This window comes from Enoplosus armatus, chromosome 20 (genome assembly GCF_043641665.1).
Source record: "Enoplosus armatus isolate fEnoArm2 chromosome 20, fEnoArm2.hap1, whole genome shotgun sequence".
Classification (NCBI taxonomy): Eukaryota; Metazoa; Chordata; class Actinopteri; order Centrarchiformes; family Enoplosidae; genus Enoplosus; species Enoplosus armatus.
In genome coordinates this window covers 18,705,766-18,994,123 of record NC_092199.1, presented here as the reverse complement: position 1 = coordinate 18,994,123, position 288,358 = coordinate 18,705,766, and the positions used below count along the sequence as shown (strand labels likewise).

The 288,358-nt window shown below is 43.6% G+C and overlaps 6 protein-coding genes across 6 annotated transcripts; 1 reads left to right on the top strand and 5 right to left on the bottom strand.

The window, feature by feature from the left end:
* Window positions 1-20,647: 20,647 nt before the first annotated feature.
* Window positions 20,648-46,547, bottom strand: fmn2b (formin 2b). Its single transcript, XM_070926955.1, has 20 exons — window positions 44,878-46,547; window positions 42,691-42,941; window positions 37,546-37,727; window positions 34,990-35,140; window positions 33,925-33,936; window positions 33,498-33,550; window positions 31,972-33,011; window positions 31,539-31,683; window positions 31,004-31,091; window positions 30,463-30,524; window positions 29,371-29,462; window positions 29,150-29,279; window positions 26,894-27,040; window positions 26,228-26,287; window positions 25,887-26,007; window positions 25,219-25,311; window positions 24,500-24,551; window positions 22,132-22,281; window positions 21,852-21,933; window positions 20,648-21,464 (listed from the first exon to the last, which is right to left on the bottom strand). Exons 1-20 carry the CDS (start codon window positions 46,545-46,547, stop codon window positions 21,438-21,440), a joined length of 4,608 nt encoding a protein of 1,535 aa, XP_070783056.1. The 3' UTR covers window positions 20,648-21,437.
* A 6,929-nt stretch (window positions 46,548-53,476) lies between these two features.
* Window positions 53,477-59,558, bottom strand: chrm3b (cholinergic receptor, muscarinic 3b). Its single transcript, XM_070926744.1, has 5 exons — window positions 59,453-59,558; window positions 58,777-58,937; window positions 55,277-55,572; window positions 54,099-54,832; window positions 53,477-53,994 (listed from the first exon to the last, which is right to left on the bottom strand). The coding sequence occupies exons 1-5, from the start codon at window positions 59,556-59,558 to the stop codon at window positions 53,477-53,479; spliced, it is 1,815 nt and encodes a 604-aa protein (XP_070782845.1).
* A 19,919-nt stretch (window positions 59,559-79,477) lies between these two features.
* ryr2a (ryanodine receptor 2a (cardiac)) lies at window positions 79,478-216,371 on the bottom strand. Its single transcript, XM_070927513.1, has 116 exons — window positions 216,324-216,371; window positions 178,923-179,042; window positions 178,104-178,208; window positions 172,767-172,787; window positions 169,499-169,573; window positions 168,276-168,354; window positions 165,194-165,306; window positions 164,743-164,842; window positions 164,169-164,265; window positions 163,310-163,384; window positions 161,322-161,478; window positions 160,674-160,838; window positions 160,143-160,264; window positions 159,143-159,326; window positions 158,355-158,490; window positions 157,970-158,065; window positions 157,316-157,434; window positions 156,836-156,969; window positions 156,442-156,683; window positions 155,911-156,103; window positions 155,053-155,257; window positions 154,623-154,727; window positions 152,008-152,111; window positions 151,702-151,785; window positions 151,344-151,503; window positions 149,237-149,384; window positions 148,983-149,086; window positions 148,580-148,684; window positions 148,252-148,426; window positions 145,423-145,631; window positions 144,967-145,143; window positions 143,551-143,696; window positions 143,301-143,415; window positions 142,724-142,884; window positions 142,456-142,615; window positions 141,774-141,860; window positions 141,243-141,374; window positions 140,883-140,977; window positions 140,605-140,780; window positions 139,755-140,407; window positions 138,805-139,005; window positions 138,260-138,365; window positions 138,003-138,146; window positions 137,766-137,893; window positions 137,139-137,284; window positions 136,602-136,716; window positions 135,995-136,127; window positions 134,521-134,624; window positions 131,688-131,823; window positions 131,350-131,536; window positions 130,895-131,003; window positions 128,702-128,822; window positions 128,348-128,517; window positions 127,031-127,251; window positions 126,452-126,542; window positions 126,069-126,209; window positions 125,234-125,397; window positions 124,940-125,018; window positions 124,755-124,844; window positions 124,036-124,173; window positions 123,816-123,893; window positions 122,147-122,222; window positions 121,577-121,700; window positions 120,914-121,029; window positions 120,243-120,307; window positions 119,803-119,924; window positions 119,465-119,514; window positions 115,501-115,561; window positions 112,461-112,699; window positions 112,211-112,292; window positions 109,767-109,897; window positions 109,157-109,284; window positions 108,432-108,624; window positions 108,047-108,129; window positions 107,557-107,714; window positions 106,843-106,930; window positions 106,157-106,249; window positions 105,174-105,344; window positions 103,394-103,453; window positions 103,061-103,195; window positions 102,708-102,820; window positions 102,481-102,577; window positions 102,259-102,365; window positions 102,054-102,105; window positions 101,827-101,877; window positions 101,593-101,692; window positions 101,332-101,411; window positions 101,007-101,083; window positions 99,932-100,005; window positions 98,178-98,195; window positions 94,130-94,210; window positions 93,803-93,891; window positions 92,814-92,942; window positions 92,440-92,544; window positions 92,174-92,255; window positions 91,790-91,948; window positions 91,483-91,637; window positions 90,690-90,905; window positions 90,302-90,574; window positions 89,395-89,601; window positions 88,986-89,300; window positions 88,487-88,557; window positions 87,694-87,844; window positions 87,359-87,445; window positions 86,494-86,766; window positions 86,105-86,235; window positions 85,862-85,904; window positions 84,927-85,060; window positions 84,208-84,268; window positions 83,733-83,879; window positions 83,410-83,544; window positions 81,336-81,492; window positions 81,150-81,214; window positions 80,876-80,976; window positions 80,028-80,079; window positions 79,478-79,573 (listed from the first exon to the last, which is right to left on the bottom strand). Exons 1-116 carry the CDS (start codon window positions 216,369-216,371, stop codon window positions 79,478-79,480), a joined length of 14,943 nt encoding a protein of 4,980 aa, XP_070783614.1.
* A 4,233-nt stretch (window positions 216,372-220,604) lies between these two features.
* Window positions 220,605-247,348, bottom strand: mtr (5-methyltetrahydrofolate-homocysteine methyltransferase). The gene is made up of 33 exons (XM_070927147.1): window positions 247,306-247,348; window positions 245,146-245,357; window positions 244,854-244,943; window positions 244,427-244,496; window positions 244,212-244,304; window positions 243,473-243,579; window positions 242,610-242,669; window positions 242,247-242,341; window positions 241,886-241,986; window positions 240,983-241,044; window positions 239,508-239,575; window positions 239,325-239,404; window positions 238,835-238,947; window positions 238,598-238,738; window positions 237,592-237,777; window positions 237,308-237,487; window positions 236,342-236,458; window positions 235,873-236,013; window positions 235,709-235,798; window positions 234,625-234,777; window positions 232,658-232,765; window positions 231,502-231,602; window positions 230,275-230,342; window positions 229,689-229,809; window positions 229,457-229,538; window positions 228,166-228,264; window positions 226,422-226,497; window positions 226,176-226,331; window positions 225,580-225,779; window positions 225,164-225,364; window positions 224,867-225,059; window positions 221,841-221,953; window positions 220,605-220,701 (listed from the first exon to the last, which is right to left on the bottom strand). The coding sequence occupies exons 1-33, from the start codon at window positions 247,346-247,348 to the stop codon at window positions 220,612-220,614; spliced, it is 3,810 nt and encodes a 1,269-aa protein (XP_070783248.1). The 3' UTR covers window positions 220,605-220,611.
* Window positions 247,349-248,148: 800 nt separating this feature from the next.
* bms1 (BMS1 ribosome biogenesis factor) lies at window positions 248,149-262,249 on the bottom strand. The gene is made up of 23 exons (XM_070926976.1): window positions 262,224-262,249; window positions 260,897-261,156; window positions 260,548-260,738; window positions 260,259-260,338; window positions 259,874-260,062; window positions 259,595-259,737; window positions 258,233-258,354; window positions 257,928-258,121; window positions 257,662-257,804; window positions 256,585-257,126; window positions 255,536-255,637; window positions 255,260-255,408; window positions 255,065-255,146; window positions 254,726-254,805; window positions 253,434-253,637; window positions 253,124-253,312; window positions 251,756-251,936; window positions 251,148-251,206; window positions 250,726-250,848; window positions 250,173-250,320; window positions 249,797-249,972; window positions 248,820-248,981; window positions 248,149-248,536 (listed from the first exon to the last, which is right to left on the bottom strand). The coding sequence occupies exons 2-23, from the start codon at window positions 261,067-261,069 to the stop codon at window positions 248,309-248,311; spliced, it is 3,660 nt and encodes a 1,219-aa protein (XP_070783077.1). The 5' UTR covers window positions 261,070-261,156; window positions 262,224-262,249; the 3' UTR covers window positions 248,149-248,308.
* A 19,991-nt stretch (window positions 262,250-282,240) lies between these two features.
* adoa (2-aminoethanethiol (cysteamine) dioxygenase a) lies at window positions 282,241-285,497 on the top strand. The gene is made up of 2 exons (XM_070927317.1): window positions 282,241-282,641; window positions 283,970-285,497. The coding sequence occupies exons 1-2, from the start codon at window positions 282,306-282,308 to the stop codon at window positions 284,426-284,428; spliced, it is 795 nt and encodes a 264-aa protein (XP_070783418.1). The 5' UTR covers window positions 282,241-282,305; the 3' UTR covers window positions 284,429-285,497.
* The last annotated feature ends 2,861 nt before the right edge of the window (window positions 285,498-288,358 follow it).

Below are 288,358 nucleotides of genomic sequence, written 5' to 3'. Positions count from 1 at the left end.
ACTTAAATAGTCAATTAAGCTCTAACAGAACTATGAGACGCTAACTTGCCACTGGAATTGGGTTTGTTAATAATTTGGACTATTTCTGGACCTGAAAGGACCTGTTCAAGAGAGATAACCTTCAACCAAATCACAGAGGCACCAGACTGCTTACCGAAACATTGCCCTCCATCTGCAGTCCCTGTGATGTGCTGGGAGGATAGGTTGCCAGTAATACCCCCCACCCCAATGACCCACAGACTGTATCCCTATCCATCCCAAGTTGTTGAGGGTAGGCAATCTCATTTTATTACACTGTAAACTAGAGCCTGACCGATACTGTATTTTTGGGGCTGATGCCGATACCAATATTAGGGAGTCAAAAGATTCTGATATCGCTATATATCGGCCAATATTCTTTATATATACATTCTACTCTAAATAGCTTAATTTTCACTAATGATGAATTTAGCTATATTTAAACACCAAACAATTATGTAACATTACATTCAAATACCCCCCTTTAAGGCCCATCAACAGTATCTTGACAGCTTTAGGCTTTCATTTTATGTCATTATCCAATCTATTTACAGTATTCCTGTTAAATATTGGTTTCCGTCATTACTTTATATAAACATTATTTGACAGTAATTACAAGCAACTCTCCAATATATCTACAGCCTTTTCTCATTAATGTATGAGGTTTACTTTATACAAACATTATTTGATAGTAATTCAAAGCGACTATCCAATATACCTACAGACTTTTCCCATTAATATATGAGGCTTACTTTATACAAACATTATCTGACAGTAATTACAAGCAACTCTCCAATATATCTGCAGACGTTTCTCATTAACGTATGACGTTTACTTCATATAAACATCATTTGATTGTAAAGCAAGCGGTTAATTACTAAGTTCTGCATAACTCATAAACGTTCAAACAAGCTTATCATTTGGTTAATTATGATACTCTGTATATATGCAATTGAAAAGTTATTGACACATTTTCTTTCAAACTTATTTGGTCGTGGAGGTCCGGATTTGGTACTTAAGGCACTTGGGGCAGAGCTGTTTTGCTGGCTGTGTACGTACAGGCACAGAGGCAGCTCTGCGTAGGAGTGTGGGGCTGACCATGGAAACCTGAGGGTAACAAACAGCAGCTATTTGTTGAAAATTGTGCTTAGGCCACCGCAGAACTTTCAAGTATTTGTTCCCACGGTCGTATTGGTAACAAATGGCAAGGGGGAGGCTTCAAATCTTCAGGCTCAACAGGTTAAAATAGCGTTTACTTATTTAGTGACCTTTAGTGGCAAGACCACCAAACTTTTGTGTAAATGAGCATTTTAACTTGCACTAGCCCTTATTCTTTCAAGAGTGGGGTTCTGATTGCCTAGCAGAACACATCAAGACACTGTTGATATGCACTAGGATCTAGAGGAACATTTATTGAGAGCAGAACACAGTAGGTAACAGTATCATTGCGATATACAGCTAAAGCCCACCAATGGGATACACAATTGTGTAAATGTACACCATTTGACAACGTTGTCAAGCTTTTCATGTACAACTCCTCTACCAACAGATGTGTAAGATAGTTTGGCTCCATTATACATGTAACTAAAAACAAATATTAAAAAAATACAAAGAAAACTACGAAAATGAGCTCACAGCAAATCAAACTAACAGCATGTGTTAATAGCATCTTCTTCTTCTTCTTCTTCTTCTTCTTCTTCTTCTCTGATTTAATGGCAGTTCGCAAACCAATGTGAACAGGTGCATACTGCCACCTACTGTACCGGAGTGTGTAGTGTCAGGGTTTTGCATACTTCTTGTTACATCAAAGAAATTAAGCAGTAAGAAAAAATATCTATATCTTACTATCTAATCCTGTATCTTTAAGATAAATAAAGAGAGCCCGGAAACATTGCCTCATTTTCTCACCCCTCCCTAAAATCCCTACCAAATTCCATCCCCGTCCTAGCTGGTATATCTTATCCTGTAAGATGTACCTCTCTAAATCATATTTACTGCACCTCATAATAACACGCTCAACATCTTCAGGAACATTACAAACATCACACTTATCTGATTCGCACTCTGCCATTGAATAAAGAGTTGATTTTAAACCAGTATGTCCAAATCTTAGTCTTGAAAAAAAGAATCACTTCCTCTGCACTTGCCTTTGAAACCCTTCACCTTGATTGATTTCTGTATACTGTAACAGTGTCTCCCTTTGGTATCTGTGTCCCACTTCTTCTGCCACGAATCCCTCACTGCTTTTCTTATTAATGATTTGGCCTCACCTTTTCCAAAGGGAACTTTCATTGTTTTATCATCATTTCGTTTCAGAGCTTTCTTTGCAATATCTATATTTCTATATATCTATCTATATTTAGAGCTGCAGTAGAGTCTGAACAAATGATAACTCTCTCATGCCTTACCTCTTTTATCCATTGTAATCCTAAGATTATAGCCATTATTTCTGCTGTAAATCCTGATAATTTATCATTAATTCTTTTGCACAACATGTCCACTCCCTGGATCTTTAGATCCGTCCGTAAATATTGACATATAGTTATAATAGTTCTTCTTTACATATTCCAAATATCCAACGTTACCTGTATTCCTTTTGGTCCATTCCCTCTTCAGTTCCACAAGTCCACATTGAGCACTGGGAATATCCATGGCAGAACATTACCCCACACCTAAATAGGCCTATAATCTAGCCTATTTAAACCATATTCTTCTACCATTGTTCTAATATTCCATCCAAATCCTTTACCTTTCCGTTGTTGTGAGTATTACCAGCAATCACGCGGAACCTTTGTTGCAGGGTGTTCCTCTCCAGACCCCTTTAGCTTAACCCAGTATGCTAATGACAACTTTGACCGTATTAAATATAATGGTAACTCATCAGCTTCCACCAGTAGTGCATTAGTAGGAGTTGTTTTAATTGCTCTGTAAAAGCTCTGTACTGTATTCTTTCTCATTTTTCCAAAACACTCTTGGCTGCTGCTCCATATATATCATACATCCATAACCCATACGTGATCGTATGAAGGCCCTATAAATGTCCAGTAATGATTGTTTATCTGCTCCCCGTGCATAACCAGAAACTGATCTCATGAGATTCAATACTTTTTTACATTTTGTTTCAACCTGTTCAACATGATTTCTCCATATACATCTCTCATCAAACCGTAACCCTAATTATTTGAACCCTGTTACCCTTTCCATATTTTCCCCATGCAATTTAAGCTGCACATTATCTCGCCTTCTCTTCCTTTTAAAGAACATGTAACATGACTTTGCAGTTGACATCTTAAATCCCCAGTCATATGACCATCTTTCAACCTTCAACATAGCTCTCTAAATGCTATTAGTCACATCCCTCTTTTCCATATAGCCCCATCATTTGCAGGTGATGACCCAATATCTACCAACATTCATAAAAATATCATTTATCATAATGTTAAACAGAATAGGGCTTATAGCAGAAAACCATTTACAATATCAAAGTAATCTGAAACAGCATTTTTTTACATTCATCATTCCACCATGGGACCATTTTCTTTTTCCCATTCACCGTGCTCTTAGGAATACATGTTGACGCAGCACCAATAATCATGGAAGTCACTGCTGCTGCACAACTATCTGTATCACCCTCCATTGATATCCTTTCAGCGAACTCACTACAGCATACTCTGAATTGTTCCCGGTCCGCTTTAGGAGAGCACCATCTTTCTATTACATAACCATCCTGTACAAACATATCAAAATTCATGGAGCGTAATACTGGAAACTATATTGGTTAGTATCATTCCTTACATTCCATTCACATACATTACTCATATTTCCAGAAACTAGAGTAAAATCTAAACATGAAACTGAATTCCTTGTAACATCCACCCTGGTTCCTTCAGACAAGTAAGTGATCTCTCCTCCATTAGTTCTTCAACTACTTCTCCATTTCTATCCGTATGATCACTTCTCCATAGAGCATTGTGAGCATTAAAGTCTCCACTCCATATTTCCCTTCTACCCACACTTTCTGTGATCTCGTGGAATATTTGCATTGATAGCTTCTTGCAAGGATTATCAAAACGGACTCATTTGAAATCACCTCTGGGACTACACATTTCTATTACTATACATTCGTACCCGCTTGGAACTTTTATTCTTCTATATGCTAAAGTATCTTTCATGAATGTTACACATCCTCCGCCTTGTTGTCCTATTCTGTCACATCTAACAGAGTTATAGCCTGATAAGACAAAGTCCAAGCGTGGTCTTAACCATGTTTTTCTTGTACACAAATATAAGGGTGTAAACTCTTGACCATTAGCAATTAAACTCCTGGCATTCCATTGGAGGAGAAGAAAAACCCATGAGAACACTAATCACCTTGAGACAGTCCATCATAATTAGTAGGGTTCAGCATCTCATGAATCATCTCAGCCGTAACTTCTTTTATCCCCAGCATTTCAATGTTTCAATCTTTTTTTCCCCTTTTGCTGCATTGCCACATTCGCAGTGTTACAGGTGAAAGCAACAAAGCTGATTTGATCCACAATCAGTGTATCTTCATTAATCTCCTTTAAACATGCATTTGTTTCTGATTGTCTCTGACTTGGCGTTGGCCACAGAATCTCTGGCTCACTTTCCTTCACTTTTTAACTGCATCGGCATGAGATACCTGGTTTATTACTTTGTATTTCTGCACCTCTCTAGCTTGCCTTTGAACAGGACATCCTCCAAAAAGCAGCACTGTGTTCACCGCCACAGTTGCAACATCTGATCTTTGCTTTCCTCCACATTGACCTGCAGTGCAGATTTGAAACGTTGCAATGGTGCTGGGACAAACTCTCTGACGTCATAACTCAAGTATCCCATTTTTACTCTCTTGGGAATGACACTTTCAAACTCAAGAACTACTGACAGGCTATCAGTTTTCACACCCTTGCTTTGCGGTTGTAGTCTTGTAGCTTTCACCACCTTTTCTCCTTTCACTTCCTGAAGTATCCCACCTGTCGTCATTGCCAAAGGTACATCATAAATGACATCTCTAAGCTTTGTTGCATTCCCTGGAATGTGAGCGCTGGTCTTTTCTCCATTTAGTGTTTTTGCACTGAGAAACTTCTCTCTCTGCAGTTGATCTTCAGCAAAAATCAAAAGCCTCCTGTATTTTACCCATTTCTTTCTCAATTGCTTTCGTCAGTTTTAATGGGTGAAAATGCCCCCTTTCTTTTTTGAACGTGACCATCACTTTCCGTTCAGTTTGCTCATCCTCCTTCCTCACACTAGACTTTGAAGCCTTCACTTTTTTTTGTCATATCGCCCACCTCCAAACCAGCAGTTGAACCTCCAGAGCTGTTGCTCCGATCTTTCCTCTTTCTACTTTCGTCCTGCCATGACATAGTATCACTATCTCCATCCATGATAGCTACATTCACGATACAGTTGTTGCTAATCCGCCAAATCCTCCAGCACACCGGCCTCTTCCATAGCTTTGCTGGATAAATAAGATGTTCTCGCGGCGCTTTCTTCTTATTGCAGCATACTGGCTTCTCTCTTTTTGTAGTTTAGATGAATAGTCTTGGTCTAAGTAAATCCGACCTCCCTCGTACGTAATTGTCGTCTTGGTCCATGCGGGGTGGAGAACTTGTTGACAAGTGTCCCATGTTAAAAATGTAACGATGATTGATCATGGTGCTGTTTCACTTTGTGTGGATTTCCTCTGATGTGATCGATGTGCTGCGGCAATATCAAGTTGCTCTGATGGGATCTCCAGTTTCTCTGATAAGAGCGCCTTTAGGAAATTCACCATATCATCCCCCTCCGCCTCTTCCTTCATCTGGAGGATGCTCATATTGTTCTGTCTTGATTTGTTCTCCAGACAGTGGCGTGTGGTCCATTACGGGCTTTGGGGCGCCGCCCCTCCTATCAGGAGCGCAGTTCACAGCAACATCTCCCGTGTGTGCTCAAACCGGAAGTCAATGTAAGTCAGTGCTGGTGTAACTTATTGTGTAATTACTCGAAGTAAAGGTATCTATAAATCAGGGTAAATTCCCATGTGAAATCAAAAGGACATGGGTTGTTTTCCCTTTTTAAGAAAAACAGCAAATCAGATGTTGGAAATTACTGGCCAGTATCAATTTTAACAACCATGTAGGTTCTTGAACGTCTTATGTTTGAGCAGGTTGAGAAGTATTTAGTCAGTATTGGGAGGGACTAAAGTTAGCGAAGGAGTTCTCTATTATATTGAGACACGGCATTGAATTAAATGCAGATGGATTCACTTCCTTAAATTTAGCTACAGCACTATCAGATACACTTCTAGTGTAGGCCTACTTATCCTGTGATCTCTCATTGTGAAGCGTATTTTGCTGATCTCTCATCTCCTGTGTCTCAGATCTACCTGCATTCCCTCCGTCTGCTCCATTCAGCGTTTCCCTGGATCTCCCTCAAGCCTCCGCCACTACACCCCTCTGCACGCCAGCCTTTCTGCTCTCCTCAGTCGCCATTCGCTGCCTCCTTCTCCCATCACCGGACCTCCTCTCCCTCACCTGGATCCCGGACATCTGAACATCCCCTGCTCCTCATTCCTCAGACCTCCACCTCCCTCTCTGCCCTCACCTGTAAGATAAATAAACCACTTAACTCTGTCAACTGCCTCAGAGTCTGCTCTTGAGTCCAAGTCCTATAGTAACCCTAACAGTGCGAACTGGCCACCATGGACTCAGCAGACTCAGATCTAGCAACCCCACTCAGTGAAACGGTTTCAAATCAAGGACAATTACTAGAATACTACGCTGGGTGGAATGACTCGGCTCTCTACAATGTGTTCCTCCAGGGGTTGAGTGAACGAAAGATGAGCTCGCATCCAGAGATGAACCTCCCGACTTCGATTCACTCGTCTCCCTGGCCATAAAGATGGACAATGGGCTCCCACTTCCGCGTTCCTCCCCAGCGGCAGCATGTAGCTCTCCATCACCCATTGGTCAAACAGCAAGATAATCAACTGGAGTGATTTCTGTCATGCCAACTGTCTGCGCTCAGCTCTTCCCCCTGCCATTAATCCAGTCTCTCCACCCAGTCCACACCTTGCTGATTTAACTACAATTCCATGTGTATACCACAACCCTATCCCTGCCTCCTCACCACCCTTACGACTGTGCCATAGATCTGCTCCCTGGTGCTCCCTTGCCATCGAGCTGCCTCTACAACCTGTCCCGTCCAGAGAGAGAGGCTATGGAAAGATACATCAAGGACTCACTCGCTGCCGGCTTAATACGACCCTCCACTTCTCCCGTAGCCGCTGTTTTTTTCTTTGTATCAAAGAAGGATAACACCTTACGTCCCTGTATAGATTACCGCGGCTTAAATGCAATTACCATTAAGAACAAATATCCCTTTCAACACCCCCTTGGACACTTCGAATATCTAGTTACGCCCTTCGGCCTCTCTAACGCCCCTGCTGTCTTGCAGTCCCTGGTCAATGATGTACTGAGAGACTTTTTGAACGGCTTCGTTGTTTATTTGGATGAAATCCTGATCTTTTCGGAAAACGAAGAGGAACATGTCCTTCGTCAGGTGTTACAGAGGCTCCTGGAGAACCGCCTCTACATCAAGGCTGAGAAGTGCAAGTTCCACACGGACTCTGAGTTTCTTGGGCTACATTGTTGAAAGAGGACAGATCCGGGCAGACCCCTGCAAAATCCAAGGAGTAACAGATTGGCCACTCCCTACCAACCGCAAACAGCTCCAGAGATTCCTAGGGTTCGCCAACTTCTACAGGTGCTTCATTCGAGATTACAGCAAAGTAGCTGCTCCCCTCACCAGACTCACCCCCACCTCTTTGCCCTTCTCATGGTCCCCAGAAGCTCAAACTGCCTTGTTATGACCTGGCTCAAGATGGCCACAACAAAAGGAGAGGCACACAAAGTATGAAGATTAAAGCTTATTTTTATTCACTTAATCAAATTAAAGCCAAAAATAGTATGGGTTATGAAAATCAGTAGAGTCAGGGGTGTGTGCGTGATGCATGCGTGAATCACGTCTGTGCAAGTGTTGCGAATGCAAAACAAATCCTGAAGGGGAAAACTAAAACACCATAACCAAAACCGGGATGTGTGTTACCTGCGGAGGGAAGCAGAGAGAGTGATTACAAATCAGCCAGCTCTTTAGTAACCTGGGAACACTGGGGCCCACAGGTGCTCCTGATTACACACAGTAGCCACTCACATAACCAATAGAAATAGAATACTAGAGCCGCCTTCAAGATGACCTCAGGGGTCATCACCCCCCCCCCCCCCCCCCATAAAAAGGGTCCCAACGGGATCACCAAAAGATGACGTACTGGGCAACTTATACACAGAGTGAAAGCTGTCAACAATGTTTACTGACCAAGTCAAATGCTTACTGACAACCTGGCAAGTTCATATTTCAAACTGTCAAATGCAAATCTACATTTCCAAGACCAACTCAAATGGTCGTACACATTGCAGCTACCTCACCCCACCGGGGCACGAGAGAGAGCATCTGCGAGAATGTTATCTTTACCTTTTAATGTGTTTAATTCAGTCAACAAAGCTTGCTGAACCCACCGCGTCAACACAGTCCTCCATCCTCGGCAACGGATAAGAATCTGACTTGGTGACCTTAATCACCTTACGATAGTCATTACAACATCACAGAGACCCATCAGATTTATCGTCAAGCAAGCTTGGTGATGCCCAGCTGGAGGATGATGGCACTGCAATATGATTATCCAGCATGTATTTAACCTCAGACTCCAGTACTTTGCGTTTATCAGTTGCACAACGATAAAACTGCTGTTTGATTGGAGGAGTATCACCTACATCAATATCATACATCAATATCATATCACCTACATCTACTGATCCAAGATGGCGCCGCGGATGGCTGCCTCGGTCTGTTGGAGCGCATTGTTTTGCCTTGTTTTGTTTGTAAACAGTGTTTTTTGTTTTGGTTCACGGAGCTCTTTCACCAGAGAAGAGCTCATGAACATCAGGGGAACAACTCCAGTGGATTTGTTTCCCGAATTTCTTGCACCTTTAACTGTTTTATGGGACATTCTGGTCACCTTTGCAGCTCTACGTCGACGTAGAGGGAAACGTGCCGGTGCGCTCGTGCGTCTTCGCCGGCGAGGACAACGCACACCGCTACACGGAATATTTCTCTCTAACGTGCGCTCACTGGGGAATAAGATGGACGAACTCCAGCTGCTGATGAGGAGAAACAAGGACTTTTATTCATCTGCTGTTTTGTGCTTCACGGAGACATGGCTGGGGGAAAGAACTCCCGACGCGGCGCTGCAGCTGGATGGATTCCAGCTTCTCCGAGCGGACCGCGACGTGCACCTCTCCGGCAAAACAAAGGGTGGAGGTATTTGTTTCTACATCAACAGCAGCTGGTGTAACGACGTGACAGTGACGCGACGGCATTGCTCTCCTTCCCTGAAAACCTTTTTCATAAACTGTAAACCTTACTACTCCCCCCGTGAGTTCGCTTCATTCATTCTGGTCGGTGTTTACATTCCACCGGAGGCCAACGTGCAGGACGCACAGCGCGCACTCGCCGACCAGATACTGGAAACGGAGCAGACCAACCCGGACTCCTTAGTTATTGTCCTCGGTGACTTTAACAAAGGTAACCTCAGACATGAACTCCCAAAATACAAACAGTTTATTAAATGCCCCACCAGGGAGGGGAACACTCTGGATCACTGTTACACCACAGTCAGTAACGCTTTTCACGCCGTCACCCGCGCTGCACTGGGACACTCTGACCACGACATGGTCCACCTGATTCCCGCATACAGGCAGAAATTAAAACTTTCTAAGCCTGTTGTGAGAACTTCGAAGAAGTGGACCAGTGAAGCTGCAGAGGACCTGAAGGCGTGTTTGGACTGTACTGACTGGGATGTTTTCAGGACTGCTACCAACAGTCTGGATGAGTACACAGAGGCTGTGACGTCACATATCAGCTTCTGTGAGGACTGCTGCGTACCAACTCGGACCAGGGTGAGTTATAACAACGACAAACCCTGGTTCACAGCAAGACTGCGACAGCTGAGGTTGGAAAAGGAAGAGGCGTTTAAGAGTGGCAACAGAGCAGAGTTTAAGGAAGCCAAGTACAAGTTTAGCAAGGCGGTGAGGGAAGCTAAACGACTGTACTCAGAGAGACTACAAGACCAGTTCTCCTCCAACGACTCTGCTTCTGTGTGGAGGGGGCTCAGGCAGATCACCAACTACAAGCCAAGAGCCCCCAACTCTGCTAACGACCGATGCCTCGCCAACAGCCTCAACGACTTCTACTGTCGCTTTGAAAGACAATGGGACAGTCCTGACACCATCCCCCACACCATCACCCACCAGCTCCAGCCAAACAGCCCCAACCCCCTCATCACACCTGGGGCTGAACTCTCACACCTCCTACCACCACAGCTGCCCCCCACAGCGCCCCCCACTCCTCCAGCATCGACACCTCTGTCTGTCCTTGAAAGAGATGTGAACAGACTCTTCAAGAGACAAAACCCGCGTAAAGCTGCTGGACCAGACTCCATCTCCCTATCCTGCCTGAAGCGCTGCGCCGATCAGCTGTCTCCGGTGTTCACGGACATCTTCAACACCTCACTGGAGACATGCCACGTGCCAGCCTGCTTCAAGGCCTCCACCATCATCCCCGTCCCCAAAAAACCAGGGCCCACAGGATTAAATGACTACAGACCCGTCGCCCTGACCTCTGTGGTCATGAAATCATTTGAACGCCTGGTCCTGTCCCACCTCAAATCCATCACAGACTCTCTGCTGGACCCCCTGCAGTTCGCCTACAGAGCCAACAGGTCTGTAGACGACGCCGTCAACCTGGCTCTACACTTCATCCTCCAGCACCTGGACTCCGTAGGATCCTATGCCAGGATCCTGTTCGTGGACTTCAGCTCTGCCTTCAACACGATCGTCCCGGCTCTTCTTCAGGACAAGCTCTCCCAGCTCAACGTGCCTGACCCCACCTGCAGGTGGATCACAGATTTCCTGTCTGACAGGAAGCAGCACGTGAAGCTGGGGAAACACGTCTCAGATTCGCGGACGATCAGCACCGGCTCCCCTCAAGGCTGCGTTCTTTCTCCTCTACTCTTCTCCCTGTACACCAACAGCTGCACCTCCAGTCACCAGTCCGTCAAGCTCCTGAAGTTCGCGGACGACACCACCCTCATCGGACTCATCTCTGGAGAGGATGAGTCTGCCTACAGGTGGGAAATTGACCACCTGGTGACCTGGTGCAACAGCAACAACCTGGAGCTTAACGCTTCAAAGACAGTGGAGATGGTTGTTGACTTCAGGAAGAGCGCAGCCCCACCCGCCCCCATCACCCTGTGTGACTCTCCAGTGGACACTGTGGAGTCCTTCCGTTTCCTGGGCTCCATCATTAGCCAGGACCTCCGGTGGGAGCTGAACATCAGCTCCCTCATCAAGAAAGCCCAACAGAGGATGTACTTCCTGAGGCAGCTGAGGAAGTTTAACCTGCCACAAAAAATGCTGGTTCACTTCTACACTGCCATCATAGAGTCCATCCTCACCTCCTCCATCACCGTCTGGTACGCTGCTGCCTCCACCAAGGACAGATGCAGACTGCAGCGTATCATCCGCTCTGCAGAGAGGGTGGTCGGCAGCAACCTCCCATCTCTTCAGGACCTGTACTCCTCCAGGACCCTGAGGAGAGCAGGGAAGATCGCTGCCGACCCCTCCCACCCCGGACACCATCTGTTCGACCCCCTCCCCTCTGGCAGGAGGCTGCGGTCCATCAGGACCAAAACCTCCCGCCACAAAAACAGTTTCTTCCCCTCTGCAGTCAACCTGACAAACTCTCACTGACCCCCCCTCCAGAACACAAACACAAGTTATACGTTATATTAACGTACATCACCCCTGTCCCCACTGCGTTACATTAACGCACCCACCCCCTACTGGACACTTTATCTGGACACTTTACTTTATTCTGGTCACTGCACTGTTGTTATTTATCTTATCTTATTTTTATTTTTATTCTTATTTTAGCTTTTATATTCTACTTATTTGTTATCAAAACAATAGCACCTTCAGACCACAGCAAATTCCTTGTAATGTATGTTACTTGGCAATAAACAGTTTCTGATTCTGATTCTGATCATGCTCAATAAAGTTTGTTTGCGTTGGTGTATCTGAAAACAACTCTGGAAACTTGTTAACCAAGCCTATCAGCTCAGCTTTTTGAGACACAGGCAAATGGGCTAACAAGCTATCCAAATTGCGCAAAGCCTCAGAATTCTTCAGCCTACCACAAATAACTGGATCATCCGGCGCTAAAACATCCCCCTCACCATCTGGACCTGCATCTGGGACCCCAGGTACTGAAAGCACAGTATCAATCATTAATGTGAGACCAACATTAACTTTTGGAGCCCCGAAGTCACTTGTCTCACAGGTGTCTTGAATATAGTATGGCTTAAGCAAGTCCACATGACACAGTTGAGATGATTTTCTCCTATTAGGTGTGGCAATCAAGTAGTTCTGATCCGAAACCTGCTCCACAACAGTGTATGGACCTGCAAATTTCGCCTGAAACGGCTAACCTTCCAGTGCCATGAGAGCTAATACCTGATCCCCTGGAATAAACTGACGGTCTTCACTATGGTGGTCATACAGCCTTTTCACATTAGCCTGAGCACACTCCAAGTTGTTCCGTGCCACTTCCACAGCCACATACAAACGATGACAAAAACCATTCACATAATCCACTAAATTTTTAGGAGGCTCACTTGCAACCAAACCATCCTGTACAACAGCTAGAGGACCACACACTGTATGACCAAAAACTAAATCATTGGGACTAAAACCAGTGCTTTCCTCGATGACCTCTCAAGCTGCCAGCATTAACCAAGGCAGTCCGTCCTCCCAGTTCCTGCCCATTTCCACAACATAGGCACGCAACATAGTCTTCAATGTCTGGTGAAATTGCTCCAGAGAACCCCGACTCTGGATGGTATGCTGACGCACAGTTATGCTTCATTCCCAGCTGTCGCAAGACCTGTTTAAACATATGGGAAGTGAAGTTAGAACCTTGGTCACTCTGGATCACACGTGGAATGCCAAAAATGGAAATTAACTGAGTTAAAACCTTAACCACTGCCTTTACTGAAATGGAACGCAAAGGAAAAGCTGCCGGATATCTTGTCGTTTGGCACGTCAACAGACCTAGAGGGAGGCAACGGCCCCACACAAATCTATGATTAAATGCTCAAATGGTTGGCCAACAGCTGGAATAGGACAAAGAGGTGCAGGCCTAATAACACAATTAGGTTTACCAGTGAGCTGGCAAGTATGGCATACCTTATCGCCACATCGCACTTCAGCCGAGGCCAAAAGAAATAGCGCAGGGCGCGGTTGTAAGTTCTCTTTATCCCCAGATGCCCACAACTATTATGCGCTGTTTGCAACACCACCTCACGGAAATTGCTAGGTACCACCACCTGAAAAACTGCCTCCCCCACACAGTCTCCAACACAGGTCACCCACTTACGTTCCAACAGGCCCTCTTCAACAAGGTAGCCCTGGGCAACATCTTGAATCTCATCAGCAGACAAAACCTCATCCCACAGAGCAGACTTCTGACTTCATCCATTCCTTTCTAGAAACCGACTGAGGAAGCTCAGGCTGTTAGGAAAGCTAACTGGCTGGACCCCAAAATGCAAACACAAGAATACAGGCGGAGCAGGTTCTGAGACAATGATTTATTGTTAGATGGGGGAGAGAAAGTTCCGGGGGATTCGTAGTGCAGGCTGGATGCCGTGGAACTGAAGCAGGCATGAGCCAAAGAGAAGGCCGAGCTGAGAGGGGGTTCCGGGGGGGATCGTGGAGGTCGCTGGAAGCCGTGGTGGTTGGAGCAGGCAAGGGCCGGAGATGAGGAGGAGCAGGCAGGAGCAGATGAACCGGGGTCTGGGAGACGTAGAGAGAACAGGCACAGAGTACGAACAGGTTATATTGAGCACAAGGAGCCACACAAATTACCACGGTAAGGTAACGGACGATCTGGCGACGAGAGCTGAGCCGGTCTTTTATACTGGAGTGGTGTAGATGGCTTGATTGGATGATCTGAAGCAAGTGTGTGATTGGCGCAGGTGTGTGGACAGGTGAACTGGAGTAACCTCCTAGTTTCCACTCGGTAACTCTCCAAGACAGACGGGGAGACAAACACACGGGAGAGAGAGCTCAAGCTGTTCTCATCTATCGCCTTAAGTGTCAGCGGCTTAGAAACAACCACAGGGGATGGCACACTGGCCCACACAGCACTGCCAGCTAGGTCATTACCCAAAATCATCACCACTTTATCCAATGGTAATGCGGAGCGCACCCCAACAGACACCACTCCATGGACCAGTTCACAATGTTATGGCGTGGCACAGGAGGAGGTTTCTTTGAGGAGAATCAAAGAAATTAGCCCCCCCGTTATATTGGTCCCTTCACCATCGAACGCATCATCAACCCCTCAGCTGTGAAGTTTAAACTACCCTCCTCCATGAGGATTCATCCCACATTCCATGTTTCTCAACTCAAGCCAGTCTCCATCAGCCGTTCACCTCCCTCTCTGCCCTCACCTGTAAGATAAGTAAACCACTTAACTCTGTCAACTGCCTCTGAGTCTGCTCTTGAGTCCAAGCCCCAACAATATTATTACAGAGACCCAACTGTTTCCACCATGAGCAAGCCCTATGGCGACAGTGGCAAGGAAAAACATCCTTTTTGGAGGCAGAACCGGACACGAAGTTGGTCATCTGCTTTGACCGGTTAGACTGGAGAGAGATTCATTCCAATCAGGACCTGGCTCAAAATCCTAAATACAATAAATGCGATCATATTATACGGTATTGAAGTGTGGGGTCCACTAACCGGCCAAGACCTCCAAAAATGGGAAAACACCCACTGGAAGCCCTGCATGCAGAACTGTTCAAAAACATACTCAGTCCACAGACACACAGCCAATAATGCCTGCAGGGCAGAACTTGGACAATACCTTCTAATTATTAAAATCCAAGCTGCCCACGAGCACCAGGGCTTCAGGACAGACACTAAACAGTCTGGCCCAACCAAATCACCTCAAAACAAAAAGATTATATCACATACTGAAAGGAAACCACCAAATCACAAAGTAAACTAGAATTCTATTAGACACTGAACTGAGAGTACACGGCGGCAGAGTACCTGACCACCATGACCGACAGAAAACTGAGGAAGACTTTGATGGTGTACAGACTGAGTGGACACAGCCTGGCCATAGAAACAGGCAAATATGACTAATACTAGTAGTTGCAGCTGTAATGATAACTGAAGTATGACTAATAGCAATGACAGGTTTAATAATTACAGAACTACGACGAATAATAATGATACCGATGAGAGTCAAGCAGGCCCATGGCAGCAGCAGCCAGGCGTACCAGGACCACGATCCACAGGAACCTGCGAGATGAGAAAGCACAAAGAAACTCCGGGGAAGATATTAAGTTTGCAACATGCATTGGTGGGACATGAATGTGTAAAGGTGGAGAGGGAGAGGAGGAAAGCTCAGTGCATCATGGGAAGTCCCCCAGCAGTCTAGGTCTAGATGTATCATCGGGCTTGGCAGGAGTTGAGCCTCTTGGCCCACTGGATGTACTTGAGTTTCTTATGGTCGGTCCACACCAGAAAAGGCAGCTTGGTCCCCTCGAGCCAGTGGAGCCATTCGTCATGGGCCAGTTTGACCGCCAGGAGTTCCCGCTTGCCGATGTCGTAGTTTCTTTCTGCCTGGGATGGAGTTTCTGGTCGCCGGCCGACCGCCGAGAGAGGACTGCCCCCACCCCTACGTCGGAGGCGTCCACCTCCATCATGAACTGTCTCTCGGGGTGTGGTACTTGGAGGATGGGAGCCAACGTGAACCGGGCCTTAAGAGACAGGAAGGCCTCGTCAGCAGCGGAGGACCACCGCAACGGAACCGTGGAGGAGGTCAGGGCCGTGAGGGGAGTGGCCACAGTGCTATAACCTCGGATGAACTGACGGTAGAAATTGGCGAACCCCAGGAAACGCTGTAGCTGCTTGCGGGAGTCAGGAACAGGCCAGGCAGTGATAGCGGACAACTTGGCGGGGTCCATCTGTATGTTCCCTTGACCCATGATGTAGCCCAGGAAGGAAACGGATCTCACTTCTCGGGCATTGGTGAGGCCGAAGGGCTTCACCAGGTACTCGTAATGACCAGTAGGGGTGTTGACCGCCATCTTCCACTCATCACCTTCACGGATGCGGACCAAGTGGTAGGTGTTGCGCAGGTCGAACTTCGAGAAGACAGTGGCCCCCTCCAGGAGCTTGAAGGCAGACGAGATGAGTGGGAGGGGGTAGCGGTTCTTGATTGTGATGTCGTTGAGGCCGCGGTAATCGATGCAAGGCCGTAGGGATTTGTCCTTCTCCACAAAGAAGAAGCCAGTGCCAGCGGGTGATGATGAGGGACGGATGATGCCAGCAGCCAAGGAGTTGTTGATCCCTAGCTGCTGAGCTAGTCCTTCGTCCATGAGACTGACAATGACCCAGATTCAATGAAATGGCGAGGGTAAGGGAACCCTCGGCCAACAGCAGCCGGGCATGACACAGAGGGCGACGAGTGGAGGAATGATCAGAAGTGCGACTCACCAGTAATTCCCCCTCTACTGGTGAGTCCGGGCTTTTACTGGACACCGGGAGAAGAAATGGACGGCCTGGCCGCAGTAAATGTAGAGGTTGCCCTGGCGCTGGCGTTCACATTCCTCTGGTGTGTGTCTGGTGCAGCCCACCTGCATGGGTTCAGACATCGTGGAACCCCCAGCCTTGGGAGGGATGCGGGGTTGATTCGACGAGCGTCAGTCGAGCTGCCCCCGTCGCCTTGCCTGGATGCGACGATCAACCCGGGACGTCAGCTCGATCAGCCCGTCCAGCGAAGAGGGAAGGTCATAGGAAACCAGCTCATCCTTGATGCAATCACCCAGCCCCAGCAGGAAGGCGTCACACTGGGCGGCAGAGTTCCATTCACTCTGGCAGGCCTTGTTGCGAAAGTCAATGGCGTAGTCAGCGAAGTTCCGGTCCCCCTGCCTCAGACCCAGAAGCCCTCCGGCGGCATCTGGACCCACGGTGACCACTCCAAACACCTTCTGGAGCTCCGTGGCGAAGGCTGGAAACGAGGAGCAGGCAGGAGTTTGTCGCTCCCACTCAGCCGTTCCCCACAGACGGGCTCTGCCAGTCAAGTGGTTAATGGTGAACGCCACTTTAGCTTGTTCGTGGGCGAAGGTGTAGGGCTGCAGGGCAAACAGGATGGAACAGTTTGTGATGAAGGGATTGCAGCCCTCCAGATCTCCAGCGTAACGCTCTGGGGTTCCCACCCGGGAGCTGAGGCTGGCGGCGGCAGACCCAGGGGGGAAGCAGGGGCTGCCACCTGAGCGAGGACCATAGTTAGCTGCAGGACTTTGGTGGCAAGCATGGTTAGCGCCTGCTCCTGATTAGCGGCTGCTAACCGTATCTCGGCTGCTGTGGATGCTAGCATCGCCTTGTGCTGCTGCAGAACATTCTCAACCCTCTCGAGCCGGGACTGAGACGAGCCGGTGTGCGCTGGGTCCATCTCTGGCCAGATTGTACTGTAACGGGTAGGTATAGGGCCCAATTGCAGCACAGATACAGGCAGGTATGGTTGTTAATGACTTTTATTATCAGTGCATGCAGGAAAAATGCAGACAGGTACAACTGGAAACAGTGCAGGTCTTGCTTCTGGTTGTTAGCCCACAGAGGCTCTGCGGCGCGTCGTGAGCTCGGCTCAGGAGCCAACAGGCGCACGGTGGTGTGTGCGGCGATACTGTGAGAGTCTCTGATCCACTGAAAGCCACAGGAGAGAAGATGACTGAACTCACGCTGTGCAGAGAATCACCCATAGCCCAGGGGAGAGGCAGACAGAAACCAGGAACGGAGAGGCGAAGCTCGTGGTCGAGGACGGAAGGCTGAGATGAGGGCAGCGACGAGGCAGGATGGTCAGAGGCAGGCAGGGTCGAAACCGGGAGATCAGTCCGAAAAACGCTGGAAAGTCTTGCTTGAGGAAACAAAGAACAATCTGGCAACAGGTGAGTGGAGAGGAGCAGCCTAAATACCTGGCTGATTGCCTGATGACAAGCAGCTGCGGGTAGCTGAGAGGTGGGCGTGGCTGGCAATCAGGTGAAGCAGAGGAGAGGTGAGTGGAAATTTACTGAGGTGACAGAGGCGAGGAGAGAGGCAGACTGTGACACTTTAAACTGTCTCATATATTAGCAACGGATCAAATGACAGGGTGGTGTGAAAGGGATTATTTGCATTAATGAATTCACAGAAAATGATTAGCTGATGCTGCAGCTCTGTGGACCTTTTAGCCTTTTATAGATGATTGTTTGGTTTTATCACTCTCATCAACTTTGTTTACAGAAGACAGCAGTTTCAAAGTTTCAAAACTGTTTTAAAAAGTCCTGATAAACCCACAGTACACTCTGCACAGCACAAAACATTCTGGGGACACACTACAGTGTTTTACTGTCGGTTGCAAGAACAATTAGCTATTGCTTACATATACAGTGCTTAACAAATTTATTAGACCACCTGTCATAAAAATGAGAAAACACAAATATTTTAGAAATCTGTCAAAAACTTGTTTCAAACTAAAAATTGTATTGTTATTTATTAGGCAAATAACAAACTGGAACAACTAAATAGTCCTTATTCACATATATTAACCAAAAATCTTAATATTAACAGCTTGCATTCTCGCAACCACAAAACAATTGTTTCTGTTCAGGAATGCAAGTAAATAACTGTAATTTGGTGGCTTTTTTGTGAAACAGTAAATTTGAGAATTCATGGATAACAACAATAATTCTGTTTTAGCATTAAAGATATCATTTGGATTAAAGAGCTTGGCTTGCACATACTGGTGGATTAACCATTACAGAAACATCAAATATTTTGGTCATCAGCAATACTGTTCATTTAGGGCAGCGGGTGCAAACGGCCTTACACTGGGTGGTGGTCTAATACATTTGTTAAGCACTGTATGTAGCAGCAATATTACTGTCATTGACTTAAAGGAGTGTTTCTCATTCATCTCCCAGCCTGGACAGCGACCTTCCAGTTACGTCCATGACCTTGTCACAATGAAATATTGTATAAAACCACAATGCAGATTTCATTCTCTGCTCCCAGGTCATGTATACAAAAACATTTATTGCACATAAAACTATTCAAATGCAGTCAAGTTCCCATTGAGAGTATCATGCTGGCCAGCAGAAGAGGCTCAGAGAGAGAGAGATCAATGAAAGAAACACAAAAACAGGTTGTTGTTGTTTTTTTTTAACAATTTATTACTTTACATTGATAAAGTCTTTAGTTCTGCGACAAAATTCAATAGCGGTAATTTAATGCATTATACATCCTTCATCATATAGCTTTCAACGACAAAGATGTGTTCAACCAGGTTAAGCGAAAATTCACACACACACACACACACACACACACACACACACTTCCTACGGTATATCTGGTATGATATGGCATATCATTTAACATACATTAAAATTACACATGTAAGTTTACAGTGACACTCTTTTCCTGCCCATCAACACTGCTGTAAAAATGCATACTGAGTTTGATTTTCTACTGAGAGGCTAAATCTGATTGGACAGTCAGGGTGAGGCATCACAAACGGCCTTGTGGTAGTGTGTAAAAGTCCATGTAGAGAGAGCTACTAATATCGAGGTGAGACGATTATTTTTACGACGGCATTTAAAAGGCTGCATCCATGGCTGTTGTCTGGAATAACCCAGATTTCTGTCACTTTTCAACATAGCATTTTGTCAGTAATATTTGCACAGTATAACTAGAATGGAGTCTCCAACAGCGGTCACTCTTGTTCTCTCTAACGTCAGTGGCGGCTGAGATCTCAAGATTTCTGTTCAGGTAAGCTGGCCCGGCTCTGTGTATTTGCTGGGAATGCCCACACTCCCAGGCCAAGTTCCAACACAAGCTAAACAAACTAAAAAACCTGTTTTGAATTTTTGAATTTTGTTTCAATTAAAAACACATTTTTTTTGGAGAGTACCTAAATATTAGGACATAAATTGTCAACTTAATATGAGTCAGATTTGTGACCACTGAGTCGTGGCCATTTAAATGTATGCTGTGCCACCGACATTTGGTTGCAATTGTCCAATGCGTTCAAGGGTTATGACCATTTATGGTGAGTAATCCATGCCAACGAGAAATAGGCCAATAGCCAGTTTTAGAGTAACATTATAGCCTAAAACAAAAGCATATACATGTGGGGAGATTTACGAATGGATGAAAAGAGTGTGTGTGGAGGAAAACCTGTTAATTCATTTCGTTTTTTCCTTTCGGCTAAACAATCAAGTGACGAAATGACAGGATCCGAGTGCATGTTTGTGCTTGACCAGACCCATCGGTGTTACCGCAGATCCAACTGAGCCTTGTAGCCTCACATCCGCCTGACCTTTGTGCCGCTATGTTCACAGAAACGTACAGCGAGCGACGCTTTACTTACACGACGGTGGTAATCAACCCAGGGTTCCCTAATCTAGCCGTGAGCGTGTTCACATAAAAAGGGGGAACTGATGGCAGCATCTGACAGTCGCAAACATGGACACGTCTACTGGCAAACATTGGAAAACATCTGATCATTAATTCAGTATTACCATGTCTCTTTTTTTTTTACCATTAATGCTATCAGCCCATATTTGTTTGGCTGTGCAGTAAATAGATACACCAGTTCTTCTTCTTCTGTTGTATTTATGACTGATAGCTGCCCAAGGTATGTTTGCTACCCCCAGTGGTCAATGCATGTGTACTTTACAGAACTCTGGGACATGTATTTTTTTTTCACTTCAGAATCAAAACAAGCAGTCTTCATCGCGTCACATCTCACTGGGTATGTGGTCTGTTTATGGAGATTGCAGTCAGAGGGGAATAAGTTAACATTTTTATTGCTCCTTGAACACTGTAGGCTTATTGTCTTGAGTTTAGCGTTAATGTTATTTTATAAATGTAGGCGTATAGGCTGCACAGACATTATGTTGGTATTCCAGCTGATGCACACTGTATGCTGTCATACTGTATGTATGATTCCAGGTGCCCAGTGGCCGTAGAGACAACAACGTACGGCAACAGGCAGACGGAGCAGGCAAAACTGATCAAACTGGGGAAAAAAAATGAATAAATGAAACAAGATGTCCAGAGAAGGCTGAGCTGCACATACATGCATTCACATTTGTACTGTCCCTTCAGTTTTTCTCCTACGTGCTCATACTTTTTTGTCTATGACTCATTGCTGGTGCCCAAAGTCGGGAAAACAAGCATTCCAAGTCTGCTGAGTCAAATCTTCATGCCAAGCTTGGCTTTCTGTGGAAAGGACACATCGCAGAGGTTAAGTACATTGCGCCTGCCTATCATCTTACTGTAAGCAGTTCTAAGCCACACAAACAAAGAGCAGGGACTTGACAGAAAGTCGGTAGCACTCAAAACTCATGTTAATTTTTCAATCACACAACAGAAGTTAGCTTTAGGTTTGCGGCCTTCAATAGTGGCAGTTTAATGAGTGGTTTCCTTCCCTTTGGATTACCTATGCGTGGGAATTAATGTTTCACCTGCTTTTGCGCTTTCATAATTTTACGGCCACATTCTAAAAGCTGCTCTTTAAGTTTGTCAGGAGTGGTTATAATGCTGAGCCATACCGGAACTGAATTAGTGCTCGTTTAAGAGTAAAGGTCGTAAAGATGGACAACTTACGATGCCAGAGGCATGTTTGGGTTTGACGCTGTAGGAAGCCTTCTCCTTGGCCTGACGGAAACACTCCTCTGCTGCTTTTAACCTGCAGAACGCACAATGTTAATACAGTTAATATCAGTAAACCAACTCAATGAACCACTTTTACTAACTTAAGCAGCAAAGCTTAATGTCATGGTGGTGATCCATTTGGCTGGTCTTCATGTTTTAACGTAGCTTATTTAAAGTAGAAAGTAATATGTCTAAGATATTTACAGCAGTTGTCTAGAGCGGCATACGTTACCTCTCCTTGAGAATGGCTTTGTTCTCCTTCTTCCACTGGTCCTTGAAGTCAGAGGAGAACTCGTGCCAGATGCAGAAGACAGTGTTGGGTGAAACCTCCTTCTCTCCTGCCTTGGCCTTCACTGAAAAGAACACTGTGAGCTCCAGGAACCTGATTGGACACAACACACAAGTTGATCATGAGTACAGAAAAATTATGACACTGGAGCCAAAAAGCAGACATTTCGGTGATTGCACACTTTGAACAACTGTGATGACCAGAAGACCTACAGGCATGATGTTCATTGACCTATAGATTATGGGAAAACATGGGTGTAATGATGTCCCGACGACACCTGAAAGTACCTTTTGAGGCTAGAATTTGAGTTTACACTTGCAAGCATATTTACATGAGCCCAAATATTCTAATCTAGTGTCGGGGTGGAACTGAACGGGGCCAAGCAAGTAGCAACAACCACAGCTTATTGTGGTAGCTTGGGATACCTGTCAATCAAAACCAATATGGTTCAACTACTTTCTGCCAATAAAAGAAGTGAAATTAATTCACCCCTTACAGAAGTGTATATATACCAAGAAATGGATGTGAACAGCTGACGTGCTTAAGTCATGCGTTGTGGCAGGTCCAGACCTGCTCTATATGAAAAGTCTGTTTGTCAAGAAGTCCAGTATCCGTCTCACTGAGGAAAGATGTAGGGTGAAATAGGATGTGAGCTTCTCGGCCATGATGTGAGGTTGTATGGTATTAAAAGCTGAGGAGAAGTCGACCAATAGGAGGCCAGTTTTCCCTTGGCTGTAGAGGAGGTTAAGTAAGGTGAGTGTAGAACTCAGCCTTAATATGGTATGCACTCTGCCAGGTGAGCTCCCGGGGCGCCCCTTTTTTTTTTTGCCCTCCCTATTGGCCTAAACTTTAATGTTTTTCTGAAAGTACTATGAAGTGGATGGAGTCCTATTTGACAATGCAAAGGCAATGCACACGGATTGGAACAAAACTCTCCTCACAAACTGACTGCTCCTTAGGTGTGCCCCAGGGATCCATCCTGGGCCTCTTACTCTTTAGCTTGTAACTTAATGACCTTCCTACTGTATGCCCTGATGTAAGGACTCAAATGTATGCAGATGACACCATAATTTATGTGCATGCCAAGACGAAAGAGCAGATGGCACATACATTAACGGCAGCAATGTCTAGTATTTCTGATTTCTGAAAATGACCCTCAATCTTGCTCCTCCCCCACTGACAGAGTTTGCTTCACTATGCTTAGATAACATCAGGCAAACAAGAGCATCTTCTAGAGGCGACTGTGTAGTACAGCACAAGTCTATTGAATTTGGCCGGCCAGCTTTTTCCATGAGAGCTGAACACTTTTGGAACACAATATCCACTATCAGACAATGCTCCACCTCTAGTTTTAAAACACAATTGAAATCATGGCTGTAACACAGCCAATCATGTGACCATTAAACATAAAGTACCAAACATAGAGTATTCCATTTCATTTTTTTATGAGGTTCTGTTTTAAATGTAAAGTGTTTTATTCTCGGTACCCCCGTCTGAATTAAAACATCTGATGCCATAATTCTTCTTTGACTTTACCTGCCCAGGGACTGCTGATGAAATTTAGCTATCGAGATAACTGTGGGACAGTCAATGTCCATTGTCCCTGTTAAATAAATGAATTATAACAAAAAAACAGTACAGTGTCATGATCAGCTGATAAATGATCTCACTTATATAGCGCTTTTCAACCTTCACGGTTCTCAAAGCACTTTACAGCTAAGCCTGGGGAAAGCTCTAAGGGCGTTCGGGATGGTGCCATTACATAAATCCAATGTTTTGCTTCGCCGTGTGGGGCAGTCAACATACTGATGGAAGTTGAGAGACTTGTGCACTTATTAAAATCCCCCCAGGATGAAACGGGTTGCATCCAGAGAACATGATTGGAGACTGTGAACCATGTGACGGATACTGTCTTCTGATTCATCAACGGCCGCTCTAGGGTGGATATGGGCCACTGATATAAAAATCTGCGGGTGCTCCCTCCGTAGATAGAACACACGCAGTCAACAATGATACTTTTCAGGTCAAAGTACAAAGATACAATAACATTCTAAGCCTCTTGTTTTATCTTATATATATTGTGATTCTTCATTCACTCATATTCAATTTATTGTTTACATTTTACTGTAGGTGTGTGATATTTGCCCCTCTGACCATCAGAGGCCTTGTCCTATGGTGGAACACGTGGAATGTGTGGAACATATCTGTGAATGCAAATCCCTGATATATAGAAGCATGTGTGTGTGTGTCCACATCTGTCCTGAAGTATGTAGACAGTTGAAATAAAACAGACAATGGAGGTTGTTCTTACAGTTTGTGAGTGCTGCTGAGTTGAGCTTCCAGCGTCTCCAGTTCGCTTTTTGCTAAGAAAGGATGAAGAATACAAGAGGTCAATACAAAATGATGAAACATGAGAAAGTACTCGGGTTTGTTGTTAGCAACTGCCACCCAACTGTCCGTCCCATAGACTTCGCATTAATTTGAGGTCAAACACAGCTTTTGTAGAATCGACAATAACAATACATAAGTGCATTTAATCATGCGGATACAACCCCAAAGATTGTAAGAATCATACATCAACATCAAGGTTTTCTTTGCATATATTTCATTTAAAATTGACACTAAGCAAAACCCTTGATTATGTTCAATTCCAGCATTGTTTAATGTTGAATGCAAATGTTTTTAAAGTATGGCAACTACAGTGTGGCTAAAAGAGAGAGATGGTGGTTGTGGCACATATACTGTGGTTAAGATATGTTTGAGGTTACCCTGTTTTCCACCACTCATAGCGTAATGGAACAATGTTTTTACAAGTGGGCTCCCACTTGGTTTGTATCGTGCATGCACACGACAACATACGCTCACACGCGATACACATTCCTGCAGCTAGTTTTAAACTATTCCACTGATCAACAACGCACCAAAAAAAAAAACATAGCAATGCATCAACAAAGACAAGAAAGTAAGTAAATTGCTAGGTGCAGATTTGTCTAATATGAAAGCAATTCCCAGGGCTGTTCTGTCATTTACCTTGTGCCAGGAAGTCCTCCATCTTGTCTTTAAAAGGCTGAAGGTTATCCTCATCGGAAACCTTGCACACCTTTTCCACTTCTGACGTACACGCTGATAAAAACAATGGAGACAGAAATTACAATGAAGCCAAGAGCACATTTCCTGTGAAATACGAGTAAACAGATATTACAGCTATGTTTAATATGTTGTTTATTATGCCTTTATGCTGTACATAAACAAGCTTTTAGGCATTTTTTTGCCTTTTGTTAGACAGCAACAGCTTAAGTGAGCCAGGAAAAGTGGGAGAGAGAGAGGGCTGCTGCAGTAAGGACTCTACCAGGTGAGCTTGCAGAGGTCAAGGTCAAGGTGGTAGCAGCTGCGTCTTTGTATTGGAGATTAAGGTATTGCAATTTAACCAGTCCTCTTCTGTGTTTGGCTCATATCTCTGAGGCCAAACATTGCATCTTGCTGAAGGTAACATGTACTTGTCAGTGATGTACTAGAGGGGAAGAGGTATTTGACCTGGTCTTCTGAAAGTGACTCTGAATTAGATTATTTCCGCACTCAAAAGTAATCAAGGGTATTTGTTGAATTTACAGGAATTCTTGTGATTGCAAGAATCATAAAAGGTGTGTGTGTGTGTGTGTGTGTGTGTGTGTGTGTGTGTGTGTGTGTGTGTGTGTTACCTCTCAGGTCCTTCCTGAGTCGATTCAGGTCTTTCTGAAAGTCTTCAAACTTCATCTGTGAAGCCTGGAACAGGTCGTGAGGCTCAGGGAGAGGGTACACACATGTCTCTCTACCAGCATCCTGATGATGGACAGACACACACACACACACATATTAACATTATGACATAAACAATGAGGATATTTAATCATAAATGTACTGATACTGTTTTATGACCACACACACACACATCAGCAGTTTCTAATAGGATCTACATATGAGAGGAGGACTACAAACAGGGACAAAATAAGCAACGGACAAAGGTAAGAGTCTAAAAAGAGTTCCAGCGTGGGTGTATTACCTCATCGAAGTGTCTGAGGTAGTATGCAACGATGTAAGACAGAAGACTTTTCATGCTGTCCTGCATGTGGAGAAAGAGAAAAAGAGGTGAATTGAATAATAATCTTTTTGAAATGGCAAACCTCTACACGTACAGCATACGTTGACATATAAAAGTCAGCTGTAAGAACACCCTTACGATCATGAGCACTGTCTTATCCTACTGTTAGTAAAGTACAATGCTGAATTAGCAGATACTGAAACCCCCCCGAATAAGTCTGTTTTAACTGTATTTACTTTTTGTGTGCTCTACTTTATTGTACTCTTTTTATTTACTTTTACTGGATTGTGGTTTACCCTATTATTCAATATTATTTAATGTAATCATTTGACAGATCTGAGCTAAAAAAGAAAAACACATTCTATTAACACCTTTAAGCCGCATAAAGCACACAGTGGGGACGGATGACAATATTTTGTGTTGAATAAAATGAGTCCATAACACTGTGCAGAAATGGCTATATACTGGATGCATCCATGAATATGTGGTCAAGCAATACTGCAAACTACAAATAAGACAAAGGTTACATAGATATGTCATGTTAACGCGCCATTTTACAAATATAATCAGCACAAAGATCCGTGCAAGGCTGTAATCCTCCAGGCCCCGGGGTCCCTATTTACTCACGCTGCTCTTGACATCTTTGAGTTTGGGCAGGATATCGAGGGTGAAGCCATCAGCTTGGCCTCTGGTACGATTACCACCATTCATGAAGTTACCAAAGGCCAGAACCAGACCTAGAACCTGCTTTACTGTCTCGCTGTACTGCAACGCCTGCGGGGGAAATTGAGGCGTGTGTGTGTGTGTGACTCAGAAAACACAAAAACACACAGACTGACACAAAGTATTGACAAATATGCTACACATTTGAGAGATCATTTCCATAAGGAGCAGGCAAAGTGTCATTGGAAACATTCACACCAAATGGCGAGAAACTATTGTTCATTTAAACATATATATATATATATATATGTATATATACATTGAATATTTCACTGTTGTTAGCCTAGCTTACTAGACTGGAAGCAGAGGGAAACAGCTAGCGTGGCTATGTCCAGAGTTCAAAAATGCACCTAGCAAAACACACATTCATTTGCTGTATTGTTTGTTAAATGTGTGCACAAGCAGAAATAAAAAAAAGTTTGCCAGAGTCCCGTTGTCACACTGAGGTTGCCAGGTTCAAGCCTCAAACCAAAACCTGTGCCAACATGTTAATTAGTGAGTTATAGTTAGGTTTTGAACTTTAGACAGATACAAGCTAGCTGGAACTAGCTCTGTAATTATGCAAATATGTATTAACGCTCAGACCTCGTGTCTGTGTGTTAGGTGTGGATATAGAACGATCTTCTCACTCAACCAAATACATGTATTTCCCACAATGTCAACCCACATCTCTGAATTCTTTCGTTTTTAAAGACCTATTGTGCTCATTTCCAGCTCTATGTTTTCACTCTGCCACACCACTGGAGTAGCTACGCATGATTCACAGTTCAAAAAAAGTCCTTATTCATTTTACACTGGCCCTTCATGCTGCCCCTCAGTTCACCCTCTGTCTGAAACAAGCCTTTAATTATCCCGTTAATTATCGGCCAGCTCGAGCTTAGCTTGACAAATAGCGATACGGGGCACATTGGAAATATAGCGCTCATAACAGTCCGAAGCCCGCACTTTTGGCTCACAGGGATTACTTTCACATACATTTACCTCATTGTTTGGCAACTTTGGCAACGTTTAATATGAATGTCCGACATTGCGACGTTATTTAAAATAGAGGAAAAGCATAATAGGTCCTCTTTAAAGTGATTTCTTTTAAAGGTTTCTTCATGTTTCAGATTCTAAGTTAAAAGGTACTATATGGAACAATTTACATGTATTAGTCACTTTTTATCGCCAATGTGTGAACGGATTGTAACGTCATTTTAAAAAAAAACACTCCCTGACTTTCTCGGTTGCCTATAGCAACCTGTGGACTGACTTCTACGTAAGGGATGAATTTCCTGTGAAAAGACAGAGGGTTTTGGTAAGTTTTAGTTTGTTTCTGTCACGTTTGAATGAAGTGTGTTTTACAATGAGTGAACAAGGCTAATTAAGCTAGTCTTAGAGGAAGAGAGAAACTTGAATTCATGCAAGGTATGCGGTTGAAAGTAGGTGTAAGAATATTTCATTTGACATGTTGTGACTTTATCTTTTAGACTTTGGAACTTAGCAAATTCGCCGCTCACACATCTCCCAGCTAAAACCATCGGGGGGGGGGGGTTCACTGGCTCGCCACCCACACACCTGCTGGAATGTATCGGCAATAGTTGTTGGGCTGACTGTGGCGGGCTGGAAAAAGTTAACACATCCCCAACCCTCGTGTATAACTAACAATTGACAATGGTCCAAAATATAGAAACATAACAAATAGTAACGCTATTCTAAATATGATTGTAAATCAGTCTGGTGTATGTCACTTCACTGTTTTGGCCGATGCCCAGATTACTTGCTCACACCAACAGACTGTGGGCGTGAGCAACAGGACGCTGGTTGCCATTCACTTAGCAATAATAACAACTTTCTGAAAACTCCAAGAACCTTTAAAGTCATCCTTAATTGATCCTTCTCTGCATTTAACCCATCCTAAGTGTTAGGAGCAGTGGAGAGGTGTACAGTGCCCTCTCAGTGGCTTGAGTCCTAGCGTAATCAATTCTCTCTTCTCATCTTAGACCACCAACCAAGTCAAGTTAAGTGAATTTTATTTATATAGCCCAATATCACAAATCACACTTTGCCTGAGGGGGAAGTTTCTTTCTTATGACAGATGATTAGCCTTGTAATCCCAACAGCTCTGCCTGCACGATCTGCAGTGTTTTTATTTTCCTCAGCGTGGAGAGTTCGACTCACCTTGCATATCCTCTGCAATGTGTCCAGTTTCCTCATTATGGACGACATGCACTCAGAGAAGCTGGACTGGAAGAGGATGCAGAAGACTCTGCCAGAGAAGTTTGGGATCAGGGAGAGCTGGTGGAGAAACCTGCAACGCAAGAGAAAACACCGGCGTCTTTGGATTCACCATTGTGTCTGCTAATCAGTGTTTAAGCATCAGAGGTGTGCCACCAACTCACTGCTCAGGTTTGTCCAGAGGTTTGGCATTCTCCTTGTCTTTTGAGGACTTGATGTGCTTTTCAATCTTGTCCAGCTCCTCCTGTTGTGCCCTCTGAGGGAGAGACACAAGACACTGACTTCACCTGTGTCCACATTCATACAATTCATCAAAACGGTATGAAGTACACGCCGGGGATTTTCAAAGTCTGACACTGTGGGCCCTTCCTCAGACTGAACTGAGACTGCAAACCCACTGAATGCAGGGTTTGCTTGTGGTTCCTAGGGTCTCCAAAAGCAGATCGGGAGCCCAGAGCCTTCAGCTATCAAGCTCCTCTCCTGTGGAATCAGCTCCCAGTTTGGGTCCAGGAGGCAGACACACTATCTAAAGCTGTTATTGCTATTATTAGTCATATTTCAGTTATTATTACAGCTGTAACTACTGTTATTAGTCATATTTCCACTATTATTATAGTTGCTATGGCTATTACTGGTGCTGCTGTACGTCTCTGCCTGTCTATCTGTCGGTGTGTCTCTCTCTCTCTCTCTCTCCCTCCAACCCAACCGGTCAAAGCAGATGACCCCCCCCCCCCCCCCCCCCCACCTAGAGTCTGGTTCTGCTCGAGGTTTCTGCCTCTTAAGAGGAGGTTTTTCCTTGCCACTGTCTCCAAAGGTCTTGCTCATGGTGGGAACTGTTGGGTCTCTGTAATAACATTATTAAAGAGTCCGGTCTAGACCTGCTCTATTTGTAAAGTATCATGAATGAAATTGAATTGAACTGAATTGAATTAAGTATATACAAAGTCAGCACGGACAACAGAAGTAGTCAGTTAGTTACCACCAGCCTAAAGGAAAGGGCTGGTACAAAGTACCTCTGAAAACTGTAAAACAAACACTCAAATGTCCAGATGTCCTTTACAACAACAGTGTACACAACCACAGACCTGGAGTCAAAGCTGGATTACCAACAGGGCAAAACAGATCATTTGGGCATTGGGGCTAATGTGGTCCCAGTCCCAGACGGGCCCCCGAAGCCCCTCTGATTGATTCTGATTCTATTATAGTCAGAAAAGCAAGAAAAAAAAAACTGACTGTGGAGAGTGTGTGTTGCTCACATTTTCATACAGGGCCTGCAGGGTCTCCAGGTCGACTACCGTGTTGTCCAAGTTCAGGATGGCTTAGAGACAGAAAGAGGGAAAGGTCACAACAATGGTCACTCCATTCAGTAATAATGATCTTCTTTAATCATACACACTATGATGAAGGGAAATGGAAAGTGGGGGGGGGGGGAGGGGAGCTGCAGGAAAATGAAGAAGATGGAGATTTAGAGGGAGAAAGCAGGAAAACATGAAATAATGTACAAACAGAAAGAACACCGTATACAGAGAAAACAGACGGCTATGTGATGATTCATTACATAACCGGGGCAATTTCTTTCTCACTTAAAAAACAAAGGGAAGAAGGTATTTGACTATACTGACTCCATGCTAAAATGTTGTGATTACATGCAAAACTACATATCAGAAAAGGCATAAAACGATACACTGGAATGAGCTTTCTCGTCCTTTTATCCAAGTCATTTTCTCCTTTGGCAAGAAAATAACTGTGCGTGAATATCGAGCAATGACAAATAGCAGCTAACAGACGTGAACTCACCATGCTGGATGTCCTTCATGTCGAGGTGCAGGGAGGACATGAGGATTCCTACTGCCTGAGAACGCTTGTTGTTTAGAAGCTTTACAACCTACAATTTTTAAACACATATTAAAGTCCACATTATTGATCCATTGTATATGGAACAAATATACCCAAACATCTGCCAAAGGAATCATCCTCTGGGGACCATGAATATCCAAATTAAATTTAATGGCAATCTAAATAGTTGTTCATCATATGTTTTCAAATGTATAATTCTATACGTTGCACATGAAAACACTGCACAGTGCACAATGTCTTTGTATTTTGACATTCAGGATTATGGGCATTCTTTATACAGCATTATACTATATGTATGATATGGGTTTTATATATCATCATTAATAGAATTCAGTGATTGAGAGCCTTTGATCGACATTCCTAGAAAACATAGTAAACCGTATCAATTCAAATCCATGATTGGTTGCTGTTGTTGACCATAGAATTGTACAATGCTACCTGTGCGTGTATGTAAAGCACACTTAAACACACAGACCTGTTTGGCCTTGGACTTGGTGATTGTGTCAGAGAGCGGCTGCTTCTTCTCCTTCACGGCTGTTTTGGAGAACAACTCTACAAACTCCTCAAAGTTCACGTCAGGCTCCTCAATATTTTCCCACACCAACGAAGAAGAGACCTCCCTGAGGAACACAAAGGAGCACTTACAGATGGTTCCATTATAACCAGTCATGCATTCTTTTACTTCACTGATTTATACAAACATTTGTTCTTTCTGAATTTGTTCAGCGTTATTCGAGTTACACCACTCTGGAAAATCTTTAACTCTGTTCTTTAAAGACTGAACAAATCACACATTGTTTACATCGCTGCTCAACATTTCCTCCACTACGTAGAATAGATCATGTTTGGGCTCAAAATGCAAGTCAAACAGCATCTCCTTGAGGCTATTTGGGCTACATCATCTTTACTTTTTGGTGTGCAGCTGGATCCTGGTCCAGTAGAGGGGCTTCATGGGTCTGGGCGGCTCCACCACGGCCTTCCTGGGTGGTTTCTCCTGGGTCAGACCAAGAGCGTACAGCCCCAATGGCAGAGGAGGAGGCAGGGACCCCAAACCCCCTGGAAGAGCTGGGGGAACAGAGATGGATCCTGGTGGAGGAGGTGGAGGAGGAGGCCCACAGCCTGGAGGTGGTGGTGGAGGAGGTGGGCCTCCTACTCCTGGTAATGGAGGAGGAGGTGGAGCAATGCCACCAGGGAGAGGAGGAGGGAGTGGGGGTGGATTAAGGCCACCAGGGAGAGGAGGAGGTGGGGGTGGAGCAAGGCCACCAGGGAGAGGAGGAGGTGGGGGTGGAGCAAGGCCACCTGGAAATGGAGGTGGGGGGGGAGGTGGTGGTGGAGGTGGAGCAATGCCACCAGGAAATGGAGGAGGAGGTGGAGGTGGAGGTGGAGGAACTGCTGAACCAGGAGGTAATGGAGGTGGAGGCGGAGGAGCTGGCATTGAGCCTCCTGGTAATGGTGGAGGGGTAGGGGGTGCCACAGTCTGTCCTGGTAAAGGAGGAGGTACCGCTCCTGCTGGAAGGGGTGGTGGAGGTGGCTGCAGCTGGCATGAACACTTGAAGCCGTCCTGCCTGGGCGGAGGCTGCAGGAGGCCATTCACTCCACCCGGCTCACTACAAGGCACTTTGAACTTAAAGCTGTCGTCCATGGGCGAGGTCTGCACTGACTTGGCCTCCAGGCAGCCCAGAGTGGGAGCTGCTTCAGTCTGCAGGTGAGCGTCGCACAGGACCCTCAGCAGGCTCCCCTCTCCTCCACACTCCCTGTCTGCGGTGGAAGCGGCGGGTTTCACAATCTCCGTGTCCAGCAGAGGGGGCTGTCGCTCCAGCTCAGCAATCTTAGTCCTGAGGTCCTCTATGGTTTGCTCTAGCTGTTGGATGACGTTGACGTGTTTTTCCTTCAGTTTCGCTGAAGGAAGGATAAATTCCTCCTGCAAATAAGAGACAACGTGAGCTCTCTATATAGTAAAACATGTTGTATTAGTATCAGCAAATGAAGAATCACTTCCTTGTCACTGTCCTCTGATCCCACGGGACCAAACAAAGCCACTGAGAATGAATACGTAGGCTATAGAAACATATCTGTAATGAATCTGAAATGGGACTGCAACAATGGAACCACAATAGGGGGCTCTTTTTGCCTAAATTCAAGCCTGTCAGGATTCAACAGATACAGAATCCTACACGTGTGTGCATCGGCGTTTTGTTGCAAAAAAATGTTTTACTGCCAATCAAATCACAGCTGAAATATAGAATTGTGTAGAGATGCGATTACACTTTCGTACCAAGCTACGTCACAGCCGGGTGTGGTCACAAGTACGACAGCCAGTTGTGATGTTGGGTCATATTGTACGAGCTTTCGAACAACACTGCACAGAATGAACTGTCATGTCAAAATCCTTTCAGCATCAGGCTTTAAGAACAGACGATTAGAGGTGACTGACCTCTTGGCTCTCCCTCCGTTGTTGCCTCAACCCCAAGACGGCTGCGTGGTTTTCTGAACAAACGGACACAATACAGCAGGTCAGCACGATACAGCACAACAGACGCACTTTTCAGAAGGCTCCTGTAGGTAACTGTGAACGTGTGGATGAAGTCACATATTACACAGCTTGATCAAACTATGAACAGTATACACCTCAGTTAGCTCTGGCATCACTATGGGATTGATTGATGGCCATTTGACTGAGTACCAGTATCAGCCAGTACACCAAGGTCAGCAACAGCAAGATTTTCAGAGTGGTGTTATGCTACTGTTATGTTCCTGCAATGTTATGTATATTTGAAAACCCTCCATAAAGTGGACAGCGTAGTTGAATGCATGCTACACATGTTAGATACAAAAACACATATACAGAAATGATCACTCACCTTGATTGTCCTCTAAAAATACCAAAGCATGAAGGCGGAGAAAAGCCCATTCAGATGAAGATAGGAAAAATAGAAAAAAAAAGGGGGAAAAGAAACAAACACAAAGGTCAGCGTCCCTTCATAAAACTGAATGGAGATCAGTGAGTTTTAAACACTTTAAACACCCCTTTTTAGAGAGGCAACAATGTCAGAGTCGTAAAACAAGTTGTAAATCCCAGACACAGAGTAAAATACCAAAAATCTTACATGTGACATGAACTACATACATTTATGTTGTGGGAAATGTTTTCTATAGTATGTTCTATTATAGCTTTGAGTTTGAAAAGAGTACTGTATCTGCCATTTATTACAGGAAATATTCATAAAACAGTTTTGTGTGATTTATGACTTAACTAATGACTTATTCAAGGAATTCCAAGGGAGGGTGGAAAAACAGACTTTCTGAAATATGATTGCTGCAAAACCATGTGTTCCCGGAATGATTTCGTAACTGCTATGTTATTATATGTGCTGAATCACGATCGCATGGCCATAGTGATTTTGAGAGTAAGTGAATTTTGCAACTTAAATGAAATCCACTAGATCTATGACTCAGTTGTCTTAGTAATTTAAGCGTCAAATAATAAATCCCCTTTAGAGAAGTTGATGCCCTAGCGTTACCTTAGGGTCACTTTTTGTTTCGATAGTTAATTGTACATGTACTCTTCATTAATCCATTTACTCAGTTATTAGACATTTAGCTATAAATAAATGTCCTCATTTAACAGCAAGAAGGCGTCTGCGCGTTTTTCTTTGAAGCAAAAGACAGAAGTAAATGTATCAAAAAGAGAATTCCAATTCCTGCTGATAAGACGGCTCAATTTAATGATTAATTTGGTTTATTTGTACACTGTTGTTTGTCTCGAAATAGTTACAGCACATAACTTAATAACATGTTGATTAGTGAGCTTTGGAGGTGAAGAAAGGTACCAGGACACAACTTTTAAAGTCATAAATCTCAGCATAAACAAGAACTATAAATTGGAAAGACTATACGTACAGAGCATGTGTAAGTGTCGTCCTTACCTGCCTCTGCGGATTTGAGACCAGCCCTGTTGTCCCCTCCTGGCCTGGTTGGAGGCCAGGGGCCCTTGAGCTGCCCTGGTAGTTTTCCCTCAAGAGGATCCAGGGAGTGAGATGGCTGGTTAACTGCAGCCCATGTATACAGCTGGTCATGCTGGGGAAACAAAACTCTTTTAAAATTGTTTTACTTTTCATGCCAGTTGCAAATTGCAAATGGTAAATGGTCTTCATTTATATAGCGCTCTTCAACCTTAACAGTTCCCAAAGTTACAGATCAGAATCAGAATCAGAAACTATTTATTGCCAAGTAACAGACATTACAAGGAATTTGCCGTGGTCTGATGGTGCTACATTGTTTTTTAACATGTAACATATAATCTGACAGACAACAAGCATGTAAAGATATAAAAAGGTAAAAGAATAACATAAGATAAATAGCAAACAGTGCAGTGACCAAAATAAAGTGTCCAGATAAAGTGTCCAGTAGGAGGTGTGTGCGTTAATGTAACGCAGGGGGGGGCAGGGGCGGTGTAGGTTAATATAACGTATAACTTGTGTTTGTGTTGGGCGGGGGTCAGTGCAAGACTTTGGCCGTGTTCGTCAGGTTGACTGCAGAGGGGAAGAAACTGTTTTTGTGGCGGGAGGTTTTGGTCCTGATGGACCGCAGCCTCCTGCCAGAGGGGAGGGGGTCGAACAGATGGTGTCCGGGGTGGGAGGGGTCGGCAGCGATCTTCCCTGCTCTCCTCAGGGTCCTGGAGGAGTACAGGTCCTGAAGAGATGGGAGGTTGCAGCCGATCACCCTCTCTGCAGAGCGGATGATACGCTGCAGTCTGCACCTGTCCTTGGTGGAGGCAGCAGCGTACCAGACGGTGATGGAGGAGGTGAGGATGGACTCTATGATGGTGTAGAAGTGAACCAGCATTGTTTGTGGCAGGTTAAACTTCCTCAGCTGCCTCAGGAAGTACATCCTCTGTTGGGCTTTCTTGATGAGGTAGCTGATGTTCAGCTCCCACCGGAGGTCCTGGCTGATGATGGAGCCCAGGAAACGGAAGGACTCCACAGTGTCCACTGGAGAGTCACACAGGGTGACGGGGGCTAAAATCCACAACCATCTCCACTGTCTTTGAAGCGTTAAGCTCCAGGTTGTTGCTGTTGCACCAGGTCACCAGGTGGTCAATCTCCCACCTGTAGGCAGACTCATCCTCTCCAGAGATGAGTCCGATGAGGGTGGTGTCGTCCGCGAACTTCAGGAGCTTGACGGACTGGTGACTGGAGGTGCAGCTGTTGGTGTACAGGGAGAAGAGTAGAGGAGAAAGAACGCAGCCTTGAGGGGAGCCGGTGCTGATCGTCCGCGAGTCTGAGACGTGTTTCCCCAGCTTCACGTGCTGCTTCCTGTCAGACAGGAAATCTGTGATCCACCTGCAGGTGGGGTCAGGCACGTTGAGCTGGGAGAGCTTGTCCTGAAGAAGAGCCGGGACGATCGTGTTGAAGGCAGAGCTGAAGTCCACGAACAGGATCCTGACGTAGGATCCCGCGGAGTCCAGGTGCTGGAGGATGAAGTGTAGGGCCAAGTTGACGGCGGCGTCTACAGACCTGTTGGCTCTGTAGGCGAACTGCAGGGGGTCCAGCAGAGAGTCTGTGATGGACCAGGCGTTCAAATGATTTCATGACCACAGAGGTCAGGGCGACGGGTCTGTAGTCATTTAATCCTGTGGGCCCTGGTTTTTTGGGGACGGGGATGATGGTGGAGGCCTTGAAGCAGGCTGGCACGTGGCATGTCTCCAGTGAGGTGTTGAAGATGTCCGTGAACACCGGAGACAGCTGATCGGCGCAGCGCTTCAGGCAGGATGGGGAGATGGAGTCTGGTCCAGCAGCTTTCCGGGGGGTTTTGTCTCTTGAAGAGTTTGTTCACATCTCTTTCAAGGACAGACAGAGGTGTCGATGCTGGAGGAGGGGGGGGCGCTGTGGGGGGCAGCTGTGGTGGTAGGAGGTGTGAGAGTTCAGGTGTGAGAGTTCAGATCAGGTCACACTCACCCATTCACTCACACATTCACACACCGGTGGCGACCCAGCTGCCATGCGAGGTGCTGGTCTCATTGGGAGCAAGTTAGGGTTAGGGTTAGTTACCCCCACCCTGCTCTACCCTGCTCTACCTCCCGTGCGACAGTGCTAACCACTGTGCCACCATGCCACCACTGACTTACTCCAATCAACTCTGTAACCAAGATAGTAAAAAACAGGATTAGGGCCAGAGATGGTGCTGATGCTTTCGGTAGAATCAGAATTCATATCGACTTCCGGATGTTTCAAAATAATTATAAATGCACATTCATTTACACTTAATGTGCATTCAAAGTCTTACATGTATGGAAACAAAATGTGGACATTGATTTAAAAAATGGTTTGAAAATGTGTAATGCGCAAAAGGGTGGACAAAATTCACAACAAAACTTACAACGAATTCATTGTTCTCCATAAAGAACACATATAAAAACAATTCACAACAAACATAAGCTAACTACAAATTTGGAAAAAGGCGCACAAAGTGTGACTACATACATCAAACTTGGAGGGTGCTGTGGAGGTGATGTGGGCAGTGCTTCCTCCCAGCTGGTCTCTGAAGCAGTCAGTGAAAGGCAGCAGGAGACCCATAGCCAAGATCCTGGAACAGAGCCTTTCAGCATCCTCCGGCTCCTCCTGCTGCTGCTGCTGCAGGAACAGCTTCTCCAGAAGAGTTCGACCTGGACAGCCAGAGATTGAAAACAAGGCTTATGTGATTTGTGTATATGATAACCTGGAACCACAATTACTTAACGAATCGACTGCATTTGATAAAGCAATTTGCTGAAATCCCAGATGCTCTGGATGCATTTTTCTCCGTTCTTCAAGATTTACAATTTGTTGCTTTCCTGTTTGAATGCTGCAAAACTTAGTTCGTGTCAAGATTGAAAACCTTCCTTCATACTCCATCAGTGCCTACAGTGTCTGCCAGCTTTGTTTAGGATACATTGGAGTCAGGATGGGAAATATGGGGGGGGGGGCAGAGACCCCTTGATTGACACTTGAGACCTGAAAGCCTCAACGGCAAAATTGTGGGTCGCTCTGCTACGTTTCATTTGACTAATTTTGTACTTTTCATTTGGACAATGATAGCATACGACAACAAGTCACTGATCAGGATGGGGAGATGGTCAACTCACCACTTTGCAAACTCTGACCAAGACAGGTCTGATTACAGCTGCGGGGGGGCCCTCGAAGGGTGATCACCTTTTTTTTGCAGGCTACTTTTTTACTGACTGCACGCTGTTTTGTTATCAAGTATCACTGAGCTTCTGTTAAAATTTTAAGAGCTTTACTTTTAAAATGCTTTCTAACTCATACAGAATGTAAACATGAGCTGAAGGGCCAAACATCTCCCCTGTGCAGCATAGTAAAGCCCTTATTGTTGGCTAGCTAATATTAACAATGATGTTATCACTAGCATAGCCGCTAGCGCTAAATCTAGCCAGGTTAGCTGACAAATAACCACGAGATGGTTAACAGTTTATGTCCAATAATCGACAAACTTTTGCTTAACTCAATTCACCATCCCAACACCAATATAAACCAGTAGCTTTGATGGTATTGCTGTGGTACACAGTTAGCCAGACACCAGTTAACAGTAAAAAACAAGCTAACTCATAATACTGTACTCTGGCTTATTTCTTACCAGCAGTTGTAGCTGTTGCTTTATTCAATGTACTGTGTTGTAAAGACAATTGCATATCCTGCAAGAGTCAAACATGTTGGAGGGATCAAGTCTTATCACACAACTTCAAGTTTCTTAAAGTTTCAAGATCTTGAATGTGACTGCAAATAAATAAGGAAAAAAAACCTGTCCACCCTGAGAAGGACTTCTTTAAATGAGCTGTGATGTTGGTTGGTAAATGGACTTCACTTATATAGCGCACAGGTCAGGCCTCGATCACCCATTCACATGCACATTCACGCACACCGATGGCGACCGAGCTACCATGCAAAGGTGCCGGCTAGGGCTCAGTGTCGAACCCCAAACCTGCTCCACCACCCATGCGACAGTGCTAACCGATGCACCACCATGCTGCCCACCATTTCTGAAGTGAACTGAAAATGTCTCTTTCTCTCTCCCTCACCTTTCCTTTCACTCCTCGGTGCCATGGTATTCTTATACCCGCTTAATAAAGTGGTAGAGAAACACAGAAAAAAAGTCCCACCGAGTAGATACATTCTCGCAGCATTTGGAAATGCAGTATTAATAGGGGTATTTGATGGTGATTATGACTTTACACTCATTAAAAGACGTTAAAAGCAGACACCTTTGATGACATTTTCGCTTTGGGTAGAGGTTGCTGAATTGGATTTCTTATATTGAAACAACTGCCTAATGTATGTTTCCATTTTTTCTCACGTGTTAGGTGCGCTCCTGTCCAGCGTCTATCCTCTCCTCCTGTCTTTGTCTGTCCAATTCCTTGTGTCCACTATAACTTGATTATGTCTCCTCTGGCTCTCTTCCTGTCCCATCTACAGCTCTGCCTTTTATTTTGGACTTCCTACTTTTCTATCCCTCTAATTCAATCCCACTCTGATCAGATTTTTCCTCGCTGCTGTTGCCAAGTGCTTGCTCATGGTGGGAATTGTTGGGTCTCTGTAAAGAGCATGGTCCTCATTTAGACCTGTCATGAGATTCATTTTGTTATGATTTGGCGCTGAATAAAATTGAATTGAATATATTAAGATGGCTTAGGAAATTGAACTCAGGTTGCTGTCACTGAATTTCACATTCAAGTCATTTGTATTACATTTGCAGGACTTGACAGTGATGATGATCTTTAAAATGACAATAATTGTTGATGATTTGAAAATCGCCACAGCTGCAATTAGACTCTCTACTACTGACCTGGCTGGTGGAGGTTTTAAAATATAAACATCTGAGTAAACAAGGACAAAGTTGAGCGGATAAACACCAACTATGATCCCGACCACATAGACCAGCAAGACATCTCTGCGTCCATCTCAACATCAGATGAAACAGAGGAAAACGTGGATAGATTGAACATCGGCAGCAATCCCAGTCACAAGGACCTGTTCTGCCCAGCATCCTGCTAGCCAATGTACAGGCTAGCACTTTAGTACATACTAAACTGGACATCCTCCGTGGCCGCATCAGTTTCCAATGGGATATCAGGAACTGCAATGTCCTTTGTTTCACCAAAACTTACAGGACAGCGCCATTCAACCAGGTGACTGTTTTTCTGTATACAGATCTGACAGAAATTGGTGCGACAGTAGGAATATTATAATGCTATTCTGTTCCTGCTCTTCCGATATGGAGTTATTTCAATCAAATACAGTGCAAATCCGTGCTTTCTACCAAGGGAATTTACATCGGCCATTGTCACAGCGGTCTACATCCCACCACAGGCGAATATAGACGCTCCCCTGTCAGATCAGATTCAATCAGGCTAACCTTAAGAAGGTTATGTCTGACTTCATCAACACATTGACTGCATCACAAGGGGAGTAAACACTCTCGATCACTGCTACACTCCTTTCAAAAACGGCTACAGATTGGAATCCCTGCCCGCCACACCTATCACCCTTTGACGTCAGGAGGGCCTTCAAATGTGTGAACACCAAGAAAGCGGCAGTACCGGACAATATCAGTGGGCAGGTCCTCGAACTATGAGCTGACCAACTAGCGGCTAGTGTTCACAATAATATTCAACCTGTCCCTGGCTCAGTCTGTCATACCCACCTGCTTCAAGAAGTCCACCATCATTCCTGCGCCCAAGAAAACAAGACCAGCCTGCCTGAATGACTACCACCCAGTGGCACTTACCTCTGTAGTGATGAAATGCTTTGAACGGCTGGTCAAGGATTACATCTGCTCTTCACTACCCAGCACACTGGGTGGTGGTTCCAACCACTCAACGGAAGACGCCATAGCATACATCCTCCTCACCACCCTATCTCACCTAGACAAGAAAAGGAGCTATGTGAGATTGGTGTTCATTGACTACAGTTAAGTGTTTAACACCATAGTTCCCTCCAGACTTGTCACAAAGCTCAAGGACCTGGGATTAAACACCTCACTGTGCAGGTGGATCCTTGACTTCCTGACCGGCAGACCCCAGGTGGTGAGGGTGGGTGGACACACCTCTTCCACCCTTATCCTTAACACCGGAGCAGCCCAGAGTCGCATTTGAGCCCCCTGCTTTTACTCCCTGTACATACACAACTGTGTAGCTGACGACACAGCTACGGTGGACCTGATCACAGATAACAGTGAAAAGGCTTACCTGAAGAAAGACACGCTGGTGTCAGGACAACAACCTACTCCTGAATGTCAGCAAGATAAAGGAGCTGATAGTGGACTTTGAGAAGAGGCAAGTCTCACTGCCTGGTACAGAAACAGCACCGAACAGGACCACAAGGCTGGTTCGTTCAGCTGAACATACAATAGTCGGTGCTCTACCCTGCCTAAAGGATATTTACACCAGGCGCTGCAAGAATAAGGCTAGGAGAATCATTAAGGATCCCAAGGATCTCCTTGCTCCGGTCAAACAGAATGTACCAGATACACCAGCGAGCACCAAGAGGCTCGGGAAGAGCTTCTACCCTCAAGCCACGAGGATCCTAAATTAAGTCACTGCCTAAGACCCTCACCCCTCTCACCCAATGAAACACATATATCACTGTTCTTATTCTTTTTTTAAACTCTTTTTAGTACACAAATTGAAGGAAGTGGTGGGATTACAAATTCACTGTGATTGTACCTTACATAAACTTGATGATTGATTGATTGATTGATTGAATGTGACAGCAGTATGTTAGTGACCAAATGCACGTAAACTGGGGTTTGAGAGTGTTCAGACTATTGCTGGTCATGTGTTCTCCAAATTCCTAGATTGCCCCTCCTTCTGACCCCTCAAAAGACAATATATTTCAACCTAGCAGCCCTGTTTGAAAAGCCCAGAGTTGCATAAATTGTAATCGGTTACCATTCATAAATTCATGATGTGTATGAAACTGACCAAGCCGTTGACCATGCTGTAAATTCTGGTTCTTGAGACAAATGTACAAAAGACAAAGGATATTACTGTGAACTTAAAGAACAGCACAAGCAGACAAAGATCAATGAATAAAGGTTGAGCTCGTCTCCAAATAGAAATACCTTTATGCATTTATTGATGACAAACTACGTGACACAAATACTATAGTAGTGCTGTAGTGTAGTCTACAGTATGCCATCTATTTTTAGAGCATTGACTAGATGCTTTTAATGTGGAACACATAGGTCAAGCCTGCCGTGTATTGATCTTTTATTGAATCCATTTAAATGTTTTCACTGACCTGCAGGTATAGAAACCCTAAATGTTGCTGTAAGCACAAGATTCAGCGACAAGAGAATATACAACTGCTCCACAACTGTTGAGGTGCTGAGTCTCTCTAATTTGTATACATCCTGCCAGAGGCTACTAGTGCTTTGGATGACCAGTGCCATCCTCTGTGTGCTGACTTCAAAGCTGCTCTCCTAAAGATGTATAAATCAGCCTATTAAAAACATACAGTTTGTCCTCAGAGCCACTCATTCGTACTTGTTACATTTAATCTCTTGCTTTCTTCTCGCCCCCCAGGAAACGATGATCATCGACCGAATTGAAACTGAGACCGCTCGGTACTCACCGGTGAAGACGTCCTGAAAGCCGCAGGTAGAGACTTGTCCACAGGAGGATCTTCTGGTAGCACAGATGGGTTGGCTGCCTCCTCCTCTGTAGCCCACCAGGTATTCTCCTGAACCTCCGGAGCCTCCTCCATCCTCCTCTCTGCTCTTCAACCTCCTCTCAAGCTCCTCCGTCCAATCAGCAGAGCGACTAAGAGGCCCAGCGAGGCTTCGAGAGCGCTGCCTACGGGTTTGGTGACCCTCGGCCATCGTCCTGTCAACATTTACATTTCTAGTTCGTTTTACTTTGAAAGCAGATCACTCATACGATTAAATGACATAGGGCACATGACAGTGATAAAATAAAACAAAATGTTGTAGCCTATTCAGTATGAATCTTGTACTTTTAATGCAGACTATAACCCGAAACAGACTATAACGAAGCCTATACAATATAGAGCTTTAGTTACTACTGTAACTCCTGGTTCTATGAGCATAGGCGCAGCCCTCCGAGCTCTGGGCCTCACTGGTTCCTTAACTAGCTGAAGGAAACGCTGTTTTTGGGAGCCGATTGTCCGGTCTCAGTCCAATTTTTATACACAAGGTGAGGCCCCCACAACATGTGGGCATGGACTAAAGTTTTTTCAGTGCTCTACCATTCATATCTCTATAGACATTATGACGTTCTGGACCCTGAATACACCTGCTATATACTCTAATTAGTTCTTTGTTTCTTATTTATGATATTGATAATGAAACTATATTTCTTAGGTTGCACTTCCAAATATTTGTGTGGGGTTTTTTTGTGGGGGGGGGGGGGCATCATGAAGCAATTACACTTTAGGCCCTGAATGCATGTCACAATGATGTTTTGTCTTTGATTAATGGAAGCAAAAGGCTGTCTCAAAGTGGACAAGGAAGGAAAGTAGAAATCTTTAACATGATTGCATGCTTTGGAGGAACGCCTGCGGTATAGATAAATATAGTGTCACGCCTTTTTCAGACATGGAATACGGAACATTGCTGGCTTCACCCATCTGTTAGGATAGAGTGATTTGGCAAATGCATTCTTGATAGAGTTTTTAGATGTTACTTGAATACCTTGGTGTAGGCACTGTCAGTCTTTGAATTTCTTCACACTCTAAAGTGGTGTGCATGGTTTAAGAGTGATACTCAGTATCTGAAGACTTTGGATGGTTGTGGTTCTTTAAAACCACCAAAAACAAAGATACAAGAGCTAGTACTGGATTTAACAGTGTTTGTTCATAAACAATATTTTGTGGGGTTACAGGTGATGTTAGACAAAGCCCTAATCAGGACAACAATAAAGCATATGTTGCTTTTGCTTATTATGTATTACTATGGTACATTTCTGAGTGGCGTATGTTTTCTTATAGTACTGTGTAATACTAGCTCTATCAGTAAAAGAAGACTCCCATGACTTCTACAGGGATCAACAGGTGAGGATAATGACCTCTTTAGCTTTAGCCTCAGTCTTTTTTGCAGCATTACACAGCACCGAGTTAACATATCATGTTTGTAGTCATCAAAATAGTAGTTAATACCCCTTGTCAGGGTTCTGATTTTCAAATCTGCCACTGTTATTGTTGTGAAAATGGAAAGCTTAGTGAGGGATCAATTTCCGGTTCATTATTTCCACAGCTTTGGGCATTATTTCTGCCAGTTGTGATAACTCACTAACGGCTGAGATCTGGGAACATGGCAATATTGCTACATGTTTAGCAGTTTAGCCAGATTATCTAAACAACTTTATTAGCAGGTAAAACCCAAACCGCACTGAAATGTTGTTAATAATCCCTCATTGTGCAGGAAAACCTTGTGCGTACACAGTACAGTGGGTCAGCGTTTAACCAGGAAGTTGCTATGTGAATTGTGCAGGAAGTTTGGATTATAATTTTACCATTTTACCATTTTAGTCTCCCAGGTTTGACTAATCTGGGGGTTTGTTTACAACCTGCCTGATCATCAGACTCCTCGTATTCCTTGCCCTGTCTGACTACTTTTAGGCAAAGCACACATTCCCAGACCTCGTTTACCAATAGGAACGAAGCCCAAAACCACCTTGGCATCACCTGATGACAGTTAAAACCAAATCCAAATGTATGTTAAAAAGCAGACTGCATCATATGTGCGAAGGTAAAACAAGAGCAAAGATTTTAACATAATTAGCTAAATTAACACACAAGTACCTGTGGAGGTGATGGTGGGCTCTGCGTGGGGACAGGGGGCTGTGGGAGGGGGACAGGGCTGGGGAGTGTCCTGGGGAGCTGAGCTGTCTGGTGGTGGTCTTGATGTAGGAGGGGAAGATGGGAGGGTAGGGTTTCACCACAGGGCTAGAGGATGTGGAGGAGTGTGTGGACCTGAGGAGTCGTTTGGCCAATGTGGGGCTCTCCTGGGTAGGCAGTGGGTTGAAGCACATGCTGCTCCTCCTGCACTGCTGGTTGGAGGGGGAGGCACTGGTGCTGGGGGCAGCAGAGTGGTTGGATTCGGATCCAGCGCTCAGGCAGTCCTCAAGGGACTCTGCACTGGTGCCTGAGCCCAACTGACCCTCACCTTCTTCAAACACGGTCCCTGAGCTCAGCCCATTGGTGGGTTCGGGACTTTTGTTGTGGCTGTCCGCGGGTGGAGGACTGAGATCCACGTCCACTCTGGGCTCCCTCTCCTCCCCCTGCCGGGTTTCACCTCCTGCTTCCTCCTCCTCCCCTGGGGCTTTCCCAGCACTGTCAAACGTGAGATCAGGGAAGCTGTTACCACTGGTTGTTATGGCGACCGGGCTGACTGCTGCCCCCCCGGCAGTAGCCATGGCAATGGCTGTGAGAGGGGGCTGCTGCACCCAAGCATGCTGGTCTTTTGTGCCTGTGGCAACACAAAGAGAGGCTTCTCTCTCCCTGTCCCTCTGCTCCTTCCAATGGAGCTCCGGATGCTCCACCTCCTCCTCCTCTTTCTCCTCCCTCCTCTTGTCCACCTCTGTGTATAAGGGGAGGTGTAGCGTTGGCAGCTGGTCCATGTGCTTGACAGAGCCAGACAGAGTTACCGTCTCTAGGAATGACAGGGCATCAGACCCCAGTTCTAATTCTGGGGTCAGGTCAAGCACCTCAGGAGTTAATTTAACTACCCCGTTACTCTGCTTCCTCCTCCCCTCTCCTCCTCCCAGGCTCAGGTCCCTTACTCCCCCTCCCTGTGCTTCGACAACTGAGTTAACCCCCCCATGCTGCTGTTGGTGCTGGAGCCTAATAGCAAGCTGGATGTCTGCTAGCAAATCTTCGTGGTCAGCTGCTGAGTGGAAGCTGTAGATATCTGTGTCCGACCCCGAGCTCCCTCCCTTCTGCCCTCCTCCATCCTCTGTGGGAGATGTTGCCGCCGTCAAGGCTCTCTGCTGCACCTCCTGCCTCTGCTCGCCTCCATTTCCATCCTTTTTCCCCTGCTCCGGCTTCTTTTTCTTCTCGGGGAAAATCTCAGTGTCCGACTGTCCGAGCTCGTCCGCGGACATTTCAGGTGTTTTTGTGCTGTCCAGTTCGTCATGTTGAGACACTAAAACATCCTCCTTTGAGCCTGTTACTGATGAACATGCGTCTCCTTTCCCTTTTAGGTTTCCCTTTCTCTTCCGGATGGAGAAAACAGAGGACTTGGACTCAGATTTGTTTTTCTTCTTCCCTGGTCCTGTGCCATGCGACCCCCCTCCTCCTCCTCCTCCACCACCACTGCCTGCTCCTTTACCTCCATGCTTACCGTGGAGTTTCTTTCCTCCTTTTTTTGTCGCGTCCCCTCCTCCATCCCTCCATCCTTCATCCAGTGAAGGGTAGCTTCCATTACCCGATGCTGCTGCAGCTTTCTTTTGCTTAGCCTCCTGGTTACCCATGTTTGATGGAGAGCGTCCGATGGATTCCTCCCTCTCCTCTCAGGTCATGCTTGGGAGAGCCCCTCCTGCCTGGGGGAGCTTTTAGATGCTCAGCCTGAGGAAGGTAGAACCGTCTTGGCCTAATCTGTGGATGTATGTCTGATGGAGGAGGAGGAGCTGCTGCTGCTGCTGATGGTGGGGGTTTTTTTTAAAGCTCGGTTGTGCGACAGTCTTCCTCGTTGTTTTCCGGTGACGGGGCTGGCGTGGCTGTGATGTTGACGCTGATGCAAGGGAGGGATACAGCTCCCTCTTTCTCCTCCCCTTTCTCTCTCTCTGTCTTACCCTCCCCCTCCCCCTCCCCCTCGTCCTCCTCTCCATCTGCTGAAAGGAGTGACGCAGGCACTACATGCTCAGTGGAGCTCTGACAGGGATGCAGACTGGGAAAGATGGAGAGCAACTGGGATGGGAACAAAGCCAGGCCTGCTGGAAAAAGGGATAAAAAAGACCTGAGAGGAATAAAGATGCTGGAGCTGGAGGTGGGGATGGTAATGTGCACCCTCCTGCCTGCATTACCCATAGTGCTAAGTGCGGGCTATACCATAAAAACTATAAAATAAAGGTGAGTTAAGGGGTTTCAGTTATATAACGCTCGTTGTTCATATATTTTTCATCAACAGTCTCACCACAAGAGTCCCTGAGTAGCTGCTCTGGAGCTTTCTATCACATCGCCTGAGCTTCCTTAGCAGAGGGAGTTTGCCCAGCTGTCACGGAAATGTAAATGTTCAAACCTCTTTTCTTAACACTTTAGGGATTTCTTACCCATGTTGGCTGTGTTTAATGTTATGGTGGATCCGTTTGGACTGATTTTCAGCCAAATGGAATTTTAGTTAAAAGCTAAAGACGCCAGTTTTAGTTCAAAAACATATTGCAGTGCATGTAAACAGCGCTCACCTCCAACAAGCCTTTAACCTTCCCAGAATGGAAGTTGGGAAAAGCAACCAGCCTGGAACACCTATTCAGCCATGACTTGTTCATGACCGTTGACCTTATACAACAAAAATATTGCCTGGCTGACCATTGTCACTTTAAATACACACAACTGAAAGAAAAGAAAAGAAATGTCACACATTTCCATACCCCGTGGCCAAATTTCATATAAAGACAATTTTTTAAAGGTAGTTTGCCTTAATGGATAGTGACACTCCAATATCCATTTTAGTAGCACTAAAATATGCCAGTTTTACTTCAAAAACATATTATTGCAGGGCATGTAAACATATTCTACCGAGGATGTTTTCTCCTAATAACCCAGTTTTGTAGGCAAGTACTGAGTCTGAAAGGCTCGGCAGAGTTGAGGGTATGGATCCAATAGTCCTCTCTCTCTCTCTCTCTCTCTCTCTCTCCACTTTTAAGGGGGACATCTCACTTCAATAATGCAACAAAACCATAGTCCTGAACTATAATGATGTGTAACTGCGTAGTCCACAGTCCAAAGATTCAACATGAAGTCATTTATCAACATAAGCACCTCTTAAGTTGTGAGTACGTTCAACGCCTGTGTGGAATGGTCGAAGCTGAATAATAATTCAATACGACCCGCTTGAAAGTTTAACGACAGACCCCGGAGGACAATAGATTTTAAGAGCCTAGACTCAGACTTGTAAAAACAGGTTTGAATTTTTGATATGCCATCCGCCCTTTTTCCTGTCACTTCAGTGCTGGTTGATCATCAACCCGTTACAGCTGTGGCCGTACCCCAGTAGATTTCCCAGTGTTTCCTTGCGTTTTCCCTTCCTTGTGTTCCCAGTGCCCCTCTGTCTGTCTATGTTTCTGTCAAGTGCTTGCTCATGGTGGGAACTGTTGGGTCTCTGTAATAACATTATAAAGAGAGAGAATTTGTAAAGTGTCACGAGATGACTTTTGTTGTGATTTGGCGCTATATAAATAAAAATTGAATTGAATTGAATTGAATTTCCGTTCACATGCGTGTCTGTCAGCTGGCGCGGGCGTGATCCTCACTCTCCTGTGTTCAGGGTCATCTCCAGCCCTGTTCATCTGTGGCCAGCACCACCGCTCCACCGGCTCAGCTATACTCACGCCTCATCTCCACCACCTCCCCCCTGCACGCGCCGGATCCCCATTCCCAGCCACCTCCCTCCCGCCAGCCTCACCATCACAACAAACTCCATCACTTCTAAAAAGATTTCCTTGTCCGTGTCCTGCGCTTGGAGCTCCCCCGTGACCCTAACATAACCAAAGAAACTGATGTCAAAACTCCACCAAATTGCACAGAAATGGACTTAATACTGCTGTTAATCACATCAATGTCACTTTACCCTGTAATCTTGTTTTAAATTGCTCTGTATTCTTATCCTCTCTTTATTTGCAGTTATTCTGCTCTTGTGCTGCTACAACAACCACATTTCCCCTGTGGGGATCAATAAAGGCTTCAGTGACATCAGTGACACGCTAATCCAGAGTCTTTATGTCTTTAAAAATACTGTCAATCATTGGTAATTATTGGTGACGCTTATACATTTAATTTTATTGCTCTTCAACGTATACACATGTATGTGAACATCAATGCAAAAAAATTAAAGCTGTATACAGAGTTGAAAGTGCCCTGTGGAGTTTTCTTGCAAACAGACTAAAGTTCCCCACCATGTGTATCCTTAAGGTCTAAAAGGTCTTCTTCACTGCCATTGTTGGCGCATTGCAGCATGTCTTGGCACATCACCGCCACCTGTTGATCAGTGGAACAGTGCGACACATTTGGAAAACAGCTCCATAGTGCTAAACCTCCACAGGGGACTTTAACACATTAATACACAAGGTGCAAAGTATTAAGTCTTTTAAAACCATGTATATATTATCTCACAACAGCATGTAACTTTTAGAAATGTTTAAAATATAAAATGCATACAGCATAGTTTTTTTTTTCTTATTTAGTCCAATCGCTCACCCTGAACACAACTTTCCCGAAATAAATCATTTCTAATATGCTATATTAATGTTTAGTCAGCTGACCGTCATGATGTGCAATACACAATACCATATCCCTTTTGAAGACTACATCATAAGTCTAGCAGTGTTTAAGTAGTAAGCAGTACATTCACACAGGAAAATAACAAAATGTAGTCATAACAAGTCTATCATGCAGTCTTAATCTCAGCGTTTCTTAATGTGCCGTTTACGGACGACACAATACAGAAGGAAAATTACGAAACTAATAAGAGCTGGACATTTTTACTTACTAAGTTTTTCAAATTTGAAATTGGCAACAGTGAGTTCATGTTAAGTACATTATTTCTTTTATATTTTAACCAACAGAACAAGGTACTGTCAACTTTAGTCGTGCCCATGTAAGCCCCCTGCGGGTTAATACGCTAGAAGCTGAGGTTGGATGACGTTCTCCCCCTCCCTTGGCAACTCACAATGTCGTTTGGCGTGTTTTGTCCACAGTCCACAGCACTGCTGTTGCATTATTAAACTAGTCTCTAGCACGTCCACAAGAGGGATAGAGGGATAAGGGTCAGTGTCACACAGTGTTATATTTTTCAGTTAATAATACATTGCTGTTAGCAGCTTCATACAAACACTACAATACTGAATAATGATCATTCAATACTGACCGCCTAATTTGGTTATTCTATTTCAACTTTTAACTTTTTGAGGGACAACACATTGGAGGTCACAACAGGATACTGCAAGACAGTTTTTAATCTCTAAACTAAACTAGGGTGGAGATATTGAATAAGAATGTATTTAGTATTTTTATTACTTATATAGTTATAGACACTTGCCAGTTTGGTTGACCTAGCTGAAACTAATGCGGTCTAAAACCAAAACTAACGCACCCATTGGACAAATATTATAACACCTCTCAAATTAATACAATACCAAACCAATTCAACAGAAAATACACCAAAATGAACGTAAAGATGACAACTGACTGTATGTAATAGCATCCAGGTTATCATTCATAGCGAAGCTATTTAAACAGACAGCAAACTGGCTATCGATCCTTTAATAAGCATTATTCATTATATGTATACGACTATTTATTTTCACAGAATGAAGAAATGTAAGTACCCTACTTAAGATAATAAAAACAACACAAAAGGCACAATGAAAACCAAAACTCGCATACATACTCTAAACTGTTCTGGTAATATCAGCATTAAAAACAAACAAAAGCTGGGTGGCTTTTCTGGGCCCGCCCTAGACCTTTGGGGGCTCGACGCAAGGATTTGATTTGGGGGGTACCCCCTCATTGTAACATGTTTTTCTTTTTAAAATGTATTTAACAGGGACAATGGACAATGTCCCAGAGTCCCAGTAAATTTAATCAGCAGTCCCTGGGTTGGTTAAGCCACAGAAGAATTATGGCATATATGGTTATACTTCAGACGGTGGTACAGAGAATAAATTGCATCATACAAAACTAAAAACACATTCAAAACATTACATCATACAAATAAAAATGAAATGGAACACTCTATGTTTGGTACTATGCGGTTAATGGTCACATGACTGGTTGTGTTTCAGCCACCAATTGTGATTTAAAACTAGAGAAGGTGCAGTGCTGGGTATTGTGTTCCGAAAATGTGCAGCTCTAACGCAAAAAGTTGACCGGCCAAATTCAGCGGACTTGTGCTGTACTACACAGGTAGATGCTCTTTGTTTGCCTGATGTTATCTGAGCATAGTGAGGCAAACTCTGTCAGTGGGGGAGGCGCAAGATTGGGGGTAATTTTGTACATTAAGCAAGAGTTTGCAAGACGGACAAAATTATGAAAGGTCTACAAGTTGTACTTTGTAATTATATAACCCCATCAAAAGAAAAGTATTTCCATTTCCATTGTAAGTTTATCAGTCTACCATTGGATGGATGGATGGAATTAACGTTAGCTGGCTGGCTAGCAAGTTAATTTACTCATCATGATGGATGGCCACTGTTTAACGTAGCACAACTGCACAGTAGCAATTGGTCAGATGATGTCTGGGGATGAATGGCACTAGTCCACAAGGAAAACTCTCTACTTCACTGTACCACGCTTTGCATGGATTCAGCTGCCTGTCCGGTTTCCTCAGGTTGCTGACAAAATCAAAGAACCACCGTGTTGAGTAAAGCCTTGGTACTAAAAGGACAAGATCATCCACTTCCCCATCCACCCATCCACATACAAGCCAATGACGGTGGTCAGATGGGCAAGTTAATAATCTTGGCATTGTACAATATTTTAAGGCAATTATTTCGCAACATTTATTAGATACACCTAGGAAAAAATACAGAGGTCTGGACCTCCTACTTCCCAGTTTGTGTTGACTTTCGCTCTTGTCTTGTTCATTCATTTTGTTTAACTGCATCCAATACAACCATGAAAAAAGTTTCGTAGGGGACAGTGAATTACTTACTTAGCCGTACCAAATTTTAACCTGGAATCCAGAAGAATCTGCGAGCTCGTGTTTTATTTTGCAAGAGCAAATCAAATTACAACAGGTTTATCTATTATGGGGGCGGGTTGGAAGCGTTTTAATACGACGACTGTACAGAGGAGCACTGTTGAAGCAAAAACAATCAAGATGACTGCCGCTGATGTAGAACGCTCTGTTGAATCAAACCTCTCTGCTTAAAGTTTTTGTTGATAAGAAAGGTGCGTCAGCGCCACGTCACACATTTCATTTCTCTGATTGGCTGTAGGTCTATCCAATTGTGTCCAGAGGCATTTTGGTCTGCTCCCATTGAGAACACCTCTTGGAAATCGAAAATGAAAATGAGCGGCTCCAGACTAATTTGCATTTGCAAGATGGTCTGGTGATGTCAGGCTACCGAAATTGACTATTTCGCCCGTCTCTGAGCTTGTTGTTTTCTTACTACTTGTAGGCAAAAATGGTGCAAAATGTTGTCAGTTTTTGTTTAGGAAGTTAAGTTTTTATTTAGTTATTGTCACATGTTCATTAAAAAAATATTTTCTAGGGGGCAGCTCTGGTTGCTTTTATTTCGACAAATAATCCTACAAGGCTCTTACATCCTTCAAGAAGTTCCTAAACTACACTAAACTGTAACTGTATTATTCTATTATTAAAGCAGATTAAATAAATAATTAAATACATCTCTGCTTAGATTTGTATCTGAAATGGCTAAAGTCCTGCTTGTTGCTCCTCAATGCTGCATTTGTTCATTACACTCCACAATACAACATTTTAGAACCAAAAATGTTGCCGTTTGTCGAGCCTCAGTATTTGGGGTAAGAATATGAAGTCCGTCCTGAGGGTGGCCAGACTAAAAGCCACAGTCTCAAATTCAAAAGGTTTTATCTCCTTAGAACATTTTGCATTGACAACATTTTATGCCAAATATTCCTTTTTTTTTACTGCAATCGACAAATTTGCCCGAGGGTGGCACTTACAGTGTGCTCACGGAGGAGTCCAAAAAGGAAATGGTTCATCATCTGGGAGCAGGAATCTGCTTGGTAAATTCTATCTGAATCTTTCCATTAGATTTTGATAAATGCTGTGCACAAGTTTACATTGTTGCCTGAAAGCAAACTTCATGGGCTCACCAAAAACACTGTAATTCGTCGTCTAGGGACTATGAATATCCACAGCAAACGTGAAAATCTAGCAGTCAGTTTCTGAGCTATATTGTCATTGGCCAAAAAAATAAAATTAGCTGAAGGGGTCACCAAATTATTAGCAATTATGCTCTTGGACCATGAATAGTTGTTCCGTATATGGCCAGTAGCTGTCAGAATGTCATGGACATGGGCTTTTGGCCCCCTGCTAACTTGGCAAAACTTCCTGTAAAGCTAGAATTAGTTTTGGTTTGTAAAATTCAGCTCAGGATCCGTTCCCTGAAATTTGAGGTTTGTATGCTGCATTCCAACTCTGAATATAGATCAGGAAATGCATCCTTAAACACAGATCCATCCAATAATTGACTGTACTCTACATTGGGTCTTTTTTCTTGAAAGCCACAGCCTTTCTCTGATGAAAATGGGGCTTGTTCTTCTTTTGATTCCACTGGCACATCAAAATATCCCTGAAAGTTGTCCGGAAGGTCTTGTTGCACAGGGCATAGCACATGGGGTTGACTGTGCTGTTAACGTAACACAACCAGTAGCCCAGTGCCCAAAGAGTTCCTGGGATGCAGTCCTGACAGAAAGTGTTGACCAGTACCATGATGTTGTATGGTAACCATGTCGTAATGAAGGCAAACAGGATGGCACTGAGTGTCCTTGCTGCTTTCTTCTCATTTGCCTTTTTTTCATTTTTGCGCTTGTTGATCTCTGTCTTGGCCTTAGAGGCGAAGCGTTTGGCCATTGCCGCGTCTTTCATGGTGATGGCTGCAGGTGATTGGTCAGCAGTTGATGAGGCGACAGGGTTTGATTGTGACCCTTTCGGAATTTTGTTGGATGACAGCTGCTTATCCTTGTTTTTCTTCACCTTTCTAGATTTCTCATCATCTAGATAGATAGGTATACAGATAGATGGATTAAACATTATGTATATTTATATTATTTTTATATATATCACTCAAACAACACAATTTAGCATGGTTCTGTCCAACCTGTTGGAGGCCTTGATGGGTCTGCACCCTCAGCTTCCTCCTCTGAGCCTGACTGGTCCCCAGAGGCACCAACGTCATTGTTGTTAAAGCTGTCACTGCTGCTCTGCTCCGTCTCGCCAACTGTAGTTGTCGTGGTGTTGACGGACCTCCTGGATGCGTGGCGACCTGGCAGCAGCGATGAAACCCGGAAGCAGAGCATGCCACACCTCCCTCTGCTTCCCATTCCTCCTGGTATGCTGGCATTGTCCTCGTTGTTCTTCTCTGAAGCCAGCTGATTTAATTCATAGCTGCTGCAGCTTTTAGAGCTAATCTGGCGCAGCATGACTGACGAATCCTGGCTGTTAGTCGCACCTTCTCCACCAGCTCTTCCGCTACCGCTCCCTTGACTCTGAGCCTGGCTTGGGCTATTGCCCGACCCGGATCCCTTGAGACCTTGTATATCTTTAGCACGCTTCTCTGTCTCTTGATAGATCTTCCAAAACAGGAATGCCATGATAGTTACTGGCAAGTAGAAGGCAGCGATAGCAGTGCAGAATGTAATGATGGGCTCGGACAGAAACTGGATGTAGCACTCATTAGGCTGAACTGTCCGCTCACCCACAATATACTGCCAGAACAAGATGGCTGGGGCCCAGAGAATGAAAGAGATGGACCAGGCTAATCCAATCATGGTCATGGCCCGCTTGGTTGTGCGCTTGGCCCGGTAGGTCAAAGGTCTGGTCACAGAGAAATACCTAAGAGGACACGGAAAGAAAGTAGGCAACTGTATACTTAGAGAGTAACTGTAACCACATTGTCTTTCTTGATAGTACCACTAACAGACACCTGAGTCAGTAATCCTACACAAGGGATTTTAAATAAGTCCTGTTTCTGCTGTCGACATGATACCATCACGATACCAAATGGAAATATATGGTTCTTGCGATGTGGATACTACGTTCAATATTCGAATACATTCATCAGAAAATTGAACTCTACTAAGCAATCAGAATAACCCATTCTTACAAACAGATATCAGCATCCACAGGTGTCCTATTTTATAAAAAAAATAATAATAATAATAATTTTCATCACATAGGTTTCTCATGAGGGTAGTACCAACAAAATATGGTGGTGGCTAAGAGCTTCATTGTGGTTAAGTTTATCAACACAGAATATAATAAATCATGTTCTGCTACCTGTCAAAGCTGATGACAAGCAGGTTCATGACTGAGGCGTTACTGGCCACGTAGTCTATTGCGAGCCACAAGTCACAGACCACTGGCCCCAGAGCCCACTGGTCCATGATGATGTAGGTGGTGTACAGGTTCATTGACAGTGTGCCAATGGTCAGGTCAGCAAATGCCAGGCTAAGCAGGTAGTAGTTGTTTACGGTCTTCAGTGCCTTATTGATCTTGAACGACACCAACACGAGGATGTTGCCAACAACGGTGGCAAGAGAAAGTGATCCGGTGAGGAAGACAATTATGATGACCTGAAGATAAAGAGGTAAGAGAGGGTGGTTAAGTGCATTTACACCGTGCAAGATACTTCACTGATTTTGTTATAATGAAAATCTCAAAATGTAATCTTGGTTTACCGTTCAAACTCCGAGCAAACGATTGGAAGCTGGGAGGCTTTAAATGATCCTCAATAACAGAACAGTGTTTCTTGAAACTGAAAATGCTGTAGAGCAGCAAATGCCGTTAAATTGGGATATTGCCTCAGAAGCTTGGCCAAAACAAACTGAAATTATCTGGATTGCTGGATACCACTAGGATAAATTGGGAGAGATATGCTTTTGGGGATTTAGGTAAACTAACCCTATTATGCATAAGAAAATGGGTAGCAGGCCTCTACTAGCAATAAGTGCATTCTTTATGCTGACAAAGCCTCTAGTGAATGTCAGCATGCACAAGTGATTTTATCAAGTTTTTAAATATCCATCTGTGGAGTGACACATTTCAAAAAGATGTTTAGAGTCAGACGTGGGAACTTCTAACACAATTTCAGGAGTCATGATTTAATCCATGTCACAGCACGACTGCTGCTTTTACTTGCACTAAATTATAGTGTCGGTGCCCGTGGACAATTAGTAACATTCTAGCCAACTTTTAAAAGCATTTTAGATTTACATATACGTTACATTCAGTGATTTTATGACCACATGTCAAGAAGAACTCAAGCAGTTTCAAATCAAGTGCTGTTAAAGTCCCACAACAGCCTATTATGGGTCATCTTCTATTCATCATTTCTATAAATAATAAAAAGTAAGTCATTTCTGCCACTCACACTTAAAACGTGTATTTTATGCAGGTGATCAGAGACGTTGCAAGAAGAACTGGTGCTTAAATGTGCCTGACTTTCGTATTTCCCTACAACATAAAGAACGTTTTCATAGCCTGGTGATGTGATTGTCAGGAATTATAAGCCCAAGTCTCCTCATGTGCACATACAGTATATGCGGTCATATACCTACCTCTGAACCAGCTAAGCGCCTGAGAGAGAGACAGAGAGAAATGACAGCTGACAAGTTGACGCCTGCACCTCCCAGATTTGAGCCAGTGGGGGCGACAGCGACAGGCCAGCCCGTCATCCATCTCCGCCTCCTGAGCCTACTCAAAAGGGCTCCCAGTTTTTCCCCAGTCGCTTTGGTACATTTCTCGAATCATCCTTAACATTTGCAAAATAGTGAGTGCACTGCTCAAAACAATTTGTACAAACAGCAAAACCCCCCCGTAACTTTCTAAAAAAAAAAAAAATCCTTCCTTTATATGTCAGTGCCATCAGAATCACAAGTTCTTGTGTCACTGTTTACAAAGAAGACAGTCAAAATGCTTAGCCATGTTGTCAATATAACAATGCACTCTAGTATTAGTATTTTTATGTATGTAAACTATGGCTAAGGTTTTGATGACATGGATTGAAAACGCACAAGGCTGTATGGCTGTATATCAATGTTCAGCGAGAGCGGTCTGCCTGCCTCCAGTGCAGGTTCCGCACTCTCAAGTCAGCTCCACTGTCAGGACAGGAAATAGCAAATGTTTTTTTACGTACCCAAAGGACGTAACTTAGGGTACCCTCGGTTGTAGCTGACTGCAGTAAAATGTAAAATAACCCTAAGAGAAATCATAGATGAGAATGTTCCTCAATCGTTCAATCTTTCTTCAAGCTCCATGTTACGTGCTACGTAGACATAATAGGCAAAATATTACAATATATATATATATGTTACATTTAAGGAATTCATAGTTTTCACATTCAAACATAGACTAATTGATGAAATATAAATCAAGGACTAAATCGCTTCCAGCGGAAGTGTCTACATGATTTTATTTTGTATTTTTTTTGTATGCATTTCCTGACAGTGGAGCTGCACAAAGGAGCCCTGCAGGCAGACACTGTTGATTTCAACAGCACAAAGTACACTATATATATATATATATATATACACACACACTGTATATATGTATGCATATTCAATGTAAACAATTCAATTTATATAGTGCCAAATCACATATACATATAGAGCAGGTCTAGGCTGTACTCTTTATAATATTAACTACTGTGTGTGTATATGTATAAAGAATATTTACTCACTGTATACTGTAAAATGCGAGTGAAATACTAAGCATTACAGTGAATATACAGTATTACAGTGCAGTGCACATTGTTGTATACATACCTATACAATTGAGAATATGGTCCACAATTGTGGCCCTTATTTAATCGGAAACATGCCTATGTAGTGTGGAGGTTGAATAAGTAGTTTTGAGAATTTCCGTTCAGGTCTGAGAAATGTACCAAAGCGACTAAGAAAGTGTAATAGCTCAGTCTAATCAGCACTGCTGTGTTGGACAGCGCCGTCCGAGCAGGTCCACCACGAAAGGAGCGATGACGGTGTAGCCTATGCGCGATATTTACAGCACCCCCCTCCCAGAAAAATAGTTCCAACGTCCCTGCAGATGATAATCGTGCTCATCTCTTAATCTGGCCATTGCAAATCTACAGTCACCTCTTTTCTCTTATTAAACTTAAGCTTGTTTTAATTCAATTCAACCACAGTTGTGAAAGTACTTATATCGCATAGAAGGAATCAAGTCAATAATTAAGGTGAAATAGATGTTACCACAGTGATGTCGCAGGGGTAAAAGAGGGGGGCTGCATTTGATAACTGTAGACGCTAGGTGGCAGCAGAGTGCTGCAATCCCCAAAACACATTTTGTGCTGGGCATTTCTTTTTCCAAAATAACTTGTTTGTATTTTCTGGTATGTTAAAATGAGCAATTATTGTTACATCTGTTGTGTTATGGGTCAAAACTGGCTACTATTTCATTCAAACAGTGCGGGGGGGGGGGGGTGACTTTGTCCCTCTCAAACCTGCAGTAGGAGAGATTCAGCTCATCAGCCTGGTCTTTGTTTGCCTCAGCAGGTCTTCTGTAGTTTGTGATGACAGACTCACCCTGACTTTAATTCTACCCATAATAAAAGTTAATGGGGGGGGGGACTTTCTACTAAATCAATAAAGTTGTATATGGTTGTTGTTTAGACCTACATGTAACACATATTTTTAACTAGATGGTGAATCACAGACTAAATAAAATATAAAACATGGGAGTGACACACTTGAGTTTAATCGATTCAGCAACAGATGCGATGAGAAAAAAGTTAAAAGCAGAACTGTTTTGGTAAAAAATACCTGCCAGATAGTATGTCCTCCTAATGGGTCGAAGTCCTCTGACGGTAGCATTAATGTCCTGTTAATTGGGGAATCGGTGAAGTTTCCTCCTTGACTGACATTATGCTGCTTCCACCCGCCAACGCTGTCAGATAATATGACTAACTCCTGGTAAGAGCCCCCTGAAGATGTGGAGAAACGGGTCATTTCACCGATCAAATCACAGATTGGGTCTCATACATACTTGGTCGAAGGCTATATGAAATTTGGAGAGTCAGCAATTACTGTCCCTGAGAATCAAAGGGAATCTCCCGCAAGTCTACGATTCCTTATCAGCAGATTGGAAGACCTCTAGATCTGTGTTATCTCAGCAACCTTTGGTTGAAACCAATTTTCAAGTCGATTTTCGATTCTTTCCATTTCATTTTATACACCTCATTTTTGTTTTGACTGTATGCTCCATTTTGTTTCATTTATCTATTCTTGCCTATCTATTCGTTTTTCTCTTCACCCTGTCTTGTTGACGTTTTGAATACACTATATTGGATCGAAACTTTGGTTGACAGTGGGGGTCCTTTTATAAGCTACTTTGGCTTTCTCCCTTTCTTTGATTGAATGCTTTTGCAAAGATGATTTAAACGTCACAATGTCTGCATCGCTTAGCTGTTCTAAAGATACCAAGTGCTGTAGACAGTACCTAAGATGGCAGGCTCAACTATGATGGTGGTATCACGCTGGTCTCTCATACCAGGAAAACCGTTGGTGAGGAGGTTGATAGAATCAGAGCTGGGGGTCGGGTTCATGATGACTTATGGACCTCTGTGAGAAAACAGGAGAACGTAGACGAAGGATTAATGTTTTTAACAGTTTGTATGAGCTTGAAAGGTAAAAGACGGCAGAGACATGTTCAACAAGCACGTTGGAACGGTGCCTAAGAAAAGAGCGCGTCTTATCTCCGTGACACTTTCAAACTAAACAAACCTTAACACACACACACACATATATACCTAAATCCTATGATGTAAACACAGCAATGCCACAACTCACATTTATAGTAAGCAGGGTAATGAGGGGATGGGGAAACAGGTGTCAGGTGATCTAGGGGATGGCGGGGGGAGAACAGGTTTGCAGGGCAGGAGGAGCGGCAGGCTGTGGAATGAGAGCAGAGCTGGTGGCAAGGTGAAGAACAGTGGGAATGTTGCGAATCATACAGACACGGAGGGCCCGGGTTCAAAATGATTACGTTTACAAGCTTGAATCGTTGATAGGACGCAAGTGAGCGTTTCACTGAAAGAGTGTGAGATTGACGTGAAGATGATGAGCTGAGAAGACGCTGGTTCGCAGCTTCAACCAGACAACAGCAAAGGAGATAACGGATTTGTTACCATTGGAGCTCAGCAAATCCGTGCATTTTTTTCCAACCCGGGTGTCAAAACAGTCACACCTGTGCAACCAAATCATGTCTTAACCTTCCTACAGGCTGCATTCGGAACCACTTACTACACACTGCTGACCAACGCAGGGTGGTATGCAGTATTTACCACATACTGCTTTTCATAGTGATTTATTATTGTTACATTATGTTATATATATTATCATGTATTAGCAATACATGCAGCAATAACATCACTGAATGACCACGGACATACTATCAGTATCTAACAATATGATGATAAGAAGCAAAAGAAGAAGAGGACAAAGAAAAAGAAAGGTAATAATGGCAATAATAAGGACCCTGCCCCTCATCCGACATCAGTTGGGATCGGTTCCAGCCCACCTCAAACCTCTAATTGATAAGCGGCTATAGAAAGGAGGGATGGATGGATAATAAGGATCAGGAAAATGAGAAAGAGACGTGTTTAGTGATATAGTTAGTTGCTGATCACACATCACACATTTATTTGAACAGCGTTTGTTCAAATTTATTTCACCTTTTCTAAAAGCCTGTTCAAGATGGGAACGTTACGCGTTATTACGCCTAGCTGTCCGGAATGAGGGGGCATTGTGGGTTTTTTTTTAAAGATTATTTTGCCTTTTAATTGACAGAGATAGAGAGGAAAGGTGGGAGATAGAGAGAGAGAGAGAGAGAGAGAGAGAGAGAGAGAGAGAGAGGGCGACACGCTGCAAAGAGCCCCAGGCCGGAATCGAACCGAGGGCCGCTGCGGCTGGGACTCGGCCTTCGCACATGGGATGGGATGTTCTACCAAGTCTCAGCTACACTTGTACACAAGGTGAGACCGAGGTGGGGCCCCATGTAGTAGGTGGGCATAGGCTGAAAGTCTTCGATGCTGTGCGAGCCAGGGACGAACCCACTACCAATAGCCTTGTGGGATGAGGAGGAGACAGGATGTAGTCCACGGACGGACAGCAAGATTACAGATATATGCCTTCAGTAAAGTTATACTGTGCAAATAGCTGCACTACTAGTATGAACATACAGACATACAGTACACCGTCCTTTCAGCAAGAATTAATTGAGTTTAGTTAGTTTTGCTTTGTATTTAGTTGTAGTTGGTGTTTCACCCGTGGTTTGGCTGAGCCACTATTTATGTTCCCTTGTGTGTCATTGTGGCAGGTCAGTTTGTTCAGTTCAGTAGTTGACATCCTATTACATGTGACATGTGAAACACATCCCAGAGATAAAAGATATCAGCAAACAGCAGGAGCACAGTAACACAGTACCTCTGGCTTGATCATGCACTCCACCAAATACAAGTGGGCCATGTTCACGAGTTGGAAGTAGGCTCCTCGCCTTTGTTGCCGCACTAGTGCCAGCACCTCCCATTGGTTGGTTCAGGTGCCTAACCGGTGGGGGGTGGGGGGGGGTACTAATGGGGTACTGCCAACACATTGTGAAATTGGGAATTCTGAACTGGGATAAAATGGAGGCGAAAAGTCTGCACAGGTTATACCAACTCATGCTCACCAAGAAATAAATGACTGAGCATTATTAGCTGGACCTCATAACAGTGACAAACGGACAGAAGAGGGGTCAAGTATTACAGGAGGATAGTTACCATGTGGTTGTGCAGTAGAACTGCCAAAATACACAGAGTAGAGACATCAACTCAACACACCTCTGCTCGTCTTTTTCTGATATACTGCATCAGGGAAAATCCTCAAACGCAGGAATTTACGTCACTAAAGAGAGGTTTTAATAGCTTTTGAATTTATGCCAACATGTGTGTATTTGCTTTCACACCAAAAACAAACTGCACCACGAATGTTCCGAAACTTTTAGGACATTTCACATTTAGAGCATGGATTTTATATATATATATATATATATATATATATATATATATATATATACTGTATCAGTTCCAGCTTCAATCTTTATCGCTCAGATGTTTCCATCTGTTCTATTTCGGTTTTCTCTTCTAATTTCTTGTCACCAATCGCCTGTGGTCACTGCGCTATCAGCAACCAGTAGAGGGTTCCTCGTTGTATCCGTGGTGTGAGTCCCACTATCCACACTGGAGTCTCCTCAGTGTGTCTGACTAATGTTGTTGGCTTTTCATTTGTTACATATTCTGTTCAGTCACCAATGACGACATTTTTGTTGTTTGTTTGTGCAGTTAGTTTGGACGTGAACAACTACTGACAACTATATGTAGTGTATTTCCTGCACCAGTGCTTCATAGTGAGCTTCTATCCTTGCGTTTCCTTCCATGATGACCAAAACATGCTTAATGTTTTAGTTCCCAAAATCATCTCTGATTCCAAACTAAAACAAACAAAAAAACAACAACATTCCAACAGATTTCAATCCTCAGCTTCCATTGCATTGCTGATTCTGGCATAGATTAGCATAGCCTGTAAAGAATAGATGACATTACTAATACAGGCTGTACTAATTAAAGCCAGAACCATCACATCTCCTCAGAAAATGTCTTCAGTCCGTGCATTTAGCACTGATGCATGATGTTGGAGAAGAGGAAGGTTTTGATAGGTTTGAGAGTTTTAGCTGAAGGGATTCATTCCTACACTTACAGTGCTTAACAAATGTATTAGACCCCCCACCCAGTGTAAGGTGTTTGCCACCGCTGCCCTAAATGAACAGTATTGCTGATGACCAAAATATCTGATGTCTCTGTAATGGTTAATCCATCAGTATGTGCAAGCCAAGCTCTTTAATCAAAATGATATCTTTAATGCTAAAATAGAATTATTGTTGTTATCCATGAATTCTCAAATTTACTGTTTTACAAAAAAGCAGAAAAAAACAGTAAAGCACATTATTATTTTTTTGATTGAGATGCCAAATTGCAGTTATTTACTTGCATTCCTGAACAGAAACATTTGTTTTGTGGTTGCAAGAATGCAAGCTGTCATCAGGGCCAAAGGAGGTCATACAGAATATTAAGATTTTTGGTTAATATATGTGAATAAGGACTATTTAGTTGTTCCAGTTTGTTATTTGCCTAATCAATAACAATACAATTTTTAGTTTGAAACAAAGTTTTTGACAGATTTCTCAAATATTTGTGTTTTCTCATTTTTATGACAGGTGGTCTAACAAATTTGTTAAGCACTGTAAATAAAACACATTAAACAATATGGAACCCCAAAGTTCATGTTCAATATCAACACTTACTCGTCTTCCTTCGTAAAGTACCTGGCAACGGAAATGCTGCATTCGTGGCGTCTATGGTGTTGAAAGGTGCACTTAGGTAGGTGTGCTAAGCGCTGAAATAACTGCCCCCCCATCCTGATGTGCACGCCTGTGGTGCGTGCATAAGCGCATGCATGAACGTGCGGCACACTTAATGGTCCCAGTTTGGGGGTTTGAAACATACGGTCACCCTAAACTACACAGAAACTGAATCCCCTTTTTTAAAGCTTTTAAGCTTTAGCTTCACAAGGCTGCTCATGCTACCTACCTAGCTGGCTTAGTAAACCCAGCCGAGGTAATTAATTAATTAATGTTAACAGTGGCTCATATGCTGAGCAATAAACATAGTTCATAAACCTGTCCAGCTATCTTGGTAACATGTACATCCTTATCAACATCAAATTAAAAGGAGATGCTAGTATTTGGGTCTATGTTTATTTACAGTAGCAGTATATAGTTGATTCAGAATTACTCTGACATTGAATTTAATTCAGCTAACGGGAGCTAACTGGCTAAATCCAGTAGCAATATATACTATAAAATATTATTAAATAACATTTCATGATAATGAGTTGACTTTATAATTCTTACATTTACATGTTTTACACAATTTATCAATAAGACAATTTATTTCATATTTATTCATTTCATATAGAACACTTTGGGGTTCCATAAAACAATCAACCAAAAACATGAACCAAAAAAATGAAGCAAATACACATTTAACAAATCAGATCAATCCCATGCATATTTTACAATTCCACGTGCACAGTATGGAAGTAATTTCACCAAGAATAAAGTTTAGAGAAAAATGGCAAAAGAGCGAATGAATTTTCTTATTTGTGGAAAGACCGGAAAGGTGGTATAATTAGATATACAAGATAAGATAAGCTGCGTGGGTTGTTCCATGTAGCTTAAAATCAGAAAAACTTGGAATTGCACTTCAACAATGACAGTCGTGAGCCTCCACACAAACTCTGAGGAGAAACAATTGTCCTTCTAAGGGATTGTTCACATGTTTTGAGATCCCCTGCTCAAGCAACTTCAATGTAAGTGATGTGGGTCAAAATCCACTGCACTCATTCAACGCAAACATGCCTTGTAAAGTTCAGCCACAGCTGATACGAGGTTTCAGCAGTCTGTGTTAGACAAATGAAGTTGGTATCTTCAAAAGTTAGTCTTTTTTTAGTACAAACCTCCCTCTTGTTTTGCTATCCCTTCACTGCAGCTGAGTAAGAATGAAAAATAAAGTTGCTTTTGGAAGGCCAACATGGATTGGAGGAATAATTACAGCCACTAATAACTCTTTCAGTGTGCATATAGGCATGTTAGTTATGTTTTAAGACGGACTGAGATGTCTTCTTCAACATAAACATTATCTATCTCACCCTCTCTGTGTTTATATATACAGTATGTATTGTATATACGGTACTGTACAATCCCCCCCCCCCCGGGGATCAATAAAGTATTTCTGATTCTGATATAAAATATGTTCATTCGAGACGTACATGTGAAACATTTACTGGAACCCTAAGATTAATGAATTGTCAATATATATATATACACAATCACGTATATATATATATTTATTTTTTTTTTGTCATTTAGAGAAACTTAAAGGGATATTTAAGATGGAAATCAAGAGTTTAAAAGGTTCATGAATTCCATGGACTTCACTAATTAAGTTATAGTATGTTAAAATCCTGGGTTCTGACTGCCTGTGTCTGTATGTAGGTGTGACTATGTGTGCTCCTGCAGCACATATTATGTCTAAGAATTCAAGAAAGCAAAAGTCAAACGGTGAGTGACCGTAATGAAATGCACTTACCAGTCCAGTCTGGTTCCCAGTATCCAATATGATATCCTGCCGGGAAGCTCACTGTCCATGCAGCATGCTTCCTCTCTGTTGTGGCTCAGACTGCTCAGTTGGTGTTTGACTGGAACTTCCAGCTCCGCCTTTGACAACTGCTTTGCCTCTCTGAACCTCTCAGACTTGGGCTGTTGCATGACAGAGGCAATTGTAAGAGTTTTTTTTTTTTAATGAGGAGAGCACAAGGGGATGTGACAAGCCTGACTAGCCTGAGACAACGCAGATCATTTAAAAAAAAAAAACAGCCGTACAAATAGGCTCATTTACATGACCACATTGATAAAAAAAAAAAAATTAGCTGCAAACATGGACATGTACAGTAGCTGCCTGCTTCAGATGTTCTGCTTGTGAAAGGCTTGCAGTGGGTATCTGAGCTGAGATGGAGTTGTGACAAGGCCGTTAAACAGTCACATTAAACAGGTTTGATACGCTGATGCAAACGGGACTAATTAAATCGTTTTTGCAAGCATTGCCAGCATAATACTCTTGGTCCTTGTCAAAGGCAAGACAATATTTTTATACTATGGGACTAAGTTTAGCAGAATGGGTCCTAAATGGGAAAGTAAAACTAAGATGGCAACGTTATTTTAGTCAGCTAGCTAAAAGTTTATTACAGAGAATAAATTACTATGACAGGGCTTATCTTTATTTTTATATACTCTGTGGAAACTATTTTTAGCTCAGTGTTTCTTAACAGGGTGTCTTTTCATTGACTTTTCCAGTTTTGCTTTGTGTTTCTATCTTCTTTATCTCTTTTTCTGCCATGGTGTGAATTTTGATTCCCATTTCTCTTTCTGCTTTTGGATTTACGGACCAAGGTGTCCCTCTGGCCCATCAGCTGTCACCACCAGCTCAGCGTCCGTCCTTCTTCTCTCCCCACCACCCTCGCAATGACCGTCTCTCTGCTGCGTCCACTACTGCTCCCTTTGCATCACCAACCATCACCCCAGCAGCTGGTAAGTCATTATGTATGCATGTTATACTGTGCCAGATGAGTTCTTTTTCTGCTTGCGACAGTGCCGAGCGCAGTATCCCAGGGATGGACCGAGTGGACATTGTTGCAGTGCTTGTAATACATAATCCCATTCATTGTTAATTACATTACATTGATGAATTTGGTCATTTTTCTTAAACAAACATGCAAAATATATGAATATATAAAAGAATTCTTTGAGATATATATATATATATATATATATATATAGATGCTACTGATTGTTACTAATGTTTCTTACATTACTGTCAGCATTAAGCAACACAAACTACTAATATGTGGCTGTATGACATTCACAATAACCCACTCCTATTTTTATTACTTAAGTGATATTTGAAAGATTCAAAACATTAAGAGTTTGGGTAAAGGGAGACATGTTCTGGTCGGGGATTGAACGGGATCCACAGGTCCTCATGCCATACTCAAGTCATGCCATGTTTAGAGACATTTCTTAAACTAAAAAGGATGAAAACTGCTCCCCACTTGTCTTTAAGCTTACCTTGGCTCCTGGCTCTCTGGCCCTTGACCAACACCCTCTCTCCAGGCTTCTTTAGCAGAGCAATCACAATTATTCTTCTGGTGAGCCACTGTTTGCCCTCCTTATTCCAAGGCTTTTTGGTATGCCGCCTGTAGCCGTTGGTCACTGGTTCCACAGAGGGTGTCATATTTAGGAAGGTGACCATGTCTGCCAAACATGGGATAAAAAGGGGTGAAAGCAGTTGAATTATGCCAAGGTGGTCATTTAAAAAGGTTCTATTGAACCTGTCAGACACGTTTCCAGCTGGATGGTATGAGGTAGTTTGGCTCTTGACCGTTCCACAAAGATTGCACAGTTCTTTAAATCACTTGGACATTGAAACAGGCTCCCTGGTCTGAGTGAAGACGCAGGGGGGTGGCAAAAGGTCGGAACAAATGTCGCCAAAGTACCATAGCTGTGGTAATGGCCGTTGGATCAGGGGTTGGAATGGCCCAAGCAAACTTTGTAAAATGGTCTGAGATTACCAATATGTTCTGGAGGCCACCAATGGAGCAATCCGTCTTCAGATAGTCTATAGCATCAAGCTCAGGGGGCATAGATGTACGCACTGACACCAGGGGGGGGGGGCTCTGTTTTGCAGGCATCACGACTGGGCAAGGCAAAAATGAAACCACACGCACGACTCAAACAAAGTATAAATAAAGAGTCTTTATTGATAACAAAATAAGAAGCTTGACCAGGCAAGAGATCTCTACAAATAAATCAAAATCACTCCTAAGAAACAGAGGAAAAACGCTAATACAAAAATGTGAGAAAACAAAACAAGCTTAAACTAACAAAGTAAACAATAGAAAATAACTCCTGCAAGTGAACAAAATAACAAGAACACTGAACCAACTCACACAGGAATTAACAGGGAAACAAGACGCGGACTTACGGCTGGTAATCAGGGCATAGAGGACAAGACGGACTGGCACGAGACAAAGGGAGACGCAGACTATTTAAACAAGAGGTGAGTGAAACACAGGTGGAAACAATCAGGGTTGGGGATGACAATCTCAAAGGCGGGAAACACGAGGGCAGGAAGTCAAGTTGTCTGAACACAGTTACTACAAAATAAAACAGGAAATGACAAGACAACATGACCAAACGAGACAAAAACGGTAACTTAACGTAAACGACAAGACATGACAGCAGGGCTCCCTTGTTGAGGGCACACTGGGGACAGGCTTTATTCCAGGTCTCTACATCATGGGTCATTTTAGTCCAAAAGAATTGACAATGTCTTTTCTATGCCAAAATGGCCTGCTTGTTCATGGTAACACTCAGTTTGAGGGCACCACCAGTTGGCAAACCATGTGTTCTTCCTTGGATAACTGTATTTGTCGCCAAAGGACCCCGTCTTTCATGGTGAAGCGGTCCCAATGTCAGAGGAGCTCTAAAACTGGTAGCTGGTTCACGAAGCAAGCCTTGCTGCAGGAGTTGGACCATTTGTTGCACTGCTTTGTCTTCCTGATGTGTTTGTTGCCACTGAGTCAGAGTCCACCCAGGTAGCACAAGCCAAGTCACTCATGGTTGGATTGATGGCAGTTCACATGTACATAAGCGGTTGAACTGAAGCAGCAGGCAGCTGAAAGTTGGGGACCTCCAGTTCCTCCGGGTCCTCCTGGGGGTTTGCACGGCTGTTTGGGCTTCCTGGACAAAGCATCAGCGTTAGCATTGTGATGACCTGGCCTATACTGGATGGTGTAGTTGTAATTGGCCAGCCATGCTGCCCATCTCTGCTTGATACCTCCCAGTGTGGCTATCTGTAAGTGGGACAGTGGGTTATTATCTGTGAATACAGTCACTTTGGCACCAAGCAAGTATTCTTTATTAATTTTTCAGTCATGGCCCACTTTACTGCTGAAAAACTCGAACTTGAATGAGCTGTAATTGGACTCATTCTTTTCACTCGGATGAAGGCTTCGGCTAGCAAATGCGATTACTCGCCCCTTACCATCTTGATGTTGGCAGCTCCCAGGCCTTGATTGCTGGCATCGGTGTATAAGCAAAAAGGGAAAGAGAAGTCCGCAAAAGCCAGGATCGGGGCACTGGTAAGTTGGCTTTTCAGTGTATGTAGGGCTTGCTCACATTGGTCTGTCCATATCCCTAGGGTTGCTCTTTTGGAGCTACTACCAGTCAGCAGCTGGTTGAGGGGGAAGGCTTTCTGTGAAAAGTTCTTTATGAACCTTCAATAGTAGCCAATGAAGAAGCCTAGGAAAAAGTGCAGTTCAGTGACAGTTTTTGGTCTTTTCCACTCAAGTACAGCCTTGTTGTTCTCAGGGTCTGGGGTCACTCCCTCGGCACTGACAACGTGTTCCAGGTACTGGATTTGTTTTCTCAGAAGAGAACACTTTTGAGGTTGCAGCTTCAGGCCAAACTGTTGGAGCCTAGAGAAAACGAATTCCAGATGTTTAAGATGAGAGTCAAAGTCGAGCAAACTATCTCATCATCCAAGTAAGTGAGCAGTGCTTCAGCATTGACATCTCCCAGACAACTTTCCATGAGTCTCTGGAAGGTAGCTGGGGCATTAGTCAAACCAAAGGTCATACGATCAAACTCCATGGGTGTGGTGAAAGCAGTCTTTTTCCTGTCTTTAGGGTCCATTTCTACCTGCCAGTAACCTGCAGCCAGATCCATAGTGGAGAATCACTTGGCATTGGAAATGGAGGTGAGGCATTCATCTACCCGAGAGAGGGGATAGACATCCTTCCTTGTCACTGCATTCAGCTTCCTGTAATCTACACAGAAACGTAGTGAACCATCCTTTTTCGGACAAGCACAATGGTGAGGCCCCGGGACTGCTAATCTTGTGTACAATCCCAGAATCTAGCATGCCCTGTAGTACTGACCTCATTTCTTGAAAGAGTTTAGCAGGGCCTGTACTTTACACGAATGGGTGGGGCCTCTCCTTTGGGTATGGTATGCATAATCCTCAGGGTGGTATGCAAAGGCTGTTGGAGTGTCATTCAGTCCTTCCTTTGAGAGGTTGACTGCGACAGATACATCAACTGCTTCTGTTTGAGCACTGGAAACACAGGCAGAGTGGGCACCCACTTCCACAACATTTTGTTCTGCAAGAGTCACACTCAAGTCGGCAGCGGCCATTATGTCAATGGCGTCAGCTTGGTAGACTTCTCCCAACTTCTGCTAGTGGTAAAAGTATACAGGAGTCTGGCCACAGTTTTGTACCTGAACTGGAAACCTGCCTTTCTGCACCGTGACCACTGTGAAGGCTACTATGAGCTCCTGGTAGAATCCAAGCGGTTTCAGCACTGCCTGGTAGTCTTGGCCATTCAGTTCAACCCTAGTGCAGCCTTAGACGACCTGCTCACTCCTTGCAGAAATCAGGATGCGATTCTTGGTCATGAGGCAGGTACAAAACCCACTCTTCCATCTCGAGTAGAAAACACTTTCTCCCTTCTACACTGTTTGAGGACTCGGTACCAGGCTTGCTGACCTGTGGTGGAGGCAGAAAAATCACAGCGTAGCTGTTGATTGTATGGGGTTTCAGCACCTTGCTGGGGGTAGTAAGGTGAACGAGTAAAGGGCTCGTGTGAGGTTCTAAGATGGTTGTCTGGCTCTCTGGGGCAGGGCTGGTGTTGTCCTCCCCACACCACCTGAATCAGCTGCCAAGATAAGAGAAGTGAACTGCCCTTGAAACTCCGCCATCAACTCCTTCCACAGGTCATTCTTCATCTGTTGAATATCCAGGACCACAATGTTTGCCTGGTTGGGAGCAAAAGACTGTGCAGGAGGATAGAGCCGTGGAGAAACCCTAGGCTGGACTAGGGGGTTAGCTTGTTGGACAGCGTATGCCTGAGGAGGAATGTCTTCCTCTCCATAAACCTCTACATGGGTTTGAATTTCTTGTCAAGGTCCTGGTAGTTTCTCTGGCTTCCTGGGTGCAGTTAAAATACAGAGAGGGCAGAACCGAGGCAGGCAACCTATCTCCATACAACTCATCAAGTCAATTGAACTGTGTTACGCTGTTCTATGGGAAGAATCAATATTTCCGTCTTCGCCTCTCCCTCTAGGCCACTTACCACTAATTCAACCTGGTGGGTCACAGGAATGTACTGAACAGGAAACATCCTTCGTAGGGTGGCTTTCCATTCAGAAAGACTAATGGCAGAGTTCTTACCTTTAAACTTTCTGTTTCTTCAGAATCACAATCAGAAATAATTTATTGATCCCCGTGGGGAAATTGTACAGTACTGGTGCTCCCATTCAAGAGCAGAAAGTAGCATAAATTTAGAAATAAAAGTACGTACAAAATATAAAAATAAGAAATAGAAAATTAAAATATACACATTTACAATATGTGAAAAATAAAAGTAAAAAGTATGAACAACAGCAATGTATATATATATATATGTGTGTGTGTGTGTATATATATGTATTGCACTGTCATTTAAGAATAGGTAATATTGAGGTAGTATATGTAGAAGATTTCCAGTCTGTCCCCTACAATGTCCACACTGACCCCCTGGATGGAAACAGGGGTCATCGGCACCTTGGAGGATAGAAAAAGAATGAATGCTCATGATTCTACACAGAATGTCGGGGGGGGGGGGGGGGGGGGGACACAGGACACCTCTGGTGTCACACAGGGTGGCTTGGTGGTGCTGTGGCGCACGCTGTCGTATAGGAGGTAGAGCAGGTCGTCCTCTGGGATGGCGGTTTGATGAAAAGCGCGATGCAAGTGGTCCATTTACTATTTCCACTCTGCTGTGCTGGCTGCTCTCCTGCACCTACGTGTCTCTATGAGCACCTTTTCAGGCGCCTTTCAGACACACACCCCTTCACATGAATCTGATGGCATTCAACATGTCAGCCTCACGTCTGAATAAGCCCTGGAGTCACTTCTATGTGAAAGTCATGACTGCGATATTACTAGGTTGGGCCTAGTAACATTTCTGAGAGAGAGAGAGAGGAATGCACTTCATCTCTTATCTCTTATTAGCTCCAAGAAATTAAAATCATGCTTCACATACAGCATGTGAGCTCATGGCCCCGTTGGGACTGTCCCACCTTTCTTTGTTTTAGAAATAGATGAAGAGGATGACGTAATCAAAAACAGACTTGGAAAAGCCAATCGAAATCGAGGGTCTAGGGACAGAGGGTGTTGTATGCTGTAGATTCTATTGCCCCTCAAGGCAAATTGTGATTTGTGATACTGGGCTGTATAAATAAAATTGACTTAAACTGACTTGAATTTCAGGATGAGGAATAACTGGTTGGTCCCTCGTAGGCTTCTAATTGAAACAATTCAGCCTATCTACACAAGCCTTGTAACGGCTTTTCTATACATGTAAATGCGACCTGAAGCGTATTTTCACACTTCAAGTCTAATTTCTTACAATTTCTCCCGACAGTGATTGTGCGTTGAGCTCAGAGTGCTGCCAAACTGAGGGTTACCTACACACTGTACTGTGCCTTGAACGCATCCTACGTAGACACAGATGGAGGACAGAAGCTGCTGCTGTTGTTGCTGCTGCTGCTCTGCTGAGACGAAAGAGACGCTGCCGGCTTTTCTTCTCCTCAGTCAGTATTACTCTCAAATGTCAGTTTATTGTCTTCCAGTTCCCAAATACTTGTTGGACTCCACTATGTCTATATATAACTAAATGGCCCATGTGTTGCTTATTTTTTAGCTAAATTGTAGCAACAGACTAACACACAGTAGACCAAGTGAAAACGTACAATTCTGGGATCCATATGATCACATTGTCGATATTATCATTTGTAATGAAATAAAAATAGTATCACATTCGAAACGAATGCAAAATAGAAGTATCCTGACTGGTGGTCTCAGACTTTTGGACCACGCTGTAATCGTTCCATTTGCGGATTATTATCACGGATCACTGACTGCCGTGATGAATGAACTACAATGACAAACAACAGGTTACTACGCTAAAAGCCAAGAAAATAAACATGGAATCATGGAATTTGTTGGCTCAATGACAGACCTGTCCTGTGTTTACTGTGTGTTTCTATATTTGAAGTGTCCCTCAGGGTTGTTGGCAGTCTTTGCTCCAAAAAGCACTGTGCTTCACGGTTTCACCGTTTACTGATGTTGGATTCTAGAATGCTTTTAGGAGAGTATTAAGTGTAAATGAAAATAAATAAGAAATGGGGTTTTTTGGGTTTTTTTTTTACCTGAAAAACCAAGTTTATCAGTTCATCATTCACCCATTCACACCGATGGCGACCGAGCCGCCATGCAAGGTGCTGGCCTCCATCGGGAGCAACTTAGGGTTGAACGTCTTGACACTTCAACATGTAGTCGAACCCCCGACATGTTCTACCCTGCTCTACCTCCCATGTGACAGTGTACCTCCCATTCTGTGTATCATAGACGTATCATAGACACTTTAGACTAACCTAAAGTTTGCTGAAAATGGCTTTATTGTAGGCCCTCATGCGCTCTAATGTATAATCAGTTCGAACATTATATTGTATAACTATATTATCTCTAACACACAGCCTTGAGTTTATAAAGGAAAAGCATGCATTATGGCCCAGTGAGCACTGTTAAAACCCCTCTGTTCTTTTTATATTATTCACGTCCAGCCGGCCCATTAACAGTTACACAGACTTCATTTAGACTCGGTTTAGATTGACCCCTTTTTTTTTTCCCTCTTTTGTTGGAGGTATGGTTCATATAGAGATCCTTCTTTGCTCTATGATTCATGTATTATTTGTATATTCTATAAGCAGCTAACCTCACATGGAGAGCGTATATATAAAGAAGAAGAAAACAATATGACAGAAAGTCTAAATGATTTAGCTTCCAGCACAGACTCCATTCACCTCCGGCATAAAGTATATTAATATAGATATTGTAGTGAATTTGACAGATACAAATAACAGCATTAACGATTTACACCGAAAAATACACTGACTGTTAGAACAGATTTTCATTAGCATTTAACCACAGTTTACATTAGCCAAATGTTTCCACTAATAAAGAGTCAAGAGAGAAAATTGCTTGATTATTGCTTAGTTTCTCAAAATAAGTACAAGGAAAGCAGCAAATGGCTAATCTGCAGTGCTTGTGCTGCAAGTATTTCTAATTTTTTGTTTTTGTTTTCTAACATAGTACATTTCACAGTAGTGATTTTATCCATTTAATTTAATTCTCCACATTTTTAAACGTAACGCAATTCAAGACAACAACCCTGTAATAAATCCTAGCTTCATAAAGCTTTTATTGTTTGTTGAGACATTGTCAGAGATAACTGATCAAACCTTCATGTGTGTGCAATTCTGTCCATAGCCAATGTTCTATGTGAAAACGGACCACAAAACAGGAACAAAACTTCAGAATGTTGAATTAAGAATATTCTCTTCTTCACAAGTTAATTAATAAAGTTTTATTTCAAAAATCATGCAAATCCATTCATTACTCATAGACTCAGTCCCTCTTTACACATTTATCTCTCAGAAGTACCAATAGCCTACTCAAAAAGTCTACACGATGGACTACTGTGTGGCAAACTCAATATGCCTCTCTGTGGTACATATGGAAAATATTGATTTATTTTTCGTGTGAGCAAAATACCACTTAGTAATGGCATTATTCGGTCGGATGTGGTATTGCAATTTAAAAAAACAAACAAACAAAAAAACCTTAGAAATAGGCATGACATCATCATGGTATAATGAGTGCACTGCAATATACATAACACCCACAATGGCTGGTCGCGACTGTAACATCCAACCGTGTTATCATATTTACGGTCAGTGCTAAACGTAAACGGCTCATGCATCCTCACTCAACATTAAAGGTGCAATCAGTAAAAAGATGGCTCTTTAGCAGCCTCTAGTGGCAGCACGACCAAAACCACAACAATAGCGATAGCATCTTCTTCTCGAACCCTCGACGTCTTTTTAAACAAACTCTGTAACGGAATGTGACATGATGTCACACACAAATAAAATAGATAAAAAATAAACATATAAACACAGAGAAAATGCATAACCTTGAAATTGTCAACACATCTTTAAAACGTCGCTCTTTATAATGATATTAAATCATTTATTTGATCCCACTGGTTTATATTTCAAATGACCCTTACCAAATTCTTTTATAATAATTTCATGATTTCCACTTTTCATCACAAATTTCATAATTCCACTTTTCATCACACAGTCCCGAGTCAGTCAAGAAAATTGGGTCAGAGCCTGTTGTGTGATTGGCTGTGGCATTCGGTCTGAATGAGTAAACTGGCTCCGCCCCTGGATTAAATAACACTTCATGATAATTTGTTTTTAAAAAAAAAAAAAAACTGGATTATTTCACAGTTATATTATACATTTCGTCTATATTTAGTCATATGAATATTTATTTTTATAATGTCTTATTTCTTTGCTGTATATGAAACACTTACCAGCTTACTGGTCTTAGAAACATGATCCTAATTCCAAACCAAACCAAGGGCAGAGTTTATGTGACTGGCAACCCTGCGTGTATGTAGTGGTGGTTTTGTGCAAAGAGCCGATACAAAATGACTTACATACCGTGTATATTGCACCTTTAAGATTAAGTGGTAAACTAGTTTAACAGAACAACCTCAGCTTCATTTGTTCAGTAAATAAAATAAATAAATGTTTAATATAGGACAGTCAAGTTAAGCAAGCTTTTAATTGATTTGCCTTTGTTTGCACTCACCTCCCACACACACACACACACACACACACACACACACACTCTCTCTGAAGGGCTATTGCTTATGCTTAAAACCAAATGATACTTAAACAAACCTTTGACTCATAGTATATTAAAACAGAGATGGTTAAGTGAGAGAAAAGCAGGAACCACTTTTTTTTTTCTTTTTTTTTCTCCAAAGGGATACAGTTGTGGCAAATGTCTCGAAGAGTTACAATGAAGCCCACAACACTTAAATACATTACAGAAATCTTAATTCATCTTAAATAATCCTATTAAACAATTTATGGGTGACATATATTCAGTGTTTTTCGTTATACTTGTTCATTAAACCTGCATAATAAACATGCAATGGCATTTACTTTTTTTTTTTCCTTAGATAGTTCTTTTTGGAGAATGTCTATACAAAAAGAGTAACTCTTGTTTGCTGTATTGCATAAGATCCATCACCAAAAAAATAAATAAATCAATAAATAAATTGGATAAACAATCCTTATTTGAAAATGTCTGTTGAACATTTGCCAGCTCCGAGCATTCATTCAGTCAACACACACTTTCTATCACTGAGGAATGAACCGGTGGAAATTGAAAAAAAAAACACGATACTGCGATAATAATTATACTTTAAATGGATATTATCATTCTGCCCTTTGTTTGTGCATTCTGACCCAAATCCTGCTCCAGTCCAGACTCATGAACAAGTCATGAAATGTGCTCTGCTTTGCAATTATAGGGGTGTAACGATTGAAATACAAAATAGAAAGAAACGAGCATACAGTACGGTGTGCCCGCAGCAGCGTGTGCTGAAACAAAGCTAAGCTAACAAGAGGAATCCATCTTTGACGTTGGCGGTATGGCGGCAACACAAATGGTGAACACTGTTAAATGCCAGCAAAGTAGGCTAAACAAGTACAGCAACATACAATCAGTTGCCAGTTTATTAGGTCCACCTACCTAAAACCTTCTAAATACAACAACCCTGCAATAAATCCAGACAACGAGGGTGGATTAAACATTAGACCTCTGTAACACAACACTGTTCGGCGGCAGCACAAACTGCAACCTCCAAAACGACCATAAACTTAGAAAACCTTCACGAAGCGAGGGCTGTTGGATTAGCCTGTCTCAGTGTTAGCTAGGTGGACCCCATTGGCAACTGAGTGTATATAGAGTCACCCCGAATAATTGCTTTTGTTAAAAGGAAGAAGCCATCGGCGCTTGACGAGCGGCGCGACACTATACCGAGCGTGAGGAGGGCGGAGGTTCTTCCCTTGTTGCGACAAACGTCACTCGCGCCCGCTGTCGAACTCCCAATTCCTGCGACCTCGTTTGCTGCTGTAACTTCAAAACTGAAATCTGACTTCGCCAGAACTCTGCAGGACAACTTAAAAGATAAAAGTACATTCTTTTTTTTTTTTTTTTAAACGGTAACACCCCTGCGTTGCACTGCGCAAGCGAGTGCAAAATTATTTAAATCATTTGAAAATGTGGATATTTCTACTCAGCTCCGCACCAAAACTGCTTATGAACCAATGAGACATGCCGGTCATTTTATGTTTCCGATAACTCTCTCTGTGCTCTGTTCTCTGTTTCTACTTTACTGTCGCGCTCACGCATGGCATAATTCCTATCTCCCATAAACACCCAGCTCTCTGTGTTATCCTCAGTCTGTACATTTGACATTCCCTCTCCTCCTCCTCCTCCTCCTCCTCCTCCAGCTTGCATAGCTTACCCCTGGCATAGTAAGGCACTGTGTCCTCCCGTGTCCCTTCCCTCCGCTTCCACCCACACATCGATCATCGGTCTTCAGCCGGAACCTTGCTGTGCATTCCCACTTGCAGGAAACGTGACTGATGGCTCATGTCTGGCTTATTGTTTATCTCTGTCTGCAGCTATAAAATGTCAAATCGATACGTCATTTTTTTTTTTTTTGGTATTGCTTTTCATTAACAAATGTGCTGAGCAAGCCCTAATTAAGTAGCATTCATTGAGAAAAAAAAAAAGACTAAAGTCTAATGCCCCATTAGTGACTACTAGAGACTGGGATGTTTCTTACACACCAAATTACTGTTGGACGGAACTAACATGCTGGCGATTTAGCTATTCTTAAGAGCCTTGGCCAGCAGAGAGGCTAAAAGGTTTGTCTGAAGGGTGGCCTTAGGTCGTGTGGTCGGTGAAGTTCATAGGGAAATGATTAGTGCTCGTCCACATGGACCGGAGCGTTGGACAGACAGACAGACATCTCTATCCTAAGGCCATGCTGCTATCGGGGCAAAAGGTCAAAATAAAAGAGTTATCAAAGATGTCAACAATGGATTCAACCATTTTTGCGAGCACAGTTACGGGGACATGTATTTACTCCTGTAGGCTTTCAAAGGAAAAGATGTGGATAACCTGCAAGCTGATGGGAGGACCATGACTTGTTGACGTCCATACTTTGGCCGAGTTTCCAGGGTCACTCAGCTCCGCTGGAACAAAATGGACTGTTGGATCATGTCGCTAGCAATGTGAAGACTTAAGTTAAGGAGCCCTTCACACACAAGTGTTGGCATGGACAGGGGGGACACAATTTTTAACACCTGCAAACAACAATGGAATTCAACCCAGCGCAACGGGCCCTGTTTGCGAAGAGCAGACTCTGTGGCAGTCCTGGAGACTGTAGTTTGGTGGTGTGTCGGATTAGATTATTATGTTGAGTCACCTTATGTCTTCCCACTTTGCATGTACCTTCAACTAAAAACGCCTAAAAAAATTATCTTAAGAGTTTAATCGAACCAACGAAATCTGACATACAAGCTTCTCAAAAAGGTCCGATTTATTGCCGAGCTGTTGCGTTGGATTTAGGGATGGGCATCGTTAAGATTTGAACAGTACTACTACTCTGATCCGGTACCTTAACGGTACTCTTACCGGTTCTTTTCGTGATAAACGCGGTGGTTACTTTTAATGATCGACGTGTTTGTATCATTCAGTTAACTCTGGGTATGCTCTTGGCTGCCGGCATACACAGCCTACCTGAGGTAGGATCGGGCAAACGAGAGACCCCCCCCCCCCCCCCCCCCCCCCCCCCGTTTGCGATGCACTTTCACCGCATTGTTTCCAAAGAAGCCCTTGTGTGCAAAACGATTTGTTGCATTTGTGGCAGTCTGACTCACCGGACACATGACAGGCTCCGAGGGCGAGATCGACGAATGTTTTTTCGAGATGAAAGGTGCGAGATAACATTATGTAGCCTAAACAAATAGTATAATCTTAATTTCTCCAACACCGGCAGCAGAACTGTTAACGCCAGAGCTTATCGATACTACGGTCTTTAACAATTCAGTCCCGGGGGCCCCGTTCGATACCAGGTTTCCATACCCATCCCTAGTTGGATTACAGCGGGTTGTAGAGGTGTTTTTTTTTTTCGTGTGTGTGCGTCCACCCCCTATACCTACATGCAACGTGCATTATACACATGAAAAGTCATCCTACTAATCTCTGCTCTTTGTGTATTGATCATCGTCCTGAAAGTCTTTCAGGAGGAATTTTTACTTTATCTTCTTTCCGCTCTCCTCCTCTGTCCATCCGTCCTTCCTTTTTCCCCCCCTTGCTCCATTATTCCTTTGTATTTTTTGCTTGTCACTGTGAACGTAGAATAAGATGAGGCAAAGTCAGATCGTCTGAGCCAAAAAACCTTGACGTGCCACCAGTCACATATTGTACAGCATATAATCTGATATTTTCTATGTACAAAGTCTTAGAAGCATTCCAAACAAAGTGCGGTCTGGAAGTCGGGACAGAGCTGGCGAGTTGACTGTCTGAATGAGGAAGAGCTGGGACGAAGGCTTAGCGTGGGGGGCCTGTAGAGGAGGCTGGAGAGATGTGGTCCCCCCCCCCCCCCCCGGGCTGGAAAGTGGAGCCGAGTGTAGAACCCACCATTTGGTGGAATAGGGACTCCTTAGAGAGCAGTAAGAAGGTTTGAGGGATAAGCGGAGGGAAGATGGCTGTAGAGGGCCTTGAACAGGTTACAGTATGAAAGAAGAGTCTGTTGCTCCACGAAAAGATCAGTTGAGCTGATCCTCGTACTGTTTCCGGAAACAGTCGCCAGCGGGGAAAAACTCCCAGCAACGCTCCTGGTACATCTTCCATACGTAAGACTCCTTTAAGACAGACAGATGGGAGTTGGAGGTTGGAGGGTCTTTCGTGCCATGTGACATATTTAGAGTTGGCAACTTGAGGTTAGTAACAGCAGTGTAAGCTTCAAAACACTGAGCCGCTGGAGGCGTCTCAGTATGCTTCAAACGGACTACGTCTCAAGACCACGTCTGGGGGCCAAAGGTGTTTTCTACCTGTTCCGAACGGCCAAGCTCAACGGCAGGGCAAACGCCGGAATAAGTGATGAAGTCGTTGTTTGTTTCAGATGCCGTCAGAGGAAACCTAACAGGCACTTTGTTTGAAGCATACTGAGGCTTGAGCAACGTAAGCAGCCAGCAGCATGGATCAGAAATACTGGGGGGGGGGGGGGGTTTGAAGCTGAGCTGTACTAACAACATCACAGTTATGTACGTTCATTCATAGATAGATTTACTACAAAGGGAAATGAGCTGGTTTTACCTGGCCTGTGTGCTCTGTTTCATCTTTGTTGATGAGATACATCACAAAGAATCTGAAACACACACACACACACACACACACACTTATTAGACAAACATATCCACTGACATAATATCACACATACGTCCACATGCACAAACACCTACCAATTAGTGCCCAATGTTAAATCAAATCTAACCCCCCACAGAGCTCTGAGCTCTGAGGCTGGTGGGCTCTTCTGCCATAATTTGGGCAACATAAGAATATATAGATTTGGGGCAGATTATCACCATTAACACCGATCCTAATACTACATTTGATACTAAGCCCAAATGGTAATCCGAATGAAACTAAGCAAAACTAAACCTGAAACCACCCCTTTCGCTGATCTCTGTTCAGAGGCCATCTTTACCGCCTCGGACTAATTCTGAGATACAGCATTGTCCATCTTGTTGGATATAGACTGCGTTTGCACATTACCCATGCGCTGCGACATAAGCATCAGCACACCAAAAAGATAATAAAGCGGAGGGCGTGTAGCCGAGTGGCATTAGGGCCACACGGGGGTCAGCTCCCAGAGTACAAGGAACCTCAAAGGGCCACACCGGTAAATTTAAATGATCGCGTGCCACTGCTCAAAAAAACTCTCGGCAAAGACCAATGAGAGCCCAGCGCTTTGTTGTTTCTTCCAAATCAGGTGTCGTGCATGAGACGGACATAATATCTATAATAGTGATGGTGAAATACTTTTGAAGAGTCCTAATTGTCAAACACTGGTTGGAACTATGTTAAGAGTTAGAAGTACACACACACACACACACACACACACACACACACGCACACACACAAACACGCGCAAATATACTCACAGGTAGTTGGCTAGGTTGTGCTCCTGTAGTGTGTGCGTTTCAAAGCCGTGTGGCACTGTGTCAAAGTAGTCATTGCCTATTCCACAGATAAAACATTTGGTCTGGAAGAGAAACATGTCGTTAAGTGACCGTCATTACACAAAACGAGACCCCTCGTTGACCCCTACCGGGTGTTAAACTGCAACCTGCAACTGTAAATGTCCACATGGCAATGTGACAGGTAATGTGGAGAGTGTGTGTGTGTGTGTGTGTGCACATCTGTCTGCCCTTTCACCTCCATGTCTTCTTTCACTTGCTCCTGCTGGTCCCTCAGCTCTCCGAAAGCATCGATGATCAACCCTGGAAACCCCCAGAGCACAGATGATGATGTTGAGGTTAAACAGCCCATTCCAACACCCATGATCATGGCTTCTTCCCTTCTTTACTGCGTACGTGTGTGTGTGTGTGTGTGTTTACTCACCCTGGATGATGGCCAGGAGGATTACAATGACGAAGAAGAAGAAGGTAATGTCAAAGATGATGCGGTAGATCTCGTACTCGTCACCCGCTGGGTCCTCAATCTGGTCACCGATCCCTCCGCCCGCTCTGACGCCCACATACATGTGGAACATGTAGCACTGGGAGAGAGGGGCGGGAAACACAGGAATAAGTGGGGAGGAAAACAAGACATTTTATGTTCTGGATTTGAAATGGGGACCCAGTTGTTGTTATTGCAGCTGACACGGACTGAATTTACAGCAGCGTCACTGAAATATTGCAGTAATATGCGCAAACCTCTTTTGTTATTTTGCTTATTTGACTTAATTACAGATCAGGGGGACAAAAACAAATATGACCGTTTAAAGAACTCAGTGATAATTATGTAAAAAAAAAAGAACCAGTGCATAACAGTAGGGCTGATACGATGTGCAAAAGAAATCATGTTGCAATTATTTTGACAGATATTTTGCGATACGAGCCATGATTTTAGTGGGAATGGTAACAAAAACAAGTAACAAAGCACCAAAAACCACTTGAATGAGTCAGTGAATGGTAAATGATCTCAACGCAAAGAGGAACTGAGCAAAAGGAGAGAGAGGGAAGAAGATGGGAAAACTCCAGTGCAGAGAGAGGAAGACGGAGGCTAAGAGAGGACCAAGTGAACAGAAAAGGAGAGATTAGCTCAGATTCTCTCTCATCCAGCTGTCAGTGTTATTGTAAGGGATTTATTCACGTAAAAGGGAGGAGAGCAAAAGAGCAAAAAAACCTGCCCCCGGGGGCAGTGGCCCTTCAGCGGTCTATCCCTCCAGCCCACTAAGCCCCTGTCACCTTCCTGCAGACCAGGCAGAGCTGCCACCCGGCCCCTTAATAGGAAACAGAAGAGCTCTATGGAATGCTATGGGTGGCTGACTATAGGGGATTAGAGCATGTGTGTCCTGAAATTTCCGGGTGACAGAAGGCCCCCTCCCACCCCCGAGAAAACACACACCATAGAGCCCTTATATAGTATTTCTTTCAGATGGCTGGGCAGCAGGGAACAGCCTCATCACAGCTGCAGTTCACTGTGTCTTTACCTGTTTCCTCCTCCATCACTGACAAACCTACACTTGACTTACACGACACATGGGAACACCTCTGACCTGATTATATCATTATCAACTCGTGTGCAAATGTAAAGGCTTACGCCACGGGGGGGGGGGGGGTTAAAAAGCACAATAAACCTACTATGACTGTATTGTGGCCTGTATCATGATAGTGAGATTAGTGAGTTAGCAGCTAACCAGGACAAATCACAATCGCAGCTTATGCTGCACACTGTTGATAACCTGCTAACCTGTATCATGAAACTGGGTTCCTGTTTCCATTCCAGATCCCACCGTCCCGGATTACCAACGTCAGGCTTCATGACGAGGAGTGCCTTGAGTGGAACTTGCATAGTTCATGATAAACTCTCCAGTTTGGCAGCATAAAATTCTTTCTGAATGTCACGCACCCTGTTGCTATTCCTAAAAAGCTAACAGACGCCTACAAGAGAGAGAGACTGACCAAAGAGGAATCATCCAGCAGCTCAGCTGGACCGCAGACAGAGCCTGAGGGTGAACACTGTCGGACTAGAAGCTCTGACCCATGACTTTCTGTCCATAAATGGTGCTGGTTCCTCTTTACTGACAGGCTCCACTGGATGCTTCCTGCTTTCACCGAGACAGGCTTTACTGACATTATCAGCAAGAGCAGCAGTGAGCCACTGCCCAGAGCAAAAAGACTGAGCGGCAGCTACGAGGCAGCAAGTCCAACCATGGTCTTTACATTTAAGAACCATGCACATGGCGCCACAAGGTCACGTGCAGATTTTAGCTTCAGATGATTTCCTTGAAAAGTAATGGAAGTAGAAGCACTGCTGCATTTCTCCAGTTGCCAAATATCTTAAGTGTTGTGATCACTTTAAATATCTAGCGTTATTGTGTTGTGCTTTGTGAATAACTTTTATCTTTAGCCGCTGTACCTGAATGACGCAAAGAATAACGCGTCCTCAGCGATACACCTCTCACACTCACTGTCAACATGTCGTCACATTTCATGTCTGGCAGTTCTCCGTCTTCGCCCTTGTTGTAGAACTTCCTGAAGAAGTTGAAGGCCACCACTGTGTAGAGGTACACCACCACTGCCAACAGGCCGACCGTCAACACCAGCTGCGGGGAGAAAAGACAAGGCCGCTATGAGGCACAATAGAGGAGTCTGGATACAGAGAACACATGACCAACGCTGTCTATCTGTCTGGCATTATGTGTTGCTATGTATTAGCAGGTGTTTGAGCACAAGCGTGCAAGAAATATCCGTGTAGGTATTCATGTTGACAGTACTGTAGTATGTAGTTTACCTGCTTGCCATTGTGAGTGACTGAGGACAAAATGGTACGCAGTGTCTTGAAGCCCATGGCGATGTCAAGCAGATGGGCAGCAAAGAAGAAGTTGTTGTAGTGACCCAGGATGGACATGGTCATATACCAGGCCAAGTACAGGAAGGACTGCAGGCAAGGAGAAGAGGTGGTGACTGTTACAGATACGTCTGGACATCAATGCTTGTGGGTTTTCGAAATCATTTTGTTTCTTTTTCCAGGTTGTTCTTTGTGCAAGTGTAAAATGATGCGAGAAGCCACATCGGTAACAGCTGCAACCGTATTCAATAAGCCAGTGTCAGGAAACTAGAGTGAAGTTGGAAGAATATGGTGTGATGTAGTGATATAGCGTGGTTAACTTGAATCAAGGCAGGCTCATGTGTTGGTAGCAATACTTTTATTTTAACAACATTGTCTTGACATGGCTGGTGAATGATTTTTGCTTCTACATACTTACATTGTCTGTGAATACAACCCCCAGCTTCCAGATCTGGTACTTCACATCAATGGAGTTCAGCCTGACAACAGAAGGAGCAGAGGGGGGGGGGGGGGGTGTCACAGGAGAGGATCGTGTGCCATACCATAACGCCCTGAGTACAAGTGTCTGAGGCAGATGTTGCTTACAGGGGGGGGGGGGGGGAATAAAAGTCCTGCTAGTAAAACCTGATACCGTCAGCTCCCGTTCCAGGTGTGTACAGATCAAGCCTGTTGGGCATTAAAGGGGAAACAGGGTCTACCAGCTCTCAGGTTAGCGCTGGTATTCTGCCTTGTCATACTGTAACAGGCCGGTGCGCTGATTTGGAAAAAGAAAATCGAATATGTCCAGTGTGTCCAATTTTCATTCGTCTAGATGCAAACCAGGAATAGTTCATAGTTCATAGTTCTATTTTTTTTATTTTTTTATCGTATAAAAGCAATGGTTTTAAAATATACAGTAAACATGGGATGCCCTGTCCTGTTCAGCGTAAGACAACTCTGGCCAGGCCACCATGCAGTGGATGTGAATGCTGCAGCTGCACCTTGCTAAGGAAATCAGTCAAAGTTGCACATTTGAACACTCACCTTCCATGTTTTTTTATTGGCTAATTCATTAAAAAAAAAACAACAACAAGCCCTTAGTGTACAGGTGACTATTAATAAATATTTGTCTCCACACACTCAAGAGAGAATACTCACACAGCAGCCAGCGAGCTGTCTCTCCTGGGCTTTCTCTTTTTGTGGGCATCGCTGAAGTCCAGAGCAGCCTTGTCCATTCCCAGCAGCTCACTGATGCGGTCGTGGCCGTAGAACTCTCCATATTTATCCATCACCTGAGGTAAGGTGATAAGGAGGACATAAGGAGCTGCCCGGGTACAACCACCGTCTTCAACTCACAGCTGCCACTCGAGCCTCCAGGAGCTACAGACTCAGTTCACAGAGGTTTAGCCCGATTCATCTCCACGTTAACCCTCCCAAAAACACAGGAGAAATGTGGCTCTGGGTTGATACTGATGCTCGCTGCAATGTATTAAAAGTTTCCCCCGAACTGTCTGACGTATCAGGGCTACCTGGATCGCGACGACAGCACTTTTAAACCTGCCATCAGTCACTGAGAGTCAATTCAGATGTGGGGGTTAGCTGCAGAGTCATAATGGTCATAAATGGCCATATAACATGTATGCTGTGTATATAACACGTCTTCTGGGATGTAACTGTATGGACAGAAAGACAAAAGAGTAGGGAAGACACAGAAAGATGGAGCAAGTGAGACTGTGTGTGTGTGGGGGGGGGGGGGGTCTGTGAGAGAGAAAGCTAAATGTGGTACATAAATAAACTGTTAAGATAAACTGGATGTCACCATTATTTGTAATCTCTCACGATTCCTACCATGGTTTGATTTATTATCTATGTATTTACTGTTCATTTGTATGGGGCAAGCATGCGGCATTAAACCAATGCCACACACCACAGTACTTACAGCCTAAGCTAACTAAACTCCAACTACAGTTGACCTACTGCGGAAGTTCACAACGTCATCCATGCCCCTTCTCTTAGCTGAGGGTTAGTTCTCTCACTTAGTTAGTCAGGAACTCCTAGTGCCATTTCGGAGGACTCCTAGTTGGGACACCTACCTTCCTCTTCACAAACTTATCCCAGTAGTTGTTGGGGAAAGATCTGAAAATCAAAGAGGACAAAAGGCTCATGAGGCGTGTTGTTATAAAGACGTAGAAAGAATCCAGTCACCTCTGCTAAATATAGCAGTTTTTCCTCCCATGTTCTTCCCCTGGTTCTTGACACTTGTCTTTTTAATGGACGTCGTAGCACATGTAACACAAGCTGCAGCATACACACTCGCACACACAGAGTCTACTCACTGCGTGTTGATCACCAGTCTGTCCCACTGGCCCTTGATGTCATCCTCAGACGGCTGTTCTGTGATGTAAAGGCCATCGAATTCCAGCTTCCTGGCCACCTCCTTCTCACGCTTAAAGATCACCAGTGGCACCTACATCACACACACACACACACACACACACAATATAGGAGTGATATTTCATTTCAGAAAACTCAAATCCTTGGATTTAATATTTGAAAATATCTCAGAAAATGATTAAATGACAGACTGTTAGAACAAAGGATGATTTGTTAGGATGTAATACCAGACACAGATTGCTTTGTCGACGGGTATAAATGAGTGTTTCACTACAAACACTAACTAATTCACTTAATCATTTCAGCTATCTCTCAGCAGTCAGTGTCCTGCCTTGAGACAGTAGTATCCGATGATGCAGAAGAAGGAGATGACAGTATGCAGGACGGCCAGGATTCGCAACATGGGCTCCATGTATCCGCTGCTCTCCTCCAGGACAAAGCGGACTGTGACGGGTTTCAGGGGCTCCCCGGCCTCATCCGCCACCTCCTCCTTTGCCTCCAGTGCTTCCCCTCCGAGCGGATCCCACTGAACACCGCTGTCGGGTTGTTGGCTGCTGGTGTACACCACCTCCCTCTCCTCAACCACAGACGAGGAGGTCGAAACCTGGTAGAAACCGTGTATTAGTCCTTCAAATGTAGAAATCGAGCTAGGTCTGTGAGAATAAAACAACGTGACAGTAATCACGTAGCCACCCTGATGATGTAACTGAGAACAAATTCAGGGGCGGGATAATACAAGCGACACGTGGTAAATAATAAATAATAAAATACACTACCTTTGTAAAACTTGATGGAGACTGTTGTTACTTTTTTAAATATTTGTCTATATTTCTGGTGTGTTTAAGACAGCAAAGCATTCTTTTGCACAGTTAGAACTGTTATAACCCTTTTTGGCCACTTGGAGGTAGCAGGGCAAGCTGTAAACACACAACATTGACATAATATCATCTTATAACAATGATATATAACTTTTCTGACATACTTTAGATAGATTTTCAACGCAGAATACCTTTTAGCACGTACTTTATAGCATTGGGCTAATTTCCCTGTTTAACTAGCAAGCATTTCATCTTTTACCTTAACCTGTATCAACACACTTCTCTTTCTCCATGCGGTACAAGGAAAGAAGGTCTGAACGTTTCTATGTCTCACCAAAAGCACTCGTGACTAATAACCACATCCCTTGTATACGTTACCTTATAGAAAAGGAGGATGAAGTTGATCGCAAAGGCAACAAACAGAGCCAGCATCCTCATATTGTAGAAGTTCCTCGCAAAGTAGTTCTGCAGGGGGAGAACAGAATGTGTTCTGGATGTTACCGAGCGCTGAACTCTACTGCTTCAACACTGCGCTGTTCACATAATCACTCGCGGCATCACATGCAAAAAACATCTCCCTCGTTTTCAGTGACGGCTGCTAAGCTTTCATCGGCATCGCCTTAAATTAATATCAGCTCTCCTCCTCACTGTTACTGGCCAGACTGCATGTAGCCAGAGAGATTTGACAAAAGGGGACAGAAAGCTCCACGTACCAGCAGTTTCCTCTGGTAAGCTATGATCTTCTTCAAGAAGGCAGACTCCTGCAGATCTGGTTCGTCAGACTTTGAGGTGTGATGCCTTCTCACTTTGGGCTTCATCTTCTCGTTCTTCAGTTGTTTCTCTTGTTTCTCTACATGTCCCCCCCTGAAATCACAAAACCGTCCACACTTACACACAGCTAACGATACACAATACCGCTTCACTGTGGCTTCACCCATTTCACTGTGCTTTTAGATTCTGGGGGGGGGGGGGGGGGGTACTTAGTATGTCAAAACTCCCAAGCTGCCAATTTCTGTGACCAAGTAATGACTTTTAAAATAATGGTGTAGAAACAAAAGATAGATTGTAAATGTGTGTGTGCATTATATATGTCACTCCGTTTTCCCAAAAATATCTAAATAAATACACAAACAAGATAAATGGTTACAAATGTTGGTCTCGGTTGTAAAGAAGCACAGATGTATACCAATTTTGTCTGTGGGCTACCTACGAAACACATTCAATTCTGAACTCAAGGTCCACTTACTATCTTTTTTTCTCCGATTTTAGAAGTATGCAACTAGTAAATGTGGTTGAAAGCTCTGGATAAGGGCTAGTATTTGTCCTCTTCTTCCCCTCTAACAAACAATTCAATAAATAGTGTCGTCCGGTCGTGGCTGCGTTTGATAGCTGTGTCCCATCTGTGCTGGACATCTCAAGCTGTCCACACACGGTGTGTTTTGGCCTGCCACCATACATTACGGTGCCCGCTGGAGCAATCAGAATCCCATAAAAATGTGTACATACGCTGATGTTTTCTCAGGTTCACATTCTGTCTCTGCTGTCGCTTCCTTCTCCTCCGAGGAAGAGCTCCTCGACTGAAACGGGAAACACAATTAGACTGACAAGCCAAGGAGCAGCATTTCTACCGCTGCAACTACTGGACGGATCGCCATGACGTTTGGTGCACACGTTCATGTTCCCTTCAGGATGAATTGAGATAACACTCACCATCCTCTGATTTTTCCTCTAGCGCCATCATCAGCCTCAACTGCACTTTATATTTAGAGCTAATTAGCGTTAGCATGCTCACATTAGCATTCAGCTTAAAGCACCACTGTGACTCAGTACAGCCTCACAGACGTTTGGCAGTTTTTGAGAGACCTGTCCCAAATGACATGACGCTGAACATTTGGGATCACTGATGATAGATCCTTGATTTGTCAATGATGTAAAATAGACAGGATTAGAAAAAGACTGGAGAGAAATATTAAGAAAAGATTATCAAACAATAGCTTAGACTCACCTGGTGCCTCCGTCTGAGCTCAGGTGGGGGTGCCGCGGGTGGGGTCGGGGGTGTCGGGGAAGGAACTGGGGAATTGAGCAGTTCGGTCAGGCTGGCATTGGGGTTATGTGGGGTGATCTTATACTGGCCCCCCTCTCTTCTTAAGTCGAGGCCAAAAATGTCTGACAGCAGCTCGGTCTCGCTGGTGTTGACTGCCAGGTCAGCCAGGTCCTCCTTTGGGGAGCTGCGGTCAGAGGGTCTCTTCTCTCTGTCCTCCACTTCGCCCCTCACCTCGTCCTGGGTGGGGTCAGGCATGTTAGCCAGCAGCTCCGACACCTGGGGGTGGAGGCAGTTTATGCTGTTACTGTATTCACTTTGTTTTGACGACCTGCGGATACACTGCTCTGTTCTCCGAATGATGTATAGTAACCTTTATGGTCTTGGCCCCCTCCACCAGATTGCCTCCCATGAAGGTGTTGTAGAAGATTCGGCAAAATCCTCGGGCCACACTGAACGCCACGTGGAGGAGGCCCAGCAACACCGACCAGTAGAAGGACACCAGGGTGGTCACCATGTCCTTCACTGTCATGTTCTTCACCCTCTTCATCTGCTTCTTCAAACTCTTCATGGACAGCACCTGAAAAGGGAGTTTTCTCTCTTTTATGGGTGAAACTGCTTGCAACTGAGTAATAACAAGGACTGTCCAATGCCCAACATTTACACATTGTCATGTCTCCATAAACAAGACCTAACAGTTACAAGTCTACCACAAGATCACCCGCAGTGAACAACCAACACCTCCGTCTTCTCAGCGGACTAATTATCCGCTCAAAGTTCGGGAAAAGTGCTGCAAGTGTGCCACGTGAGGGTTGCCATTTTGTCTCTTGGCGGCGTATTTAATCAAATAAAATGACAAAACAAAGCACAACCTCGACGCTGCACAGTCTTACGACAGCATGTTCTTAGTTAGAATTTGTACCGTTGTCACATTCAGAAGCCTGTCTGTCTGTCTGCGATGGATTTCTGAAAAAAAAAGATATTATATCCTCGCATTTTTGATTTTTTTCGAAAAGTTAGTAGTGTGTACTTACTGCATTAGCTTTGTTTTTGTAGAGTGAGAGGAGAAGGTGAGATATCAGTTCTGAGCACTTTTGTGTCGCGTCTCTGACCAGACACTTAAGACACAGGCATGAGATTAGTATCAACCTTCTCATCTCACTCAACTAATTCCTTTAAAATGCCACAAAAACACAGAGACATCCTTGTTTTTTGATTGTTAGTTCGTCTGGTGCTGTATGTGTGTGTGTTTGTGTGTGTGTGTGTGTGTGCGCTCTCACCTTTATCAGCACCATGACGTTGTACTGCAACGCTAACAGGGCCATGCGGACAGTGGTAACAGAGAAGAAGCCAGACTCGGGGTTCTCCTCGTCGGGCTTCTCCCGCTCGCTCTCCTCCTTGACTGCCGAGCGCTCGCCGGCGTCAGACATCTGAGCCGCCAGCTGCATTTCAAAGATGGTGTCCTCGCAGAAATTCACAAACAGCTCCATCTTCTCCTTCTCCCCTCCTTCATTCACCACGTCAAAGATGAACTGACGCTTGGATTCTTTGACCTGGGCAGAAGGGAAACAGGTGAAAACAAGGAGCTGGAAGGAAATGTGGAAGGATTGTTGTCACTGTAACTAAATCAAGTGACACATTTTATTCTAATGGATTCATATGCTTTACCTGAGGCTTCTCCCACTGCGTTCGACTGGACTCACTGATCTCAAAGTAGACCCTCTCGATGCGCTTGGCGCTGCCCATGATCTCGATCCGGCCCAGGTAGGGCTGGAAGTAGTTGAGGACGCTCTCTGCCAGCTCCAGGAAGGTCTGCAGCCGGGTGTCATGAGGCATGTGCTCCGACAGGTTGGTCAGCAGAACCGCCACGTTGAAGCCAATGTCCTTTCGAATCAGAGTTCAGTTTAAAGCGGTTTCTTTTCATCTTTGGATAAAACGGTTTCCTTTTTCAGCATGTTCTCGACTATATAAGCTCACCACCACTCAACCTGGAATGATTTCTCAAAAAGTTCGGTCTTGGGTAAATGTGAGCTATTACACTGAAAGCCTGAATTTTAAAAAAGTGAAAGTGAAGAAGTACATCTGGCCAGTGACAGCCTAACCAAACATGATACAACACCCTACTGACCAATCAAAAGCTTTTCATTTACTTTAAATTACCTTCAGATGCATAATTGGTGCATTTTGGTTATGGTTTTCCAATTCTACTCTGATACTGATAAAAAAAACAACTAAAAAACCTAATTTATCCAGTCCAACAAATGGAAAGACAAAAGAAAAGGAAGACAGAAATAGAAATAACAAGAGGGCTCTCCTACTAAACCCCATATGAGATGTTGAAACAATTCCCTAAAATTAGATTTTAATAATAGATTTTAATCATTTCGAAGGGCTTACATTTGGACTTAACTTAAGGCCGTCTGTAGACGTTTTAAAGCTCTGTAAACATCAAGGCATTTACCTTGGCTGGCTCATGAAAGCGCTCAACAAATTCTTCATAGTCCAGGAGTTCATTCTCATCCGTCTCAGCGCAAGAGAGCAGGAACTCCGTCTCGGACTGGGTGTAGTGTTTGTGGCTCTCCATGGCCTTATGGAAATCCCTCTTGGAGATGACACCTGTGAGTTCATTCATAAATCTATAAATCATCAGCAGCTCTCTCCATGTCACTCTGGACATTTACATTGAAATGATTCTGATGCTTCCCCAATGACAAATACGATGAACAAATACATGTCTATAAATATATTAGTCTATATAATAGTCTAGCCTTTTCCGTCAGGGTCATACTCCTTGAAGGCGTCTGAGGAGGTCAGGTCTTTCAGTTTAAGGAACATGTCAAAGAACTTGAGGATCATCTCCACGTTGTTGGAAGACTCCACCAGCATGTCCACCATCTGCTTCCCAATGGTCCCATTCACCACATTACCTGCCAAAGAACACATTTACAATATGTATATGGTAAATGTATATATTACCCTTTATGAATATTTCCTTATCTTAATACATCTCAGTCTATTTTTTCTAAAGGCAGAGTCAATGTACAGTAGTGGGCCACTAACCTCTAAGACTGATTTAACAAATTCAATGAACAGTGCAAAATACCCCTGTGGCGACCTTGCTTTAATATTTAATACAGGTGTAGCAAATGTACCCTCCAGCATAGACAGCAGCATGACCACCATATCTTTCTGCAGATCCATCAGTTCCTTCAGTAACTCAATCTGACTGGAGTCCTGAGGTGAAGATAGAGAGAAAGAAAAACATGTTAAGAATGCCCCCCAAAGTCATCGACACTTCATTTAACCATTTCAGAAAGTTGATCATTTCTGTCTGAAGTGAATAACATTTGACGCTAATGTAAAGGAATTAGGGGCCACTTTCTTAGGCCCCTCGTTCCACACAGTGACTCTAACTCACCTGAGACAATTTCATCTGCATGTGAGCGAAGACGTGCAGGAAACCAACCACAGCGTCCCACAGTCGGCTATGGGCCAAACTCTGCTGGTTGCCAGTACACGGACCCTACAGAATCACCAGTCGAGATCGCAATCACGTCACGGCCAACAGCTACCTTTACTCAGCAGGCTTCCTACATTAAGCTGTGTGAGTATTTGCCACAGTTACAGCCTGCAGATATTGTATAATATCACTGTTCAATCTGAATAAAACAACAGCTCACTGCATTAATTACTGTTGACTAATTATGACAATTATAACACCTGCAATTTGGATTATTTAAGACCTTTTCATTCTGTGACTTCACTAGCGATGACTGCAGTGTCTCCTCGTACCTGGATGTACTCTGTGAGCGTGTTGAAAACCTGCTTGGCCACATTTATTGCCTTGGAGAAATTCCTCTGGCCCTGCTCGTCGATAACATCTTTTCCAGAATAATACCAGTAGAAATCGCTGATAGACTCCTGGGGGAGAGTGAGGGAGGAGTGCAGGAGAGAGCAGGGAAAGAGAAGAAAATAAGGGGCAAGAATGAGACAGATTAGCCACGAGTAAATACATCGAAGATACTGTTTTGAACATCATTAGTATTAGTATTAGTAGTAGTAGTAACAGTAGTAGTGTGCAATGCAATATAATCTGAAATAAGTATAAAAAAAACAACTTGCGTAAAGTAAAAGTAAAAAAAAAACAAACCTGCATTTTGTTTTCATAGTTTGGGCCATTTTCGCCTCAGTTATGAAAAGTTACAATAATGACTCACTCATTAAAAAGCAGGGACTTGCTTTAGCCCAAGGGACATCAGAGCACATTCAGCTGAACTATTATCTAAACATTCGCAAAATGTTCCTCGTAATCGTAAACATGCATTGCTTAACTGCAAGTGTGCAAAATTGGAAAAAAACAGCTGGTCCAACATAAACCAGAATGCGGCTCTGCAAGACAAACGCCCCCGCATGGTCTGTACAGTGATCTGCCACTGTGTCTTGTTGCACTGGGGCTTGCGCACAGGTACATGAATCCAACTGACTTTCTGGGAAGGTGTGTAAATATGGGATGCCTAGGACATTGTCACCAGGGTAGTAATTATAATGCTTTGTTACCAAAACTAGTAACATAAAAAAAACTGATTTTAAAAGAGAACCACTAGAAGACTTTGGTGTTAAGTTGCGTAGCTTAAGTTCGCGCTGAGTTGTCCTTCAGAGGCAATCACTGAAACAACTGAATGGGAGTCGTGTGCCTCTTAGTCAAGACTGTATGAGGGCCGTGTGACTACAGTGTGAATCCATCCCTTACGAAACAGCAGGAGTGAACAAAAGGAGCTAACCTGCACTCTGAGGAGGTAGTCAACAGTAGAGATAATGATGTTGACGGTCGTATTGTTCCCCGTTTGTGTCCTCAAGTAGTTCTGGAAGTCTGAAAACAGGATATCGCAAAAAAAGAAACCGCAATCACACACACACACTGGCAGTTAAACATGCGTCGTCAGCTCAACAATTGTAATAACTGCAGTGCGGTTTAGGGTGGAAGCCAGTGGTTAACACCTAAAAAACACTAGTATCGTTAGATCATTCGTACATTTACCCAAAATGTGGACGCTCGGCCACACCCCCGCGATGAATCAGTAAGTAACAGAGAACTTGCTCACACACACCTGAGTTGTGTCCTTCACAGAGCAGCTGCAGGAAGCGGAAAAGGTCACAGGTGAACTCGTCATCCTGCATGACCTTCTCACCTGGCCGGAGAGAAGAAAACACACACACACACACACACACACACACACACACACGCACACATACATGCACACACACACACGTACAAAGACAGACACACATGCACAAGCACATACATAGGTATGCACAGCGTACACACGAGACCACAGGCATGTGCGAACACACACGTGAATGAACACACACACACACACACACACACACACACACACACACACATTCATATAAACAGACACACATACACATAAAACAAAAAGTCAAAGAACAGAGGAGACAATAGCAGACGACATATAGGAAAGGGATATACGGACAAGAAGATGGAGAGTGAAGAAGTGTTAAAAAGACGTGGTGCTAATGTGAGGAAATCCTCAGTGTTTTCTTTCAGTCTGTGAAAGGTGTATATTCATAATACACCATTCTTACCTAACACACACACACACACACACACACACACACACACACACACACTCTTGGATGAGCAGTGGGCAGCCACAGCACTTGGTGGTGGACTGAAAGGGACTGGTTTTTAAACTGCAGCATTTTACAGTCAGGGCTGGATTTAGGCTCTTTTCTGTTTTCTTGGTTTGGTGTAAAGAAAACGTGTCGGCTGCTGCTTGCCATTGCAGGCTCTGCGCGGATTACAAATGCTATGAAGAAGTTGAAGGGCCGCTCTGACTGCGCTAAAATGCTGCTTCGAACCATGGAATGCGAAAGGAAAAGAGGGTCAGAGAAAGGAAGATGAGACACTAACACAGTAACGTCAACAGAAACGTGAACGGAATACATCCATACAATATGACAACAAACTGAACTGGGCTGAGGGAGGAAAATCTGTAGGTTTGAAACAAGACTGAAAGTGCAGGTTTCTTTTTCTTTAGCGAAAGTGCAACATTTTCTCATCTATGGATCAGTCCCGCCAGGATGTCAGAGCTTTTAACCCTGGCCCAAAACGTCTGAGTTTGGGCTGAATTTTGTTGATGTCCACTCGTGCAATGCAAAACAAAAATGGACAGCTGCCGAAGAATGTCAGACCTCAACTGTTATTATGCGTTGCTTTGTAGGAACAGGTTCAAAGTTAGCGACAATCAGAATACATAGTAACTGCTGGAATGACTAAAAATGACGCAAGCGTTTATTACGGTGGCACGGAACCACCACCCCCATCTTGTGGTCCACAGGCTCCGTCCCAGACCCCCACACAATGTCCAAGAGGTGTGTCAAATAAGAAAGCCCACCACTAACTAAAGCCATCTGTCGCTGAGCATTCCTGTAATTGTCAGCAGCTTCCCGGTTTTGAATTAGCATTGTACATGTAAAGCAAGCATGGGGTCATTCGCAAGACTCCATCAGATATTTGGGAGGATGGGAGAAAACTCCTAGCTCACATAAATAACGTGAGGATCGGTTGAATTGGTGTTCATCCGTGTGATGGCGGGTCTTACAGTAAATTCCTGGATGGGATGACATACGGAGTGGGTAAATCTTAAGATTCACTCTCTTTAACAACCTGTTCTACAGTGGCAACAAAAGTCACTATTGAATATTTTTGGGGGATATGATCATTTGTGTTAAATCACTGGATGTCACAACAACAACAACATATATGAAAATACTATTTAGTAATTGTGTAAAGGCACTTTCAGGCTTATTCCCAACACAATGATACACCAGATGAGGGGAACACATTTTTCACAGTTGAAATAAATTAGACCATATTAACGTTTCATTCACGATCTTTTAACAAATAAGTCTCCGTCTAAAGATTAGGATTATGAAAAAAGGGACAAGCTAAATATGTGGTGTACAGTAAATGCACATCAAATTTCCTCTAGTCCATCAAAAACTCTAAGGTTGTAACACACAGTATTAATGCATGACTACGACTACAACCAAATAATGAATTTAAAATACAGTGTACTGGGGTGAAAATAAGTCAAAACATAAAATCATATAAAAAAAAAAGCAAGTTATTCAAATTAAGTTTTTTCACATAAGCAAAACAGTAATGAAGGACAAGTACACTGACTACAGACCACAGCTCAGCCAATAAACAGAGAAAAGGGAGGGAGGAAGGAAGGAGAAAAGGATCAGAGGATCACCCCCCGCCTCTCAGAGCAGCATGGCCAGAATTAAAGCCACTCATTAAAGTCCAAAGTGCGGCGCTTACACAGAGAAAGAAGACAGATTGGCCAAACACGACGGATGAAAAGGCGAGGGATGAGAAATAAAAGGAGGGCTGCAACTACTGGCTCTTTCTGTTTGGATTGTTTTTTTGTTTGTTTTTTTCAGATTAAGTCTATATATTGAATACTAATAAAAACAGTTTTTTTTGTACTAATACTGGATGTCCTCATCTTTCTGTCTTTTCATCTGTCCAAAAGTAAGATCAGACGTACTATAATAACTATAACTAAAACTCACATTCATATTATTTTGCAATACGGTTCAACAGAGCCACAAAAACGGCACCCTCCAGTAATCAACGCCTCTCTGAAACCATTTCAACAAAATCTGAACACTGTAACCTTCATGAAGGGCCTGTTGAATTAGACTGCAGGTGTTAGCTCCAGCTAGGTGCGTCTACTGGCAAATGATGGCGACAACATTTTGACGAGACTATTAATCCTAGTGCAAAATTTGCTTATTTCACATAAACTATTTCTGCAGACAAGAGAGATAACTGATCTTAAGAGTTAAAGCTAAAACTGATTTTATAGCTAGCAGAACAAGCTGTACACGTACACTGGCATGGTATGACATCATACATTTATATGCAAATGCACATTCGAGCAGACACAGAGCAGCATTGGCATTCGTGTGGCGGGGGCGTTTGTCCTATATTTTTCTCTCTGGTTTGGTCTCCACCAACGCTTGCGAAAAATATCTGGCTATGTTCACCAGCTAGTCTCTAACTATGTATACTGTCTGCTGTTTGCTGACGGGCAGGTAGTGCACAGTGGCTTTATCAGAGCCGCCTGCTGCTGCTGCTGCTGCTGCTGGAAATGTTGACGACAACGCTAAGATGGAGCCAAAACAGTAGAATTGTGGACTGTAAAACCAAAACGATGAGCTGAAAGACACTAAAATGTTCTGTAGAGCTGATAGGAAGTGTAGGGTTAGTGAACTTTCATGTGGATTTGTCACTTTCACATTAGAAATATTCATTTGATCCATTTGTACTGCAAAAATATTGGTGCGTGCAGCTTTAAAGGAGGCTTAATCTACCAGTTTCTGTTTGGTATTTTTTGTATTCATTGCAGCCCTAAGAGAGTGAGTCAGAAAGAAAACAAAACAGAGATAGTGGCTGAGAAGACAGAGGGGATTGTACACTTCACGACAGATAACAACCAGCACAATAACCACCTCCATTACTGGGACAAAACAACCAGCTGACTACAGGTTGACTGAGAGGGTGGGGGTGTAGGATGAGGGTGGAGGAAGGTAAATAGTGATATTAGTAATATTTAGAATGTGCCAGATACTGTACAAATCCTGAGAGGGAGGCGTACATGGGTTCTGCTTTAGACGGCAGGTTGTAACACTACAGCTACACTTCTAGCCTGCTGCTTCTGCCTGATCACGTCTGGATTTTTAACATCTATATGGTATATACCAAAACAAGTTGTCATAATATCATCATGGCTTTGCTCATTGTGCAAGACACGTTTTTACGTAAAAAAAAATTCAGGAGGTGAACTAAGTCATAAAAAGGCAGACTCTAAAACCAAGCAGAGGGAACGAGTTGTAATTGGCCGAACAAAACAGAAAACGATTAGAATAGGTGAGAGTAAGGCAGAAAAGTGGCTACAAGCACGGAGCAGGTAAGGACGAGGTTTGAAGGTCTACACTCAGGACCTGGACAGAACTGATACACAAATAACCAACTGTGGTGAAAGAGAGAGAGAGAGAGAGAGCGAGAGAGAGAGAGAGAGACCAACCAACACACAAGAAAATGGCAGGAGGCATAATTACCACGCTCATGAGTGATGACTGAGGAAGGGAAGAAAGTGCGGTAAACCAAAATGAGAAAAGGAAAACAGGGGGAAGAAAGAAAGAGAGAAAGAAAGTAAGAAACAAAGAAAACGATTACATATAGGGAAAAGAGCTTTGAAAAATTCCGAATTCAGTTGTTTGGTCAGCATAGAACAAAAATAACGTGTCGGCAGAAAACCTGTTCAGCTCAGTGAAACTCAATAAGTTGTTGTTTAAAAAGGAAATTGGAAAAAAAAAACAATTTGGACCTGTTTTGTTAACAGTATATATAATAATAATAATAATAATAATAATTTAAAAAGCAGGTTTTACAGGTTTACTTTGTATTTACAAGATAATGATGAGGAAATTATGAGTAAAAACAACATTATCAGCTGCAGTGAGTGCCACGACTTTATGCTATAATAGGTGCAGGAGTGATTAATACAAAGTCAGTTTCAGTAATTACTGGTTTGGGAAGGGTGCACGTACAGGTATGGACAAAAATAACACCACCTGTTTTATGATATCATTCAATTCAGTATAAAACAGCATATTATTATAATATGTATTTACTTGATATTTAATCTGATCTAATTTGATCTACTAAGTCAAATTACCGTACTAATGACATAGTGACAGTAATTATCTATAACAGGGGTTTTCAAAGTGGAAAGTGGAACACAGTGTTGTCCGTAGCGACTACTAAGAACCAGAAATCAAATACTGATTTCAAAACTTCCAACTAGGTACAGAAGGGTCACAGAAACTGAACAATATAAAGACTGCCAATTCAACATTTCTAAGTCATCATTTCAAGTATACTTTTGTAAAAAAAAAAAAAAAAAAAAGAAAAACGTGTAAAATATTGAGTGAGGTGAAATGAAATGTCATATGATGGTATACTGTGACAAAATAAGTATTTTTGAACCAGAAATTACTTAAAAAACAAACTTGTAAATCCAAGGTAATCGCTGCACCTATTGTAACATGATAATAAGTTACGCACCTAAGTAATTACCTATTATTTTCCAGTTATTACTGTATTTTAAAATCTAGTGCTACGGAAGAGCAAAACAAAGAAAGGAGAATGCCCTCACCCTACATGAAGGTCACCGATTTGAATTTTGAAAAAGTATCAATGCGCAATCTAAAGGATGATCGTGAACTTTTGCAACAAGTGTATACACACAGAAGATGTACCAGGCAAATCATAAGCACAGACGCGTGTGCACTCGTAAATCATACTCGATAACGCATGTGAACGATAGGCAGTATTCAAATGAACCAAAACGCTCAACCAAAGTGATGACGGGATAAATGAGGCAAAGCAAGATAACGAATAATGAGTTGATGGGGATTAAAAAGAACCTTCATGTATCAAAAAAAAAACAAAAAAAAAACAAACAAGATGTGACACCAAAGAGTAAAACCTCTACTTAAGAGATCCCTTTCTACAAGCGTCAGCGCTGGAGACTACTCCAACACATGCTCATTCGAATGCTTTCAATCTTTTCATGGGAAACTTTGATACTCTGATATGGAGGCAAAAATGCAGTTTCAAGCAGTGCCCTCTGGATGTCATGATTTTGATTGTACCACCTTTAGATTAATTCAAGTGACGTTTTAAGAATTTCTATCTACACCTGGTGAAGAAAAGGCATTTTAATATCAACAGAAAAAGACATATTCATTGAACTTTTCTTTGCATTCAGAACTATCAATGAATGGGGTGTAAACACAGTGAAGCTTACCGGATCCTTCCTCTGTCACCATGCCCAGTCCTTCTGCTTTGTTCTGCCTCTCAAACGCATTTAGATCCAAAACACTGAAACAAAGACAAAATGTGTCTTGTGAACCTCAGTTATTTCTCTGCCCCCGTCACTGGCCTTCCTCCCTCTTGCAACCTTGGCCAGTGGCTAAGCGCTGTTCTAAGATTAAGATTAAGATTGAGATTAAGATAGACTTTTATTAATCCCACAGCGGGGGAAATTTGCAAGTCACAGCAGCAAAGACAGAAAGGTGCAGAAACACACAGCAGACAAGCACTGTGTCAATAATAATCAAAAGTATTTTTAAAAAAAAAGAAAAACAATATACAAATAATAAATACAGATATAAAAAATATGGGGGACAAAAATAAATGTATACACGGAAAATATAAAGTATGTGCAGTTAAACAGTCTTCTGCTAATTACTGTACGTAAACACCTGAATTGAAATTGGTGTTGGTATGTGTACATTAGAAAAAATGATCATACCGAGCTCAGGGACGAATCCAAAGATAAGGCTCAAGAATTGTCCCCTTTAAGGGACGTGGATGTTCTGTGCCTTTCTCCGCATTGTGCGAAACACACAGCATTCTAACAGCTTGATGGAACACCATCAACAAACAAAAGGCCGAAATTTGAGAAATGAAACTGCGCCTCCCCCCAGCTGTGAATGGATCTGTTATTAGTCTTTGTCTTACTTCTACTTGTGGATAACCGTGCTCTAAGTTTTGGAACAAAAGTTCCCATATTGCATTGGTGGAAAACAGCGAGTTACGCTGTGAGTAGCCTCCGCACGTTGGAGAAAAGTTTGGCTCAACCCGTTATCATTCTGGTAGAGAGGAAAAAAAACGTTCTGATTTCTAAGCTGATTTATGGACGTTTACTTGTGATATCCTTGAAAAGTGTTAAGTCACGCTGAATCTAGAAGTATGCGTATCATGACACTGTGCGTTTAAAAGCCTGTCCAAACCACAAACAGATAGAACCCATTACCCAGCTGTGGTATGAAGACACTGTCAGGAAATTTGTTGCAGCGGACGAGACTTGGTAGAGTTACCTGCATGACTGCATCAGACCAGCCAGACTCTGAAAAAACCCAACATCTTTCTTGTCTTTCAGATAATCCAACATTTTCTGTTAAAGAGACAGACAGAGAGAGAGAGAGAGAGAGAGAGGACAGTGAGTCAGCGAGACAGTGTCAACAGACGCAAAATAGTATGGGCGTCATAAAAGTAGATTCTATGGCAGAATTTGGATGGCATTCAAACGTACAGGTGTGCCTAATAAAGCCTTTCAAATACAACGCAAACAGCAACAGTATTAGAATCCTAATAAATCATGGCCATCTAAAATGAAACAGAAGCCACTGAACACTAAAATACCTGCTGTACAGTCGAGTTTCCTCCATTGAGAATAGCTATACCCAGCTTCAGGGTTGAGGCCACCATGGGACCCATCTCACCTGGTGAAAAGGAAAGCGCACACAGAGAAAAACCACTGGACGTTCGTCCTTCATCTACCACAGCGCAGGGTAATCCCAACGAAGACTCAACGCATGTTTACGTTCTCATGCAGAGAGGAATGTACTGGCGCTACAGCACAGTAGTTCTGGTGGGTATGAGGTGCAGTAAGTGAATACCTACCTTTGCTAGCGCTGATGGTTTGAAGCACCATCTCGGCAGCTCCGCGGTCATGCAGCCGAGCCTGCTGGTACAGAAGCTTCTGCTTCTCCATCTCCTTCTCCTGTTCGCGGGAAACACACAGCACATGGACAGGAAGCCGCACAGCAGTTTAATAGCCAGGACCATCACGGGGACGGACTGACAGACAGACGGACGGACGGACGGACGGACAGACAAGAGCGACTGACCACCTACTTCAAAACTCTTCACTTCCTCTCCATCCTCATCCTCTTCATCGTGGCAGCTCTGAGGGAGCGAAGAATGAATTACATGAGGGACAGCAGAGGGGTATGTTGCAAAAGGAACAATTAACATTGACATCATCATCATCATCATCATCATCCTGTTATGAGCTAACTAATAATATAATAACTTCTAAGCAATGGATAAAGGTTGTTGTACTGATATTCAGTAGCTGGTACCTTAGCCATGATGTCAGCATAGGCCATGTAGAGATTATCCTCATCCAGTTTGCTGTAACAGGAAGTGCACACATTAGAGCGGACAGATACGCGTGACATCTAGCAAGTCCGACAGATCCAGATTTTTTTTTTGACTACATGTATAAATGAGCAGTTGTCAAATTTGCTAGAACCCGGTATCTTACACAGATCCACGAGAACTCACCACTTCTCTGTGAGGGCTGTTCTGCTGAACAGCTGAATGAGCTGATGCAGTGGATCAATGTGTTTCACCCCCTCCTCTTCCTCAGATGGCTCCTGTTCACCTGGTTTCTGGGAAAATCACAGAGCAATAGCCTTTAGAACTACTTTTCCTCAAAAGTAGAAGAAAAAAAAAAAAAAAAAAAACGAACTCTACTTGTGTTACATTATATTGAAGTGAACTTACAGCGAGATCCTCTATGAGTTTGTCTTCAAAGTAATGTTCCTCTGCCTCGATCCAGGACTTCTCATAGCCCTGCAGGAACAAGTTCACAGCCCGGTGCCTAGTTTGGGAGAGATACGTTAGGAATCAAAACTTAAAATAATATCTTTTTATAGACTTATTTACAAGATACACCACATGTACGTACGTTTGTATGTGTGTGTGTGTGTGTGTGTACGTGCATAACTTACCTGGGCAAGTTATAGAGCGGTGCCATCCTGAAGCAAGCAACCACTGCTCTCTTCCTCTGTTTCGACAGCAGTTTGTGCCACACAGCCTTCTTACTGCGCTGAGGATGTTCAACCTGAAAACACACACACAAACTGAACCACTCAGTATGGAAGACTTTCAGTTGCTGATGCAGCTCCCTGCCTGGAGGCCACATTTGTAAGGGCCATTTGTAAAGAACAGACATTGCTTATTTGGGCAACTTTAGCACTGGACAACCACATCGGCGCTTCTAGCACATCAACCCAGATATGACCGTACCGCACTGCAGATATCACATGTGATAGTTCACATTGCCTGTACTCTATTCACACACCTGGTCTAGGTGGAAGAGGACATGAGCAATGTCCAGGACTCTCTCCACAGTCTTCTCTGGGTCGGAGGTATCCTCATAGTGATTCGGGAGGTCTCTGTACAGAGCCATCTGCCAGCGAATAGCTGGGTCCTCCAGCTGTAGAAAACACACACACACACACACACACATATATAGTCACAAACAAACAGAGGACATGCATTACAATGTGTGACACTCAGAATAGATTGTGAACCACATGTTTGACAGTCCGAAACAACAACCTTAATTTCTCTGTAGTTGAAATAGAAAGCATGATCCCAAATATACTTGTAGTATGTTACAAGCCATCCTCACCTTTCCTTGCAAATGGAGGTTGTTCCGAATGACCTCTCGAACTTCATCCTCTGTATCTTTCTGTTGACACAAGAAATGCACAGTGGAGACAAAGGTAACCATCACACGACAGGTCTTGAATGACATTTAAAACAATTGTAATGGTACCATAAACAAAAACTATGTATGCAGTAATTTGGCTGCCATTTCAATCATCACAAGGCGAAGGTATCTATAGCACAAATCACACATGAGGCAGTTTCAAAAGGAACTGGAACAAACTTGTGTGAACGTGTATTCAAATCTGGATTCAATACTGGTGTTAAACACACATCATTGCATGCGTCAGATTTGGGGCACACCGTAAACCTTCTGGTAATGTGAATCAAGCTTCAAGCAAGAAGTCTGGCCGTTTCATATTGTACAAGCAGGCCAGTAAAATATTTTGGAGCAAAGCCATTAAGAGATTTATACACAAGTAGCATAAGTGTGATTTCTATTCTGTTCTATACAAACTGGAAGTCCAGTCAAGTCTGGAGACCTGGTGAGATGTGTTCTACTGTCTTTGTCAGGAAGAGCCGCAGCACTCTGAACAAGCCGCAGCTTCGTTTTTTTTTTCCTGACAGCAGCTTGATGTAAACAGATTCCACGTTCAAGTATAGTTCAGGGTCTGTGACTGCTCCCGGACTCCTGACTTGATTTGAGGTTTTAAATGACAGAGAGGTAAGATGAGCAGCAATCTTTTGCCAATGCTGTGGCACTATTTTGTTTGCACTGCGCTCTGACGTGGCACTTTTTCAACATGTGTGTGTCCCTGCTGTCTTTAGATGTCTGCAGGGATTTAATGACCTGAAGGAGAAATGTTCCATACAGTGTGAGGAAGCTGTGGACAGCTGCTTCAGGGAGAACCAGTAAGTCATTTACAAAAATCCTTTTCAGAACCAGTTTGGCGAAGATCATTTAACGCTTCAAATTACAGCTGTCTCTCTTAAAACTCTCTACATTTTACCCTGAATCCCAAGCTGGCCTGACACACATGTTCTGCTCATGCCTTAAATTCTGATCCTCCTTTGTGAGATGATTTGGGATGGAGAGGTCCTACCTGGCGCAAGGATGGCTATTCTTGGTTCACGGCGGTAACACAACCTTTGAAACGAGCCACAACTTAATGTCATGGGCGCCTCTGGTACTTTAACAAATCGCATTACGCCTCTGCTGCAGAGCTGAGAGCGGAGAGTAAGTAGTCTTCAGTGTTTGACAAACATTAGCAAAATACATCAAGAACTGCACTGATAGCACAGACAGGGCACATCCTCATTAGATGGGCTACTTTGGAATACATCGGAAAAAACACCAGTGGCAGCAACTTGACGACTGCGCAGTAAGCATTAAAAAGTCCACTGAAAGCGCTGCATTTTCCATTTGCACCACACAGACATTTATGGGCTTAATCACTGAACACATGAATAAATTATCTTTATTTACATTGCGCTTCTTACAGAAGAGCCACCTCAAAGACGCATTGCAAACACACACACACTTAAACGAGCAATGTTGTCAAAGTAACAGGCCTCAGCCTCACGCAGTAAACTTCGCATCTTCTAACCAATCATGCGAACTAACGTCAGATGCCCTAAATCATGTTATTCAAATTCAAGTGGGAGACATTCGATATCGTCTAAGAAAGTGTATAAAATGATCAAGTCAAGATGTTTATATAGCCCCTTTTCATATGGGTGCCTCACACCATATCAGAAAATGGAGCAACTTTTCATAATCTACTAGATCGTTTTATTCCTACCTGGGTGAAGCGGTTCTTAGCAAGTGCAATGAGCTCTTGTTCTCCGGGGGCACAGATGTTGAGTCCAACAGGCAGCAGGCGCTTCAGAGTGGCAACGATAAGACTGGTCTGCATAGAGTATCGATCTCCCTTCCTCTTCATCTTCTTCCTCTCCTGGTCTGAAACTATTCCCTGAGGCAGGTCAAACATCGGAAGACGGGAAATGCACACAGGGGTCAATTACATTATGGTTCTTCCTCGTGTTTAAATGTGAATTGACACAGTAAACGTACAAAAGGCCATGCTCTGTCTCGGCCACGCACCCAGCCCTGAGTGCAGGGGGAGGGGGGGGGGCACACACCTTCTGCACTCAATTAGCTCTGATTGATTCAATTCAATTCAAATTTTATTTATGTAGCGCCAAATCACAACAAAAGTCATCTCGTGACATTTTACAAGTAGAGCAGGTCTAGACCGACTCTTTATGATGTTATTACAGAGACCCAACAGTTCCCACCATGAGCAAGACCTTTGGAGACAGTGGTGAGGAACAACTTCCTTTTAAGAGGCAGAAACCTCGAGCAGAACCAGACTCTAGGTGTGGGGGGGTCATCTGCTTTGACCAGTTGGGTTGGAGAGAACCGCTGGTCCTATAAACTGCAGTCCACGAGTGAATTTCCTGATTAGCATGCATGAAGAAGAAGTCTGTGTCTGCGTGCTGTCTGTTTGTCTGGACTGCAGGGACCTTTACTATTGATTAATATATATCTACATTTAAACATGATTAGCACATTAGCAATTACACATTAGCTTAATTAATTCCCTCATCAAATCATCTTGCTATTGCCTTCATTAAACCTCCACCCCCCTATACCCGCAAACCTCAGCCTCAGCGTCTCTGTCTGCATCCCCACCGGGCACCTGACCATGACCGCCAGCCTGAATCACATCCTGATCCTATCCAGTTACACATTCACCGGAGGTCCCCCGACGTGAGTCCATACCTTTGACATCTTACACTTGGTGTCGGTGATGAGGAAAGACATGTTGTTGATTTCATTCTGGACCACAAAATTCTGCTCTTCTCTCTTAAAGTTCTGCAGAGAGATGACAACATGACACCGTTCACCACTCCGGTCACACTGCTATGCTGTCTGATGCTGCATTGGTTTAAGACTCACGGGTTGAACACAAGGTGAGATTTGTAAATATGTTATGATGATTCAGTGTCAAGTTAAAAAGACCATGGCCATGCTATACACAAGTGTAACTTTTCGTATTTTCAATGAGTGGGGTTCAGAGCTGCTAGCATGGCTATATACTCTTAGTACTGTTAAAATATATTGGATACAATGGTTCAAATTGAGATTTGAGGTAATGTTTTCCTGCGACCAGGGACAACATATGATCTACAGTTCCACATTTGTCCAATAGGTCCATGGAGCTGCAGACTGGACTGGTGATTCTCAGTGGGATCAGCAGCACAACCAGTCCTTTGGAGGCAGCCACTTGATTCAGTAATAATGATCAAAAATACCAATAAGAACCTGATAAAAAAAAAATAACAATGTGCTCTGTTACACATACCATTAGATCTTCTCTAGTGCTCCCTTGTCTATCTCTCACTGTGACATTTTAAATCAGCAGCATGTTATTGGGTTTCTTTGCATCCTCCTGGTGATTTTCTTACATGAGACTTGGCCCAGAAGATGAAAACCTCGGCCACCATGCGAAACACCTCCTCAGCCTCTGGGTTGGACTCTTTCAGCCATCTGGCCCTGTCAGTGTATAAAGACAGTTTAGTGATACTGGCACTACTTAAAGGTTCCCTGTGGAGTTTTAGACCTCCCGTTTCGTTAATTCATGCTTGTGGGTAACGCAATACACGGTCTTACAGATCCTATCCTATCCGACTGTTGATCAGTAGGATAGAGTGACAACATAAGCAGCAATGCGGCAACAAAGGCAGGATAGAAGAAGAGCGCAAGCTAGTAAACATGGATGTAAACAAAGCTGGTTTTAGGAGATACGAAATGCACTTGACATGTTTGTTAGAGCTCTAGGATACACTCAATGTCTTTTGGTGAGTAATGCTGGGTGTGAACATAAATTTTGTTTGTTTAGAATAAAAATCTAGGGCACCCTTAAGCATAACAGAGCACCCCATGTAGCAGACAATGATTATTGGTGTCGATTCAGTCATTCCTTTCTCTATAATACAGCCAATATGCAGCTTAATGTATGTAATGTGTAATACAGAGTATCTGCAGGACAGGCATACAGGCTTGTATCGCATTATTTTAATTCATCACACTGAATGTGATGCAGTCCATTTTTTGTGGTTTCAGAAAAAAACGCTTAAGTGTTAGCAGAGAAGTGTTGTTATCCAATCAGAGCACTGTACCTGTTGTAGTCAACAAATCGTATGAGGAGAGGGTAGAAGGCATACAAGTCTCTGACCAGTATGGTGAACTGGTCCATGATGAGAAGCTCTGTCTCGGACATCTCACCCCTCCCCTCAGTCTTGCTGTGTTCCTCATCCATCAGCACAACCGCTGCTTTCTGCAGGACACAGTAAAAGATATCGTTCTCTTAAATTGAACACCAAATATAATGTGACCTCAGTGGTATCATAATCATACCTTTAACGCATCGTGACTGTTACAGGACATTATAATCCGGTGTGAAAGCTTATGGAAGCAACAGTTCTCTCAAGAGATAAAAAACTAAATTAGATCAATCTTGAAAAACCAGAGCGAGAAGCTGCAATTAGATAGGATTCGAACCAGTTATCGTGTTTTGTTGGCAGACGAAACAAAACAATTCAAATGTTAGGGTGAAGAAGTCCAAAGTCAAAGCGTATAATACATAATACAATGACGACAAAGACTCACTTTTTTGAGTTTCTCCATCAGGGGCAGGAAGTGGGTCTTCAGTAGCTGGGCTTTGGCTTTGCTGATGATTGGCTGAGAGAAGACTTGAAGCAGGGACAGAGATGGGGTTGAATGATTAAGCGTAGAACAGTGGGTTTTCATTGAGCTTCATTGTGAAGTTTGTTCGCGCATGTGTGTGTGTGCTCTGGAATTATTTTTAAAAACCATTTGACAAACATAGAAACATAGCTTTCTAATCCAATAGGCTCCCCTGGAAGCTTTACTGTTAGTTAAAATACTAAAGTCAAGTCATTAATATTATTGGTGAAGCACATTTCACGGTAGACATATGAGAAGACATAAGAGGGAACAGGTCTCAGCGGCAGAACTTTAACGACGTGTTTACCGGCTAGCCTCTTCATCCAGGCCCCCTCATCAATTCCCAGGTTGTTGTAGATTATCTTGAGAATGTTTCCCAGTAGGGTGTTCATGTGTTCAGAGGTAACAGAGGTGCAGCAGCTGTCAGCTTCATCTGGGTTGCTCTCTGGTCCATGTTCCCACCAGTGAGACATGTAGCTGCACAACATCGGCAAGACCACCTACAGAAAAAGGAAAATACGCACTTAAAACTAAACTAAACTATGATGAGATCACCCATTTCCCCCACCCTGACACACCAAGCTTTGTAGAGCTTCTCATTGACAGTGTGACAATGAACCCACACAGACATATATATAGATATATGAGCACTAATTGGGTTTAACATCTCTAATTCCCAATCAGCAACGTCTAGCTTTCCATTCACCGGAGGACTGGGTGCGCACAGTGTCACTCGGTAACACTACAAAGGGTTAGCTGAGTTTTATTAATCCCCATGGGGGAAGTGTTTTCTGCATTTAACCCATTTAACTATTTAGTAGCAGTGGGCAACCAACAGTGCAGCGCTGAAGGATCATCTCCAGTTCAGAAGCTTTGGTTAAGGGTCAATGGAAAGAGTATTTCTAATACCTAACATGGATGATTTTGGGGATGAGAAGAAGCCAGAACACCCTGAGGAAACACACACACACACACACACACACACATAGATATGGGTACAAGCGAAATATTGTTCTTAGCGATATATCCCACCTCCATGACATGGGGCATCTGAGTGTATCTCATGCCAGACTCTGCCAGCTCCATGATCTCCTCCAGAGACTTCTCTAAGTTTGGAATCAGAGGGCAAACCTCCCCAACCTGCCCTGGAAGACCTAGAGCTAAAAGAGGCGGAAAAGAGAAATGCAACTAAAACACCAAAGATAAATATAAACATGAATTCATGACATAATTTCTATATATTAATACTGTTAAGTTTGTATTCCGCCTGGAAAGTACTTTTTGTTCGTGTATTTCAACACCTGCTGAGTCATCAGCAATTTCTGCACACTCAGTGTTGTGTTTTTCCTTCATTAGAAAGTAAAGGGGGCTAACCCGTGTTTCTTTCATTGGTTCAGTTGTGGTGATGGCAAATGACCAGAGTGTCAAAACTAATAGAAACTGGTAGTCCTGTAAACTAAGCACTCTGTATGTCACTCCGTAAATCGAATCTCACAGTAACATACGAACTGCTGAGTTTTATACAGAGTAAACATAATTCTCAGTGGATACGATTACCACAGGGCTTGTATATCTTCATGTGTGTGAAATGCAAGCAAACAGAACAACTAAACACTGAAATGAAAAGCAAATTCATCAGTACCCGCTCTGTCTTTAGCTCCTTTGCTGCTGTAGATGGAGAAGCTGTTGAACTTGTTGATGTGAGGCTCCAGGAAAGCAACGGGGAAGGCTGCCGAGAAGGCAGCTAAACACTTTCCTAGTGCTGGACGCTGTCTGGAGAGAGGAGGAGAGGAGAGGAGAGGAGGGACAGGAGAGGTTTTGGTTTTCAGAGTTCCTTTATTGAACCATTGCAAGTAGATACTAGAACACAGAAACATGTTTCCCCGAGACCCTCAAACCACCTTGTTAAAAGCTCAACCAATGCCGGCAGCTGAGAACACTGACCAAATAAATCTGCCTCTCAATCCTCCCCCAGCTCTGCGCCTTGTATCTGTTTGTAGCTGTCTGCTTTTCGATGGACAGCTTATACAGGGACCAGCAGCTGCCTTTCGTGGGGAAAACTCTGGACCGAAAAACTCAGTCCACCTCGACTCCCTCATCCCTGCCAAAGAGTGCAGGTTCAGAACCTTAACGCAGATTTGGTAGGCTACCGTTTTCCCTGCAGCCTGAAACTTGTCCCGGTGGAGGGTTGTGAAAGAATTGATGTTGCTGTTCTCTCTCAGGGCTTCCAGAAATGTTGCCATTGCCTTCATCAGAGGGCCCAGTTTGGTGTAGCTAGCCTCTCTTGAGATTGGCTCGCGGGCTGGCAGACTGCAGTGTTCGAGTCTTTATGGAGGTTCCTCAAACAACCACATGCCCGGTGTCTCATTCTGTGGCACATGAGAACTTAAAAAGCCCAGTTGCCCAGTTCTCCTCAGCAACAGATGAGCTGTATCGACCAGATCGAGCCACAGTTGTACGGTGGTCTTTGTGCAGTTCTGAGTTTAAATGAGGCAATTTTGGACTGGGTGTTTATCAGTCCCTGCCCCCCTTCAGCCACAGGCAGGTAGAGAGCCGCTGCCCGGACCCAGTGCTTACCAGACCAGAAAAAGTCCAGGATGGCTCTCTGAACGTCCTCCATCAGGTCTCTTGGTGGCGTCAGAGCAACGAGTCTGTGCCAAAGAATCAAGGCAACCAAGTTATTGGCAACCAGAACTCTTCCCCTATATGCTGAGGTAGCAGCCATTTCTACATTTCCTGTCTTATCCCTCGCTGTACAATGCTTGGCCGATCAGCCCTGCCCCATCTCCACCATTCATTGAGAACCACTGTACAATAGACCAACCCAAGCCAGAAAACCATCGCAAATTCCAAAAGCCCTAAGAGTAGAAAACAAATAAGACTGATCCACCCTGTCAAAAGCTTACTCCTGGATCAAAAAGACAATACCAAAATTAACATGATAAGATCTACGCACATCAATAACATCTCGAATAAATAAAATGTTATCCATGAACATCCTGTCAGGAATGCAATAGGTTTGTATCTGTATGTTCATTTATTTCCAGGATGTCCTTAAGTCTGCTCTGGAAAGCACCTTATAGTCTGTACAAAGGAGAGCAAGGGGCGTCCAGTTCTTAAATAAGGCCAGGTCACCTTTCTTGGACAGCTCGCTAACAGGAGACAGGAAGAGATCCCGTTGTAAAACACTCCAACAAAACACCATGTACACCAGGTCCAAGGGTATTCCAGAACCGCTTATAAAAGTCAGTGGAGAGACCGTCAATCCCTGGTGCCTGTCCTGATGCCATTTGGTTGACAGCAACTGACAACTATTCCAGAGTCAGCTCACAGTCCAGAGCAGCTGAGCTGAGGAAGCCCTTACAGGAACTCCTCACGGCACTCCATGCTACAGTGTTCTGCCCTAAAAAGGTCAGCATAGAAGTCCATCACAGGGCTCCTCATCTAAACTCTGCCTCCTGGAAGCTCAAGGCAGGGCATCCGCTTCCTCTGTGCTACGATCTCTCCAGATTGAAAAAGAAAGAGCGTGGGGGATCCATATCCTTTAGCTGAAGGGAGTGAGACCTGACAAGAGCCCGAGTGTAGGTCCCCCAGCCGCCGCCTCGCCGTGAGCATTGGTGGGGTGAGCCGCCACCATCTGTTCATGCGGACACACAAAGCGCTTGTGTCCCACATCTCCGCATTTGCACAAAGACACCTCCAGTGTTTGCGCGAGTCCAGGAACGTAAACACCTGCCGCCTCAGAGACCGCACATGCTTCAGTTAGGGATCCTTGCAGCGCAAACTCACTGTTTCAAATCCACTGGCAAATTTACCCTTCTGTATAAATGGTGTTCCGCCGCACCTGCCTGCCTGTAAACTAAGTTCATCAATGGATCACTGAAGTCACTCCGCTGCCTCCTCTGTCAACCCCTCCCATACAACCGTGACACTAATGGCCATGCCATCCTGGCATGTGGACACCAGTGAGAAAATGTTCTCTGTAAATTCAAATGCTCTGCCAGTGCATGTAAACCTAGATACAGATGTGGAACTCGAACTGGTTTCCTGTACTTAAAGACACGTGTACTGTAGGGTTTACTGTACCTCTCTACATAGATGCTTTTGTTGGTTCCGAGAAAGTAGAGGCTGTTGAGGATTCTGTAGCAGGAGACCTGGACATCATCCACTGGAGAAGGGAGACAAACAAAAAAAGCAGTTTAAATGACCAACTATTACGTTTTGCAACAAAATGAAAAATTCTCCAAAATTCTTCTAGAAGGATTTCATTAGGATTAGGATTTCATCTTTGATGCTTCAATCAAACATAATACGAACACTACAGGACAGTACGCACATATGAGATCTTCTCCAAACATGTTCTGTCCGATGTGTTCAAACAGAGAGGAGAGGACGGGCAGCAGGGCGAAGGTAGTGTAGTTGATGATTTGGGTGACGCCCCGCGGCTGCTCTCTGCTGTGGGTGAACTGACCGAGCTTCAGATTCTCCTGCGTCTTTTCCAGATCTTCCGCTGCACTGTCGAAGTACGACCGCAGCGCTGCCTTCACCGACTCCAGCCCGGTCTTCATCACTGTCCTGATACACAGAGAGTTAGGTTTTACATTATCTTTACAAGAGATACTTCTTCCAACTGTATTTTAATACAAGAAAACACACACATTCTACTTTTTTGAATCACTGCTACTCAAAAGAATGCAAACAAATGATACATTCCGGATAATAAAGGAACACAAAGAGAGAAACAGGTAAACTACAGTGCATCACAGGCGACATGTCAGGTTAAGATGCATTCAAAGACTGAGCCCAAAGTCAAAACCAGAATGTCCACAGATGTTGTTTGCTAAAATGACTTATTTATATCTCTTCGATCCCTAAACAAGACACTTTAGTGGTTGATGTACAAAGCCATTTCAAGTCTGATTCATTTCAATGAATTTGAGTGCAAAAAATACAACTAACAGCTCCAATTTTATTCCTCCAGTTTGCCGGGAGACGAGTATGCCATGTACAGTAACTGTAGCAGTGGACCTCAAGTTGAGATTATTTTGTCAGATCAAGTCCGGTGATCTGACAAAACAAAAAACATGACCATTTGCACGAACCCATTTGTGAGAGCATCGTCGAAGTATTAAAATATATGGTTGAGTCGATTCAACTCTCTGCTGTAATGATAATGTAATTTAAAACTTTGAATTAACATGAAGATGAAGCCTTACTGACATGTTTCCTTTAGTTTTTTTGCTGTCATTTTTTCCAGCAATTATGCAGCAAGCAAAACAACACCGCTGACCACCACCTGTCTCACACTGTTGGTTGGATGAATTGCATCATGCAGAGCTGATATGGTTATCAGAATCAGAATCAGAATCAGAAATACTTTATTGATCCCCGGGGGGAAATTGTACAGTACCGGTGCTCCCATTCAAGAGTAGAAAGTAGCATAATTTAGAACTAAAAGTTTGTACAAAATATAAAAATAAGAAATACAAAATACAAAATATACACATTTACAGTATTTAAGTGAAATGAGGTGAAATGAAAAATGAAATGAAAATACAAAATATACACATTTACAGTATTTAAGTGAAATGAGGTAAAAATATATACAATAACAATGTATATGTATGTATGTGTTGCACTAAAGTGTGTGACTATATATGTATTGCACTTAAACATTTGAATAAATAGTGAGGTGGTGTATGAACAGGTGAGGTAGATACAGATACGGATTCCAGTCTCTTCCTGAGTGTCTGACATTCAGAGAGAGGAGTTAAACAGTCTGATGGCCACAGGCAGGAATGATTTCCTGTGTCGCTCAGTTGTGCATTTGGGAGCAATGAGTCTCCCACTGAAGGTGCTCTTGTGTCCGACCAGTACGTCATGGAGAGGATGTGAAACATTGTCCAAGATGCCCTGCAGCTTAGACAGCATCCTCCTCTCTGACACCACCGTCAGAGAGTCCAGCTGCACCCCCACAACGTCACTGGCCTTGTTGCCATGTTATCAAATGTTGTGCAGTTGAGTTCTTCTGTGTAGGTGTTCACCAGATTTGGTTGCCATTGCATAATGCAATCATGATACACAGCAGTTTTTGCAAAATAAGCTGTACCAAGTCAAGGCCTGTCTAGTCGAGTCAATCTGTGCTGCCCCATGAGACCAGGCTTTTCCAAGGAAAAACTCTTTAAAACACTTTTGGAGTACGAACCAGCAAAGACAGCTGACATCTCACCAAATCTATACCTAAAATTGACCATCTGTGACCTAGAACATAAACTTTACTTTCTCTGACCTCGGCTCTTAACGTAACCATCTGAAATGCAGTACTATTAAGACAAATTCCAGTGTAATACCTAAACATAAGCATTGTTTAGGTGAAAACATGGTGTCATCAGCCAGAGGCCTACATACAGCAACCAACCAACCAACCAACAAAAACACCGATGATAGAAAATAAAGATAAAAACAGCCTTCTGCTGCTTTTGACAGTCCATATTGTTCATCATATTTGTCCTTGTTGTATCTTTTGCCCGTCAGGTACGACTGAATCTTCTGTCAGCAGTAACAAAAAGTGGTCAATTTCAGTCATATCATTCGTTTTACTCAATGCAGCTGTCACCATCAGCCACGTAAAAGGCAAGCAAAGTTTCAGCCACATTCATCTCTCTCGCCCGGCAGATGGAACGGATAGTTAATCATTACAGATTTCTACACCACCCACATAACAGCTCATGCCTCGAGAGCGCTAACTGTGACTCAAAGTGTCTTTCCAGGATTCCAATCTACTTTGACTCACTGTGAGTGCTGTCAAACCGCTTATACTTGGTCTGTAGAGACACATTTCACATCTATGTAAAGCTAAGAGACTCTTCTACAGAATTCAGAAAGTCACTTATTCCCGTTTTTATAATGGGGTGAATGGATTGGAGGCAAAAAGTGTGGCATAGTGTGAACTAAAGAATGAACTGAAGGGCAACACACACTGGCCCCATCGGTAGTCAGGTTAACAGTAGTGGTACTGTGTCCAGGGTGAACCAATCAGCAGAGCAAACATGATAAAAGGCTGCTTTCCTGGAGCTAGGAAATGGGACAGTGGCGGATTTTGGTGTGGGTACTGCCACGAACCTATGATATGCATCTTGACAGAGTCATTGTGCGGGCTTTCAATAGGCTTGGGTGTTTCGATGCCAAGTTCTACGCTGTTGTGCAATTTATTTTCTTCCTTCTCTGGAAGAGCATTGTCAGTAATTCATCTTTAACACCGTGGGGCAACATGCATATTATGTGTTCTTCAACACCGGCTTGGACAAAGAGTTTTACCTTTCCTGGTGTAATGACAAGCGGCACACACATACATCACAGTTCACACATTTGCTTACCTGGCATCCAGGCTTTGTCCCAGTATCTGCAGACAGTTGACTATGGATGTGGCATTGTTACCTGGGAAGTAGACAGGATCATTTAATAAACAGAAAAACCCTATGTACATACTGGATAGGGTCTGAGGTTCCTATCTGTCAGGATGTGAAGAGTCAAGCACAGCAGTACACTACAGAGGCCTGTACTATGAAGCGAGTTCACTAAGCCTAACAACTGCATCATGCTAAGCGGTCACACAACGGTGGTTATCACCTCAGTAAGTCAACCCAGGGTTTCTTCCAATCTAGCCATGAGTGCGTTAAAAAAAGGGGGCGGTGTCTGCAGCATCTGACCAATCACAAACATGGACACGTCTGCTGGCAGAGAGCAAACTATAATTATTGGACAAATACGAAGAAGTTAAACACATCATCCAGGCTAAAAGCAAGACAGCTAGTTTGCCAAATGCAGGAAGGACAGCTGGACAAAAGAATCCCCACTGTGTGAACGCATAAGGCTTATAATATCACTGCCCCCATCATTAGGGCACGAGGAGAACTGACCGTAATTACATTTGTGTATTCCCTGAAATGAATGTGTTGCTTAGATGTCTATTCTTACGGCGTGTTTGACAATTTTAGCCTTATTCTGTCAGATACAACCCCCGGCGTTTCAAACGGACTTGGGAGCAAATACAAAATAAATATAAAAATAGAATTCAAAGCGGTAAGTAAGCTTACTTTCACATCTTAGCAGTACAAGGTTTTAGTGCTTCAATCAGTCTCTGTTATATTGGTATACAAAAGCACAATGTAATTAAATTTGCCGGTGTCTGAACAATCCGCCCCCTCCTTATAGACCCTCTCGCGATCCGCACCGAGCTCCACAAGTCCTTCTATGATTGTTGATGCCATTTTGCGAGAGAGTTGATTGGTCAGTAGGCGGCCCTTTTATACGAGTTGATCTGTTATCAGTTGCCTCGCTAACCCCAAATCCCGCTTCATATTACAGGCCTCTTGTTAAAATCAATAGGAGCTGTCTGTCTGGGGAAGACAAATCTGAAGAATCAAATCCGTCATGTATGTGCCTTCGTAAATAACACAGCAGAGCATCCCATTCAAAGAAAAGATGTTCCTTTAAAAACAAAAGTCATATTCACAAGTGGGTAGATATTACAAGCTTCTTAATTGCTTTTGGAACAGTGGAAAGCAACAATCCAGACAGCCTAACAAATATCAACAATAAACACCTTTTATTTTCCCAAATGTCTGTTTCCAATTGTACCAGACTTTAGTCCGTGGAGGTGGAACATCTTTTTACTTTGAGGAGTATGATGTGGTGCAATACACACCAAACAACACACACACACACACACCTACCTGCTGAGCAGAGGACGAGTACACACACACACACACACACGAACAATATCATGCACGCATGCACACACACACACACACACCCATGCACACACTGTTTAAGGATGCTGTAGCACATAGTTGTATATCAACTGACGCAAACCTCTGTAGGAGAAGTTATTCTATAATGTGTCTCAGATAGAAGAAGTTCAAAAACACGGCATTGAGTACATTCATTCCCTAGGGTCTGATGTTAATCTTTAAAAGAACCCTGTGGAGGTTTTGACCACTAGTAGTGCTATGGAGCAATGTCTATGAATGTGGGTCCCCATTTTGTTGCGATGCAACACACACTCTCGCCAATGGTTTCACACTATTCCACTGATCTGGAGATGGCTGTAACGCGCAAGAAACACCGCAATGTGCCAACAAAGACAGGGAAGGAAATGACTGCCAGCGAGTATAATATGGATTGAAACAATGCAGATTTCAAATTTTTAAGAAAAATTGGCAATGTTTTATGAGGGAGGAATTCAACATGTTTGCAAGTCAGGGATACACACATTTTGGTGAGTAACACTTCAAGTAACAGAAACTCTACTGGGTGCCTTTAACTAACTTCTTCCCTAACTCCAATGACAACAGAAACCACTTCATATCATTCACAGGACCTGAAGACCAGGGCTGAACCCATTCCTCCACATAAGGCGCATTAGGCTCAAGCATACATTTGGTCTTACTTACAGCTTTTTACTATCGCTTAAGCACAATTTAGAAAACACTGTGTCAAAACACAACACACAACATCACACACAAGTAACAGAACACCTCTGATATTTGGCAAAATGAAGCACTTCAGTCACCCAATTTTGTCACTGTATGGCACACACATGGTTCATACGATGTGATTCGATGTGAACAGAACACCTTCTATTCTTTCAATAGAATATAGTTCCTAAACACAGCGAAAACATTTGTGGAGATAAAAAAAAAAAGGAAGCATGAATTTAAAAAAAAAACACCCTAAGCATCATCTTTTGGCCTTGCTGGATCTGACCATAGCACTTGGTCCACATCACAAGCAACGTCCTCTCTCGCAAGACGGCGAGGGACGAACCTTCCTGAATGGTGAATCCACCCTTGCACAGACCCTGGTCACAGGCCTTCTCCATGTCTTTGAGTGAAGAGTATCCTGACATAGGGCTGGAGATTGTAAACCGCCATGCCGAAAAAAAAAACCTCCCCAATGGGGTTAAGGAAGGGAGAGTATGGTGGGAGGTATTGGAGTGAAAATTGTGGACCTAAGTTGGCATGGCGTGGAGAAGCCCATTCTGTGGGATTGCAGCCCACCACATTGGCCCGGGACATTCGAAACAGCTCTGTGGCCAAATGTTTCTCCCTCTTCTTCGTCTTGTTAAACCCTGCCTCATCTATGAATATAAATCCATTCACGAATACATACCCATGTGAAAAGGTTCTGAGTACAGTGCACAATACTGAACGTGACTTACCTCCACATATTCATGCAGCAGGTCTTTTACTCTCAGAATCTCTTTCAGATGGAACTCTGTAGAGTAGTAACCCTAACCCTCTGTATGCAATGTTTTTTTTTTAAGGATTCCAGTATTGATACAGATGGACATTATTGAAAGCTGTGTGGCCATTGAGGATGTTCGTTTGAATCTCTCTGAGATGCATCGCATTGTCGGTTATAACCACATTTACAATAGCTCTTGTTCCTCTGCGAATGCGGGCCCCTTCCTCCTTAACGTTCTTGACCCTCAATCCTATGCAGACCAATCAAAATGCATGTCAAATGTCTCATTGTCTATAATGTGGGTTATGGGTCTAAAAACATGCCCATGCTGTCTATCAGTTGGTTCACAGGTGGGGTATTTTGAAAAGCAGCAAAGTGACATCATGTTAGACTTCTCTGTCTAATGTAGAGAAGTGTGTTTAGTGTTTTGCAAAAAAAAAAAAGTGTGAGGCTGAGAATGGGCTTCTGGTTGCGCTTTTTGACATAATGTCTGCTGTCTGTAGATGATGGTTAATCAAATCCATTACACCAGCACACTGGGGCACATACATTCCCAGAGGAATAGAAAATTCAAAATAAAGATCTGTGCAAACAGCTCAGAATTCAGTAATCTCCAAATAAGAAGATGCTTGATAACTTGAAACTCTCGAAACTCTGATGTAACAAACCGGCTAGCTAGCTAATTACATGAACCTACAGCTTCTCCATTAGTTTGCGCGTGGCAAGCAAGCATAAACTTAAATGAGGGAAATTCTTTCAGGCATGAATACCGGAAATACGTTGTAATATTTATGATTACAGGTAAGAAGGATATAGAACATTTTCAACCCCCCCAAGACAACTCCAGAGCCTGAAAGATAACATTAAGCTCAACAGTGCTGGGAGGAACTGCAGAGTTGGGATCACAGAGATCACACGGAGCAGTCATGCCATCCATTGTTAATATAAGCATGGGCCATCAAGATCATCATGTCTAAACGTGTCAGCATCTCCGGCATAGTATGAAACCATTCACACTGACACTCACACTCACTCAAAACAGCAGCAGGGAAGGAGCGGAAGTGGAAGCATTAAGGCAATGAACGTCCTTACCAAATAACGATATCCTATGTCTGACAAGAACCCCCAGTTTGCAGAAAAGACTGAAAAGATTCAAGGAAAGGAGAGAGGAGAGAGGAGGAGGTGGAGGGAGAGAAGCAGGGAAAGAGATAAAAGAAAGACGTGAGACAAAATGAGAGACTCGGAGAAAGACAAAGACGCAGCCTGGTGTCCAGCTGTTGAGATACACATGTAGTCTATTAGAAATGGCAGTCTCCAATCTAAACAATAATACATGAGAGCGAGCGCTATACCCTGCAGTACTAGCATTGTTGGCTTTCTGTCTGTCTATTGTTTCTGTCTGTCTATTGTGCATCATTTGCCGCACTCACCTGGTCACCATCTCCTTCTCCTTGTTGGAGGCGTGGCCACCGCTGCTGATTGGATGGATGGCTGTGGACAGGAAGTACAGCCTGTGGTTTTTAAAGTACTGATCCACCAACGGCAAGACAACCTGAGGGTGAAATGGCATAGATACACAGTGTAATTCCATATGCCTGTATTTCAAATAGAAAAATATGGGTTTTATATACTTTTTGTTATTAATCAGTTTATAAGAAGTAATTGGAATTGGCAGTTTTGGTGAGATGATTTGGAATACTGCCGCAGACAAGCTTGATCATTCCTGCTGAACAACATCATTTTTGTATTGCACACTGACAGGTTCACCGGTTGCTTCAGGCCACACAGACTCACATTTCAATATGATGTTTAAATATCATACCCAAATACCCAACTGACTGATACATCAAATAAAAGGCTGAGTTCTGACCTTTCCAAAGAACTTAATCTGCTGTTCGTGAGGAATCTTCTCTCCTTTTGGTCTTGTTCCCAGATCTAAATGACGGGTAGAACACAATCAAAGACAATCAGGTCTGGATGGATTTACATGGTGAAATGCATGCGACATCTGCACATCACCTCAGGTGGCTGAGCTAGGAGCAAGATTTTTCCTTTTTTATTCCCTAAAACATTCATGCAGTTCAATTTGTGGTGCAAAAAGTCAGCCAATACCCCCTTAATCAACAAGAACCCACCGTGTTCTTCAGTTTAAACTACACCAAGGGATGTACATTACTACTCAAAGTGTTTTCATACCGGACTAGTACCTGGGTACACCATGTGATTTAGGTGATCAGCCATTCTGAGTACATGGTGTGTAGGTCTGCGCAGAAAAATAGGTGTGACACAATGTTTGACACATTGTGTGGTGTCTAAAAATGAATGTTATGTGTAGGCAAATTAAAACAACTGCATATCATTTTACACAGATGTAAATTGTGCTTACTGCTTGACCACTCTCCACTGATGTTAGTTTGGTAATCTAGCACCTTAACTCACTGCATCGGCCTTATGAACGGTTCAGTTGCACACAGAAGTTGCGCGGCATGCGCATTGCGTTACTTGTTTATTATTCACAGAACAACAAAAAAAAAGTCTCACCAAACTCCATCATGTGTTGGTGTGCCTGGTCCACATATGTGATGAGCTGCTGGAGGAAGGTGTAGGCAAATCGCTTCTCTATAGCTGGGGTGTCAAGCTCCTGCGACCTCACACCTCTGGAAACAACCCACCAAATCACCCACATTCAAATGAGACGGTAGATATCCATTTCACACATGTGCATCCAGTACAGAGATAGGTCTGGGACGTGTTCAGCTTAGTACAAAGACTGTCAAAGGTGAAAACGTGCTTTTCAACGACTGTAAAGCCGTCTTATTTGACTGTTGTGTCTTGTATATTTAACATATTTAGATACTTGGAACTATTTCCTGACTGACAACAGCTAAGCGCATTGAATGCACACAAAATCTTAAAAGTCCTAGTTGCTAGCTATCGTGGCTAGGCTAGGCTAGGCTAGGCTAGGCTAGGCGTTTCCCTCTTCTTACACTCTCTGTGGTATGTTAAGCTAAACACATCCCAAACCTTTGTGCCAGACACATAGAGATGAAATGTATTTGACTCTGTAAAAACAAAGCCAGTGGAGGTAAACACTGTTATGCATGTAGTGTAGGATGTCATCAGGCAAATCTTCAAATCAAACTCATACAAAATTCAAATGTTCATTACAGCAGCTCCAATCTGTGTGCGAAGTCCATGTCCTACCTGGACACGGTGTAACCATTGATCTGGAGGAACTTAAGGATGTCTTGTGCTTTTTCTCTGTCTTTGGATTTCTCTTTGGCAGTCAGCGTATCATAGGGAACTAGCAGAGGATGGTTTCCTCCACCTGGAGACCACGGCAACACAAGCAGGATGGAGAATGAAGACAATAGGATGACACAAAAGAGGACCCTTATTTGTTTAAGCAGCCCTTTCAATGATAAGCAAAGCTACAGGAAACTCAAAAAACGCGACGTTTTAGCTAACTGTCTTAGCCTTGGCCTTTCCATATTTTATATATTTTATATATCCACATTTCATTGCTTCCCTGATTCGTTTTATTTCAGGATATTTATATCCTATTTCAAATGCACAGTTTTGAACAGTTCTTAATTATTTCGTCACAGTTTTGAGAAAAAAATCAGAATGTGGAATTCAGACTATTATGTTTTTTGCTAAAAACCTGATTCATGCCTTTGTTTCATCAAATAATGGCAACAATGTACAGTTGGTGGTGGCGGGAAAGGAAAAGGTTTTAGGAAATACTGTGTCGATGTGTTGTGTTATATCTACCTTTGGCTTCCAGCTCCATTTTCTTTTTCCTGGCCCAGATGTTGTGGTAATTCTCTGCAAGCAGCTCTGCCATTGACTAGAGAGACAGTGTTAAACATATGTGACTCCGTTAAATGGAACACATTCACCCACCATATCTTCTAGTTTATATATATCATATATATACAGTGGAGTCCAAAAGTCTGAGACCACTAGTCAAGATACTTCTATTTTGCATTTGTTTCGAATGTAATTCTATTTTTTTCATTACAAATAATAACAGCTTAACAATTTGAGTGAAGATTAAATCCTTGAAAAATGTACAGGAATTTTAGAAAATCTTCCTATTCGGTATGTCCCTCTTTTCCTTTAATGAGAGCATGTACTCCAGCTGGCGTGGACTCCTCAAGGTTGTGCCAAAACCTGATGACCCACGTTATCCCAGCATGATTTGACAATGTTCCAAAGGGCTTCTTGTGATGTCACAGAAAGCTTGGCGTTCTGAATCTTCAAGTGCCCCCATCAATGGAGTTGAGGTCAGGTGACTGTGGAGGAAAGTCGATGACAATCAGGACTCCTTGGTCTTCTTTGGTCTTCAAGTAGTTCTTGCAAAGCTTTGAGGGGTGTTTGGGGTCATTAACCTGCTATAGTATGAATCCCTCTCCACAAAGATGCAAACCAGAGGGTATAGTCTCTGAAGAATGGAGTGGTACTTCTCCTTGGTCAGGGTGTAGTCGATTCGGTGCCCCAGACCTGAATATTCCCACCACCATGTTTCACTGCTGGTTTGATACATTTATGTACCCTTCTGTTACTGCCATAAATCTCAAACTTGGATTCATCAGTAAATAGGACTTTTCGTTATCCACAGTAAAATGCTGGTATTTCTTAGCCCACCCCAAGCGTTTGGCCTTGTTTCCCCCTGGTTTAGAAACTGCTACTTGTCCTCTGAGACCACTACAAGACAGCCTTCTTTTGACAGTACTTTTGCTGATTGGAGTCTGTCGTTCTTTATTTAGCAAATTCTGTATCTGTGATAGAGTATTGATCTTCTGATGGTGTGGTCACTTTTGGTCTGCCTGATCGTGCTTTGGATAAAACTGATCCTGTTTTAGAGTTCCATGCACTGCCCCCCCTTAGAAACCTTTAGTCTAGCCATGATTTGACACTGAGAAAGCCCCTCTTTGCTCAGAATAACAATTTGACTTCTGACGCGTTCACTTAGTTTGGATGCCATGTTTCCCACTACCACAATGCTACTTAGTAAGCAATGATCCCCTGGAAACCTAAGGCACAACCATATTTATAACAGATGGAAACTGGCTGCAAGCTGAGTTACTTGAACGAGCCTCCTATGAGTAGATCAAATCTGAACACGTTTCGATGGAAGGGATACAACTCAAGGAAATCTGCCTTTTTGTACAGAAGAGTTAAGTTGGTCAGTGTCACAAATTTGCTTAAATTTGATTGCTGACCCAAAGACAGTGCATCAAAATATTTCTTCGTCATTTTACACATCATAAATTCTTGTTTTTTTAAATGTTTCTGAATCCTCAAACTTTGTGATTATTTCCAGGTTCACGTGAAAATATCTGAGATTTTCAATGTGGTCTCAGACTTTTGGACCCCACTGTATATATATAGATATATTAGTTAATAGTTAAGCCCTTTTGTGTATACGGTCACCTACCTGCATGTCTCTAGACAGTGTAACATTGCTCATGTCAATGGGTCTGGGGCTGAAAGCCGAAGCTCCTTCAAAAGACAGCTGTGGAAGACAGGATAAACTGTACACTGATACCTTTCGATATGAATACCCTCTATAACAAAATGTAAAATTAATTTGCAGGCGTACATGTGTGTAGTACTTTGTGTGTGTGTGTGTGTGTGTGTGTGTGTGTGTGTGTTACCTGGCTGGCCTGTGATATCCTTCTGGACTTGCTGTGGATGCTGGCAGGGTCGCCCTCCCTGATCCTGTCTATGCTCCAGCCCCACGACAGCATGGTCTTCAGAGACTCTCTTACTGGCCAGTAATACGCCTCCTTATCCTGCGAGATTACAACCAAACTTCAGACAAAAAACTGACAGTGAGTCAGTACCTTAAAAAAATATTTCACAAACAAAACTGCAATAAACCACAGGACACTGTGACCTATCCAAATATAGGCGAGAGACGGTATTTCCTTCCCATTACTCCCTTATAAGGCCACCTGTTGATTAGTGGAATAGTGTGAAGCTATTCGCAAGAATGTGTATCGTGTCCACCTGCGTCGAAACGTCATGGTGCTATTAGGGGTAAAAAAAAAACTCCACAGGGAGCCTTTAAGTGAAACTACAACCATGGCAGACAACTGCTAAATCTGACCTCTCTAGTTTACCCTGACGCTGGGTATCCAGACTCATGTCAAGAATCCATGAGCTGACACTGGCCCAAAGGTGGCATTCCACAGAACCTATCCAAATCGTGCAGCCATGTATTTTGGTCAGATCTGGCTCACATTTGGCAATTCTGCATACTGAATGCACCAACACTCCTACCTACCTGGTTCACTTAAAACTCAAAATGAGATATTTTTTGGCAAAACAATGACATCATGAAGCCAGACTCAGACAGCTGCATGCAGACTACCTTCTCAGACAGGCCTTTGTATGGCTTCAGTAAAGGGTGGCTCTTAGAGATTTCACACATCTGTTCTCCATATGACCAGCCATTAGAAAACTGTAAAACACAGAGACATTTCAAAATTCCTACATTTTCTTGTATAATATAACCACTGGAGCTACCATTAAATCAGTGAAAGGACGCCTCCTTACCTTTTCTATACACCACTTCTCGTGGTTGTGCTCTGCATATCTGGATACAAAATAGTCCAGTTTCTCTGGGACAGTCACACTGATGAAGACAGACAAGAAAAAAAAAAACAACCCTTTCAAATATGTGGGGTCACCTGCTTTCAATCTGAACTGCAAGCCAAGCCAACAATCTTCTGAGCTTATTCTAATAACTGTAAATAATTGGATCTGCACCAAAGATAACTTCAACAAATAAGCATGAGAAAAATGTCTTGTCTTGTGGAGTAACAGAGAAGAAACACGTAAGCTGTATACTTGGCAGTGTCTGCAGGCTGTGGAGTGAAGTTTCCTTCGGAGTCCATGGATGACTGTTTCTCCATCATGGCCATGTAGTTGGACTCCATGTAGTCTGGAGGAAGAGCTCCGGCCACAGCACTGAGACACGGCAGCGCCAGCTTGAACAGCTCCTGGTCATACCGCTACATCATGAGAACACAGGCACAGCACGCTGCGTTATACGTCATTAGGCAGCACTGTAATGCTGCTACTGCAGGTTTAACACTCTCTGGGTCTCCTCGCACATTTAAACCTAATGACTTTGTCTCAAGACTTAGATATTTGTGTGATCATTGATTTATTATTTAAGTCATAACTAAATTAACAAGTAGGGGTGATGGGATGGTAATGTTCTCTTGGATGGCAACTGCTGAGCAGCACGTGGTACTACCCAGGCATGAAGTTACCTACACAATCACAGGTAGCACAACAAGCCTGGCTATAAACTTTGCCACTACTTTTTTTTTTATGCTATTGCATGTTCAGTTACAGTATGCAGCCAACAAACAATGCCTACTTATAATCTGATATCCCTGTCTCAGCAATTACAAAGTTTTGTGTTCCGTAATAATTTCATGATCATGGTATTCAGATGTTGAGTGTTTATCAGATCATTTGTCCTCTATAACATTTACATTTGAGGAGCTTGACCCTTACTGGGGACCAAAAGTCATGATGTCAGCCCTTCTTTCGTAAGTCTGTCTCTTGTGAGTCCCATAACTTTATGGAAGCGCAACCCAAAGTTGTGAGTACCCCTTCTACATTTACGCATCTTATCGTGCTTTACAGAAATAGACCTAAACTACAGCCTCACCTTGCGCGAAAGAGCATCAAATATTCCCCAGAACAGTTTCCTGGAGAGGTGTAGCTCTTCATCTGATGCAGCTCCAAAGTTGCCCCAGCCTCCAGCCAGACAGTAATACTTCCAACAACGCTCATAGTGATTGGTCAACAGCTGGGGAAAGTCAGGGAGACATTCATCAACCGTCTGCAAGATCAGCGGTCCATGATCCAACACATTCTCAGTGTTGTAGAAGGTAACTTCAATATTACCATGACACACCATCACAATTTCATGATATAGTGGACAATCTTGCTTGGCTGAGCTGAGGTACTCCAACAGTAGAAATGTGCACATTTGAAATGGGTAAAATGAATATTCTTTACTTTTGCCACTACTACTGATGTGTCTCTCACCTTCAGAGGCATCTTGGTGTGTTCATTGAGCAGAGGAACGTCAAACACCAGCCTCCTCAGCAGATGCTGCATCATTGAAGGCCTCAGCTTACTGCACATTGTAAACATGATGTAAATGAGTTGGTTATTTCAACTGCCACACTGAAGCTGTATTAAAAAGCAGAGCAGACAAATCAGATCTCAAGACAAAACGAGAAAAACAGCCAAATGACAAACAATACAATACAATAACAAGCACAAAGAGGAACTGCTTCAAAGATTAGGGAAATTAAATACATTCAATTGTAGTGATTAGCAGCAATAGCCAAGTTGACGCCAGAGCTGTGGGGAGTTAAGGTCACTTGAAATGAGAAGAGGAGGTGGTGACTTGTGGCTGAAGTTCATGGATAATCTGGAAAGTAAGTGAGTTCCAAACTGAAGCTTTAATAAGATGAGTTAACACTGATAGAGCCATAGCTATAAATCACACCAAATCAACACCACTTGTCAGAATCTTACATTGTCCCTACCAGGTGTTTTAACAATAATTTACACTGTGGGATTCTGTTTGGCTGCTGTCCATTTTAATTCCAGTCTTACCCGCAAACAGCCAGCAGACACTCCTCTATGGCGTCCCTCTGGGCCTTGGTGAGACAGCAGCCTTTGGACAGGCGGTAAACCGTGTGGAGCAGGGAGTCGATCAGCGAGGCGAACGGCTCCGTCCCCGCAAACAGCGGCGCACACTTAGTCAGGAGAGGCAACACGGCCGTACACAGATACCTGTTGAGGGCAAGTGCCATGTCTGTGGCACTGAGAGCAACCTGGCAGGCAGGGAAACACATTTGAGTGTGGGATTAAAGAGGAGCAAGGTAAAGTCTGTGGCTGAGAAAGACTGCAAGTCAAAAGTCCTGCTCCAAGAGAATGCCACCCTACCCTCCTCTGAGATATGCACTGAATGTGACGTAAAGTGAAATACAACACGACTTACATTAACTTAGGTTTAGAATCCAATACCCAATAGAATCTTCACCCAGCTAAAGATGTGTGAAGATTCTATTGGGTATTGGATTCTAAACCTAAGTTAATAATAACCTTATTTGGACACATAGTGAATCTTGTATGTCTAGTAAAGGGTTAAAGACTCCCTGACAGGAAGTAACCTTCAGATATGGGTGTTGTTGAACACTTGTACTGCTCCTCATTCTCCTGGATCAAGCTTCATTAAAGAGGTCTCTTGAACCTTCTTCAATCGGGAGTTAACCAGCTCCCAGATTTACGTCACGCTCAGCGATGCGTGAGTATTCTCAGTACATTTTCTGCTTTTTCTGGCAAATAAGAGATATATGGATATTTTGGCCTGCACGAGGTCAGGGAGTCACCTTGACCTAGTGCGTTCACCTTGAACGTTCCACAACCATGTCTACAAAGGTGCCTGATCATACTGTAGGTCTGCATAAATGTGTTCAAATGTCTTCAGAAGGCTGCATTCCAGCAAATGTGGTGTGTTGAATTCTCAGTACCATAATTGTGACAAATGAAGGGAGTGCTTGATAGACGTTTTCTGTTTAGGTCATTAGTTATTTAGTCACTTACAGCTACATTGACTGATTTATTATTTAAATAAAGGGTTAGGGTTAAAATAAAGTTGCAAATATGTTAGCAAACAATTGCAGCATTAGCATCCATATGGAGTACCGTTCCTGGCCACCAAATTAAAGTCAGTCCTTTTAACTCTGAGAAAAACAAACTGGAAAACCAAAACAATAAGCTGAAAGAAGCTAAATGCTCTGTAGAGCTGAGGGGAGCTGCAGTTGGTGATAATTGGGCTAATCACTATTTGCAACACCTTTCACATTACAACAACGAAGCAGACGTTTTTACACACACACACACACACACACACACACACACACTTACAGTGTCCAGAGAGGCGGCAGCTCTAAGGTCTGGTAAGAACCCCACCTCCAGCAGGTGTAGCAGGAAATTTTGATCCTCTATACCGTAGACTCGGTCTAGGAACAGGACCATGGCTGCTTTATGGTCCGGACAGAAACCAGCTGACATGTCTGGTTCCACCACCAACCCATCTATGCATGCGCAGGCAAACACATTAACACACACACATTAGAACCACGATTAAATTCAAGATATAACCATCAACCAAGTCACTGCCTTTTATTTGTGCTGGCACATTCCATACTGGACCTGTTTCAAATCAGGATTACTGTTTTATGCATGTCAGGTTGGGTGAGTACTGGAGGGTTTTCTTACCTTTAGCCAGGTTGGGCATGGAGAATGGAATGCTGATAACTCCCACCAGGTCTTCAATAGGAATCAGAGACCTCAGAATGGCTCTGATACGTATCGCTTCACCTTTACCAGCATGGATCAACTGACAGAAAATGGATTAGCTTATTGTGAGTATCAATCAATCAATCAATCTATCAAGTTTCTTTGTCACATAAGGTACAATCACAGTGAAATGTAGTAGTAGTCTTAGGCGGTGACTTCATGTAGGATCCCAGTGGCCTGAGGGTAGAAGGTCTTCTTGAGCCTCTCAGTGCTGACTTGGTGTATCAGGTACCTTCTTCCTGATCACAGCAGGGAGGAGGATTAGGAATTCCTCAGTATTTGAGGCAATACCTGGAATTTCCTCAAGCATCTGAGGTGAAACAGTCTGGCTTGCTTTTCTTACCACTGAGTCAGTAGGCAGAGCCCAGGTCAAGCCCTCTGTGACGTGGACACTAAGGTACTTGAAGCTGTCCATCCTCTCCCCACGATGACCCATTGATATTAAGGGGGCATTGTTCCTTCCCTGCTTCTTTCCAAACTCCACTATCAGCTCCTTAGTCAGGTCAGGTCCTCTACTTCCTTCAGATAAACCTTTTTTATTGTTACCTGTCATCAGGCCCACCACAGCTGTGTCGTCAGCCAACTTGATGATGATGGTGTTGGAGTTGAAAGTAGCTACACAGTTGTGTGAGTACAGCAGGAGTGCTCCAGTGTTAAGGATGAGGGTGGAAGAGGTGTGTCCACTCATCCTCACCACCTGGGGTCTGCCCGTCAGGAAGTCAAGGATCAACCGATAGGGTTGAATATCATTGTGAACAGCAAATAGTTTGAGGACCCGCCCACTGATACCATCTGGTCCTGCTGCTTTCCTGGTGTTCACCACAGACTTTATATAAAGATGGACGACATGACAGCTCCTAACCCTAAAAGTGAAGCCAAAAAGTCTCGATTGCCCCCTTGTGGCTGGCTGCAGTATAGGCCATAAGACTATATGTTAGTGGAAGGGACATGGGCCAAAACTAAAAAAGAACAAGTCAAATACATTTTTCCCAAAGATGGTTTCTGTCATTTTAGGTAGTTCCTATCACGCTGATGTTTGTTCCAAATGTTAATTTTTCTGATAAGTTTGGTTTTAATTCGTTATTTGATGCCCTCCTGATGTCATGCTCAGAAAGGACGATAAGGTGTGAAAGGTGCACCCACCCATCCATTAACCTCTGCTTCAGGTGTTTTTGCTTGTTGGCTGCCAATGGCGAGCGTGGCATCTCAGATGGTTCTGGTAGTTTTGGGTACACTTGCCTCTGTTGTTTTACAAATCAAATCCACAACAGACCCCGTGACGTCTACAGTGGGGTCCTGGAACGTGCTCCAGACCGCATCGTGTAGTGCCGACTGTAGGGCGGCCTCTGATTGGCCTGACCATTTCCTGATCTCTCACATCACTGGGGGGTGTGCGTTGTAGTTTGCTTACATACTTTGGCCTCAGCAAGATGGCCACATGGACGATCTTCCCGAACGTGGGCAGCGATTTTGTTCCGACAGAGCAGTTGTATTCGCCTGTGATGTCACAAGTTCACCTTGATAGAGACCATCCTTCATGATTTTCGCCCTGTGTTTACCTGCCTTTTAACTATTTCCGTCATTCCAGGTCCTGCCACTCCCTCCTGCCCTACAGTTACCTTTCTCCCGCCTATCCCTTCACCTCCCTATCGCCTATCTCCCCAACCCCCTTTTCCACACCTGGATTTCATTGCCATAGATCCACTTACCTTCTGCCAGATTGTCTAGTGTGTCATGCCTAGCTCTCCAGCAAATTCCTGCCCGTTTTACTCTGCCTGCCTGATCCCTTGCCTGATTCTAAGTTTCACGATTGCTTGCCTGCTCCTCTTTGGTTTTGCCTGCATTCTGGATTTGATTAAAGATTCTGGACATTCACCTTACTGCCTCTGAAGTCGTGCTTTTGGGTTCTTTGATGTCTGAGCTGTTACAGAGTGATGTAAATTCCCTTGGTAGAAAGTGCGTTTGATTGACAATATTCCCACTGTCACACCAATCTTTTTTCACGCCTCTTCCTCTCTTCTTCCTCTTTCTTCTTGAGAAAATGAAACATTGCGGGAACCAGTGGAGAGGCAACTGGTGTGTGTGTGTATACAATGTGTGTGTGTCACTCACATGCATCTCTGGAGCACAGCGGCCCAGCAGGTCAATGAGAGCAGCGTAGAAGGTCATGATGGCATTCCCCATGTGAATGGTATCATCTTCCTCTTCCTCCAGCATGTCACTGCTACACACACATACACACACACAATATTATGTCAGTGATGTTACTAAATAGTTCAGACCACTCTCATCTCAAACACATTCAATTTTAAAACACAGTTTTTTCCCTCACCAAACCTTTGCAGGTGACAACAGCCACGCACTAACAGAGTGAACTGACCCAGAAGTACTGTATCAATACACAGTAGAAGGTAGGTGGAACTCTCTACAATGTAGAGAGTTCCACCTACCTTCTACTTTTTTTTCTCTACATAACATGTAGAGTCTACATGTTATGTAGAGAAAAAAAAATCTCCTTATCTAAAACTATAAGAGCAACTTAATGAGACATGGCGATGTGATCTTACAGTGTCTTGCTGCTCTCAGAAGTAGGAGAGGGACCATCTCTGGAGAGATCCTGAGAGATCTTAATGGCTTCTTCCATCGCTGCCAACAACCCATCACCACCTTCCCCCCGAAGGGCAGGGCCAAAACATTCTGGTCTGCGAATCAGAAGCCTCACCACAACATTGGCATTCTCCTCCACACTTTCACCTGGCCACAGAAGAGTTGAAGTGTTTATGCCAAAAAACATACTACATTGACAAAGAGGTACGACAGTTGCTAGTTGAAAATTACAAATCTGACCGGCAAAATAGTCCACTCTGAGAAAATGAACTTGTGAAATCAAACTTTAAATTTTCACCGTTGCAGAAGACAGCAAAACGCAGGAAGTCGAGGTAGCGTTCACCCTCCACAGGGTTCCAGCCGATGTCAGGGTAGCCTTTACGCACCAACATCACACAGCTCTGCAGCCCACAGCCAGCCAGGTACTGCACCACCTGCAGGGGGTGACAAAGTGACAAGGAAAATGACTTATGACTATATCGCATATGAGTCACTGTATAATTTCATCTATGCACACATCGCACAAGTTTATCTGTGAAAAGCACAACTTAAATAAAAAAATGACAAAAAAACCCCTCCCGTTCTGCTGGTCGGTCGAGTAGACCACAATTCTCGGTCGAGTAGACCACAATTCTCGCCAACCTGTAATGTTTCAGAGCGCATCATAGCACAGAGACAGCACTGGTGAAAGTTAAACCTTAAATATCTTCTAATTGCATCAGACAAAGGACTTGTCTCTGTACTTGTTTTGTCAGATCTTAGTGCAGCATTGGACACCATTGACCATCATGTCCTATTACAGAGACTGGAACATTTAATTGGCATTAAAGAAACCGCACTAAGCTGGTTTAAGTCGTATCTATCAGATCGATCTCAGTTTGTACACGACAACGATGAATCCTCCATGTATGCCAAAGTCAGTCATGGAGTTCCACAAGGTTCTGTGCTTGGACCAATACTATTCACCTTATATACGCTTCCTTTAGGCGATATTATTAGAAAACACTCATTGCTATGCGGATGATACCCAGTTATATCTATCGATCAAGCCAAATGAAACTAATCAGTTAGCTAAACTTCAAGCATGTCTTAAGGACATAAAAACTTGGATGACCTGCAAATATCTGATGTTAAACTCAGACAAGACTGAAGTTATTGTGCTTGGCCCTGAACACCTCAGAAACACAGTATCTAAATTTATAGATGGCATTGCTCTGGCCTTCAGCGCCACCGTGAGGAATCTTGGAGTTGTCTTTGATCAGGACATGTCGCAAAAATCAGGAAGATCCTGTCTCAAACAGATGCAGAAAAACTAGTCCATGCATTTGTCACGTCTGTGCTGGATTATTGCAATTCCTTATTATCAGGCTGTCCCAATGAGTCCCTGAAGACTCTGCAGCTGATCCAGAATGCTGCGGCACGTGTACTGACAGGAACCAGGAAGAGAGATCATATTTCTCCTGTATTAGCTTCGCTGCACTGGCTCCCTGTAAAATCCAGAATAGAGTTTAAAATCCTTCTCCTCACCTACAAAGCTCTTACTGGTCCGGCACCATCATATTTTAAAGAGCTCATAGTACCCTGTTACCCCACTAGAGCACTGCGCTCCCAGAATGCAGGGTTGCTTCTGGTTCCTAGAGTCTCCAAAGGTCGGACAGGAGCCAGAGCCTTCAGCTATCAAGCTCCTCTCCTGTGGAATCGGCTCCCAGTTTGGGTCCGGGAGGCAGACACACTCTCTTCTTTTAAGAGTAGGCTTAAAACTTTGCTTTTTGATAACGCTTATAGTTAAGGGCTGGCTCAGGCCCTGCCTGGACCAGTCCCTAGTTATGCTACTATAGGCCTAGACTACTGGGGGACTTCCGATGATGCACTGAGCTTTCCTCCTCTCCATCTTTACACATTCATGTCCCCCCGATGCATGTTACTAACTTTATATCTTCCCCTGAGTTTCTTTGTGCTTTCTCGTCTCGCAGGTTCCTGTGGATCGTGGTCCTGGTACGCCTGGCTGCTGCTGCTGCCATGGGCCTGCTTGGGCTGCTGTTATTGCTATTATTAGTCATATTTCAATTACTATTAAAGCTGTAACTACTATTATTCATACTATTATGTCATATGTCCATTATTATTATAGTTACTATGGCTATTACTGGTGCTGCTATACATCTCTGCCTGTCTGTCTGTCTGTCTGTCTGTCTGTGTCAGTGTCTCTCTGTCTCTCTCTCTCCCAACAGGTCAAAGCAGATGACCGCCCACCTAGAGTCTGGTTCTTCAAAGTTTTTCTTTGCCACTGTCGCCGAAGTGCTCGCTCACGGTGGGAACTGTTGGGTCTCTGTACGGTGCAGACCTGCTCTATATGTAAAGTGTCTTTTGTTGTGATTTGACGATATATAACTAAAAATGAACAGAATTGAATTGAATTGATCATCATTTGACTGCATTGTATTGCCAGGTGTTTGCGTTCCAGTTGTCATCAATCACTGACACTATATCACATGAACAGGAAACAAATTAATGACGATTCTGATAATAAATGAATCATTTAAGAATGATTAGTAAAAAAAAAAAAAAAATATTGGTTGCTGCGCGCTTCCAGCTCAGAAATGTGCTTTTTTTCTCTGCTTCATATGGGCACTAATTTGTGTGGATGTGTCAAAACAATATCAACTAAATATTCATACATTGATTTATTATGAAGATAAGCTTACTGGTGTATATTCCAACAGATGCCAGTTTACGAGATACACCTTTAGGAGCAACATTACACTGAGATGTGTTTCTAATACGTAGTACATCCACAGTGATATCAATAATATGAATTGGTGTATACTGAATATCAGAAACACCTCTCAGTATAACACATGCTGCAGCAGCAGCAGCACAAACTGCATGCTCCAAAGTGACCATGCAATTGAATCAAATCCCCTCTAAAACAGTTTCAACAAAGAAAAAAATAACATTAGGAACTTCATGGAGGTCTAAGTTATTGCAGGACTGTTGTATAAGACTGCATTAGTTTCAGCTAAGTAACACCATGAGGACTAAGATGATGCACAATGCATCATCTGCATCTACACATATGTGTGTGTGTGTGTGTGTGTGTGTGTGTGTGTGTGAATGTCTGTCAACCTCACCTTCTCCAGGTCTGGCTCTCTTAAAGCCAGGGCCAATTCATTATTATCCATAACCGATGCTGCAGCCACATCCAGAGGAGTAGACCCTCGCATGGACGGAGACGCTGAGGAGAGGGGAAGAGGGGGCAGTAGAGGACAGGACAGGAGAAGGACAAGAGAGGAGAAGATATAATTAATAAGCATACGAGTAAGAGGATGGGCAGTCTATAAAACAACATACGCAGGGAGACAACAACTCACAGGGGTGAGCAGAGAATCTTCATTGTGTTTGTCACATGCTGTCCACCATCCATCTGCTAATGAAGTCCACGACCGTGTTCCAAACCGCTCTCTATTCACTATCTAGCACATTCTATTCACTGTCCGCCATTTTATTTGAGTGTTCAGGTTCCAATTTACCTAAATTCCACAATGGAATTAAAGATGCGAAAATGACTTGATGTATATTGTGCAACTCCACAGCTGTCAGTGATGACCACGTCCAAAACCTCAACCTACTGCTCACCGCTGAGTGTCTATTATGTAGGGGATCATAAATGAGTAAACAAGGGAGAGATTCCATACTCAGCCCGCGAGAATTATTTGTCTAAATGACTATTTCCCAAGATCACAAAAGAATTTTCACGCTAGACATTTGATCACTGTTTCAATGTGCCTCCTGCTCACACTCACACGGGTAGTGGACTCGCATGAATGTCCGATCCTTGATTGAACCACAGCACCAATATCGTCCACATGGTCTGAAATCGATGTTGTGGCTGTAGTAAGTACATGATGTACAGTGCTTAACAAATGTATTTAGACCCCCACCCAGTGTAAGGTGTTTGCCACCGCTGCCCTAAATGAACAGTATTGCTGATGACCAAAATATCTGATGTCTCTGTAATGGTTAATCCACCAGTATGTGCAAGCCAAGCTCTTTAATCAAAATGATATCTTTAATGCTAAAATAGAATTATTGTTGTTATCCATGAATTCTCAAATTGACTGTTTTACAAAAAAGCAGAAAAAAATAGTAAAGCACATTTATTATTTTTTGATTGAGATGCCAGATTACAGTTATTTACTTGCATTCCTGAACAGAAACATTTGTTTTGTGGTTGCAAAGAATGCAAGCTGTTATCAGGGCCAAAGGAGGTCATACAGAACATTAAGATTTCTGGTTAATATATGTGAATAAGGACTATTTAGTTGTTCCAGTTTGTTATTTGCCTAATAAATAACAATACAATTTTTAGTTTGAAACAAGTTTTTGACAGATTTCTAAAATATTTGTGTTTTCTCATTTTTATGACAGGTGGTCTAATAAATGTGTTAAGCACTGTATATACTATACTATATACAGTAAACTTAACTATGCCATTTCAAAGAAGGGGGACTTAACAGTGGAGAGGATAAAAAAAAAAAACAGAAGCAGCAGATACAGTATAAGTCACACACACACACACACACACACACACACACACTAACTCACCGAGGCCAACGCTGCTGTTCTCCAGCAGGTAGCTGAGGTGGTCGAACATGGCTTTCTGGTTCTGACGGCTGATTCGGCAGAAGTAGCAGAGAAATCGACAACAGTTGGCCACCATTTTAGGGAAGGTGATTTCCTGCAAAAACACAAAAATCATGCACCAATTGTCTTCTAGCTAAAAAAAAAAAAAATGCTATATTGTCCATGAGGTTTTATTATCACTGTATTTATTTAAATGTCTTTGCTCTCTTCAGGGTCAAATGCACAAGTCAAAAAAACATCATCGGTTATCAAAACCAGGATTATTTTCCGGAGCCTCTCATCAGTTATTAGAGAGAGCGAGAATCGTAGTTTCCCCTTGTTACACACTGAGACGTCTTTCACCATTTTACCAAGTATTGTGTGTTAATACTTTAATGAGTATCAGTTATCATATCACGAGCCTATGGTGAAAGGGTTACATACACAAGACCTAAGAGAGAGCCACATTGTTGATTTAAGCCGTTCCAGGACTCCAGGCAACCTGATCCAGCCTCAGTACTTAAGCCTATTTTCTGGCTCTAGTTTATATATATATATATATATATATATATATATATATACTTCATACCTTGGAGTCTCCTCCACTAAGAACGTTGACCATGACCTCCATGACAGTCTCGTGCATTCCCAGAGCTCTCATCAGGTTAGGATGTTGGTAGAACACCTTGTTGTTCATGATATCACTGCAGAGGAAGGTGGACAAGTGAAAAGGCACATTGCTGTAATCATCAGGGCTCTCATCAGGTTCATAAGCACTGACTATACAGTATTACCAGTCAAGTTGCAGTTTTCATCCATGTCAGTGCAGATTCAGATATTCATATATATTCATGTAGTGAAGACTTCATTTTTTGGCTAAATGGAAGCCATCACCATATTGATCATACTGCACGTTTCCAGTGAATACACATTGTTGAAGTGATTAATGAAGGATTATCGTAGATGTACTGGCTGAACAGGGACAGAGTGGAGCCGAACAAAACGTGCCGCTTTTGTTTTCTCCTGGCATTTTTAGACGCGAGGCCTCTCCGTGAGCGGCAGGTGAAACTCACTCCCTTTAGGATTTGCACTAATTACAAACCCTAAAGGGCGCTGGCGTTCTCACCCCAGCCCCCTGATCATCAGTTTCTCCTCCTCTCTTCCCATGCGGACGCTCAGCAGAGATCTGATCTGACCCAGAGCCGCCAACAGGTTGATGGTGTCCTCGATCGATACTGAGTTTATGGTGTAGGTCTTGGGAAGAGCCCGCACCTGGACAGACAGAAACAGGTGAATATCACATTTCCTACGATCGGAGACATTGTGACAAGTTGTACAGACAGCGGACTGAGCAGGACAGTCTGTTATCACTTACCATATGTTATCCATATTTCTGGAATATTATTCCTTCTGCATATTGTTCCTTTAAGTCTCTTGTTAGGGTTACACGTCACTTTGGAGGACATGTCTTTAATGATTTACTCTAATCTGTTTCTTTTCATTTCTGATGCAGTTCGCATATGAACGTCACCTTCTCGCATCAGCAGCAAGTTGTTGAGCAAACTCGTTACAGATATATCGAGGATTATGTGCAACTGTGTGTTTTCAATTCAATAACTTGTAGTTGTTGAAGGTTTTCAGCTGATGAAGCCACAGAAGAAGCAGGGCTGCTTTTACAGTACTAAGAAATGGCAGACACAAGACAACCAACAAAAGGGACGCTTAAAGGGGACACACGGAGACACCAACCAACCTGCCCTCCAATGCCATCATACTGGCGGTGCAGCAGGACAAACATGGCTCTGACCAGCTCTGGATCCTCGATAACTGACTCCTGAGCCCAGCGGACCATCGTATCGGAAATCAACTGCTGTAACGTACCTGCAGAGGCAGAGAGAGAGAGAGAGAGAGAGAGAGAGACACTGTGTCACTGTCAGAGAGCAACGACAACAAACTGCTGTCTGTGGATCAGCTGGTGCAGAGGACTTACTGGGTTTCCTGTCTTTTTTCTCCGTTGGCAGGTTGGCCATCTTCTTCTTCAGGTAAGCCACTTTCTCCACCAACGACATGAGTCGACCTCGGATGGTGAAGTCGCCGTCGGCGTCCATCCCTCTGTCCTCATCCAACTCTATACCTGAGAGGGCAGATGTCATTATTGATCCCTACTGATCTCCATGGGCAACCAGGATATTGTATTTCGCTGGAATGTTTGGTTGGCTGCATAGGTGAAGCTTATTGGTAGTTTACCGCAGTGTCTCATCAGGTCCTCGTGGAAGTCCAGCAGCTGTTCTCTGATGTACTCAGGACAGGGACACTCCTGCTTCTCATCCTTGAAGTTCAGCAGCATGTTGATCTGCAGAAACACGTGCGGGTGTGACTGTGATTCAAGTTCTGCTCATGAAACCTAAAACAGCCACTGGATTACGTCTCGGACATCCACCGCACATTTGGTCACATTTGGTTTTGAATGGGATGACTCCCGCATTGGAAAGATGCTATTTGACGTCACTTTCATACACTGAAGCCCATAAAATGGGAGAGAAGGGAGCTGGCCGGTGAATATCAGTACGGTGATACTTTTATTCAGAGTGTCTATTGTGTGTTGTTCTTCTCTGCTTATGTTCTACTTCACGATCTCCTGTACTCTTCTCTTTCTGTAGGGACTGGACGTGACCTAATTCAACATCCTCTAATACGCTTCATGTTATTCTCCGGTCCGCACGATACTGCCTACTCTTCTGTACTGTTCTGCCCTCCAGCCCAGCCTCTCTTTCCTTCAGTGGGGTTCCTACCTGTTCCTGCGGAGGAGATCTGAACTCTTTGGTCTTCTTGGCAGTGAGGGCTGCGGACATGTTGAGGGCCAACATCACCTCGTTGTAGCGAAAGCGCTGGTTGTCCTGGAGACATGCCACGAAGTCGTCGGAGAAGGCCACGACCGCCTCGATACGATGACGCACCTGGCAGTCACACAGGTACTGCAGCACATGGCACATCTACACACACACACACACACAAAGATGAGACACATACAGTCTCACACATAATGCAGATACATAGATACATAATAAAAAAGCTGTAATAAGTTTGTAGTATACAAAACATCCCTCTGTCATCAAACTTTGGCGTAACTGTCGTTGCACATTTAAAAACTTTTTCAAGGTTCACGGTGTTTGAGGTCTTGCCACCAGCTCTTAGAAATGCCATCAAATGTTGTTTCATTTCCTGGTTCTGATGTTCTGATCGTCATACCAAGTGTTCCACTGCTCGTCACCGGTCGTCTCTCTCTGTGCCATTAGGCTAATTAGTGTTAAGAGTTAACACTGACACGCTATCAGGACTATCACAGGAAAAACACTTCCAATGTGCTGACACCAACTGAGGAAATAAAAGGACATTTGGGTGCAGAATTTGATAAAAGCTCAGCAAGTTTTAAAAAAAGCTCAGAGTTTTTTGGGTTTTTTTGTGAAACGAGATAAAAGAACTGTTTCCAACGCATGTTGTATTTTTACAGCTGTTAGGGAGAATCGCGCCGAACAGCTGGTCTGCCGCAGATATGGTTCAACCTCTGAGATACAGAGCTTGTTTTGTCACGTTCATGAGGTGGCTGCAACGTTGTGGTATATGTGACGCGTGAAGTCGTGCTCCCCCGGTGTTTTGACTCTATGTCAGTGTTCCGCACAACTGCATACTATGTCGTGCATGTAAATACACCGCTAATCGGAGAGGGTTTACTGAGTGTCACCTGGAGTTTTACAGGCTCTGGTAGCTTCATCTGTAGCAGCCCTTCTTTAGGCATGTTCCTCCCTTCATCCTCTCCTCTTCCTTCAGCCTCCACCTCCTTCACCACATCCAGCTCCATGTGCGCGTCCTCCTGCCCCTCTCGTCTTTCAGAGAACACCGACGGTTCAATCAGCCTGAGGATGTTCTTCAGGTCTCCGTTTTGGAAGACTCCCATAATGAGCATGGTGTAGAACAGCTTGATGAGGGGGACGAAGAGAAACTCAGTGCTGCCTCCTACTGGATCGCGTACGTGCATGCTTCCCTCCCGCACCGCCTCTGTTAGCATCTCGATGGTTTTAATTTTCAGTATGTCCAAGGGGAATTCGGGGCTGTACTGGAAACAGTCTCCCGATCCGTTGATGCCGTTGTTACGATGCGACGGTCCGGCCCCGCAGACAAAACTTGGGGAGGAGAAGCGCATTCTTGGTCTCAGGGAAGTGCTGAGGCCGATGCCCGGCAGGCCATGCTTCTTCTTCTCATCTGGAAAGAGGGTGATGCTCTTGGTTTCGTTTGTCATGGGAACGATGTACTCATTGTTCATCATGAGGCGAGCCGTGGCGTAGCTGCTCAGGTGGATGTCTATGAGGAGGTCGTAGTAGCCCGCACGAAGCAAACCTGTGGGAGACAGACAGACGGATAGTTGTAAACATTCTACTGAAACATTAAGGCTTAAATGCACTATTTACATTCTTATTAATGAACTACATCCATTTCCTGGTAGCACTAATTACATGAATGTTTTCTTCCCCTGACATCTACTCCTTCCTTACGGATGCAGTTATTTTCATCCATATGCTGTGTGTGTGTGTTACCTGGCATGTACTTATTCTCTATAGCCTGCAGGAGCTGCGCCTCGTCCACGTGGGAGCAGAGGGCGTGTGCCACCCGGTTGTTTCCCAGAGCGCAGATTGCAGAGTACAGCCTGAGGGTATGGTAGTGAAACTTTAACAAGTCCCTCTGCTCTGACAGCTCCAGGATATCCACCGACCTGGACGCAACACACACACACACACAGATACTGCGTGAGAAATAAGAGAGAGGAGGAAAAGGTGTGTGTGTGTGTGTGTGTGTGTAGCTGTGGGTACTCCACCAGTTCTCCTCAGGTATGTGCAGAGACATGAAACGCAGAGGTTCGTTACACTGGACCAGCCAGCCGTGTCTGTCGTTCACTCTGGATGCTGACACCTGAAAATAAGAAGTAAGCTGAATTTAAGACAGCAGCTGTGTCCCAATTGTTCGTACACACTTATATATATATATATATATATTTCTTCTAAACTGTCAGCCATCACATCCCTTTGCTCTATACGTTGCACAATTAGTGATCTGAACATTGTCTACATTTCTGTCTTTTATATCCCAAATGCAGTCATCCAAAACAAAACAAAACAAAAAAAAGCCCCCAATAAAGCCAACAAATGCAGACCTACTACAAGGTAAGAGCTGTTACCTTGAGGAAGTGGTTGGGAACGCGGCTCCATAGTACAGGAGTGAGGAACTGCACATGCAGCCGGGGGGGACACTGAGGAACTGGGTTCTTCCTCTCGCTCTTAAACAGACCAGCTGACAGAGGCATCACGTTCTGACAGGAAACAGACACGTCGACAATGATACAAATTCATGCGTAAGACGTCATTTCATCCCAAACTGATGTGACAGGAGAGACTATAAACAGAGAATGCAAAGACACAGGGTCTCTGCTCTCATTCTCTTTATCAATCCCGCTGATTGCTAGCTCCCTCTCTTGGCCACTAAAGTGTCACTAAACAGACATCGAATGTTCCTCTTCAGGATTTGTGACAGGAGGATTTCAATAGCAAATCTTGCCAAACAAATCAAGTCATTTAATACGTGAACAAAAAGTGATTTATGTGTTTGTTTCTCCATAAAACATTCAAATCTCTCCACCTATGTACCGCTAGAAGGCTTTTATTATGAAGCAGCAACAGGAAACGCAGCTGTATGTGTGCGTCCTTCTCACCTTAATACGCCCCAGTTCGAACTGGACGACATTAGGGCTGGTGGCCTTGGCAAAGACTGCTGGGAACAGCTTAGTACTGGGCTCCACCTGTGGAGAGGAGAGAGCGCTTAGCTAGTTACTAAAGTCCAACTGGAAGCATAATTAGTCGTTGCTTTTTTGCAATCAGGTTTTAATGATTTTTGAACGTATCGTCGATGATGTTTTGTCGTTATTGACAGGAGGAAAAAACTTTTTCACATGTTCAGCAAGACAAGGTGCAGGGCGAGACTGATGACGTTTGTAGAAAAGAATATCAGGAAGAAAGCTGATGTGGGTCGTTCAAAGTCTGTGGCTCAGTTCATCATGAAACCAAAGGATTTAAAATACACATTTCTCAGAGAACACAGTCATATGATTTACAGAGCAGATACGTTCGCCACAGCACAAAAAAACATGCAGTTTCCTTTCAATTAGACATGTACTGGAGAATGTGGTTTTAATATAGCTGGTGCCAGGTTGTCTCAAAAAAAAAATGCATGAGAATAAAGAGAAAAAAACAAGGCAAGAACAAAGGAAGGCAAACTTCGGTGCAGGAAGTAAACTTACAGATGATAGGATGACAAAAATAGTCGGGGGGAGAAAAACCAAGATGGAAGCAGGAATTGAAGAGAGGGACCACTGTTGCACCATTTCAAACATTTACCTGGTAGTACGTGCTGAGTTCCTTGCCGTTGGCTGTGAAGGTCAGCAGTCCATTTGTTGTGTCAACCAGACAGCCGATCTCTAAGCCGTTGTTGTTCCTCCCCTGGCCAGGACTGCTGCTCTCTCCAGCCCACACCATGTAACAGTTACTGCGCTTGATGCTGCAGACCGCAGAGACACAACCATGTAACGGTTACTACGCTTTAATATAAAACACAAACATGTACACAAACACAAAGAAGATATGGTTTGGCTACAACTCGACTAACCTCTCGTGAACTTTGCCTTTCTCATCTCCCAGGGTAACAGTGACCGTTCGGACCTTGTGCAGCTCGAAGCCTGGGTCATGCTGGTGGAAGTCAGAGGTTACCCAGCCCACCCAAACACTGCTGGGCTCCTGGCCGGGGAAGATCCGAACTGAATAGTAGTGCTGCACAGAAGGAGTCAAGTTTAACTGCGTTGCCCTCGATCACAGTTACCTTGTCAAAAGGGCTTTACAACACCCGTATAGGAAATAATGGGATTGAGAACACTTGGGTGAACACTTCTGTCTGGTGCAGGGTATAAACATTATTTGCTGAGAACCAGAGACCTGAATGACAGTTGAGAACTACAAATAAATTCTAATGTCATATTTAACAAATGTAACCACTGAGCTATAACACTTTTCTAGGACATGTAGACCTGTCCCATGTGGTTATTCTAACGGTTTGTATTATATCATATATTCATTTCAGAACCATTTTGTGCATCTCTAGCCTTACTTGCTCTCTTGGGAGCTACTCGTGGCGTACATATTGCACGTAAGTGTTTTGTGGATTTTATTTTGTATGTGTGTTGTCTCACAGTAGAGGCTTGCATGAGGAATTCATATTCATCTCTGTCGTCGGCCATGACTTCTTCTGACAGACGAATAGGTGATGGACAGCTGTTGTCTGGCTTGTTTCTCTTCAACATGAACCTGGCAGATCAGATGGTTGGTTTTGGTTTGTAAAGTTTAAAAACAATTATCAAACACAATGACAAACTAGTAAAAATGACTTGCTGGATATGGATAACCTTTTTTAATATTGATGTGAGGAAATGGAGATTTTACCGTTGCTTGAGCTTGGAGGGCTTCTCCTGGTTATAATCTTTGTGGTTATTGAATTCATCTCTCTCAGGTCCATTGGGACCATTGTGACCATGAGAAGACTTCATCAGGACCTCAAAGTCTGACACAGTTTCAAAGTCCTCCAACTCCTGCAGAAACAGACAGTGAACACACCACACGGGGTGGATGACGCTGTCATCTACCTCCTCCACAGATCACAAAGTATCACCTCCACAGATCACAAAGTATCACCTGGAAAAGGCTGGGAGCACTGTGAGAATCATGTTCTTTGACTTCTCCAGTGCCTTTAACACCATACAGCCCACGCTTCTGAGGGGCAAGTTGGAGCGCAAAGGGGTGGACCAGCACCTCACAGTATGGACTCTGGACTACCTCAACAACCAACCACAGTACGTGAGGATACGGGACTGTGAGTCCGACATGGTTGTCTGCAGCACGGGGCCCCCGCAGGGAGCGGTCCTGGCTCCCTTCCTCTTCACCCTCTACACTGCAGACTTCACACACAACTCTGCTAACTGCCACCTGCAGAAGTTCTCTGATGACTCTGCTATTGTCTGCCTCGTCACAGATGGGGACGACAGGGAAGACAGAGAACTGACCCAGTACTTTGTGGACTGTTGCCGGCGGAACCGCCTCCACATCAACGCGGGGAAAACCAAAGAGAAGGTGGTGGACTTCTGCCGGTGCAAACACACCCCTCCCACACCAGTGAACATCCAGGGAATGGACATTGAGATGGTGAAATCTTACAAGTACCTGGGTGTTCACCTGATCAATAAACTGGACTGGACTGACAACACAACTGGACTGTACAAGAAGGGCCAGAGCAGGTTCTACCTGCTCAAGAGACTCAGGTCTTTTGGAGTGCAGGGGCCACTCCTGAAGACCTACTTTGACTCTGTGTTGGCATCAGCCATCTTTTATGGAGTGGCCTGCTGGGGCAGCAGCATCTCAGTGGCTGACAGGAAGAAACTGGACAGACTGATTAAGAAGGCCAGCTCTGTTCTGGGATGCCCCCCCTGGACTCGGTGGAAGTGGTGGGAGAAAGGCGGATGATGGCTAAGCTATCATCCCTAAGGGAGAACAGGTCCCACCCCATGCAGGACACTCTGGTAGCACTGAGCAGCTCCTTCAGTGACAGGCTGCCTCACCCGCGGTGTATGAAGGACAGGTACCGCAGGTCTTTCCTCCCGGTTGCTGTCAGGCTTTTACAATCAGCACTGCTCCCAGTAGACCATGCACACCGAAATGGACAATCCACTCTCATGCAATATTTCTGAATGTATAACAAATGGTGTACTATGTACATCTCCCTATGTGCAATACAGTATAATACCTTTACCAATCTTTCATATGTGTGTATACATGTGCATGTCAGTGTGTATGAGGTACTGTTACCCTCTTTGGTGAGAAGAGGCTGTCGTTAGATGGGGATCTTGAGAAGGATTCTGCACACTCTATGGGCATGCTCAGTCTGTAGAAGGTAATGTCAGTGTAACTGTTCTGTGAGCCAAATGACCTCTGAGTGACCCTTAGGCATGGACATGACTCCACCGTCCCATCTATCCTTGTCACCTGAAAAAGGAGGGGGAAAATCAAAAACCGTTAGTTCTGTCTGTACTGTCAACTTGGCATGTTATAATCAGCTCGGCGTACTTTTCAGTAGTTTATTTAACGGTTTTGTGGGGAAAAAAACATAGAAGACAAAAAATATTTATCTTGAAATGTGTCTGAAGGGAATACATTTTAGTCCAGATCGCAGCCCAGTGCCATTGAATGCTCTACCAGAAATCTACAGTAACGGCAGATTCTACCAGGTGGTCCTGAGTGTGTATTGCAGGTGACACCCCTCACCTCTATGTGTTGGTGGTTGGGGGGCACAGGCACAAACTGAGGCAGCCTCTTGCTGAGCCACATGGTGACATCCCGGTTCATGTTGACAGCGAATGGTTCGTAGCCTTCCTGCAGGCCGCAGATGGTGAAGTACTTCAGAGTGCTCACGTCTTTACCAAAGTTCATTCTCCCCACCTGACATACGCCCAGACTGCACACTGGGATAAAACCTGGAGACGGACAGACGAAATCAAATACTGACATGAAGCTCTTTGTGCATTACTTTCCTGTAACACTATGCATAGAGAAACCATTTAATGGACCATTTGTGCAACTCCATTCTGTGTCAAAGGGTTTACGAAATAACCAGGAGGGTCTTCAGCATAATGAGGATCCTTTGTATGATTTACTTTGTAGGCTTCTTGTTAAGCAAGGTTAGTGCAGTGAATGTGAATATGTGAGTATGTTGTTGTTGTTGCGTGATCAACATGGATGCTGATGAACATTTTGTATCTTTTATTGATAAAAGACTGAACATTCCGTGACAAGTGTTTGTCTACATGAAACATAAAACAGACCCTGCCAGACCTCCAATGGAAGTTAGCGTCCACGTGACAATAACTGCTAATACTCCCACATTCCAGGATATGGGTTCACTGACTTTGCCACGCAGAATTAAATGTACATTAATTAATATGCTATGTTTAACTAACCATTTTTGTTTTGTCAAGTTTTGTTGTAACATGCTGATATTTGATGCAGGGACAATAAAACCCTGACCTGACAAGAACTGGTTACACATATCCACTAATCCAGATGAGATAAAGATGGGATGTGTGGTCTATTTAACGAATGAAACAGGAAATGTGAAAATGTATTTACATAAATTAATTGATCCTACTAGCCTACTGGCTGACATATGTTAGTTATTCCACTCATTCACACATGAGTTCCACGAGGTTCTGTGCTTGGACCAATACTATTCACTTTGTATATGCTTCCTTTAGGCAATATTATTAGGAAATTCTCCATAAACTTTCATTGTTAAGCAGATGATACCCAATTATATCTATCGATCAAGCCAAATGAAATCAATCAGTTAGCTAAACTTCAAGCGTGCCTTAAGGACATTAAAAACCTGGATGACCCGCGATTATCTGATGTTAAACTCAGACATAACTTAATTTAATGTACCTGACTTCCACTGGACTACGGCCCCGGCGGGGTCAACAAAATCCCAGCTCCCCTATAGAGGGCTGGCTTCTAACTCTGGTTCCTAACTGGCTACGTAAAGCCTCGGACTTGCTTTCCGAATTCACATGCTCACACTCACGCACACACACTTTTAGTTAAGTTTATTTAGTTCGATTGTATATTGTTTGTTCCAAATTGATAGTTTAGTATACCTTATGAGACTTAGTTAATTGGCTATAATTTATCCCGACATGGGTGGTGGTGAATTTGATGTATGTTAAATTCTATTTAATTATTGTTATACTTTAAGACATAACTCCCCTACATACATTAGTTTGTGAGGATAAAAGGAACTGATGGAATGAATCAGATTGGAAGGCAGAATGGTTTGTCTATTTTTTCCGAATCGATATGACATCCGGGTGTTTTTGAGGTACTGCATATTCTGCTTTTGTTTGCATACTGCATACCACATGCTACATTTTGGCCAAATCACTGCTAGTACAGTTGGCAGATTCGAATACAGCCCAATACCACCACTGGAGTCGTTACTCTAAAGAAAATAATAGATGCAGCTGGGCCGAGTTCATTGAACGCACATTCTGCAGCCGATCTGCTGGGTCTAAGGTCAGTCCACTACATGGAGTGCATCTTGAAATAATTGTCTGGAAAACTGTCTACGGAGGAATTTGAACAGCTGAGGATTTACAGTGAGGGGGAGGAAACCGCGAATAGAGAGGCCCCTGTCCTGAACATTTGCTGGATGTAAAACATTAAAAGGTGTTATATACAGTTGTGTGGCAAGACTTTTGCACTAGGAGGGGCTATCCGCCATACTGTCAAGTAATCAAAAACTATGCTGAGAGTCTCTACCGCATTTTGGAGTGTCATATATGGGCACACTGCTTCTGTCCTCTCTTGTCTGTGTCAGTTTTACACACACACACACACACACACACTATTTACAACCACGAAAAGCAAGTAAGAGACCAAACTAAGTGATGCGTTCTGTCAATCGATCTCCCTCCGTTCCGTTCCGGTACTTCTTCAAGCTACTTGGGCAGTGTTGCCAGTTCGGTTAAAAAAAAACAAAAAAATGTAATTATTAGCCAGAAAATAATATGAATATACCTGAGAGAGAGGAAAAGCAGATTCAAGCCGAATCGCCGTGTGGGATCGAGGGTGCATTATGGAATCGTAAAGTATTTCACTTGTACTTCCCAATAACCTCTCAGCTTCTGAAAGGTGCATGAAGGTGACTTCATTGGTCACTGTTAAAGTGTCATTTACTTAGTGGTTTCCTGTGTTTACACAAGTTAATGCAGTTTGCCAAGATAATCATTGACTGCGTCATCGCGTCTAAAGTGGTTTTCATTTCATGCATTAATTGTCTGTTGTTGTATCCATGGCCTCATTCACACGTTTATTAATTGTTCATCACTGCATTCATTGCATTTATTCATTCACTTTGATGTGAAGTCGTTATAGTTGTGTGTGTGTGTGTGTAGTTAGTAGTTTAATAAACCTTTAATTAATGTAATTAGTGTCATCTCTCTTTGTATACCAATTTGTATTAAGGCCTATGCTACAGTATTTGGTGATGTCTTAATTAAGTGGAATTAACACTACATTGTTACACACAGCCCTAGCACTGACCTTCACAAACTTCAAAGTCCTTGAAGGCCAGCTCAGATCCAGAGTCATCCAGCAGCACTTCTCCATTGAGCGTGAACATCATGGTGTGTTCGTTCAGGTCCACCATGCAGCCCACCACGTCCCCCGTCTGCCAGGCACGCCCAAAGTGCTCGTTACCCTGGTGCCAGCGCTGGACCTAGGAAAAAAAAAAATGCTTTCCCATTTATGACTAATTTGGACAAAATGTAAAAAATGGTGAATATAACAAATGTATCGTTATATGTTTCATTGCAGTGCCAAGAAAATGAACAAATGGGAATGCGTAGAGCAAAGAAACAAATCCAGCCACCTTGAAGCCGTCAAAGACAAAGGCCTGGTCATCAGATCCAAGCTCCTGGTCTGGGAGGCATCCTGGCCTGGCCCAGCCCACCCTCATCTCTCCTGCGGTTAATACCTGGGGGGGGGAGAAGCAAGAACAGGTTAATATCCAGTTTAGGATCTGTGAAACAGTGACAGTAAAAGCTCAGTGTGATAACTTGGCAATAGCTGCACTCTGCAGTCTGTTGGAGTGTTTGGGGACATTTGACAAAAAAACAAGTACATTCTGCTCGGTGGCTGCAGATTAGGGTGGATCAAGAAACACATGTGCAATAGTAACAGCATTTAGTTAAAGTGTAGAAAAAAATTACAGATCGTGAGATTTCAATTTGTATCTACCAATGGCTGATATCGGTAAGCATGTCTCTTCTTACCTCCAGCTCAAAGTACCACTTCCCTGCATTAACGCAGTAGGTTTTCTCTGCTCTGAAAATGCGGAACCTCTCAGCAGACATGTTGCTGAGGTCAGATTGAGCTGCTGGGTGAGAAGGAGGCAGGGGGAGAGGGGAAGGTAAGCGATCTAATGAGCAATCTTACGGGTAGACTTTCATGGAACGCACGAAATATCAAGATATTCCGAAAAATGAAAAGTCATTGAACGACATACAATGAAGGGTAGGTATTATACCATGGTCCTGGTCAGAAGCTTCCAGGTTGTATCCATATCCCAGGAGTGTCCTGACAGCCTCTCTCAGACTGTCTTTGTTAGACTTCTTGGTTCTCTCATCCAGCAGAGTGTAGGGGACCAGACGAGGGTTTCTACGACTCTTTACATCCTGAGAAGAGGTAGAGACAACTGACTCAACAGGTATACATGTACTGGATTACTATGTAAAGATGGATTCTCATAGAGCATAAATACACAAAACGTGGTGCTTTTATTTTCTCCTGGCATTTTTTTAAAATGGGAAGCCTTTCTATGAGCTGTAGGTGAAACTCACTCACTCAATCACAGGATCACGATTAGCTTGACATGCTCCAATATGTTGTTTGCGGTCATGTGATTCCGATGATGCTTGAAATTCAGAATGAGGCAGGAAGTGAAAGGCAGAACGGACGAGATTGGAGGAAAGCCCGTACTGTGCTAGTTTTTGTTCACTCATTGTGTCGTCCCAGTCAACATGTGTCTGTGAGATCTGGAATCGCCCAATTTGTTCTTAAAATATGGCTAAAAACCTATTTTAAAAGGTCACAATGACCTTTGGCCTTTGAGTCAAAAGTGTCAGCTATTCAATGTCCGGCCAGCTGTCACAAAGTGTTTTTCCAGGACATTATGATGTCACAGTAAAGTTGACCTTCTACCTTTTGGGTAAAAAATGGAATCATTTCATCATAGTATCCCATCAAACATCAGTTCTTGAGTTATGGCCAAAAACGTGTTTGTCAAGGTCATTTTCAGAATCAGAATCAGAGTCAGAAAGGTCACAGTCACCTTGACTTTTGAGTCAAAAGTGTCACCAATCAATTGTCCAACTAACTGTGAAATATGGTCATCAGTTCTTGAGTTATGGCCAAAATATGTGTTTTGTCCAAGTGGATGTTTGTGCAAAATTTAAAGAAATTCCCTAGGAGACATACACAACACATATGAAAATCGGACTATTTTCCCCTTTAAAGCGGTACTAGACAGGGCTGTCCTTTGTCCCAACTCTTGTTTAATATGGCCATAGAACCCTTAACCATCGCAATGAGAAAAGAGGTAGACTTGATGGGTATAAACAGGGGTGGCCACATCATTGTACGCGGATTACCTTTTTCTTTACATCTCTGAACCCGACACATCTATCCTTAAATCCCCGGACGTTATATCTAAATTTGGGGAAATGTCAGGCTACACAATTCAACCTAACCTAACCCTAACCCCATCCAAAAGCACAATATTTCCAATTCTTGATCATGCAGATCAACAGTTAGACAGTTTCCGATTAAAGTAGCCAAAGACAGGTTCACATAAACAAGACTTAAACCAGTGGTCACTGATTCCTGTTTCCCTAACAGGTAGGATCAATTCCGTCAAGATGACCATTCTACCCAGACCTAGTTCCTGTTTCAAATTGTTCTCGGTTTGTTCTGAAATCTTTCTTGAAGAGATAGATAAATGCACCTCTTCCTTTATTTGGAACAGAAACATTCACCATTGTACACCATTATCTCTCGGCTAAAAAAAGACAACCCCATTGTGAATGGCAGACTGAGAATATGGTCCCAGTTTAGGTCACACCAATGTGTTTTGGCATTAACTTGATATAAGAGATCCCTAACCCTAAGAAGGAGAGCAGCTGCCCGTCCTCCTCTGCCCCCCACCACCACCACCACTTCACACAGACTGCCCTGCCCCCTCTTGCCTGCAGATGTCGCTGTTGGAGCATTTTAGAATCAGAATTTCAATAATGGGTTTTTGTTTTTCCAAAGAAGAAAAATTATTCTATAAATGATACTTTCATATCTCCCTCTTGCCTTTCAAAAATAGAGGAGGAACAACCTCCTCTGATCTACACACACACACACACACACACACACACACACATCCGCATACATACACATTCACACATGAATATAGATGTATAAATGTATTTCATTTTATTGTCATATTTCATTTCTATCTTTATTATTTCATTCACTTATATATTTGTCTGATGTGTCGTCCCCTCTCTGTCTGTCTGTCTGTTTCAACACATAAACAAACACACGCGCACACTGCCCAGTATTTAACAACATGTGTCACAGCGTCCTACCTGTTGGATGCCATAGGTCCAGCCCTGGCGGATGCGGTCTCTTGCCCAGACGTTGTGTGCGTTCTCAGCCAGTTTGTCCACCATGGCCTCCTGAGTGGAGGTCAGTCTGATGTGACTCAGGTCCAGAGGAGCAGGCTTATAACCACTGGACAACTCATAGCTGCACAGAGAAGAGTTGAATTACTGAATGTCTAAGAGCCTCTGACGCCCCTGGTCGTCTAAATATTATTTTTGATCCGTCCCATTAGTCCTCTCATGAAATGTCCCACTGTCTCCCCATCATTTTATCATTACATCCGTCCTTCTTGAGTTGTGGCATTACTCATCTCTTATTACACTGACGGTTAAGGTGACTTACGTTGGTGACAGTTTCATGCTCTTGACTTTCTCTACTGCATGTTCATCTGCTAGGCCAACGTGGCAACCCAAGGCCAGTAGAGTCCTGTAACACACACACACACACACACACGATCAAACACGTAACTTAGTAGTCAGGTGTTTGATACTGACAACAAACATGTTACCATTACCCACAGAAAGAAACTTAAGAGTTTGCTAATGTATAGTACGAACGCATCGTGTGTCATCTAGGGTTAATGGCGTCACAGATAAATATTTGATCTAGATGTCACATCTTATGCTGCTCACTGCACTGTTGCATTACTTGAGAGTCTCCAGAGACATCTGTAAGTTGTAGCTTCGCTCTTGTTCAGGAAGCTTGGAGAACTCGACCAGACAGGGGTGTTGCCGCTTGTTATCATCTCGCACCTGAAACACACAAAAGCAAGCAAAGGTTAGGACAGTAAGGGAGCCTGTTGCTTGGCACGCTTTGATCTCAAGACACTGAGAACCAAGGGAGACCTGGATGCATGTAGTCATATAACTGAAGTGGCATCCAGGTAACTCCAGTTAACTGGTCTGATATTATTATTGTGGACCATAAGACCATACTTGGAAAGTGGGTTGGGATTATCTGGCACAGATAATAATCCTCAATTGTTTCAGATCATATCTCGAAGGCCGAGGCCCTTGTTGTTGCCATTGGTGACCATTCATTTCCAGCAGGGTGGACTATTGTAACGGTCTTCCCAACACTGCTGCCAGAGTTCTAACAAGAACCAAGAGAACCGGGCACATTACTCCTGTTCTTAAAGCTCTACACTAGCTTCCTGTTACTAATAGAATAGATCTGCTTCTAGATCCGCTTCTGCTAGTTGATAAATCAATCAATAATCTCTGTCTGAAATACATTTCTGATCTCCTTGAAGAATATAAACCCAGCAGGGCTCTTGGATCTTCAGAAAGCAGTCAGTTGGTAGAACCTCGAGTCAGAATCAAATGTGCCCCAACCCTAGCCACTTCAGAAATCTAAATTCAAAACTCTACTGCACTTTTATTTCCTATGTTGCATTTGGGGTAACTTATAACCTATTACTGCACTGTACTGTAACTTCACTGTAACTGTGTAACTTATTTAATTGATTTTATTCTGTTTTTTTACAGCTTGGGTTTGGGCTGTATTTGAAACTGCCTACTACATACTACCGACAAATGCAGTATGCAGTACATACAGCATACTGCTTTTCATATCAGTATGCAGTATGAAACTGTCAAATCGACTTATTTTGCAGTACGCCAGGCCAGGCTTAGCCGGTTTCCGTTTTCGGAAAGCAGAAGTAATAATCATGCAGGTATCATGCCCCTGCCTTATGAAAGTCGGAAAAAACTTTGAAATGAGGCCTTGTAGATCTAATATGAGTGAAGATTCAGTAACTGGGTTGCAGACAGATGTCGGTGGACTGCTAAGGTGAAATAAGTGAAAGTTTACATAATGTTAATGGCAATCCACCGCCAGCACAGTATGCGAGGTAGACCAGTCCGATGCATACTGGAGTTTCTTTCTGAATCGGTACGTTTGCATACTGCATACTACATGCTACATTTTGGCCAAATCAGTATATACTGCTAATATGTTAGGTGGTTTCGAATACAGCCTTTGCCTGTATTTTGGACTTTGATTCTTGCCTGATCCTTGTTGGATTTGTTTCCCTGTTTGGACTGCCAACTGTTCTGTCTCACCGTCCAAGTCTTCGTCCCCCCTGGTTTCATTGATTAAATATTTAACTAATATTTCCTATTCCCTGTGTGCCTTGCTACAGTATGAACTGGCCAGTCATGGACCCAGCAGACACTATTTCTGAAGAACTGTATGAGCTGATGCATTGAAGGCTGTTGAAGGAAGGCCGCTAATAATGAGTATAGAGAGGCAGCTCTGTCTATGGCACGCAGGGAGGTTTCCTCAAAGCCTTGGCTGAGCAACTCGATACCTGAATGAGTCGCAGATTTTTTTCAACACTGCTGGGTCTCAGCGTGCCCTGCGCCACAGAGTCTCAGCTGCCCAGCATCCCGGTCTCCTAGCTGCCCAGCGCCACAGAAATGCCACCAGTCCTGCCTGGTCCCCAATCGACCAGGCGGCCTGGCTGACTCCTTTTCCTGGTCCCATCGCCAGCCCTGCCAACTCCTGTTCCTGTCGGCGGCTCGGCTGACTCCTGCTCCTGGTCCCCAGTTGGCGGCCCGGCCAACTCTTGCTCCTGCTCCTGGGTTTCAACCCCAGGTTCCCAGCTACCAGCTCAATCTCCGGCCTGCTATCCTCCAGCCAGCAAGCCCCCAGCCAGCTTCGCATCAGCCTGCTGACCTCCAGCCAGCTAGCCTCTAGCACGCTAGCAATCAGCCAGCTAGTCTACCACTTTCCTGTCCTGAGCCGGCTAGCCTGCTACCTGCCTGTCCTGAACTGGCTTTCCCGCTACCTGCCTGTCCTGAGCCGGTTTTTCCCTGATCCCCAGGAGCCTTTTATGGAACAACTGCGGAGTTATCCTGTCGTCCAATGGTCACCTTTTTATGGAACTCGCCTGGCAATTTTCACAACGTGGCCACAGGAGACATGGCCGTTATGGCTCCCAACGCTATTGCCAGCTTCAGCTGCCCAGCGCCCCAGAGACTCACTCAGCTGCCAAGCATCCCAGTCCCAGTCTCCAGCAGCACAGAAATGCCACCAGTCCTGCCCGGTCTCCACTTGGCACCCTTTAATATGTACAACTTTCTTTTTGTTTTTTTTACTTCTTTTGCCCGCACCACAAGGGGAAAAATGATTTATATCGGGTGCATATTCAAACATGAGACCAACATGTTAAATTGTCATTAGATTTAATGAAGAGCATAAAGGAGAGTCTGAAAGGGACTAATAGACAGTGTTTCATACGCAGTTTGTCTGACACTCACTGCACCGTAGGTCCAGCCCAGTTCTATCTTGTTCATCACCCACAGTTCATGGATGTTTTCTGCAAGCTTCTCCCTGATCCTCTCCAAGTGAGGTGGCAGCACAATCTACACAAACACACACACAGAAAAACACACAAGGTGTTCATTTATATCACTCAGGACATCACTGTTGCTTCAGTGGGGGAAAACACAGGACATTTTGAAACTGCTGGAATTAAATAAAAATGACCTTAAACAAACTTTGTTATTGTGAAAAGAAGCAGGATGAAGTAACACTTCATAGTAATGGAATCATTTAAAATGTATTGTATATGTATCTAATGTATTATTCATATTATTTATTTCATAATGATAACAATATTGAACACTTTGGGTCTTCATAAATGATCACTCCTCTAAGCTGGTAATAACCCCCGACAGTGGTCTGTACCTGGCTGGTGTCTACAGGCGTGGGGGTGAATGCTGCCTGGCTCAAGGTAACAGTGGGTCCCAGTAGGTCTTTGGCTGCAGTCTGGTCCTGACTGGGCTCCAGTTTTAGCTTCTCCCTGGGCAACACCGCCTCATAGCAAGGAGCATAACCCGGAGGCGGGAGGAACTTAAACTCCCCATGACGACCCCCGAGGAGGAAACGAAATCTGCAGCGTGACAGATGACAGGAAGAGCAGAGATGATGGTTTACAGGGTATGATTTCAACATGGGAAAAAAAAAAGTATTTACTTACATTCTCCAAATGTCAAAGGAAGCAGACTGTACCAACTTAATCAGTGACTGTAACTTCACTAACAAGTTGGTGACTTTGTTTTGTCAGTATGACTGGTAAGATTTTAGCTTCCTGGACAATTTCCCAGACAAGTGTAGTTATATAGGTAAAAATTACATTTAAATAGCCACAAATAAAACAAACCAAAAGCTGGACAACCTCACTAACCCTAACCAGATTTTGGTCGGAATCCAGCCTAATTCTAGCATTTATTCCATTGTATTTTTTACTGTTGCCTGTCCTATATTCAACTAGTTGTTCAATAGGCAAGAAACTAACATCCTGCGTATTTTTAGCAAGAAATAAGCTAATTCATTTTACATATGGTCAGTAAGTCAAAGAGGTTGTGGCTGATTATCATTACGCAGCGTAACATGTGCTACAAAACGTGAGAGAAATCTGGCCTTTTTTTTTTTTAGTCTCACGGTGTAGAAGGTGACTCTGAAGGTCATTTGATGTGTTTGACGGTCAGACGAAATATACTCAAGACTCCCCTGACATGACAGAAAACAACTGAATGCACTAACTTGACTCCAGCAGAGAAGCTGGCCACAGGGAAGAAGAGGCCGTCAGAGTTGAAGTTCTCGAACATGCCCTGGACCGGCTGGCCGTTGATCCTGAACGAGATGCTGGGCACACTGAGGTCCAGGCAGCAGCTCACCACGTCCTCCGCTCTCAGAAGATGCTGATTGGGTGAGCTGACGGTCCGCGCAATGCAGCCTGTGCAGTGAGGACAGAGTTTTAGTTTGGTTTGGAGTTTAACATCTGATTTTTTTTTTTTTTTTTTAATCTTCCGTCTGCAACTGCATCCGAGTTCATCCAGTTTCTTTGTGTAAATAATAACATCAAAGCATATGCAGTGAATGCTTTTCATGATATGTTGTCCTGTTATTTGGAAATGTGTGGAGAAGCTTGTCCTAATTTATTGGTACGCAAAAAGATGTACAAATATCATTTAGCTCGTCAGCACATAGAAGTCTAAGTAGCAGCCACATCTACAGTAGTTATACTACCATCATCTCTCTTGATACACACACACACACAGACCCACACCTCACCTGACCAGAGCTGGAGTCCATCAAAGCCGTAGGAGTAGAGGTCATCGCCCACCCCGTTGCCCCCCCACCCCTCTCCCCCACTGGGGTATGGCGCGTAGCCACTGGTGTTGGCCCAGCCCACCCTGAGGTGAGTGGCCTCTGCTGTGACGAAGGGCAGCGCCTGATCCACGATCAGCTCGTAGTACCACTTCCGGTACTGAGCGGAGCCGTCGCTGACTCCCAGGAAGATGTTGGGACGCATGCTGTTGGGCAGATGAAGCAGAGGACAGGCTGTCAGCGATGCACCTGACACGGGAAGTCTGAAAACGACTTCCTGGCGGGTTAGAATGACAGCATCTGTGCAGTTTTTTCGATGACGTGCACGCCACAGTAAAATGGGTGTGTTTGTGTTTACCTGCTTACGTGGTTGATCAGGCGGGTCTGCAGTAACAGATCTCTTCCTGGCAGCAGGTTGTCGCAGATCAGGTGCTGGTTGGAGCGCACCGCCACACCGTGACACACGCACAGCGAACACAACACATCTAGAACCTAGAACGGGTACGCGCATACCAGAAAATGTGTTAAGAGCTGTAAACATATCATTGTTACAGTATGATCACATATAAACCACCAGGGGCTTTGCTCAGTGAATGCCCTCCAGGGACGATGTAATCCACTTATAAATGTAAAGTAAAGCAAGGAGAAATGTGACTACATTTTGAATTCACTGCTTCTGGCAGACTTGTCCATCCGGCGCTGTGTCCTCAGCCAGCTCAGGTTCTGCCCACAGATTCCTGGGGCCCTTTTCATAACCGCACGCAAATATTCATGTGGATTATCGCGTGTGAAAGACACGTGTACACTATGCATGTCGACATAAAGCAAGTGCCTGTACCTTGTGGTTGCGTCCATGCTTGTCCAGCAGAGATATAATGGATTTGATGTGCCCCTCTTTGATTATGTTCAGCGCCTCAGGACTCTCCACTAGCACACAGTGAAGCACCTCCAGTATACCTAGAATATACAAAACATGTATAGTAAGAAAGACTACATATTTACAGAAAGCATTTAAAAACCAGGTGCCGTATTTACAAAAGAAGTTCCCAGCTGGTGGAGTTAGGAGAGACTCCACTGACACTAAGTCTATCAAATGCCAGTCTTATCAAATCGATCTGAATTAGTTCCTCACATTAGAATATTTCAGCAGCTCTGTGAAGAGCTGGGAGCTTTTAGTACCATTTTAGGAGGACCCCTAGTGGTAAGATAAGATACATAAACACCCAGATCCATGTCATTAAAATGCCGAGCATATCACGTATATACATATGCTATATACTATATACACATACAAATACACAAAATACAGTAGTGTAGTGTGGTGTCTGAAAACCAGATTCATTTATTGTGAAACGTTACGTTACAAACAGTAGAATAAATAGCCTCAAGGTTTCTTGTTGTGTCCCGAGAAAGCACAAATGATGAAATGAAAAACCCTCTGATTTCAACGTGATCACTTTATGATGACAGAGTGGTGATCAGTGTGACCTACCGGAGGAGGCCTCCAGTCTCTCCAGCCTGCTGATCAGCCAGTCCAACGAACCGGAAAACTGTGCACAGTTCTTCCTGTTTCCTCTGATCAGCGCAGCTGGGAGGTAGACGGGAAAAGGACACGACTTGAGAGGTGCTGCTGTGTTGTGCGATGACGGCAACAGCTTTTCTTACTATTTCCTGTCTCCGATAGCTACAGTGTTCATTCTAACCTAATCTGTCCACTGAGTACATTTTCATCCCTTTGAAAGACATGAATATCAATTGAATTTCATTTGAGGAGTTTCCACAAAGCCCTTTGTGAAATCGAGTGTAAGACAATGCAACTAGTTGTAATCATATACTTCTGTGTGCATGTGTGTGTGTGTGTGTGTGTGTGTGTGTACCCAGTAGCTGGTAGAGGGAGTTGAGGATGGAGCTCCAGGCCTCTCCTGCCTCCTTTCCTACTGCCTCAGCAAAATGAGCTGCACTGCTGTAGACATGAAGACGATCAATACACTCCAGCACCAGGCTGATCATCCCCTACAGACACAGAGGTTGTTGCTTTTTACTGGTTTATTCAGCTGCACAAGAGAGAGAGAGAGAGAGAGAGAGAGAGAGAGACTGCGCATAGCATGAGGTTTTAAGTGTTAATACTGTTGATAAAGAGGGTTCCGAATTGTGAACAGTGACTCTGTAGACAAAGGCTGTCCTACATGTTTCTGTAAACTGCAAACAGTCTCCATCCACGCTTTAGAATGGAACACTGACGAAGTGCAAGAGAACATCTCATGCATCCCGCAAATGCACATTGCACAGGAGTTTTAAAACTCGCGTGCACTCAAAATATGTCATTAAGTTGCAAAGGACTTCAAAATTAACAGCGAGACGTGAATTGATTTTTAAGAAATAACAATGGAAATCACAGATTAAATGAGAAAAAACTGCCTGTTATTTGGACTCTACGTGAAGGTGATCAACAAAACTGTGAAAGAGATGCCATGGGGCAACACAGACACAGACAGCTGATGTTACTTTTCCTTGAGGGACTCAATATGTTGTCAAAATCCTTTAATTTCATTATAAAAACAGACTTTGAAGAGGAAATTCAACTTCACACTCAAATACAAACACACTCACACGCACAGACAGACAGACAGACAGACAGACAGACAGACAGACAGACGTTCCCAACCTCTTCCTGAAAGAGGTTCTGTCGGTTCTTCAGAGCTCTCAGTCGGTTCTGCTTGTCTTCGTGTTCCAGGTGATCTCCGGGCGGTTGAAAGTAGCCAATCAGATCCTGCAGACTCAGACTGACCGAATCTATTGGTAGATCTAGAGTGGAGCTCTTGCCCTTTTTCCTCAGTGTGTCCAGGCCCCTGGAGCATATAGAGCAGAAGAAATCCCTCACTGTCTTTGCAAGCTGACTCACAGCGGTTTTGTTGTTATTATTTTGATTCAGAATGACGGCGCGTTCAGGCTGCTGGCTCTCACTGTGTTTAAGCTCGGTTTGTTGGCTTGAGCCGATTGTTTATGCACTCCTACCTGCTGCTGTGCGTTGGTCTGATGCAGTGATGTGATGATTCGCCATCCCAAACTAATGTGCGGGGCTTAATGTTTAAGTTCAAACAAGTGCCACAGTGCACGCTTAGTGTATTTTTCTTTGTATTTATTTTGCCACTGCGGCTGTCCAGATGTCTTCCTCACAAGGACTGACAGAGGCGCACTCTGTATGTACTAGAAAAGAGGGTAACAAACCTAAATTGCGTACATACTGTATTAAAAAATAATAATATTGTAGGATTTTATGGGAAGCAGAACTTAACCAAGTAGATTAAACGGGGAGGCTGCAGTATGTTTGCCGCACACACGGAGCGGCTGCTGATTGCTTTAAAACAACAAGGCGCATGGTGTAGAATCCTTTGTATCAAGCTCCTCTGCAGAGTCCTGCCCTGTGTTCACTGAAGGGAGACAGTTCTCAAGTTAAAGGGCATTTTGTCCACTTGGTGGGCTTCACTATGTGCCTCACTATTTGCTGCAATAAATCCCCGTCAATCACAAGACGTCGGCTTTAGCGTTTCAGATTGCTGCTGGAGTTTAACCCAACCGGATACCAATCTGTTAGTGTCTTATTGCCATACTATGGTATCTATTGCTTTCTGTGTGTGTGTGTGTGTGTGTGTGCGGTAATCCACCTTATGAAGAGGTTGAACAGAAAGACAGTACTGCGGATGACTCTGGCAGTGCGACTCTCCTCGTGTTGTGACCGAGACAGCGTCAGCCCGTCATCCATGTGACCCTCATGGTGCATGATGGCCTGAAATAAGGAGTAAGGATGTAAGGAGTAAAAACACCGACCTGGGATTGGTTTTATTTTTGCAACAGAACAAACTGAATAATCAACGTTGCTTTTTTTTTTTTCGGGGTCGCCTTTGGCGTGAATAAAATGGTGTATCACCAGGTTTGGGCTGGTTCACCATTAGCTCGGGTACGTCTTCCCCCCTTCACCTCCTGACATTAGCTCCATTCAGACGTTTTTGTGCCTTTGTCTTCCTCAAAACCCTCAAAGCTGACTTAGCGGCTCGCTGTTAGCATGGACACATGCACCTAAGGTTTACTCTGATGTTACGAAGCGGTCATAAACTCGTGGACTGTAGTTGTAAGAAAGGAGGCACGGGGGACAAAAAGTTGTAAAAGGTGCAGTATGGTTTAAAGCAGTAAGGTACCTTTCTCTGTACTCCACCCATGCGTGCACACTTAGCATCAACAGTCTGGTACGTGAGCCACAGGCAGGTGTCAACGTGTTGGATGTAACACACAGAGTCGCCATACTTAATGTCAGGAACACCCATCCCATCCACCTCCTTCTTCACACCAGGGTCCAACTTTTCCTGAAGGAAAGAGGAAGGTAAGACCAAAACTGAACACTGTAACTAACACCGATTAAATGTCACATGACAGGAATTTGCATTCATTCATTGACATACTGGCCAATGCGAGTTAGACAGCTGATAGAACCTGTGGTGAACACTGTGTGACGATATTAGGACAGTTAGCTATGTGTTAGCATTCGTTTGCCAGCACCGTATTTATGCGGGCACACAAACAGGTGCCTCAGTCTCTGGGGGGGTGACTGGGACTCTGCTGTCCTTGCCCCTCGGCTCCGGAGCATCTCCGGCTAGCCAAATCTGTAGCGTCATATCAGGCCATACCAGAGTCAGCATTCATTATGATTCCAGAAAGCCCCCTGATGTTAATACTGTAACGCCGTACAACCTTTTATGCAAAATGATGTTCGGTTGCACTTGACCTTATGAAGCCGAAACACATCCTAGCCTTCACAGACAGTGCTGTGGATGTTGTGGACTCTGTACCTTGGAGGACCTGAAGCAGAAGGCTGTGGACTTGACGTCAGCTTTCTCTTTGTCCATCAGCAGCAGAGATTTGTCTTCTATGAGACTCAGATACTTCCCTGTGGTCACATGTCTCAGTCTGAACGGCTGACCCCAGCGGATGTGACTCCCACTCCACCTGGACACAAACACATAAAGAGACATAAATACTAAAACACACACACACACAGATATGAACATATAACTACAAAAATCAAATGCAAAACATCATACAAAAAATGATACATTTTGTGTATTTACCTCGTCTTATAGAGGGGGCCCTATGCCAAAATGTAGTTTTGACACCATGTAATGCATTTGGGTGTCAAATTGCCACAAACTAGCAAACCTGGGACAGGGTAGTTTCACACGCACAATACACAGCTCACTTACTGTGTGGCCAGGGGGCCCCTAGCAGAATCTGGCTACGGCTCTTCAGAGTGTTTTAGAAAGCAGACGTAAGTTAGCGACTAAAATAACATCATGGAGCATTTAGAGCGAGTTTATGAGACCAAAAACAGAGCTAAAAACAGAAACACAACTCCATCCAAACGATAGCCACAACAATTGCATTTGCCGATAACGGGGCCGTTTCAATGTTGTGTTTGCAGCTTCTTCTACGGCCCCTAAGTGGCCAAAATATAATGAACGCACTGTAAAAGACGCTGGCGGAGGCTACATTAGAAGCTAATGTTCATTCACGCCAGCACACAGTCCTGTGCGGTCGAGTCGCACGTGTTCACGGCGCAGATACAGCAAAAGCAACAGCAACGAGACTTCAGCTTGTTTAAGATGTTTTTTTTTTCCAAGATATGGGTCAAAAAGAATCTACAGTGTGTGTGTGTGTGTGTGTGTGTGTGTGTGTGTCCCACCTTCCTTCTTTTTCATCTCAGTCAGTGGGCTCTCAGAATGGATGTTTTAATTACACACGGGTGTGCAATTGATATCACTCACACTGGCTGGATTCCATTTAGGTATGTCAGTTCCAAGGCCCTGGCATTGTCCATGTTTGGTAACTATCAAGGCCCACTGGGACACTTGAATGGAACAGACCCCAACCTTATTAGTAACAACATGCTTTTCCAGCTACAACAAGCCAAGCCAAGGAAACTGACATCTCGGCACATATTGAAAGATTAAATTGAAAGTTAGTCATTTAAAGCAAAATGTAACTTCTATTTAAATATTTATATATATATTAAATATGAGGATAACCATCAATGAGAAGGTTTCTTCAGAAAGTGGTTCCAATTAAAAGCTGTTGACAGTGTGTTCTGTGGATTGTCAAGAGTAATTGTTTATGGGAAAAGATGCGTTCATGTGATTTTTAACAAGCATTGCTTCAATGCTGTGAGCCCCGGCAACTCCTCATCTTCACTCACCTCTGCTGCATTGGGGTGGAGATGAATATCTGAAAACGAATCGGATTGCATCTGAATGGCTTTTTACCACTAGATTCAATTTCTGCAACATATGCTAATCAGTGAAATCCATTTCATTTTAACAGCCTGTCAAAAGCTGTTACGTCACATTTGTTTGACTATTTTCAATATCATTCTTCCGTCATTGAAACAAAAGAGCGTTATCACTCACAAATTTACACGTAACGGTTCAAATACGGCAACCATTCGGCCAATTTGGGCAACCAAGGAGCTGCTGCCTGGTTACCAACCTGGAAGCCATGTCTAAAACTTAGCGTCATGCCCTGATACTGCGCTGTTACTTAGCAACACACTGCGAGTAAAAAGTTGTAAATATTTTTTAACATGTACTACTCTGTTGCCCACAGTATAGTAAGTGCTACCAATCCATGCTAGGCTCTTTACACTATGAGGAATCCCCAAAAACAGACAGATATACTTCATATTATATCATATTTATGCGTGGTGATCTGACGGTGTGGAAGTGTGTGTCCGCTGATGTATATATGTGAATCTACTTGTGTGTGTGTGTGTGTGTGTTGCACTTACACGACCCGCAGTGTCTCCAGCCTCCACAGGGACCTGGCATGACTGGACACTGCTCCCCCCTCATAGTGCACCGTCCTGTGGGTAAAAATGAAACGATCGCGATCTTCAGACGAATTGTTTGCTCTCCAGTTGCTTTTGATGTTAGTTTAGATATGCTACTACCTGGATGACTCAGTGATAAACCTCAGCAGACAGTCAGGGGGAGAGCACTCCCATCAGCATTGTTTAACAACATGGCTGTCCCCTCTGGGAACATCTTAAAACTATAATTATTAATAGTCCTCCCTGTCTCAGTCACCGCAGAGCAACTCAGACTGCAATGGGAGTTTCTGCTTTTGTCTTCCTGCGGGCCATGAATACTGTACATGTACTGATCTAAACTGAAGGGTGAAGGAGAGCCAAATTTAAAAAACTTTTGATCGCACAGTCGACCTTGACGTTGAAAAATTGATTTGAATAATGACGCTAAAATGTTTTGTACGGCAACAAATACCTATATGTTTTACAGACACCACAAACACCTCCGCTGTGCTTGCAGCAGCTGATCATGTCACATGGGAAGTACCTAACTACCAGTTTCCAACTTGTAAATAGCGTTCACATCAATACCCATTACCCGTTTTAATACCTATACCTGACTTGCTGTCTCATAATACATATACGTTTCCCCTGGTTAATTCATTCTCTCATTTTATAACTCAGAACATTTAGGTCAGGTAAAAAAAAAACTCTTAAAAACTCAAAATCTCTACACAGAACCAGTGCAAGTAAAAACTACTTCATATAGAACCAGAAATATATCACCTAAATGATTTCCCATCTTGATCCCCATAAATCAATCCAGCTGCAACTGCATTACCTCCTCTGCTCGTCCCCGTGCTCCCCGGATGGAACAGTTAGACACTCGTCCATGTGACCGTGAAGGAGGCGCAGGACGTCTCCTCCTATCAGGTAACCTGCAGACAAGAAGGAGGAAATGACATTAGAGGGTCTAAGGACAGAGGGTGTTGTATACTGTACATATTATAAAGCCCCCTGAGGCAAATTTGTGATATTTGTATATGAATATAATTGACAGGCAGTATCCAGAGACAGCTGCAGTGTCCTAATTCCACACGACATATTCATGCTAAGCTGGTTTCACACTGGAAAAGTGACTAAATGAAGTATTAGTAATTAGTACAAAAACTCAAATGCTTGAATTTTTAGCTGCGCTGCACATCGGCGCACTATTGTCCCACAATGCATCACAATCGCAAAGGAAACCGAGGAGCTGCTGATTAGGATATAGTCCTTTCTGTTTACACGGTTGTTCACTGTGCCACAAAGTAAGTTCTAATTTCACTTGAAAACACTACTGGATCGACTGTTGGAAAAAAAGCACAATACCTTCACCGAGCAAGAAAGGGAGAGAACAGTGCGGACAGGTGTACCTTGTGCTACTTCACTGCCGGAACAGATGGGAGCCACACTCCACAGTGTCTGCTGGAAGGCTGCATCTACATGGAGACTGCCATTACCGTAGGACAGATGCTGCAGGACGAGAAACATAAGAGCCAAATAAAAATAATAAATTTAAAAAAACACCCCACACAGACCCAAATACACACCAACACTTAGGACGGTCCTCAATCTGAGTCCTGTATTTAGCAAGGCAGGCCTGGACTAGGCATTCAATCAGTACGGGGTCAGCAGAGCTTACGGCCGTCCATGGTTTTGCACTCTAAATCGGTGAGTGATCGAAAGACGGACAGAGACGGAGTCGCTATTTGTTCATGGTAAGACTTGCTGAGACGGAACAATACAAAGGAAAAGGGACGAGAGGAGTGAAAGAGGCAGCGAGGAGAAAATAACAAGGGGAAGAAAGACACGGCTGCGACTGACCAGATATCTTTCAGAGGAGACGCTGACCAGGATGAGGTCATCTCCCACTCTAACCTTCTCTCCCTCTGAACGCTGCTTTGATGCTGGATGGATGGTCCACCAGCACGCCTCGCCTACACACACACACACACACACACACACACACACACACACACACACACAGCAAACAATAGCTCAGAAAAATCAAGCAGAAATGTGTACATGACTCACAGACTCACATAGCGAGTCCTGTAATAGTACCTCAGCCTGTGTACCACTTTGCTAGCCTAGATTTGTCCTGCAGCTGTTCTGCTCGTACTGTAATTTGCATCATTTTCGTAAAAAAAAAAAAACAGGTCAAGAATGAGAACAGAGCAGGCTGCACTTTGCGGTGGTCATTGTTCTGACTTTGTTCTAAAAGTGAGAAGCAGCAGGTCCGGAGTCAGATCATATCTGCCAGACACAGACAGAGGACACCCTGACTGGTATCACAACACAGACGGCAGCAGTCTGTAGTGCAGAGACCCAGAGTGCTCTTTAATATAGTTGAAACAATCATTTATCCTTTGGTGTTCACGCCATTTAAGAACACAGGGGGAATTGTGTTGCTAATATCACCTTTACCTCTTGGTTTGTCTTATTTTCCCCTTCAAGAGCTTTATCATCTGACAGCACGCCATACTGTCTGACATCGTCATATACACTATATTGCCAAAAGTATTCACTCACCCATCCAAATAATTGAAATCAGGTGTTCCAATCACTTCCATGGCCACAGGTGTATAAAATCATGCACCAAGGCATGCAGACTGTTTCTACAAACATTTGTGAAAGAATGGGTCGCTCTCAGTAGCTCAGTGAATTCCAGTGTGGTACTGCGATAGGATGCCACCTGTGCAACAAGTCCAGTCGTGGAATTTCCTCACTCCTAAATATTCCACAGTCAACTGTCAGTGGTATTATAACAAAGTGGAAGCGATTGGGAACGACAGCAACTCAGCCACGAAGTGGTAGGCCACGAAAAATGACGGAAATGGGGTCAGCGGATGCTGAGGCGCATAGTGCGCAGAGGTCGCCAACTTTCTGCAGAGTCAATCGCTACAGACCTCCAAACTTCATGTGGCCTTCAGATTAGCTCAAGAACAGTGCGTAGAGAGCTTCATGGAATGGGTTTCCATGGCCGAGCAGCTGCATCCAAGCCATACATCACCAAGTGCAATGCAAAGCATCGGATGCAGTGGTGTAAAGCACGCCGCCACTGGACTCTAGAGCAGTGGAGACGCGTTCTCTGGAGTGACCATCTGGCGATGTGATGGACGAGTCTGGGTTTGGCGGTTGCCAGGAGAACGGTACTTGTCTGACTGCATTGTGCCAACTGTAAAGTTTGGTGGAGGGGGGATTATGGTGTGGGGTTGTTTTTCAGGAGCTGGGCTTGGCCCCTTAGTTCCAGTGAAAGGAACTCTGAATGCTTCAGCATACCAAGAGATTTTGGACAATTCCATGCTCCCAACTTTGTGGGAACAGTTTGGGGATGGCCCCTTCCTGTTCCAACATGGCTGTGCACCAGTGCACAAAGCAAGGTCCATAAAGACATGGACGAGAGAGTTTGGTGTGGATGAACTTGACTGGCCTGCAGAGTCCTGACCTCAACCCGATAGAACACCTTTGGGATGAATTAGAGCGGAGACTGAGAGCCAGGCCTTCTCGTCCAACATCAGTGTGTGACCTCACTAATGCGCTTCTGGAAGAATGGTCAAAAATCGCCTTAAACACACTCCTAAACCTTGTGGAAAGCCTTCCCAGAAGAGTTGAAGCTGTTATAGCTGCAAAGGGTGGACCGTCGTCATATTAAACCCTATGGATTAAGAATGGGATGTCACTTAAGTTCATATGCCAGTCAAGGCAGGTGAGCCAATACTTTTGGCAATATAGTGTATATTCTGCTTGTTCAGACTTTTTATTTTATTTTTATTTATTTCTATTTGAACATGAGAACACATACAGGACGTAATACAAAACACGTAGACGGTCAAGATAAAATCATAATGATACATTACACCTTAGCTATTGATAGAATTGACCCACATCAACACAAATAATACAATAATTAAGACCAAAAATAATAATAATAATAATAATAATACATAAATAAAATAGAATAAAATAAATAAATAAAATGAAATAAATAAAATTAGAATTAAATAAAGAAAAAATCAGAAAACATTATTTTATTGCAGTAACAGAGGCATTATAGGCATCTATCTCCTTAAAATTTTTTAAGGTATATGTAATTTTTTCCATTTTCTCGCATTTCTCTTGCAGCCGTTCCACTTGGTTTTTACGCATAGTTACTGTAGTCTGCAGGGGCCACCGTTTCACTGGCCACCCCCCCACGTCCTTAATGCTTCCACTTCAGACCGGGTGGCGGCTACTTTGTTTACAATTTCAGCACGCACTGCCTGCAGCTCACTTTTTTACGGCATCAAACGTCTCCGCTAACACACTTCTTAGCTCTTCTCTTATAACCAACGAGGTGTCCGCCCTCAAAGAGGCGGTGACATCCACTTTCATCGCGTCACTATCCACGTTCTTATCTTCCGGCCGTTCCGTCAAGGTAGCGGCTTGTATTAACGTTACCTGAGTCACGTCTGACCCCAGGCCCTTCAGACGTTTTATCGAAGCTATATAATGTTCTTTTCCTCAAAATGTAACCTGACATATTTAGTATCTTTGGAAAAAACGCTGGGATCTCCACAGGAATTTAAAGCTGCGTTGATCAACAAGCTAAACGTCACATGTGCTTTTGACATATTATGGCCTTGTAAAGCTGATGCTTTAGTAAACAGTTGCTTATTTACACACCAGCAGACACACTGAAGTCCAATGTTCATTCTCCTTTGACCTTATGTCTTATATGTAAAGGTTTGGGCTGGACAACCAAAACGTTAAAAGAAGTTCAAGTGACACATTACATGAAATAATTGTTAGGGCAGCTTTGAACACAGTTTGCCTTTCGCGGCAGACGGTTCTAATAATTGCAAGTTTTTTTTAATATCAACATAATTCAAATGATTTGATAATAAAAAATGTGTCTGACTCCTACCTGTGGTATCTTCCTGCAGTCCCACATCAAAAGCCAGTTTGTCTGTGGACGAGCGGGAGGTGGACAGACAGCACAGGTACTGCACAGAGAAACACAATTCATCCCGTCAATCCCACTGATAGGCTGGATCGTCTACCAGCTACAGCACACTGGTTCTGTATATCGCCCCATTTAATGAAGTCAGATGATTTTAATAATACGTGCGCAAATACTATCTGGAGAGCCCGAGTGTGATTTTTTTATACCCCCACCCCAGTAATGGCTGCAGCCCCAGTTACATATTCGTTTTCAGCTCACTCATGGCTTCTGCCATAAGCTACGACAGAAGACATTTTTTTTGTCCCTCACCCCTCCCTCTCATTTTGTTTTCATTCCTACACATGACAGTGTGTTATGATGATGTGTCTGTAAACAATCCAGTGAGGTATGCAGGAGTGGGTATGATGTATCAAAAAGGGAGGGGGGGGGGGGGGGGGGGGCTTCCTGTAAGAGTGTCATCAGTTCTGGTGTGTTATGGTCCTATTTGGCGTGCCTTCATGCAAGCTCATCAAATGGGCTTCAATTGTTATTGAATTTCATTATTATCAATAATGATTTCAATAATAATTCAATTATTTGAATTTCAATCATTCTGTCTGCTGACATAGAACATATTTTATGTATGGTGACCACATGTATTTAACAATATCACCGCACCAAGTTTTCTCCCAGTGCCCCCTCCCCCTACATTTAGTCAATGGTAAATGGCTACATTTACTGGTGACCTGTCCAGGATGTACCCTGCCTCTCCCCCAATGTCAGCTGGGATCGACTCCAGCCCGTGACCCTCTAACTGTTAGAGGGTCAGCTATATATATATATGTATATATATAAATGTATAGAGTAGTTCATCATCTAATAATTAATAATAATATGAAATCAAATCATTTGATTTTCATTATTTTCTCTTACAAGAATATTTACAGAATCACATGTAATGTAGTAATCGCTTAAATGCCATCTGTAACGGTGACTTAGTCCCTAACCCTGGAATATTATTCCTGTCTGAATGGGACCTTAAACTGTATATTTGACCGATTTCTGTTTTAGACAATATCTGACTGAATGTTCCTTTAATAATATTGGCAAGCCTGTACCTTTAGTATAGTTAAGAGTTGTTTTCTGTGTGTGTGTGTGTGTGTGTGTGTGTGTGTGTGTGTGTGTGTGTGTGTGTGTTCACTGACCATTCCACTGTAGGAGTGTCGCAGCAGGACAGCGTGTCCGTAAAGTAAGGTGCGATGACCGCCCCCCTGTGCCGTCTGACGGAGAGACATTGACAAGTGGGAGAGAGAAAAAAAAAAGAGCAGAGTTACAAAAGACAGAAGTCACTGAGAGAGAGAGAGAAACAAAACAGTGAGAAACAGAGATATCGATAAACAGTACAGACAGAAAGTCCCACAAAACGGACGCAGACAGGTATTCCATTTAAAAAGAATGCTTTGTCTATAAAGTTGTAGGAAAACGAACAAACAAGAATTGAAATAAAGTAAGCAAGCTCCGTATATCACTAATCATTTTTAAAGGTACTACTGTGTGGTTCCAAAGTTCAAATATCAATTATCACACGTTAACATCCCTCGCTGATAGTATAATTGCCGTCACCCGGGGCTGTCTAATGAAATAAGAATCCTAATCATGATTCGGGCCTCCACGGTATATAATTAAACTTGATCGGGTGCACTATTGACGCTTTGTGTTCAGAGCGGCTGCTGTGGTGCATTAAATCAAACACTCCCCAATCACAAGTAAACTGTCTGACCAATCAAAAAAACGGCTGATTTTTACGACAAATACTTGAACAAACCTGCTAAAGTAATAAAAAAAATAAATAAAAAAAATCTATTGATTTTGGTTTTAAACTGATTTCGTGTGGTTAGAGATTTGTATCCTGGACCTCTTATCAGTAGGATATACAAGAGACTTTACGGAGACAGGAAAAACAGGGAAACAAACTGCGTGTAGTGTAGCTGTTAACGTGTCATATGGACGGTGATACCGCCAGAAGAAAACATAGTTAGGATAGTCAAACTGTAATAAAGCAGCAGTGCTCCAAAGCATCTACAGATGTTTGTGCCAGTAGAGCATCAGAGGTTTCCACCTCATAAAGAAAGAAAGAAGTTGTTTTTGTAATTCCCCCACAGAGCAATAACTAAGGTCCATACGCCTTGATTAAATAGTGATTAATCACAGACCAGACCGAGTAGAATAAACCAGGTTGCCCATTCTCTAACCCCTCATACTTATTCGAGTGGTGTGAACAGAGCCACCGTGGCACTCGGGAACACAATATTGCTATAAAGTCTGGTCAGGCATTCAGAGCCAAGATGGCCACAGCGTAGGACGTTTAAAAGTGTGCAAGTTAAGACAACTTCACTGTTATCAACTCGACTGGTTAGCAGCTCAGAGAGTAGCTCAGGTGGGACTGCTGCACCTTAAACAATTGTTCGGATTGAAGACATTTTACAGTTTGTCCACTTGCGTGGGAAATAGTTCTTTCTCTTCATTTAGTTCTTGATCTTCTCTCCTCCTCTCTTCAGTTGAAATGGGGGGGGGGGGGGGGGGGGTCTCTCCAGTTTGTTGTGTTTTCATGGATCTGTACTGTTTGCTCTCCTATGCCGAGTCATGCGGTTGGACTTTGTTGATGAGAGAAGAGGTGGATCTGTTTGCCGGATGGCAGCATTCCCACTAGCTGCTACGGTTCTGTCTGCCACTCCAAAACAGAACTTTCCTTGGGAGAGCGGCTCGTTTTTTTTTTTTTTTTTTTGGCCACCCTCTATTGGAACCTTTCCTGCAGAGCAATCGCGTGTTGATATAATCCTCTGACTCTCAATGGGAACTGCCTTTGATTCTGGCCTCATGGCAGAACCATGACGCTGTGGATAATTGCAAAAGGAATAGTTCAACATTTTGGGAAGTACACTTATTTCACTTTTACAGAGTTAGGTGAGACGGTCGATGCCACTTTCATGTGTATGCACTAAACACGGCAGCCAATTGGCTTATCTTAGCATAAAGACCAGAGACAAGGGGCTGAGTGCAGTGACTTTCTGGAATCTTGTTTAATGCGCTTGTTTTGGTAGGCAGATTTTTTTTTTTTTTACCTTTGAACAGAGCCGGGCTAGCTAGCTTAGTGTTGTATTTTGCTGATGTGAGCATCGAATGCTCAAAAGGGTGGAATGTTGTGGGAAAATACAACACATCCCTTCTACACCCTGAAGAGTTTATAAGAGTGAAGCTGGGCCTTCCAGGTTCTGTTCCAGAAGTGAGAAAACCTCATTCAAAAAATCACATTGACATTCGTAACATCGCTAATAACTAAAAATGCAGCCTCGGAACACAACGTTACTCAACTTGTGCGGTTCACTCCATGTGTCTAGATGAGGATGGAACTGAAGAAAAGATTCATTTCTGTTTATTTAACAGGGGCGATGCACAATACATATGTTGTACCAGATATAGCTAGAGGCTAATTTTCATCTGTAGTATTGTGGTTCGCCTGTCTAATTAACATATCATAACTGATACACATTAAAGAATAAGGTTAGAGTTATTCTTCATTTTTCTCATTGTCAACAAATCTCGCGAAAAGTCTGATCCCTGGTCTGTCTCTCGATACTCTCTGACTGTCTGTGGCTCTCAGCTTCAAGCCCTTTGGTTCCTACTGACGACATAAATCTTTAAAAACTCATCACCCCACAAATACAAAAAGTTGCATTTTTTAAAAAAAAAAAGGCTCCATAATTTCCTAAAACATCCGGTCACTGCCATTTTTAATCAAACGTTACTCAAACAGGGGGGAAATAGTGCATTTGTTGGGGACTATTTTCAGCGGCGGATTAATTCACATTTGGTGGCTCTAGTGAGTATTTGGGGCAGCAGGACGGTGTGTGTGTGTGGGATTGAGTCAAAATAAATTACAGTGCGTGTGCTCATGGTAATGAAAGAACATGTCACCCAGTACAACAGTGTGGCTCACTGATGTGTTTTTAATAGTTGTTGGAGCCCCCCCCCCCCCCCCCCCGCCAGACAAAATCAAGACAACTGATGTAATTTAACCCAACGTAATTGAATCTGCCTAATGCCGACAATGTGATGCCTTTTTGTTATGGCTGCCAACAGTTTTATCATAGATTATAGTTTTTTGCAACCGACTAGAATAACAGAGACTTAATAAAGTGTGTTAGTGCGTGTGTGTGTGTGTGTGTGTGTAAGTAAATGCGCCTGCCTCCGTAACAGCTTGCATATCTTTCAGTACAATGGCTCCACTTCGATGAAGTCACATCTGAAAATCTCCATTCCCTTCAACAGGCTGACACTCAACAGATCACAAAGTGTGTACGGCAACTCTGCTAGCGCTCAATACTGTCGATGCTCATGACGGTGACTGTAATAACCAACATAAGGACGGTGACAACCATGACAAACACACACAGCGAGTGGATGCACACCTACCCATATTTCCACATTTACATGCTGTGTGGAAATGAGAGAGAGGAGGAAAACGTAAGTTGCCATAGTCATTTTACAGACAACACATAAAAACTCATGACAGCTTAGTGGTCTTGTACTTTTCCTCCATATGAAGATTCGCTTTGGTTGGGAAATGCACAGACTGCTAGGACAGCACAGAGCCGGAGTCAGGGCCTGGTTAGCCTAGCTTAGCATAAAGGCTTGAAGCAGGGGACAACAGCTGGCCTGGCTCTGTCCAAAGTCGGCTGTCCAACACCTACCAACACCCCTAAAGCTTACTAATGAATGTGTTTGTTTAATCTGTAACCCCTGCCGCTTGTCTTCACGCTAAGCTATGCTAACCACCCCCTGGCTCTGGCTCCACACCGAGTGCACAGATATGAGAGTGACATCCATCTCATCTAATCCAAAATGTCGAACTATTTCAACAACAAATAGCTATTTAACTATTAACTATTTAGCTTTGTGTGATGGAGCTAGCCAGGTGGACAGCTCCTGTCCACTCCTATCAAACTACCTCTCTCTTCCTTACAATATCACCTACGCTGGGAAGCAGGAGGGAAATCCTACAAAAATTCTGAACAGTATTTTGTTTTTGTCTTCAGTACTGTTAATGTTACTGTTAAGTTCAGTTAAACAAGCCGTACCAGTTACTTCAATTGAAACTTTTTTTTCAACTGAAATTCACCACGTTCATTGGTGCCACAAAGCGTAACCTCAAAATCCCAAAGCTGACTGAATTGACTGTACCGATTATGGATCCATCTACCGCCACAACCTCTTTACTTTAAATCTTTATTGCGACATATGAACACCACATAATGCCCTGCAATAGTACTGAGTGGTATGATCAGCATTATTTGCCCACAACAGTTGCATAGTCAGGGCAAGACAATGGTGACCATTACTATAAAAGGCCACATCTATGCAAGTGAACATTTAAGTGGAGTACCTTGAAGAGTATATCTTGTAGTATTGTGCCGACTTACTTGTTTACCTCGCGAGCATAAAAATGGAAGAGAAAATTGTTGCTGCTGTGATAACCTTAGAGACTTGTCCAGACCATGTCATGTCTTTGTTTTGTCTTGTTTGGACTTCCTTGGTTGAGATTTGAGATTCTACCTGTACCCAGTACAGTAGTAACTTGGCCATGCCAGCACGGCCCCTTGCATTGTGTTATTGTCAACCTGAATGGCACTATCAGTGTCAGGTCCGCGCATGGCAGTAGGAACTAATACCCCATTTCACTTCGGGCGTCTTGGGCGGATCAGATTATTAAAAAAAAAAAAAGTAAAGTGTAAATGCATACGATGAGATAAGACGCAATGAAAACGACACACTGAGATGCAATCTCCAGCCTCCTCTGGAGAAGGTTGAAAAGGTGTAAATGACTCCATCTGTCTGCAACTCATATGTAATCTTTACTCCTTCCAGTGTAACTGGGTTAGGGTTAGGGTTAGGGGAAGTAGCCTTTCGGTCCTCTTGTCCTTGTGACAATGGCAGATCGGTTGGCAGTGAAATTAAACTGAAAGTGTGTCATCGTGGCAAGAATGTGGTCCTGGAGACATGAAGCGTACTGGGAACCACTACAGTTTTGAGTATTTTGCCAGGTGCTTATATCAGGTGCTTATATGTCTGTCTGGACACATTTTGTCAACGCGATAGCATTATAACCACGCAACTTTTACAGGTGTGTAGTTGAGATCAAAATGAATGCAATGAGTTCGAAAATGGGTGTGGTCCGAGGGGGGTAAGAAGTAGGGAAGGGTCCATTGACATTGAAGGCGTATTGCTATAAATCACATCTGGATTTTATCCAGGTACGAGACACTTAAAAGTACAAGTATGAAAATCAAAAAAAAAAAGAAAAAATCTATCAAATTGCATCTGGGTCTTAAGTGTTGCACGTGGACACTTAAAATCACGAGTGCAAATGGGGCCGAAGACGCGCGTTAGACGAGGCTAATTAAGCCGATTCAAACACCCTAACACCTTGGGGTCCTTCATCTTCCTGTTGTTCATCTTCAGTCTTCACCAATGGCCGCCTGACCATGCACACCAAGGCGTCCAATAGAACATGATGATAATCAATACACGGGATGTGATACCCCATCCGCCAACGGTTGACATTTAAATGTAATTTAAGTTCTCACTGATCGAAAGCTGATTGAACTGAAATCAGCGGTTTGATACGATGTACAACGCTCCAGCTCAAACTGTGTGGTCCATGTCTATGATGTATGAAAAAGACGTAGCTGCTGAAGCTTCACCTCACACTTTTGGAATTTGCCTGGCTTACTAAGGAAACTACACACACACACACACACACACAGATTCCTTTAAAACACACATTCACCTGAACTTTCTCTCTGTATTTGTGTGTCATCTCTCTGACTGAATGTCTTCCTCACTACACACATTTTCCCTCACATTGTCTTCGGCACTGTCAGCCCTTTTGTGTAACAGACACACATATTGTTTGTTTGTGTGTGTGTGTGTGTGTGTGTGTGTGTGTGTGTGTGTGCCTGTGTCTCATGGCTCTGGCGTTGATGCTTGCTGACAAGTGAGAAAGGAGAAATTAATAACCCTCCCCTCACTTCATTAAAAAAACAAAAAAAACAAAACTGCAAGTCATGATGAAATTTAACATGACTCCCATCTCTATTGGACCCTCCTCCACCACAACGCTACATCTGCACTGCAGCGTTGTGTAGTTCTTCTTAAACGGCACATGGTTGAACAATTGCGACAACATTAATATTTTAACATTTCAACGAATGTTTTTTGTCAAATCAACAACACTGCGGCTGAAAGTCGAGGAAAATGACTTGATTCGACTTTTAGGACATCATGATCTAAATAAGGGATATTTAAGCGTTTACACTGGGGAGATGATGCATCTCAAATAAATATCTGTTGATTTACAGACCTGTCTTTCACAGCGAGCAACAGTCCTGCATCCTGTTGCTCGTGCCCACGCTCTGTAGGCGCAAGCAAGCATCCTGGGCATCAGCCAACAGCGAAGTGACACACACCAGACTGATTCACAGCGATTTACAATCATATTTAGAATAACGTTACTATCTGTAATGTTCCTAGATTCGATCTGGACCACACACAAACCAGCTTACTTCAAGTTACGTCGTCAGCTAACGTTAACGAAGCAACCAACGCCAGATCCATGCAGCGCAACAAAGTTACAGCTGGCTGGCTGACCTCAACGTTACCTTAGCTCAAGTTGCCCACCCCTGCCTGACATCGCTCTTGGCTAGTAGAAAGCGGTTGTTAATTGTACACTAGGGTTGGGCGATATGTTCAGTCTTTCAAGCCGGCCACAGTCTGCCCAACAACTGGCGATTGCTGATATATTCGTATGTGCAAGCTTTGTGAGTTTGCTGCGTTCCACAAGCTCTCTTAGCTTATTTCAGTCAAATAAATCTCACAAAATGTCAAACGAAATGCCCTTACACCCACTTTCCTTACTGAATTCAAGTTTATCCCTTTCACTGAATTTGCTTAATTGTCTTTCATTCAAACGCTTCAAAAAGAAACTGAAACTCGCCAATACCGTCTCGGTTTGTCTTTCTACTGTTCCAACAATCTGTTTTTCCAGATTCCACAGTGTTAGATGTGAAAATATGAAAAAGTATTCTCCTGGTTTCAAGATGAGTCCCCGACAAATATCTGTAAAACACTAAAATGTCCCGGTTTTGAACATGTCTTGGTTTTTACCCCAGTTAAAATAATAATTATAATATTATACTTGTTTTGACACGCAAGTACACCTATATGCGCATGTGTGCGTGCATGAACCTGAGGTACACCCGGTTTGGGGTTGGGAAAATGTGGTCATCCTAATATTGTTACATGCTGTACCTTCAAGGTGTTGATTGACTCGCGACGTGAACTCATGCACTGAGTGACAAGAGAACATTGCGTCTTAAAGAGTCTATAGCTAGCTAACATGAACTGACGTTTCTTTATTTGTGATGCAAAGCCAGCCTGTTTAACTTGGCCAGCTTGTGCTGCATCGAAAAACTGCCTGCAGGAAATGAAGGCTTGCTTTAGCCATGATTTCATAGCCTAGCTTTTTAGATGAGCTTGACCTATGGTGGCCAGATGTCCCGCTTTGTCCGGTTTGAAGCTGGGTGTCCCGAGTCCCGACACACTAAAATGTCCCGCTTTTTGCTACAATTAAAAGCATAATTACAATATCGTACTTTTACTCATTATTACCTAACCCAATATAAAAAACATCAACAATGCACCGTGAGTCTGAATTTAACACTGATTTGTCTGTATGTGTGTCAGTCAATCAATGTGTTGTCAAGGCTGTTGCTAGGCTATGAGTCACAGCGGCTCTTTCTGACAGAACCTGTCGGTAGGTCTCCTGCTTCCTTCTCAAAGCACCCAGCAACGAAAATGCTGCATTTATCGCCGTGTTAAAAGGTGTGCTCGGTAGGTGTGCTGAAATAATTGTCCCCCAACCTGATAAAGGTGCGTGTATAGCCATGCATGTATGTGTGTGTGTGTGTGTGTGTGTGTGTGTGCATGAATGTCCCCGGTTTGGGGGTTTTGAAAACACTGTCACCGTAGCTTGACCTCTGTGTGCACTGCAGCGCCCTCAGCGTGGATGTTTCCAATGCGGCTTCATTTGCAGCTCACGTTGCCTAATGCCACGCTAATTGCAACCTGCTACATCGTGTCTGGCTGACTGCCATGTAATATTCTCCACATGATGAAACAATTCTATTCAGGCAGTATTAGCACTGCAGACATGTTGTTTCCCTGACAAATGGCCACACTGATAAAAAAAAAAAAAACATATTTGAATACCACATTTTCTAAGTTCACAATATGTTTCATGTTACACAATGAACAAGCAATTAAACCCATTAGACCCATAAAAACAATTAAAGACAAAATGCAGTGGTTTCTGTAGTTACATGTTTGTTCCAGTTACATGTGATCATTCCAGATATGGCGATATAATGTAAAAATGCTGAGATATATGACGCTTTCTTCTTGTTTGGGAGGAGAGAACAGTTTGGAACCACAATGATGATACCGTGTAATGAACCACTGGACATAAGGAAGAACGGTGCTGACTTTAGCCAAGAATGAACAGATCATCAGTAAGCAGACTCACTCACCCTGTTTCTGTGTCGACCACCTCCTCCTCTGTGTGCGTTTCATCAGGCTGGTGCACCTGAAGGAAGCCCTGATCTAAGATCAACCTACTGCACATTCATTTATCTCCCCTTCCCTGGTGTGTACACGTGTGTGTGTGTGTGTGTGTGTGTGTGTCTTCACACTCACCCCCTCAGCCTTCTCCTCTGTGTTGGCCAGCATCTCCTGAAGGGCTCGTACCGACAGCGACTGCTCCAACACGAAAGTGCAGATGGACAGATCCGGAGGCACATTCTGAAACAACAGGAGCGCATCTGTGATGATTCGTCGACGCCGGCGTCACTTTTGCATGTTCAACACCTTCATACAGAGCGGAGTCAATTCTTTTGTAGCAACAATCTTGTTCAACAACATATTGTAGAGACCGCTACAACTTTACAGAAGTCTTGACAGCTCGTTTAAAGGCACAGTGTCTGAAGACGGGCTGTGTGCATTTCGCTGTGGACTGAGCGTTTTGATCCTTCATAGGACCTACTTTATAAGAATAAGAAGAGTAATAATAATAATGATAATAATAGTAATACCACAGGCTGTATACAGTAACTGCAAGCTAATGTTTGCTACCTCGCTAACCTCCATGGTCGGATCAGCAGCTGCCTCACGAAAGGCACAGCACACCCACCAACTAAACTAAATGTATGAGTTCATCCGCTCAGTCTGTCTAAGTTATTGTCTCAAACGGCTTGTTTCAGACAGGGGGGGGGGGACTGGGGGGCTGCAGAAAGGGCCAGGCGAAGATACATAAGGACTTTTCTTGAACTGTGAATCACGTAAAGGTACACTAGTGGAGTCCCAGAATAACAATACAGAGCTGAAATGATTGTTTACCAGTTGGTGCCGGATGAGGACAGTGATCAGCTGAGTTTTTCCCTTTAATTTGTCATCTATCATTCTAGCATTCTGTTGCTCACGTGGTATAAAGGAGTATATAAGAGCTTGTATCAGTACCTTGGAGTTGGAGATGGATTCAAGGAAGCAGAGTCTGTTTCCGAAGCCTTCAGCAGCCAGACAGAGTTTCTGTTGCTCCTTATGGATTGTGGCTGAGCACTGTAGGACCACCTCATCATCCTACACACACACACACACACACACAAAGATATAGTTACAAATCAAGACATTCATTGACCCGAGATTTTCCGGTTGCTTACTGTAGGCGGCGGCTAAAAACGGCTCGAGACCGGACAATTATAAACACACACTTTCCACACCCAGCCTGACACGGTTTATCCCAATGCGCCGCGGCACTCTATCTTATCACTGTGAAGAGGAGTTATAATGCATACACACATATAGAACACATACTCTTAATCATGTGTATGTATATATGCATGCTGTAAGTTAAGTAGAATGATAATAATAACAATACTTACGACTGAGTTAAACTGAGTTAATACTATTTTAACAATTTGGTGTATTTTGCTAGATTTAAAAAATTACAACACAAACTTGTCACTCTCTCACACACACACACACACACACAGGCCAAGTCTAATGCACACTGAGGCCAGTGTGTCCCGCGCTATCATGTGGCTATGATGAGCTTCCTATCAGTCAGTCAGACAGCAACAGCACGACAACCTGTCCTGCATCCGAGTGTTACAACCAATTAAAAATCTGTCGGCTCACATGTCACAGCGCCTAATCCCGCTGTAACTGAGATCTAATCAGCATACATCTGTTTGTCTGCCTAATGTCTGTCTACCCATACATGGGTATATGTAGTGAAACCCCCCCGGCAGAGACCACAGCAACAACAACAACAACAACATCATGTATGATATGGCTGACTACGATCAAGGGAATATTAGCACATGTACAAACATAAATGCTTTATTTTTTTTTTTATCACCTTTTCCACCATTTGAGGTTTGACTGCTCTTCAAATGACATCATCTCATTGCACCCTCTTTCTCCTGCGATGCTTTAATGGCACCTGACTGGAGAATTAGTGCCCTCAACTGTTTATTTTGAACCTCGAGACGCTGAACCCTAAGCCGCTCCCGATGGAGGCCAGCACCTCGCGCGGCAGCTCGGCCGCCATTAAGCGTGTGAATGTGACCTGATCTGTAAAGCGCTTTGGGAACCGTTAAGGTTGAAAAGGTTGCGTTTCCATCCACTGGGTTGAGGTAAATACACTACGAATGACTACCTGCACGCGAGGTTCCAATGTCAGGAAACAAAGAGCTTGGCTACTGGGCAGGTTCTTTTGTTTCCGCTCATATGAGACCATATTTACTGCTTTCCCGGAAGCAAGATAATAACAGGTCTCTTTGATTAATAGCAGAGAGAGTCTCCTGACGGGTGGAGCAGTGTGTTTGACAGCTCTGGGGAAAAGTTCTGCTTGGGGATCATGTACAGACCGTCCTCAGCTGCTTCATTTGAGTGTGTTTAAACCCAGTTTAGACTTGTTGTGCAATGTAATCAGACCAAACAGCCGATCTGTCATGTGATATTGTGGAAATTTTGTTGAATTTTGCTGCTTTTCTAATGAGATGGTTTGCAAAATGGAAATGTGGCTTTTGTGTTTGCCCGTTGCATATTAGCCTTTGACAGCTTCCTTACCACTTTTGAATTGACACTCCTTTGCCAATCATTTCGATGAGCGAGCGTTGAAATGAACACCATGGATTTAGGCCTCGCTGCAAAGCCAAACACAACCGAAATAGACAATGAAAATGGAGTGGAACGGAGTGGAAGCGTTAATCTCAATGACAATTAATAAAACTAAAACGTCATGATTGTGACAGCCCTGCTACGTAATACCCTGTGGATTACAAAACACAGGCCCATTATCTATAGAAACTATCGCAATTTAAATTGCAACCACAACACTGGTCCAAAAAAACACAATGGGATACTCTCCTTGAAACCTTTAGCACTGCGTTTCAGTCACTCCTCTCTCCCCCCCCCCCCCCCCCCCCCCCCCCCCCACTCTCACCAGAGGACAGCCTCGTTCGCCCACTCACCGCAGCGCTCCCACGCCATGCAGACACAACCAGTACGTGCATGTTTGAGGGCTATTCAACTATAACGACAGTTCCTGCTCGAAAAGGATGTGAGTGAAAAGCCCCACCTTAAACTTGCTTTCTTTAAGCAACACTAATAGTAACAGTCGCTGCAGTGGGTCCTGGGTGCCATTATATCCAAAAGGACATTCATTATGCAAATGTGTATTGCCAGTGCATTTCTATGTCTGTGTTTATTTTGACAGTCTCAATGTGGCTGAAGAACGGCCACAGAGTGGAGGGTCTCTCCCAGGGGGGGGACAATTCTGGTGAACTGTGTGCTGCAAGTGTTTCAGTCAGGCTGCAGCTTGATGATGTTGGTGAACAGCCAACAGTTAGCCAAGCTCCAAGCATGCCTTAAGGACATAAAGACCTGGGTGAAGGTATTGTTCTTGGCCCTGAACGCCTCAGAAACACAGTATCTAAGGATATTGTTACGCTAGATGGCATTGCCCTGGCCTCCAGCGCCACCGTGAGGAATCTCGGAGTCGTCTTTGATCAGGACATGTCCTTTAACAGACTTCAAGGACTGCCTTCTTTCACCTCTGTAATATTGCAAAAATCAGGAAGCTCCAGGCTGTCCCGATAAGTCCCTGAAGACTCTCCAGTTGATCCAGAATGCTGCAGCAGGTGTACTGACAGGAACCAGGAAAAGAGATCATATTTCTCCTGTATTAGCTTCTGGCTCCCTGTAAAATCCAGAATAGAGTTTAAAATCCTTCTCCTCACCTACAAAGCTCTTACTGGTCAGGTACCATCATATCTTAAAGAGCTCATAGTACCCTGTTACCCCACTAGAGAACTGCGCTCCCAGAATGCAGGGTTGCTTCTGGTTCCTGGAGTCTCCAAAAGCAGAACAGGAGCCAGAGCCTTCAGCTACCAAGCTCCTCTCCTGTGGAATCGGCTCCTAGTTTGGATCCTTAAAACTTTGCTTTTTGATAACGCTTATAGTTAAGGGCTGACTCAGGTCCTGCCTGGACCAGCCCCCCTAGTTATGCTGCTATAGGCCTTAGACTGCTGGGGGACTTCCCATGATGCACTGAGCTTTCCTCCTCTCTTCTAGTTTCCTCTCTGTAGTTTCTTTGTGCTTCCTCGTCTCGCAGGTTCCTGTGGATCGTGGTCCTGGTACGCCTGACTCTCATCACTACAGTTATTATTATTAGTCGTAGTTCTGTTACTATTAAAGCTGCTATTGCTATTATTAATCTCAGCTATTATTACAGCTGTAACTACTATTATCAGTCATATTTCCATTATTATTATAATTATAGCTGCTATCTCTCTCTCTCTCTCTCTAACCCAACCGGTCAATGCAGATGACCCGCCCCCCCCCCCACCTAGAGTCTGGTTCTGCTCGAGGTTTCTGCCTCTCAAAAGGAAGTTGTTCCTCACCACTGTCTCCAAAGGTCTTGCTCATGGTGGGAACTGTTGGGTCTCTGTAATAACATTATAAAGAGTCGGTCCAGACCTGCTCTGTTTGTAAAGTGTGAAGTGAAATAGCAGGGGAGGGCAGGCGGGCTTCTGGCTACTATGCCACACAAGTAGAATGCATTTCTGTACATACAGCTGAAAATAACTACATGTAATACAGTTCCAACTGGGGAACATTGTACTTGTCATAAGCTGCCTCTGGAATTCATCAGTCACTGTGGTTCTGCTTAATTATCGAGACGTGTGGGCTGAGGGAATACCATCTGTCACACACACACACACACACACACACACACACACACACGCACAGAGCCATGTAAGGTTTGTTAGAAACTGGCATAATGTCTTAATGACTCTTATAATGTCTGGCACATACAATCCCCCCTGCCCACACCCATATACATGCACACACAAGAAACTGGGATGTAGCTGAGATATCCTCTATGCTATCATTAACTTGAATAATGCCTTAGTGACATTTATAACGGCTGACACACACACACACACACACACACAGAAACTGTTCCCTACATGAAGAGGTCTGGTGTCTGTCAGCAGTAGTTTGCAATCCAGCCTTCTATGGAGAGAGAGAGAGAGAGAGAGAGAGAGAGAGAGAGAGAGCGAAAATGATAGAGACCCAGAGAATCAATGGAAAAGAGATGCAGGACACAGAAGAGACTGATAGAAAATCAAAACTGGTAGTAAGCGCACCTGTGATGTTGCCGATAATCCCTCATTGTACAGGAAAACCAAGACAACCACAGCAAATACCAACAGCTCCTCCACATTAAACAACAAAATGCACCCCATACGTGTCCATTGCCCGCCGGAGCGACACACGGAGTTTTCTGATCCGACGTCAACACGTCAACATTGCTGACTGCGCCTTCCAAAGCCACTACAACTCTCTCACGGTCGGAAAAGAAGTCTGTTTTAGGATGTGAAACGATCAGGGTTTGAGTTAATATTACTGCTTTGTTGATCGTGACGACAATAATACTTGACTGAGGTTATGGGATGATTGTGGTCGTGGTCAACAGACACCCACACTGACTGTCAGCGGGGAAATGAACTGCTGTTGCCTGATCCATCCATCCCCACCTGCTGCCTTCGTGTTGCACTATAGTCATGTCATCAGACAGCCATAATCACCACGGCTGCTCGAGGACTTTGTCACTCAAAACGTTTTCACCGGGAACAAATATGGTAGGTTTTTTTAAAAATGATGTCCTCCACTTATAGCAATTTTTGGAACCCCTAACGAAAACACTTGCTCTTAACTCCGAAACGAAAAAACAGGTAACTGCATTCACGTCTCTCATAGCCGGACGAATCATGCTATTACATTGGAACTCCGCAAAGAGTCCCTCTCCATCCCAGTGGCTTAAAGATGTTACGTTCTTTCTCTCTAACTTGAGAAAATAAAATATACTCTGAGAGGTTCAAGGGAGAATTTGTTTCATACACGGCAGCCCTATATAACCCATTTTAATGTGTTGCACCGCTCGCCCTCCAAGTAATCCCAGTATGTACCTGACCAGCTCTGTATGTTTGTTGTTTTTCCCCTATTTTTTTCCTGTTGATTCTGTATTTATTTTAGGTGTGTGACCTATAACATGCCGGGGTTAGTAATCTCTGATTTTGATTTAAAAATTTTTTTATCCATTTATTTAATTATCATTTTGCACTCTATTTTTGTACCTTAAATTGTACTGCAGTATTGCAGTTTTCCCTGTGATGTTGGGAAAACTGCAATATATACTGTGACTGCTGAGACACCCATGGCTGGAGCTACAAAAATACAAGCCACGTCGTAATAAACCACAGTTTACCTTAAGATTGGGAAACAATTGTGGCCATTATTAAAAGAAAACAATGTTGAATATTGATAGAAAGTGAGAGACCAACAGCAGTCTCGTCTTTCTCAGCTAATCCATTCAAGCAGTAATTAAGATGAAAAAGAAATGTAGAAATGATCCGTCTATTATGAATTTGACCTGTTTTGCGGTACAGTGTATTGGTTTCTGTATGTGTACAAACGTGCAGCGGCAAGCGTACATACATGTTATGTAATTAAAATGTGAGAACTACTGTGTTCCACTCTCGGCCAGCAGAGGGTACTGTTGGACCCTCAGCAGCCTCACTTCCCACACCTATGCTGCAGTCTAGAAAACTCTAATTAATATCCCGCAAAGAGTGTCATTGGAGGGCTTTTTAACATTGCAAAGGGAAGAATGGACTTCATTACAGCAACACATCAAAAAGAGAAGCAGATCAGAAAACTGGGAACGCCCAGAAATGACATTCAGCAAGTGGATGAATGGACAGAATATACTAAGACTTCTAAATAAAGTATAAAGTTTCAAAAAAACACAATGCATGGACTGTCTTGGGTCACACCATATATGGGATTTTATGAATATCAGTGTGTTAGCCATAGCGACAGAATGGCTTCCCTTGCTTGAGAAAAACACTCTTTTAAAGCTGCATCTGCCCTCCTCCTACACACACAGAAATAGACTGACATGAATTAGCATGTCTTTTATAGTCTACACAGTCATATACACACACACACACACACACACACACACACACACTAATGCGAGCACAAGCATAAAAACAACTTGAAAAAAAAAATCATAAATGTGCACACACACACACACTGAAAAAGCACATGAGTGCATGGTCAGTGCTCATCGGGACTACATTCAAGAGCAGCACAGAGTTGAATACACATCTTCTTACACAACAGCTTATTCAACAGTAGCAGTGGTAACATTAAATTTGACCTTCCTGAAACACAGTGCAGGATCGGAGGCAAGGGAGAGAGACAGAAACACACATAGAGAGAGAGAGAGAGAGTGCTGCCAAAGGGGTCTGTTTGTAATCCAAAGGTAGACAAGTAGGATCAGGGAAAGGCACTACAACAATGATTAATCCTCCTCTGACACAAGAGAGAGAAGAGAAAGAGATTTAAAGTGAGAGAACTAAATGTGAAAAAAAAAAACACTGCTAATATCTTATTCCCGTCCACTGAGACAAAGTGAAAATCTGGCTGAATGCAGGGGGAATTCTATAAATTGACACTGGAGGTAACAACGGGACAAAGGAGGGTGTATTTGATGATGAGGTCTCATCTGTCCACAAATCTCACAAAAAGACTGAAACCAACAGCGTGTTAGTCCGCCTCTCAATACTTTCTGACTACCTTACTCTCAGTCCCAAGCAGTTGGTTCCCGCTGAAGACATAAACCTTTAAAAACCACCTCACAAATATATAGTTTCATTTAAAAACAGCTGCTCACCGTAGTTTTGAATCAAACGTTGCTCAAATAGGAGGAAATAGTGCATTCATTGGGGACTATTTTCAGCGGCGGATTCATCCACGTTTGGTGGCTCTAGTGAGTATTTGGGGCAGCAGGACGGTGTGTATGTGGGATTCGAGTCGAAATAAACTACCGCGCGTGTGTGTGTGTGTTCGCGGTGATGAAGGAAGCAGCACCCAGTGCAACGGTGTGGCTCGGTGATGTATTTTTAATAGTTGTTGTTTTACAATGGAGCTCTATGGCACAGAGGAAGAAGACATATCAGCCTGTGATACACACGCACAGTACTTAGTTATTATATTATATATTCAGATATTCAGTTTTGGTCTTTTCATGGAATTTATTGAAAAGAAGAAAATGATAGAATATTACCAGACTAATCCCTTAAGTACACCGCTAGAGACAGGACGTGGTTAGCTTATCTCACTTCCAAGGCTTGCTAATTAACATTGTAACTTGTACCGACAGAAAAAAAACGCAAAAATTACAATTGGGCTTTTACCGGGAAGTACATGCGGGATACTGAGGAACTATTCCCTGGTGAACGGCAGCTGGGAGTAGTGGCTGTGTTCAATCTCCCAGAGTGTGACTGGATGGATAAGCTGTTGTTTGTGAAGAAACAGCTTCCAGAAAGCCAGGACGTGATTTCCCCAAGCAAGGCTAACCATGTGACAGCCTCATACTCGCCTCGCACAGACACGAGATTGATATCAATCCTCTCATCACTCTCAGACAGCAAGCAAATCAAATGTTGAACAATGTGTTTAAAGCTTTGTCCGAGCTGAAAACAGCTGCCTGCTGCTGCTGCTGCTGGAAAACCAAAACACTGCGCTGAAAGACGCTAAAATGCTCTGTAGAGCTGAGGGGAGCTGCAGAGTCGGGTGATAATTTAATTTTTTTGAGTTCCTCACTATGAGCGTCTCTTTTCACACCACACAGTCATGTCATCGATTGTTGATAGAAAAATATTGAGGAGAGCAGCTTTAATTTTGAATCTGACCCGATCGTTTTGAAAAAGTGATCCACGCAGACCATTTTGACGGTCGACGCATGCTAACTCTGGCCTCACATCAAAGCCATGCAGTGATACAAAATATGGTCTGAGTCACTCTAAAGCTCTTCACCAACATTTATATTAAGTGTGTGTGTGTGTGTGTCACAGTCACGTATTAAACCAGCCAAAAATCTAGCAGAATGATTTCAGCAGCTTCTGCTACATTGCTGTACTGTATTGCCAGATCAGCCTGCTGTGTGTCAGTATGTGCTGAGGTACTGTGTGTGTGTGTGTGTGAGTTGTATTCCAAGTATCCAGTGTTATAGAACGTCAGGGATTTGGAAGACACACACACACACACACACACACACACACACACACTGACAGTGGGCAGGTCAGCGGAGGAGGGTTTAAAAGCTTGGCACATAGAGAGAGAGAGTGAGTGTGGAGGAGGGGAAGCGTCAATGATGATGTAATCTGAGAAAAGCAGAGGGAAAAGGAAAACGGAGAGGGAAACACCTCGCTCTGACCAGCTACTGTTGCACTGTGTTATTTATTGTCATTTACGCAGTTTATTTACAATACTGTTTAATAAAAAATATGATGCATCTTATAGAGCGGTTCATCCATTTTTAATAGAGCATGGGCCAAGTTAGGGATGACGTTACGCGATTTCCACATCACTATTAATTATCACATTTATCCTCTGTAACAATATATTTTTTTAAATACACCTGTGCACAAGATGGGTACCATGCAAACAACAAAAGCCTTGTTAGGAAATGACGACGCTCTGTCCAATGAAGAGGGCTTTTAAGTTGACGGATGCAGGGAGTGTGTTGAGTTTGTATGAACAGCAGAATGCAGTAACAAATATTTCACAGGGCAAACGAGAGCAGATCAGAAAAGATCCTAAAATGTGACTAAATATACTTCATCAAAGAGGGAATTACAAATAAAGGCCTGTCTCTAATATAAGCCTGCTTCAAAGAAGCCTCTCTCTCTCTCTGCCGCACATAGATTGATTTTAATCAATTTGTTCAAAACCTGCCTACCTAACGTAACAAATTTAAGGTTCAAGGTTCATTTATTTATCATTATACAACGCAGGGTTGTACAAGGGAAGGCAAGCTTTAGTCCCTTCATGCTACACACGGAAAATAACAGAAAACTATTATTTATGGTGGAGTTGAGGAGTCTCACTGCCTGAGGAAAGCAGCTGCTCTGTAGACTACTCCGATATCACTGACGCTCAGTAGATGGGTACCGATGATGTTCATCCCATGCCACTCAGAATGCTTTCTATTGCTCCTCCGTCAAAGTTAACAAGAACTTGGTACGGGAATTTCGCAGCAAGTTTCCTTAAGAAATACTGTTGTTTCTGAGCTTTTTTCAGCAGCGTGGAGACGTGTGACGTCCGTGACAGGTTCCATGTGATGCTGATTCCCAGTGACTTAAAACTGTTCACCTGCTCCACCTCAGCTCCACTGACGTAGACAGAGGTGTGTCTCTTTGCCTCCTTTTTCACTGAAATTAACGATTGTCTGCTTTTAAGGAGTGGCTATGCAACAGGGAAACACAAAGCCATGTTTACACCCAAGCATTTTTTTTTTTGCAAATGATGTAATTATAAAAAATGGATGGAAGTGAAAAATCAACAAAACTTCCGCAATATCGCTAAAAAGGTTTTACACTCGCTTGAGGCGTTTCTTTCCTTCTGTCCATAAAGAGTTTATTCAACAAATAGTCGATGGAAACATGCAATAGATCAGCTGTTTGGTCTGATTACATTGCGCAAGAATTCTGAACAATTCTAAAATTCACACCGAAGTGAAGCAGCAGAGGACGGTCTGTACATGATCTCCAGCGTAACTTTCCCCAGCGATCATGTAATATCTGCAACAGGCCTAACTGTGACCTCAGCACTACTGTAGCGTTCCCTAAGCCAAACATAAGGGAAAAATGGAAACGTTTTATTCTGACCTGTCATCCACCATCGGTTTGCATCTCAGTGTTTTTGTGATCTCACACATGTCTACAGTCTGCCTGGGATGGTAAAAAAAAAAACTGTTCCTTCAGGGCAAAAACATTGTTAGGGTGCTTTCAAACCTAACCTGTTTGGTTGGGTTCAAACGAACTGCACATTTGCTTGTGTAGTTTGGTTAATTTGGGCTTGTGCGAACGCTGTCAATGGAACTCTGGGCCAAACACCAAAATCCACTTGGATGCAGACTGAGACCCTCTTTTCTCAAGCAGTCTCAACCAACCACAGGACTTTGTGACAGGGCATTAGGAACCTCTGCTCCCTCTGCTCTGTTCACTAAGCTGCTAAGCCCAAAGGCTCATCTGGTCCTCACTACTTGCAGTAACTGGGTTTGATCAACCTTTTTTCCACGGCCTGTTGACGTGACTAAAACCAGCGGCTGCCCATCTCCTTCGGCCAGGTGCTATTACTCAAAGACATTTAACGTATGTAACCCCGTCCCGCTGAAGAGAAAGCTTGCTCCTGTATCAATCCCCCTGAATCACTCTGAAGTCTACTTCAACTCCTCAAACGTACCAACTATACTCTACTATATATATATAATACACAGGCCCTCATATGTATTACATGTAGAATTCTAAAGATTCATGCCTTGCGGATGTTGTGCTCGTAACCAGAGGTCGCGTATGTCGCGGGCAAGGGCGGTGTGGTTTCTCAGCTACGTGAATGATGTTTCATTATGTTCGTGGCTATAGGAGGAAGCACGTGGAGAGACTGAGGAGAATGAGCCGCTTCTTGCAGAGCACTTTGTTTGTTTCACTCGTTCATTTGATTTCTTAATGTTCGTATTTATTCGTTTGGTTGAAGGTCTCTGGTAATAATGTTTTCCATTGTGGTCTGCGGCTAGTGCAGCTGTTTTGACAGTTAATTTTGCTAGTAATCTTTCGTTGCGGCATGTTAATGTGTTTTATTGTGTTACGCTCTCTGCCACAGTGAACGCCACAACAGAATAAAAACTGCTGAGATTGTACACAATCCCTTTTATCTTCATTTTAAGCATGTCCTCCAATACTCTATACTCGTATCAAATGCTCAGACGAGCATGGTGTCATAATACTTATCATTGTTATTTTCCTCCATTCCTCCATTTTGTGTTTATCAATGAGAACAATAGCCTCATTTTGCTGAGGACGAAAGCAGCAAAAGCTAGTGAGGGGACCATTTGAGTTCTGTCACACATACTATACATTTTAAATTCCGTGTGTTAGAGGCTGTGACAATCACAGCCAATCACATTCACTCATCCCCTTTGAACTCAGGGCTTGGGATGTAAAGAGTTTCATATATGAATACAGCAGCTCAAACATACCGCCAAGGGCAGTACACTCTGTATAAGTTGAATTCACTTTTCTAGACGAGGTCAAATGTGGATAGATATCCGGGACAAGAGCTAAACTAACCGAGCTTGGACCTAAGACCGCTCCGCTACTCAGCCTACTCAGGCTAATGTCCAGTCACAGGAAAATAAAATGGATGAAATAAGACTGAGAAACTGCTGTGCCCACATTTTTACAGGGACCTGGCTTGATCACAACATCCTGGATCAGGCCGTGGCAATCGACGGGCCGACCATGTTCTGCACCGACGGAACGCAAGACTCCGATAAGACGAGGGGAGGCGGACTGGACCGTATTTACATCAGTGATGCTTGGCGCTCAAATGTAGCCGAAGTGGATGTACAATGTTCCCCAGATGTCAAGTTTTTAATGTTAAGACGCAGAGACAATAAAATCATTCCCCAACCAGAAACCCTCAATGAATGGAGTGGGGGCCAGCCACTGTCGGTATCCACGACAGGTGTGAGAAGAACCCTGCTGAGTGAATACGAGTGAAGCTGCTGGGCCTGATCCCTGGCCATGTACTAGGAACATGTTCCAACCAGCTAGTTGATGTCATTACTGACATCTTTAACGTATCACTGTCACAGGAGATTGTTCCCACCTGCATCAAGACAGCCATCTTCGTCCCAGAACTAAAACTCCTGTGCCAAGTTCTTGTTAACTTTGACAGAGGAGCCGTAGAACGCGTCCTGACTGGAAACATTACATAAGTGGCAATGATGAACATCATTGGTACCCATCTACCGAGCGTCAGCGTCATCGGAGAGGCTGCGCATCGTGTTGGTCATCGCATCCACGCGTCTACCCGTATTGTAAATAAAATGTGGAGCTCCAGGCGACTTTGGTCAGACTCCTTAAAAAAAGACAATGACGCAACGTTTGTTTTCATTTTTTACCCAATACATTTATCTCAAACTTGAATTTTTCCCCGTGTGTCTATGGGTACCATCCCAAGTCTCTTGTTTGATATCTCCTCGCTCCTTGAACCGGAAGTCGTTCTGGTCTGCCGCCTTGCAGACCGCCACCCAAAAGCTCCTAACTCTGCTCTGAGGAGCGAGGATCGGGCAGGGATCTCTGAGGAGCCATGAGCGAGGATACACGAGAACAGCCTTCCTGTCACTTTAGATACTCGGCCCCTTCGTCTGACACAACTGAACAAGATGGCAGAGTAACACTACAACAAGTGCTGAGTGCCCCTCTTTGCAGTGCATCGCTGTAATTCAGTCGCGCTTACATTAAGGACTCCAAAGAACAACGATATTTAATGCGAGAACCCTAGACATGTTTCAGTTAAGTTTGTCATTGCCTTCAGAAATGCATCGCCATCCAACTACTGACCAACAGATCCTGAAGTCCAGGATTGGATTGGACCAGTTATTGATACACTGATGTGTGATGCGGTGCAGTGAATGAAATGATATCCTGCCTCGCCCCTGGTTGCAACAGCAATAACATTACAAAGCATTCACCTGGCTGCCACATAATGATAACGACAGGCGCTGGCCAATCCGGCAGATCCAGCTGTGCCTGGCATCATCAGAAACGGACTCCTTGCATCTCTCCGTGCATCCCTGGCGGGAGGGACGAAGGCGCAAAGTGAGGGAAAAGCGGATGCAATTAAGAGTGACTTGAGATGTACCCTGTGTGTGTGTGTGTGTGTGTTTGTCTGAGTGGAGACAGATGTGCTGGAGCCAGAGCAGAGTCCCACCAGCTGCATCCCATCCCATAATCAAGACTCGGCTCAGCCACATCTGCCTTGCCGAGTCGTAGTACCTGCTCAGTCAGTCCGCATTTCCAGCCTTCACTTGTGTATTTTGCTCAACGCAACCAGCCATGGGCCCAGCTCCCCCCTCTCCCCCCTCTCACCCCTTAAAACCCCACATTCTTTGAAACTGCAGTCCCCTCGCCGCTCTGTGTTCTGCGCATGGGTTCACTAGCCCAGCCCAAACACATCATTTCCAATGAAGTTGAATTGCTTTATATAATTCCCCCCCCCTCGTTACATCATCCAAACCAAATAATACTATTCTCTCAGTGTTGAGGAGGGTGCCATCATCAAAGCTGTCAGGCTAGATGATACATATATCTGAGTACGGACTTAAAAAGGCTAACACTTGTGATCTCTCTCATTTCAGCGTCACTTTCTGCCTCTCTAACCCAGCACTCACAGCTCCTCCAGCCAAAGGCCAGTGGGAGGAAGCATAAAGCTCTCACACAGAGGCACGATCGGCCCCTCACACCTGGAACCTCTGAAGCCATTTTTAGGTTTTTCGCAGATACATTTTTTTTTTTTTTTTTTTTTCACTTTCTTTTTCGGTCAGGGATTTTAAAAAGAAAACTCCACTCATACAGAATAATACAGAATTACATATACGGATACAGAAGATAGAACAATAGACTACGATCACACACACACACACACACACACAGCCCACACACCTCCCACTGCCGGAAACCTGAACCCTAGAGCTGAGATAGAGGAGAAGAGACTTCATACAGATGCTCATGTTTCAGCAGCTGTTAATCATTCTCCATATAGCCAGCGACTCTGCACACAGCCATCTACAGAAACAACACACGCAGGGTCGCGTTTCGTTAAATGCGTGCGTCGTACGCTGTACGCGTGTCCTTTCCCTTTGTTGATGCCTTTCATCGCCCGAGTCCAAAACAAGCCTAACACGTACTACGATCTCAGCAGCATTCCACATTTGACAGGTTGTGTCAATTTAGAGACAATCGGAAAGCCACAACCCTGCACTTGATTCTTTTTTTTTTTATGTAGTGCTCCTTTAGCAGCAGTAAATATTAACCTGTAACCCCGTGTGGGGAGCAGCATTACAATCTGTGAGCACGTGCATTCCCAGAGATTTAACCTGACCTTTCAGGAGGATGGATTAGATGGTAATGCCGGATCCACATAGAACACCAGAGGCCACAAACTGTGTGCCTTCCAGGTGTTTTTAAGTTTCAGTTGGTTGAGGAGAGAAGGCTGTTCTAGAGATGAATTGAAAGGGAAGCTGTTGGATTTATGTTCATTTATGTCATTTTATGTCAGATATCAGGTCAATAAGGTTGAACTTTTGCTGTTATAATAAGTGTACATGACGTGAGGCAATGCATATTGGAAAATTTAAACAAAATTGCAAAAATCGAATCTAAAACCTTGTATATCTAACACCAAATCTGGTAGGCAGACCATTCTATAGAATAATTCATAATCCAAATGAACTAATAAATATGTATCCACATGTTAATAGTTGATACAATGACACTGCAATCACTTTAATCAAAAGTTACAGTGTGTCATTTTCAGTCTGTTAGCTAGTGTTGGCATGATTAGTCAACTGGCGACAGTTTCGCTCATCAATATGTTATTCAAGCAAATACGTCAAACATTTGCTGGTTGCAACGTCTCATAAGTGAGAATGCATATCATCATGAACAAAATATCTTCGGAGTTTGGACTGATGGTTGGACAAACAAGCAACTTGGAGACACCACATTGGGCTCAGAACTTGTAATGGGCTTTTTTTTCTCCACCATTTTCAGATAAATACAATCCTTAACAGAGATTAGTCAATAATGAAAATGATCATTAGTAGCATCCCTATACAGTGCGGCAGGAATGAGTCCTAAAACCTGTAAATGAGTTAGCATTTTTACACTCGTAGTCAGTGGGTTTTTTTTGAATGGGTTTTTTGGTTGGATGCCTGAAATAAGGTCTGTGGTTAACACGAGCTTGAGAGATTTTCACGTTTTGTTCTAGGACATAAAATACGTCAGGAGACAGAGGTTTAACGTCTTCAAAGTCATCTACTCAGTAGTCCCGCCTTCACAGCCTCGTGTTTATACTCTATATCTGTCTATATATCTATATCTATATTCTCTTAAAAGTGAAGCTCAGCGGTGGTGACGTTGAAGTCACGTGACCATGGTGTAGTACATTTACAGCCTAACATTAGCTTTTTACTTCTGCTGATTCCATTTACGCCTCAAAAATCCTAAAAGTGGTGTTCACTAGTGAAGATTATCTTGCGGAACAAAACGTGTAAGAATCATAAACTTTTGTTTTGCCACAGAGTTTATTTTCTGCAATAATCCAAAATCCCATGGAGCAAATCCCACTGGCTTTTAGTGGAGGGAACCAGGGCAACGCTAACTTCAGGGTCCCTGCAGCACTCTATACATAGCATATATTTAAATGAATCCCTTTCAAATAACTCCCATCACCTTTGTCTAAAAAGTAAACGTTTGGATAGCACGCACCATGCCCGTTACATAACGTACCTTAGCTGACATCAAACTGTTGACGGCCGTTATTGTGAAAAATTGGAAACGGCCTATCACAGTAAGTCTATAAGTCAGTGTTTCATGGGGTCGTGGTCTTTGTGATGCTCTAAAAGACCAACACAGCCCTCTGCCTTCTAATAAAGACCTCAGATCATCATCATCGTCTGTGTCAACACATCGCTGTTCATCACGCCATCTCATCTACATCTATAAATCAGCTCACGGGGATGCATTCACACATGCTGCAGGTGGACACACGTAGTTAAACATCAAACCTACAAATGCACACAGTCAAAAGGAAAACGTATATAGTATACACACACACACACACACACACACACACACACATACAATTAGTCAGTTCTACCAGTCATTTTGCTATGATTGTACAGTGGCAGAGAGGGATTTTAAGCGGTTGTTTGTGATGCAATAAAACATTAATAATCACGAGGAGAGAAATTCACTGAGATCACACAGGCTGCTATCTGTGCCTAGACTCAAATCTGAAAATACACAGCAGCTTGTGTGCTGCTGTTGTATTGCTCATTTGCACTACAAAACTCCAGACACACAGCGTTGCCTTAGAAAAGACAAAGAAAGAATGTGAACCGTAACTATATATATATATATATATATATATATATATATATATATATATATATGTCGGTGTGCAGCAGAAAAATGACATTATTTATCCATTTAGTTTTACTTGACTGAAGACATTCTGCTATTCCTGATTTTTTAGAATTGATTGTAGTGCACAGACTATCATTGGAGGCACAGCAGTTGAAATGATCCCGTCATCATGTTTATACCTCACTGTATGTTATGTACTGGTCTTCTCTCCAAGGAGGTAGCTGCAATGATCGATATTTGTGTTTGTATTTAAGTGCATTTTCTGTGTGTACGTCTGTGTAGTACCGAAGCGTGGCGTTCGTCGGTTCAACTGTTTTTCATCATTTACGCACTGGAGCCACACTGAGCAATACTCCACTACGTTTAGCGACGGTTGTTACTGGCATCCCCCAATCGCTCTCAGATGACCTAATAGGACCAGAGAGCAGAGTCATATATATACGTCCAGGTATTCAGGATGCACCAATTTCATTTCAATTACGTGTTAGTTCTCATTTGTTCGAAGTTGATTTTTTTTTTTTTTTTTTTTGGAAAAAGTGACAGCCATAGTGACAAGTGTGGTCAGTGAGTGGGAGAGAGCAGTCAACCACATAGCAGCCAGTATCCACAGCATATGCGAAAATGGCATGGTTGTCCATCTTCTGGTCACTGGTGGATCTCACCATCAGGCCGCACTCGTGGGCCAGCTAAATGAGGCTTGCCCAGTCCTGTTTCTGTTGCCGCATCGACTATCTGAGTACTGCAGGCTAATATACAGCTATAGCCAGAACACATACACATTTTTTACTATATTAGAAACCAGAGCCAACATGATGAAAAAAAAATACAACTGCCCCAATACTTGTGACTGAACTGTACTAACACACAACTAATAACAATAACAACCAATGCAGTTTTTTTTTTATTAAGCAGATTAATTCAACATAATAATTAACTGTGGTGCAGTAATTCTGTTTGAGCATGTATCATCAGAGTGTGCATCACTGCAGGCTATTCAGAGCTTTTTAGATGGCCTCCTTATTTATGACCGAAGGTGGTGAACATAGATTTGTTTGAACAATAACTTTCTGCGTTATGCCATGCTAAATAAACAGGATTGAAGGTATTCAGAGAAGGAAAAAGAAAGCAGTCGCGTTGTTGCTGCAGTCAAACAGTACACAGGTTGATCCCGCCTACATTAGTTAACCCTTAGTTTACTGGTTGTATTTGAGACCTTTTTGACCGAATTGATTGTTATTGGGTGGAAAAAAAATATGATATATCTCCTGCGATTAATCGACTATTTGACTACTTTTTTTTCCTCCTACTACACAGACCTGCCATCCTCGAGCCGTCCAACAGATGCCCTCATTTCTCCACTATGACCTTACAGCCGCGCCTTACAGCACTTAAGTGATTGGCTGAACATGCACACGTATGACCATTTAAGAAATGCTGTCTATATCCGTATGGTTAGGTCATACAAATTCCCACGAGGCAGCTGAAAATTCAATAATAATAAATAAATGCAAATGGTTTTGACGCTAAATGGACCAGGAATTGTTAATCGCGTGAACTCAACCCACGGTTTCTGCCAGTGTACTGCATTTTGTTAATTTGTTTTGTTTGTTGAAAACACAGCATTCCATGACTGTACGCTGTCAGATTCTTTGTAAGACCCTTGTGGTGTTAGAAAAGTCAGTTATTCAACGAACATTTAAAGAAAAAAAATCAACAATATAGTGATTTTGTAATCTCTGTGTTATAGTGTACATACTTTTATACTTGCAACAACGAAAATCTATCTGTCCATCAGGAAACTCTGTGAATCAACTCAGTAACGTGAATGTATTCCGTCTTGTCACGCTGGCCGCCGTCGGTATCGGAGACTCTGTTCACTGGGAGGCTACTGAGCCAAGTTCCATTCCCCGCCGGACCCCGCAACCCCACCCCCGAGGACTGAAAACTTCCTCCTCCTGGTGGTCCAAAGCAACTGTGCTAGTGGTGAAAATAACAAACACTACCCCTGTGCTCTGAGCTCCCAGTCGGGGCTGAGTCAGCTAATATAACCGCTAGCTGCATAAGTAGCTGAGCTAGGTTAACTAGCTAACAGCAGCTATAGTTAGCGGTTACTTTAGCAACGTGGTGACATTTTTGGCCACATCAAAGTGGCTTCAACTAACCTTTACTAAATGTTGGGTACAAGAAAATAAGCTAGTAAAACACAAAACTGTGGCAGTTTAATGTTAACAATGCAAAACGTTTCTTTTGTTCAGCACAGCACTGGAACTTTTGTAACGTTTTTATGTTAAGTGAACACATTTAGGTTTCGTTTCTACTGAAAAATGTTCACTTCCACAAACAAAGATGTTGCACTCTGCCTTTTAAAATTTGATGTAGCTTTGACTAAATAATGTGGACAAGAAAATAAGTAGTCGTTGCTGGAGTATTTTGTCAGGACGGCAAAACATTTTTGTATTTAGCATAACGCTGGAACTCTCTGCTAAGTGCACAATGTATGTGTAAGTAATTAGGCTATATATATAGCACGCACCATGCCTGTATATATATATATATATATATATACAAAAATATATATCGGCTTGATACATTTGAGTAAAAAATGAACTCAAAAATCTAACCCTGTTGACTTAACATGAAAAAAAAAATGATGTCAAGCGCTCAAGGGATGAGTTTTTATGTCTTTTTGACAGCCCTGAACATTTGTGTGGACGTCATGGATAAATTGGGGTGTACAGTGTTACCCGACTTCCAAGCTAGCTAACTAGACATCATAGCATCTTATACTGTTTCTATAGGAGAGTATAGAGCAGTAGAATTTCTTCAATCCGTAGCCCATGTTTTGGTTCTGCCGCTCAATGTGACCTTTCCAGACTAGCCCGTGAATGATGATGATGATGATGATGATGATGATGATGAGCGGCAAATTTAATCATCGTAAATGAATCATTCAATTTGCACTCACAATCTGAATGTATTTAATATTTAATTTACCGATGACACAGTTAATCACGAAATCAGACACGGGGGCTGCCCCGCTAAATGCATTCTGGGAGTGACAGAGAGCTGAAAAAGCTGTAGTTTTGTACTTGTAAGTGTAGAGAAATTTCATACAACTCCCAAGGTGCATTTGGATGTAAGAAACATCCAAAAACTGAGCTTCAAATTCTGCTACACGCGCCAGTAACAACCACGTGAAGCTAAAGATTACACCTTGCAGAAAACTTAACTGAACTTAAGTGAGCTTTTGGATTCTGGGTGAATTTTGGATGAAGTCTGCAAATATTGCAGCGTCTGACCACAACAACAAAGCTCTGATTCTCCTCCACGGTCATGACAGGGTTCATATTTATGTAATTTCAAACCGATGACATCGGTCACATCATAAACCTTTACGGTTGTTTTCTGGGAGACCCTCGTGTTTCTATGTTGAGAAAGAGAAAGAGAAGCTTGAAACAGGAATCTAAAGTGGTAAAAGAAATACCTCTGGAACACGTGGCTCCTCTCACTTCACAAAGCTGCACGCTCACCCGGCGCATTGCATTTGCATTGGGATGTCATGCACACACACACAAAAAAAAGAAAATCATAATGTGAAAATTAGTCCTGTCATCTGTGTGTGTTGGAAGTGTCTCAGTGTGTGTGTCAGCTGGTGCGTCCCCACAAGCATGAAATGTGCTTGAATCAGGTCTTGATGATAAGTGGATCCCTACCACAGAGGCAATCTGGTCCTAAAAAACAAAATCAAAAATCAAAAAAGTGAAGAGCACTCATTCAAAGAAAAAACGCCAATGCTCTCTGAATGAAGGGCAAGAGCCCATTTGGTAAATCTGTCCAATTAGATGAAACCATCTGTTGTTGTATTGTGCTGGTAAGAAGGAAACATTGTGAGGGTGACGTTTTTGTCGAGGGAAATGTTCCAGGAGCGACCCACTAAGGGGGCAATAATACACACTTGTTGTTCGGAATTGGAATGATGGCAGCAGTCTTTCGCAGCAGACGCACAATCGGGGATAAAATGAGGTTGACTTGCAAAGTAGACTTCCATACAGGGTTAGTTGAACTGTGAGGCCACATCCCGTGGACAGGCGGGTGGGATTTACAGCCCCTTCCACTGTGTCGATGTGAACTGTCGTGATGTCAATATGCAAAAACCCAAGACGTACGTTTCTTGGCTCATGAATGTCAAATGCAAGCCTAGAGGAAATACACAGGAAGTGTAAATAAACCAGGGATTTCCCCAAATGGTGTCTGGCCTTACTCCAGTCCTCTATGGTCCAATCCTTCCGGTCTTTTGCAAATCTCAGCCTCTCCTCTGCTTTTCATAGGCGAATGATGCTTTTTTTTCTAGCTTTGCACAACAAGTTGGCGGTCATCCCGGTCACCGGTGAATCGTTTTAGCTTATGAACCGCCGTCTTTTTAAGTTTAAGGATGGGAGCAACCTGACACTCACTGTATCCTTCTGCCAGTAAAGCCAGAATTTTTCTTTTTTTTTTTTTTTTTTCTGGCATGGTCAAATGTTTTTTGATTCCAATTACTTTTGAGATAATACCAGCACTTTGTTTTGCCATCCATGCTGGTCCTATTGAAAGAGGATGGCGATGACCACAGCAGTGGTTTTTACACTATTTGGTTCAGGTGATCACCAGTATGTCACGAAGTAGAATGGGGTGCGCTTTTGTGGGAATTCAACAGACCACAGAATGGAATGGACAAATTTGGAGTGGTCCCAGATACAGGTTATGGAGTTAATTGTATTGTGTACATTTTAAACAGGATTTCATTATCAAAGTTACGCCCACCTGCCCACTCAACTCAGATTGTTGGGGGGGGGGGCACATCGGGCTCTCCCTCACCTGACGCTGAAGCCTGCGGGGCCCACATTTGGAATGCGGGGGCATACTTTATACTCTATATGCACCAAATTTGGCATAATCCAACCTTTTTGTTCCCATTAGATATTCTGCAAGCACAGTTAGATGGATCGGACAATTTGGAACCGGTTCTCGATTCCCATTCCTACGCATAAAAAAAAATCCACGGTTTTAGCCTTTAAAGAACGCTAGCTGAGAGTTTCTGTAGCTCAAAACGGATGCAGCAAACAGAAGCGGGACACAAGTTCGTCAAAGCTGAAAAGCTGCTACAGGTTAGGCTATGCAAGTGTGATTTAGTAGTAGTTGCTCACATTTCTCACTCAATCATCTTCATTATTGAGTTAACATCCTGAAATGAGAGAGAAATGTCATATCACACATTTACTAGGCGGGTGGGGGGTCTAACTAAAGAGGCTATTGGTTGCATTCTAGAAAACATTGTCTGAGGACTCCACAGCAGCAGCAGTTAGCACTGCAGAGGCCTGTCCTGCTGTTGTCTTTGAGCGCTATCATATGTGGGACACTTCACATGAAGTTAGACTTTCACAGAGTTTGCTGGTGTCTTTGAGAGGCCACAGCCTGCCTCTGGGACCGGAGCAAAATACAGCACTGCAGCAGCAACCTGTCAGTGTGTGTTGGTTCTATGCCATAGGTAGGTCTCCTAGAACTAGGCTGCCCATCTACAATATATAGCCAACCATCCATCCACACCACACATCAGCCATGATGTATGAGACACAGCACAGAGCCCATTATTCAGACTCCTTGCATGCTCTGCTCTGCTCTCTCCCTCTCTGACACACACACACACACACACACACACACACACACACTCACCTGCTCAACTCACAGTATGTAGGTTGCTGCGACAACAGCACAGGAAAAAAAAGAAAAACTTTATCCTACTTTTTCCCTGTTTTAGGAAGCAGGAAAAATACAATTAAAACTAAGACCAAATGAGCTGTCCAAAATTTGACACAAACCTAATGACATTAATTAAATAATACATTTTCCATTACATAATCAATGTTCATAGTGTAAAAATATGGGCCAACAATTTCTTATTTCCAGCTTTGACTTATGTAGCAGTGGATGGTTTTGAAATGAAATGCAATATATCAAAATGCAATATAATGCAACAAATAATATGCATGACAGAGATAAGAAAAATCCATATTATTTGTGGTTTGGATTATAGAATGCTGTTAAAAAATTAAAAAAAATAAAAAACACACAAATTGTTGGGCCTCAGAAATATAGTTGTGGCTAACAAGGTTCATTTATTTGTCATTCTACAACACAGGGTGCACAACGAAATTAAAGCTGTAGACGCCTTCACACCCACAGAACACGCTGTACAAATATTTAAAATTAGAATGGAATAAAAATAAAAACATTATATACAGGTCATTAGGATTCATTCTCTGGGAACCACGACTGCCCTTTAAACGTTTGAAGCAATCTATCCAGTTGTGGTCAAGATATTTCAGTCTAGACAAAAGTGGTGGACTGACTGACTGACGAATGACCAGCCAACACTACTATCCCTCAGGTGGGTGAAAGGTCATGGTCATTAAAATCTCATGGGTGAAGAATATATATATATATAACATATTATAACATTATAACATATTCAAAATGATTCTTATGGTCGAAGTCTTTGTTAGTAGAAAAAAGGACTCTTCCGGTGAAAATATGTACAGTCCGTGTTTTGCTCTCAGCCCTTCCTTCTGTGTCCTCAGAGCGGATTTCAAATTCTACACATCTACACAACTGCAAAATAGTTGCATGTGAACATCCTTCTTAAGAGACAGGAATGGAAGAGTCACTACAAACACAGAAAGTGGTTTGAGTTCATTGTTTAGTGACTGCATCATTTAGTGACTGCAGTGAGAGGGAAAAACAGTGCGACTTGGCAATCAGGTGTCATGGTTCTTCAGTCAGGGCTCAATTCCTCATCTGTCCCGTGCTTTCATCTCATTTCATTTGTCCTTCCTCCTCAGCTCCATTCCTTGCCTCCTCTCCCCTCCTTTCTTCCCATCTCTCTGCACTAGAACATTCCGCTATGATCAATCAGATTACATAAGAGCACTGCAGTGAGAAGCAGCGAGGAAGAGAAAAAACAGAGACTACAGAGAAGTGAGGGGTGCTCTGCCACCTCGCTTTCCCTCGTTTACACTACTACTGCCGTCTCTCTTTCTTTCCCTCACACACACACACACACACACACACAGGCGTGTTTCCATCACTTCAGAGGACATTTAATTGACTTACATTAATGTCCAGGAGACTTACCCTAACCATAATCCTTCGGACGTAGTCCATCTATCTTCTAACCTGACCTTAACCTTACCCTAACCTTAAACGACATCTTTGCCTGAAAATCTAATGATTTCCATTATGGGGACCCAAAAAAAGGAAGGTGAGTCCCTGCAATGTGACAGTTTAAACAGATTTGTGTCCCCGCAACGTGAGTAATACGCGCTCACGCACACACACACACACACACGCATAAACACCTGGTCCTCTCTGCAGTGAGGGTCAGACAAAGGTGGTTGCTCCACCTGTAAAACAGCGCATCTGGCAGCTTGCGGAAAGAGAAAAGCAAGATTAATTCTGCTCCAGAGTACAGAGGGGCTATAAAACATCCAAAGGGTTGATGGAGCTGTTGCCGAATACCAATTACTCAACAGTTACCGCACACGACTCAATATGTGCTAATATAGTGATAATGGGCTCGACTGCCTGCATGACCATGTTGTTTTTTTGTGTGCCTAAAAACTCAAGGCTTTGGTAAGGAAAGTGACTTCAGTTAGCACGAGTTTTACCACAGGTAAAGCGCTGTTCAGCCACTGAGGCTAACGACATGAATGTACACAGCACTTCAAGGTAGGAGCACACAGCAGACCTTCAGAGTCAGCATGGGAGAAAAGAGATGCGTGATCAGGACAATAGTTACCAGTTCCGTTGTGTGAGGAACACAGACAAAGAGGGCAATGCAAGAGAGGCAGAGAGATGACAATGAATTCAATGTGCGTAAGGATGGAACTAGCTGGGTTCAGTTTCAAGCAAAATATTTAGACTGTACACTTGATTAATGACCGTCAAGACAATCTTTAATGAGCAGATTTTTTTTTTTATTGACTTTCAGCAACCTTCTATACATGTCGAGATTGTTGGTGTTGACTTATTACCAAATATCTTCCAATGGATCCAGAAAACGTCGGTTTCATAAACCAGAAGCATCTGCCGTCTCGTTTGGTGGTAATTCGTTTGATGCAATCAAATAAATACATGAGTACATGAAATAAAAATAATAATAGTGAATGAAGATATGGTTCTACATGTCAGTGATCAGAGTGGAGCTTTAAAATGCAGTTTAACGCAATTGAAGACATACCGTTGATACTGACTTTAAGCCTAGCCTTATTTTACACAGTTCCAATTGCTGTTGTTGTTACAAATAACATAAAGTCTTTGCCTATTCAAATAAAGTGAGGCACTAGACAAGGATGCCCTCTTTCTCAATTTCAATTGGCTATTTGGCTCAGTGAAGAGAAAAGGTACAAACTCCCATGAGAGCAGGATAAACTCACAAACAGGCATTATATGCAGATGACTTGCTTTTAGGTTTCAGATCCAGTCCCTTCACTTTCAGATATATATATATTTTTTTTACATTGGCCAAAGATATTCCTCATTTAGTGTTCCACTTTAAAATTATCATTGAGGAATTTAAATATTTGCATTTTTAACAAATTGTGTTTTGTTTGTTTGTTTTTTTAATTCACCAAAAATGTAAAAAAAAAGTCACTTTGTCGAAAAATAAAACAATAGTGAAAATTGGTGCATTCTGTGTGTTGCTAAGAGGTGATTCACCTCAGTGTCCCAGCTTCAGATCCGTCTGCCACAGTGTTTTTTTGGTGCCACACAGGACATTTTCAAATCCCACATATAAGGGCTTTACATCACTGGATCATAAAATACTCAACCTGAATGGGGATAAAATAATTCAATCGTACAGCTCTTCAAGACTTTCCAAATGTTATCAGACTGAACTGATCAAACTCTGATAGTGAAATGGGTTGGGAAAGGGTTGCGACGCTCAGAACTATTTATCCACCGGTTTATACAGCCGCAACAGTAGCGATGGAGAAGGCCACGGCGGAGCCTATGACGTAAGCACGAGTTTAATTAACTTGGTCGAGATTGGCCAGTGACCCCCGTCAAAAGATCTCACGCGCACCGTGAATGACAGGAACACAAAGAGGGCCGGTTAAGAGACAGACAGGGTTGGACACCCAGTAAAAACTTTATGGATTTTTTGACGGCCCACTCGCCCACTGACGTGGTGGCCCACCGGGATTGTCCCGGTATGCCAGAAAACCAATGTATGTAGCTCTGATGGTAAAGCTCAGTTTAATAAACACACCCTCTGTTCATGTATTTTTTCTTTAATAATTGTTTAGCTTTTACCTATTATTGGGGTGGGGGGGGGGGGGGGGTTGTGTGACGTTTTAACAGTCACAGCTCTATAAAATGGGAAACCTTCATCCCTTGCTGAAATTTGGAATCATGCCTCATCCTCTGTCAGTTCATGCTTTGAACCAGTTAAAGGTCACCTTCAAAGCGCCTTTGTGTGTGTGTGCTGAGACACACACACACACACACACACACAAAAACACACACAGTCCTCCCTACCTGGGGCAGCACTGCTGTCTCTCGCCTTCTGACCCTTTCATCATCCATAATCCTGTTCTTTCTTTCTTTCTTTCTTTCTTTCTTGCCTTCTGCTTTATTTGCATGAAGATTCACAAACGCACCTGGACAAATTAACTTTACACCGCACATATCTCTGTGTGTGTTTCTAATATACAGTCACATTCCACAAATTGCTAAATCACACTGGTGAGCAGTAAAGTAGGCTGGATTCTGTCGGCTGCTGGAGCATTGCTAACTATTAGGTGGATATGTAACGCAACTGAACATATAAACGTAAAGGATAAATCTGTGTTCTAAGTGTATTTTTCTTCTCGTCAACAAATCCCATGAAAAGATCAAAACCAACAATGTGTGTCCGATCTGAATACCGAAGACTCTGAGTCCAAGCTCATTGGTTCCTACTGAAGATGCAAATCACACACACCTCACACGAAAACATTTCACAAAACACAACATTTCAGAACAGTTTGACCCTCAGGGCCACTGTAGCTCACTGTAGTTTTTATCAAACATTACTCAAACAGGAAGAAATACTGCATTTGTTGGGGACTATTTTCAGCGGTGGATGAATCCACATTTGGTGCTCTAGTGAATATTTCTGGCAGCAGTGGGATGGAGTCAAAATAAACTACAGTGTGTGTGTGTGTGTGTGTGTGTGTTTGCGGTAATGAAGGAACATGTCACCCAGTGCAGCAGTGTGGCTCACTGATGTGTTTTTAATAGTTGTTGTTTTACAATGGAGCTCTACGGCACAGAGGAAGAACAGAATACTCATTAGTCGATACATTCACTGACGGTTTGACACTGAACCTGGGACATTTGCTGGCAAAGAATAATAAAGAACATCTGGAAACACTTTACTCTTAAATGCTCTAAAGATACTACAACTCTGATTTCAGTCTTCTCCTTGGCAACAGCTCATGAGGCTCATGGGTAGTGTAGTATTTAGCGCCATTGCACATATCAAAACGGGGGAAAAGATGCGATTGGTCTGGAATGAAGGTGAGTGTTTCCCGTGCCATGCCACGGCCCGCCCTAATCTTTTGCATTCATTTTCCATTTCAAAACTGAAAAAGCAACTTGCATCGATTGTAAGAATTATGTCACAGTACCAGATGAACCACAAAACTGTTATATACAATTTGAGTTCTACTGTGCAACACAAAAGGCACACTCAGCTGTTCTGACTGCCGGCATGCGCACACAGTAATAACCGCAGACACGCGCGCTGGCTCTAAATCACAGCGCTGCATTGACCAATATGTTGTCCAACATTAATTATGAATCCACCAATCCGCCTCACCGCTCCTTTTTGAATTATTCAGCAGTGGCATACACTGTTTAATTGAGCCTGACCAGACCTTAAGAAGAGCAGTCAACCACTCTGGTGATTGACTGTCTGTGTGTGTGTGTGTGTGTGTGTGTGTGTGTGTGTGTGCGCGTGCATGCATGCATGGGGGATTAGCGGACGGAGAAAGAAAGCAACACAGCGAGTAAGAAGCCTCCCTTAATTTCCTGCTGGTGCAAACTCGGCTTCTTCCATTTTTTCCTGTTGTCTTGATAAAGTCAGCATAATGTACAACAGTCATATCATACTTCCCACTCTGCTCTCACTTTCTCATTTCACCTGTAGAAAACATCTACAGGAAGCTTTGAGTTTCACTGACGTTGTATCTGTTTAGGCTAACCTACAGCGGCTGGCTTAACTTGCCTGATATGCAGCATCATCTGAACGCCATGACTCGGCACAGTAGTCCAACCACCATCGCTGTATATCAGCGATGTCCCGCCAATAGCCACTAGACAGCGGCCGCTGACTTCAATATTGTGTGTTAAGAGTGCAGGCGGGTGCACGGGGTCACCGGGTGGGCACCCTCTCAATTAGAAAGAACCAGAGATTCTGCAGAGTTCTAAGAGCAGTCAGAGGCTGAGCTGAACACAAACACACAGGTAGCTAGCTAGCTGGCTTACAGTCTCTCTCTATCTCCCCCCCCCCCCCAAATATCACGGAAGCATGTGACACGCTCCGTCAATGGTGCTTATTGATGTCTCAATAAAGCCGATCGGAACATTAAAGGTAAAAGTCACCACTGTCTGAATGACACAAAGCCATCACTTTAACAGCAAAACCCGCCTGCAACGTTGGACGTCTTCCATGTCTGAAAAAGACTACAGCCTACTGCAGTGGACAGTGATTTGCCCAATTGATTGCTTCATTTACTGATCATGGTATGATCGACCATAGCCCGTCTGCCCCGATCACACGCGAGTGTTTGGTTGATGGATAGTCAGGGATGTGTGTGGGTCAAAGAGAGGACATAACATTTATGAAACTGGGAGGGAAGTCATTAAACTTTTATATTCAGAAAAAGGGCTCATCAGTTTCTTTGAGTGTGTGTGTGTGCTGACAGCTGATGGAGGACAATTGCTTTTTCCGCCGCGTCTTCTCCTAATGCTACACCCCCCTCGCTCCACCCTGCACCACACAGGGCAGCTTCAACACCATCGTCTATCAGACCTCCCCGAATATTGTTCGCCTGCCGTTTCGGTGGACACACCCACAGTTTCATTTTTGGTACTAAAACCTAAAATTGGAAGCCATAAAAGACCACAAACCACCCAAATGCCACGTCCAGGTAAGAAAGATAGTACAGGGGAAATCAGGATACAGCTTGTTGGCGCATGGAGAGCTGCCCCCCCCCCCCCGCTCCAAGCTGGACCGTTATACTGCGTAACCTTTGTCTCCGCTTCCTCACAGCAGTAGGCTTTATTCTGTTCCCTTCAGCCTTCATCCCCTCACGGAGAATGTCAGGTATTCTACTGTGCGGGGCCACTGGGGCGCATGTGGAGTTCTATGCGCTATTACGCATGGCGCAGTGGCTGCTGCATGGAACCCCTCATTGTTTCATCTGGTGAAGTGGGTGTGCGTTTTGTGCTCGTGGTACCGGACGAACTCAGTGAGGGTATATGTAGACTACATCCTGCTTCGCCCTTTGCCGCGCCCACACAACGAATTCTAATTTAACCCCTGGTAACAAGTGTAGGTGCATCTTACTATCTGAATAATGCGTCCGACTTTAGACCAGGTTTTTGTCGGTCAATGGCGCCATCACTCTCTGCCCCCTCAAGATAGCACTGCGCCAACAACGCGCCAGTCCACGCCTCATTTTAAGACCATGGGCGCACACATGGAAGTACATGTGCCACTTACACAACGTGGATGCTGGGCGTGAAAATGACAACTGCGCCAGTTGAAAACTAGCAATGACACACTTGCTTGAATATTGTAGACCTTGTTTTTTTTCATTTTTCACATGCAGTTCCACACTGCCGGTTAAAACGAGAAAGTGGCTGGTGAAAACATTGAGTGACTGGTAGATTTCACAGTCCAGCCATATACTCTATAAGTTTCGACCTAGTCTTGTTACCGCACTCCATCAACACACACTCTGTCTCATAGAGTGGTGCACTGATCAGCACCGATGCTAACAGTGTTTGTGTTGATACCAGCCAGAATATCTGCTAACCTTTCCTCAATATGTGCTGTTTTTATTTAGCTCCCCCTAATTCTTTAAACAATACTGTTTCCATACTTTCATTTATGCATCATAGTGTATAACGGGTAAGCAGTGTATGGTAATAAAAACTTGGTATGCTCCACAAGCCGGTCAGCATGTCCTTACATGGGGAACTGGGCTCCCTTGATGAATTTAGGACAGTGCTGAACTGGCAGAATGGGTACAGTAAGTTTTACACAAACACAAACAAGCTCTGCGCGGCTGCTTTGAACACACAGCCTGAACTCTGAGCCTCACTCGCACATATCTGTGCACAGCTCCGCGCCATCGTAATATCAGCAAATGTCACACTGACTGTGGCTACAGCCACCAGTGAAATTAGATTATTCACTGCTTTCAGCAGTAACCTGATTCCTGCCAGCTATGTTAACTAGAAACCTGGTTTCTTTCATCAGCTTTACGGAACAGCAAAATACTTAGGTTTCTTAGGTCAGTGCTTGTGGAAGACAAAGATCTAGGAACGGGGGAGAGTATCCCTGTGCGACAGGATGAAAGCAAAGATTGCCAGCTGTAGTTAGGAGACTGTCCAAGACCAAGAAAAAGATGTCATTAGTTCAAATGCCTAATATGACCCGCGTTTCCCCTGACAAGGACCTCTAGTATGGAGTCAGGACAGTGACGTTTGGCACTGAAAATAAGGTTTGGCATTAAAAACAAAAACCCAACTGAAAAAGGGAACAGTGACGATGAAACACTGGTATTTAAAAACGTTGCATTAGCACTGGAAAATACATTTCAGGCATTAAAAAGAAATGGAAGCTTTAAATAAATGAATGAAAGTAACACACGTTAATTTTTTTGACCATGCACTCTCTTTTTTTTTTTTTTGGCATTCTGACGTGTTTTTGATTTTTTTCTTCAGGTCACTTTTTTTTTTTTCCAGTGACAGTTTTATTTGTACGCTGACAATTTTATTTCAGTTTCAACTCTCTGTCACAGCTTTGGCATGGATGGGAGGGGGTTAGAGCGTGGGGGGATTGCAAGGAGAGCACGATTTACAGAGCATCACTCTTTTTGAACCTGACGTCCGCTCTGAAGCCTCCGGTATGACCATACACCTACAGCAATGGCTTCCAAGAGTTCACCTGGAACTCCCAAACTGCAAGTACGTTCAGTCCGTTTCTCTCTGGGCGTTGTTTTCTCACATAGAGCCAGGCTGGGTTAGAGTCAACTTTTAACTCACGTTGTGTTGGTTTGGCATAATGTTAGCTAATCAGGTTGTATGTGGAAAAAAAACAACAACAGAAAATGAACAAGAAAATGCAGTGCAGAATTGCAAAACTAGAGGGAAAGTGATTTTCTCCAGTGTGAAACGTCACACTCAGTATGCATCTGTCACAACTTCAAAAAAAGGATACACTTATGGGATTTATTAAACTCCCAAAATGTTGAACTTTAACACGGCAGACTGGTGTTCATTTCCCGCTTTCGTACTGACAGACAAAATACATGAAATTGTGAAATAATCTAATTATTAAATGTGATTTATTCCGCTTATTTAAGGTCATTTCCATTCAAGGTCCGCAGGGGCTGAGCGTTGGATGATCAAAAGATAGATCACAGGTGGAGTGTCCCTTTAATTGAGCTGTAGCGGCTCACCATTGGAATTCTCGGGCTCGGTCCATTTCCACAGTCTGCGTTTCTCTGTAACAGATACTAAACGAACACAAACACACAGCTGCTGCCATGCTGTTTGCTTTGTGCTGAGACATCAGCAGTCACCAGTAACCATGTATTGATCTGCATTCAAAGTGCACTTAGCAGGGAGTGCTGCAGGATTAGAGGAAGGAGGGGGGGTGGGGGGGGGGGGGGGGGGGTGGAGGAAGATGAAAGGTAGGGATGGAACAGGAGGAGAGGAGAGGAGAGGGAAACAAAAGGCCTGGATGCACATTTCTTTCTACAGGGCGATAGAGGCCGTAGAGCTAAGCATCATCGGCGGGAGCAAACGCTTGTTGACGGACAACTGCGTGTTTGTTGGCAAAGCGCCGATGAGAGTGGCGGTGTGGTGAGACGGCTGGGCCAATTAAAAATAACGAGCTTCACGGGATGTTCACGTGCCACATAAACCACCGATAACCAAGAATCTTTTACCGAATGCTTTAACAGTATTGATTCTGATTACTAAGACCCACCTGCACAAAACATTATTAAGCGTACAGCCGAATCCGAAGGGAAACGCCAAGATTTCTATTATATCTATGTGTCCTGTTCCTTCAAATTGGTTGATTTCGTCTGCACCGGTGTTTCATATCAAAAGCCTTGCAGCGCCTCTAGGGAGCATAATCCCTCGCTTTCCTAGAAGGCTTTTAGTTTGAAACACGCAGGAAGTGTTGAGTTTCATGATGGCACCTTCACAGTGATAGAAAAACAAACAACTGGAACAACTTGATAGCCAATCAATAAGACACTCGACACAATAGGACACACAATAAGACATATTACATCAGGAAAAGTCTGTCATGTTGCAGTATCCCCAGAGTGCAGTCACATGTGAGTGGCCATGTATGATATGATCAACAAGTGCATACTTCTTCTACTTCTAATTGGGACTGTAGAGGACTTTATGTGCAGTCACGCTGATACTGACAAACTTATCGCAAGCCATTTTCGAGCAGTTGGAGAGGACAGCTCTCTGCAATGGCAGAGCTGGCGACAGGTAGCCAGCATCAAAACAGCTCAATAACGCAAAAGCTACCGGTGCACAGGTCACTGGTACACAGACACACTATAAAATTGGCCTGTTTCAACTCCAAACTAACACAAACTAACAAACTAAATTGACAGTCCCGGTGCGTGTCCTGGTGGTACCTGCCCCGTCTACCCTTCCTCCACTTTCAGCCTCATTGCTTTTCTCCACAATTACTGCAGATGCCCTCAGAAGTCCCAGCCATTTGCATGTCGCCTAATCCTGCTGCTCCCCGCACACTGGTCCATTACATAAACAGAATTAGAGCCCGACTGATGCCGATATTAGGGAGGAAAAAAAAAAAAAAAGGGTCAGGGTTCTATTCTATATTCTATTCTAAATAGCTTAATCTTCACCAATGATGAATTTATATTTCATTTTCATATTCAGGTATATAAAATAACGTAACAAGTGAAGTCACTGGCAAAACGTCTGATGTCCCCTCTGCTAAAACTTCTCTTCTCTATCAAGCTAGCTATGAGGTTCATCTTACAGCTCCGTCATGAACCATTATTTCAGTGGATTGAAGTCCAATCAGAAACGCTTTTTTTTCTTGCTTATCAAAACAGCAATATTTCGCTGTTAAAGTATAACAGTCACAAACATGAACTCACGATTTGCTGCTGTCGAGTCAAGAGATGAACAGCGCCTCGGCTATAAACAATCAGGGGAAACTGTCAACGCATCCGGTGGAAAAACCAGACTTTACTATTTTGAAAGTGTTAGTTTGTCCACCAAAGGGCACCGACAAGTTTATTTTTCAACTGGAAAACATCCTACTCACTGTGAATCTTAGTCACAATTCTTAAAAAAAAACCAAATATAACGGTATGTGTGTATCAAGATTTGTTACACGATTATGTCATTATATCATCATCTGATTTTTAAACCCAAAAATAGCCTAGCGATACCAGTATCAGCCTAAAAATCCTGCATCGGGGGGTGGGCCATAACAGAAACCCGTTCCTTTATTCGCAAATCAAAATGTCTAAAGCCGAGCTGAGCTGCAACACTCCTTTTTGAGTCCACTTACTTTTTTTTTTACTTTTTAAATATTCTCATTGCACTCACTGGTCCCGTCCAAGAGACTCGGGAAACAGAGAATCCGGGCTAAACGCTGTAGTGGAGCAAGCATCTTTTCAAAGAAATCCTGGACAGTCCGAAAAAAAAACCTGCCCCGTCTTTTGTACCACTGTAGGACAAAAACACTCACAGTGCAGATCCCTTTTTGATGTTTAAATCACGGATTTCTGATGATCTAATCAGTTAATTAATCTGGTCTCTGTCCCCTCCCACCGCTACTATCCTACTGTCCACAGGAGCGTATTTGTCTGTATTTGTTTTGTTTTTTCTTCTGTTTTTGCGAAGACGATAATATTCACAGGATTTCAGTGTGCCTTAGATAATGGTTTTTCAGTCCGTGCACTGTATTGTAGTCTTTGTTGAATGAGTGTTGCTATGCTACTGCCTTTTGCTCTCGTCTCTGCCAATACCATTTGACTCTGATGAAGATGCAGTGCACGTCCAAATGTTAGTCACTTGCACCTAATGAAGTATAAAATGAAGCAGAGTCTCCGGGGGCCTTAATAATAAGTAATAATACATTTTATTCATAGAGGGCTTTACATGGCACTCAAAGGCACTTTACATAAGTTCAAATGGTCATAGAAAGTTAACACATTGAAAACATAAACACACATTAATCACACAGTGAAAGCAGTTCTGAAAAGGTGAGTTTTGATGAGTGATTTGAACTCGGGCAGTTCGGTGCAGTCTCGGATGTGTTGTGGGGAGAGAGTTCCAGAGGGAGGGGGGGGGGGGCAGCTATGGAGAAGGCTCTGTCGGCCCAGGTTCCGGTGCTTGAGTCCTGAGTGGAGGCAGAGGGAATGTGGTGGTGGTGGAGCAGATCGGTGAGGTTGGTGGGGGCCTGGTTGTGGAAGGCTTGATTGAATCTGATCCGTTGTCGCACAGGCCGCCAGTGGAGGTTCTGGAGGAACAGGGGTGATGTGGTCACTGGGATGGGGGGGGAGTGGGTGAGCAGGCGAGCAGCAGAGTTCTGCATATACTGGCGTTTATTTAGGATGATGAAAAGAATGAAAGAACGCTGTTGCAGTAGTCAATTCTGGATGTGATGAAGGATACTATTATAATACCGTTTAATGGAGGACAATTCACAATAAACGCACTTCAACAATATGTGAATTGTCAACTATTAACACTGCAATCTCTTGAGTCGGTTGTTTCCAGCTTTCGTCGACAACTAGCTATTGACAGTTTCTTCCCATGGATCTTCTGCCGGACAGCCTCCATATGCAGCTTGAACACACAGGTAAGCGGGTCTGACGGAGGCTTCTCTCACGTTCGGGCAACGTTCCTCCTTTTTCCCCCCAACGGATTTCCTGGAGAGTATTTGTTCTCCTGACTCATAGTAGATGTAGCTGTTGGTGTGGAATTCCTCAGTTTCTTGGATGACTTAGCCGTCTCAACATGATTGTGTGTGTGTGTGTGTGTGTGTGTGTGTGTGTGTGTGTAGGAGCTGAGCCCCGCCCTCGATGAAACACAAACACAGAGAGCAGAGGACAGAATAGTGAATGACACCAAAGCATAGCTCTGTGAATAAATGCTTAGCAGGGTAGGGAAAATTGCATCCACATTTTGGCAAATTCCACGATATTCCGTGTTTTACAGTCGATTCCATTTACATGATCAAATTCCACGATTCTGTCCCGCGTTTTTTTTTTCCGTATCGCAGAAATCACGGGCCGCTATTAGCTGGACGTCATCGACATAGCAGTGGAAGTGGAGGCTATGGGAAACAGCTGCTACTGTGGCTGCTACAGCTGGTGCGCTGCCAAAACGTCACGAGTAAAGCTTGTGCTCTAAAAGTTTTTTTTTTTTTCCAACAGGGCTGAAGTTCCGCTGGTCTGTGTGCATTATGAAATGACAACTGCACGTTTTGAGTGAAAAAAAAAAAAAATGTATTCGGATTGTATCTACCTGGACGGGCTGCCCAAGTAGAGCCTATGTATGGGAAACACTGTATTGTATATATGCAACTTTCAGTTATTTTCATTATCAATTAATCTGCTGGTTATTGTCTCGATTGATCATTTCTATAAAATGTCAGAAAATAGTGAGAAATGCCACTCGCTGTCACTACGCCCAAGTTGACATATTAAAATATTGTTTTGTGTGCAGCACATTTCTTGCATTAAAAAGCACTTTTCAGCACTGATGCATTTATGGCATTTATTATTTGTATGTTCATCCTTTTCTGTTGTCATTATTTTAGAAAATGACATAAAAATGTTATTTACAAAAACTTTATATAACCCCTGCTATTTTGTTTTCCATGCAATTGCATTCTCATCGAGTTAAAGGTTCGATCCCCAGCCCCAGCCCCCCCGTCAAGTCGAAGTGACCTTGAGCAAGACACTGAACCCTAAGTTGCTCCTGATGGAGGCCAGCACCTCGCATGGCAGCTCGGTCGCCATCGGTGTGTGAACGAGACCCGATCTGAAAAGCGATTCGGGAACCGTTAAGGTTGAAAAGCCCTATATAAGTGACGACCATTTACCATTTACGGCCCTGTCATAATTCAAATATTAAGGTCCCAAAACCAAGACTCCATGCTCACCATTCATCACAAATGTAACTCCTCCAGTCAGTATGTACAGAAATGAGGCTCGATGGCAGGCTATGCCAACGCAGCATCACATCACACTGCAAGCCACGGCTCACAGGCCACCACATGCTGAGATGGTGGCCGGTGGCCAGAAGCGCCCAACTCCACCTGCAGTCGGATCGCAGACTTCCTGTCCGACAGGAGACAGCACGTGAGGCTCCCACTGGTGAGGTAAGGTTGACACTGCGGAGTCCCTCCACTTCCTGGGCACCATCATCACCCAGGACCTCAAGCGGGAGCTGAACATCCAACTCCATCACCAAAAAGCCCAGCGGTGGATGTCCTGCGGCAGCTGAAGAAGTTCAACCTGCCACAGTCAATGATGGTGCACTTCTACACTGCAGTCACGGAGTCCATCCTCACCTCCTCCATCACCATCTGGTACGCTGCTGCCACTGCCAAGGGCAAGGGCAGACTGCAGCGTATCATTCGCTCCACAGAGAAGGTGACCGTCTGCAACCCGACATCTTATTGCGACCAACTAGGCAATAAACCGGATTCTCTCTGTTTAGCTCTGGTTTGGCCTCCACCAACTCCTGACAAAAGCAGATATCTCGCTCTTTAGCTGCTACATGCACCAACTGGTCAGTAACTTTTGCTATTTGGCACTGGACAGGTGGTGTTCAGTGGGTTTATCAGAGCTTTTTTTCCCACTAAAAACAGCTGCCTGCTGCTGCTGGACACCAGGTTGATGAGACGGAAACAAAACAGTAAAGTTGAACGGGTAAAACCACAACAACAAACAAAAAAAAAAAGATATTAAAAAGCTCTGTAGAGCTGAGGGGAGCCGCAGAGTTGCCGGTAAATCTCTACGAGTGACTCCTTACAGTTATTTGATCGATTACTAGTGTAAAAAAAAAAATTGGTGCATCTTTAAAATGCAGTTTGCCTCAATACGTTGGGCGAACAAAGTGGGCCCCCCCCCCCCCAAAAAAAAACATGGATTGGATGGATTTTCAAGAACCAAGTCACGGCATCTTAATAGCATTGCAGTAACCTTCCTTTCGCCGTCAAGACACGCAAACAGAGGCATCATGTCTCAGCCCTGGCTGCTGATCAGCCTCTCAGTTTCAAGTGACACATTGACTCACATACAATCTTTGTTGCACGTGCGGTGAATTCACCTGCGATTATTGACTGTGTGACTTCTCCTTTCCAATACAAGCTGCCTTGACTTCATTATGTGACCAACGTTAAAGGACCCCCCACACACACACACACACACACACACACACACAGAGAGAGAGTACAGTGGCGTTGCCTCTGTGTAGAAGCTAATTGAAGTGAAGTGAAGCAGATGCAGCAGGCTTCATGCTGCCAGTCTGCACCGCACTGCGCCCCGCTTCCACCCAACACACACACACACACACACACACACACACAGTCTGCATGCTGCCCAACTCCTCTTTATGAGACAACGACAGCCACGACACTGGCTCCCAAACAAACACCTTCCTCCATCGCTCCTCTTCCCCGCCTGCCATCATGTTGTCACATCTCTCCTCTCAGTCCTGTGTGTGTGTGTGTGTGTGTGTGTGTCAGCACGATGCGGACTCGCTGACCAATGACTAGTAGGCTTCCTAGAGGAGCTGTCATCCCTAATGCGGTAAACTCTCACACACACACACACACACACACGCGAAGAGCCGAACAGAAAGACGCAGTGACACCCAGCTCGGCGCCGACACTCCCGCTTCAGAACAAACGGCGGGGGGGGGGGAAAGAAAAACGACTTACAGTCCGCAGGAACTGGATCTCGTCCTCGCCCTCTCCTCCTTCAGCCATGGTTAGCTTTCACGGGGGAGATGCTCGAGCCGTAGCTGCGCGTGGAGTACAGGCTGGGGTGGGTGGGCGCGCGCGTGTGCGCGCGTGTGTGTGTGTGTGTGTGTGGGGCGACGCGTGCGTGTTTGAGACAGAAAAGGCCAGCGCACGGCCGAAGTCGTCTCTCATTGGCTGGGACGCGCGCTCACCAAAGGGGAGGAGCTGCACAGGTGTGAGCGCGTGCGTGCGTGTGTGAGCGCGAGCCGTGTCTCGGGCGGTTTGCTCCCTCTCTCGGTCGGCCTGCTATGGAAACATCGTTCCCGCCGTTACAGTTCACTTCGGCGACACCATTCAAACCAGCTCACCCGACTCTGGGTTGGTTTTTTTAAGATTAGTATTATACATTTAGGCTAATTGTTCAATATTTTTAGTTTTCTCTCATTTTTTTTTTGTTTTGTAAATATAATAATAATAATAATAATAACGGAGAGAAGAAACCGGACCAGCCCCTCTGAGCTGAGGCACTTCCTCAGTGCCAATCTCCCCTGAAAGAAATAACAAACAGTTAGCTAAGATGGTTAGTTCATAGAGACACCTAAAGCTGTTTTATTATTTTTACTTCACTTTACTTTTTCAGTACTTTCCTTTTATATATATATATATATATATACACATATACAGTATATTGTACTTATTGTTATTTTTAGGCTCAGCAAAGTTTTGAAGTCAGCTGCTGCTGTTTTTTTTTCTTTTGTTAATACTAAAATAAAGCCCTGCTGTTTTGTTAGGGGTGTGTGTTTAAATAAAAATTGAAAATGTCAATAGCTGTCCTTTGTTTTGAATTTCTATGCTTAAGTTTTTATAGGTGTTTCCATCTGCTTTGTGTAGCAGAGCGGTTCCACAAGCAGGTCAGTGCATTCATTGGGGGGGGTTTCAGAGAGTTACACAAGGGTCTGTAAATGCAATGAAAACAATTGGCCACAGCAGTTTATTGATATTAGAAAATGTAACTTTTACTTTTGAATACTTCAGTACAAAAAGGATGTATTGAATAATTTAAGTGATACACGCGTACACATGCAAATCGCAAGTCAAAACAGCGCTAAATTTGGCTGGATTATAAAAGGTATAAGTGGTAAAACGAAGAGCCGTTTGGGAGCCGAAAGAGCCGGCTCTTCTTGGTGAGCTGAGCCAAAACGATCCGGCTCACTAAAAAGAACCGGAATTCCCATCACTAATGGTCAGTAAGTACGCGCGGTAGTGTGATTATAGGGAGTAAAACATTCAGTATAGTGAAAATATATCATTATTTATTTCATCAAAAAAAACGCTGTAAACTACACTTCCCATAATGCAACCAATAGCAACAGACTCCTCCATACATTATTAGACATATTCAAAGAGTGCTACTTCCTGTGACCAGTAAACTTGACATTTTTGTGCCAAAACGGCGTATAGAGTATCCCTAAATTACATCACAATCTTTTTTTTTCCCCCTTTTACTTAGAGCGGAGGCGCAAACTCAAGAGAAAGACAGAAACAGAAAATAAGTTGAAATGATTTATTTTGAACAAAATAGCACTGTTCTGTTGATCCCGTTTTACAGTGTTTGCAAAGCCACCGTCATATACATATATATATATATATATATATATATATCCACAACTTCTTTTTTCTTTTTTTTTTTCAAATGTAAGAAAATCAAACGGATTAAGGAACTCTCAAAGTTTCACACAAACTGATGATCAGCCGGTGCAGCACATCAGGGCTTTTAAGACACATGTGAAATGCCACTTCAGCCAACATCTTACAGACACACCTCACTTCATTTTTCAGGATCATGGAATGAGTAGATGTGTTGTTTAGTACCCACGCAATACAACACTGATAATACATGGTAAAATGTAAAAAATAAAAAATAAAAATACATTGACGTTGATAGAGAACTAGTCGTACCTCGACTCCTCACCCTTTTCACTGTGAGTCAATTGAAATGCTGTTAACCCACAGATGTTGCAAAGGGATGACCCGGTTTACCACTTTAATCATTTGAAGATGACACTTTGTAACACTGCTTGGCTGATGGATGAATGAAAGAAACCCTGTCTTCGGTTACTGGTTCCCATGACAGCCATGGACCTCCAGCAAATAGCCGTTTGGTTTCTTATCAAGTCAGAAACGAGTTGCATTCAAGTGACAGCTCTAAACAATGATGCAGAAGTTTCTCCTGCATTTAAAAATTCCTCAAGGTTTCTTAACGCTTTGATTGTCTTTAGTTGTCATTCCTGCTGCTTTGTTCTTCACGGCAGGAGAACTGCACGGTGTAGAAAAAAAGAAATGTGGAATTGCAAACTTTCATCCATATTTTGACATTTGGAAGACAAGCATTTATAAAAACCTCACAGGCTGGACAACGGCTCCTACAATCCCCTCGGAAATGATAAAAGGAATGGATAATCGGCCCATTATCAGCTAACCAGCCATTAAAACGCTGGGGCCTTGGATTCAAATAATGAAAGAATCTCTTGTTGAAGTTCAACAGGATACTGTATCAAGGTGAGACGAGATAGACCTGTGGCAAAAGGCTGAATGAAGTGCACTTCAATGGTTTCTATAATGATATGATACAATTAGCAACAAAATGGCGCGATAACAAAAAGAAACATCTGTCGAAAATTAATAAACTGGTAATTGATCTTATTAACACATAATTTGTGTATTGTTGAGCCTCTGAATGACATAAATGTATTAACTTTAAATGACTGCACGAAAGGATTTTCAGCACGCTGAGAAGCAGAATTCTGCTGGCTACTGTCACATCTGACTACGGCCAGCATCGCTGATGAGGATTCACCCAACAGTGTTGAAGTTAAACCAAGAAAAAAACCCACAAAAAAAAAAACTTTCTCTTTAAAAAAGGCTTATAAAATGACGAATGCAAGCAATGTGCCACGGCAACAAACTAAAAACCCACAGAAAAGTGTTTTTTTTTTTGATACAGGGGCTCTAAAAATGACAGCTGACCAATAAGAACTCCTGTTACTGCTGTGCGGCTTGAACCACGTCATTGGGAGAGGGCATACTTGCTGCATCTATTTAACAGGAATCTTTTTTTTGGGGGGGCTTTTAAGTAATCTTAAAAAAAAACCCTGAAAATATGTTAACTATTACCTAGTACAGTCCAGCCTCCACGCAAATGTTGACAGTGCTAAGAACAATAAAATGATCATTTAAAAAGGATTTCTGAATGAACACAATCTGGATGCAGATGCCTGAACGTCCCCCTCCACGTACAAATATCAGTAAGGACATTTATAGACAGTGGATTTGTTTTTTGTAACATATGAAGCAAGTATTCATACCGCGAGCTGGAATCGGTCTGTGCCACCGGGTATAAAACGAATTGAAAACCGTCACATATTGAAAGTTGGCACTGATCGGACACTTCCTGATTTTAATCACAATCATTTGGGGGTTTTTTTAAATTTTTTTTTTATCTGAAGCAATTTTCTTCTAAAGCTGTTTGCATTAAAGGGAGAAGGTTGGGAAATGTGTTTATTCACTTTCTGTCCAAGAGCGAGATGGAAATCCATCTCATGACCCGCGTGTCAAGTGCAGAGCTGGAGTCAGGGCGTGGTTAGCCTAGGTCGGCGGGTGTGTTTTTTTTTTTTGAGTGTTCTTGAGCTATGAGCCAGGTGAGCGGTTCCCCCCCCCCCCCCCCCCCCCCCCCCTGCTTCCAGGCTTTAGCCTAAGCTAGGTCAATTACATCCCCCGACTCCAGCTCATTTGCTCGCAGACTGATTTTTCGCTCTCGGAAAGTAAGCGAATCAAACGTATTTTCCAAAATGTTGAAACTATCCCCCTTGCTTATAATCCGCGAATCACGGTATCACCGAAAGTCAGTGATCACCTTGGCGCAGATGTTGATTGACTTGAGGCCAGCCCGGGGACGAGCGCAAAAATAACAATGACCATGTGGTCTTCAACCGATTATTTCGCTGCATGTGCCTGGTAGAATCCCTTTAGTAAACAGGGGGCAATTTGTTTTTTCCATTCCACACAATGTATTTGTGTGCGCGCGTAGTGTTAACACTAGTGAGGTGGTCACAACTCACTGGCAGAAGAAGACTGGAAAAGGGAACAGTTTGTGACCCATCCCTGTGTGAGCCACAGTGGCACGGTTGGACTGTAAACCTGGGTTGGTCGTTGAGCCGTGCTCTGAGCCCCCTTGTGGTCCAGTTTGCCGCGGGGGGGCAGCCGCACTCTACGCCTCGCTGTCATAGCCCAGTACGGGGGCCAGCCATCTCTCCACCTCCTCCACACTCATCTCTTTCCTCCTGGAGTAGTCCTCCACCTGAAGACAAGAAAAGCTCAGCGTGATTTTGTGTGCCGTGCGTCCTGTGCGTTAAAACATTGGTTAGGACACGCGGCGAAATCCCAGTTTTGCGTTGTTTGTGAGATATACGAGTCTCTCTAAAGTGACCCCAAAGAGAACTCAGTGAACAGTTTAACAATTTGCTCGTGGATTCAGCATGGATTGTGTAAAAAAGAAGTGAGTTTGGCATTTTGGTTTTGTTTTTTGGAGCCAGAAGTGAACGTATTTTGGCGCGAGGCTGGGAGCTGAGAACCAGAGGACACTATGGGTGTATTCCTTGCCCCTTGTCCCCCACCTGTGATGCATGGTGAGACGCAGGGAAACCAAGCAAAGGAAGCGGAAACGGGTTTCGAACAGAGTGTCTTTTGGTACAGTCAGTCGCGCTCACCGCTCTGCTCAGCGCACTTTTCCGGCAGAAATACTGTTTTCAGTCACTCGTTTTTTTTCCTTCTTATCATTTCCTGCACAGATATTCAAAATTAAAAGAGTGGGGGTACACCCTGGAAGCAAGTGGACATAATTACACTGAAAATATTTGTGAATCACTATACAGACGTGATTGACACCCTTATCTTACTCTTTATCCTTTTTTTTTTATTTCTGCTTTTATTTGTGAATGTTATGATAGGATCATATTTTATGCATTTATTTTTTACAGTACACTTAAAATGACTGGTCAGTGCTCTTTTTTTTTTTTAAATCACACTTTAGCCAAACCTTTTCTCTGTCATATTTGGTTTAAATATACAGCATACATGCTGTACTTATAGCAACACACTTTCTGTTGTACTCTGTTCATTTATATGGTGAGATTATTATTCTACGTAATATTACAGGTACAATATTTGAATTGTTATATTGATACGTGTTTTACATGTTTTAATATTATCCTCCTGGCGTTTATTTTACTTTTGAAAATCAGTCTGTGAGTCCTGTCCAGAGCTTTCCAAGTGAAGAGGAAGAGCTCTGTTGTGTCACAGGCGGTGCTGTGTTGCTCGATGACGCTTAGTCTAGTATTTGGGAGTTCTGGCACTCATGGGACATCTCGTTAACATGAACGCTAACAACATTTTCTCAAGTTATGCATAGCAGTGCAAGATGTGGACGGTTAGCCGAACCTGCTCCTTGGTGATTTTTCCCACAGCGAAGTACGAGGCCTGAGGGTTGGAGAAGTAAAGTCCAGACACCGAGGCAGCCGGCGTCATGGCCAGGGACTCTGTCAGACCAATACCTACACACACACACACACACACACACACAGACAAAACAAACACGTTGTTATTTCACGTGCATACAGCCAAGAAAACAAACACATGCATGAAAACAGGCGCACACAAAATGCAGCAAAATGAGGTCAAAGCAGAAGGTCAGTGTTTCACTGGTTTTTTTACACTAAAATCAGGATAACCTTTGATTTTGATTAGCCTTGGCAGACCAAAAAAAAAAAAACTTTATTTCTAATACATATGAAAAACATCCGGATCCGGATGTGAGGGCCTGCCTCCTCATCAAAAATCCCCACATTGAGGTCTCCAGGGGCTTGGGGGTTAAGACGCCAACCACGAACCACAGCGTCTCTGGTTGGAATCTGGCTGGGGACCCGTCCGTGTCCCCTGTTTCGCGTCATATCTCCGCTGTCGCTAATAAAAGGCAGAAAACGCCCCAACGGACGTGTTTGATTTGAAAACCACAACATTTATCATCTAACCTGATTGATGTTGACCTTTGCAGGCAGGTTTTTAGAAGCTGTTCAGTATGCTACGGCCGACTAGCGGATTAGCCGTCTACCTACTGCAAACATTAGACATTAGCGGTGCACTTGTCCCTGGAGGATCTCTGTTTGGGAGCTCGCCCAACGAGACAACGTGCACCATAAGTCGTGTCCTTGTAAGGTAACATCAGCTAGAAGGCCCAGCGTGGGTTGTCCGTTCAGTCCTTTTGTTGTCTGTTAGTCATTGTCATTGTAGGCTTTATGCATATACAGATACAATCATTATAAAATATGCATTTCTCCCTTTTGCTGTAGCAGAAGAAGACGCTAAAGCTGTGTTAATAGATGGTTTTTTTTCCAGGTGGGGGCGCAGGACAAGCCGTAAAAACACAACGTGAGCATACCATCGCCTTCTCGTACTTGTCGTCTTGTTGCCTATTTACATTTTCAGCAGGAGCATAGGCATTCATTTGGAGTTGATGGCGGAAGGGGAGGAGAATTCCAACTGAAACAGTCAGCCAATGGCAGACCTGTATCCAGTGTCCTGGTCTGTATAACCAATATTCCCACTCCTTTTTTTTTTTTTTTGTCTCACAGAAAAGAGCTGCCTGCTGCAGGTGGAACGCAGGTTGATGAGAGTTGATGTTAAAAAAAATGACCTGAAAGACACAAAAAAAAAAAAAAAAAAAAAAGGATCTGTAGATCTGAAGGGGGGAGGGCAGCGGTGCAGCGGGGTGACAATTCTCGCCGGGTCTGGAAGTCGTCAGTACTGCGACGTGGCAACAGCACTGAATCTAATGCTCTTCATTTGAGACGGTAAAGATGAGGTTCGGCAGCAGCTTGGGGAAAGCTAAACAGACAGCTTGACTGAGAGGCAGGGAGCTACCATGGCAAGCTGCCGTACAGAATCCTGTGCGACCCCACCTTCAGATGGAGGCAAGGTGTTTGTCACCATAAGGCTCGCCCTCCTTGCCAACAGACAGCTTTACATTTCTAACATCCAGAGCTCCAGTGTATGCATTCACTGTGTCTGTGTGAATGCGATATCAATTTTTGGTGCGCCTTTCAGTCAATTTAAGTGAAACAATTGCTAAATAAATGCGAGCCACCACGTGATAAATATTTTAGTAGCACCTAGCAGCAGCCAAAACCCCCCCTTTTCGAGGCTATATGAAACCTGAAAGGAATACCTGTAGACACTACTAAGGGTTGAAAAAGACAGGGTAATCGGGTAGTATTCTTATCTAAATGGTAAATGATCTCACTTACAGTGCTTAACAAATGTATTAGACCCCCCACCCAGTGTAAGGCGTTTGCCCCCGCTGCCCTAAATGAACAGTATTGCTAAAATTGTAATGGTTAATCCACCAGTATGTGCAAGCCAAGGTCTTTAATCAAAATGATATCTTTAATGCTAAAATAGAATTATTGTTGTTATCCATGAATTCTCAAATTTACTGTTTTACAAAAAAGCAGAGAAAAAATAGTAAAGCACATTATTATTTTTTTGATTGAGATGCCAGATTACAGTTATTTACTTGCATTCCTGAACAGAAACATTTGTTTTGTGGTTGTGAGAATGCAAGCTGTCATCAGGGCCAAAGGAGGTCGTACAGAATATTAAGATTTTTGGTTAATATATGTGAATAAGGACTATTTAGTTGTTCCAGTTTGTTATTTGCCTAATAAATAACAATAAAATTTTTAGTTTGAAACAAGTTTTTGACAGATTTCTCAAATATTTGTGTTTTCTCGTTTTTATGACAGGCGGTCTGATACATTTGTTAAGCGCTGTATATAGCGCTTTTCAACCTTCGCGGCTCCCCAAAGCGCTTCGCGGCTAAGCCTCGTTCACCCGTTCACTCACACGCCGATGGCCACTGAGCTGCCATGCGAGGTGCTGGCCTCCATCGGGATGTTGTTTCTAAAAAGACACCAAAACTGTCAGTCAGCGAAAGACGAGTACTGTCATTACGCAAAGCCCAATAACCAACTATGGCAGAATTTGTCCTTCGCCCTGCGCCCTTAGATAACAGGCTGATTTCTTGGCCAAGTACACGGGTGCGCGTGTGCAGGACAAAGTGAGACCTGATTACGGGGTGTGACGCATTCTTTGTATGCGAAATAATTCCATCTGAGGAATTAAACTGAAACTAAACTAGAAGTCTAAATGAGTCCATTTCAACATTCCAACAGCTAAAATAAACAAGCCATGCTTTCAAAATAAGGTCGGGGGCGAGGGAGGAATCTGATCACTGACCTGCTGCATGTGCAGTACACACGGATTTACAGTAACCAGGTCACTTCAGTGCATGTAATGTAACTACTGGAAACGACAGAGAAAGCAATGTGACAACGTCAGACCGATGCGAAAGAGCAATACAGCGGCACTGGGAGCTGCGGTCGTGACAGTGAAGCGGCTGGTGCTCTCACCAGTCGTCTCCTGGATCCCGGCCAGCCTCCACATGGTGGTCTTCTCTGTGTGATCGGGCTGGCTGGGGTAGCCGGCTGCAGGTCTGATGCCCTGGTATCGAACTCTGTGGAGGTCTGAGGCCGGCAGGGCCTCGTCGGCGCTGTAGCCCCACAGCTCCTTGCGCACGCGGGCATGGAGCTCCTCAGCGAAGGCCTGGAGCGCGGACAACAGGGTTTGTTTTTTTAGTTTTTTTTTTAGCAGAAATCAAAAGAAACACTCGCTAACCCTGGTGTGTTAGGAACCTGTCCGATCCGTACCTCAGCCAGTCGGTCAGCCAGGGCTTTGACCATGATGCTGCTGTAGTCGTCTCCCTGAGCCTGGAACTGCTGACTCAGCTCCTCGGCTCCGAACACACCCACGGCAAACGCGCCGATGTAGTCTGCCACGCCGCTGTCTACGGGGGCGACAAAGTCAGACACACACAGGTAGGGCTCTGAACTGGAGCTGTCCTTCTCCACCTGCAGCACACACACAGAAACATTATTAAAACGTTAATACGAACACATAAATAATAAGGCACCATACATCAGCTGGCTGATGCCTCCCTATGATGAGGCAACATGATGCTTTGTTTAGGCTACAGTTGTTAGACTGCCACACAAGACGATGGGTGGATGTGTGCGCCTGTGTACAACACTGAACTTAAAGAAATACAACCGCTAATGACCCTCACCTGTTGCCGTAAGCCGTGGAATGTGGCGATGGGCTTGGTGTCTCCGCGCACGGCGGCATCACCTTCGTACACGTGGATGTCATCGCGGTCACTCTGGGCGCGCCAAAAGCCCACCAGGCCCCGCCCCTTCAGACTGCAGCTGTCAATCATCCGGTTGAGCAGCCGCTGGGCGTCGTCAAAGACCCGCCGAGCCTCCGGGCCTGCAGGAAGACAGTTTTTACTAAGATCAGACACTTCATTTGCACTGTTCTGCATGCACACAGTAAAAGTGGTCCCATTCATCCACCAACGTAGTCTGAGTAACACCCAGAAACGTGTTACAGTTCATCCATGATGGAGGTGTTGATCTTCTTCTTTTTGTAAATAATGGGTGTGAATTTTTAAACATGACTCGTGATAACTTGCTTGTTTCGTTAGAATAAATCAGATCTAAAGACAACAAACTACAGTATTGAGTTCTCTTCAAAAAAAAATGCAAGTTTTCTTCTTGCTAATTAACATTTGCAAACATCTTTTTACAAAAATAAAATAAGCGAGCAACATTTGAGGAAACATCATGCAGCGGGATGCATGTTTGCAGTACGGCGAGCTCGTACCAACAGTCTTGTCGTTGAAGATCTTGGGGTACCCTCTGTTGGGGTATTTTCCTCTCAGTTGCCACACATCAAAGAAAGGCTTCCAGTCAATGAAGTCCACCAGACTGTTCAGGTCGTACCACTCAAACACACGGGTGCCCAGGAACTGAGGACGCACTAAAAACACAAAAAGAAAGGGCACACTTGGCTCCCTTAGTAGCTGCTGTACACAGTGTGTATCTGCGGCAGAATTTTGTGCTAACTCACCTGGCCTGGGCAAAGAGAGCCAGTCTATATTAAAAGCCTTCTCTCTGGCCTGGGAAAGAGACAGATACCGACGATCCTGAGTCAAAGAAGAGGGAGATGGAGGATTTTATATATTACAAGTAAAGCTCAACATTAAAATGAGTGTACAAACTCGCGTCCACCCGAGCAGAACTAGACATGTTTCACATATTGTTGGTCGCTGACTGACTCACGGAGGAAAGTAAAGGGGTAAAAGAGTAGATGAGGGGGAGTAGGAGTATTCCAGGTCTGGTGCCTTTGTGAGGACTCTTCAATGCACTTCTAAAAAAGGTCAGGGTGAAGGTTTTTGGAAGGTACTGCGTTCGAGTTCTGCGCGATGTGCTTAAATTATAACACTGTGTATTACTATCATTGGTCACAGTGCACTATTTTGTCAAGACCGTGACAACCGCCAACTTCAACTTTAAAACACTTTACGTAAATCATTCACTTCCTTGAAACAATACTTTTAAACATGCAACTGACAAGTCAGCCAAAACAAATGTCAACATTAGAGCGGTTTTCATCGTAAAACAACTATCAAAAGCACTTCAGTGCACTGGGTGACATGTTCTTTCTGCCCCAAACACTCACTAGAGCGCCAAATGTGGATTAATCCGTCGCTGAAAATAGTCCCAGGCAAATGCACCACTTCCTCCTGTTTGAGCATTGCTTCATAAAAACTACAGTGAGCAGCTGTTTGAAGAGTCTTTTTCTTTGAGCTGGTTCATAGGGTCTCCTGTATCTTCAGTGGGAGACAACGGGCGTAAGCATGAGCCGAAAGCCACTAACACAGTAGGGACGTCTTTTTGGCATTTTCATGGGACTCCACGTGTGCTTGATTACCATGTGAAGATGTTTTTGTTTCCTCCTGGCATTTTGAGATGTGAAGCCTCTCTATGAGCTGGAGGTGAAACTCATTCCAATGTTATTTGATGCTAGTTAAGGTTAACATATTGTGTCGTCCCAGTCAACATGTGTGTGCGAAATCATTCTTAAATGACGGCTAAAAACCCTTTTTAAGGTCACAATGACCTTTGAGTCAAAAGCGTCACCTTTTCGGTGTCCGACCAGCTGTGAAACATGGCCACAGTCTCCTCTTCTGTTCCCCAGTCATGCTGTTGAGTAATGGACATTATGATGTCACGGTGACCTTTGACCACCAAATTCTAATCACTTCATCCTCGAGTCCAAGTGGACATTTGCACCAAATATGAATAAATTCCCCTCAAGGTGTTCCTGAGACACCGCGTTCACGAGAACGGGAAGGCCAGCCACAGCCATCGGCTACGTGGAGGCATAAAAACGCAGAACACAAGATCCTTTTGAGGAAGTAACCTTCGCCGAGCTGCTTCTTAAGGTGGCACCTTTGCATTTTTCCTGCAGAACGCATCTTGTGCTGCTCTAATGACAACAATGTAATAATCTAGCAGGAATGTCAAGACTTCAATTTTCCTTTCTTATGCAAAAGGATATTACATTTGATCCACCTTGGAATCAAACTACCGTGAATAAGCTTGTTTGAAACTGCAGACATTAGAGATTTTTTGGATGGTTTTTACCCCCCCCCCCCTCCCCGCAGCTGCGCACAGGGTCTCAGGTGTGTTTTAAGTTGTCTGGAGGCTGCTGCCTCTTACCGCACGTGTTCAGGTGTGATAAAGGTTCAAGACGCGTGGACGCGTGGACCCGGGGCCCCCGGTGCTTGCTTTGTTGGCTGTTTTCTTACCTTCAGGGAGTCGTAGTGCTCCTGCCTGATCTCCTCATACTCCTCTTTCAGATCCTCAAAGTACTCCTCCCTCACTGCCTCATCCAGGAGCTGCGAGCACTGACCAGACAAGAAAATAAGCGACTCCAACGTCTTTCAAATCCGTAACCACATCGACTAATATCATAATAACATGAGATTATTGCCCTCTCTGAAATTTGGTGCCATGTTGGCCTACTGGCAAAGGAACCCGTGTTTTTGAGCCGTTAATATTGACATTTCTTCATCAAATTGATCAAAGTCAGCATTTCATGAGTTGGCTCAACGCGCCATCTACTGGTTTAACTGAACCTTGCAAGGACCAATGCTGACAGGGAGTCGACCAGTTGGGACTTGAAATTTATCTTCAATTCCTTCTAGTCGGGGAATCGGATGGTGTAGTTACTCTCAACAATGCATTTTATGGACATTTTCCAATGTTTTCCGGTGAACTCCTGCACTTGCTCGGTTGAAGGAAATCTGGCAACTGTCCCGTGACTGTCCACCTATTTGCATTTCGAGGCTGAACCCCGACCCTGGTTCAGATTTCGGCGCTGTGTGTTATCTAAATAAACACATTTAAAAAGGTAAAGCATTTGCGTAGCCTTAGGGGAGGCGTGTGCTCTTTTGAGCGATGTCCAGTTGAAAAATAAGGCACTGCGTGTCATCATGTGTGTCCCAGATCTGTTCCTCTGTGCGTTCAAGTAGATTCTAAGCAGTCTGGGTATTTAAAACAGATACAAGCTAAGAACAGTGACAAAAGCTCTATTAGCTCTATTAGCTTCTGCGACTATTTAACTGCACATAAATCTGCACAATTTGTACATACTTTACATTTTCCATGTATATATTTAGTTTTTATATCTGTATTTATGACTTGTATATTGTTTTTCTTTTTAAAAAAAAGTACTCCTAATTCTTATTGACACAGTGCTTGTCTGCTGTGTGTTTCTGCACCTTTCTGTCTTTGCTGCTGTGACTTGTAAATCTCCCCCGCTGTGGGATGAATAAAGTCTAAGTCTAAAGTCTAGTCTAAGTCTAAGTCTACTTGGGTAATGACAGCCATCTTTACGGCGGGATGGATCATGTTTTTGCATCTCATTGGTTCTCCTGAAGAACGTGTTTTTACTCTTAATGGAATACTGTGTAGTGCAGCCTTGTTGCTAAACAGATTTTCGGTTGACATCAAGTGAGCGGGTTCTCTTTGGTCAGAGGGTTGAGGCTTTTTGCTTTTAAATCAGTGGTGAAAATGCCAGTTAAGAGATATTCTTACCACCACCACACTCCTGGAGGCGTCCAGCACATGGATGACGGGAGAACTGTAGCGAGGGGCGATCTTCACTGCTGTGTGCGTCCTTATCAAACACAGAAACACGCAGCTTACCCGAGAGAGTGCTACAAAATATCAACCTCCATCGTGTGGAGAGCGGGGAAGCTACTGCCCAAACTGGTGTGTGTGTGTGTGTGTGTGTGTGTGTGTGTGTGTGTGTGTGTGTGTGTGTTACTTCGACGTGGTGGCTCCTCCGATCAGCAGTGGCGTCGTGATTCCCAGTCTCTCCATCTCTTTGGCCACGTAAATCATTTCATCCAGGGAGGGGGTAATGAGACCGGACAAGCCAATGATATCTGCGGGAACAAAACAAACATCCCACATCATTGGTGCTGCTAATATAAAACATTTACAGTTACATGCACACGGGTAGCATGCCCAGGCTGATGTGGAGACAACAAGGTGTGTGCAAGGGCGTGGCTTTACTCACCTGTAATTTACTCGATTAAACACCTGATCCTTTTTGATTAATATTCTTGTGTAAAAAAAGGTTTGACAAAAGATTCAAACTACCACCAGTAATGAACCTTTCGACTCAATACATGCAGAGAAGTTGAGGGACCGTTTTCAGCAAGGTCAACAGCCTCCGCCGACCAGGTAGGGCAGCTTGCATGTTGCCTTAGAGGCAAAATGCGTCCGTCCAGAATCACTCGCTGCTGCTTGCACTGCAGAGCTTAAATGCGGGCGAGTGCACGGGAATAACTGAAGGCAGCTGAGATGAGCGTTTAACATGTTGCATCGGCATCTGCGTCAAACTGTACCTGCTTTCCGTGCGATGGCCTCTCTGAGGATCTTATCGCAGGGAGCCATCACACCCAGGTCGATCACTCTGAAAGACAAGAGGCATCCGGTGGAAAACGCCATCTCGTACTTTTGATGTAATGTCGCTTTCCATGCGGAGAAATGCTGAACAAACACCACGTTTTAACAGCCCGAATTGCAGATTGTTCTTCTGCACGTTGGCCGAGTCTAAGGTTAATGTTAAAGTCTGCTTTAACGCAGCTAATGCATTCTAGTGCTCTGTTTCGGTCTCCTTCACAATAAGAGCACGATGTACCAATAGCCTGCATGTGCTGGCCCTCATGTCCCAGCATACACATATTACACAATATCACACAATGGGCTTTTCTCTTATTTTTGTTCGTATCCGCGATTTGGTCTTATTTTGTTAGTACCCACCAATGTTACCTTATCTTTTGCTTTTCTCTTAGGTAAGAGAAAACTTGATGAGCACTCTCACCAAGACAAGAAATAAACGTGATCGTTTTCACAGTCCACAAACTGCCAAGGAAACAAGTTTTGAATTTGAGGAGCACAAAAATGTGTGGTCTAAAGAAATACTATTGATCCCAATTAAGATTATAAAAAAAAAATGTTTTTCTCCATCCATTCTCAGTGTATTTAACCGTGCCTCGATTTCACTACAGCTGAAGTTCTTCTTCGTCTCTCCAATTCTTGGGCATGCGCCTGAGCATTTGCAAACGGCACAACACCTGCCCTTAAATAGTGTTTAGAGGGCAGTTACCTATGCTGATAACAAACAATCCAATCCAATTTATGATCGAGTGGGATTCAACGCTCTAGCACACCTGGGTAAGAGCAGACCCGGATGGTTAAGAACGTTTAGTGCATCTGGAGCTGGATTCTCTTAACAGAAAATTCAGAGAAAATAGAAGAGAAACGTAAGAGAATGCTGCTGCATGAGCCCCCCCCTGTAAGGGTAAACCTACACATCAAATTCGTGCCAATTAAAATGCAGTAATAGTGTTGGACCCGGTGCCCAGGGTCTGGCAGCAAATCATGTGGGATGTGCCGCTGGTGTCTGACGGTAGCAAGCTGGGCTTCGACGCGGGGGCTCCCGCTGTTCAGTCGCACCCCGCGAATAATCACTTGCAGACACTGACAAAGATATTTAGTGAGCCAAAGTGCAGCTGGCGGGGAAGAACTGAAGGCGGCGCTGTAAACCCCCAGCAGCGAGCCGGTCTTACCTGAAGTTGTTGCAACCGAGCACCACGCCCACGATGTTCTTGCCGATGTCGTGGACGTCTCCCTTAACTGTAGCCAGGACTATGGTGCCCTGATAGGGATCCTGCAGACCAAGGAGAAAACAGCGGAAGTGAGGGACCAGAAAACAGAGATTATATTTTAGTATGTTGTAAAGCCTCTCTCTTGGCTAGAGGGGTATAATTCGACTTCTTAAAGTTCTCTTGTGTGATTTCAAGCACTGTAACCACTTCAGCTTACTTACTGTAATCTGTGGGGTTGGGTTTTGGGCAAATCCAGCCATTTTTTTTTTTGGACAGATCGTATTGGCTACAAGAAACCAATTCATTTTCGATCTATGGTTCGTTTGCACCAAGAACGCCACTTGTCTCAACAACGCCCCCATTGCGCTCCATTACATCACCAGAGCTACTCCTCAATCGATATGCCTCAACGTTCAGTGACATGTGGCAGGTGAACCACGCCTCCAAAGTGCTGATAACGGCTGAAACCTGCACGGACAACATGCAAATCCTAAAGTACACTACACTATATCATAGGAGACCGTGAAAGAAAAGCTGCGATGCAGGTTCTATCTTCTGAATGCAACTGTCAAACATACCCAAATGGATTTAAATGCGCACATGATTCAAATACGGAAAAATCCGACGATCCGATACGCATCTAGATACATGGGATACGATTCAGGGACGATATGTTTTAAAAACAGAACAATTCAGGGCAATCCGGTTTGGTTTTGGATTTGATTTCTGTTGCTCAAACAGACTGGCAGCAAATTATATAAACAACAAGCAACGCTCAAAAGCGGCCGAGAGTTAGCAGCCTACGTTCCTCAAACGGGACTCATCACATACACGAAACGAAGGCATTAACGAGGATTATCGTGAAATACAAACGTCTTCCAAACTTTAGATTTGACGGTGCAGAAGGATCTCTCATAGCAATTTAGCTTTGGATATGTAGCTTGCTGTACACAAGTCGTCATCCTTTGTTTTTAACCACTACTAGTGTTGTGACACCACATACGTAGGTCTCAGTGAAAACAATTCCTGATGATTGTGGGAATACCTGGGTCAAAACAACAGCTGCATGTACGATGTGTAAAAAAAAAAAACGCATCCACGTTTAGTTCAGACTGACCACGTCCTCGGTTTGCCCAGACAGTGCCTTCATCTCCTCCCTCTCCTTCTCCATGAAGGGAATCAGGTACCCCACCGCCTTCTTCATAACACGAGCCGACTTGATCACCTGCAAATAATGTTCAATCAGATATAAACAGCGGTATCCGACATACTGTGTCAGACAGACGTGTATCTTTGTCTTGGAATGGATGGAACCATTGAAATTTGGAGTTTGTCACATGTGATGGAAATCTGGGAGCTGGCTAACTCCTGATAAGTAAGGAGAAGTACAAGTGAACACTGCGTAATGACACCCGTTATCTGAAGGTTACTTCCTGTCAAGGAGTATTCAACCCTTTATTAGACATACAAGATGCACTACGTGTCCAAATAAGGTTATTCTTCACCCAGCTGAAGATGTGTGAAGATTCTAAACCAGGAATCACGTTGTATGTCCTTCAGGTCACACTCAGTGCATATCTCAGGAGGAGACAGTGGAGTCTATCTCCCCCGGCCTTGGTCTCCTAGGAGACGCAGACGACCAGTCATCCTTGGGAGGCAGAGAGCTGAGCTATTGCTCTGAAAGAGACCTACTGCTTTTAGGTTTGCAAATGACCTGAATGTGACCTCATATTACCTTTAGCCTAAAGAAGGAAAAATTCCTTCGCACACACACACATTACATTCCATTAGTTTAGCAGACGCTTTTGTCCAAAGCAACTTACAATAAGTGCTACATTTGGAAACAATAACGGCCGGGCTACACATCTTTCCTCTACCTGTGCGTGACGGCTGCCTCGCTGATTGAGTTGGCCATCAGTGATAACATGCTTCATTTCATTTATAAATGTAATTAAGTTCGTGTGCTCAATTGTAAGTTGGATTTTTTTCATGTCTGTGACATATACTACAGATAAGACATTGAAACTTTGAGAGGGTTGAAGACCCAGCTGGGCTGCTGCTGCATTCTGGATGAACTGCCGACGTCGGATGGCACATACAGGCAGGCCAGCCAGGAGCGAGTTGCAGTAGCCTAGACCCGAGGTGACAAGAGCCTGGACCAGAACCTGCACTGCCTCCTGGGTGAGTCTTCACTATTGCTCGTTGATATATTGATTGTGTGTATAATAGGACTTCAGCTTGAGGTTACTCAAGTGTCCTTCCCGGGGAAAATTACTACATTTGGTGTAAAAAGTGGCAGTTAAGAATATAGAAGTCAGTGTCGTCAGTCAAATGTCCAAAGTAACCAGCACCAGGAGACGACAGGGAGAAAGCGAAGCCTAAAGCCTCGGACATACCGCCTCCTAGCGCTCGCTATGCGTACAGTCCACATGTCACACATTTTGGGCATTTACATCAACATGTCTGACGTCATTCTCTATAGGACAATATTGGAAACATTGCTCCATTGTGTCAGATAGTGCTGGAGTGCTGAGCTACATCTGTGATAGTGACCCGTTTTTCGTCTAAAGACCTTTTCAGAGAGGTCGGACCTCGCAACATTTTCCGCAACACTTTGAACTGATGCAGATTTAATTAATTAAGAAAATGGAACGCATCTAGTTCCACCTTCTAAAGATCACTGTAATACATTTAGAACTTAAATGTCACGGACTACTCTTATGCGCACGCAAGACAAAGAAACTAGAATCAGTTAAAGAGAGGATGAAACGCCGTGAAAGTTGCAATCAATGATAAGATGTTTTAGGGGTTTCACTATGAGGACTTCTTTCATATCTCTACTCGTAACTGTCTCTCCAGCAGTGACAAGAGGTGCCAAACGTCGCGGTCCTGTCATTTTAAATAAAGCCACTGGAGAACATTTAATAAGTCGATGTCGAAATGCCAAAAAGCCAATACAGATAGATGAACTGTGATCCTGGGTCAGTGTTTGAGCGGTGATGGCCAACGCGGCTGAACAGACAAAAAACACAAGGACCTCACCGCGGTCTGGGCCACGCGGATCAAAATGAGTTGCCCTCCTACCTGTGGCAGGAACATCTTCCCAGCTCCGAAGAGATCTCCCACCACCTTCATGCCGTTCATCAGGGGGCCCTCGATGATGTGAAGGGGTCGAGTGTAGCGGTCGGCCTGAGCCCGACACTCCTCCACGTCTTCCACCACGTACTTGTCTATTCCCTGCCAGCACCAATACGGGATGGAGCGTTACAGTGAAAGTGAAAACTTGAAATAGGCAAATGATGTTTGGTTTTTATATAACTTGTCTTTACCTATCAGTGTTTTCTTTGAAAGTTAAACACAAGGTGAAAACAGGATTAAAGAGTCGATACTACAGAAACCTCTGCCTATAGAGCGCTGCAGGGATGGCGTATTTTTGTAGGCAAACCCTGAAGTTAGCGTCGCCCTGGTTCCCTCCACTAAAAGCCAGTGGGATTTGTTCCATGGGATTTTGGATTATTGCAGAAAATAAACTCTGCAGCAAAACAAAAGTTTATGATTCTTACACGTTTTTGTTCAGCGAGATAATCTTCGCTAATGAACACCACTTTTAGGATTTTTGAAGCGTAAATGCAATCGCCAGAAGTAAAAAGCTAATAGGCTATAAAGGAACTACAGCACGGTCGTGCAAATCTCTTCAGCTTGTGTTAACCACAGACCTTATCTCAGGCATCTAACCAAAAGACCCCATTGACTTCGAGACGAGGGAACCGGAAGTGTAAAACTGCTGACTCATTTCCGGGTTTTAGGACTCATTCCTGCAGCGTTCTATTGCTGGACCTCTTCATTCAAAGCCCGGCTAAAAATCCCTTCAAATTGTTCTGCTCCTTTAAAAAAAAAAAAAAAAAAAAACCCCAAATCAGTCTGAATTTATTATTCATAGGCTAGAAACCAGTCTGGAATGTTACATAATGACAGTCAGTCAGGGCGCGCACACACTTTGACATGTCTCAGCAGGTTTAGGTAAACCTCACACTGTTCTAACTCCTAACAAGTGTTAAGGGCTTGCTTGTGGATCGGCCGAGCTCCAAGAATGCCAATGAAATATCAGCATTTGACATCTTTAAATGTCGTAATGCGTACGAACAAATTCGGGCTAATCAAATTTTACCTTAATGAGCGCGTACTCCAACCTGTCCTCCACGCTTCCTTCCCTCCACTCGTCTGTCTGAACCACCTTCTTCCCTCCTTTCACGTTGTTCTGTGAACAAGAGCAGCAGAGTCAACACCTGTTAACCCCCGCCTAAAGCAGCCTGGTGGATTACTTGTACGTACCTGTGCGTAGGCCAGTAGTTTCTCGGTAGCATCAGCGTCCCTGTTCCAGATGAGGTTTTCACACAGCAACAGCAGCTCTTTGTCTATGTCATCATAGACCGGCAAGTTCCCAGCGTTCACTATCCCCATATCCATACCATCCTGTGACGGGACAGCGTGCGGGTATGTTGGTGTATATTATAGTCTTAAGTCTTCTTTTCACTTCTTACATGAATGAGATGAACTGAGATACTGACGTTTAAAATGTGCGCTACAGACGGGCTAAACCAAAGTCAAACGTCTTATTTTGATGTAAAGATTTGTGCATTAGCAGGAATGCGGCACAGCATGGAAGCGACGGAGGCGCTCTGATTTATCTGGGGTGCAATGAAAACTACTTTGTCCCTAAAATCAATGAATAATGGCGATAAATAATCTCAACAGTGATCTAAATAATCGTGACGATGGTTTTGGGCGTACTCGTGTTTACCTTGATAGCGTGGTAGAGAAATGCTCCATGCATAGCTTCTCTGATAGCCTCCATCCCTCTGAAGGAGAAGGACAGGTTGGACAGACCTCCACTCACCCTGGCTCTTGGTAAGGTCTCCTGCACACACATACACACACACACACACACACACTACATGTATGACGCAGTCCACAGTGGTTTTCAAGTCCTATTATGATTATTGGACTTTGCAGAAAAGATATCATTTACAATCTTTGTGTTATTACTGGGGGGGGGGGGGGGGGGGGGTTACGTCACTCAGCAATTGGAAAATAATTCCAATAAGAATTAAAAAAAAAAAAAGTATTTCAGAAGTTTAAAAACAACTCCTTGGCTCAATATCGAGGGGAAGTTGGAGTTCTCAGTCCCATTGAATTACTTTTTGTTTACAGGTCTTTCTGTTGGAAATCTAAATGGCATGCTAATAAACCAGTATTTTATAATAGATTATTAAAGTCTGGGTGGGGGGGGGGGGGGGGGGGGGCATCTCAGTTATACCATTGCATCTCACTGCAATGGTATAACTGAGGCATACATAGCATAGGAGACATTAGAGATAATCCTGGTTTAAGAAGCTTTCAGGATTTGAGGGAAAGCATAAATCCTTTTTTCCCCCCAATATTTACAATTGTGCTCTGCTATGTGGGCTCATCCAATAATGGACAATTTATAACACTCAGAACACTTACAACATACACAGACTCCATGAGCAATAGTAACAGTATGGAATAAAGACTGCTCTGACTCTCGTTCCTTCACAAACCTGAACTCCATTTAACAAACTAATTTGACACCAAAGTGTCGTTTCACGATGAATATTACAACTGGTCCAAACTGTATGTGATCTTTACAGGCTGCTTCCTCCCAGACTGTGTAGGTATCAGAAACGACATTACTGAAGGATTATCCTGGGGGAATTGCAGGCTCCTGGAATCACGGGTGCATTACCTTGATGAGTCTGATGGCTCTCATGAAGTTCACGGCGTAGACGTTGTGTTCCTCCATGCCTGTGCCGATGGTGAGGATGTTGGGGTCAAAGATGATGTCGTTGGGGTCAAATCCCACTTTGCCGACCAGCAGCTTGTAGGCCCGAGAGCAGATCTCCACTTTACGGTCCGTGTCTGTGGCCTTCGGAGGACAGCAGGCTTGTCAGCGCATAAGTAAGCATGTTTTTTGCGAGTGACAGAGTGTGTGTGTGTGTGTGTGTGTGTGTGTGTGTGTGTGTGCCTCACCTGTCCCTCCTCATCAAAAGCCATGACCACCACAGCGGCTCCGTAGCGCTTCACAGTGGCGGCTCTGAGCAGGAACTCCTCCTCTCCTTCCTTCAGACTGATACTGTTGACTATACACTTCCCTTGACAGCACTTCAACCCAGCCTCAATCACTGAGAAGTTAGAGGAGTCGATACACAGAGGAACCTGGGGGGGGGGACGAAATATTTTATTAGAAATGACAAATTTGACAAATTTAGAAACTGCAACAAGTTTGCATTCACTGGCCGGCCTCACGCTCTTGACGCGAAGGGATCTCATCCTTTGGAAGTTTTTGGAAAAGTCAGAGGACCACCGAAAGTCACTACAAGTCCTCCCGAGGAGAACACCGATGCGTGCGTCCAATTTTATGACGACCCATCCAATAGCTGCTGAGATATTTCGGATCTCGGACCAAAGTGGCCAAACCAAAACAGACGTTGCTTCTCTGAGAGCTACGCTGCGAGCATGGCTGGAGAGCCACAACTGTAATGCTGCCTCCTGCAATCTCTCTGAACATCTCTAATAGGTTACATTTGCTTGTGGTCACAACATGGGAAGTCGTGACGTCATGCAGGAAATGGCAAAGGCGTATGGGGTATCAACATTTTCCTCGGACATATTGTAACATTTGTTCGAAAAACTCAAATTGCAATATATTAATTTACCATTTCACCAAAAAATGAACTACCATGGCCTCTGCCATTTCTGAAAACGCCGGCAAACACACGCCACAACTCGTGAACTCTGAGCTGTCAGAAAATGTACATTTATGGAGGTTGTAAGTATCACGAGGGGGGACTCTTCTCGTAAACACGACCCCATCTGAAGGCACCAATATACCCAACGTAATATGGTGACATTACACACTGTGATGATGCGTATGTATGATTCCAGTGAACACACAATATCTGAACTGATTCCTGAAGGGTTATCATAGACGTATTGGCTAAACAGGTGCACGCTTCCACTGCCTTTAATCTCCTACCCGTGCGATGTCTGGCTCCGAAGCAATGTAGTTACAAAATCGGGCCATGGCTGCTGGCCCCTCCAGCATCCCCTCGTCCATGTTTATATCCAGGACCTGGGCCCCCATCTCCACCTGGGCCTTGGCAATGCTTAGAGCCTCCTGGGAAAACAAACGGAGAAGCGCGAACGTAATGCGCAACAGCCCCACGCCACCTGGAATTTCGCCCATGCTCGCGATTCGACTGCAGTGTAATACCTCATAGTTTCCCGCCATGATCAGCTTGGCAAACTTGCGCGATCCGGCCACATTGCAGCGCTCGCCAATGTTGACGAAGTTAGTGTAAGGGCCGATCCTGAACGGCTCTAACCCTAGAAATGAGAGGGACATTTTAAAACCTCAACATCCTGCGTTTTAGACAAATCACGTCGGAATCGTTACATTACTCAGATGTACGAATATTTCCCCTATTTTGCACTGTGCAAACTGTCACTGAGGAAGACAGTGAAAGAGTGAAACATAGCTAGTAAATCTAAGAGATGAAGGCGTGCCTTCAAAGAAAAGGGCCTGGTTCTCTCTGTAGCTGAGGCAAAGAAACAAATCGCTACTTGAGAATTTACTGTATTTCAAGTTGCGGTTTATATTCATCATCAACCCGGATTTTACTCGTTTAGACATGAACGTCCCACTGGAAGTGAGAGTCGCTCATACAGCAGTCTTCACAGATGGCAAGAGGAGGTCGTAATACCCGACAGCAGCAAGTGGTCTTGGTGAATATCAGCAGCGGGAACTCTTGGCTGGCAGTGTTTGACTGCTTCAGATATGGCTCTGTGTGAGGAAAAAAAGGAGGGGAGGGGAGATATTTCAACACTGTTCTAAATTGCATGAAATGTCAGACGAGCATTTTCCTTGTCAGAAACGCGATAGTGACCTGATGTGTCCTGGGGTGGTCCCACAGCAGCCTCCCACAATATTCACCAGTCCATCCACGGCAAACTCCTGCAGGCAAACGTTAAAACGAGAAAGAAAAAAAAAAAAAGGGCAGGATCAGCTCGACTTCGCACTGAAGTACCTAACCTGGACGGTCTCTTGAGACCAATACCTTTTCAAGAGAGCTCTGGGAAAAGACAGGGCGGCACAATCATGCTCCACAAACCACCACAGACCAGGACGACAGAAAAGAGACGATAAAAGCACATCATGATACCTGTGACTTAAAAGTTTACAATCATTCAACGTGAAGGAGAGTCTAAGTGAGAGCAGAAAATGGACCTCAATCTCACGTCTGCGTGTTAAGTAAGAGAAAACAAATGAGATACGACGCGTTAAGCAAAGCAAATAAACTTACTTCCCCCCAAATTTTGAAGTATTACTTTATCGTTTTTTTGTGGCGTATCATTAAGTACTTGCTTTGCTTTTTGGACAGATTTTGTGGCATTTTGCCTTCAGCGACAGGAGACATGGGGAGAGAAAGAGATGCCGGGTCGATGCCGCTTATCGGTTCCCAGCTTTTGCGTATTTCATTGGCGCTCCCGAGTGAACTGCAGCGAGCTTTTTTTTTTTTTTTTTTTTTAGTCCATAGAAGTTGCACTGATCACAACGTCGCGTCACTTGTCATGCAGAACGTCAACAAAGCACGTGAGAAGAGACACTTCGGTTTACATCCTGGAGCGCGGCTGACCGCAGCAAACGCTCCTAGGGGAAAAAAAACAAAAAAGGATAACGACACAGCAAAATGCAACTCCTGCAGTGAGGACGTTTCTTGCGAGGCAGGGAGCGTCTCCAGTACGATCGACGCGGCGTGAATCGGAGGGATCTCGCGCTTTTCTGTAAAAGGTGAACGAATGATGTCTATAAATTACACTGGGGAACACTAATTTTTGTTGAGTTAGGTCTGACAGCTGTTTTTAACTAATTTCTGGGTGCGGAATCCAAAAAACTGATCTCAGTTTTTCTCTATCACGTCAAGTTTTTGAACTGTAGGATCCCCGTTTTCTTAAAAAAATGTGAAAAATACTGTACTTAACAGATATGTGTGTGATAGTACTGACCTACTGGGAGCTGCACACACCTCTCACCGCACTGTCTCAATCAATATTTTTCTTAGATACTCTGTCTCCTCCTTTTAGGCATGCAAAATGTATTATTGATATCTGGTTATTCACAGCAACACCCCCCCAGACTTTCTTTTTCTGCGTCATAGCACACCAGCAACGGCGGGAAAATATCGGAATCGGAAACCGAGATCCAATCAAAACAGTGGGTTCGAGAAGCAGAATCGGAATCGATAAAACTGAAAAGGATACCCAACCCCCATGATACCCCCTTAAAAAAATCAACTGTCTCTCCGCATGGTCTTAACATCAGTCCTAAAAAAAAAAAAAAAAAGAAAGAATAGAATGGAACCTTTAAATTGGAAGCTGTTACTTGTGGAGTTTCGTCATACCCTCCAAACGTGTTGGGAAGACCTGAGGAGAAAGAAAAAGATAAAGACACAGAAATCATGACAACTTCACATCGTCCTGGGTGGTCTGAATCATTTACAGTAAGTTAACATGTGCTGGCCCAAATTGGATTGCACTGTATTGAAAGCTGTTTTTAATATTTTATAAATGTTACACGAACCATATTCACTATCTATAAGTTCAAATCTGTAATATTTAGAAATGTAGTAGTCGTAGTAAATGATGCCTTTAATTTTGAAGAGGTACACCACATCGAGGTCAGGACACCTTGGTATTGAGTCTGGAGCGTGCCAATGGACACTAGCATAGGCTTCTACAGTGTTGAATTACGATTCATTAATAAACTGATTTTAAAAAAAGAAAAGAAGACGATTTTACCTACCTAAATTCTATTTTCCCTATGCTGTCTTTCAATGAAATCACTTTAAACGGAACGGCTTTTACATTTTACTTTTATTATTATTTCATCCGCTTGTGTTTACTTTAATTTAAAGACATTACTCTTTCATTTAAAGACGTGCGAAACCTAAATACACCAAACCGTGGAATTGGGTCAAACCCGACAGGAGCTCTGGTTGGTCAGCTGTTGAGCTCTGAGCCCCCACGCGACCCCCAACAATAAAATATATGAAGACTTAAAAAGGTTAAAGCATGGAGGCAGGCTCCCAGGACTCCTTCTGTTCTGTACCTCCTGTTCACCTGCTGTAACTAGTCCGTCTAATAAAAAGTACATTTGGTTGTAAAATTTGGATTTAAGACCCGAGTACTTTACAGTAAAATTTCAACCGCAGATTTCACACCTTTACTGTGCTGAAGAGTTATAGCTGTATAAAGTGTGGGTTACCTGCATTGGGATAACAGATAATGAAAGCTGTGGTGCTTTTTCCTATGGCCTCAATGAACGGCCTCATCTCTGTCGCCCCCAAGGCACAGTTCAGACCGATACTGCAACACAGAGAGGGACAAAACCAGTAAGAAGCTGGAGTTCAGACCGATACTGCAACACAGAGAGGGACAAAACCAGTAAGAAGCTGGAGTTCAGACCGATACTGCAACACAGAGAGGGACAAAACCAGTAAGAAGCTGGAGTTCAGACTGATACTGCAACACAGAGAGGGACAAAACCAGTAAGAAGCTGGAGTTCAGACTGATACTGCAACACAGAGATACTACACAGTAGACATGTATGATGTACAGTAACTCACCATAGAGGTTCAGCGTGGGACAAACTCACTACAAAGGCTTCTCCTGTCTGACCGGACAGGGTTCGTCCACTCCGGTCAACAATGGTCCCTGAGATCTATATATATATACATATATATACACATATATACATATATGTGTATATATATATACACGATGAGTGGGACAAGACGGCAAGAAGAGCGGTTAAATATGTCAGCTGAAACCCTGCCGAACACATGCATTATTTATTTTTTTTTTTACATTAACTGCTTACGCTCCTGCGCGCACCGAAAGACTACACCCACTCCACCCACTCCACCCCGCGCATAAACCGTTCACAGCAAATGTCAAAAGAGGTTATGAATAAAATACCACACACGTACAAATATTGGTTTTCTTTCGTAGCTCGTCTCGAACAGCAGGTCGATGGCAAATAAGGCAGCCTGCAGAGGGAAACACACATCAGCCCCTGTACACACAACCTCGGCAACTCATATATAACCATTATTTATTGATTCTAATTGATTGATTGATTGATTGATTTTTGGGAGAAGTACGTCAATGAATGAGGAATGATGTAAGCGTCTGCCAGAGCCAAAATGCAGTAACCACATATTCAGTCAAAATATCTATTTTTGTTCCCCGTATTTGTTTTAGATCTGTATTTATTATATGTATATTGTTTTTTTTTATTGAACACAGTGCTTGTCTGCTGTGTGTTTCTGCACCTTTCTGTCTTTGCTGCTGTGACTTGTAAATTTCCCCCGCAGTGGGATGAATAAAGTCTAAAAAAAAACACAATCTGTACAGATTGAAGCACATTTGTAATACAATTTGTTTTTTTATGGGCACAGAAATGTAAAATCTCAAAGGGAAAAAAAAAAGCATGTTAAAAAAAGCCTGCACTACACCAGCAAAGCAACAGAGCCAGATCCAGTTAGAGACGGCCGTCGAGATAGCGGTTTCCTGTAGTTGAAATATCTCGGTTTTGATAAACTAACATTTACACCATTTAGCAGCTTAAATCCAACCTTTGTGAACGAAAAAAAAACCACTGACTTGGAATTCAAGATTTGGTGTGGTTAGTCTACTTTTTAAATCATCGTACATTTAAAAAGCATGAAATGGGAGATCTCTTTCGTTGGTTGTAAAAGCGTAAGTCCATCTGCTACAGTGCACCCAGCTAGCCCTGTCTCTGACCGTCAGCGGCAGCTCGCATACGAACATCCAATCGCGCGAGAGCTACCTTGGCGTTGGCAGTGTCGAAGATGGTTTCAACCAGAAGGAGGTCCGCTCCTCCATCTAACAAACCTCTGACCTGCTCCGAGTAGGCTTCTACAAGCTCATCGAATGCTGGGGGGGGAAACAAACACACACACACACACACACATACACACACACATATATTTCAGTGACTATAACTACATACTGTACATTACATTGCTATGATATTCATTTGCATCCCGAAGTCGAAAGGCTTCTTTTTTTTTTTCCACAGCAGATGTTTTGACTTAGGACTTGGAATTCAGACGTCAAGAGAGTTTATCATTTATGTCCTTTTCCTGCTGCGACATGTCAAAAAGGTCTGCTTGTTTTCTTAATTGGGCCTCCATGCGAGTGCTCCCCCTCGATATAGCGAAACTTTTATTTTTGTGACAGTCGAGTCCCGCTCTTCCTGATGAGGTCCCTCTGAGTCTAGCTAAGTGTAACGGTCACGTGACGGCACAATGCAGCAAAAATGGAACGCTCTGCTGACTACTTCAGCTATGAACACAGAGATTCAGTTACAGGGGGGGGGGGGGGGTCAAAATGTCACGTAAACAACTAGCAACACTGACCACAGTACGACCGTTACCAAAGCAAAATGTTACACCTTACATTCTGAACTATCATGTGTGTTTCCCTGAAATGCTATGGCCCCTGTCCCAACTCTTGGTCATTTTACAGCACCAAAAAAAAACAAAAACCCTGTCAAGTCATCTTACCGATGTTCCTGAAGTCAGGTCTCTCCACAGACGGGGACACAGACAGGGTTTTATTGGTGGGGCCCACGGCCCCGGCCACGTAGCGCTTACAGCCTGATGACGACAACAGATCACAGTTGATGTTACGTGCCGATGGAAACCCCCAGAGAGCTGGAGATCGTACGCGCATCTCCCCAATAGCGACGTGCTGCCGTAACGCTAGAAATTCAGCCTACCGGTTTGTTTGGCGACATCGTCGGCCGCCCTCCTCGCCAGCTCCGCCGACGTCCTGTTGAGGCGATAAGCCTGCGCGACAAACACAAGCCTGCATTTTAGAAGACTTAGTTACTGTTTGACAAAATAAGACCACATGACTGCATAATGTAACGACGATGAAACTCCGGTGATTAACATGATGTAATGTTGCGGAACTAAGTGATACCTAGCTGTGCGATTAATACCCAGGTTTGGATTTTGTGAGTTATGTGACTTGTTTAGAGTACAGTTAGTACATCATTCTGTGTATGTTGAGAAAATAGAGACAAAGCAACTGTAAATGAGTGTAAAATCTGTTCATTTGCAAAAGGAATGAATGAGGTGTAGCCATGTCTGCCTTTGTTTCTTCTACCGCACGAGCTGTCCACAGTGGTCACGACATCATACCATGTGTTCCAGTCCATAGTCTGCTTGGGCAGTGGACGTGCTGCTGAACGTGTTGGTCTCTATGATGTCAGCCCCAGCCAGCAGGTACTCCTTTAAAAAACACGAGAGGAGAGCAAAGGTCAGACACTGTGGACGGTTGTCACAGGGGCCGCCCTCTCGGTAGGCCGCGGTGCGTCACGGTGGCGTCTGGGGTCACCCAGAGTTACCAGGATACTGTGCCCGGAAAGCCATGATGACTTTGGGTTTATCTGGGTGAACGGACCCTTTACTTTGTCCTCCCTGGCTGAAGTACCTTGTGTATTTTGTAAATGATGCTGGGCTGCGTGATGCTGAGCAGGTCGTTGTTGCCCTTCAGTGGAAGGGGATGCTCTTTAAACTCGGCCCCCCTGAAATCTTCCTCTTCAAGCTTATGCTGCTGGATCATGGTTCCCATACCACCGTCCAGGACCATAATCCGTTTCTGCAGGACGGCTCGCAGCTCGGACTCCAGTGGACATCTGCATCCTGGAGAGAAAATCAATGGGACTTCAAAAACACACAAATAGAATAACAAACAGCTGGCAAACATATCTTCAATTGAAAATAACTATGATAACATAGAACTGGAGAAAACTTTTCGTGAAACTGCATCATTTACGACATTGGTTGATTCTGATTGGAATCGAAAGGAGCGCGGATTCATTTAAAAAAAATAACTCAAATCAGAACAAAAAAAACATCATGAATCTCATGTTTTTGTTACGCTCAAAAAAAATCATCAACGATCCATCAGCGAAATCACTTGCAGGTTGAATTTTTTGATGAGGGTCCCCTGGAGTAAAGTAACGTACCGATACCAACAACAGCCATGATTCAGTTCTTTTTTTTTTTAATGCCATTATCTCCAGATCACGGGTGGATTATTTCGTGATCTCGAGATGACAAAGCTTGTTTTCTCGTGATAACGGAATTGACCGAGCAATCGTTGCAGCTGTGGGAGGCACTGTTTCTCAAGTTACCTCAATCATATCTTAACATACTTTTCAACAGTTGTTGGCCCAGCTGATATGCCCGTCGGGCTCTAAGGCACACCGATCCCGCTGCTGTGATTTTGAACAGTGATTTTGTCATCAGGTGTAGTGTAGATAAATGTTACACAGTTCGTCTTCGGAGCCGGGGAAGGAGCTGGACAACAAGAAGCTAAAAATGTCAACATAAACGAGGGATACACCTAGTGTTTCACTATCCCTGTTGGCAATGAATTAATGACCTTATGTCTTGGAGGTCGTTTACATTTTGGAGGGAATTTAACATTCATTTTAAGTTTGAAGCAGAATATTGAGAGAAAGCTGCGTTTTATAGCTAACGTTATGCATTGCTAGAATAATTACATCAGATAATAGACTCAAAATAATTTCATTTAAAGAGGACCTATTTTCCTTATTTTTTTTGTCATATATATATATAATGTTACAATGTCGGATATTCATACTACCTAGCCAAATAATGAGGTAAACGTATGTAAACGTGACCCCTGTGAGCCAAAAGCTCAGGCTTCAGACCGTTCCGAACGCTCCGTTTCAGTTTTTTTCAACCGCCGTGTCTATCTGATGTCAGACAGGCACGGATGTCCTTATATGGTACCTCTGCTCCAGGCACAGAGGAGATGTTGTTCATGTTTATGTCAGCTTTGCTTAGTGACGTTAGGGTCACAGTTTGCCTGTGGAAATTCTTCCAAAGACTTCGGGAACTCGGCCTGGCCAATCAGAAGAGGGTGAACTGAGGGGGCTTCATGAAGGGTCAGTAGGAGATAAATCAGGACTTTTTTTTATTTCTTTTTTTAAACTGTGAATCATGCAAAAGCCGCTCTAGTGGAGTCACAAAATGAAAATATAGAGCGGGAAATGAGCAATAATAGGTCCCCTTTAATATATTTTATGGCATTCTTTGTAAACAATACGACATCACCATAGGTTTGTTTGTTTGTTTGTTTTTCCCGTGCCGTCCAGAAGTTGTTATCCTTCCGCCCGAGTCCACGTGAATGCAGCATTACGCCGAACGGCAGTCCCCCGTCCGAGAGCAGAGAACAGTGATCTCACGTTAATAAATCACCTGGACAGTGATTCACTCAGCCCGGTCAGCTGGTCTTACTGGTCAGAGCAACACCTGTGTTACATGTTCAGCTCCTACAACGAGCTGCTGCTGCTGCTGCTGTCATATTGTATACTGGCGTTACTGGAATACATGTTATATCATAGCTAACTCTACTAAAAAAAATAAATAAGAAACGGTCACATCCGGTTACATGTACTATAATCGTTAGCTAGTATAACTTGTCTCACACACACACACACACACACACGTGGTGTAACAACTCGTCTGGAGCAGCAGTGATTTCAATGGGAATCGACATAGAGGTAGCACCGCAGGCTAAAAGCTAATCGTTAACGCGGGGAAACGTAAGTGTATTTACCCGCTCCTAAAGAGTTCCGGTGAAGGACGTTAGTCGGAGCCATCTTGCGAAGAGCCAGCCTTGAAAACAGCCCCGTGGTCCTTCTGAAGAACACTCACGGTGACTTTTGCAGCTAAAAAACTTTTACGGCCAACCGGTTCTTCTTCTTCGCCGCGATTGTGGCAGCTCTCTCAGCGTCAACGTCTACGCTTCCGGCTGAGTCCTTCACAATAAAAGCTTCATTTTCCTCATTTACCCTATTCCACAACATGTCAACATTTTCCTTTAAAAAGCCGTTTATAATACTTTACCATAACTGAAACAAGTTATTTCCACGAATAGGCCTAATAATGAGACAGTCAAGGTTTTGGGCTGTGTAACTTCAAGACTAAGAAAAGTCAAACTTATTTATGATATTGTACATCAATCTTTTGACTTCTGAAGTCAGAAATTAGAGAACATGTTTTGTTTTTTTCTCATTTCGGTCAATAAACAACACGTTTTTATGACCGCAACATCCCAAGCGCCGTATTTTGAAATATCACACCAAATATTTAGGAGAGTGTTATGAGATACTCTCTGATAAGTGACATAGTATCTCCATGACACGGAGAGATCACCCGCGAAATCACCAACCACGGGGAATACAACTTCAACATACCAGTTCTTCATTTTGTTGATAGGATGACAGTTTAAATAGACAGACAGACAGACCAACTGAAACAGAACACCAGCCCTTATTTACTGGAATAACACAGAGAGAGAGAATCGAGAGAATTATCTCAGACAATAACACCTGACAGCTGCAACACAATCACCGGCGCTGCGATATGCTGCTGAAAACTTCCACTGGCAAGACTGAGCTCATGTTTGTAGGTCATTATTTTATTAAAACAATTCCAACAATATCAATACTGTAGAAAAAATACAACCAAGATCAACCTGCCAAAGAAAGACTTGCTAACAGTCCAAAGGGCAGACCAAGAATCTCAGTCACAGTCTACATGAGTCCACGTGCGGCGAGTTAGTCGTCCTGGGGTGCCCCCTTCAGACTGGACCTCTGCTTCTTCTGGTCCTTCTGACCCATGACACGGTACAGTTTTTTACGTGCCTCCTTCTGCCTCTTCAGCTTGGCCTCCTCCTGTTTCTCCTTCTGCTGCAGGAACTCCTTATGTTTGGCGTGCTGCGCCGTGTGGGTTTTCTTACTCTTGTGGCCGTGGATTGTGCTCAGAGCGTGGAGGAGGGCCGCCACCTAGAGGAACAGGGGCCAGGAAAAAGAATACTTAGATGGATAATGCCAGGGAGTAGTCCAAGCTCATCTTGTAGTTAAAGGAATCCACAACAAACTGGGTCTCGTTTGCACACTTTTGGCCATCATTTCTATCAGTTATGATAACATTTTAATGGAGGACTGAACACACAATACTGCTGTCAGATCAGTATAAAGCGGCAATTTGCTTGAAGTCATCAATGCTCACTCATAACTAAGACTAATGAGCTGCTGCACTGAGACAGCAGAGTCGGGTTTTACTCACCTTCCTCTCGTGGGGCTCCCTGATCACACTGGGCCTCTTGAGATCTCTGGGCACCTTTCCTTTGGGTAGTTGCTGTTTGGGTTTGCTCTTGAAGGGCAGGGCCTTCTGGAGCTCCTTGGGGATGTGGAGGGGGTTGAAGCGCCTTTGGGCTCGGACCACGGGCTGGAAAGGAAAGGGATGGATGTTCACACATCAAGTCAGGATCTATTGATATCCTGATATCATTTGTTTTTTCTATTAAATGCCAGAAAATTGTGAAAAATATAAAAAACAGCAAATCCTCACATTGAAGAAGCCTACATTTTTGAATGGCCATTAAGGGCCGAAGCAGGATATATATATATATATATATATATATATATATATATATATATGTATAGAGCGGATACGAAGGTTACGCACTGTAACGGTCCAGCAAGGAGCGAGAGGAGAGGGGGGGGAAAAAGGCAGAGCGCATAAACCAATAACCTGCACAGAAGTTCACCTCATTGAGGCCTATGATCTCTTCAGCTACGAAGAAAATGTGTTTTATTGTCGTAATTATTAAAACCGAGAGTCCCGGCACAATTTAACTACTGCTCGTTACACTCACGGGGATGTGCGGCAGCTCTCCTCCTCCTCCTCCTCATCAGTTAAATATCAGCAGAGCATGTGGCTTTTAAAAAGGGAATGGGAGATGACACTGATTGTTTTAATTCCTGTTACGCCCAAAAAAAACACCTATGATTAATTAAATCATAAATAACACAACCCCTTTGCACCTTGTGCCTTACATTGCGCGCAGATTACGCGCCGTTTAACTAGCAAAAGGGAGTTGGACACGTCCTAAATGCACTTGCGCCATGCACTATAGATCATTTTAAAAAGGGCCGTAAACCTTTTGGAAGGTGCTGCATCACCGCAGACAATACACCCCTCTTAACCCCTCATTCCTTCCTCAGCTCAGGTGTTCCGGGTATCTGTTGAGCCTACTCTACCTTGTACAGAGAGTCTGTGTTGGGTTTGTTGCGGATGCCCAGGTCATTTTTGAGCTGCCCAAGGGTCCTCATGCCCGCCCAGCTGTGCTTCTGACCGACTGGCAGCAGCAGAGAGGTGATGGGGTTGTAGAGCTGAGGAACGGACACTGGACACCAGGAGCGCAGGAACACGATGTCTACACAACAACAAGTCGCACAGGGCAAAACGTATTAACACAAGATACAACTGCAGAGGAGCCATTCAGAAGCAATACACCATTGTGAAAAGTCTTGTTACACTTTCGCCATGACTATAAAATAAAGAAAGTCATTCGTACCATATGTAAGCAGCACAGTAAAGTCTGCAAAATAACACTTAAACAGTTAAGATTCTTACCGCTCATAAGAAGGCGGTCCTCAAACGTGGCTCTGTAAGCCCCTGGCGGTGCAGACAGTGCCTTCTTGATCTGACCTCTGACCCCCGACACTGTTCGTACAGAAGCACCTTCAAATTTCGCCACCTCCAGCACCGTGTTGAACATGCCCTGTGAGCACAGAGGGGGAGAGAGTCTTAATATCATACCACGGCTTCTTCACACTGTCCTGCCTCGTCAATGGAGAACAAAGCGCTTGCGTCAAATTCAACACTGCTGCCCCTCCCACAAATACAAATAAATAGTGAAAGGTATGTTTGATCAGGGCCAAAGTTTGACTACATTTTAACTATGCTACACATCAGGTTCCAAGTCATTAAAAAAAAACAGACACTAAAGAATGTTTCTGTAGCAAATGTGGATTGTTTTGCATTATTGACCAATAACATACGTTTTAGTAATCAAAACCAAAAGAAAAACAGATGAACTGTAGACAGATAGACAGACTTTTGTTGTGATTTGGCGCTATATAAATAAAACTGAATTGAACTGAACTGAATAGACAGACGCAAATACCTTAACGAAGCAGGTGTTCTTAAAGATCTTATAGGGGTAACCGATGAGTTTGAGCTTCTTCACTATAGTCACGGACTTATCCAGGTCCAAGACCACTCCTGTGGCTGCAATACGGAAATTAGCCTGCAGAGAGAAGACAGGGGTTTATAAGTCAAACTCAACATCGCCACAAAGCCTTTATTGCATAATTCCATATGAATAACTTAGTTGAGGTTTTTTTTCCCCAGACATGAGAGTTCAATTCTAAAAACAACACATAACCTATATAGCCATCTCACCATTTGGGAAGCTGGCAATGTTCTCACTTCTATTACAACTGGAAGTGATTCACTCTCCACGACATCATTTGAAGAATCAGACGAGTGATCAAACAGTTCCCACTGATTTTAACTGCTGTAGCTAAGAGAGAATAGCTGACTTACTTTAGTTCCTGCTACTGACTGCACGGCCAGGAAGCCGCTGCCCTGTGGAGTGACGGGACCTTCAGTGAGACAAAAGGAGAGAGAGAGAGAGAATGTGTCTTCTTGTTATCGGAGAGAGCTGATAATTATCCACATGACCGCAGAAACATTTCTCAACAGTTCTGCAATAAAAGCCTCAGTTATACAGGAAGGAATGACTTCCACTGACTTTACAGAGCTAATGCTAATCACCCTTTGCCTCCATCATCTAAGATCAATACATCATTGAAGTACTTATTCACTTCTACCACTCACAGAGATGTGTTTCTCTTTGGCTGGAGAAAACATCTCTGCAGATATTCTACCATGTTGAAACGCCTGCAAAAGGAGAGCATCAAAAGCAACAGATGTCGTGCACGTAGATAACCACAGGAGTAAAACACAGCACCGTGATAGACAAATCAGGTGACAAAGCAACAGTAGAGGGCAAGTTTGGAATTATTTCTATAAGCAACTGATGGAAATGTCTTGATCAGAATAATGTCACTCTTCATTTTTTTTCACCTGAATCAGATTATTCCAGTGACTACTAGCAGTCACCAGTGTGGCGTGCTTAAACTGTGTCTTACCCCAGATGGAGGCTCCACAGTGCATGTGCTGCGGCGTGTATTTGAGCAGACGATGGCGTCCGTTGTGGTCCTCGATGTGGTAGAGGGGGATGGTCTGGAAGCGCCTCCAGCCTAACGACAGGATGAGGGGGTCCCGTGTCTTCAGGATGCGGCCGTGCCAGCGGTGTTTCTTCAGTCGCATCTGATGTACACACACACACACACACACACACACACACAGGCTTTAGATATGTGCTCACTATTCTTGAAAATGTTACCAAGACATTTCGGGATGTTTCTAGTGTCAGGGCAGAAGCAGCAACCACCCGCACACACAAAATGGCATCTGATAACAGCATCTGACGAGTATGCGAGCCGATAGCGGCCATAGATTTTATCCCATTATCTATCACGAGTTGATTATAGTTAATTCGTCACGTCATTTCTGATTCCGATTCCGATTCAGTCAATGCCCTATTCTCTCCACCACGCTGCACAGAAACTCTGATGGACCAGAGAGTCCAGACAAGCTTTTCCTGAGAGGAAACTAATGTCTCCAGTTAAAAGACAATAAATATAAATAAAATAGAAATGTGCTCTAATTGTTTGACTGTATTTGCTAAACTTGGCTGTGTCTACATGGAACGAGTCAAAAAAAGACTACTGCCAAAGTTGGGAAGGAAACATCCGTCTGCCAGGGGGCGGGTGGAAAATCTGTTGAACAACTCCACTGATTAGAAAAAATAGAAATTTGATTAAAATGTATAAACAACCGTCCAAATTGGTGTGATGATGACTTTTCATTATTAATTTTAGCTACCATCTCCAACAGGCTGACCTGGGTCAGCTGTAACACCTTAACGTGTGTTGCCACTGAGAGTGCATGAAAACGAGTTAAAGAGCAGGCAGGGAAGCGACAATAGCTAACTTAAAGTAGAATAAACTGCGGGGTAACCAGTGTTATTTTGCAGTAGACTACTGACTGGGAAAGACTGGCATGCATGAAGCCAGTTTAGAATGTGGTTCTGTCAGCCTGATTAGACTAAGTGCCAGTGTGGCGCACACCAAATCAAACATGTAGTCATATAATCCATCAGTTCTTCTATGTTATTTGGTGAAATTAACAATATCACAAGCAGCATTACTGTCTGCAGTCTTCTACACATAGAATTCACTCCTTCCTGGCATCCCTGTGCAGTTTAAATAACAACTCCCACTAGCCTAGACTAAATGGGCTACGCAAATGAGCAAATGACCCATCATTCAATTAAAGTCTACCCATTAGCTTAGTAGTGAAAAAAGCCTTAACAAGATGTAAACCAACAGGTGCTACTGGTTATGAGCAAACAAAGGGCTAATGGCAGAATATAATGAAACCAGTGCACGTACCTGCAGGTATCCCACATTGCCCTCAGCGGAGCCCAGGCCTCCGAGGATGATGGGATAATGGGGATCGAAGTTGGTGACAAACTCACAGGGCAGAGAGGAGATTTCTAATCTGACGTACATCCCTGGTCGGAAGCCTTCGTACTGCACTCTGGTCTCATCATCCACATCCTCAAACTCTGCCCTGTTCAGCTGAGGACAGAATGCAGGAAAACGTTCTCTTACAAATAAGCCATGAGCATTCGAATCTTTATCAAATGAATGAATCCCAGCAGCGGTGGTGTACTGCAAAGACCCAAACCACTCGTGGTACCTCAGCCTGCTTCTGCATCTCCTCCTTCAGGTCGTCGAAGTAAGTGGCATCTTCGTCATCGTACTCCGCATCGAATCGCTCCTTCAGCCTGCGTTTCTTCTCCAGACGCTTGTTCTTCTGGACCTCCTCATCGTCCACCTTCACCAGGCTCTCTTCAGCTTCATCATCATCATCATCCTCATCCTCACATTCATCATCATTCTGCTGGTCAAAAGGAGTACAAGACAAAACATCATCCAACTGAGAAAACTAAAAAAATGTGTTCTGTTTCAGACTCCGCATATTGGTGTTTCCAATGAGATGATTCCAAGGACAGAGAATAGCTACGAAAACACTGCTCCTTTGTTTATCCACCCCAACATACAGTGCCGTCTGTAAGGTATCTGGACAGTTTGGTACACATTGAATTGTAGATATTGCAGACCTTGCATGCAAACCAGCCAAGGGTGAAGCTGGAAAATCCTCTCATCGTCACGGTTTCATTTCCTTTCAAGAGCGCAGCCATGTAAACCCCAGCATAGCCGAGACGCTTGTCCCTTACTCACGGCATAAAGGATCACACTCAAGCTTATTTCAGGTACAAATCTGACTTCTGTAGTAGTATAACAGTACTGAAAAATGTATTCTATAGGCTATACTTAAGAACATGCAATATTGCCATGAACTCAGAACACCCAGTAAATACATACAAACAAAATTAAGTAAAAGTTCATTTCTTGAAATGCGAGCGAATTACAGTTCTGATGCCATGATTATATTCTAGTCGGACAGACGTTACCTCACATGACCACTGAAACAGTGGCACAGCTGTTTATGTCAACACAGCATCCACTACGATGCTGATATCCAAACTATATAGAAATATTGCAAAAGTAAGTAGAAAATATATATACATACATATATATATATATATATATACATACACACACACAAATTGTTAACTAAAGTTCAAATTTCAGTTTGAGGGTCAAATATAACAACAAGACTCCTACAGCGTGGTTTGGCGGGCAAGAGGGCCAATACACTGGAGAATGCCATTTGTAGCATTTTCTGGGCCAATAATGAGAAGCTCAGTTTTATCAGAATTTAGCTGAAGAAAGTTCAGTGACATCCTGTCTTTTATAGCAGCTAAACAGTTTTGGAGAGCGACTAGGTTGCTGAGATCATCGCGACGTACTGAAACATATAGCTGAGTGTCGTCCGCGTAAATATGGTAGGATATACAACCCAATGATGCATAATGTTTCAATCAGTCGGTGGAAAATGATGTAAATGATGTAAACAGGACCTACCTCAGCCTGATCCTGCTGCCTGGATTGGCTCTTGTGGACTTCTCCTGTTTCCAAATCCTCAAAGTCCCCATACAGCTCCTCTAGACGCAGCGAAACAACAAAAGTCTGCGTGTTAAGGTCGTTTGTGTGTTTCAACAGCCAGAAACTAAACCATGAAAGGAGCTCAGCTACACCAGTATGCCTCTTAACTCAATGTCCAAATCGCTCGACCATGTAAAGCAACTCTCACGTGTCTGTTACTATAATAATAATAATAATAATAATAATAATTCAGTATTTTTTCCACCATAAGTCTAAAGTTCAGATCAGAGTGTTGGCTGAGTGGTTCTCCTCTCTTACCGTCCTCCTTCAGCAGTGTGGCAGCATCTTGGCCCTCCTCCCACTTCCCTGTCACAAAGCAGTCCCTGATGGAGTTTAGCATCTGGAAAAACAAATGTCCAAGTTTCATTTCAACATCAATACTTCTGACAGCACGTTAGGAACTCAAAGACACTAACTGTCCCAGTAACAGCAGCGTATTAGTAACCACCGTACCTCCTCCAAGTCCCAGTTGTGGGAGGAGTCGGGGTCGAAGCGGGAGCAGTCGAGAGCATTTGCTTGGAACCTTTTGCTTGTCTGAGGGCGGCTGACTCGAAACAGGCCCCCCAGCTCCTCCTCCTCCTCGGAATCACCTGCCTCCACAACTGAAAACAAAAATGATGATTGTCAAGACGCCAAAATCAGAAATACTTTATTGATCCCGGGGGGGGAAATTATACACCAAAAATATAGCTCTATAGTTTCCATTTGTCACGTGCGCACTCAGACTACCTGAACCATAAACCAGTTTTCTCAGATTGGGGGCAGCTTCTTGTTGCCGTAGAAACGCCTCTGATGCTTTCTGCTGCAGACCCTCCTTCCACCTCAGAGCCCCTGTGGACAGAAACAGGAGATAGAAATCAACCAAGAGAACTGAACCTCCTGATGCTACCTTCAGTGTCAGATGGAGTCCGCCCAGTTGTGCTTGATGAACTTTGACCCTCACATTTTAAACCATCGTGGCGATCTGAACATCGACCATCCCATGACAAATGGGCAAACTCCAGAGATCATGTCATAGGATTTAAAGTTTTCTCACCTACTGCTCTCAACGTCAAGACAGACTTTAATACTTCCTCGGAAATGCTTAATGATTTACAATAAAAGAAAAACTACACTGAAATGAAAGGAGAAAAAAAAAACTACTCATTCAGCTTTAAAGTGAAAACAAAAAAACATCACTGATAGTGATGCTACAGGAATGAGTGCTAAAACCCGGAAATTAGTTGTACTTCTGGTTCCCTCGTCTGGAAGCCAATGGTTTTTTTTGAATGGGTCTTTGGTTAGATGCCTGAAATAAGGTCTGTGGTTAACACAAGTTTGAGAGGTTTTCATGTTTTGTTCTACGACATAAAATACGTCAGTAGATACCCCCCCCCCCACTCATGAATTTGGAAGCTTTTATGTGTCTTAAAAAAGACAATTGCTAACAAGCGGCTAAATGAGACTACAGAGGTTTTCGGGGACATCAATGTCTTGATGCCGAACACGGAAAGTCATCTACTCACTAGTCCGCCTTTACAGCCTCGTTGTGTTTATACTCTATATCTACATCTATCTATATTCTCTTCAAAGTGAAGCTTAGCGGTGGTGACACTGAAGTAATGCGACCGTGGTGGAGTTCCTTTATAGCCTAAAGGTTAACTGGTACTTCGGATAAACTGATCCTAGGTATTTGAACCGGCATCAAAACAGAAAAAGTCGGATTAGTGCAACCCTTTCCACAAACTAACACTAAAATGAAACTAAAAAGCAGATTTTAGATTCAACGGCGTATTTACCCTGCTCTTCTTCCTCCTCCTCCTCCTCTTCCTCCTCGTCATCACTCGCTGTTTGTTTCTTCACTGCGGCATCAGCTGCATCATCCTCCTCTTCCGCCGATTCATCTCCTGACTCTTCTTCATCATCACTCTCTTCCTCATCCTCTTCAGAACAGTGTCCAGAGTCTCCTGCTCTCCCGGCCTCCCCCTCTTCTTCACTCTCCTCCTCACTCATCTCCAGGTCGTCTTCACTGTCAGCAAACACCGGCGCCTCAGCGACTTCCTCCCTCTCCTCGAGTCTCTGCTTCTTCACGGGCAGACAGACGTCTGTTACATTCCCTTCTGTCTTGTCGGATTCGGCTCTTGCCTCTTTGAGAAATGTTGACAGGTTATCCTCCTCTTCCTGCTCCTCCTGGTCACTGTCATCATCCTCATCATCACTGCAACCGCTGGCATCATTGTCCTCCTCCTCCTCCTCGTCCTCCTCAGTGAAGATCACCTTCCTCCTCTTTCTCTGGCTGTTAGGATCCCAGATGAGCTTCTCCTGAGGGCCCTCCTGCTCTCTAAACACACACACACACACCAAGAAGAGTTTACATTATCTGCAGATCGTAGAACAGATTTGCAAAATTGTAGTCATCAATTCCTACTCAGAGTTGTGTTTTGTTTCTGTGGTTGTGTTTACGTCCTATATGGTAGTTAGATACACAAAGGATCATCCATATCGAGATGCTCAAGGTCACCTCTTCCATCCAAATACACTCAGTGGCCACTTTATCAGGTACAGCTTTCTAATACTGCTCCACGTTGACATGGCAGCATCACACTGCTGCTGCAGATGTGACGTGACGCGTTATCCTGTAGGAAGCAGCTCTTTTTAGCAGCTAAATGCTCCACTATGTTCAGCAGGATGAAAGCTGAAATACTGGATTGATAGTGGACTTTTGATACTGATACCTCAATTATTTGAGAGTTTTAAGAATGTCTGTCCCTAATGATCTGAAAGGTGAGCATATTATTGTCCCCGATGTCCCTCACATCTGTAGTTGTACAAAAGAAGTGAAGAGAAAGAGACTGCAGCTGGGAGGTGTCTCTCACCCGCTCTGCTCGTCGATGTCTGTGGGGTCCAGGGTGGCAGAACCACTGAACAGAGACACCTTACTGGCAGCCATCTTGGCATCCAGGGTGGCATGCGTGTCGATGAGAGACTGGACCAGCTCTGTAGTGGGCCGCACCTCTTCCTGTGTCGGGGGGGGGAAGAGGAGTATACTTCACACCAGGTACACGTTTAATTCAGATGAAGAAAAATGCACTCCCACGCCAAGCGCACACACACAGACACACACACACAGACACACACGGACCTGCTGTTGATTGACGTGGTTCGCAGGAAGGTCAATATACACAGCATCCTTGTCATACACGACCCCCCCGACCCCGGCCATGGGTGCATAGAGCAGGCGCTCCTTCTCGTTCAGCGCTCTCTTCTTCTGAGCGCCTGGCAGCGGACACGGGTCTGGCAGGAAGTTCACGTCCGCCACCTGAAAGTCTCCGACACCTGCAGAGAGTAACACAGCGCAATACATTAATGTAAATGTTTCCAGGGAATTACATGAATAATATATGAAGCGTAACAGGCACTTTTAAAAGGCACTATATGCTTACGCACCTGGGATATGGACCTGGCCTTTGTTTTTCAAATATGTCCCTCGCAGGTAGCCGTAGAGTGACACTGTCCGGTCACACTTGGGGTCTGTCCTCACCCTCTCAGGGTCGGTCAAATCCTCCATACTGTTTGAATGCAGAAAAGAGAATGATGATTGAGTGAGTCCAAAGCAAAAGCACGCAAGTACACTCTGATAAAAAAATGATATCATTGACACATTAACTGCCCCTTCAAAATAAAAATCAAAAACATCAAGAGCCCTGGATCTGACACATCTAAATGAAACCCATCCACTATCCAAACTTCTGTCTCTCTCTGGTAATCCACATGACCTCTGCTGTCTCAGTCTGTGTATTGGAAGTAAGCTGGACGCAACATGAATATTCAGAGGCAGTAACTCCACTGCTCAGAACAAATGAAGCTACAACATTCACTCCGTTTGTGTTCCGCAGACTGATATTCTAACACTTGGCATCTTTGGCTGTCAAGCGTTAAGACATTTGAATTCAAACAAAACACACAAAGATCACATTTGTGCTTTTCAACACCTCTGGTTGAATTTTAACGTATAAGAATTCATTTTTATCCATACCATGGTATTGTGTATTGCATGGTGGGTACAGTCTAAACCAGTGCGCCTCGCTGTGAAGGGCCTCTTCTTAAACTGTCGCTGCATCCCAATTCAGTCCTACCGTTACCAAACAAGTCATTAGGGGTCAATAGGGTCTGTCTCATTCCAATGGCCTTCATTAACACAAAACTGAATAGAATATTTGAACTTTGGAACAGTATCAAAAATTAAGATTTCTCATTAAAATGAGTGCTGGTTGGTTGGAGGATCAGATACACGCCGAATTAAACACTGACTTATAACACTGTTAATTCACCATTTATCGTGTGTGTGTGTGTTTGAGTGTTTTGGCCACTACCAAAGTAACTACCCGGTTTGCTGCTTCCTGTTTCGGTGCTGGAGAGAGCACACGCATTTGTTGTTGATTTTATCGGAATGTCAAGGGGAGGAAAAGACCGACTGAAGACGGCTCGGACTGAGTTTTAAGACCACCTTACAAGAAGACGGGAGCGCGCCACAACTCCAGCAGAACTCTTATGATTTTATTCCCACATTGGAAATTTTCTGCGTTTGAAAAGGTGTTTGGTGTGAACAATATGTAAAACAAACAGGCTGCAACTCCACGAGGAGTTGGTGGATCATTGTTCTCTTTCACTTAAATCTTCACATCATCTATCCACAGTACGCAAATACTGTAAATCTGCTGCAAACAAATGGGGCAAACTACTGTTAACGGATCATTTTGATGAAAATAAAGTCATGTCAGGAGTATGCCGTCTCAGGTTATCACTCACCGGTCAACCAGCACGTAAGGGTGGGAGGTCTGCCACACCAGAGGACGAAACTTCATGACCGAGATGAAGCGGCCAAGGTTCTTCACTTCCTGAGTCTGATATTCACCGAAAACCATACCAGACAGATAGAACAGCTTGGCCCCCTAACAGGTTCAAAGACAAAATGCAAGCACAGGTAAACAGCCTTTTATTTCATGATTAAACTGCCACTGTCAAGCTATAGTTTCAAGATTTCAAGATCCTGCATATGAGCAAAGGGTTGTGTTGTGTTGTGTTTACCTGGTAGACCTCAGTCCAGAAGCGATGTTTGAGGTTTTTCTTGGTCTTCCTCAGTGTCTTGTTGTTCTTGAATGAATCCAGGTGAGTCAGCACACCCATGATACGGGGGAAGCCGTGCACCTGACAGATGTTGAGAAACTCGAAAGTCTCCATCTCAAAGCCAAAGCTGGCATCAATCAACATCAAAACCTGGGAGGGGGGAAAAAAAACCCCAATGCATTTAATTTAATTTAGCAAATAATACTTAGTTATAGTACTGGATTATAACAATGTGCCATTCTGTTTACAAAAGCTTAGAGGCATTTATCAGTCTAATGAACTAACAGACTAACCGTTAGCAAGCCTTGTGGACTCAGTGAAATGAACATTTATCAAATGTGCTCACCAGGTCAGCTACTTTTGCGAGGTCGATCATTGTATTGATGTCATTGTTACACTCCATGAAAGTGAGGCGGCGCTTCTTACCTAAAGAATACAAAAAGTAGTCACTTATCAAACACAAAAAAAATAAAATAATGAAACATAACGATTAAAAAACCCATCGGTGCACAGATGGCCATAAATATATCGACTATTGCATGATGTCTCATTAGTTCCAAAATATATGGAATACATGGGGTAGTAGTACTACATGGGGCCCATCTACTATATAAGAAATCAGTGGCCAAACTCACCAGAGACGATGGTTACAGGTCCACATATGTCTCCGAGCTTCTGACGGGTGAAGTTTTTGATCAGGCAACGGATAAGTGTGCTTTTTCCCACCTTGGGGGGCCCAACTACAACAATCACAACAGGAGGGGGTTCCAGGGGAGTCCGGTTTACAAGGGGGATGTGATGTTTTTTGGCCTTTATGTCCTGGGCCCTAAAGAAAAATACACACGGAGTAGTTTCACACTGTTTCTTTCATTATTCACATTTTCATTTGTTGACTATACTGGAATTGACGTTATTATTGGTTATTCTTACTTTAGATTCATTCATTAAATGGTATTATGTCAAACTGGTGTCATCGGGACTGACCTGTGGAAGGTCTTGGCCATGCGCACCGCGGACTGAACCGCGAACGCTTTGGGATTGCGTTTCCGTGCATCCTCCTCTGTGGAGCCTCCTTGCTTCTTGAGCTTCTTCCTCTCTGCCTTCGGCCCACTGTGCTTCTGCTGATGTCGCTTCTGTTCCTTAACTTTCCCGTCCATCCTGTCCACTAAAGCACAAACTATTTCACGTGTGGGTGTGTCCTCACAGAGACTGGGCAGGACAGACCCCAATGAAATTATGATCACCTAAAATGTACCAGCAAAGGAATAGTTTACAAAATGGGTATTACCATGCAATGATAACAACTGACAGAAATAACAGATATGATGTTCACTGTGATAGAATGGAACAAGTTTCAAGTCTCTGCAGTAGATCTTTATACTGCGGGGCATCCCGTCATAAATCAAGTCACTTTCTGACCTCACCCCTTTTTGATTTGAACAAATGTTTCCTACACGTGAACCTGTTGTATATGATAGAGTGACCAACCATTCATCACCTAATTTGCCTATTTATTTAATTTGGACCAATATTGAAATTGTGGACATCCTTGTTTGTAAATCAGAGAGGCATACTGCTCTGTTTATTGTTGTCTCAATGGCTGGTCATTCTGGGAAATTCAGTTCAGCTAAGGGACAAGGTTGATCTGATTCTCACCGTTGATTCTGCTGAACATCTTCTTCCAAAACTCAAATATCTGACTTTCTACGCCTGGGTTGTCATTTGAAGTGGAGAGGTGCCACTGAAATTGTGGTGGGGGTGTCTGGGGAACACTTCACACACAATAAAAACTAACTGTTGTATAATGGAGAATCAGAATCAGACACTATTTATTGCCAAGTAACATACATTACAAGGAATTTGCAGCCACAACTAACGATTCAGCCAAACACCAGGAGCTGTTCGATGACTTGGCTTCGCAATAATGATGATTACACTAACACAATACGCGTTATGTGTCAATAGTGTCGTAGCTAAGTAAGCTAAGCTAAGACGCAACTCTATTTGGGTGCTCTTTAGCATTCAGTTTGTTATACTGCTAGAAAAAATAAAAGGAAATGTAAATGACCAGGACTATATATTCCGACTAGCTTGTCGTTATGTGGGGACGCATTAAGCGTTGTTTTATGCTGTTTGGGTGTTAAAGAGACGAGTGGGGGACCATAACGGCTTCAAGCTAGCAGTCTGCGTAGTTTACTTTTAATAACGCCAGTTGTGTTTCTCTGCCTGCAGGAGCAGAAGCTAACGTTAGCTACAGCTGCACACGTCTGTTAAACTTTCATAAAACGAGTGAAAATATCAGTCACGATACCTGAAGGTAAGCCTGCCGTAGTCTGGCCCCAGTCACAGCCAGTTAGTTCTCTTCAGTTCTCACATGTGTAGCGTGACCTCCGGCCCGGAAGTGTACGGACGTGTCACTTTGTAGTAAAAACGAGTGGAAACAAAAATTCTTAAAACAAAGGGTTCCGCACAGTGAAGAGCACGCTGCAGAGCCTCCACCATGGCGCCCCCTGTAGGCGTGTCCTCTCCTTGCCTTTTTTTTTTTTTTTTTTTTTTTTTTTTACAAAAAGAACAGCAGAGGGCTGCAATGTCATGTTTTGAAGTGAAAGAAGGTGAAAGGTGAGGAGTTGATAACACAGAGGATATACTGAAACATAAAACCAACGTGGCTGACGGTAGTGCGCTTTGGTGAAAGAGAAGTTTACAGCACTCTTTAATGTCTTGAATGGAGACCTAAAGGGAAAATGGAAAATGGACAAAAAAATTAGACCATAAAAAGATCTGTGAACAAAGATGAGAGAGAGAAGATATATGACGAACAATAAAACAAAAAAAAAGTATGGGAGATGAATCCCAGGAGGAATACATGGGGGGAAAAAAAGAGGAGATGAAAGGTGCAAAGAGAAAGGGGACATTGAGAAGTTGTATAGTGAAATGTCTTGAACCACCTTGTGTGAATGTTTAATGGTTCATCTGGTTGGCAGGCCTTCACAGGGACTGTGGGCCAGAGCCAAGGTGATACATCTGACAACCCCTGCTGTGGCCTCAAAGCTTCACAGCCACAAATCCAGTGCTTCTTTCGCTTCTTTAATACTTTGGCATTCACATTTGAGCTTTATTTCTCACAACTGGGCACTCTTAAACTAAAAAAAACCAAAAAAAAACCTGTGAAAGTAGACATGGAGTCAATGGCGCTATTAAACTCCTAAAGTATCCTACTGTTGGGAAACAAAAGCATCACTGTGCTACACTGGACCCACATTCGTTTTGAATTTAAAAAAAAAAAAAAGTATAAACATTTATTTCACACACCCACTTACGGCACAGAACTGGAGTTTTCAGTTCAACCAGAGCTGCAGTAGAGATTTCGTACCACTTGATGGTGCCAGCGCACAAATTACATTCCTGAGCAGCTGTATGGACAGGATTCATCACCACAGCTAAATAATCACAAAAGAGATGTAACATTGCGAGTGTGACAAAGGACATAGCAATGAAAAAAAATAGCCATCGTAGTGCCAGCGAAGATGGTGCTGGAAAAATACTTTCCGTCCAATGTTTGATGTTTGACAAGCCCACCAACTTGAACCTGAGTACTTCACCTCAAATCTTACGCATTATCCATCATAATTACAATCACTGTCGTCGTCATGATCGTCCTCGTCTTCTTTATTGTCATCATTGACATCATTAGCGTCATATTATGAAGAGTCCACTAAAGCCCGAGCTGTCCTCCCTGGCTTTCAAAGGCTTTGAACTTCGTCAAGTGCTTGTTGTCTTTCCTATGATCCATTTTCACCATCCTCCTAATAACATTAGTACTGTTATAATCATCTGGTTTGCTACATCTGGCGTTTAACCCCCACCCTGCCTGAAAGAAATGCTCATGACACTGGGCCAGAGCCGATCTATTGGCGGTGCATTAGGGGCTGCTCGCCAGCATTTAATGTACGTCAGTGATCTTTCTTTCACAATCAGCAACATTTCCTTTTCTTTAAATGTTCTTTTTCAGCCATGCTACGTTGTGCTGATTTTGACTTTATACAAAATAAAGTAATTGTAAGTAATTGAGTGACATGGCTGCTAAAATCAAAGAGGAAATCTTACTAGCAAAAGCCACATTTTCTGCAGAAAATGTATGTGTGCTCGCAGCTGAAACGTTTTAAAAAAGTTTAGTCTTTTGCGCTCTTTGAATTATCTTTGTGTGTATCAGTAATAGCCAGTGAGTGTGTACCTGATGTTGAGCACTGAAAGGAGTTGAAGTGGTAGTTTCAATAGAATCAGTGAAAGGACTTGAAAAAGCGTTGAAAGGACTACATTTCGGTTAAAGTTTGAGTGCTGAGTGAAGTTAAAGTACCAGTTTAAGTGAAAGTGACAAAAAGGAGCTGGAAATGTCAATTGAAGTGAAGATCTGAAAGGAGTTGGTTTCAGTTCAAGTGAAAAAACTGAGGGCAGATGTCAGTGCCATTTAAAGAGCAGCAGTGAAAGGTAATGGCAGAAGAGTAAGTGATGAAGGCAGTTGAAGTGTCACACGAAGTGTAAATCTTAAAACGAGCTGAGGGTCAGTTAAAGCGTAAAAAAATGTCGACGTGTATGCCACGTAGGCGCTAAAAGCATTTGAACTGTCAATTGAAAAGTAGGCGATGAATGGAAGGAGCTCATTTTTCCGGAACCCCTAATGATGTATGTCGTTTTCATTTTTACCGCTTACATGCCTTAATGAATTTTAAATTTTAAAGCTTGTTTATTTTCAAATGCTTAAAACAAAGAATGTGATTCATAAAATCTACATTTGGGTAAATAAACAACATTTAGCAAGATAATGGACATATTAAACTGCTTGGGGGCCATGTTAACGGCTATATAATACACCCGGTGGTCATCTAGAATTCATTGTACAACAGTTGTGTACTTAACTTGTTTAATGTCTATACCAGCTGCATTTCAGCTTACATATTACTCACGCAACCCACAAAGTGTCTTTTTTACTGTCCAACATGGTGGTTCAGAGCTCATAGGGATTTGGTCAAATGTACTCGTCAAAGGATTAAAATATGTGGAAATATGAAAACTGTGGCCTAAAGAATTAGATCTGATATGATATGACTTGTAAGTTGCTTGACCTTGCGGAACTTGTTGCAGGGGCTTGACCTGGTTCATTCTTGCTTGTGATGAAATACCCAGAAACAAACAAAAACCCCTGAAACACTGGTGATAGTGCCACTATTGGAATGTTATAGAATTAAAATAAATATCCCTTTGCTTCACTACAGAACATACCTCTAAATCTTCAACTAGGTCAGTGTGCGTGGGATAAACTCTTTAGAAAAAAGCTCGTTAAAGTGACGAGAAGAGGATGATTTATTTCTAGTTTACTTAGAATTCATCTCAACACCTTAGGGAGCATTAAAACCCCATTGCGTAAAACACAAACACTCACACAGGCAGATACTCACATACATATGACTTTTTTCTCTCCAAAATGAGACGTCCACCATAAAAAAACGTGACTCCAGATGATGCTATAAGGGTGCAATTATGTTTTGAATCTTTTGTAATTTTAAGTTTTATTGAGTTTTATTACTTGTGTCCACCAATGAACATTTACGGAGCGTTATTATAGCGAGGTTGTAAAAAAATGTTGGTGGGGGTCTGGAACGTATCTAAGGCACCGCCATTCCCAAGGTCTTCCCCACGGGACTCCCTATGTTTTAAATATTTGAACGGATGAGGACAATCCAAAGCCCTGACCCTTTTCAAGCAGCATCACAAAATCTGAAGCAGCTCTATAAAACAGGATTCACGCTCAACACTGTTTGTGTGTCAAACATCCGCTGAAGAGTCAGAGACTTTCTAGAGTGAGAACCAAAGAAGGTTAAGAAGATGGATGGAGGGATGCAAGGGGAGGGTGGAGGATGAGAGAGGGAAGAAGGGTGGAATGATGGATAATATAAAGAGTACGGTCTAGACCTGCTCTATATGCAAAGTGCCCTGTGATTACTTCCGTTATGATTTAGCGCTTATATAGATAAAACTGAAATGAATTGAATTGATAACGGGAGGTGGGAATGTATCCATTCTTCCCTCCAAAGAAAACATAAATCCATATGTCTGTCCATACAGACAGAACTGATTTAATAGGGGTTTACTGTAAAAGCAGCAGCCATTCTGCATCTGCAAAACTATTTTTTCTACTTTTATGTTTCTAAATTTCTACCATTTCAAAAAGCTGAGTATTTGTCTGACTTCGCATATTAAGTAAAATAGCCACTGCATCAGTCCAACTGACAGATGATCGGTTAAGAGATATGAAAGATATGAAAATTGTAGGTGTTGTATTGCATGATTTTACAGCTGCTTCCAATATTACTCTTACATTACTTAAATGTTGCTGAAATTATCATGGATGAATACTTATTTCTGCAATAGGACACATATTGTTTTCTTTATTGTAAAATGTTTAAAACGTGGTGTACCTCAAGGAAGTTGTCTTGGACCACTTTTGTACACCATTTTCAAAGCCCATATCTTAATATATGCTGACGATTCAACAGTTTACATGTTGCACCCACAGTTCAGAGTTCAATTCTGTTTCAAATTGGAAGTTGAAATCAGTGGTTCAGTGCATACGTTGGAAGACACTAGCGTTTAATGCGTCTAAAACAAAATAGCATTGTATAAACAAATCACTCTTTATAGCAGCTAAAATAGATTTGTATAGAAACAATGCTCTGTTAGTGAGTTTCCAGACATTGTTTAGGTGTCTGGCCCACAACTTTACTGCTTTGGTTTAGCAGGCAGCTAGTTTTCAGTGAAAAAGCTATAAAAACTGTGCTTGGCAGCAAACAGCAGACAGACACAGTTAAAGACTAGCTGGTGAACATAGTGGCGTTAAGAGCCAGATATTTCCCTCAGGAGTTGGTGTAGATCAAAAAGACTAAAAGAGAGTGAATATTAGACTTACATTCATCAGGTGACACGAACACCACTCCAAACGAACGATAATGCAGTTCTGTAGCTGCTGGATGTGGAAATAAGCACCTGAACAAGTTCAACGAATCAACTTAAAAAGGGTAATAATATGTCAATGTTGTGTTCGCAACTTGTTTCTGCTGCCCCCAAGTGGACAAAACAAAAAAAACAATTATTGCTGGTTTAAATACAAAACCAACTTGGACTTCTAAGTGTTGTTAATCAACCAGGTTGAAGAAGCCAAGATCAAATGAAACATTACGTATATCATATGAATGTTGCGGGTGAATGTTTGTTGAGTTAATGTTCAGGAGTGTAGCTGTTGCATACTATTATTATTATTGTCAGTATAGACTGAGTTGCGTAAAAGTGGTGTCAATTTGTTTTGTCACTATTCATATTTTTATATGTACCCCGGGAAGAATAACTGCTGTGATACAGCAGCAAACGGGGATCCAAATAACTAACCAACGCTCGTGTTCCCCTCAGCTCTCGAAGGCTTGTCAGCCTGTTTTAGCTCACGGCTGTGGTTTTATCACGGCCCCGCAAACTCAACTTCCCATCAGCCTCGTTTCCACCAGCAGCAGGCAGCTCAGAGGGCTGAACGGCTTCAACACTGTCTGTATTTACAAGAGGGGCCTTTGATTAAGTTAGCTCGTATCAGATAAATGACTAACACGTAAGTGGATTACAGTAATCTAACATTCATTTCTATGACAGGTCAGTAGTGGCCAATATATGTTTTTTTTTATACCAGAAATAACCACAAACAAACAGCTGATATTTCGTTTTTGTTACATCTGCTGTATAATGTGAGACATTCATCTGTACTGTACAAGCAGTTCATAGGGAGTTTCCGTCTGTCTGTGGGTGTATGAGAGTGGTCGTCATAAAACAAAAAAAAAAAAGGCCCAGCTCTTCCTGCATATACCCTAAGGACTGACTGACTGACTGACTGGATTCTTGGCTTGTGATGGAACCGTTCACTACAGAAAGAAAAGGAAGAATCGAATCAATCAATTCTAACTGAAAAAACTGACACTGTGACTTCTATAGCAGACAGCTGCTTTTTCTGCGTTGTGTCTTTCTGTTAGAGATGACGTTCAAATCTCCATTTGAAACAGAATATCTGCCAAACGGTGTTGAATGTCGCCCTGCTTTTACAACTGTCTGGATGCAGGGGAATGGGTTAGGTTAGGATATATCGTTCTCTTTTTGCCGAATTGTTCGTTCATTTTTTCAGGTCAGTGCAGATCCCGGCTTTGCCTGCGTTCTTCTTCAGAACCGGCGCCCATCAGCGCATTCGATTATGCGGTTGTTCTCCATTCTTTGCGATTCATCTTTAACGTTCTGAATCACTGGGAGAGGCACCTGGCTGGATGTCCACCGGCGTATTGTGTCACATCATTTACTCCCCTCACCGGGTTCATTCTCACGGACAGAAACCTGGCCGGAGTAGGTTATTGACTCCGCGTCGACAGACCGCATAAGCTGTGAATGGGTAGGACTTTTTGTTACGGTTTACCAGTGGCCTCGAACCTGCCAAGACACAACGGCTCACCTCCTGGGCTGTCCAGTGGGATATCTGCCGGTTCCAGCGTTCCCTCTGGAGTGGAGAGCGTGGAATGTGGCCTCACAGATCGTCTTCGTCATCTGCCCCTGCGTCAATTCTAAATTCCAGCGGTGGTCCACATGCACCTGCACAGTCCACTGTTCATGTGTCTCACCTGCGTTACACGCATGAAAAAGAAATAAGACGGCTCGGTCTGCCTGCTCTGTGACCTCACTCATTTTCCACATTTACCACATTTCCTTTCATGTCCCCCCCACATTTTCTGTCTCTTGGCTTGCCTGGCGGTTTTCTTGTGGTTTTTGTTTTTATTTTTATGATGTTCGTATGCAACCTCTCGCACTGATCCCATTGTCTTCTCCCTTGCATTGCGCACTTGTTCGTCAAGCTCTTCTGATTGTCTGATGGTCTGCATTGTCTGTGCCAGCGTTAGGTCTGCCGTTAGCTGGATAAGAGTTCTTTGTCCAGCATCCGGACGACAGTGCGCTCGTGGATATTTTCGTCCCTGCTCGCACTAAATTCACGGTGCTCAGACAGTTCACACAAGGCTCTAGTGAAACACTCTGCTCTCTCTCCTGGCTGCTGCTTTCGTGGATACTATTCCTCCTCGGGAGAAAGTACTCTCACCACGATGGCAAAGTCACCTTGACGTCCATTCTCTGTATGCAATCTGTGTATATCCATGTAGCCATGTTTTTAATTAAAGCCACGAGAGCATTTGAAAATGTCTATGGTGCAAAAAAGATGCCGCATTAGACAGCTATGCATGCTGCTTGATTCAGATATAATATCTCAGCAACATCTTGTTTCAACATATTCTATTTAACTCCTGTAAAAAAAACCAAAAAAAAACCCCATCTTGGTTTGTATCCAACAGGCGGTCGTCTACCAGATTCTTCACCGTCACTTCCTCGTCTTCTAATTCGGGCTGCGTTCAGTCGACCTAAATGAACAACACCGATGTTTAAAAGCCATCACGTGTGAATGTAGCGCCACTTTTTCTGTTGTCGTCTGTCCCAAAAGTGAAGCAAAAACGGCATAAAAATGACCTTTGACCTGGTGTCGCCCTTTTCAGTGGTGTTTATCTGAAACGCTGTTCGAGTCACGGGAAGCTCCAGGTAGCGGAAAAGAGCCAGTAATCTTATTTAAAGTTCCAGTTGTCTACTCTTTATTATTATTTTTGATCAAACAGTATACACCTATAACATTATGCAACTTTTCATAGTATTATCAGTCCATAGACAAGTGTCCCGGGGGCTGAAGGGTGGGTGTTGAGAGGTGAAAAGTCTCCTCGTTTTAGAGACGTTCTACAATCTGTTATGCGTAAAGTAAAAACTAAACATCTATTCTTAATTGTATTCTGTTAACAGTGCAGGCGTCTGTGGAGGGAACACACTTGTGTGGGGGCAACAGCTGGCAAGTCCCATCTCTGAGAGAGTGAGAGAGAGTAGTATGAGGAAGATCACAGAAAGTAAGAAAAATATTAAACTGCTTTTCAGTTTTTCACAGTTTCACCCCTTCCCACCAGGAGCACACACACACACACACACACACACACACACACACACAGACAAACACCAATAAAGTGAGCTGATGAATTGGTCCACTTTCAGCTCCGCGGTGTTTGCGGTAGAATGATCCGTCATTTAGTAGAGACGACCCGATGCTATCAGAGAGTGAAAGAAAACAGAGGCGAGAGCGACGAAGAGATGAATGAGGCCGTAACAAATCCATAGCCAATATTTCCACATCACTGAGCCTGGCTGTTGCCATTTGAGCGGCAAACACACGCGCGGTAAATAGCGGCATTCTCCGTGGGCGAACCGTCGGGTTACAAAACTGGGCGTGGCATTGAACGTATTGGTCAAATCCCAATCGGTGTATCGCAACAAATGGTCAAATCTGTTTTTTATACCGTCAGTGTCAACAGTTTAGGGTTTATGATCAGTCTGTTCTTGCTGTCTTAGACCCTCAAGAAGATAAGGACTACTAAGTTTGCTAAACTAAATTGCCTGGCTACTGCACTTGGAGCCACAAATTCGGTCAAAGGGGCATGAAAGCTGGCTAGCTCTTGGGGGCAACAAACAAACAAAAAATTGGCAACCACCATGAGACTTACACACATTAGAACAAAACTAAAACAAAAAGCCATGCTAGCAGCTCTATGAGGCTGTATGCTGCGTTGCTCCTAGCAAAATGCTAACATCAGCTTGCTAGCATGCCCACAAATGTTAATGACAATGTTAATGTACTTGTGTTGAGCAAGTAACGTTTGCCACGGTCACCATTACAGTTTAGTATGTTAGTACGCAAACATTTGCTAATTAGCACTCAACACAAAGCACAGTTGAGGCTGATGGGAATGTCATTTGTCTCGCGGGTATCGAGCCATGGCCCTCCATCCATCCATTTTCTCCTGCTTATCCGGGGCTTATCCCTCCCCAGCAACATTTTTCCAACTCCTCCTGGGGGATGCCGAGGCGTTCCCCCGGCCAGATGAGGCGTGCAATCCCGCGCTCCGTCTCTCACCAGTTGGACGTGCCTGGTAAACCTCGAAGGAGAGGCACAAAAAAGAGGCATCCTGATCGGGTGCCTGAACCACCTGAACTGGCTACCTTTCGACGCGAAGGAGCAGCGGGCTCTACCTCGAGCACCCTCCGAATACCTGGGCTCGTCACACCCACCTCTGAGGCTCATTTTGGCCGCTTGCATCCACGGTCAAAATTAGGGCACCACGAAAGTCAGAGAGGTAGGTCATATCTGTACCTTTGCCTTTCTGATTGTTTTATACCGTAAGCGTGCAATAATCATCGCAGCCTGTAGAGGCCGCCTGCTGGGGTTCGCACTGTAAGTCTAGATTTCTTCTAGCAGCAGATTTTAGATGGACTGCAACTAGCTATGACACTGCTACCCGCTCCCTACAACGTCACAGTCACTGTTTGGCCAAACATCCTCCTCGCCCGTGTCCACTCTCTGCGCTCCCACACATTTGACCCCGGGGCACGCATGTCATGGAATGGTAGAAATGGAAGACTTTATTTAGCAGCATGACTTTCAAAATCAGTATTGACACACATCCATCCACACACACACACACACACAAACTGAAGGCAATCAGTCAATCATCCATGACCTATGAGCTGGCCTTGAGCAGTCGCTTTCACTTCCTTGTTTTGGATCCGTGGATTCCCCCCCATGACACACACACACACACACACACACACACACACACGCCGCTTCTGTTTGTGACACAGACAACATTTCAAATGTAAAACAACACGAAACTCCATGAAACGTCGCTCCATATAAGGCAAAATAGAAATGTGATGCATCTCATGTTTTGTAGCCCCACTGACATACAGCCATTATTTATGCACTCCGTAACCATTGGGAACTGAATCTGGGCAATGCTGACAGCGAGGCACGGCAAGCCGTCGCGAGTTGCCACGGTGGTCTTTGTTCAGTTCAGCTTCATCAGCCATTGAGCAAGAATTGAATTTAGTAGTAGTAGTAGTAGTAGTTGTTTGCCAAGAAATAGTTCCATAAGTAATTGTTATCATTATTATTACACCTATGAGTTACTTCCACAGCCTCTGCAGGGTCCCCGGCTACACGATGGGCCCTCTATGTACGGATTTGTGCTTTAATGACTGTACTGTTGTGATCACAGGAAGTGATTCATCGCAGACATTTGTGTCCATGTGTTTCAAGTCTTTGTGCAGTTGGGATATTATTCAGATATGATACTGTATTATCCTTTCAATAATTGAGCCTCCACCTCTGAAAGATCATAATATCTATTTCCGGTCTGAGTCATGATCTAGCCACATACGGTACACGCACACACACACACACACACACACACACACGGATGAGCTCAGAAGCATCCAAACAACCGCTCTTATGAACACACACTGTGCCCGCCTGTATCATTCTCGTGTTTTAAAGTTATTAGCACATCTCCCCGTGGCTTCCTTGTTTTTCTTCCTGTGTTCCTCTGTCCTCATTTTCATCGTCTGCCCGTCCGTTAATCATTACAGCAATTTCCATGTTTTTTATCACCAAGAGTCCAGCCTATTGTGTTTAACCCTGCTGATCCTCCATTAAATTCTGATAATTACTAAGAATGATTTCCACATATTGTTTACCCAAAGTCGGCTTTGCTCTGTCTGCCTTTTCTTTCTTTGCATTGGAAGAACAAAGTCTAAAGCACCGCTAGTTTCCCCTAAAGGCAGACATGTTATTTGTGCCCCATAATGTGGAAGAATTAAGACAGAACAACCAACATTCTGATGATTATACTCTCTTTAAGGTTAAATGCGCACGTGATGTAAGAGGTCCATGGCAACCCTGCTGCAGATACCTACATGTACAGCCAGGGTGCAGTTTCTGACATCAACACCACCGATGTGTCATGCATGATCAGGCCGTATCGTGCTTTAAAACATTATAAATACATACCCCTTGCATTCTTTCATTGACTTTGTGATAGAGACCAAGAGTTTGTCTTCACCCTGCGGGGAATTTGAATGTCTGAACCAGAAATGTCAACCTCATGGTGGCGCTAAATGAAAAGTCAGAGGGTCAGCAGAGTCTGTAGGCTACACTGGCTGGGAACCATGAATTCGTGTACCACAGTTGTGGTGCGTGGCAATCCAGCTGCGTTGCCATTCCTAGAGCCGTGCTGCTGGCGTGGTTTTTGTTTACAATATGCCGTATTTTAATAGCTTTATTACTTGAATGCTTGTCTACCTGTCAAACCCTCAGCTGATGGCATTCAGTCGGCGTGAATGCTCTGAGGAAAGATGGCTCTGTTGCTCAGTCATCTCAGGAATGTCCAACAGGAACCAGAGGACCAGGGACCCCCCGCCCCCCGTCTCCTCGCCTCTCCTCCACTGTCACCCAGCCCACAAAGACCTGTGCAGGTCCCTGTCCATCCATCCACCCCTCCATCCTCTCATACATCATCCGTCCATCCATCCACCTGTCAGGCCGTGGCGGGACCCAGCGCGGCTGACAGACGTGAGCCGCCGTCAGGTTGAGTCTTTTCTTACGAGGGCCCCTCTCGGAGCTGTCCAAGGGCCCCGTCGGAGCCTGGAGTGCCGCGCCAACTCAATCTTAGTAGTGGACAAAGTGAAGAGAGCGGGAGCCGTCCCATCAGTCTCCATTATGGGACAGCGTTGTTGCTCCGCTGTCGTGTTCCTGTGGTACTCCAAGGGAGATGCTGTCTCATACATCATCGGGGAACAAAGGGCCTGGCTGGGGGTGGGGGTGGTGGGTGGGGTGGAGAGAGGAGGTGGGTCCTTCCTGCCCCTGAGACAAACACACACACACACACACTCAAACCCCCTCCTCGAGTTTCACAGTCATCAGCCCTTCTCTTTGGGGGGGCCTCTGCCCAACTTGTAGTTTGTTTTAAGATGATCTTCCAAAATGAGATGTTTTCCCTGTGACAACATAAGAACTTCTCAATGTGCAAAAACAGAAAGTCAGTAAGGACTGTTCTCATCTGGCAAAATTAGCTGAGATGTCTTGTGAACGTTACTGTAAGATGTTTTGGGTCAGTTACTTAAACTAAATGAATTTCTTTTCAGGGAATTTAATATGAAAAACACCCTGGTTTAGTTCACATCGTCTGGAAGCCCTGGTGGCTAATTGTCTGTGTGGCTGATCTGAAGCAGGAGCAGTTCAGGGACCATCCAGTGTGTTCGGGGGGCGGCGTGGTGGCGTAGTGGTTAGCGCTGTCCCGTCATGTCGAAGTGTCCTGGAGCGAGACACTGAACCCTAACTTGCTCCCGATGGAGACCAGCGCCTCGCATGGCATGAGTTTCCACTGCAATCTGATAAAGAAAAGCCTTTTTGTACATAGCAGTTCATGCAACAAATATCACATATACTCCAACCAAGAGGTCAAGGGTCATGGATGGCCACTTTGTGTAGCCACCGTGCATTGAGGACTCCAGGTGTTAGGTGTTATTTCAAGTGCACAGTGTTTGTAACCAGTGTTTTGTATGTCATTTAGCAGGAAAGGACAGATGTAGCAGGTCTGCGTCAGAGAACAGCCTCTGGCTGCTGAATGTGACAAGCCGAACATTAGCATAGCAATGGGCAGCTGTCCTGTCACTACAGTAGCTCCCATCAGCCCTCCCCCGCTCACCACTGACAGCAAAATAGTCCGAGTACGTTCAAAATAAGCTGGCTAAATTTGGCTTCGCGTCCACACTATTCCGGCGCTTTTTTTTTTTCTTTCTCCGAAATCTTGCTTTTACAAAACAGTCCCCAGAGCGGATAGATCTCCAGTTAAGAAGATCATTTGATGGAGCCTTTGTGATCATTTATTTCCCATGTAAATATAGACTATCACACACGTACAGGTGTTGTCACTATAGTTGGAATAGTTGGGTAATACACTTGCTGAGAAGATCCATATAAAGCTCATGTCTGTGTGTTACAGAGTACAGAGCTGCAGTCAGGACATAGTTGGCCTGGATTAGCATAAAGACTGGAAGCAGGGGGGGGGACAGATAGCCCAACTGTATGCCTACCATCACTAACTAACATATTAACCTCTGCATAACAAACAGAAATGTAAAAATGTTAATTGGTGGGTTAATGGGGAGTTACGGCTGTAGCTATTTCTTGGTGAACAACAGCCAGGTGCAGCTACTTGCCACAGTCTGCCCCCACATGCTGTGCGGAGGTACTGGGTGAGTGTATAAAATGCTGTTTGGAAGAACAAAAAAAACAAAACTATGTAAATCATTAAAACGCAGTATAGGTGATCACAGAGAACAGGTGGAGACTGAACAGAGTTTTAACCAGCTGGGGCAGTTAAAGTTGAAGCGGAAGACCGTCCACATCTCCGTCCATTTTCTATGACCGCTTATCTTTTGCATGGTCAAGGTGCTTGTGCAGTGTTGGAGGTGTCACAGAAATGTTTTCCCCTCCGACCTGGAAGGCTTATTTAAACCCAAGGCCGACACGTGAAATTGCCCGCACATTTACGGAGGGAAGGGCATGTCTGAGAAGGGCCATAGATGTGGCACTGAAGTACTCAAAAAAAAAAAAAAAAAAAGCTGCTCAGTACAACACAACACAACACCGCAGGCAAACAGCTCACTTCAGTCAGACAGTTTACACAAAGGTAATAGTTTCCATCAAAAGCAGCCGCAGCAGTGACAAATGGGCCGGTTCCGCCCCATTGTTTTACACTTTGCTCACGCTCCTCTGAGCCCTGATTGATAGAGATGCAGTTGATCATCAGATTTTTTTTTTTTCACAAACCCCTCAATGCATAGAGTACATCAGAGGAGCCGACAAAAACCCAAACAATTCAGAATCAAATAAGAGTAATGACGAGTAACTTGTCAGCCATCAGCTGGATCACCAGCACCTGCTCTTTTTTCCGAATCAGCCTGGTTTAGGCTGCATTCAGACACACAACAATAAGTAGTGTAAAAAAAAAAACTAAAAAAAAACACCTCGACAGAGTGATGAACGAGATGGTAAAAGTCCAGCCAACTCAGTGCAGTGTAAAACACACAGTGCGGCTGGATCTGTTCATCTTGTTGTGAATTGAAACAGAGCCCGTCCACAGCATCAATTTCTCTCAAAGTTACTGTCACCTAACATCAGCTCCTAAAAGTCCGTCGCGTGACGTACATGTATATACTGTTTATCAGCATTTTGGATGTGTGTTCAGTGTTCATACCTACTTAGTTCCACAGGCATCACTGTAAATGCCCCCCCCCCCGTCACGTCGAAGTGTCCTTGAGCGAGACCCTGAACCCTAAGTTGCTCCCGATGGAGACCAGCACCTCGCACGGCGGCTCGGCCGCCATTTGGTGTGTGAATGTGTGAGTGAACGGGTGAATGAGACTTAGCCGTAAAGCGCTTTGGGGAACCGTGAAGGTTGAAAAGCGCTACATAAGTGAGATCATTTACTTAATTTTGACTGTTTTTCTCTCTCACTGTAAACCTGCTGGCTTCCTGGGTGCAGTGGCTGATGGGCTATTGTCTGTTGGTAGGGGTTTTACTTTACCAGACTGGTAGGTTGAGGAAGGCCTTAGTCCTAATAGTAATTTGTGAATTAACAAACAAAGAAATTACAAAAAAAAAACATTATAATTAGCAAATTGAATAATTGTTAATGAAACTTAGGGTCCATGGCAGCCTTAATAAAATTCCCACATTATTTATGAAGCTGCTGGTGGTTTTCCCAGGTAAACCAAGATTTATGAATACATACTGATTTGACATGGAAATGTAGGTAGTAAATTGTGTATTACGACGAACCCAAAATGTGTGCGCATCAAGATCTTCTGATGAGACCGGTTGTGTTGGCTCAGTCCACTGACGGACCTGCAAAATCCCCAGAAAACCTCTGTCTGAAGACCGCAGCTTTTTGATGGGGGGGAGAACAAACATTAGCATTGCATTATCTCCCGCCGCTTCCACTCAAGTTATGCCGACAATTTTTTTCCCGGCAAGCTGGTGAAATTTGCCTTTTGGCCTGGGTTGTTAGCGTTCTTTGACGGACAACAGAGTCGGCTTCATTCTCAATGATGGCCTGATTCAATGAGGCCACGGGGGGGCAACAAATAAAAGACTCCTCATGTTCTCAACCGCGGAACGCATTGCGAAATAATGACAACTCTGATGACAGAGAACAGGCAGCGTATTGACTGGACACAAAGGCCACGTTGACTGACCGCACTAAGTGATCCATAAGCAGCTGTTGCAATCATTGTCTCATTGTCTCAATATGCTGATTCCAGAGGACAGAGGAACGTGTGTGAATGTGTGTGGGTGCGCAAATGCTTGTTCAGTCACACTCAGTATATTTTTGCATACTTGAATGCGCGTGCACATCTGCATGTGTGCTTCCACCTGTGTTGCACGTCTGCATTTACATACAAACATTTCATATGTGTCCGCCAAATGTGCACCAAACGTGTCTCTGTATGTGTGTGTGCGTTTGAATGTTGCGATGCAAATTGTCGGCCAGCCAGAGAATCACTTGCTCCATTCAGAGTTCCTTGGCTGCAGCTCTGAGGACGGCATGATGAAGCTTGCTTGACTTCTCTGCAATGTCAGTCATGCACATTTTAAACAGCCAGGGAATAATGTTGGCTTTATGTCAGAGGAGCAGCAGCAGCAGCAGCAAATGCAAAAAAAGATCTCAGACAAACAGAGGTCTTTACAACTTTGTTCTCAGTGAACGCATAATTCCAACAATATTGTTTTATCCAACTTCGACTCAGGATGGTGAGATGCCTTTTCCTGCAAGGTCAGGGATAGTGCATGGCTTTGGAAACACTGGAGTTAAGTCAGACGAAATGTAACTGACATTATACCTATCAGTTGGCAAAAAAAAAAAGTTTGATTTAGCCTATAATCTCTTTATTGATAGTGTCATAGTCTGTTGGCCTTATTCTGCACTATTTGGCTAGCGACCAGTGGGCCATTTAAAATGATGTCGTGCTGTCTTTGGTTGAACTCACTTTGCCCGGCCTCCTGCTATCTTTTTTATTTTTTTATTTCAATTTATGAAACATCTCTTCAACCCATACTCAGCTTGCTGCTATGTAGGTCCCATTTACGCTCATTCACATAACTAGATAAAATGCAGATGCAGTGTCATATGGTCACAGCACCTAAGCATGGATATGGCCCAGGTGTCATCATGTGACCTAAGTATGGAACTTCAGTCACATGATGACAGTTTACATTTTGTGCAATAAGTACCCAGTGTTTATACACATACAGTGCTGAACAAATGTATTAGACCCCCCACCCAGTGTAAGGTGTTTGCCCCCACTGCCCTAAATGAACAGTATTGCTGATGACCAAAATATCTGATGTCTCTGTAATGGTTAATCCACCAGTATGTGCAAGCCAAGCTCTTTAATCAAAATGATCTCTTTAATGCTAAAATAGAATTATTGTTGTTATCCATGAATTCTCAAATTTACTGTTTTACAAAAAAAGCAGAAAAAAATAGTAAAGCACATTTATTATTTTTTGATTGAGATGCCAGATTACAGTTATTTACTTGCATTCCTGAACAGAAACATTTGTTTTGAGGTTGCAAGAATGCAAGCTGTTATCAGGGCCAAAGGAGGTCGTACAGAATATTAAGATTTCTGGTTAATATATGTGAATAAGGACTATTTAGTTGTTCCAGTTTGTTATTTGCCTGATAAATAACAATACAATTTTTAGTTTGAAACAAGTTTTTGACAGATTTTTCAAATATTTGTGTTTTCTCATTTTTATGACAGGTGGTCTAATAAATTTGTTAAGCACTGTAAATATCTTTGTTTTGGGAAAGGTGTATTTTGTATACCGCGAATGAAAATGTTTTTGATAACAAAAAGCATCAGTATTGACACTATCCACTCTGGCATTGCTGCGTATTGCTGCGTCTGGCATTGATCGAAAGCAAAAATGTACTAACTAAAAGCTCAGCCCCACCCATTGAGATTTAACCCATCCAATGAGCTGATTGCTGCGTCTACACCAGCTCCTCTAAGAAACTTTTATTTGGCTAAAGCGCCAATCTCTTGAGAGCAGAATGAAGAATCAAACAAATGAGGTAGTTCATAGGCTACCTGTCCGTCCGACCCTCTGGGATTTCAAATGGAATTAAATTAGTTTACCACATGCCTTATCTAATGACGACAGGTCTCTAAGCAACACGGTCTCATCTTCTAGAGCAATGACACTGTTGCTTGTGTGTGTGTGTGTGTGTGTGTGTGTGTGTGTGTGTGTGTGTGTGTATGAGCCTAGAGTATAATGAACTGGCCTCATTATTTCTCAAGAGGATGCTGCTTGCTTTGTGTCTCCCTCACTCGTCATGCAGAATGCATCATACATAATGCAACACGCACACAAATACACTGTGTTACTCGCACACACACACACACACACACACAAAAAAAAGACAAATACACACATGTAAAGAGGTACTCAAACCTAAACCCACCCACAACTGGGCCGACTGTTCGACCGCACCGCATGTGAACACGAGCACAGGCACGAGCCCGGATGCGATCAGTAAAGTACAGCTGCTCAGAAAGTGTTTTATGATGATGGGTGACGCAGAACCTGTGTGTTTGCTGTTGGGTTAACCATGCACGCTTCCTTTTGCTCCAGAGTGACAGGCAACGAACGCTACCGTAGTCCGATAGGTCAACGCCCTTGAGGCTTCATGGAGATGTCCGATGTGAAAGACTCATAAACACTCAGAACATCGCACAAAAACCAGACTTTGGTCAAGATTCATGGACAAACTTGAACTCATTGCTGTCTGTCCATGAATGGAAATTGGACCCTGTCATCAGAAGTTACCTTCTCTCTACTGAAAGACAACATTTTCAGCCTAAAGCAGGTGGTAAGGCTTGTAAAAATAAAAAAAACACTCATGGTTTTCCTCTGCATTGAGGGCATTATTATTATTATTATTATTGATTGTTGATTTGAATGGAGCCAGTCTGTACAGCAAAAAAAGCAAGGTGGGCCAATCAAATACATGCAACACGTTCCTGGTAGATTACTTCGTTCCAAAGTTGAGAATATTTAATACAAATACTGCAAACACGGCGGAGCCACAGCTTCTGGCTGATGAAGAAAGCAATGCAATGGTTAGCTTAGCACTACCATGTAGCAATGTAATGCGGCAAAACCGCCGCAATTCACAGGGACAGAAAGGGAACCTGCACCACATGGGTGATGAATTGAATTGTGGACTCACTTCAATTTAATTCAATTTTATCTTTATACGGCGCCAAATCACAACAAATGTGATCTCATGACGCTTTACAGCTTTGTCTCTGAGGCGGGAAAGGCAAAGAGGACGAGCCTTTTACTTTTATAGTGTGGGAAGTTCCGCCTCCTGGCATGACTTTGTTTACATACGGTCTTGAGCTGAACCGAAGGCTGTAATTCCATTTAGACTGTAGTGGACGGTCAGAGTGAGGTCAAAACAGATCTACTGTTTACCTCGAGATTGTTATGATGAAAGAAAGAATAACGGTCTCCATTATACTTTCCAGAGCTGTAAAAATCCTGTTTGAGTATTACAAACCTCTGTGAAGTGCTTTTGCCGTCTGGCAAATCTTTGAATGCGTTAATCTGTCACTTCAACTGGACTTCCTGGATCGTATTTCATTGTCTCACAACCTTGAACAACACGGCCCCTACCAACTCATCTGTGCTGTTTTAACCATGATTGTGTCATAAGAGCGCAGGGCTGATTTTGGTCTGAACCTATATGATTGTCTGATTGCTCATCTTTCTTGCCCCACGTTTGACCTATTATCAATGACGTCAGAAATTTGTGAGTGCGACCGATTAAAACAAGTCCTCCAAATGAAATGATAGAATACATTTTTGTTTTGTTTTGTCCATGCCGCTATAGACAGGGCGACATAGTTTGTTTGTGCCTGCTGAAACCGTTACAAATGACCATTTCAAAAACACGCCATTTTCTGATCTGACGCTGCTATGGTTAAGGTTTTTTTTTTTTTTTAGGTTTAGGCACAAAAATGACTTGGTAAGTTTGGGCACTAGAGGGCTTCGCCACTTAAATATGTTGTATTGGGCACTGACGGCTGAAACGACAGCATCAGTCATTCTCTGGACTTTGGGTCTCAATTAAACCGACGGCCTGAGTTTATGCCTGGCGTCCATCGTCTTTCACATCATCTCCTGTATTAAACAGAACAGGCCTCTGTGCTTTCTGTGGCAGCGAAACCTGAACGTAAGAATGTTAGAATCAAATATACAGGGTAACAATGTGACAGCTGAATCTGAAGGTTTAAAAAAAAAAAAAAAAGCTCGGTAAAACTGAATGCACTTCATAAAGCGAAGGCTGTTCAATTCTCTCCCATTATAATGATATTCAGTAAGACAAAAATGTCACTCGGACTCCCACTACTACTGTTCATTCTACAACTCATAGTGTTTGCATTCTGTAACAGCAATTGTTTTGACCCCCAGTCCGCAAAATGATGGAGCGTGCATTTTAAAATGGCTTTGGATGAAATGGATTCATTTATTTTACTTTGCAGTTTCATGCATTTGATTTAATGCTGTGTATTGTGCAGGTTCACAGCAGCTATGTTGCCAGAGACCTCCGCAGGTGCTTTGCTCTTTTAGCGGTCAGTGCCCCAAAAAAAAAAAAAGGTGCTGTGGACTCAAATCTTGGTTTTAATCCTGATTTTGGTTACAAGTCAGAGGAGAAGACGCAGTATGTGCTGTTGGACAAGGAGGGCTGCGGAGAGTTCAATGGCCTGCCTGGCCTTCCCCTCTTCAACTCTGTTCCAACCCCGGGGACTGGGAAATGTAGTCTCGCTGAACTACACGGTATCCTATTTTTTTGATAGTTTTGGTAACGTTTGTACGCGCCTCATCCAACACAACCACACACGCGTTTCTATTAAAGCCGCTCTGACCGTGCAGCGCTTCACAGTTCACGTTTACGTGAATTAGCTCGCGTTGATGCTTTTTGGTAAAACGCCATATCCCAAGCTGCTTTTCGTCTCTCGCGCAGACTCGGTGAGGCGCGGACGCGGAGAAGACTCGGTGGAAAATGAGTGGAGGGAGGCTCTCGTCTGGGGGTGAAATGAGACATTACTGCCATGAATTGCGTTTTGTTTTGATGAAAGTCGCATTTTTGTCTTTTTTGAATGCGAGCCAACCAGCCCCGGAGGAAATTTGGTGATATTGGAGGATTTACAAGGCTTTTTTAAAAAAAAAAAAAAAAAAAACGGTTCCATTGGCGTCGGAACAGTGCCAGAGACACACCGATAACCGTTAGTTGTTTTGTTTTTTCCCCCCGCAGCCAGAATGCCGCGGGATAACAAAACTCCCCTTATCCAGAAAATAGCCAAGCAAGCCTATATGACCTTTAAAGGCTTTACGTGTTCGGTCAACGGGGATAATAATCTCGTTGCGGACAAACAGAGTGAACTCGTCGCCTTGGTGACCGCGCTCAGGGCTGCCGACCTGAAAATTGCTCCGCGGAAAACCAAACACAGCTCCGGGGAAGCGGAGCTCCAGAGCCCCCCGGTCACCTACATGCACATCTGCGAGACGGAGGTGTTCAGCATGGGGGTGTTCCTGCTGAGGCCCGGCGCCTCCATACCCCTGCACGACCACCCGGGCATGAACGGGATGCTGAAGGTGTTTTTACTCCTCATGTCTGCCGTGTTATGGCCTCTTGTAGCCCCAATGCGAGCCGCCGTGTGTTCCGGCTCTTACATGTCACTGTGTTTAAGCTAGCTAACATTATAGCTAGCTAGGGAAACGCATATTAGCCTAACGTACGACAAATTGAGACGTGACCTGAAACTGTTTTGAGACTCGAAGGTCATAACACCACTTCGTTCACACTTGCACAAATTTGCACAAACGAATGCAAGTAAAAGTTTAATATTCCATTATAGGAAAACATATTGCACTGGACCTAATGGGAACTTGGGTGGCAGGGTCCGTTTACGTACACAGTGGTGATCAGCAGGGGCCTCCTAACAGGTCGTTATTACACTGATCGTGGAACAATACCTATCCACTATTAAAGCATAATTGAACAGAATCCACTTGAAGTTAATTGATGTGCAATCACAGCTGCATGTCACTTCACCCATAGAACAGCCAGTCCCACACAGTGAGCTACAGAGCTTTTAATTGGAAAAGAAAAGGGGGAAAAAAAGAGCACTGGGACTCATATGAGCCAGTATCTTCAGTTTAGGTGTTTGAATCAGTGTCTTGAAAAGAAAAAAGGCATCCCAGCCATCCATACGGTTTCTCTCTGTTTTTATGACTTGGTATTCTTCTTCTTCTTCTTTTCCGTCCTTCTCTGATGGATTCAGACGTGATGCGTTTTACCCCAGGGAAGCCTTAGAGACAGGCATGCGTCATGTTTATTTGGAAAAGGGGGTCAACGGTTTACGCGTTTTTCCTGAAACAAACCACATGTTTGTCAGTCATAGCAGGGAATGCCACGCCCCCAATGTGGAATTAAAAAAAAAAAAAAGTAAAAAATAAGGATGAAAAGTTAAATTGCAAGCTCCCAAAAATGTAATGATGCAACTGTCATGATCTTCAACCTATTAAGGTTTCCCTTTTCACAGATCATTCACAATAACTGTGGACTTGAATTCAGGACCAGAAAATAAATGTAATTTTGTAATTAATTATCCGGAGTTCTGTTTTTAAAACCAAACTTTACTTTTGGTGAGAAATCCGGGTAATTCCAAAAAGAAAAGAGCGACATCTTCCCAGGAAGTAATCTTTTTCAAATCAAGGGAAACCTTCAGTCCTGTTAGGCCATCTGCTGTCCTCAATAGGAGAATCAAAGGCGATCGAGGCATAGTGAGAACAGAAGACCTTACTTGACGTAACAGTGTTGTATGATAAGCACATGTGTAAGTCAGTGCCTTGTAAGTCATGCCATGGTAACCTGTGTATGTATTGGTGTTGGCAGTAACCGTTTCTTGCCTCTTGTTCAGGTCCTCTATGGGAAGGTGAGCGTCCGCTGTTTTGACAAGCTGGAGGACAGCCTGAGTGTCAGCACCGCCCTGCCTCATTTCGAGCCTCCGTTGGCTCCGTTTCAGACGGCCTCCCTGCGGCGCTCTGTGCTCTGCTCGGTCGCTGAGTACTCGGAGAACAGCGGGCCGTGCCTCCTCACTCCTGTTAGGGATAACCTCCACCAGATCGATGCAGTGGAGGGGCCGGCTGCGTTCCTGGATATCCTGGCACCTCCGTACAATCCAGATGACGGGCGGGACTGCCACTATTACAAAGTCCTGCAAACTGTGGCGGAGGGGGAAACGGATGGAAAGAGCAACGAGGAGCAGCAGGGCGAGCAGAAGGAGAAGGCAGAGGAGACATGGCTGCTAGAAATCCCTCAGCCAGAGGACTTCTGGTGTGGTGGGGAACCCTACCCGGGCCCTGCAGTCTCTATCTGAATGCAACCTCTGATCAGAGGAACTACACTGCAGTATAGGATAGTGATGATAATATAGAGATATCCATCCATCCACAAGAGGAAACTTCCTCTTGCCACAGGGAGGTCAGACATGAGGGTCATTATTACCCGGAACTCAAAGGGAATGAGTGCCTTGCTCAAGGAAGATACAGCAGGGCAGCAGCTTTTAGAAACGGGCTTGAACTTTGACACCCTACACAGAATGGGTGGGTAGGACCACTGAACTGCCTGCCGCAAACTGTCAATAACCTCGACAAGTGTTGACCCAAGGAATTCATATTCCTAATATGGCATTTTTCTTCGGACCATTATGTTGCCTTGTACACACACACACACACACACACACACACACCAAATGTTCTGTGAATGGTGGGGTGCCATTCGGATCTATGATGTGTGTTAACACATCTGTTCTTCACTCTGCTGCCCAGGAATTCTACATCGTCACGTGTCTTAATGCCAAAGCCTGTAACTCTAAGTTACTACACTACTAAGTTGTACCTGCCTTATTTGTGAATATTGAATGTATACTTATTAAGAGTGCAATTTCTATCGCACGCACTCATTTCTTCTTCCAAAGTGCACACACTACATTATATGTACTTTATTTTGATTACATGTGTTTAACTTATTCCAGATAACATGGTTCCTGCACAGGTCTGGTCAGCTATTTCTACGTATTCTACGATGTCATTTCACCTCACTGTAACTTGATCCAGAGTGACGTGATGGCAGCATGATACAGACTGACCCCAGTCTTTAAACCCAGTCCAGAAAGTGTAGTTGATTACATTTTTTTTTAAATGGAAGCTGTATTTTTGTGTTATAAAGCCAACACACTTCCACTTTCTCCAGTACCTTTTTTACATGTAGCTCGATAAACACTATATCATTCCAGTCTGTATGTTACATTACTTCAGCTTATATCTTGACTCTTCTTTGGCCTGTATTAGACTCCACGCAGGTCTGTGTGCCAGTTTGACAATGATTCTGTTACTCTGATGTACGGGGAACAATAAAGTAGATGGGAATAATCGTGCAACAACTCACGCGTGTGTGCTGTCTCATGCTGCCAGTCCTGTAGTGTGTTATTTTGGTCAGTACAACAATCTAGGGCGTCTTCCATGAGAACAGAATCACTTCATTCGACCACCGTTCTAAAGTTTATCCCTATGAAACGTATCTTAGAAATGTCTTAATTAATGACATTAATGATGGCCCTGCTCCATTAGTATTCCAGTGAGCCAGCGTGCATAATAATATCAGTGCCTTGGAACCGGCACACCTAAATGGAATGCAGCCACCGTGAATTAATGCCATCAATTATACCTGTGCTTCTGCTGTGAAAGGAAAAAGGTGTAGAGAAAAGTCTATTCTTTTAGTCTAGCCTTCTCTCCACGTAAAAAAAATCCAACAAATATAATCGGCACGGTTTCGTTATTATTTTGACCCGTGAGAAGTTGGTCCAATCAACGAGCCCGCTTGGTACAGAACCACGGAGACCCCACAGCGAGCGCACGTTCATACAGCAAACTGCAAACGGGATGAAGGTTTTCTTTACAGCTTGTGAGTGGCATGATGACGCAGATATTTGGAGGAGGGTTACCGCACACCTCACGTACGGGACCCCAATGCCAACGGGGGGGAGATTAGGCTACGTTGGAGTGAGGTGCTCAGGATGAAGAGGTCAGCAGTGCCGTAACTATAACTGAAATCAAATCCCAAGACACTTGCACGGAATGTTTCACGTCCTGCTGGGACATACAGCTTTTTCTGCAGTCTTTCATAACCAACGTTTTGACTTTGAAAGGTGAAACAAATCGAGAAGGACCCAACGTAATGCCAACGTTAAACAACCCCGAGTGTTTAAAAAGTGGAAGAAACCCCTGACGCTGACAACACAAGATGATAGAATATATAACACGCTATGAAACCTACATCACCAGTGGGTCAATGTTTTTCACTTATCTGGTGTCTTTGAAGGGAGCTAGATCTTATCTTCCTTTACTGAGCTGTCGTTCTTTCGTCTTTACTTTAGGGGGCAGGCTTGCCAGGTTGATCTGGGAAATAACTGATTTGGCCGGAATGTAGCACGTAGTATGCGGTATGCGAACAAAAGCTAAATATGCAGTACGTCAAAAACACCCGGATGTCGTGCTGATTAGGAAAAAAAAAAAAAAAGTCCCCCATATGCATCGGACCGGTTCTACCTCGAATACTGTGTCCCACAATGCAAAGCGCTGGCGGTGGATTGCCATTATGGTTACATAAACTTTCACTTATTTCACCTAAGCAGTCCACCAAAATCTGTTTCTGAACAAATTTGACTCTCCCACTCGTATTACATCTACAACTGCATTTGTTGGTAGTATGTAGTAGGCGGTTCCGAATACAGCCTTGGATAATGATCGGGTGAGATTTGGACCAGATTCAAACTTTGAACTCCCACCGATATAATTTCATTTTTGCACGTGTGTGTGTGTGGACTCGGTTTAGCAGCACTGAACGACTCGTACTGCCAGACCCAATCAAAGTCAATGATCTGCACCGTAAACGTTACGCAAGGCGACGCCAGATCCCTCTGCTTTTGCCAGTGAATTTACCCTCTGTACGACATGCGTTGCGTAGAGAAAGTTGCCTCGCCTCGAACGCAATTCGTGCGACACTGTGACTGGCTGGTTCTCACCCTTGGCGTGATAGGGTGGAGCGGATTCAGGCCTCAGATCGCGCGATTGAACGTGACGTCCACTATTCAAGAACTTTCTTGAGCGTTTCAAATGTCTTGCCATTTAACGCAAAACAAAAGGTCGAATATTGAAACGTAAAGAAAGAAAGGATATGTTTAGGTTATATGAAGAATTGAAGAAATAGAGTGCAGAAATCCGTAAAATTGTGCAAGAAAAACAGAGTGAAAGAGGATTCACCTCCCGGGCAGCACAAAGACCCTCAGACAGAGTCAAACCCAGACAGACAGCTTTGACGAAAACAACAAAAGCAAAAAGGTCAGCGTCCGGACGGGCTAAGTCTTCTCCCACACTTCAACACAATGGGGGGCTTGTGGCAGAGCTTGTTAACATTATTGTTAATTCGTGTTGTGTGTTGTATCTGCTGGAAATCTGCTTTTCTTCCACATGGCCAGAAAACGTTCCTATAACCGGACTGAGCACGTTTCGTCCGAGCTACTGCGTGTGTCCACCAGCACTGACTGATGGGATTCTTTCGTATCTTTCCGCATTGGCCTTCGCGTGGAATATCAGTTAAGACGAGACGGTGCTAATGTCCATGTCATGTTCACACACACACACGCTTTAGAGGCTGACGCTGACTGTCACTTTGGCTACACTAATTCGCTGCATATGCAGTGACCCTGTCAGTCAGGCCAGTGTCACAGGGGGGGGGCTCATATGAAATGCAATTATCCTCAATTTCCAGTGTCAAGTCTATCAGGCCGGTATGTCAGTGTGGGGAAGACTTGTGGTGCGGCTTGAACAAGGAAAGCCATTTGTTGGCAGCTGCTAGTAGAGATGTCAGATATGTGCGTTCATTGCTCTTGACTGTAACAGTCACTACAGACTGGTTATATTGATTTGTTCCATGATTTGCCATCAGTCAGGTACAGCACCATAATTAACATTCAACAAGATAATAAGACAAGTGCAGTTGTGATAATATAAAACATGTCTTCATGGGAGACGGTTAATAGTTGTTGACCAATACTGTGCATTGATAAAACACGTGTCCCGCCATCTGCATCCAATCCGTTGCAAATCATTGATGACATGTTTGTTTGCTGCTTATAAATGCTAAGTAGGGAGGGTTAAAGTAAAGTGTAACCAGACTGTCAGCGAGGAGAGGAGCGGGGGGACGAAGAACAGGGACGCTCTTTGTCCCGCTCGTGATGACTCTCTGC

Excerpts from the sequence above, each read along its gene's own strand:
- ryr2a (XM_070927513.1), bottom strand. The coding sequence starts at position 216,371 with ATGGCTGAAGGAGGAGAGGGCGAGGACGAGATCCAGTTCCTGCGGACT. Across the intron at positions 149,385-151,343 it reads GGACCTATGGCATCCAACAG|GATGTAAAGAGTCGTAGAAA; the intron begins GTAGGACGCTGT and ends ACCTCTTCTCAG. Across the intron at positions 149,087-149,236 it reads AGCTTCTGACCAGGACCATG|CAGCTCAATCTGACCTCAGC; the intron begins GTATAATACCTA and ends CTTCTCACCCAG.
- adoa (XM_070927317.1), top strand. The coding sequence starts at position 282,306 with ATGCCGCGGGATAACAAAACTCCCCTTATCCAGAAAATAGCCAAGCAA. Across the intron at positions 282,642-283,969 it reads GCATGAACGGGATGCTGAAG|GTCCTCTATGGGAAGGTGAG; the intron begins GTGTTTTTACTC and ends CCTCTTGTTCAG.
- chrm3b (XM_070926744.1), bottom strand. The coding sequence starts at position 59,558 with ATGAACCCGACCCCCAGCTCTGATTCTATCAACCTCCTCACCAACGGT. Across the intron at positions 54,833-55,276 it reads CTTGTCATCAGCTTTGACAG|GTATTTCTCTGTGACCAGAC; the intron begins GTAGCAGAACAT and ends GTGTCCTCTTAG. Across the intron at positions 53,995-54,098 it reads CCCATCAAGGCCTCCAACAG|ATGATGAGAAATCTAGAAAG; the intron begins GTTGGACAGAAC and ends CTATCTATCTAG.
- mtr (XM_070927147.1), bottom strand. The coding sequence starts at position 247,348 with ATGGCTCCGACTAACGTCCTTCACCGGAACTCTTTAGGAGCGG. Across the intron at positions 228,265-229,456 it reads CCTCCAGGAGTGTGGTGGTG|TGCTCGCAGCTCCTGGATGA; the intron begins GTAAGAATATCT and ends TTGTCTGGTCAG. Across the intron at positions 226,498-228,165 it reads AGCACTACGACTCCCTGAAG|GATCGTCGGTATCTGTCTCT; the intron begins GTAAGAAAACAG and ends TCTTTGACTCAG.
- bms1 (XM_070926976.1), bottom strand. The coding sequence starts at position 261,069 with ATGGACGGGAAAGTTAAGGAACAGAAGCGACATCAGCAGAAGCACAGT. Across the intron at positions 254,806-255,064 it reads CACACTGCTGAAGGAGGACG|AGGAGCTGTATGGGGACTTT; the intron begins GTAAGAGAGGAG and ends CGCTGCGTCTAG. Across the intron at positions 250,849-251,147 it reads AGTCAGTAGCAGGAACTAAA|GCTAATTTCCGTATTGCAGC; the intron begins GTAAGTCAGCTA and ends TTCTCTCTGCAG.
- fmn2b (XM_070926955.1), bottom strand. The coding sequence starts at position 46,547 with ATGGGTAACCAGGAGGCTAAGCAAAAGAAAGCTGCAGCAGCATCGGGT. Across the intron at positions 29,280-29,370 it reads CCTCTGGACAAACCTGAGCA|GTTTCTCCACCAGCTCTCCC; the intron begins GTGAGTTGGTGG and ends CTTGCGTTGCAG. Across the intron at positions 24,552-25,218 it reads GGAGGACTTCCTGGCACAAG|CAAAAAGCGAACTGGAGACG; the intron begins GTAAATGACAGA and ends ATCCTTTCTTAG.